Source organism: Corvus moneduloides, chromosome 8 (assembly GCF_009650955.1).
Source record: "Corvus moneduloides isolate bCorMon1 chromosome 8, bCorMon1.pri, whole genome shotgun sequence".
Lineage (NCBI taxonomy): Eukaryota > Metazoa > Chordata > Aves > Passeriformes > Corvidae > Corvus > Corvus moneduloides.
Genome location: NC_045483.1, coordinates 5,486,099 through 5,771,845, shown reverse-complemented (window position 1 = coordinate 5,771,845; position 285,747 = coordinate 5,486,099). Strand labels below are relative to the sequence as shown.

The following is a 285,747-nucleotide window of genomic DNA, read 5'->3' as shown; positions in this document are numbered from 1 at the left end:
ACTGCTTCATTACAGGGAAATATTCCTGTGCATGTAAGTGATAGAATCTTTTCTATAGTGATATTCTGGCAAGAGGAGTGAACACAATACTGGATAATCATCCTCCGCTGGTACTAGTCTTGGTAAAAAGCAAGCTACTTCTAATTAGAAACTACTTTCAAATGTATAGATAACTTGGTTCAGCTGAAGTCAGGTAAGTCTGTCCCCATCTTTAGTGGAAATTTTATTTGGGCAGGTTGCTCTCAGTCTGCTGACCAGTGCCTCAGGTAGCTGCCTAGGACCAAACCACAATGGCTATAAAATGTCTTTTTTTTTCTTTTACAGTGCCAGTTTGACCCACCAGATATATAGATTAATTTTTGCTGGAGATGAGTTGCTAAGAGTTGCATGGGGAGGAAGGTAATTCTAAAATGCCTGTTGCCTGGACAAAACAAATGATACACTAAAAATGGAACAAGGTTTAGCAAAGCCGGTAGATTGTCCTCCTGCCCAAGAGAGAAAGGGCTAACAGAGCTTAAAGTGCAGCAAGGGAGGTTTTGATAAGCAAAATGCAGTGGAATAGTTTGTAGTTAAATGCATTACTTTTATTTAAGAGGAGGACCAGGCAAAGTGTAGAGCATTTCAGTTCAAGCTGGTCCTGCCATGGCAAGAAAGGAAGAATTGGGTGGTTTTGTTATGCCACTTGTGTGCCTGCTTCTTGCAATGCTGCAGTAAACCCCAGGATGGGCTCTAGTGCCCGAAGAACAGGTAAATTTTGGATCTTGCATTTCACTGACCTAATGCCTGCCCTTTGTAGGCTGACACTGTCCAGCAGTGCCCTTTAGGTACAGGAGGAAAACTTGCTTACATGCAGCAGTTCCTGCCAATGACGGCAGCCCAAGGACAGTGAAACAACAAAGATACATTTCATTTACAGCAAGACAAGCCTTCCACACCCTTGCTGTCTGAGATACCTCCTGGCTGCCTACCAGCCCACCCTAACATCCTCCTGGCCCTCCTTATGGCCTCATTGAGGCCACCAAGATTATGACATGTCCTGGGCTGCAGTTGTGGCTGTGCCCAGTCAGGAGTGACACCACTGCACCCTGACAGTTCTTATAAATAATGATTTTGTAAAAAAAATTATATCAGTTTTTATAAGTAAAGCACTTATAACGTTTAAAATGCCAATTATGCCCTCCTTCTGCTGAGAACCCTGATGGTCGTCACCCCTGCCCATGGGCTGGGTCAGTCCCTGGGCTGCTCCTGGAAGGAGCAGCACTTTTCATACCTGACACTGCCTTGCTGGAGATTTGTTTTAATCCAGCAACATCTGCATCCATTCAAACAGCAGCAGCCTTACGGTCTGCCTTCTAAATACAGCCTGTGACAGCTTGTATTCTTCTAAGGTTCACTGAAAAGTTTAGCTGTTTAACTGAACATGACTCAAACAAGGCAAAGATTGACACAGAACTCATTTGGCTTCATCAACATTTTCAGGCAACCAAATTTTGTGCTCATGTTTAATGATGGCAGGAGGCGGAGGTTTGAGCTGTTTGATTTGGTCAGTAGAGGTTTTTGAGCACTGTCAGCATTGTGTCTAAACTGATCAAGCAATGAAATAAACACACTGGCATGTCTGCAAAGCTCACATCTCCCCAGCCTCTTCTCAAGCTGCCCCGTCCTTAGAATGACAACATTATCGTGATCTCAAATAAAGGAAATTAATAACCCAGATTGGGAAACAGAGCTGTAGCCGGTGCAGGGATCACTAACATTCATCCCTGTGTGAAAGTGTCTTTGTATGGATACAATTAAAACTATGGAACTGAAGGTATAATCACCATTTACATATTGCAAAGGCTGGAAAAGGACAAATGTTGTGCCCATCTTTGAGGAAGGCTGGAAGGACCATCTGAGGAAGCACAGGCCACGTGATTATCCCAGTCCCTGGGAAAATCAGAGGAAGTCCTTTCAGAATGCGTTTTTGGGGACATACAGAAGACAACTGGGAACAGCCAGAATGGAATTACTGAGGGTAAACCATGCCTGGCTCACCTGCCTTCTATAATAAAGTATCTTTGTGGACAAGGGAAGGAGCACTGGATGTTCTTCCCCTTAACTTTAACAAGGCTTTCAACACTGTCTCACACAATATTCTTGCACCCAGCTCAGGATGCTACAGCCCACATAACAAAGGGGGCAGAAAAACTGGCTGGATGTCCAGGCTCAGCACCTTGGTCAATGGGCTGGGCTGGAACCATCCTCCAGGCCCTGGAGGCAGCCACGGGCTGACACTGAAGTGGGAGTTCCAGCCCACACCCCTGGGACAGGGCTGCTGGCCAGAGGGATGGACACGAGCCTGGTGAATTCAACAGGGAGCAGGGCAGGGGCTGCCCAGCCAAGGAAGGAGCCCTTGCAGTGACACACTGGGGGCTCAAATGCCTCTGAGCCCTGGCAGGGGAAAAGGTGAGCACAAGCCAGCAGATCCCAGGCTGTTTGAGCTGGACACTGAACTGTTTGGGCCTGAATCCCAGCCTGTAGAAGGGAAGAGTATCCCCTTCAGCTCATCTCATCTTTCTTGTATGCTGTTTGGGGTTCCATTCCCCCCATACAAGGACATTGCCAAAGCTGATTGAGTTCAGCAGAGGGCCAACACAGTATTCAGGGGCTGGAGCACATGCCTGGGAAAAAAGGCTGAGGGGGACAGGGCTTGTTCAGCCTGAAAGGAGGAAGGGGTTTGGGGGAGACCTCACAGCAGCCAGCCATTTTCTACTAGGAAGCTACCTGGAAAATTCCAGCTTTCCACAGCAGTGCAGAGAGAGCAGAGAGACACAGGGTAGAAGCCAAGAGAGGCTTAAACTTTCTGAGAACCACAAAAATGACCAGAGAGCTAAAGCACCTCCCAGTAAGGAAAGGCTGAGAACCTGGGGTTATTCAGCCTGGAGAACAGAAGGTGTCACAGAGCCCTAATTGTCGCCTTGCAATCCTTGGAACGGGGCCTGTAAAAAGCATGGGAACAGATTTTCTGGCAATTTTGTTTTTTTTAAAACCAGTCAGATGTTGGTTTTAAACTGAAGGATGGTTGATTTAGATTTGATATAAGAGGTTTTCTAACAGTGAGGGTAGAAAACACTGGCAGAGGTTGTCCATGGAAAGAGTGGATGCCCCATCCCTGGAAACATTCAAGCTCTGAGCAACGTGATCGAGTTGAAGATGTCCCTGCTCATTGCACTTGATGTTTGGACTGGATGACCTTTGAGGTCCCCTTCAACCCAAACCATTCTGTGACTGTTTTCCAATCTGGAGCCAGTCAAACACTGGAAGAGGCTTCCCAGAATAGTTGTGCAGTCCACAGTCTTGGAGGTCTTCAAAATCACACCGGAGAAACATGGTTCTAAGTGACACAGGAATTTCACAGCCAGCAGTGAAGCGAGCTCCTGGGTCCCTTTTGACAGCACTGATCTGAGACACAGAATGCAAAGACAGCAGGAGGTGGCTGAAGAACAGCAGCACCCACTACTCCAGATCCAGTCAGCACTGTTACTGGATGTTCTCTAGTTCCAGACTTTATGGGACTGTATAAACAACAAAAAACACAGTATTTTTTTTTAATGCTTGGAAAACACTATTGCTCTGAAGGAGTCCTGTGACTCAACCAGCAATGAAATGAAAGGATCCAAAGACACAAAAATCAAGCCCTCAGAAGATGGCTCTGAGAACAAGTTTTTCCCAAGAAAACTACTGGCCCTGGATAACCCAGAAGAGGGCAGGAAAAGGACAAGAGGAGTATTACTTCTGTTCATACACCAGGTTTCTCAGGGAGAAACTATCCCAGGTGTTCTCACTTTCTCCTTCAGCTGGTACAGAATAGGTCTGAGAACAGAAAAGGGTTGTTCAACAGCTGTTCTTCATGAACACATGGTGCAGGACTCACTAAAAAGTCAAGACACTGCAGCAGCTAATTCCTTAAGTTGTTTATTTATCATTGAAGAAACACACAGCAGCAAGTTCTGTGTTGGCTTCAGTGTGACCAGATCATTCCTCGTTGTTACTGCACCCCAGCTTTGAAGTCAACACAGCCATTACTACAGATCACTTTTTTGGAAAGGGAAAGAATTGACCCTGAAGACAAAGAATTGGAGGGGGAAATAGAACAATTTCTCCAAAACCACACATTTTAAATATGACAATATTTATAAATCCTTGAAAGGCATGAATTATCCAGTAATGGAAAAAGCAGTTATGATATTGGCAACAGAAAGTACATAGCCATATGCTTACCAAAACACTGAAATTGTAAAAGCTGCAAGTTTGATTTGTACACTGCAGCAGTGTGTACATTACTGGAACAATGACTGCAAAGTGGCCTCAGAGGCATTATGGATTCAAGTAAATCTACAGAAAATATCCCAGTGTAGCTAATTCACAATGTTTATTGTATTCAATTCAAATTTAAATAACTTACTGAATTTAGATAGTGATAAAGTATCTCAGAAACCACTTGCCCTCCAAGATACCTATGTAAAAGAGGGCTTTTCTATTTTTTTGGCTAATTATGCAAATTCTTTTAGCTCTGCTTTTTCAATAATTCCACTGTGTGAACAGAGGCGTTTTCAAATTCATGTCCTGTGACAATAATACCCCATTCCAAACTAAGAAAGACTAAAAATAAAAAGGGCAGCCTGTTTTGGTGCAAGAGAGAAGCTGTACTGAAGACAGCTGTTGGGCTTGCTTCTTTTTATTTTAGCAACAAATGACCCATGAAATAAGCATCATTTGAAATTTCAGAAACTGGCATTCAATTTCCAACCTTCTGCTGTGAGTTTTGTGCATGATCAATCTATATGAGTAAGTAATTCATGCTTTCATGTTACCTCAAAACATTGGTTAAAGAATTCCAATTCAGAACGTTTATAAGCACAAATATAATCTGTGGATTCGATCAAATCAAAGCTAAAACATTGGTTAAACTCTGCGATTCCCACTTAACGTCGTACAGTGGTCCACCCTTCCTCATCTGTCTCGTTTTTAGTGCGGCGTACGGGCTCACGCTCCTTCTCTGTTTTCCAGGATCCTTTCTCCTTCTCCCCATCCCTTTCCCGCTCTTTGGATGCTGCTGGGGGAGCAGAAGCTGGAGGAGCAGCAGGAGCAGGGGCTGACCGCCGCACCGGTTCCCGTTCCTCCCCGCGCTCTTCCCTCCTGTCATCAGCGCGTCGCCACGAGCTCGCTACGGCACAGGAAGAAATAAAAACAACTCAGTCGTGCTCCACCAGCAGCCTGCAAGAGTTCAAACAAACAGCCCCAACCCTGGCAGTGGGAGTTACTGATCCTCAGCCCTGCCAACAGGGAATATGATGACAACAGCCAAACACACGTTTTGATTTTATAGGGAAGAACAGCAAAACTACTCAAACCTCTTCTCAGATTTGGGATTGTGGTGAGCAAGCCCAGTGTCATCTTTAAAATGCATTAACTGCAGTAAGAATGTTCTACTGATGTACACAGTTTTAGGATGTTGTCATTGCCAAAAATATATACCATTATTAGCAGAATTAAAACACAAAAGTGTCCCCTTAGAAATGACTGAACTCTGAAAACAGAAAAATCCTTACTTAAGAACACTTGTGGAAAATGTTTAGGTGTTTGCTGTTAGGAAATTGCTCTTCACTCTACTGGAATCAGAGGTAAAATGGTACTGAATTACATGACTCCACTGGTAACAGCATCTACCACCCTTTACTGTAGGAAAAACAGTTCAATTCCACCAAAAAGAATGTTAAGAGTTCCATCCCACCTCTGTGTGAAAAAAGCTGTGGCAGATGCCAAGAAGTCAAATACCAAAACTTCTTGATATATTAAAAAAAAATCTCCACACTGAGAACATTCTGCTTTTCTGTCAGCAGCAGTCCCTCATATGATCCCATGTTCTGTTCCAGGCTGCTCCCAAGTGCAGGAACACCCACATTTGGGGAAGAGACAAAATGAGATTCTGAACGTAAGAATCCAGAATTGGAAGATGTGGTGGTCCCTCCAGGCTAAATGGATTTCCTGTTACTGTATTTTTAGAACATAACAAAGGATTAATAAATATACAAAATTAACACAGGTCTGTAATCAAAACAGGTTATTCGTCAAAATTAATACCATTAATAGTGTGAAACCCATAAGGCCTCATTCAGAAGTATTTCCCTCACATTTTAATGGTTTTAAGGAAAGGGCCAGAAATTACTTTTCTGGGATGTCTGTCCTGATAATCTAAACACAAAGACTTCATACACCCAGAACATAATCCTATGAGAAGTGCATACTTGAAATGTTATCCTCCTGCTGTAGATGTGAAATGCTACTAAGATGGAAAAGAACACAACTACGAATAGTTAAGACTCGCTAAAGAATTCTCAATTACGCCAAAGGTGCTTTTTATTATTTTGTTTATGGAAAGGCAGTTTAAATAGCTGAAAATATAACCTATTCCCATGTGACCCCCTCCCAGCACTGTCAGGAAGAGGGAGGCTCTATGCTGGATGGAGGACTTTAGGGACACCGAAATGAACCTACGCTCTTCCCGCTCAGATCGGAGGGGTGGCCCTCTCCTGAGGGGCGGCTCCCTGTCATCGCCACGTCGGTCTCTCATGTCACGACCACCTCTGTCCCACTCCTCACGACGACTTGAATCCCTCCAGCTGGAAGTTTCCTCAGCTGGCCCTCTCCTCCAACCGCCGTCATCCCTTTGGCCATGCAAAACATAAAACTAAATGTTAAGGTTTTTACCTTTGCTATGGAAAGGAGCAGTAATATATCACAACACAGATATTTACAGACCCAGTGGGTGTCTATTTAACATACTTCCAAAATTGGTTTTGTTTTTCTGGTGCCTAATATGGAATTCTCTTGATAACAGGATAAAAATAAAAATTTTAAAGCATTTTAAGCATTTTGAAATTCCTCCTGTACAGAGAAACAGATAACATCATCCTAAAAATAACAAACCAAAAAGGCCCAAAAATGCCCTTAATCCATTTGCTGCCCTAAAGTGCTTAGTTTCACACGAACCAACCCTTGCTCCTTTCACTCAGCAATTCCACATTATTTCTGTATCAGCAGGGCCCTTTTTTTTTTTTTTGCAGAAACATTCTAGAAGTACTTAAACAGAGAAGTCAGACCTGGGACGCCTGAAACGATCATCTCGATCAAAATCTCTCTCCCTGTCAAATTCCCGCTCCTTCTCATTTTCATCCCGATCTTTGTCTCGATCCCATTCGCGGTCTCCTGAAGGTCTGGAGTCTCGGGGAGGGCCCCAGCTGTCCTCACGAGCCTTCTCTCGTTCTCTCCACCCCCCTGGAAGAAAGAAACGAGGAGTCAAAGGAATTTGTGACTGACCTCTTATCCCTCTTGTGGACAAAGAACCCTTTGCTTCTGTCACAGAAACTGGTTCTTCAAGTTTTGACCCGAGGATCCAACTCAAGATGTCTGTAAGAAGTTTGCACATTGAGTGGGAACCACAGAGAAGACACTGTGCAAGCTGCTAAACGTAAAGCCAGCAATGCACAGCTCCTGTCAGGGCTGCCAGGAACAGTCCAGCAGAGCTGGTTGCACCCAGCAGTTTTCAGCCAGAAGCCACAAGGGTCTGGTGCAAAACAAGTGCAAGAAGAAGCAAAGGGTGTAGCTTACACAGCAGATTCCTTTGTGAAAATCTACAAGTGAGGAGATTTTAAGCAAGCAGATTTTTAAAGAAGTTACTGCTTTTTAAAGCACTACTTTAACATATGAGTGTTGTTACCATCCCCTTAACACAGTGCACCCTGAAATACTGCTCAGTTATTTATGAATGGAAGTTCTTTCTTATGCAGCCTGCTTTGGCTTTAAATAGGAAAACTGGAGTGCAAGTTTTGATATTTATGGTAAGTTTTCTAAAGGTTTGGATTACAGAATTAGTGTCTATGAAAGTTGGTGTGGTGCCTGCCAATACGTAAGTGTAAAGAGCCAGGAAAATCAAAATCATATCTAACATTTAAACGTCATCAACAGTTCTGAAAAGAATCAGAAACAGCTCTAGACACCATCAATGACACTTAAGAATAGAAATAAAGAATACAAGAATAGTATAATTCAGTTTTTAAGAGACCTCAGGTCATCTAATCCAAACTCTGCTCTAAGATGGACTTTCAGGAAGAGTTAAAAACAAAAAGGGAATGTTAATAACATTACCTCTGTACACATAGAAAGGGCTTATCAAAACCAGACCCACTTGAATGAGGTATCAAAACCCTCCTTTAGAAGGAGATTAACCTCAGACACATAGAAGAGGTAGGGAAAGAGTCCAAGGTGTGCTAATCTAGCGAGAATGTTTCTCTCCCAGCAGAGCATTCAACTCGTATATTTCGGTTTGGCACACAGGGAAGTGACCGGTGTTAGTGTGTGACCTTTAGGTATCTTCCAGACAAGCAATTTTTTTGTAATTTAACCAAATTAAAAGGTTTAATTATACTAAGTAGAGGAGTGTCCACATTAGCCAAATTAATCTAGATGTTTTCAGAGCTCATTCTCCCATCTCTGGCATCAAGTACATTACATCCATTATCTACAAGGTTAACACACACTTTCGAGGGAAGGTTATTATATTACTGTATTTTACCTGGTTTACCAAATGGTCTCCAAGGACCTGGCCTTGAGTCTTCACCCCCACGCCACGGGCCTCTGTCATCATCTCTTCTGGAGAGCCTGTCATCGTCCGCATTCCGCCAGGGTCCCCTGTCGTCATCCCGCCGGGCCATCCTGTCGTCATCCAGCCCACGCCGAGGCCCTCTGTCATCATCCAGCCCGCGCCGAGGCCCCCTGTCATCATCTGCAGCCCGCCAGCTGCCCCTGTCGTCATCCAGCCCACGCCTGGGGGGCCTGTCCTCATCCAGAGCCCGGCGGGGTGGCCGGTCATCATCCAGCCCACGCCGGGGCCCTCTGTCGTCATCTGCCGCGCGCCAGCTGCCTCTGTCATCGTCCAAGCCGCGCCGGAGGGGCCTGTCATCATCCAGGGCACGTCTGGGTGGTCTGTCGTCATCCAGGGCACGTCTGAGAGGCCTGTCGTCATCCAGGGCACGTCTGGGTGGTCTGTCGTCATCCAGGGCACGTCTGGGAGGCCTGTCGTCATCCAGGGCACGTCTGGGAGGCCTGTCGTCATCCAGGGCACGTCTGGGAGGCCTGTCGTCATCTGCAGCTCGCCAGCTCCCTCTGTCATCATCCAAACCACGCCGGGGCGGCCTGTCCTCATCCAATCCACGTCTGGGGGGCCTGTCCTCTTCCCCTTCTCGCCTTGGAGGCCTGTCCTCATCCCCTTCCCGTCGAGGTGGCCTGTCCTCTGCTGATTCCAGAGGACGCTCCTTTTCATCTGCAGGACCACGCCGGGGCAGATCATCCCCTCGCCGAGGCAGATCGTCCCCTCGTCGGAAAGGTCTTTCATCATCTCTGGGATCTCCTCGACGCCAGTCTCTACAAAACCACAGGGAACGAGTGAGAAGTGGAAGGTGACATCCAGGAAAGCTTTACATCAACAGTATCAAACCCCTCAAAGCCATTTCTGACTGCACCCACTTGGCGAGTGGTTCCAAACACAGTATGCAGTTTCAAAATACACCTTCTAATGCCCTTCATTGCTATGGGAAAGCAGTAGGTCACTGTCCCTACAGCTTCAGTAAAGACTAAGCAGTTCATCATCTCCTTCAAAATTACAGTTTGGACAGTCCCCTGTTGGTTATCTGCTGCAACACAACAGAGAAGAGGGTTGGCTTCTACACCAGGTGACAAACTTCAGTGAAGTCTGAAAGAATCAGTATTAAATAATGCCACAACCATCAGTTAAGTATGCCTCTTCTCCAAGCATATGCCACCCTTACACACCATTTAGTCTACTGCCTACAGGATTTACACATACATTTAGACCATAAACCCTGTTTTTGTCACCAGATTAATTTCTTTATTTCAGGAAATTAACCTTCCTCAGCAATAATAAAAAAGAAACAAGGAATAGAACATCACAGAAATTTATTGGTACCTGCTTCCTGGTACAAGAAGAGAAGCTGCACTGGGGTTGAGTCTCATGGATTAAAAAAAAAACCCCAAAACATAACAAAAAGAACACCCCAAGGTTTAGAGATCCACTATGCTACTAAAATGTAAACAAAACCCAGCAATGACTTGCTACAAAACAACAGATGTAGGACTTGAAGAGGTGAGAACAAAGAGATAACAGTTTGTGACAACTCAGAGTCTCAAGAATTTTGAGGAATTGTAAGCAGTGCATTTCTGGGTTTGGAAGAATAAGGGAGAATGCAATTATCATTGATCTGTGAGGTAAAAACCAAGCCATGGAGATTGTTAATTTCCATTTAGAGTCAAATTGGATAATCTTCCCCTTTGAAAAATCTGATTATTTTGCCATAAAAGACATGTGGAAGATTGGTTATAATGTTTATCAGATGAACAAGTATTTAATTCATTCAGATACCGTTTCAGGGTCTTAGGATTTTTAAATCTATTTAAACTATTACTTTTAAACTACCACTACTCTAGTCCATTTCTAGAAAAGCTGAATGAGAAATGAGTAAGACAAGCTGTATCACTCTGTGTGGAAAAAAAAAAATCCATTGACGCATACAAATAAGTGCATTAAACACTTCACAAAATCACAGAATGGTTTGGGTTGGAAGAGACCTTGAAGATCATCTCATTCCACCCCCTGCCACAGGCAGGGACACTTCCATTATCCCAGGTTGCTCCAAGACCCATCCAACCTGGCCTGGAACACTTCCAGGGATGGGGCAGCCACAACTTAGGCAATATGTGAGTAGTGAAAGGCTTCACCCAGGAGTTTCATCCAATTGTTAGATTCTGCAGTTCATGAGAAAAGTGGATCACTACCAGGAATGGCAACACAGCTTTTAAGGAAAGATGGAATTCCATTTTGTTTATCAAGAGATCACACCCTTCTAAAACATTGTAAGAAATTACTACAGAGAGAAAGAGTCAATTAATTTGCTTCCACTGGAGTCAGAGTGAGCAGTAATGGATTTAAACTGCTTACTGGAAATTAGGCTTAGACACTTATAAAAATCTATATACCTGCAAGGCTAATTAAGCAATAAAACATACTGCCAATTGGAACCAGCAGTGTTATCTCCATCAGCACAGGCTTTTAAGAACAACTAGATGTGCACCACCCGAAATATTTTTAGCTACAGCTCATCCTGATGTGGAGCAAAAAAATGGACAAATGTTAAAAATCTTGTTTTCTACAATTGTATAAACACTGTTCATTATTAATAAACATATCCAAAATAGATGTAAACAAGTGTGAATTTATTTTTATTTTTAAATCCAAAGTAGCTTAAGAATATTCTTCCTTCAGAAATCTATTCCTCCCCGTTCAACACAGTTCTTCAGAACTTAGTTTAGTATATGGCATGTTTTCTGCTCTGTGATTCACTCTGGGACTTGCATAGTTACTGTCAGTTTTCTAGATGGAAAATCTCAGAATTTCATCATCCAGGAAACCTGCATTTGCTTGTCATCCTTCCCCATTCTGTATTTATAGCACTGACACCAATGTTTGAGTGGGAGAGAAATTGTTAATTTAAAAAGGAATCCAAGTAAGCAAGTTGTTTATCACACACAGAAGGTGTCTGCTTGCCTTCACATATCTAAGCCAAATAAAACAGGAATGTTATCTGAGCATGGTTCCAAGATAAAACCTCTCTCTCATTCCAAGATTCTTACAAAGCAACTTTATAATAGAACGTAATTTTCAGAGATGTAAAGGCACAAGATAATTACTCAGGGCAGCTTTAGCAGCAGCAACAAAATGGGAGTCTCCATACTTTGATCCCAATATAACTGGGGCTAAGTAACCCCTGATTACCTCTCCACTGGTGCTCGACGCCACTCAGATTCCGGCTCACCACCTCTTCTCCAGGAGCTTTCAGACTCCCTGTCACCCCAACGAGATTCCTGCGTGTCAAAAGAAATTAGGAACATTCTCTCTGAATACTTTAAAATGAAGATATTCAACATATAATTTACTTTTGAGCATGTTATGCCATTAAAAACTCACTTGTCCCACTGTAGAACACTAAACTATCAGGAGTTTGAGTAACTAAAGCGTGGTTTTAACTGACTTTATTGTTTCTGGAAGAGTTGAAACAATAATACGGTTCCCCCTGTGCCACATACTTTACCAGTAGGGTAGGATATATGCAAATACACTAAAAAGATTATGAACAAGCGTATGAACAATTGAACAACAGCTACAGTCAGCCATAGCCACTACCTGTTGACACAATGGAGATGTTCTAACAGTTTCACTTTTCCTGGGATTTTATGAGAACAGGAATGAACTTAAGGAATTATTTGCTTTTGTGCTTTCTAATCTCCTCAGGAAATGTAACTGAATACACTGAAAGCTCTCTGTGGCAAGGACAGTTTTGTTCTCAATACCCAGAAGAGCTGAGGTATTAGTGATTCACAACGGTTGCAGGGCAAAGCAATAATCAATCTGCATTCTTTTAAAATGAAGTTAAAATGTCTCTCTCCATTGACAGACAAACCATTTAAGCAAATTTTTATGCCTTAATTCCACCACAAGAAACTAGTTAGCTAAACCATCTAAAACACCTGATTCACATAATCGCACAGCCTCTTCATAAGAAGGGTATTCCAGTTTTAAACCCCTCTTTGAAAAGTGTTTTTATTTGCCGATATGGGTTAACCAAGATCTTGCACATCCACTGCTCTGTCTCCTTAAATGCTTTTGAAATGACCCCAAATAACAACGGTGAGAAAAGAACCCCAAAACTGCAAATGGAATTTCTGGGGTGGTGCAGGTATCTCTCTCAGAACCCGAGCCAGCTTTTCCACATAATCAAGTGCCCACAGATAGGAGACCTCTTATGTGAAAAATACCCATCATGATTACCTTACCTGACAGACTATCAAAACAATTTATACAAGCTGGTAACTTATCTTCATGGCGTTACTCAATGAAATATGTATTAAACAAAGAGAAAAGCTGGAGGGGATGAAATTTAAAAGTAGTTCTCTTGAATGGCAGTTCTGAAAAAGTGGGAGTTATGGTACTTACATTCTTTTAAACAATTAAACACTTCCAAGTAACTTTTGTTTTGTTTCCTATTGGACTGGAATAACGAATTCTCCCAATCCAAGTTATATTTGTTAACAGAAAGTTGCACACACCTCTTGGTTTTATGTTATTGCGTATTTCTTATAAAATATAAAACTGCACTTTTATGTTTAATCTGGGGGGGATTTTCCTTGAATATCTACTTGAATTCCTGACTTTTGCATGAGTCACTGCACTTGCTTCCAATCGTTTTCTTTCTATGTTAAAGAAAATTTTGTCCAATATTCATTTCAGTCTTTATTAATTTAGTTTTTAAACAGCTTGGAGATCTTAGTAGTTTCTTTACTTTACTCTATTGCTAAACTAGAGATTCCAGATCCTGAGAGTGAGCTGAAACTAAGTGACAGTAATTTAACTATTAAATTAGCCACTCACACTACGACTTCACAAAAAATAAATAAACCTATGATTTTGCAGTGCTAACACCTTCTTTCAAATCTACAGAAGAAGGAGCAGTCAGAAAGAAACAAACCTGCAGGTATTACCCACCTTCCTTGAAAATGGGTCATCCAGACCTCTCCTTTCTTCTTCTCGACGGCGCTCTCTTTCCTCTATCTCCATTTCTCTTTGACGTTTTTTCTTCTCCAGCTCCTCCAGTTTTTTGACTCGCTCCTGGTACTCTCGCTGCTCCTGCTCGCGTTTCTCGCGCTCGATGCGCTCTTTCTCCTCACGCTCTGCACAGTTGGAAACACACAGAGAACTTATTACCAACACAAATTCCATTGCTTTGCTGTATCCACAGAAGGGTTACACAATACAATCTCTCCCCTTTGACTCTATAAAAAATAAACACAAAAAAATACAAGCATTTCATATGATGTGTTTAGCTAACCACAGATCCTGTTTTCTGGAAGTCTCCTAAATCAAAAGCAGTAAGAAAAGGAACCCTGATACATCCATTAATGAGACATCTTGAACAGTTAGCAAGAAAGAAAAAGGTCCAATACCTGTATGTTAATTCAATGTACACACCATAACTACCTCAAACATGGTAGAGGGTCCCTTCCTTAGGAAAGGCCAAACAAAAAAATCAGCTAACAGTGTCAGAAATTTCGATGTTCATGACTGCTTCAGTTTTTGTTTGTTTTTTAAATACTGCATTATTACGAACTCTCATACATAAAATCTTCATCCTCCAATTGACAAATAGGGCAGAAATTCCTCCTACAGGATGCCAACCACCTCTTCTCTTCTAAAGCCCTGAAACGGGCTATATGGGCTACCACACAAAGTAATTCACAAAGAAAGGTGTGTGAGTCGTTTACAATTCCGGAGTTCTTGATCTGACACCACCGTTCCCTTTCTTTTCTCTTTAAGATGCGCACAAACAAGTGGCCAGAACTCAAAACTAAAGGCTAAAATCTAAGACTCAATTTTTCATTAGCCTCCCTTACTTCATCTCCTTCTTCACCCATGTCTAGGCGCTACAAAGCTTTACCTTCCCGTCTATGCTGCACAGGTAAGCAAGGAAGGTGCGACAACTGGAAGTTGAAAAGACGTCCTCCAAACTCATGAAGCAGGGAAACCAGACATTAGCTGTGTTACACAAATGGAATGGCTCGAGGATGCAAAGGATAAAAGAGTCACATTCTCAATCTCACCTTTGAGCAGCTGCTCCTCCCGTAGCCTTTGCTCCTCTTCCTCCTTCTCCCTGTAGTAAGTGATGCGTCTCTCCTCTTTGCGCTGCTTCTTGCGCTCCTCCAGACGGTTCCGCCTCTCCTCTGCCAACCGCTCCTGGAACTGCTTGAGTTTATCCTGAAATACCAACAAGACAGCTCAGAACACCACAGCTGTAATGTCTATGAGCTGAGCAGTTACACAAATTGTTAAATAAAGCTATACAGAAACTCGAAACAAGTGCAACATATTAATTTTGCTCCACTGAAAAACGACCTGTTCACCATTTCCATCTCTTCTGCAATTAATTTTGTGTTAGACAATACCCTCCAATTCAGCAGAAAGACAATTAAATCATCATGCACAATATTAGCCTTTTATCGGCTTTTTTGGAAAAGGGATTGCTTAACTAATAATTTATCTGTACTTAAAATACATTACCCAAAATTATCCCTATTATTGCAAAGAATCATATGCAGTTACTAATTTATATTAACATAACACCTCTTCTGCCTTTTTTTTTTGGTAAAGCCAGTTTTTACTGCAACATAGCCAAACAGTCAAAGCTATAAACAGTCTCAGGAAATGAAAAATTTTAAAATGTACAGCAAGAAACAAAGGCACAGTTCTTTCCCTGACCTTGTGGTCTGATTCATTTTTAAATTTTGGAAACACAAAACACAGCTCGAACAAACAAATACTTGAACTGTCAAAATAATTCCCAGACTCAAACATAATGATAATAAAAAAGAAACAAGTATTTCCACCTATTTTTCAGCTTCAGTATGATTGTCAGTATTTACTCCATCACCACAGTAAGTTCAAGTACTTCTGCAGACACAGCTGCCTGCCTATGACACCCAGTGATCCCTTACCAAGAGTACTGAAATCAACAATTTACCCCTCCTTTATTTTTCATATAAGCTAGTCCAGAAATTGTCAAAAATTTAAAGTGATAATACCCTAGGAATGGGTGCAAGAAATTTAATTTAAAAGTCAAAGCAGAAAATAAGCAATTCCACACTTCTGAACCATTTTAAATACTAGTTTGTTTCCAGTTTAATGAAGAATCCCTGGGTCTCAGTTTTAGTTCCTCACTTTAGGGCTGTACTTTGTTAACAATGCCTTGTCTCATGTACCTCATAAACTGTTCGCCGTGATGCTTTGAGCCTGGCTTCAAATAAATCTCTATCCTCCAACATCCTGGAGAGTCTGCTCTTGTGCTCAAGGGCTTTCTCACGCTCCAGCTGCAGGGTGGTGATCTGAAAATAGAAAATATAAAATTATAACTTCACTATACCTTTGGATTCAATCTACCCCAGCCACTAGAAAGAGGAATTCTCTCTTCCTCTTTCAGAGCAAAGACAGAGGAAATTGCTGTCCACTAGAACAATGAAATCACAAAGCTAACATTTCAATCTTCCTTTCTTTTTTGAAAAGAGATGGGGAAAAAAAACCAAACAGTGCAAAACACACTATTTTTCATGCATTGCTAATGCACTTTATCAACTGAACAAAAAATTCTTACCCTTTCTTCTTCCTGTTGCTCCCATAGCTCCATATCATGCACTCTTTGCTCCTCATAGGCAGTCTTTATCAGAGGAATTTCTTCCAAGCGTTTTGCTCTTTCAAAATAGTCAATCTGAATAAAGATAACACATCTTTTAGAATGACATAATGCACATAAACCCCTGCTTTCTGGAGAATCCTGCAATATATATAACAACCACACTGGACCATCAAAGGTCAACCCAACCAAGAACCTGCCTCTACCACTGGCAACTAAGTGCACTCCCAGGCACAGATGCAGGAATAGAGACAGGCACATCACAATACTCTCTTCAGCATCACCCATTTTCAGCTCCCAGCATTTTCTGTGTTGGAAGTATTTTTATATTTTAAACATCAGTGGATTTTCTCTCTTGTCCTTCTGAACTCAAAGCTTTTCATATACAACAATGTACTTTGGAAAGAACTCCTGCATGTCTGTGGCTCACAGCATGAAGATCCAACTTCTACCTACGAACAGTTCTGAACACAGCTCCTGCTGGCTTCATTTGATGCTTCTCACTCCACTACCCGTTGCAGGCAGTGCAAGAACAACTGCTCCCACCATCAGCTCTTACAACAGGTACACTCTTACAGACTGGTACCACATCCTCTCTCTAGAAATCTGTCAGACAGAGGGGTACAATTTTACAAAGACATTTCTCCCACAGAAGCCAATCCGCATCATTGACAATTCTTGTTGGCCTCCTGTCAAACTTCCAGCTCAGCTGCATCCTTTTAGACATAAAAAACCAGAGCTGCAGACAGTGCTCAAAATGCAGAAGAACCAAGTTCTCACTGCTGGCAAAGAATGTTAAGTTTGGAGCCCATCATTTAATATGCAAAGCCAAAGACTGGGAGATTCTTTTCCCTGCCTTCCCTATATAAAGTTTTTAAATCTATCTAACCAGAACATAATTCAAAGGCCTTCTTTTGTCACGCTACTAAGTTGGGGTTTTTTGTGAAGAACTTTGTAAAAAGCTTTTTTGGAATTCCAACTTAGTTACATCCATCAGATCAGCCTTACAAATATGGTTGCTTTGACAGCTTCAGAGAACTCCAAGAGGAAGCCCTTGCTAACATTCCTTTTATAGAAGCTGCACTGACTTTTCCAGGTAGATCATATTCACTCAGGTGACTACTAATTCTATTGTTTAATGTATTTTCTGCTCCTCTGTCCACTATAAGCAACAGCTTTACGGGCCCGCAGTGTCAAAGATTCTCACAGGAATCCTTTTAACTAACTTGCGACTTTCTACTTGCCATTTTTCTTCAAATGAGTTTTAAGTGACCCAAGTCACCAACTGTACCATAAAACCCCTGTTTCATTCCTGAATACGGCAGGAAGTCCTGGGTGAGTTTCACCTTGCCCAGGTCATGTGTTTCTATTTATGTCACATTTCTCACACTTTTATAGCTACCCACGTTTCAGACAGATCCTTTTCTGCCATCTAGGAGGGCTCTAGCAGTGGAGTTTCCTCTGTTTCAGTGAGGACTAACACAATTAATTTAGCATCTCTGTAATGGTCTCACATCTAAACATTTAACCTATTCTGAAAATTTTTTAATTACAAGTCTTCCCAACTATGACTCAGTTCACATCCAGCTTAAGGGTCCTTTTTCAAATCAACTCCATTATTTAGAACGATTTTTGCACCGAAACCGGAGACCCAACTGGTATATAACGCATTTACCTTTCCTTAGTATCAAACAATAACACTTCCAACATTATATACATATATGTGTGTGTATGCACATATACATATCAACACAGGAGATCACATTCACTAAAAAACTGTATTGACATTTGTACCCTTCCTGCTTTGTACCTTTTTCTCCTGATTCTTCAGTCGTTCCTGCAGTTCCTTCTTTTCTTTTTCCAGCTGTTCCACTTGTTTAGCCATAATAAAGTCAGGATCCAATTCCTCAAGATCCTACAACCAAGTAAAGTTATCAATACAAAAGGGAGAAGATGGTCCCACAAAAGGTAGTCTTTACTCCCCCAGGCCAAAAAGGTCCCATCCAAACCCAGAACTGAAGTTTACTTACACAGTCTCATTTCTAAGAGACTGTTTGTAAGACCAATTGCAGGACAAACCCACGAAATTCAGGTAGCCCAGCAATGTAACACTGAAAGCATAACAAAATAACTTCCCACTGCAACAATAAATCACCTACCTCAATATCAATATCTTTAAATGCTTTGGCTCCCAGTTCAGTCTTCTTAATCTGCTCCAAGCGCTCCCGAACAGTTTTCTTTTTGATCTGCTCATGCTCCTGCAGGATCCGCTCCTTCTCCCTCTCCTTTGCCTCCTGGCGCAGCCGCTCTTCCTCAGCTTTCCGGACTTTTTGCAGTTCTGCTTCCCGTTGTTCCAGCTCTTCCTTTTCACGCTGGATGTTCAGACTTTCCAGGCGCTCCTTTCTCTCCTCTATGGTTTGACGGCGCGCAAGGATACGCTGATGCTCCTTCCTGGAATTTTTCAGGAAGGCAGTGACTGCCAGCTGATGTTGTTCTTCCTTCTCTTGCTGGATTTAAATTAAGAATAAGACGATGTAAACAGCCCCTCTTTAAAAAGGAAGAAAGCAAAGCAAATGCTTTTCAAGGAAAACGCAAAGTTAATTCTATTCTGCAAACTTGCCAACTGAGCGGAATTACAACTGTGATGGCAAATCTAATCACTCATCCAAGTGGCACCCGAGGTAGCACCAACTGCCTAGAATCACGTGCACATGGAGAAAGTTGACTGTAAAAGACAGCATTCTGCAACATGGCTTAGGTACGACAGTCTGACATTTTTCTGTCCAAAAATACTGCACACCCAGATGTTATTGATATTGAAATCTTTAACTGCAATGGGTGTGTGGGTTGTTTTTCTCTGTATTTGTTTGCAAGCGCATCACCACATGTACTGTATTTCACCAAAGCTGTTTTGTTCTTTTAAAGCTTTGTTATTTTCCAAATACACTAATAAAAGGGAAAAGTACCCTAATTGACACAAAGCACTATCTGTGAGATGATAAAACAAGTAAGTCAACAATTTAAACATTGTCTTTAAAACCATTTTCATTACCTTATAAAAAACACCAGGCTTCTACACATCAGAACACAGACTGTTCTTTAAGCAGCCTTCCCACCCCCCAGAGCACCCCCACAGTTCTTTATGGACATTCATGCTGTACACTTGAGGAGGTGTCACTGTGCCAGCTCAGGGAGCTGCCCATTCCCATGAGTCCAGCCGAACACTGCAGCCCAATCAGCTCCCCACACTCCCCCAGCCATGCTGCTCCTGAAATGTGAGCACCCTCAGGGAGATATTTTTAGTAACCTCTCACTTCTAGGGCATTCAATAAAAACACTGAAACACCCACACTTTGCTGCAGATATGCACACATTTAAAGATAAACAGAGGTACCAGAAACACAAAAGTAAAAAGCTTTAGACAAATTTAATGATTTTGTGAATTATAACGAATGTGACAAATTAAAAGCTTTTAAACACCTGACAAAAGCGGAAAGTTTTCACCTGAATAGTGAAGGAAAAAAGGGTATCAGCCTGTTCTGTAGCTTTTCTAACCACACAGATTAATATTAACCTTGATACTGTTCTACAATTTTACAAGTGCAATGACCACTACTGAGTTAAATGAGAAGGATTTATGTCTTGTTCAGCTACTAACTGTACTAACATGTCAAGTGCAAGACTAATTGCCATTTCTATCCATGAATGTACAGTTAAAGCATATTTTTTCTTTCAAAATGACAATCTAATACAATTCACTAATCAAATTTTTTTGAAGGGAAAATCTACATAGAAATATTTTTATCTTAAACACTATAAAACAACCAATACGTGTTCAACACAAGGAAGTGAGCATTAGGTGTCATGATAGAGTTCTATTTTTTGCTTTTATATCTAAAGAATATTACTTAGTATTTCAACATGTAAAAAGAATCTAACATGGACATCTTGCCATCAGCCTTTTTTCCATATGGAAAAAATATGTGATATGTTTGCTACAAAATCTTTCATAAACATAAAAGAAATGAAAATTTACCACTGCTCTAGTAAGAAGTGAAGGTTTAACTTGCCACAACCAAAGCATGCTGGAAATCTGAGACTGATTTATACCTTGCTGCTACAGAACTCTGGAAAACCTCAAATGTGAGTCTGACCTTGAAGCCAAAAGCCCCAGGGAGGAGGAAAGGAAGTGACAAAGACAGGTCAGTTTTTGAGCTGTGGGATGTTTTGTTCTATAAAGCTACATTCCAGGTTTTTCACAACAGCAGTTTCTCCAGGAAGAATAAATGAAGCAGGCTCTTGGATTTTTAAAGACACACGCAAAATTTTAAACAAATCCTAGTTCTGTAGGCTCATGTATAGAGTTATTATTTGCTATATCCTAAGCCTGATATTTTCAAGACCAGAAACTTTAAATTCAGGCCTCTTGTGTATATTTTGCCATGATTTAAGTTATGACCAAACACTAACTAGTTGAGTGCTTTTAAGAATGACTTCTTTACAAGCACAAAAACCTGACTACCACTAAGCTGAAAAAAAAAAAGAAAGTAAAATGTACATCTAATCTGAGAAAACACATTCATTAAAATATAAGCCTTGTCAACATTTTCATAAAACTTTAAATGACTTACCATTAAGTGAGGAGGCTTAATGACTGCAAGAGCCTTAGCCAGAGCTGAGGACATGGCAGTCAGCTGGTTTCTGATCTGCTCAGAAGGCATGCTCTGCAGCTGAGGGCCCAGTGGAGCATCCTCTCTAGTACAGTAATTCAAATCTGAACCAAAACTCAGTGTCCGAGTCGTGTGATCAAGGCGAACCTTTGCAAAAATAGAAAAAAAGGAAGAAAAAGGACTGTACTGTTTATTGAACAATTTCTCTGTTGCTCTGCCTATGACCACCATGAGTCAACAGAAGCTCCAAGCAGAAATTACTTGAAAAAAATTTTGCCATGCCATTCTATGAGAAATGCCAAATTAGTAGGAGAAAAACAACACTTTGAATGAAGGTTTATTTCTATGGTTTAGGAAAAAACCAAACCCAAACAACAACAAAATCAAGGGAAGAGGCTGAACTTTCAAAGATTCAATGAAATGAGCACTGAAAGACAGATCACTCTTGCCTCTTCCTCCACATTGGCAACCAGTTCCTTTCCATCTGCAATACATGTGAACCCAGACATCATTTCACACAAGTCTTTCTACAGCACTCACTTGTAAGTCACAATGCCTGGCTGCATCCACAATACAGCGCTCCAGCTGGAAAGCATCCACAAAAGGAACCAAGGTACACAGACGAGCAAACTCAATGCTTTGATAAATCTGGGCCACCTGAATGGGAACAGGAACATTAGGTACTTTTCCTCAATGAAAAGAAATCAGCAATAGAAGTTGTTGTACAAGCCTTAAAGTTAACTTGCTAAATTGTCAACAAATGAATACATACATATTAATGTAATTGTAAATACTCTTGCAGGATTTTATTTCTGTACTGTATTTAGATTAAACCCCGTTCCTGAATAGCTGCTTTGTATGAAGGAGACTGGCAGCAGTAACTACATCCAGCTATGCTGCTAATTAGCCTTCAACTATTTCTTTAGCACAGCAGAAATAACACTGCTCATCACTGGTAACGAAAGCAGGTCAATGAAATGTGCATTTTATAATAAAATTACATTAAAACCAAAACCCAAAGCAAAATACCCAAGACCTTACTCCAAAGAGAAGTTTTAAGAAACTTGGTAAGTAATGAAGAAAATCTAGAGAAGAGACTAACTACCGTACCCCACTATCAAGTATAGATACTACAGCTGTACTTAAATGATGCACAAAACTGAAGATATGGGTTATATACTAGAAAAACGTATTTCAAAAACAGTCTTCTATTTGATGGAAAGAAAAACTCTTTCAGCATTTAAGTTTCCAACTTAATCTTCCTCCAAAGCATATTCTAACTTATGTATACTTAGGAACATACATTTTCTTTACTCATACCTGCTGCAGAAGGCGAAGGATGGTGTTGTTTTGCAGGTGAGGAATGTACAGCTGCAATTCAGGTTCCTTTTCAGCTTGGTCCTTCACCCAGTTCAGAACCTATCAAAAGTCTGAAAAGTTACTCTATCTGCATTGACCTGTACAAACTTCACCATTAAAGTAACATTTCTGTTTATAGCTCTTGAAACAAGAGCACTTCTGTCCAGATACTGCCCTATTTTACTGAAGTGCATCCTTTGATCAGAACACTTAGTGACAAAGCAGAGCTGACAGTTTTTGTATGAAGGCGACTGACAGTACTGGCAACATTTACCACACTGCTAATTTACCTTCAAGTTCTTTTTAGCACCTCAAATATCTTTGTTCCCACTATCAAAGAAAAAGAACATGATGTGCTTCATCAGCTGCAGAATTTACACTACCTAATCAACAGGTCTCACATTATTCTACCTCCAAACACTCTACCTTTTAATAGTAAAACCAGTCATTGGTTTATCTTTCCACTTAGCACACAACCCACTTGCCAGCATATGCCCACGTGTGCACAAAGCCTTCTCATTTTGCACCTTTACACAAATTAACTCAGTATCATCTCCACCAACAAAACCTTCTGATACATTCCCAAAACTCTGCACCTTTATGGAGCCCTCTGAATAGCACCCAAAAGACCCGAGTGAATTTTCATTCTATTTCAATAACCTGGCTTACTATATCAGATGTCATGTACATGTCATGGTAATGGAACTTCACCAAATCAAGGCTACTACTGAAAAATCTGGCAATAGAAAAAGCTAGTTGATATTTACCACAAATCAATATTCAAATAACAGACTATTAGTCAAGACCAATACACACAGAGCCAGAAAAAACCTACCTTGCTGACACGGGCACTCAACTTGAGCGGGTGAAAGTCTACTTCAAGCCAATTGTAAAGTTCTTTCACTTCTGGGACAACATATTGCACTACGTTGAACCTGACCTACAGTCAACAAAAAACCCAAAGATCTCAACATAAATACAATATTAACCAATAGTTATGCTTTAAGAATTTCATATTCAACAAGTTAAACAGGCAACAGATGTGCTTTTTAATACAGGAGACTACATATTTTTCATTACATTCTTAACTGCAGTGACAGTAACTACACTACACCACTTAAATGTACTTAAAAATGGAAAAGTAGACAACATAAACAACGTAAACAGACTAGAGTACCATCCTCAGCCATTTCTAAGACACAAGGCTTACTACACAAATGTAGGCCCACATCCAATCTAAAACCACACATCTCTCTGTTCATGATTAAATTTCTGAAGCCTTAAATTGTGGGTTGGAGGCAAACTGGAGAGGTGCTGCAAGAAGAATTAATTCAAATTGTTAAATGAGCTTTGAACCTAAGTTTCAGATATGAGTGCAAATGACTCCAAGAAATTCAAACATTCTCTGAAACTACCCATTACTTAATATCTAATTTGTTTATGAGCATCATGGGAGGTCTGAGGATAGATAAATCTAACATCCCTTCAAATTTAACACATGAAGTTTTCATGATCACTTAGATCGATATTTTCCAACATTTGACATCTGACCTGTGCTTATCCAAAACACATTTAAAACAGAAAAGTAAGCACTTGGTTCAGTTAATTACCCCCAAAAAACCCCAAAGTTCTAGATCACATGTTTCAGACACCTCAGGGTTTCGAATCAGTATTTGTTGCTTGGGTGACATAAAGACAATATTGAATTTGGCTCTTTAGTGCACACGAGCATCCACTGCCACTGCCATTTCCAAACAGTCCTTGTGAATCTGCAATTAAGTCCCAATTAACCATACAGCCGTTTTAGCTTGAAAATTGCTGTCCCACAGCTAAGCACAGTGCTCTAGAACAGGACTGAGCGTTAGGAAGCTGCTCACCTGAGCCCCAGTACCTACCATGTCATTGATGAGGCTGGCCCGGGTAGGGGGGGCCTGCAGCCCCAGCAGCGTGGCCAGGCGCCGCTGTTTCTCCACGATGATTCCATCCATATCCAGGAGACGAGCAATGTCAGTTCTCTCTGGAGTTATGGGAATGGACAGGGTGGCCAAAAGGACTCGAGTGGACATCCTGGTGACAGAGCAGAAGCACAAGAGATGAACTGCTAGAGAACACTTACTAATTCCTGTTCATAAATGTGCCAATTCAAAAGAGGAACAAGGAGCAGCCATGATGCAAAGCTGTGTAAAAACACCAGAAATAACAGAGGAGACACCAACTGCACCATGAGAGGAAACTGTGAAGTCTTGTGAAGAAAATACCACCACTCAGAAGAGAAAAAGGAAACAAAACCCCAGATATTTATTGACTTGCTCATCTTCTCAGTCAGTAAAGAGAAGGAAGCTTAAACTAAGGTGATGCTAATGTTCACAATACTTACACTGTAGCTTTGTAAAACATCCTCCTTGCTCTAGATTTCTTTTGAGGCAATTAGTACTGGCCAATTTAGGAAGAGCTGCTCATAGCCATACAAGTCATCTGCTTCTTTTGGGGTACAATTTAGTTTATTTTTGAACCTAGGGGGTTAAAAATAGATTCTAAGATCACAGCAAGTATCTTTCCCCACCTCTGCATCTCCTCTTGTGTGAGATTCTTTCGCATTTCTCTTGATAAGTGATAAAGGCGGTGAAGGGTGGATGCATGAAAAAGAGCATTTCCTGATTTCCAGAAGACAGTTGAAACTTTGTGATAGTAATTTGCCATCAGCTGTGGTTTGGGTGGTTTCTTAGACAGTGCAAACAGTCCATGAATATCTTCCACTGCTTTGAAAGCTTCCTAAAAAAAACCAAAACAACCAAATACACTACTGTTAGGAAGTTTTTTGCAACACCCTAAAAAAGGAAAAATATGAATTCATTAAAGGTTATAAGACTATAAAGTATTTAATACTTATGAAAGCTGTGATCCTCAGTTTTGTCAGCTACATGAAAATAAATACTTCTTTCCTAATAAATTATTTGGACATACTCCATTAACTATCTGCTTAGAATCTGGTATTTCTGAAAAACTTGTTTCATCTGGATTTTCAAGCTACAAACCAAGAAGAGAAAAAAGAAAAAACAAACAAAAAAATAACAAAAGTTCTACCAGCAAAGCTTGGTTTGAAATGCTGTGCAGAAACACCAGAGTAAGCATTCAATATTCTAGATATTAAAACTTTACTCTTTAGCTCTTATCCTTTCCTCATCTTGGTGCGTGTACCATGAAACATGAACTGCATGGAGCAGAAAGGCTGCAGACCAAGTGTGATGGGGAGCCCTGCTGCATACCTGCCACAGCTCCATGCTGATAGCACTGTCCAGCTGCACCAGCCTGGTCTCCAGGTGCATGGACTGGCTGTCAGGATTGTTGAGGTTGATGGCTGTGCTTTGGTTGTGGTGCCGCTGGATCTGCCCCAGGTGCATCCGCAGGTTATCGCAGAGCTTGCGGAACTCCGCTTTCCGCGTGTACTGCAGGCAGAACTTGAAAGCTGCAAAAATGAATAATGTAAATTCAAAGTGCTCACTAATGGTGACTTCATGGTAGTTCTAAATGGGATTCAAATATGTAAATCAGTACACTTAAAGAAGCTTCATTTGCAGTCAAAACACATCTCAAACATGATACAATCTGTCACACATAATAAGTGACAATGCAGAGCATTTTCATCTTGACCCCAAAAGATGAAGATGTTTCTACATAATTAAGCTTAAAGAGCAAAGGGAATACTTTAAGTCTCTTTAAAAATGTTCTAATTTATGCAGTGATTCCAGCTTTTAATTTGAACTAAGAGCAAACAAAATCCTATGAATGGCATGAATTCAGGTTTTGGCTTTGTAAAATGTGGGAAAAAAATTCTCACTTCATTTAAATATGGCAAAGTCAAATGAAGCCTTCAAATCACTGGAAATGACACAGACAAGAACCCCATCACTAATCCCACAGTTCCTCTCAAAAACCAATCCTTGTTCTGGCTTCTGGAGATATGCACAACACAGCACAAGTGCAGGAAAGAGGTCGAGAAGAGGGGACGGACTGTAGAGGGGGGATCAAGACCACCCAAAACCTTTGAAGCCCTCCAACCCACTTCCAGAAAGGTCAAGAACAGACTGAGCATGAGAACTGATTTGCATAACAAGTGAGAAACTTATCTATAAAAAGGTCCCCCCACGAAGCCCAGATGCATGTGCACCCCAGGACTCTGGACACCCCATCAGCTGGATCAACACTGGAGTGAGGACTGGTGATTTCTCTCCTTTTCCCTCCCATTCTTTCTCTCTAACCCTCTCTTTAATTCAACCCTCTCCTCTTCCATCCTATTCCTTTATCCAAAACCCACTGCCATGTGCTTAGGCTGGGAGGTCAGGGACTAACATACCAATTTCCATGCCAAATGCGTCATTTACTACTAAAACTTTGTAAACTTTTGAGGACCCTCTGATTCTTGTTGTTCCTTTCGACCACAAGCATCTACAGATCTTGGACATTCCCTTCCCCTTAACGGGGGACACACACCACATCTTTATAGTTCAAGTTTCCATCTTTTGGACCTACCTTGCTGTGCAATGTCATGGTATAGGCGTTCTACTCGAGAATTATTTCGGAGAAGATCCAAACACTGTCTATAGGATTCCCATAGAAATTTAACCCAGGGTGTCAAAAGCAGGCGGTCAGTACGATCCTGAGTGTCTTCTCCACTTACAGCACTCAAAAGAACACTTTAGTCAGGGCAGAGGGGTAAGGAAAAAGAAAAAAGAGAAGTGGTTTATTCCCTACAATTCTCATCCATTTTTCTTACCAGGTTCTAAGATGAGACTGGACAAATCTGAACAGCTACTTGCTGCTGAGTAGTCTATTGCTTATGTTCAAAGCAGTCCCTCAGCTCCCTTTTCCCTTAAAGGATGTAGATAATTATTTCAAACTTTTAAGTTTCAAACTTTGGCCACTGCACATACGACTGACATGTTCAAGCTCCAGAGGTAAGACATCAGAAACTTGTATCCTTCACAAGTAAGCCAAAGGAAACTAACTCCAGGATTTTCACCTTCCCTTTCCTAGCAGGGAGCTGTGTCCTGTACCTCTGCTAGTCAAGTATCACTGCCAATGCAGACACTTTAGTACTTGCTGACACTTCCCTTTTAGTCACCAGCACTGCTGCCAGAGTTCACTTTGTGCCGACATATGACACAAGCGCTGTGTTACGATCTGCACACATCAGAAACCAGACTACTCACATTAACATTTCAAATCCTTTACAAATTCTGACATGAAAAAGATGCTTAAACATGTCAGAGGTAAGATAAGATAATCTTTCATTTAGAACTTCATTCCCTCATCACAGAAATGTAAGACTGGGGGAAGCATTCCCAAGATACTGAGACCAATTCAGTGCTATGTCCCACAAGATCCCTTTCTGCTGAACAATCCACTCAATGTGTTAAACTCACAGAGAACCATCTTCCCTAAGCCTTAACTTTTAAAACTATTTCTGAACTGTTTCTAATCTAAAGTCTCAACTCTTGTAACTCTTTTCTTCTACACCATTTCCAGTTTTGATTTGCTTCCTTGGGTACTACATACACTATTAAACACAACATGTCACCAGTGCCTTCTCCAACACATCACGAAGTGAATCCAGCAAAAAAGTATGAGGAGTCTAGAAAACAGGACCTAAAAAACATTAGATAAACTCTGCTTGTTTAGATGAGAAGTGTGACTGAAAAGATCCATTCTCTAGTCCTCTGTTATAGAAAGGAGAAAAAGGAAAAGAGAGGTCAGTCATCTTCACTGTTTAACTATTAGTGGATTCCTCTGTAACAATTTCTGGCACTGGAAATAGCATGAATAGCAGTGTCCCCCTATTGAAGACACATCTGTCACCTTTTCTTTTTTGCAAGTATTATTGTAAGTATATACTTGTAAGTATTATTTGACTACTACAGCTCTATTCCTACACAACACAAATATCCTCTACTTCAGTAATTTCTTCCATTTTCTATCATTTCTATCATCATTCTATGTTCTCATTACCCATCCTATTAATTCTCTCTTGAACGTACTTTTCATGCCCTTTCTTCTATTATCTCATCAGTTAACCAAGCAAGTATAAAGTAACATTTCCTTTTCTTTGTATATGCACAGTGTGGTCAGAAGAAATGGAGGTTATCCCATACAGGAATTACATTGGCCTAATATAATTAACAGCATTTCTATATGAACCATTAACGAGGAGCTTACCACAATAAACTCTCCAATACCACTACAGATGCAAATCCAAGCACACACTGGAAAGCAGTGACCCAACTCCCAGAACCACCCCCACTGCACATACGTTTTGTATTCTTTACTGCTTGCTTTCTTTACTTTTCTTTACTCAGACTTGAGATTTTGTTCAAAGTAAAATTCCTGCTTTTTTCCCTTCCTTTAAAACCTCTAGAACACCACTAGTATTACATTTCAAGTCTACCACATTTATATCTCAACACTGTGAATAAAATTAAGGATACTTTCTGTAAATTGCTACATTTTAAAGACAGGCTGCACACCTTTCTGGAGTCTGAATGTTATCCAAGTCTTCTATGTCCAGTACCATCTGCTGGGATTCTTCCTTAGCTGCTTCTGTTTTTTCTTCAGCTAATTTTAAATAGGCTCGAACAACATCCTCCAAAGATTTGATGTTAACCTACAGCAAAGGCAAAAAAAGGTGATGATGTTTCCACCCACAATAGGCAATAAACATTTAAAATGTAAATGCTATAAACCCAAGAACATCTAGAAGGCAAATTAATCCTAATTCACGTCAAATCAGTTACTTTTAGATTATATCAGCTGACAGATACCATGCTTGCTATAAATAAATACAATAAAAAATCCAAAGCCATACCTGCTGGCAAATATTCTTGTACTGGTACAATCCTTCTTTTGCCAGGTGACTCTTGCGGAGATCCACGCAGAGTTCCAGGTACTTCAGCATAATTGGCTCGTGGATTTTCTGCCATGTTCGGTGTTTCTTACTTTTCATAACATCATAGAGAACATCAAGGGCAGGCTGCTTTTTCCCAACCTCAAGAAATTCTGAAAGTAAAATCCCAGTTAGCAAAAGACTTGCACATCAGAAGATGCATGTGTTATGCTTAATACAGGAAACATCCAGAATTTAATCAACTCTACCCGAAGTGCATTGATGGTTTGATTTAGCTGGCCATATCAAAAACGTTGGCAACTCAGTGCCAGTCGTTCAGTGACGTAACTGGTAAACAAATGCTGACCAGCAAATTTACATGGGAATTTCAGGATAGCAGAGATGTCCCTCCATCCATCCAGGCTTGACTGAGCACTTCATACATGTGAATAAAATGGACACATCCAGTTTTAAAGCTGGTTCCATCAAGGACAAGGAATACCTACCAGGAGGCTGGTGGGTACAGCACCTACCAAGGACATTTAATAAGGTGCAAAAAATACAATGAATGTGACTGAAAGAGAAAGTCCTGCTCTCAGGTGAGACAGGGAGGAAGGAAAAAAACTTCACTCAGCAAAGTTGTTCCTTTGTTGGTTTTTTTAACTTCTGAGTAGTTTAGCACTTCAGTTTACAGAAGTTATATCAAAAGCTGCTGCAGTTCAGCTGAAGGGTTGGGCACTTTTTAAATCAGCCTTGCTGCTGAAACCAGTGCCCCATTAATTCATCCCTAAGCAGCTGCTGTTATTAACAGGAGCTCTCAGGATCACAGAAACTCCCACCTCTGATACCCCGCACATTCTGCTTCACACAAAACACAGCAAACCACCCATGAGCAACCACTGAAGCAGCGACCCACATACACACAGACCCTGCTCTGAATGTACTCTGCACTGCAGAACAGCAGGAGAAATGAACATACAGAATGGGAAGCAAACAGGTTTAATAGATAAGATAGGTCAAGTACAGCTAGTGGGAAACATGCCTATTCTTAAAGGCTGAGGGGTAGTTAGTACTTCCCATCAAGTACTTTGGAAAGCACTCCATTCCTAAAGAAATAACGGCAAAAACTACTAGAGTACGGGCCTGCTCAAGGGGATCAGACATCAGACAGAGCTTCCAAGTTTTGGAATCTTGAAGTTAAACATGGCAAAAGATGTAGACTGAAAGCAGCAGAGTGGTTTTAATTTAAGGACCACAACAGCTCATAATCAGGACTCAGTTTATGTAAATAATGAGCTGGCAGAAGATGAGTTAGCTCCTTTCTAGAGAAAGCACCCTGATACAACTGAAGATAATCAAGGTTACAGTGTGACAGTATCCAGCAGCACTTTCTTATTCACCAAGGGAATTTTAAGAAAGCCACCCTCCATCCCATAATTTACACACCTGTTCTATCTCAGAGCTGCTTTTGAGACAATTACTGCTTAGCTTTACATTTTATTTATGAAAATTAACTTGAAAGGCAAGTTTAATCCTGCAACAATGCCAGGGCATTCCAACCACAGCCCTCAGTGGTCGATAACCAACTGGACAAAGCACAAAATTAATTCATATTGTTTTGAAACTTTTAATTAACTCTGGCCAAGCAGGTTCTTACAAGTAATTCAAATAATTAAGGCTCATTTAAGAGACACTTCAGTAAAAGCACAAAATGAACCTGAATAATGAAATACAGCACACAACACCATGCTTTGCAGCAGGAACTCTTTAAGTTATGGAAACTCAGACCTGTAACATACAAACTGTAAAGCTGAGCCCATAAATAGCTGTAAGAGTTACCTTCTATTGGTCTTTTTTCTTTCATACTACTTAAAATGCTAACAGGTATCCAGAGTAGCAACTGAAGCTGAGTGGCCAAGAACAGATGATACACATCAACAACTCACCTACTGCTAGCCCAAAATCCTAAATTAAGCTCAGTTTTCAATCTGAGAAAACATGTCATTACAAGAGGTGACAAAGATGCCATGTGCTTTATAGTATCTCTAATACTGAGCAAGCTCAGTATCTGCAACAATAAAACACTCCTTAAAGTTGCATTACATCCCCAGTACAAAGCAATGCCAAATATTAACAACAGCTGAGGGTTGGCCTTGACCTACATTTATCAGTTACAAAGAAAAAACAGCTTTTCTTATATATCTGTATGTACTTAAAATCCTTCAAGCTCTTCCTATTTCCAAACATCACCTCTGTACGTTGAAGTCACTGAGAATATGAAGCATAGAGTGCTTCTAATGCTCACTTGAGCCTTAAATATAAAACACACACACTGAAACTCTGGAAACTGCACTGAGTGGTCCCATTTGAAATGTCAGTTTAACATTAAACTGCTTCCTGCAACACACAATCTGCCTTAGGTACAACTTTCCACCCTTTATTATGCTTGGCTGTGGTAAGACTGAGCCCCTGCAGTTTGTAAGACTTGACACTGCTTGTCCTGTTTTCCATTCAGACCACTGAAATTCAGGATTTCCAGCATCTGTCTGGAGAACACCTCCTTCAGTTCAACTCGACTCCTTCACTTCACATAATTTAGTAGACTTGCAGCAGTATAAGAAACGTGAATTTAAATACCAGGAAAGCATCAATAATAATGATGAGCAGTTTAAGGCCAATATTCCAGAAATGCAACTTGCACACCAGGTACCACTTACTCTACCCAAGAATTCTTAAGTATAATTAAAGTTTATATATTATGGTATGTGCATCTTCTCCAGTGAAAGGACTGATGCAACACATCTTTACCCCTGAATGCTGACTGGAGCTGATTTCATCTTTCATCTTTTTATCTTTGTGGGAAAGACTTTTACAATGAATTTTTGATTAAAAGTCTTAAGGACGTGCAGTACCTTCACATTTTCTTATTAATATACTAAGTACTTGAATAATGCACAGTCCCCAGACAACACAGCCTCTTCTGCTGTCATTTTAAGACCCATACATCATATGTAAGTTGCGGATGTCTGTAAGTGTCATCTTGAGATCAACCCTGTGACAATGAAGGGTCTAAATGGTCTTGCTAAGGGCTTAAAATAGGATACTATAAAAAACAGAAGCGTCAAAGCCATATGTTTGGCCCGAAACGAGCCAGCTGATAAATATAACCAGGCCAGCTTTTATGTGGCAGTCAGCAAGCGACGGCTACAGCGCTGGATTGTCTCCCTTGGTTGGTCTACCAGAAGCAAACCAGTGTTATCAGCCTGTGCAGCAGCGAAGTTTTACCATTTGCGTTCTTACCAGAGTCACGGGAAGGACGGCATACAACATACAAAGCCCACAGGGGACACAAGGGCGCGGGATCAGCCCGGGTTTGAGATCACCCCGACAGGGCAGCGCGGCCCGACCCGCTCACGCCCAGCCCCGGTCGCCCCTGCCCGCCAGCGGGCTCAGACGCGCGGGATGAGGCCGTGCCAGAGCCGGCCACGGCAGCTCCCCCTTCGCCCGGAGGCGGCCGTGGGGCCCAGGGGAGCGGGAGGCGGGGCCGGGCCCGCTCCTCACGCCCGCCGGGCCTCCCTCGCCTCCGCCATGCGGCGCGGCCACGCCGGCCCGGCCCGGCCCTTTCCCCGCGCCGGCGCCGCGCCGCCCGCTCCCTCCCGGGCGGGCGCTCCCGGGCGGACTCCGTTCACCGCCGCGGAATTCCGGGTGGGCTCTCCCGGGCCGGGCCGGGCCGGCCCGGCCGAGGGGTCCCGGGGCGGACGCGGCCGGGAGCCGAGGAGCGGCGCGGGAGGCGACCCAGCGCTGTGTGTGTGTGTGGGCGCGGCCCGCACTGACCGTTCGCCCGCTTCAGGGCGTTCTCGGGCCGCTGGAAGTACACCGGCATGATGGCGGCGGCGGCGGCGGCGGCTCCTCACGGGGCGGCGGCGGCTCCGAGCTCCAGCCAGGCGGCGCGCGCGGCCGGAAAGGGAGGGAGCGGGAAGGGAAGGGGAGGGAAAGGGGCCCGCGCGCGCCGTGACGGCGGCGGCGGAAGCGGAAGCTCCGCCCGGGGCGCGCGCGAGCCGCCAGGCGGGACCGGGAGGGGATCGGGATCGGGACCGGGAGGGGACCGTGGGGGAATCGTGGAAGAAGCGGGAGCGGGAGTGGGAGTGGGACCGGGACCCTGAAGGGATCCTGAGCTAAGGTCGTGGGGAGATCGGGGCCGTGAGGGGGATCGGGATCGGGAGGCGATCGCGGGGCGAGCTCCACAAAGCCCTTTGTCTGAGTGAGCCTTAGACCATACCGGGGTACAGGGGGGTTTGCCGGGGGGCGGTCGGGTGGCGCCGGGCCCCGAGTGAATCATTCGCCTGTCTCGCCCACTCTTGTTATTAGCACTGTTCTTACTGTTCGTTTTCTTACTCCATTGCTGCTTCTAGTAAATTGTTCTTAGCCCAACGCGTGATCTTTACCTTTTTGTATCTCCAACTCTCCATCCTATCTCAGGAGGAGGTGGGGAGGACGTGAGCGAGCGGTGTGTGGTCTGGGGTGTTTCACTGGGGACACTAAACTGGGGAATTCCATTCCTAAACCATGACAGACCTGTATTTTAGTATGGTCTGCATGAAGCAGAGTCATCACTAAGGTATTTATAGTGCCGAACAAGTCCTTTTCTTGTGTTCATAGAATTAATTTAAAAGTCAGCTACCTGAGGTCTGGGTGGCAGCTGTCCCCAAGTGGCTGGGGCCAGTGCCTGTCCCAAGTCCTTGCAGCCTTCTCAGGGGGACAGCTGTGCTCTGATGGGCACTGCAGGTGTGCTGCCCGGTATTCATTGCTGGGTTAGAGCAGGATTTGCTATTGGGCAGCCCACTCCGTGTTTTTGGATCTCTCTGAAGTTCCTGAAAGCCCTCCAGGCTGGGATCAAGACGATTTTGTGTCAGGAGCAGCTTTTATAGTCTGTCTCATCATGTCTCTACTTAGGTGGCAGTTGAATATATTAAATGTGTGTGTTTCATGACTTCCTGAAAATCACATGGCAGGCTGCCCTTTGGTGTGTTCCCTAGCCAGGCAGGGACAGGCCTGGCCTCTCCCAGAACTGCACGTTTTCTTCAGCAGTTTCTGATGCTTCTCTGGTTATCCCAGTTATTTTGGAAGTTTCTTCTAATCAGTGTCATGGTATTCCTAGAATCATTTAGGTTGGAAAAGACCCTTAAGATCATGGAGTCCAATGTTCAGGTACCACTGATCATTCAGACTTGCAAATAAGCTCTTTACATTCTTAATAAGCTTCCTGATGCATGGAGTTACTCAGGAATAGTTGTTCTGCTTCCGTGAGTGTTCCTCACACTCTGTCCCCACTTGGGCACAAGCCAGCCTGTGTGGAAGCACAGGGATGTCTGTGTTTTGGGTTGCTCAGGGGTACAACTCCTGGCCGTGACTCCAGGAGGTGGTTGCCAGCAGGGCCACCTCCTTTTGTGTCACATTTCACATGAACCGTGCCCCGTGACTTACAAAGCGAGGTAGCAGAGGGCTGCGGAGATGATGACGGCACTGGAGCTCCTCACTTGGGGAAAGGCTGAGGGAGCTGGGCCTGTTCAGCCTGGAGAAGATACAACTAAGCAGGGGTCTCATCCATGTCCGTCAGTGCCTGAAGGGAGGTGTCAGAGGATGGACCAGGCTCTGCTCGGTGGTGCCCAGCAATACAAGAGGCAATGGGGAGGAACTGGAACACGGGGAATTCCACCTGAATACAAGGAAGAACTTGTATTGTGCAGTGACCACGCATTGGGACAGACCGCCCACGGAGAGTGTGGAGTGTCGCCCACTGGAGATGTCCAAAAGCCGTGTGGACACACTGCTGAGTGCAGGGCTCTGGGGACCCGCTTGGGCAGGGCGGTGGCACCGGCTGAGCTCCGTGGCCCCTTCCAACTTGAACCATCCTTGGATTCTGTGACGCAGACAACAAAAAAGACTTCTATTTTTCCCAGACCCTTTTTTTCCCCCATTACCGCCAGAAAGCAGGCGGGCGGGTCCCAGAGCAGGAAGCCGCCGGGAACGGCCGGGCGAGCAGCGCTCAGTAAAGGGCGGGGAGGCGGGCCCGGGCGGGCGGGCGGAGCGGGGCCGTGAGGGTGGAGCGGGCCCGGGCGGGCGGAAGGCGGCGGAGCGAAGATGGCAGAGCCGGAGGCGCAGCTGCTGCGGGCCGTGGGGCTGATCGGTGAGGGCCCGGGGAGCCGGGCCGGGGCGGGGGCGGTGCCGCGGCCCGGGGCGGTACCGGGGCCCGCTGCGCTGAGGCCGCGGGCCCGGGCGGTGCTGGGGGTGCCGGCTTTGCCTGCTGCAGAGCTGAGCCGTGCACAACTCGGCCGAAGTGTCTGAAATTCGCGGCTTCCGAGGTTTGTGTTGCGAAATCAGAAATAGGGAAAATCATAAATAAGCTAGTCTGGGTGCTTTTTGCTCCATACCGTGCTCATGTTGAATGTGCATTCAAACTTGGTGCTTCTTTCACCTCGTGAAGCAGGTCAAGAATGGAGATTTATTAATATTTAAAAAATAAAAACCGTATCAGAATTCCTGCCTTAAGGCTTAAACCGTAGTGGCAGAACTGGATGTCTAGGGTCAGGGTAAGGTGGAATTTTAATCTGATTCCAGGAAACAAACCTGATTAACCCATCAATTTACTTCCTTGCTGCTGTTTGGCATTCTCACAGTGAACATATTTCCACCATAGAAAAAGACACCAACGGAGATGCTTTGTGGGTTTGGTGTTATCCATCCGTAACAGCTGACCTGAGGACTCTGTTGCTGAGAAAGTGCTGCCTTACAGATGAAAACAAACTGCTTCATACGTTTGTATTTGGCCAGTATAAAAGGTCTTGGTTCTACATCACAACGGTAGAAGTTCAAGATTCTCCAGCCTTGAAAAAGGTAGGACTTGGTGGAGTTTTTCAGGAAAATGCAGGGAGGACTTTTGTAAAGCTTCCTCTGTGGGTTAAGCAGTGTTTTCCCGTGGAGGGAAATGTGAGGAAGAGAAGGGATTCAGGGTCTTGTGTGCTCACAGATGCAGCTCTGTCCAGGTGTCCAACCAGTCTACTTTTCATTTGGCACCAAGACATGGAATTGCAGAATGATTGAGATATTCATTACCCGATTTAGATTCCTCATGTTAATATACAAATGCTATTTCATGCTGCTATTTCTAGTTAATTTGCATTTCAAGTTCAGCATTTTTTTCTCTCTACAAAGTTTGTTTCATAGTGTCCAGAATCTTGTTCCAATAGAACTTGATGCCTTTTTTTCCCAAAGGATCGAGTTGTGTAGGTACTTTCTTTTCCACTGCGTTGATTACTGAAAGACAGCAAATATAGTTGTATCTTCTATCTTTTCCTTGTTATGAAAATTATTAAACTGTTCGTTAAGTCTGCTCAATTTTCGTGTTTTATGCAATGTTGTTAAGTAGAAAGATAATGTGGAAATTTTGCACGCCCACAGCAGAATGTTGCTTGCCTTTCCTCACTCCAAGTTTACATTTCCTATGAAATAAAGTAAAATAAAATTAAAGTGTCTGCCTCCAACAGTTACAGTGGGAGATGCTATTTCAGGAGGACACGTGAGCCTGGTCATTGTCTGCAGACCTTCAGTCTTGTACTCTCCCAGCCCACAATCATTTGATTGAGGAAGTTAGAGTAGTTCTGTTTGTGGGCCTGCTATCTGTGTATTTTTTTCCAGTCTCCTTCTAAATGTGTTGATGCTGTCTGCCTCCACAGCTTCTTTGGCAACAAATTCTGGAAGTTTCCTCCCTGCTACAGGGAAGAAAAATACCTTTCTGTTTTTTAATAACCTCATGAGATTAGAGGAAAGCAACTCTTGTAGTGTAGGTTAAGCAAAAGATAGCCTGTACGGGAGCTGAGTCACATCAGAAATCTGCTATCCAGGCCATTGCTGCACTTAGGAACTTGGAGCCTTGACAGTAAAGTGACCAAGACTGTTCATGTGGGGTCATTAACTGAGCTCTGTGTGTTTCTGTGCCTGTGTCATGTGCAGGTGACCCACTTCTCCATTGTCCTGACAGCCAAAGACTTCAACCCAGAGAAATACGCAGCCTTCACCAGGATCCTCTGTAGGTCTGTATAACAGCTGGCCTGAGGTACTGCCGTGTGCATGCTTAGATCTTGCCAAAGCAAAAGGTTAAATTCATTGTGCTGTGTTTGTTCAAACAACCTGCTGGAAACTCAGTCCTACAAACAGAATCAGATGATAAAAATCCTTGATTTGAGCTTGTCATGAGTTCATGCAGTAAGTGTTGGGTGAATGTCAGATGTGTGTTGGGTTTTAATGTGTGTCTTCTCCAGACACACACCACCACCCTCACACTCATTTTCTCTGAGAATACATGTTTAAAAAGTGTAAATGTTTGGGAAGATGTCAGTGCTGGACTTAAAGGTCACCATGTGTATGGTGAATGACTTGCATCCCTCCACAAGATCTTTCTAGATGCTGCTTGCAGCTCCTTTGAGCTCAGCACAGCACCCAGGGATCTTTTTGCTTTTCCTCTAGGGAAGTGAGAGCCCTCTTCCAACCAAAAGACCTCTTCTAATTTCCTTGTCCTGTTTACTCACTTCCCTTCATGTTCTCATTCTAATGCTCTCTCTGCTTGTTATTTTGCTTTTCCTTCAGTTTCCAAATTAGTTTGGTCCCAGTTCTTGATACCAAGAGTATTCCTTGAGATTTTGCAGTTAATTGGATGCAATTGTGAGGTTGTTGTGCTCTTGGGACTTACTATATATAATGTAGACTTGGGAATGCCTTGAGGCTTGCCAGTCCTGCAGGGTACAGAAAAACTGAGATTTGTTCTTTTTTGGTGATACATGAAATACTCAGATTCACTGTAGATCATGTTGTTGCTGACTTACCAACTAATACTTCATTTCAAATCCTGGGTGGATTCTTCCAAGCATGATAATAATTGAGTTTCAAATGTGATGTAGCTTTGTGCTATAGCTAACATGGAAAATGTGTAGTTGACAGCTTCAGAGCTATTCCTGAAATATCCTAACCTGTAAAATAGGTTACAGTGTCTCTCTGCTTCCTGGAAGACAGCTGACAGTGCATGGGTTCTCTTGGTGTGTGGTTCTTCTGTGTCATTTTGGGTTCTTAATAAGTGTCAAGGACATATCTTTCTTTCATCATTTAACAGAGTACAGAAGAATTGCAAATGATACTTGGATGAATAATTAAAAACTACCTAGTCATAGTCTGCATGTAATAACAGGAGTTACTGTGGTAGTTGCTTTTTCATAAAGCAGACACCTTCCAAGTCTGCAAAGAATCCTTTGTCTGGACACCTGCCTACACCTTTGGGGTGTGTTTCTGTCTTAGTCCATGTTGGTTCGTTCATAAAATAGAAAGCTGAAAGAGGAATACAGGGTTATTTTATATTCTAAAAGACAGACGTGTTTGTGTGCATTGGAAGACTTCTAGTTTAGTATTTAAAACCTCAATCAGGTGTCCAAAATAAAAATTCTTGCCAATAATATTGCTATTTATGATAGCAATATTATTGGCAAGAATTTTAATTTTTTATTTTTCATATATACATTGGTGCACCGATTGCAGTTAAAATACCAGACTCTCTCCTTTTCACACAGAATCTACTTGAAGCATGGAAGTCCAGTTAAAATGATGGAGAGTTACATTGCAGTCCTTACAAAGGGCATCTGCCAAAGTGAAGAAAATGGATCCTTCCTCAGCAAGGACTTCGATGCTCGGAAGGCTTACCTTGCTGGCTCCATCAAAGGTTAATCACTGCCAGAGTCTCTGTTCTGATTCCTTTCTTACAGCATAAAATACAATCTTGTTTTCATGTATGCTTCAAGTAAACACTGCTAACACTCTTACCTGTGCTATTATTATTAAGCTTCTTCAAAAACATCGTAATATCAGCCTATATATCTTCTATAAAACTATTTCCCGTCTTTTCTAGATATAGTGTCTCAGTTTGAAATGGAAACAGTTATTTTATATACAGCACTGATGTTAAAGAAGAGAATTGTAGTGTACCATCCTAGAATAGAAGCTATCCAGGAATTTACCAGGTACTTCATCAATTTCCTTCCCACCCACCCACCCCCAGAAGCCCAACAAATTTTGAACCTTCATTGAGAGAAAAGCCCGTATTTTAGGGAAAAAAAGAAATCTATCTTAAACCTATTTATTGAAATTCTGCTAAATCCCTCTTAATTCTTTAGCTGTATGTTGCTCAACTCAGAGAAATTTAATGGTAGAATGAATGATAAACTCTGCTTGCACTGATAAATTGAAATCTCTGTAGTTCACACATACATATATATACCCCAAATGAGACCTAGTCATAATTGTTCTTTTTCATGGCATGCAATTTTTACTGTGAAGCTTTAGTTAGTGTAAGTAAAGTTCTACCATATCTCAAGTTGCACTCTAATCTCCCTTAGGACTTTGCCTGCTTTAGTGTGGCATCGACAAGACTGGTCAATTCTTCATTCATATGTGCATCTAAATGAGGAGGAACTGGAAGCCTTAAAAGCCTGCCCAGGTAGTGATAATTTATTAATAAAAAATTAAAATTTAATTTCAGTTTCTGTTGCTGCAAGGTCTTGCACTTTGGAGGGAAAAAAAGGTTATATTGCTATTAATGCTGTTGATCAAAGTTAAACATAATTTGCTTTGGAAAGGGCAAATCAACTGAACAACTTTGTGGGAAGATAATTAGTTCATCTGGTGGCTTTGGGTGGATCCACATCAGTCTGTCCCTAATCACAGATGCAAAGCAGCCTTGAGACTTTTTTGATGCTTTGATTGGAGGGATTGAAAGTCTTCCTGTTGTACAGAACCAGCTCACTTTGATAAGGTCCATTGTTTCCCAACTTCTGCACATCAATAGTAACAATCTTTTTTTTTGAATTCCTAACTCTGAAGTCCCAGACTTCTATTTGATGTCAGTGAAGTCTGTGGCTCCTAAGCACAGGTAGACTTTACCTGTAGGAGTTTGGTCTGTGTGACACACTGCTGTGTGTGTATAGTGCTTAATGCATGATCCAGGAAGAGGCCCTTGCTTTATGCAGAGGTTACTATGACACATCATGTGGCCATTAAGAGGCTTCTTTATATAGAACATGAGCACGGAGACTACTCATCTTCAACATTTCTACAGCTCACTAAGCATCTTCAATGGAGAAAAACTGCTCCAAGTTTGCTCATCTGACATGCTATAAGTAAGAAAATCTGTTGGGTTTATTCCTCTGTTCCAGTCTAATACTGACTTCGTGACAAGAGGCTCCAGGGTAGAGATTTTTGTAATGAGAAAGCTGCAAATGAGTAATTTTAGTAGGAAGGTAGGAAGAGTTTAAAATTTCAGATTGATAACTTGGTGATTTTGATGTAGTGTTAGCAGTTCATCCATGTGGAAGGCAATTTTAGAAGTTGATTATTTCAGCTCCTTGGAAATGAAGCATCTCCTGAACACTTTTTGAATGATAATATCAAGAGAGCAACCTCCTGGGTCCAATGAGTATTGTGTCAAATACTCTTAGAACAGACTGTAGGACTGTGGTTTTTTGTTTTATTTATGAAGATCCTAATCTTGCTGAATTCTGTGCTCTAGGTTACATCGCTGGATTTACAGACTCTGAAGTGAGCAGTAGATCAGACCTCTATGATGTGTACGTGAATTTGGCAGACAGTGAGATTACTGTTTCCCCTGTAGTAAAAGGTTGGTCACTGTTTATATTTTGGATTTAGAGGCAGTTTATTCCAGAGTTGACAGTAATTGCTCAGCCTTGTTGTAGGTCAAATAATCTTGATCCTTCTTCCATCCAGGTTTTGAAAAGTCAGTATGTAATCTTCTGTCTTAATTTTATTGCCACCCTGGAAGACTGGGTAAAGTTGGAATTTGGAAAGATGTGCTTTGTCTTCCAATGAATGCACAGTGGAGATTTTTGTAACATCCATGTTAGACGTGGAAGAGACTTTCAGCTGAATGGAGAGATGAGTCTTTGGAAAAACAGGGCACTAAATACTTGAAGACTGGGGACTACTTGAAAGAAAAGCTTCTATGTTCCTTATCATCTGCGTAGGGCCACTTCAGAGGTACTGGCTGTTGATACAAGGTTATTGCTTTTACCAACAGATTTCAAATGGCAGTCATGAAGAGATTCCTCAGTTTGGTGTGTTATTCGTATGCATTTCTAGGTATCACAAAAAAGGTGATTTTATGTGTGGTATTTGGTTCTTTTTCTTACACAGAGGCAATGACAATGGGAAAACTTCACAAAGAAATTGGACAACTAATTGTTCAATCGGCAGAAGATCCAGATAAATCAGACAGCCAAGTCATTAAGGTTAATATTTTATTTTTAAATCTAATTATCTTCTATTGCTAAATCTTGGCAGAAGGAGAGAGTAGGAGGAAGAGTGTCCTGAGAATCAGCCAGTCTCTTCTACTCTCTGCCTTATTACAAATGAGCATTTTATTCATCATGCAGGTTTTTACAGATAACTTACTTAGTTTACATTATCTCTTGGGTAACTACATTGCTGAAGGAAGTTCGGAAATTCTATTGATTATAAAGACTGGTTTCTCAGCTTTATTCCACAAGGCATGGATTTTGCTCAATGCTGTGCCAATAGTATTGGCAATACCTTGAAAAGGTCCTGCTAAATATGGCTTCTTAGCTATAAAACCTGATTTTTATGATGATGGCATTTTTTCACTTCTTCCCCTATCTAATATTGGACATTTCACAACTGAGTGAATTAGTCACAGAGCTCAGTAAGGCTAGGAGAGGAGTGGCTGTGCTCCCTTTATCCAGTATGGCACAAGAGCAGGCTGAAGAACTGTTGCAAGTTTGCCTTAAAGCAGATTTGGTCTTTATTTTAATGAGCTATTTTTTAATCATTATTTCCTGTTTTGTTCTGTATTGATTGTTTTTTATCAATGTATGTGAAAACATTATAATATCTAATACTATATTCATGGTTGCTTGTTCTTCTGCTCCTTAAGGACATTTCTCTGAAGACAAAAGAAATCTTGGCTACTTTAGCCTCACTTACTGAAGTTTCTGATGGCAATGAAAAGCCAACCCTTAATGCCGAGGCCCTGAAACAAAAGCGATTTCCACCAGCCACAGAAAACTTCCTTTTTCATTTAGCAGCTGCTGAACAAATGCTCAAAATCTGATTGTGATGCACTACAGTGTTATGGATCAATTCAGAAAAGCTGTCTCTGCCATCCAGATAGGTATACCTGGTATTTTATCTGAAAAACTAAAGGTATGAGTGAATGTCATAGTTACCATGATAAAATGCAGAATATTGGAGCTTGACTGGGAACATACGGAGACGTATTTGGGAACATTCCTGGTGTCATTATCTCTCCCCAACTCTAACTATATATCTGTGGCTCCTGTATTTCACACCACAGAGTGGATATCCAAGCAGCACAGGCCAGTGTGTCCAGGCTGTGGCAGACATCAGGGTTGTTTGTCGTGTACATTCCAGAAGCTGGGCAGCTCTGACTTGCCTGCCTGGGGCCTGGAACAGGGCTGCAGCACATGTGCTGTGAAACCAGCACAGCTGGGATGTGCTGATCTCTGCACAGGGGTACCCTGAACATGCAGCTGGTCTGAGTGCTCCTTCTGGGCTTCCAGGGATATCAGCCTGTCAGATGCTGCTCTTGCTCTGGACTGCCTGATACCTGGAAATCCCAAATAAATGGACAAGTTCTCTCTTTCTACTTGAAAGTGTCTAGGTGTGAATAAAGGATGTCTGGGAATATCTGATGTGGTAGCCTTAGTATGAAAAGGAAGGGATATTTTGAAGCTCAGGTGTGAGGTGAGCACCTCTTTTGGACTCCTGCCTTAGAGGTTTTCCCCCTTTCACTCCGTCCCATGCCTTTGAGGGAGGGATAAGATACACAATTACTGTGCTTGAAGTGGGGCTTCCTAGGGGAGTCATGGACAAGTGCTGCCATACTGCTGGAGTCATTTAGGAAGTTGTTGGGGTTCTCAGCTGAGAAGAGACCTGGCCATTCATTCCTGATCCACATGAGAGAAAGATGAGTCAAAGCCTTATGGGCTTTTGAGGAATGCTCAAATGGCCAGGTAGCACAGGTAGAGCATCAGCTTCTTGAATGACTGGGGCTGTAACACAGGTACTGTCTGATGGTGCTCTGTGTAAACGAAATCTAGATGGAAACTTTTGAAGTCATAGTGAAAACTGGGAAAGAGTTTAGAGAAGATTAAGATTTGCTTACTTGTTTGGTTGCACAGCCATAAGTCAAGAGATTTTCTTTTCTTTTTTTTTCCTTTTTTACTGAACAGCCTGAAACTAACTGCTTTACAATCTTCTGAGAAAAATTTAGAGTCTTTGTAGGGAAATGCTCTGAGCCAAACAATCTGTATTTGTTCAGAAATGTCCACAACAAATCAGTCAATTCTGCAGTAGCACTTTGTTATAAGAAAAAAATAACCTTTTTCCTGGCCTTTGTACAGATAGGCTGTAGCATGTGGTTTTACATAGAGATTTTATACTTATGATTAAAACTTTAGTAACCAATATTTATATTGTTAAATAATTGGATGTTTGCTATTCTAAAACTGGTAGAGCTCATCAATAACTATGTGCAGGCAATATTGGAAAAAGAGTTGTCCTTTTGCTATGTATGATACCTTAAGGAAATCTGTTTTAGAATGTGATTAAGGAATGTGGCATCTGTTGTATAAAATGGGTGGTTATTACAGTCCGGAAATGAAAGTGCTTCAGAACAATCTCCTATTTTCAGGGGTGTAAAATTCTACTTTAAACACTTAGTCTGAAGTTTAAATTCTGAGCACAGTAGCATGTAATTTTATTTAAACTTCTGAGAAAAATATTGCAACTGCCTTTGTTTACCTGTAAGTGCTCTACAGCTTTTTTTCCCCTTTTGCCCATTAATGGTTTTTGTTAATGGTTCTTTAATATTGCTGCTTCTGTTTTGGGACCTATAAAACAGTCACAATAGAAGAACTGCAAAACTATGCTGAAAATTCTATTCAGGACCTACTTTAAAGTCCACTGAAATGGAATTCTTTCACCAAGGGAAACCTGAATCTGCTTCAGCGAGCTGTCTTAGCACCACAGTGCAACTGAGAAGAAATTCCCATCGTTTCTTACTAACAAACTGCCTTAAGGCGTATCTAGAGACAACCACACAAAGCAGAGAAGCTCAAGTGCAAACTAAACCTTGAATGCCTGTTTTGATTTCTGTTTTGGAAATGTTCCAGTTGAAAATCTCAGTGTTGTATTAGATCTCCTGATGTTTGTGCAACACAGATGAAATACAATTTTGCACTTAAGGAGCTGGACTCATAGCATGGTTTTGCCTATTAAAAAATTCCTGAACAGTCTAGCCTTTAATTTATGTAAATTTATTCTTGAATAGTTGTGACCATGGAGTCACAGGCCTTAGCTCTTAGTTTTGCAATACTTGGATTGAGCTATGGTTTGGTATTTAGGTTGGAAATGTTCAGACACTTCTGTCATTGCTGATTTTATCATCAGCACTGTACAAGATTTATTGGCCTCCCTCAGCTTCAGTGCATTCAAAGGATTGTCTTAATGTTCTTGCATTTTCCTAATGACTTTTGACACTGTTTCTTCTCAAAAAGGTTTAAAGTAAACCAGAAAAATCTGCAAGGTCAGAACAGGAAAAGATTTCTCTACTTATTTCTTGCTTCCCTTTCCCCAGGATGCACACAAGCAGACTGTGGGTGCAGTTGCTCTTTTGCAGTCAGATGACATCCTTTGTTCCTCCTAGAAGCAAAGACTGTTTAAAAGGGAATTTTTATTGATACCTTTCATCTTACTGCCTTTCTGTTCTTGGAGAAATACAAAATGGTGAATGGTTCCAGTGCCATAACATCTCCACTACATTTGCAGAAATTGGAAGGTAAAGAGTGAGCAGGGCAGAGGCCTGTAAAGGGGAGCAGGATCAACACTCAGTCCCTGCAGTTGAGATTTTGCTGACTAAATTGGGTTACTTGCTTTACTGCTTTCATCCCTGTGGTTTTAGTTCCTGGTATGAGCTGCCTTGTTTCCCCTGCAGGCAAATATGTGAGGGGGATAATGTTCAATGGAGAGCGGTGTAATGATTTGTAACCTGGAAAAACTTGACACAAGACATCTGACAGAGTCCATCTTAAACGTCCTGGCTGCTTCTGCTTTTAGCCTCTGACTGCTCCTGAAATGGCTACTGGGGGTTTGCTAATTGAAGCAGCTCGATTTCTAGATTAAAAAAAAGCTGTAAAGCTCAGTGTAGGGAGTTCCCAGCTGCCTCATAGTGCTTTACACCCTTCCCTAGGCAGCTGTCTGGCTGAAGTCTGAGTCAGAGCATCTCTGGTCAGGTGAAGTCATTCCTTGGAGCTGCTGCGTGATGTGGGACTCAGGAGGAGACTCCAAAGACTGGGCAACAGCTCATTCCTGAGTGACAGTGCAGCACATGGTGTTTGCTGTCTGAGTGGGAAGGAGCTGCAGTGCAGTGCAGTACCTCCATCCTTCCTTCCTCCACCCCCGGCATGTGGGGAAAAGGGAAAAGCAGCATGGATGTGTTACAGGCCTGGGGGTAAAGCAGGGACACAGCTCCAGCTGAGAAAGGCTTTGATCTCAGTATTTCTTAACATGGGAGTGGCTGATTTTTTTTTTAAGCTACATTAAAGGGGCCTGAAAGCCTCATTGGATTTTCCTACATGTCAAGATGACAAGCTGAGTGGGTGAGGCACAGCATCTTGTGCTGTACTAAGACTTCTGTTTTCCTTGAAGCTGAAAGCTTCCATCTGTTGTCATTCACCACAACTTAAACTGGTTCCACCACTAATGCAGTCTCTTAACACAAGGGCTAGCTAAGGCAGGAGACAGACCTGCCTTGGGCTGGTATGTTGTTAATGTATTCCACATTAGAAAGGGGAAGATTTCCTGTAGTTGCTGACTCTTCCCAGATCCCTCAACCATGATGCTTTGCTGCTTGTGCCAGTCTTGTTCCCTGACTTGAACCTCTGGCCTGTCAGGTGTCTGGTCCCGGCAGTTCTCATCTCAGGGACTAGTTCAAGGCTGAGGATGCCAGAGCCTTTTCAGCAACGCATTTTCCCTGCCCCGATTTGGGAAGCAGCTGAGTCAGCCAGGCTGACAATTTAAATGGCAGGTGCCTGCCCTCCTCTTCTGGAAAATTCTGGTTAGGGCAATAGAAGCATTTATGAGAATGGGGGAAAGGGGTATTTAATAATCCTGAGGGAGCTGAGTTTAATATGGCAAATTTCAACTCACGTATTCAGTAAGAAGCTGGTGGAGTTTGAGAAGGGGCAGCTGTAATAACAGACACTATTACCAGACCTATTCCAGAAGCCTTACTCATGGAGTTGTAATGACATCAGTTTGCTTAAAACATCCAAGTGTGGTGCCAGTGAATTTATAGCTTGTCTAGTTACCATGATGATCCAAAGTTCACCAATATATTCTCTTCTATTTGTTGGCCTTGGTCTACTCTTAGGTTTTGGGTTTTTTTCCTTGTTCCCACTGTGGTTCATGTAACTAGCATTTACTTTAGCCATTCTTAAATTACGTTTCAAAAAGGAGTGGGGAGTGCAGGTCTTCACTGTAGTGCCAGTTCATGTTTACTGAGCGTGGAATCACACCCCTTCGGCATTTGCCTTTGGTATGTGACTGAAATAGGATTAATAGAGAAACATGGGTTTAGATGATTTAACTGTAGGATGTTATCTGTGCCTCTGCTATTAAAGGTTTGGAAGGAGACAAACACTTGACTCAGAGAGGCAGGCTGAGGCTTAAGCCTATTCCACCTGACCCTGTGGTAGAATCATGGAATGCCTTGGGTTGGAAGTGACCCTAAAGACCATCTAGTTCTAACCTCTTGCCATGAGCAGATGATGTTTGGCTCAGCAGACCCGTTGGTCTGACACAATACAATTATCTTGTTGACCCTGATGAGATTTTACCATGTACTGAAGACCATCACCCACAGAGGCTCAGTGGGCCTGCAGAGTTCGGTAGGTGTAAACAATCCTTTACCTTTAAACATTCACTATAGTCCTCCAGTGGAGCAGTGCAAACTCTGCCAGCTTACAGACAGTATCCATATGGTAATCCTGGAACAGCCTTACAGCATGTTCCCCTCTAGTTCTAGGTCCTTAATATGTGCTGCTGCTCCTCTCTCCTCTTCCCTCATCTGACCTTTCCCTCCAGTAAGTTGTTAGAGGAAGGCTCAAAAAAGGCAGAACTCAAGCAAGAAATTAAACTCAACCCCCAAACTTCCTGCTTTTGTTCAGTGCCAAAAGCACAGCAGGAATCTCTTCCTGCAAGAGCCCAGGCCTGCTATTTTCCTTACTTTGCTCTATGCTGCTCTCTTCCTGTATGATGGATTGGGAAACCATTGGTTTCCTCACACTGCAAAACGAAAGCTAATCCTTCAGCAATAGGAGAGCAGTGACCTGTGTATTGTGCCCCAAGGAAGTTAAATTATGGCAGGCTTTGGAGGCTGCACTTAGGATAATCACTTTCACATAAATAATTTTACATTATTTAGTGCATTTCTGTCCTTGTCACACAGCCTTAGCAGCACTTCACGAAACTATAGGCAGGGGCTGTAGGAGAGATGGCTCCAAAAAGTCACTGAAGATGTTGTCATAATCACAGGGTCTCCTCTAAGCTCTTTCTGCAGCTCTTCACTGACAGCTGAGGGTCCCTGAATAATTTCATAGGGTCAGCAAAATGTATCACCTCGCTGACCAACATACCAAAATGATGCCACATATCAAAAGAGCTTTCTTACCATGGATAAATACTGCCAACCTGCAAAAGTGGGAATTCCTCATTGTCCATCACAAGGTCAGAAAGACATGGGATCTCCTCATGGCTTCAGTGTAAAAAACAGGTTCTAAAGCTCAAGGGGCATCAGGCCTCACAACTCCTTCAAGGATTTTCAGAAAGCCAGGAATCAACTGGTAGTTGACACTAATTTCCTGAACACTTTTTAAAAAACTAAATTAAACCAATATTCTATTGCCATCAGGGGTGCTTTGTCTAATACTGCTTCAGGGGCTGCCTCACTCACATCTCATCCTCAAAATGGGCGTTTTCAGATCACTGAAATACACAAAGTGTTCTGAGAAGAACCAGCTGGACTTTACCCACAGGAGTACTGATGTCAAAGCCTTCACCAGCTGGGTTCCTAGAAAGCAGTGTGTCAGAAGTTGCAGCAGCAGAACAAAACTTATGTACTCAACAGTCGTTTAATTAAGAAATCAATCACCCGAGGAAGCAGAGAACACAGGTTGTGACAAAGGCTGTGTTACAGTGCTTTTCTAGTAGTTTTCAGCATCAGGTGGGGTGTGTTTATCTGCTCCAGGCTGGGGCTGGCAAAGCCACGTTGCCAAGTTCTGCCTCTTGACAGGCCACACCACCGTACACCAGATCTGGCATGTTTGCCACCACAGAATCACAATTCAGTCACAAATGCCAGTGGTGCATTCAGAGTTCACTTGGATCACATGTTTATATATAAATTCCAGGCTCTAAATTCCCCTGTTGTAGAAGAACTCTGTTTCTTCTGTAGATGACAAAATTTCCGGTTCAAGATCTGCTCGCTTTATCTGCAACGTAGGAAAAAAGGGAATCAGCACCACCACAGCCTGGTAAGTGAATGTTAAGTCCTTGTTACTGCACTGCACTTTGCACAAATTCAAGTACTGCATTCAGTATTTGGGACTTAGAGCTCTTTGTTTATTTGGGGATTTGAGGGATTTTTTGTTGTTTTGGGGCTTTGTTTTTTTGCTCCTCCTCCATTTTCTACATGTGCACACATATGGGAAGCAATATTTATTATTTAAGAATAGTGACATTATCTCCATTCACTATAGAATGACAGAATCATTTAAGTGTGAAAAGACCTTTAAGATCACCAAATCCAGCTGTAAATATATTTTGGTGACACCCAGGAGAACTTCTGCTGTGGGCTGAGTGAGCCATTGAGAAGGAAAGGGAACAAACCAGCCCTACTCTCAGTACATAATTCCTCAAAAGTCCCCTCATTTATGTTCAGTTTGATTTGTTGTCGTAAGAGATCAAGAAATCAAAAAAAACCCCAAAATTAAAATGTCAGAAAGTTTAGGCAAATAAAAGAAACCACTGAAAATTGCAAGAGCCCAGTCTGTGATTTGCTAAGAATATTCACAGAGTGCTGATAAGGGAGAGGAAACAAATGCAGAAAGGCTCCTCTCATCTGGCCTTCTCCAAAGCCCAAGGTTCAGGGGCTACATCCTCCATTTAAAACCTGCCAGGAAAGCCTTCTTTCCCAGGAAACAGATGACACTTCCCAGTTCAGCAAGGCACAGTGAAGAGATGTCCCATGTGAGCAGGTTTATCTCTCCAGTGAGCCCATGCTGACTTTGTGTGAAAGAAAAAATTCTCATCTACATCTTGCCTTTCTCCTGCAGGACTGACCACAGTGCTGAAAGAGCACTTAAAGATTAGTTCTGACCTTGCTTGCTTCTGTTGTGAATGTCTGATAAATCTACATTGAAAAGTGTAAATATAAATAACACACAATGCAACTCAGTCCTGTGAGCCTCTGCCTGGTACATGGGCCTTCACAAGCAGCCTCTCTGTTGCTGCCCCATTTTAGATGCACCACGTTAATCCTGTTGATTTTTTTATACATGGCCTTCAGACTGCTGGCCATAGTTCTGAAAGGCTGATTTAATGTCACAATAATCCTAAATCAATTCCTGTGAAAGGACTTACCTCCCCACACTGCGGGAACATACTAAATGAGACTGGCAGCATCCCTGCTAGGACTGACGTAACCACAAACATTCTCACTGGACCCAAAGCACGAGGATTTTTAACAAATCTTGCTCTGTCCAAGACATTGAAAAAAGTGTGTCAGTATATTGAAAAATAACCTGACAGTGACACAAAGAGCATTAGCTATTATTTTACTGGTTGAAATTACACTGAAATTAGTCATAATCTAGGTTTATGGTTCCTAAAGATGTTTCCTTACTCCATTTCTTATGTTCTTACTCTTAACTCCCCGTGCTTTCCCTTTATTTTGTGCTTGCCTGCAGCATTTTCCAAGCCCAGACAGTCAAGATTAAGAAAACAACCAGCAAGATCCAAGTGACAAAAGGAGAGAAAGTACATTAGTGCTTTAAAGTGTCTCAGTTCTTTGATTAAGATTTTTCTTGCATTACCCTCTTTCCTTACACATTTAGTTCCTGTGGACAGTCCTGCTTTGCCTTGTGCAAGAATTTATTACTTGACATATATATTTAAAATTTTATTTTACATCTGCATTTGTCTTCTGGTAACAGGAGTCCCTTAAGCTGATAGGGAATCAATTTAGGCAATACCAAATTAACTGACAGAGATGATCCCTACCTGTACTATTTACATGACAAAGATCATGATCAAAAGCTCAGGGCGGGCTAAGAATCCTCTCATAAAGCATACAATGTATTCTTCCTATGATACAGGGGTTTAAAATGTTGCAAAAGCAAGAACATGGTTTACAATACATGGAAAATTTGGAAGTTGAGATCTAGCTTCAGTTGCAAATTCAAGTGCCACATTACCTCTTTTAAAAATACAAACCTAAGCTAAGTGCTGTGAACAACCTTGATACAGACATTGGAACTCAAGGTTAGGGAACCAGAGGTAGGTAGGTGCTGGAAAACAGCTTGTCAGGAGAGAACAAACATGGTTCCTGCATGGGAGCAGAGAGGAAAACCTCACTCCTGCAGACCCTCGAAGCATGGGTTCAGACATAACCAGATCCACTTAATGATCTAAAAGAATCACAGCAGCAGAACAGCAACTTCCCACATCATCCCTGCTACCAAGGCAAGCAATACTGCAAACCAACAAATGGCAAATGGTAACAGCCAGACTGAAAACCAGAGCACCGCTGACCAGGCAGCCCCAGCCCTTTGCAGTGCCTCTCACCTCTGCACACAGTACATGAGCACTTCTGGCAGGAGGAACGTTGTCCCAAACAAGACTGCTCTGGACAATGCCGTTTCCATAACAGCCTTCAGGGAGAGAGCAAACAAGTGGTGTCAAAGCAGTGCTCTGGGCAGCTTCAAACACTGCCTGCTTCCCTGAGTGCTTTTCTGTTGAGCACTCCGGAGTTTAAAGCAACAGGTTAATGAGGGATAAAAACATCTATTAGAGAAATTCTTTCTTAAATGGAAACTAAGAGACAAATACTCTATTAGTGAGAAATTCCTTAAAAGGGAGGTGAAACTACTGATGGGTTTTCCTGCCATGATAATAATTTTGCTGAGACTTGCCTTTTTGAAGTTGTGCTGAACTTCATACAATTGGTTATACCTTCTGGGCATCCTAACTAGCCTGTGTTAAATCAGAAGTTCTCTCTCCAGCTGTCCCCAAATCCTTATGCTCATCCACTTGTTTCCACAATACAGGGCTTTTCTCTGAGGTGTCTCATCAGAAGACCTAAGAGTCTTACCTCCTTCTGGAGGTGACATGGGAAAGCAGAAATGCCTGTGCAAGTGTCTCTGGTACTCACTACATTGGTCTGGGGAGGCAGCCAACCCTTGAAGACACAAGGGTTATGGAACTTGGTTCCAGAAACCTAATCCAAGCCTGCCCAAAGATTCAGCACCTGATGTGGGATTCCTTATTCCATGTATCTAACCCTATCTACCCTCAGCATCACATTCTGCTCTTAGCAGGGAATGAAAGTCACATCAAAGAGTTCTCCACCCCCTCACCTACCTTCTCACCAGCCTTCTTAGACACTCCTACAACCTTGCCATTCCTGTCCATCACTTCTATCCCATTATCAAATTCTGGGCTTCTCACCATTGCCACAGTAAATGCACTCGTCAAACCTGCAGGGTTAAAGGGGATTTTGCTTATTAAATCCAAAAAGACTGTCTCAATAGTAACATTCATCATGATGTGCATTTTACATTTCCAGTTCAACAGTTCACAACTGAATAACGTGACAGCTTCAAAAGAGACTGCCCCATAAAAATCTACTTGGGATGTGAATCTTTGTTTCAGGAGCTTGATTGAGACTGTAAGGCTTCAGTCCTAAAAGGTGCTTTGTCATTACAGTTTCAGAGCTATAAAATCATTTCCATCCAGCTCAAACCATGAGAACTTTGTTCTTAAGAGAAAGTAGAGGGATTTTTGTTGTGGTTAGGTTTTGCCCTGCTCAGCACAGAAGACAAGACCCTGAAGGGAATAGGGTTTCAGTAAAGACTGCATCCCTGCATTGAAAGGAAGGGCATAGACTGGCAAACTGACCTTGCCTGAAAAAATAGATTTCTCTTTTTATTAGTTTTTGGTAGGGCTGTTCAATAAAGACATCAGTGTACCAAAGGACACTTTGCACATGCTGGACTAGCATTAGTCAATTATCCTCAGGCTTCTCTCTACATTTAAGAAAATGGAAGCACATTTAACACCCGCTTCAAAGGAAACAAGTCAGAAACCTCTAATGTACGTCCTCAGAAAGATCTGAGTAGGCATCTCACATAACTTGAAACAAAGGAGATGACGTGTTTTAATTTTATCAATTTTCCCTTAAGAAAGGCCTAAATTTCTATAATGGCAACAGAAACACAATTAATGACATTAAATACTTAAACATGTCCTGGTGCAACTTCACCACGGCAGTAGAGCTGTTGTGGTAATGAACTGAGTTCCACTTTCCTTGCAAGATTAATAATATCCTGCTGGAACACGGCTCACTTCCTGCACTCCCAGAGCGATGTCGCACTCTGGTGTCACGGATGTGCCACACCAGGTCATGTCAGTGCCACTGCTACTGCCCTCCTGATGTGTCCTGGTGCTTTCAGGTATGTGTACAAAGGTCACAAGAGTGCTCTGCAGCTCTGAGACTAAAACCAGCAAGAATCCAATGAGGTTGCGGTCACTGCACAGTGAGAGATGTCTCCCACAGAAAGGAGAGGGCCAGCAAAGGGAGCCAGAGAAGAAACAGTGAGACCACACCTGTGCAAGTGCAAGAAAACTCTACAGTCAGGCAGGCAAATGGCCCTCAGACCAGCTGCATGATGCACAGTTTGTTTCTACTCACCAAACAGAGGAGCAGGTAGCAGTTTTCTGACAACAAATTGCATTAATGGGCTCTTCAACATGTAACGATTCACGGAGATAAGAGGGAAAGCCTAAGGCATGGAGAGGAAACAGGCACCTTTCATTGAAAAAATGTGCAGCATTTCAGTGTAACAGGTTAGGAAAATAAATCTGTGACTTAGTACATGGTTACCATCTATGAAAACAAACAAATGCCTTGGTTTAACATTCCAACAAAATATACACCTTGTCTAGTTAATGAAGGTGCTGTAATCATTCTTTTAGATAAGAAGAGAAAACATTATGATAAAAAAAGCATTCAACATTATTACGTAGAGGACAGCAGCAGTGTGAATACAAAGACAGAAAAAAGAAAAGAATTACCTCTAATAGTCCTTGGACATTCATCCAACTGCACTGTGTCACACACTACTCTCTCCCCCAAACAGGATGTCTGGTTTACTTCTGTATTTTTCCTGATTCCTTGCAGTTTTAGCCCAATTCTACATTCCCATAATAACACTTGCAGGATGTTTCATTTAGGAATAAATGGCCAGGACACCACCTGGCCCTTAGAGTCTCCCTTGGAGGGCAAAGGGAAGCACTCCCACAGTGACCCATGGGCATGGCTGCCTCCCCAGACCTCTGTAAGCCCTGAGCAATCCTGGCCAGCTGTTTTGCTCAATGGGTAGAGGTGAAAGTCCCTCTAACAGAAGCAGGGACAATCACATTTTTCTGCCAGCAGCTTATGAAAATCACTGCCTCATGTGGAGAGTGAGGAGAGGCATTACAGAGCCATTTACACTTGTGATGAGTGTCATGAGGATACCTGAGCTCATCCTGATGTAGCAAACTCCAGAAATCACAAATTCCTATTCCAGCAGAGGACACAGTGTCAGCTCCCTCCTGGAAGGCTAATTTCCCTGCATCCAGTGCAGTATTTTCATGGCTATGCTGTTCCTGGGATTTGGGCAAACACTGTCCAGCACTGATGCCTGCAGATTTCACCACTTGTTTGGAGTTAGATCTCCTCCACGGCACCACATCAAAAATCAACTACAACACCCCAGTGGCTCACTCTGTGTTTGTAAACACTGGCCAGTTCCTCTCACTACCTGTTTTCTAAGCTTGCAAAATAATAAAGAAAATGACACAAGAGGCAGCATCAGAGGAAGCCAAGCAAGATAATGGCTGACAAAGGATCAGAAAGAATTCTTATTCTGAACAGTTCTGTGGCAAGACATCAGAGTGGAGCACCAGAGCAGAGTCCTGAAGGGTATCTGGCACTGTGGTTACCTCAGTTCCTACTCCTTCTCAGGAGAGCTTGTCAGGAAGGCAATCATTGAGCAAATACTTACACCAACACAGGCTGAATAGGAAACAGCTCCCAAGCCAAGAAAGAGCTGCTTTCGTTGAAGTGAGTATTCCTAAGGAGGACAGAAAAACCACACTGCATAAGTACATCATAAAACACCTGTAAATGAAGTTCAAAATGGTATTGTACAATTCAGATGATTACAGAAATAAAAATCAACACATACTTCAGCCTTTGGGGTGCCATTTCCATTTATCAGGGTGAACGCTGTGGTGTATGTGTGAAACACGAACTGCAGAAAAAAGAGATTGTAAGAAAACATGAATTCAGGATGGAGACTAGAAGACCTGTGAAAGCAGAAAGAAAGAAGCAATTACCTGCCAAAAAAAAGAAGGCTTTGCCTCACGCTGAACAGATGAAATGATGACCTAAGAGGAAAAATGCACAAGGAAATGAGGTTTGATGAGTGTAGAAGTTTTTGGTGCAGGAGCACCAGGAGAACTGCTGAGGTTCCACTGGCAGCAGTGTCAAAGGCTCCAGTCAGTGCCCAAAGCCAACAGCCTTGGTTCTAGGCTAGCACATTCTCTTGTTACAGAGCTGACATGCTCATTTTTCTATTCAATAGAAAGCACACAGACACATGGTGGCAAAACCTGTGCAAGAATATTGCAGCAAGATGCTTTCTTACCCAAAAGAAAAATGCATTTGTGCCATGAAGCTTAAATAGATGCAAATAAAATAACTAAGGTAACAAAAGGCTAATTAAAGAAATGATTGAGAAAGGGTGAGATTGGTTTTGCTGGGGATAGGAAAACTAGATCTAACTGATCTAAGATCGAGGATTTTAGGAGTTAATTCCCAGCTCCTTCTCAAATTCAGACAGTGAATAAGAACTTCAGCTTTAATAAACCACAGCTTTTCTTGAGGCCTGACCTCCCAAGCTCAAGGTGTGTAACACTTTCAAAAAACGGAGTCAATCAAGATAAGAATACAAAATATCAAATAAGACGAAGGCTAAGAATCTCCAAAGCTTCAGAGAAGGATCAGTAATTGATTTAATTTTCATTGATCAACCATCTTTATTATTAATGCCAGCACTGACTCTAACCACATCTATGAGAGCACATTAAAGTGTAAATATAAAGAAGTAGTATTTCTATTAATTCTATTAGTGCTCTTAATGAATTTAACAGCCATCAAGGCTTTCATTATAGTTTCTAGCAGTGCCATGTAAGTTCATTCTGTAATGTCTGTATGGAATGACATATCTCAGGATGTACACTCATAGGCCAAACCCAAAGAATCTAAATGAATAAACATGCACATAATTAGTTACAAATTTCATGAAATGAAATGGTGCAATTTTTGAGCACAGTAACGAGAGTTTATTTTTATATCTTTGGTAATTTATTGACAACACCATTTCCTACTTGCCAATGCACCAATTATCTACATAAGAAAAAACTGATATTCTGGGTCTGAAACAGAACACAAGGCTCCAACTCCTTCCCACTGCAGTTCCAGATTTTTGAGGTTGATTTTTGAGGCCTTGCTCTCAGTGCTGAGCAAGTTCACCTTGCATCAGAAAGCTGTCCTTCACACATGAACAATCTCTTGGAATGCTGCTGGAGAAGGGTAGCTAACAGCTTTGGACTTCCAGGGAGGTTCTTTAAGGGCTCAATTTCCAGGTTACTCAGCACTTCCCATGAAACAGATATCTTTCAAACAGCTTGTACTGAAGCTACAATAAAGCCCCAAAACTTCTATTCCCTCCCTCCAACCCCTGGCCATGGAAAATGTAAGCCTTGCTGGCTGCACACTGGCATCTGTTATGATTACTCACCAAGGGAAGAGTTATGGGCATGAAAGCTATAAAGAAAGAAAACTTTATTTCAGTAAAAATAACGTCTGTGAGTGTAGATGGATGGTCTTGAGCAGAAAATTCCCCTAACTTCCCCCTCTGGTTCCATCTCCAAGTAAAAAACACTGCCCACAAACCCCAGCATCACCATTAACTTCAACCCTAAGCTTTGTCTCTCACTCCTCACTCAAGAAGCCACAATCCCTGCTCACAGTTCACAGCCAAAAAGAGCCCTCCTGAACTCCACTCACCAGGGCTGCTTGGAAACCTAATAACTGAACACAAGTCCAGCTCTCTATTCGAAAAGTGAGGCAGTAACAAAAGCTGCCACAGCTGTGAGTGGTCACAGGAGATAATCAGTAAATAGGCTCAGTATGGTTATGTCTGATGAACAACCTGTGCTGCCTTGGCTCCCTAAACAACACCCCAAGCATGCTCTGTCTGTCACCAGAAAGTAAATTCATCCAGCAGCCACAGCCATCAAGGGAAAAACTTAAATTATAGTAGACAATTAAATGTGGAGGAATTTGGGAATTTATTCTGCAGTGACAAGAAACAGAAACTGATCAGTGTTTCCATCTAGATGAGCAGATTATCCTTAGGAAAAATCCCTCAACAGGACCATAGGAATAAATAAATAAATCTTCAACACATATAACAATGCAACTAACAGAACAGTCTACCTGCTTTTCTACATGGAGAAGAGTGTCACTGTGCTATCACAGCAGCTATTTCCCATGAGCTATTCCCCCTTGATGCTTAGTCACACACACAGAATTTCATTTACAGGAACCTACCTGGAGGTCTGAACAAAACAGGAATTATCTTGTCTGTATCAGGATGTACACTGGACTTAAATAAAAAGAAGAAAAAAAAAAAAGCAAATTAGAACATCTTTGCCATACTTGAATAAGGAAAAAAAATTCTAAATATTTTGTAAACTTACCAGACTTAGCACGAAGGCTTGTTTGGTCTACAACAGTTGGAAAATAAGGTCAGTAATTAAATTTCAGAAGAGACTGGGAAAAATATTCCTTTTAAATTTATTTTATGTCTTTTTCTAATAACTTCCCTTTATACAAAGTATATATATTTATATATCACTTTAATTATATTTTCCCCTAAAATTTCTCTCTATATACTCCCTGTTGAATATAAAGCACTCACATCCCATGGGCTGTGTAACAGCACCAAAGCACACACTAGGGCAGAACAGAAGGTTAATCTAAAAAAGTTAAAACTAGTAGGTACTTTAAAACATAAAACAACAATTAAGTATGGCTAAACACTTATGTTAAGATTTTGACTGCAGTCCAAAATACCTGATTATTCTGTATGGGCTCACTTAGGGTCTTCTCATTGGTTTGTATTAATAACCTGGTGCTTTTTATTTCATTCTGTATTTGAGAAAAAAAAACAAACAAAAAACCCTCAGATTTCAATATTCTGAGTGCAATATGTAAGTTATAAAACACTCTAAATACAAACCTAGAAACTAATGATGCACCTGTTCCTCACCTGACCAGTGAAAGCAAGAACACACCTAGACACAACTGACAATCATAGAAGCTTTTAAATTATTGGGATAATTCAACTGCTGGCACAGCAGCCATGGGCTGAGCAGGGCTCCTGAGATGGTTGTGCCTAGAAATGTCCCTTGGTTGATGTGATCCCATACAGAAGTGCATACACGCGTATTTCTGTTTATCGTAGAACTGTGGAATGCTAAGCTCGGGTTGGGAGGGACCTTAAAGCCCATCCAGTGCCACCCCTGCCATGGGCAGGGACACCTCCCACTGTCCCAGGCTGCTCCCAGCCCCTATGTCCAGCCTGGCCTTGGGCACTGCCAGGGATCCAGGGGCAGCCCCAGCTGCTCTGGGCACCCTGTGCCAGGGCCTGCCCACCCTCCCAGGGAAGAATTTCATCCTAATATCCAATCTAATACTGTCCTCCGTCAGTTTAAAGCCGTTCCCCCTTGTCCTATCACTCCGTGCCCTTGTCCAGCTCTCTTGCAGCCCCTTTAGGCACCAGAACATTACATTCACTGCTACATTTCTCATATATTTCATTTTCCCCATTTCACAGCCCGGCAAAGCCACAATCCCTGAGGTCTCTCGCTCATCTCGACCCTCCCTGCGCGCTACTCACGGAAGACTTCAGGAGCAGCAGCGGATCCAACGCGTCCGCCCAGAGGAGAAACCTCTGGAAGAAAGACTGAGGAAGACACGTTTAATAGAGACGAGGCGTTATTGCGGACCTGCCCTAACCACGCTCCGTCCCCACATCCCCTCCCGTCCATCCCCACTCCCGACCTGCCCCTCCGCCCTCCAGAAGCGCAGGTTGGCGTCCATGGAGCCGCGGCACCGGAAGGCGCCGGCGGGCCCGGTCCGGCTGCCGCACGCTCCGCCCGGGCGCGGAGCCGCCGCGCCACGGCCCGCGCTGCCGGCAGCGCATCGCGGTGGGGAGAGGCCCCATGGCCTTTTCCCTTTCCAGCGGCTTCCCCCGGGAAGGCAGAGCGAGGAGGCTGCGGAGAAACCCCCGGGTCCTCCGCGGGATGGGGGAGGGAGGAGAAGGCCAGGCCAGGTGAAGGTCAGGGGGTCGGGGCCCCGCAGGCACAAACCGGCCACCCGAGGTGTGGCAAAGTTCAAGTTTATTGGAAAAATTCTATGGTTACATTTCACAAAACAGCCAAACAATGGGACTGAAAAGACTTGCAAGTACTGGAACCTGGAGCAGCAGCAGGCACGACGGCACATCAGTCTCATTTTTTTATCATTTGTTACCTGGGAGCATTGCTCCCCGTTCTAGAGCTAACCTAGGACACACCAATCACGTTGCCAAGGCGGTTCCCTTGTGCTTCTCTGCTCAAAGGGACAGAAGATGAAAAACAGAACCCCCGAGTGTTGTATTGATCTGTGCAGCCCTCCAGCATGGGTTGGTGTCCATGGGCTGCTCACCACGGGCCGTGGCAGCTGTGAACTGCTGTGAACAAAGGCGCAGGACGGAGCTCCCGAGGCAATGCAACACATCCAACTTCCTCAAAACGGAGAAACAGGACTCGGGGGAAAGTGAAACGAAAGCAAAGCACCACACCAGCTGCTAGTCCATGTTAAGATTATTTTATTATAGCTATCGAGATGCTACATCAGTTTCAAGCAGCACAAGAATCAAGCAAATTCAAGTGACAGTAAACTCGCCATAAAGCTCCAGTAAGTGCACTACGGGGGTTCATGTTTTACCATCTCCCAGACAGAATTAAAGTTCATGCTTGTCAGTGCTCCTGAGTAGCTGCACCTGTTTTTTTTTAATGGCACATATTTACATTCATTTCATGTTTTAGTGCATTTACACACAAAACCAATGATTTTTAAATTATTTTTACTTGTTACATTCATCACTTCTTCTGCAAAGTTCATTAAAAACAAACCATGTATCAAAATTCTATCCTTGTATTGTGTCAAACTTTTAACAGATTTTAATGTTGTGTGAGAAAAGGAAACGCAGGACATTTTCTGGTCCTAAACTAGTTAAGGAAAGAGGGAAAAGCCAGTGGAAGGCAACTGTAACTTGTGTACTCATCACATTCAGGAAGATGATTAATGGTCACAGAAATCCATGAAACTGAAGCTGCAGAAGATAGGGGGAAAGCCTTAGTTTTACCCTTTTTAAAGCAAGACAAGGGAGTCAGTAAATATTTTAGCATTTAATTTCTCCTCAAACATGAGAAGACGAGAGCTTTTATTTTTATTATAAATTTTTACAATCACAGCTGTTTTCCTAATGTCTTCAGTGTATGGTAACTAAGGGTTCTGTCCACATATCTGAGTGTTTATTTATGCACTTTTTCAAAATATTCTTTGGAACCTTCTGGGCTTGGTTTGATCTGTCAAGAAAAGAAAGTTTAGTTATTACTTGGTACAGGTAAGATAAAAAAATGACAGATTTGACACTTTATCCAAGAAAATCCATGCATACTTTATGAAAACAGTAATCTATTTCTGTTTCTGCACTTGGTTGAAAGACAAAAGTCTAGATCATGTACAACTCCTACTTGAAAATTTCAAGTATATAACACATTTTTCCTGTTAAATTACAATGTATTAAATAAGTAAAAAAACCTGAAATCAGATAATGGAGACTACATGTCAAATTTGGAGTTCTAAACACAATTTGCATATCCTAAAAGGAAACCAGTGAACTTTCTTCACAGAAATCCAACATTAAGTATCAGACAGACCAAATTGGTCCAGCCAATAAAAGCTTCATGTTTAGACAACCGGCAGGGATTCAGTCAAGCCGCTCACATTCGAGTGGATCCCAGCCCTTCAGACATGCACAAACAGGGTTAGGATTCTATTTCGGAGGATTCTATTTAGCATTCAGCAGGCACTCACCGTTGGGGAGTCTGGAGTCCAGTTAGCCGGGCACACCTCTCCGTGTGTCTCCACGAACTGGAAAGCCTTCACCAGGCGCAGCGTCTCCTCCACGCTGCGCCCCACGGGCAGGTCATTGACGCTCAGGTGCTTGATGATCCCGTTTGGATCAATGATGAACAGACCTCTGGAATGGAGCAGGAGTTTAGGGAAGGCAAATCACATTTCAAGGCCAAAGAAACTGGATGCACAGTTTCAGCAAGGCAGTTAGTCCTAGATGCATGTATCAGTTAGGAGCAGAACTACAGCATTTGGTATCTTGTTTGCTAGCAAAGTGATCAACTGCTATAGTACTGTGAAATTACGAAGTACACATGGAGACACTTCAATGGAGGCAGAGCAAAGGGAGAACTCAAAGGTCCACCTGTACTTCAAAATTGAAAGCTGGCATCCTGCCCATGTCTTTTTGATCAATCCTGTAGGTACTGAGTGAAGAGCTGCTTGTGCATTATGCTACTAAATTAAATCCCATTGCATACAAATATTTGTGAAAACCAAAGTCACAATCTTACCATACTAATTAACTTAATCTGTCAGTAAACAAGACAAAAGTTCCTGATGCAAAGAGATCAGGAACTGAAGGTCTCCAGGAGACTCCTCTCCAATCCACTGTTTCTCAGGGACTACTATGGAAAAAAATACCAGAAATTGCCCTTCTATGCTGCTCTTTTTCCTTAGTGACATGGAGCTCTCCCCCTCTCTCAGAGCAGAAGGGCTGGCTTTTCCCTGCACACTTTGTCAGAGAGGCCTGGAGCCATTCCCAGCCATAATGGCCAGGTGTCCTTTTCCTAGGGTGGGATCCAGCCATCCTGCAGCAGAAGTGACATCTCAGAGTCCTCACTCGATGCCAGTTCCCTGCAGGAGGGGACAGTGTGGCTTATGTTGGTTAGACTGGGTTGGGTCACATCACACCAGAGCTACCAGCAGCCGAGCCTTACCTCAGTGCTATGCCAGGTCCTTCCAGCAGCACCCCATAATCACGGGAGATCTGTTTTGTGAGGTCTGACAGAACTGGAATATTCATTTTGCCCAAACCGCCGCTCTAGAGAACAGAGTAAGGTTCCACTTGGTTACAAAATGCTTCATAGGATCCTCCTTCCTGGGCTGCTGGATTCCATGCTCTTGGGGGTACAGTAACAACAAAACACAACCATTCATGCCATTCTGCTCCGTGAAAGGAACCAAGTGTGTGTGGTGTTGCTTGGGTTTGCTTTCTTTGTTTGTTTTAAAGTAGTCAGGGACATTTTGTTTCTTTGGAAAGTGAAAACTTCTTTTGCACTGAGCATTTTAAAATTGCTTATTTTGGTGGTAAAAGGCTACCAATGGCAACAGCCATAAATTTCCAGAAAAACTTCCTTTGTACCCTATTCAGGAGCTTTGAATAGAAAAATTTCTACTGCATATTTAAGTGATGAACATGATGCAGTACTGCATATTTTAGGATGAACATGAGGGGGAGGGAAGGGACACAAACCTGTGAACAAAGAAACTTTGGAGCACATGTCTAATGAGGAACAACTGAGGGAGCTGAGGGCATTAGGTCTGGAGAAAAGGAGGCTCAGGGGTGACCTTATCACTCTCTATAACTGCCTAAAAGTGGGTGTACCCAGGTAGGGGTGAACCTTTTCTCCCAGGTAACAAGGGACACGACAAGAGGAAATGGCCTCAAATTGCACATGGGGAGGTTTACATCAGATGGCAGGAGAAAATCTTCACAGAAAGGATTGTCAGGCATTGGAACAGGCTTCCCAGGGCATGGGAAAAAACACGTGGATGTGGCACTTGAGGACACAGTGGTGAACATGGTGGTGGTGGTGAGTTGGACTTCATGGTCTTAGAGGTCTTTTCCAACCTTAAAAATTCTACAATCTCAAAGGCAATGCTCCTACCAGCACACTCACTATGTCAAAGTTCTGCTGCTCTAGTCAGTGCACTTTTTTTGGTTTTGCCTCCCAGAAATCAATTTAAATATTATTTGAAGAGTCAAACAAGATTTCTTTCAGTTTTGCCACATACTGAGACTGCAAGAGAGATAAGCTCTCTAACCTTGAAACAAGGCTGGAGTTTGTTAGCTTTGCTATTCCTGGCATCATCAGTGAATTACTGTGTAATCTCAGCCACTCAGACCCTGATCCTGCAAACACTTGTCTGCAACAGAGTTCCCTACAGAGCTTTGAGCACAGATGTCAGAGGAACCAAGGTTTCAGCTTCTCTGGGTGTCAGTTTCCTGCCTGTGCCACCATGGAATTCTTTGCACCCTTTGCAGGGTGTTTTGAGTTGGACTCGATGATCCTTGTGGGTCCCTTCCAGCTCAGAATAGTCTGTGCATCTGTAAAATATTATGTGCATGACTGACATACCCTGAACACCTGTGAAGTCAGGCTACCGTCACACTGCTGAGCTTTGAACAAAGCATGCAGAAAAGAAATACTCTTGACAGGCTCGGCCAAGGTGTATTAAATCCAGCAGACTCTCCTCCCTCTCCTGCATGTTCCAGTGGTGCCAGAAGGCATCCAGCCTGCAGGACTACTGCACACTGCTGTCCACACAGGCCGGGACTGACGGCACAGGTGCTTCTGCCCCTTCCTGGGACACTTGTGGGTCTCTGAAACTACCTAAACTAGACAGATGTTTTATATCATCTAAAGCATGTATTTTTATACACATCTGAAAGAAGCTCCTCTCCAGTAAAAGGCTGTCTTTATCTCTTTCTTCCCCTAAAGAAAGCCAAAAACCTGCATTTGTACTGCAAGAGCGGAACCCCTTCAGCAAGTAAGAGTTAATGATACAAGTGCTCCAATAAACTGGTGGTTCTTTTGTTTCCATCCTGAAGCCACCACTGTTGGCTATTTGTTAACAGCAACGACCACACAGCTGCTGCTCCTTTTCTGTGATAGTTTTTGTGCATTATCAGCTGTCACAGGCACTTTGGGAGAGTGACATGTAAACTGAGCATTTGTCTTTTGAGATAAATGCTCAAGGATACAATGTAATCAACAAGACTATCATCACAGCAAAACGAGTTAAAAACCCAAACCAAATAATTAAGAAAAAGAGAAAGGAAACAAAAGACAGAGGTCAGAATTATGTCATCAAATGTAGAAGTTGATCACATACCACTTTAGGAAATCTTTTAAAAATCAGCATCGGCACAATTGTTTATTCAACTCCTCTTCTCTGGAGCTCTTGTGAAAAGAAACCAAACCAACAGAGAAAGCCCCCCAACAAATACTTGATTCATACCTTTCGTGGTGTATTTATCCAGGCCAGATGACTAAAATGAGAGTCCACTGAAACTGCCACCACCTCACAGTTCACGTCACGGAATTCATTTGCTTTGTTACTGAAAGCCACAATTTCCGTGGGGCAGACAAAGGTGCTGGTGGGAAGAGAGATCAGGCTGTAACAATTCTGCCATCTTCTCTTGAGAAGACTCTCATGTCTGTTTCTAGGCACTAATGCAGAAGAGCATTTTCTTTAGACTGGTAATTTTAGCCATTTCCTGCTCATGATTAGTTTCAGTCTCAAACAAACAGTCATAGCCACTCAGATGGCACACCAGTTACCATCTGTCAGTTCTAGGCAGATTCTTTACAAGCATGGAGAAACTGTTCCTGCTAGGGACAGAGTTTTTGGAAACTATAGTAGAAAGGACTGCAGGTTAAGCCCGTCTCCATGTGCCCAAATGCACCAGGATGCTCTTGGCAATTCAAGTCTTCTGGACAGACTGACCCCCATCTTGTCATGTTTTTCCTTGAAGCTGTGTAGCTGCAGTTCTGCTGGCCCTGCTGCTTCAAGGACAGTCTCCAAGGCAGCCCCTAACTGCAAGGCAATGCCCTCACCCCTGGGATCTGACTGTAACAGGAACAACAGCCAGCTCCTGATGCAGCCCCTGCAGTTAGAAGATGCTCTCCAGACATCCACTGCTTTAACACACAATGGCCACGTGCCCCCAATCTTATCACTCACGCTCTAGAAACAGGCACATCTGCCTTGCAAGACCGGCCCAAATCGGGCAAAACCAGGAACGACCTGCAGCGCTTGTGATGACCTTCAGCAAGGCAGGAGGCCCGTCGGGAAGGGGAGAAACCCGCACTCACAAGTCCAGGGGGTAGAAGAAGAGAACCAGGTATTTCCCCTTGAAATCATCCAGGCTCAGCTCCTTGAACTCTCCGTTAACCACGGCCGTTCCCTTGAAGGACGGGGCGTGCTGGGTCACCGCCGCGGCGAACCGCGAGGCGCCTGCGGAGGGGAAAAAGCAGAGCTGCGGGCCGGGCCCGGGGGCGCTCCCGGGGCGCGTCCCCCGCCCGCCCTCCCGCACTTACCGAGGCTGAAGGGACGGCGGGCGCAGAGCGGGGGCCGTGCCGTCCCTCTCCTCCCGGCGGCGGCAACCACGGGCACCTGCGGGGACAGGGAGGGTCAGGGCGGCGCGGGGCCGGGCCGGGCCGGGCCGGGCCGGGCCGGGCGGGCAGGGCCGCGGGCGGGCCCTCACTCACCGCGGCGCGCAGCAGCCTCCCCAGAGCGGCGGCCATGTCGAGCGGCGGGCGGAGCGGGCGGAGCGCCGGGGGCGGGAACCGGGGAGGGGCGGTGAGGGACGCACAGGCACGAAATCACGGAATCGATGGGGTTGGGAAAGGCTTCTGGGACCATCGACTCCAACCTGTGGCCGACCACCACCGGGTCAACCAGACCATGGGCACCGAGTCTTTCCTTGAGCACCTCCAGGGACGGTGACTCCAGCACCTCCCTGGCAGCCGATTCCAATGTCTAATCACCTTTTCCGTGAAGCAGTTCTTCCTAATTTCCAGCCTAAACCTCCCCTGGCGCAGCTTGAGGCCATGTCCTTTTGTCTTGTCATTTCTTACCTGGGAGCAGAGCCCGATCCCACCCGTTCTGTCAGGGAGTTGTGGAGAGTGATAAGGTCCTCCCTGAGCCTCCTCCAGGATAAACACCCCAGCTCCCTCAGCCGTCCCTAATAGGACTTGTGCTCCAGACCCTTCCTCAGTTCTATTGCCCTTCTCTGGACCTGCTCCAGCACCTCAGTGTCCTTCCAGAACTGAGGGGCCCAGAACTGGACACAGCACTCAAGGTGTGGCCTCACCAGTGCCATGTCCCCGGCGCTGTGCCCGGGCTGAGCCCGCCGGCCCCGGCCGCGCAGGGCTGGGTGGCCTTTGCTGTGTGCTGATACAGCCCAGCTTGTGCTCAGAAACCTTCCAGATACACGCCTGCAATTGGCTCTGACTTTATTGAACTCACTCGGATTATAGTTACACAATCACAGAATATTCTAAGTTGGAAGGGATCCACAAGGGTCATCAAAGTCCAGCTCCTGGCCCTGCACAGGACACCCCAAGAGTAACAGCATGTGCCTGAGAGAGCTGTCCAAACACTTCTTGAACTCTGTCAGGCTTGGTGCTGTGCCCACTTCCCTGGGAAACCCATTCCAGCACCCAACCACCCTCTGGTTTTTTTAAAACCTGGTGGTTTTTCTAATATCCAAACTAAACCTCCCCTGACTCAACTTCAGGCCATTCCCCTGGGTCCTGTAACCGGTCACCACAGGGCAGAGATCAGTGTCCGCTCCTCCTCTTCTCCTCATGAGGAAGTTGTAAACTGTGATGAGGTCTCCTCTCAGTCTCTTCCAGGCTGAACAGACCAAGTGCCCTCAGCCACTCTTCATACGGCTTCCCCTCAAGGCCCTTCACTATCTTCAGAGCTCCTAGCTTCTTTCTTTCTGTTCCTTCATCTAAACAGTTAAACCAAGTTGAACCCAGTTTCTCTTCTGGGTTTTAGTAATTTCTGGTTTCGTATATTTATTAATATCCACAACATTTTAGAAAGGGTGGACCTTGTGAACTAGAGAAAAGTCTGGCTCTGCTAGCAGGATAAGCTCAGCCATCAGCATCTGGGGCCAAAGCCAAAGGCAGCCAGAGCAATGTCAGCTACCCCTAGGATGAACTTAATAAATGCTAAATCCGTACTTCTGAACTTATTTCTGCTACTGATCCGTCTGCATGGTCCAATCACCTCGGTAACAGTGAACCCTCTGAGCCTTCAAAAGAGGGAGGGCTGTGTTCAACCTGCCTGTCAGGGTTGATAAGTAGCTCGTATTAACTCTCTAGTATGCCCAGGAACTGTTTGGGGCAGCTTTAGTTGATGTTGTCCAAAAGTGTGCTGAGACCTTCCCGGGCATTTAACATCATGGCCAGTTTCAGTCACTGGCACCTTTCTGGGACACTCCTGAATTTATTAATCCAGGTGTAGACAATGACAGCTGGAAATGTGGCTCTGATAATCTTCTCAAAAAAAAAAAGTAGCTCCCAGTAGAGCAGCCAGAATAATGTTATCTACTCATACATGCACAGAGATCACTGCGTGGGCTTGTGATGAAGATGGAGGTGCTCAAAAGGGGATGATGAAGATGGAGGTGTTCTGCAAAAGGGTATGAGAGATGAGATGTTCTTACAGTCAGGGTGAGGTGAGGGGGAAGAAAATGTGGACAGTACAAGACACAGATACCCCAGTATGGGGTGCACCTGCATAGTAGTGTAACTGCTTCCTGCATGCACTGATTTCCTTTAATTCAAATAGGCATCACTGGTGCTTTGGATTTAGAGGCTGTTCCCTTCAGGCTCAACATCTGCTAACAAGCTCTGAGTGCACAAGCACAGCATGGGGTCAGGGAACTACCAGGATCTGAGTTACGGAACTTTACCAACCCCTTGCTTCTCATTAGCGCTTCATTAAGGAACACCTGAAGGTGTGTGAGAGAGAAGTTCAGTTTTGAGTCTTGCTGATAAACCAGGGCTGCTGGAAAGTGCCAGCTGGAGGGGGACTCTGCTGGGAAAGTCACTGGCTGAGCGACAGGTGTTGTCTGGCAGAGCTACTCAGATTATTTGCATGTTGCCTAGAATTTTGGGGCACTTTTGCTTAAAAATCCCTCAAAATATGAAAGTGGAAGCCAGTAAACTATTTGTACATTAGAAAGTATGTCAGGTAGAGTGTGGGTGAGCTGTGCCCTAGTCTGCAGCCTTGGATTTGGAGAGGGAAGGAGTGATTGTGGAGATTGTGACCAGGGTAGAGGTGTAGAAGGTCTTTGTGCCTGCTGCCAGCGGAGCAGTGTGCAGTGAGGGTGAGCCTGGGACACCTGTGGAGCAGTGGCTGTAGGTGGAGAGCAGCAAACCATCAGCCATTACCTGGGCTGATTCCTTTCAGAGCAGTGCAGGATGGCATGAGTGCATTCGTGTCTGAAACCTGGCACATGCCCTTGGACACAGAGACGAGCTCGCCCAGACGAGTGCCCTGGGACTGGGCAGCAAACTCTGTGCCCAGGGGAGGCCGGGCTCCTTTCCCTCAGCTGTGGGAGCTGCATTGTGGCAGCCAGAAAAGGGCTGTTGCTCGGATTTCCTGAGGATGGCTGTCTCATCCACAGATGATTATTCACAACTTCTAAGTTGATGTATTCTAAACCGATGTCCTTCCCCCCTCCCCGGAAAGTTGTATTTGTTTAAAACTCTTTGTTTAAACTCTTGGCTTGCAGGTGGGGAAATATTGCTCACGCTTTGTTAAGAGGCAGCGTAATTCAGCTCAGACCTCTGTGCAAATGCTTGAACTACTGCCATTTAGCAGGGGGTATTTTCCATTTTGCTTTTTACTGAGCATCCCTGCAATCTGAAGATGGACCTTGTGACTACCAAAGAGCACTTGATAAAAGTTCCTTTTTCCTCAGCTCTGGCTCTTGCACAGGTTAGAGCAGCTGCTAAACCTGGTTCTTATTGACACCCAAAGCTCAATCTACCGAGTGATCAAAATCAATCTATCGAGTGATACCACATGCACATCTTTTTCCAAAGCTTTTTGTTGTCTCCTTTGCTCTCTTTAAGCCTGATTCAAATTGAGATGTGAAGTTGGTGAAAGACTCTCCAGGGGTTTCTGCAGGCTTTAAGCAGAAGTTGGTATACAAGGTGCAGAGTAGTCCATAAGGCACTTGAATAGATAATGGGAGATGTGAATGTTCTTTTTGGTTAGGATACTTATCTGACTGCTCCCATTTTGTGCCTCTCTTTTCCTGTCTGGGAATAATTAACTATGTCATTCTGGTGAAAAACTACAACATTGGTTGATAAAAAATACTAGATAATGCTTGTGTGACATTTCCATTATTGTTTTGTAAGTGTTAGATTTTAGAGAGCTCTTTGAAAGATCATCACTCACACAACAAAATTTTAGGGGAAAAGTAGCTGTTTCTCTCTAAACTTGATGAAAGGGATAAGCAAATTGCACATCAGAACTGCTGCTGTGGATCACTGAGTGGCAAATTCTGTGCAGAGTATGGGATACCTATGGCTGCTTGCTTAAAAAGAAAATCTGCTCATCTTCTACAAGGTTACTTTATTCCATGTGCTCAAATACTGTAACAATCATTTGTCCTCTACCTTGAGGAAACAGGTAAGTGAAAAAGAGGCTGGGAAGTGGAAAAAAAACAACAGAGGCATAAACATTTTTATTTAAACCAAAGCAAAAAGTTTGGCTTAGGCAACACGATGCATCACCCCGTGACTGTTGGTAGATGGCAGCCTCTGTCCTTGCACACAGGGGCGCTGGAAAATATTCCAGCTGCCTGCAAATGCTCTCACAGGCCTGTGTGCTCCCACCTGCGGATACCCAAGCTCAGCAGGAGGAGAAAGAATTTGCCCATTCGTAGTAATAAGTTTCAGAAGCAATTCCAAGCACAACCAGCTTAGAGCTAATCATGAACGGGCTTTACTGCGTTAATTGAGTGTTATAACATGGATTTAGGAGATAGCTGCTCTTGGGGTGTGTTTCCAATTGATAAGTATAGGCAAAAGCCTTTCTGACATCTGGTTCGCCAGGGGTCTTACCCTGCCATTTCGAGGCGGCCGTGCTGAGGCCAAGCGGTTTTTCTCTGGTGGCAGGATAAAACTGGGTGTGTTGCCGCTGTGTTTCTGGCTGGAGCTGTGCGAGCCCACCCTGCTGATGACTCATCCTTGAGTGGCTCAGAATATCACACTGTGCCTTGCTGCTTCCCTGTTCCTATTACACTGATGCATTTGGGTCTCGCTTGGTGTTGGCGTTTCATTTACAAACCTCACTTTTCCTATAAAGGAAAGATGGCTGCCAGCCCTGCTTTACCCTGATGTTCAGCACTTTTAGGTTTTTAGGAGTCTCTCCTGAATGACTTCAGCTGGAAATCTTAAAGCAGAACGATTAAACACATTAAGCACCTTTGAAAGCACATTTTTCAGAATATGAATGTTTTGCTGGTAGCCTGTCCTTTTGTTTTTCCTTCCAATATTGGCTGCTTCTGCATGTGATTCAGACTAAATTTTCCTTTTTCTCAAAGCAAGGGTTGAATCAGGATCTTTAGGCCAGCAAAAGAGGCCTGTGTTCCTTCCCTGCATTCCTTCCCTACCACCCTGTCTTTGAGTCCACGTATTTCAGCACCATTTTACAAGAGTGAATAGAGTCAGATAAGCAGTGGAACAGATTTACAGGTCTCCTGATTCCTTCTCCCTCATTCACAGAGAACCTGACTGTTCCATTAAATCAGGTGTGGACATAGCTTGAAATTAAAGGACTGTGTCACCACAAGAGAAAATGGATATAAATAAATCTACCTCTTCCTAATTTTTTTTTTGTTGGTTTTGTGAACCAGTTGTTCCAGGTGACAGGAGAATTAAGATACTGACAGCTGTGAGGCAGTCATGAGGTAAGAGTCCAAATGCTGCAGTGGGTTTTGCAACAGCCAAGTGATGGACTTCCTGTGCAGTGGTACTTGCTCTGGCTACACATGGGAAGCCCCATCCATGAAAGGGGCCATCCATCTCAGGCCTGTGTCATACATCAAGGGTATAATCAGGCTTAAAAATGCAGTAGGAAAGAGAGATGCAGTGAGGACTAATCAATTTGATTTTGTTTTTCCAAGTAGCACTGGTGAGTGCTAGTGAACACATCTCCTTCCGTGTCCTAGTGCACCACAGTGAGTTAAATTTATTAGAAACAAAGGGGGTTTTGTTAGTTAACGTAAGAATAATGAAAAAAACCCTCTCCATTGCTCTTCCCAATAACCCTGGAGTCAAAATTGCTGCTCTCCATGTAGATGTGTAACTAAGACACACATATTATTGCAGACCCTCAGCAGCCTGGTAGCAGAGCTCAGCTATCTCCACTCCCTGCGCTCAGCCACATTTAAGTTACGTGGCTGCCTCGGGTCCACTTCAATGCAAAGCCGTGCAGCTGAGCTGGAATAACCCCTGTGGCAGCAGCACACGCTGCTGCTTGGCTGTCCCTGCTCCTGTGGGAGCTGGGTAAGTGTGCCTCTGGTTGCCAGGATCGTGGAGCACGCTGGAGCTGCGCCGCACATGAACACTAGGTAGCTCCATGGGATTTCCAAACTCCAGACAGATCTGTCGTAACTCTTTTGATAAATATGTTTGCCCTTTCAAGAATTAAATATTTGAAAGTATACAGGACAACATCAGCATGCTGGAGTCATACTTTTGTCCCACAGGGCAACACTGTGGATACCTCCACATATCTAGAGGTACATATAGATATTAGATAAAAGAGGAGCAGAAGAGCTGTTTGGTGCACATGCTGATTTCCAGTGCAACTGATACTTGAGCTCTTCAAGATTTGCCCTCTTCATTCAGGCACCTCCATAAAAATAACTCACCAAACACAGTCAGTGCTCCCTGTGGAGTCTCCCATGAAGGTAAATCCCTCTCCACTGGACAGCCTCATCCTGAGGTGCAGCAGACAGCAGTAATCCCACTGCTGCTGCAGTGAGTGGTGCTTTACAAAATGGACACTTAGACACATGCCTTCATTTGTTCTTTGGAGAGAGGAGTTGCTTGTAGCATTAAAAACACTCCGTATAATAAAAGTTCTGTCTTCCACCATCAGCCATGTTGTGATGTTTGCATTGTCCTTATGATGATCATTAGTGGGAGGCTGGGCAGGGATGTGAAATGCACTTAGAACTGAGCATAATCTGCTCTGTTTACATCAGTGCTTGCACAGAAGAGTTCAAACAACAAGCAGGGCAGATGCTCCTTAGGAGCCTCGTCTCTGTGCTAAGGCTCTGGTTTCCAGGAAGCAATTTCTCCCTCAAGAATTATTTAATCAGAGAAAAATCTTCCGGTACTTACAGACACGACTGCTGCTGTATAGAACTTGTATTACAAAGAAAGTAACCACAACATGGAACGGCTCTGAATGTTTTTCTGAAGCTACAGGAGAGAGGCTGTGGAAGATTGTACATAGCAGTGCCACCTGCTATGCACAATAACTTTCAAAGGTCAAACCTTTGACACTTAATCAGGTACAAAAGGCATTTATTGTAGCAATTTTACCCCCAAGGTATTATTCATTAAATGCATTTCTCATCTATTTCCTATGCTCAGAAAATGTGTTCTAGGCAGTCTGCAAGCTCTGCTATTGCAAGTCATTTCTGTGTGGCTGTGCAAAGAAATAAATTGGTACAATAAAAAAAAGAAGAAAAAAGTAGTGTCTATGCTCCACTTACAAGAAGGTGCATGTTAATTTGATTTGCTTCGTGTGGATTTAATCAATGCAAATACAGATGGGGGAAGAGTGTCAGTGGGAGTAATGGGTCGTTTTTATTCCTCTTTCATTGCTTGACCTGCTGAATCGATCTACCCCGTTGCTAGGAAAATCAGAATCATGCTGACATGAGCATCTGTCCTATGTAGACAGGAGAGAGTTTATGTTGTAATCTAGCGCTTAAAATTCACAAACTTTCCGCAAGTGGCCGATGCCTCACACAGCTCCTTACAAGGGTGAAAACAATAGTGTGGCAGAAGAGATGGGATTCCCTCAGGTTCTTCCGTAGGGGGCTTTTGAGATCCCGAGAAAGGCGAGAAGCTCCGGCCCGAGGAGAAGGGCTGAGAGGGGGAGGAAGAAGTCGGCCGGTTACCGGCGACCCCTTCCCACGGGTGTGGGCACCTGCGGGGCAGTGACGAGCACGAAGAGCGGGGCCGGGGAGCCCTGGGCACGGCGGGCAGGACAAGGCGAGCCCCGGGCCGCCGCCGCGGGGTGGAGCGCGGCACCAGGGCTGTGCCGGGGCCGGGACCGCGGGAGCCCCGCGCATCGCCGGCACCGAACACCCAGCCCCGCCGCCCGGGACGCTCTGGCCGGCCCCTGCCCGTGCCCCTGCCCGTGTTCTCCCCCTCCCCGAGGCGGGCAGTGACCGCCCCTCCCTGGGGACCCTGCGCGGCTGTGGAGCCGGCGCCAGGTGCGGCGAGGCCACTCCAGGACTACACGTCCCGGCGTGCCCAGCCCGGCGGGGCCGGCGCCTGCGCGGGGCTGCGGGGCCGCTCCGCGGTGCCACACCCCCGGGGGAGGGAGGCAGGAGCGCCCGAGCCCTCAAACCACCGGGGGAGCCGGCGGGGCGGAGGATGGAGTAGCGGGGCGCGGCGGGGCAGGCAGTGCGGGGAGCGCCGCCTCCGCCCGGGGAGCGCGGGGGAGCGGGGATGATGCGCGGGGGGACAACGCGCTAGGGGCAGGAGGCGGGTGGTCGCCCGGAGACTCCGCACCTCGGAGTGACGTCCTGCTGCAGTGCCGCTGCCTGCGCTGCCCGAGCTCGTCAATGGAGCTGGAAAACATCGTTGCCAACACCGTTTTGCTGAAAGCCAGGGAAGGTGAGAGAGCGGCGGGAGGGGAGAGGGGGCTGGAGCATCCTTGTCGCAGTCGCCCCTCCGCGGAGCGATGCCCGCGGGATGCGGGCGGGCACCGGTGGGGATGCGCGCCGGTCCCGCCGGCGGCGGCTGTCGGGGTGCCATGTGGCTGTGCCGGCGTTGGAAACGGCTTGTTTGAGACACAGCCCCGGTGAAAAGGAAAATACCTCTGTTTTTCCCTGTGCGCGGGGGTTTGGGAAAGGAAGTGAATGAGATTGCAGAGATTACAATATTCACCCATCTCTTCCTTCCCTCTTCCCGCCTCCCCCCCTCAAATCTGGTCCCACAGATTGTGCTATTTCAGCGTCTATTGTTAAAGGTCAGCTGCAGATGCATTCATTCAAAAGGGCTTAGCAAATCTGCAAATAGCTTTCCGCGCCGTGTGGTGAGACCGGCAGGATCGTATCGCTTCCCCGTACAGTCATTGCCTTATTCGGCGTTATTAGGTGAGATCATGTTGCTGCAAACATGCCCATTGTTGAGAGCGTGTTTGTCCCCAGCCGGAGCCGGACAGAGGGGCTGGGGGTTCAGCCCCCAGCCCGCGGGTGGCGCGGGGGTCTCCGAGCGGGGGCTGTCCCCCGCGGCCGCCGCCGCGCTCGGGCAGCGGGGATGCTCCGGGCGATGCCGGAGCCGCCGGCGCGGAGCCGCCGCTGCTCGGCGCGGGGCGCCTGCAAACACGCTCGGCTGCCGGCTGCGGCGGGGGGCTCCCGGCAACATCCCCGTCCCGACCCCGAGCACTGGCAGAGCCGAACAACCACCGGCGGATCGGGCTCCCGGGGCTTTCTTTCCCCCCGTCGGGAGCGGACGCGGTTTCCTCTCTCCGCGCGGGCGGAAATCCTCCGGCGGTTGCGGAGCGCGGGGCCGGGCGCTGGGCACGGCGGGGCCGGGGGCTCGGGGCTCCCCGCTGAGCCCCGTCCGCCCGGGAGCATCCCTCCGGCTGGAGCGGGAGCGCCACGCATAAGCAACACGTCTTACGGTTGCGGCATCGCTGCCAAGACGCGATCGCCTTCTGTCTGCTCCAACTCATTTTTATGTTTGTGTTTATTTACTTGCTTACTGCTTAAAATAAGGCATTTTTCCAAGCCCTTGCTCAGAGTTTCTTCCCTGAAAACACTTGCTGGACCAGGCGGTTTTAGGTGCGGTACAACCTGCAGCCTGTTTTCCGCTGTCTTCCGAAGCGCTGGAGCTGCCTGCGAGCGAGGCTGATCACCGCTTGGGTGGGCTTCAGCTTCGGTCACTCTGAAGCTGTGGAAGTACGAGTAAAGCAGCGTTCATTTTGTAAGGGAGATCATTCAAATAGTCCTTCCGTGGAGCGATCCTTTCGCTGGGAAAATAACTCAAATTGTAAAATAGTGTTTATATAACTCACAGGCTGTTGAACTTTTGAGGCTTAGCTAAAGAGTAAAGTCCTGAGATCCTCTCAAAAAAGCTCTACAAATAACAAGGGCAAAGGTGTTATCCCATTCAGCAGATCAGTGAATTATAACGTTTTGACTTCTGATGGAGATCTTTTATTTTCAGTTGTCATTGTTAATGTTGTTTAGGATGCAGTTGTTGCTACCAGTTATACAATGCTGGTTTAGATTTCAGTAGACTTTAAGAGTACTTTAAAGGACTGGTATTAATTACAGTTATTGTGTGTTGTTTACAGAGAGCTGATACTTTGCAAATAATTTCAAATCTGCCGCTCAGTTTTATGGTCCTTTTCTACCATTCTCAGGAAGATGGTTACAGTCATGTTGCTTTATTGTGTTAGAGTTATATTAAAGAAGCTGTGAGCTATAATCCAAATGGCAGAAATTTATCAAGGTTTCCTTCAAACTCCATACCAACTATTCTTTAAACCATGTATGAACCTCCAACAACATTTTTTGGAGGCCTGGTGCTAATTTATTTTTAAAGCCTTTTTTTTTTTTTTTTTTTTTTTTTTTGAGAGGATGTGAATTTTTTTTAAATGAAGAACCAAGGGCAAATGATGTACCTGACATCAGAGCCACAAGTATTATTGTTGTATTAGATAGGTTGCCACACTTTAGTTATCATTGCAAGCTGCTGTGAGTAAAGTTGTTTTAAAATTTGCAGTGAGTAATGTAGGTGGCTTTCGTTGCAGATGAAGAAGACAGACAGCCTATGGAAGACCAAGAGTAAAAGCAAGTTAATATATTGAGGATTCTGGTATCTAAAATTAAGTTTGTTCCAGGTCCTGCAGACTCCATCAATAGATTTAGCTGGGTGGACACGTAGCCTAAGCCAAGTACGTGCCTGTGTGTTTCCACTTGTGAAGTCAAAATTAAAGCTGTATTAGCTCAGTCACATGCTGGTTGGTGCCTGCAATGGGGTTCTTAATGTTAGGAAAAGAAAAATGATGGGATCCACTCTGCAAATGTTAGTAAAGGCAGAAGTTTTGTCAGATTTGCAAGGGGAACACAAACCTACTCTCAGTAGCAAAGAGAATTTCAAAGAGAGGTTTAGGTAGAGCTGCAGTGTGAAATCCAGCAGTGAGGACATTCGAGGGAGTCAGAAGTAGGGCTGAGTGGCCACCACAAATGTTTTATAGCAAATATTGATTTAAATTTTGCAACTCTTTTGCTCTGGCCTTGGCAGATTTTTTTTTTCCTGTGGTCCCTTGTCTAAGTTCCTTCACCCCTGATGTAAAGTGAGCTTTTGAGCTGAAATACCAGGGGGCAAGTTTTATAACTGCTACACAAATACTTGCACTTAAATCCTTATGATCACAATGAGAAGCACACCCAGAATTAACTGATGCCATGTGATACATGAGTAATCTTATTAGAGCAACAAAAAGAGTAAATGTGGTTCACATACAAAAATGCATTTCAGTGAATAATTTCAAGCAGAGAATAAATTTCAGGAAATTTTAATATTTTTGCAGAATATGAAGGTTTTGACACAAAATTACACATAAGGTACTTGTTATACTCAGAAGTCTGCCAGTCTGAACATGTAAGAATGGAGATTTACTGCATTTGAAAGTCCATTCATTATTTATTAGGAGCAAATTTATTCTGTTTCCTCAACTATAATTTCTCATTTCTTGAGTGCAAAGTCCCATTTCACAAATCACTAATCCCTTTTCAGACTGAATAGAAAATACATCTAGTTTAATTATAGAAACCAAATAGGTATTTGGGAACTATCTAGTATTGCCTGGGGAGAAGAATAAGATCAGAAGGGAAGACAAGAAAGATGGGAGTCATAAAAAGAAAATCAAACCAGTAACAATTGCAGTCATTTTGTGTTGAGTAAGAACCCCACATTGTATGGTGGTAAAACATTTATCTGGATCTTCATGGAATCACAGAATGGTTTGGGTTGGAGAGGACCTTAAAGCCCATCCCATTGCACCCCCTGCCATGGGGCAGGGACGCCTTCCATTATCCCAGGTTGCTCCAAACCCCATCCAACCTGGCCTTGAGCTCTTCCAGGGATGGGGCAGCCACAGCTTCTCTGGACAACCTGTGCCAGGACCTCACCACCCTCACAGGGAAGAATTCCTTCCTAATATCTAATCTAACCCTCTGCCAGTTTAAAGCCATTTCATTGACCTTTCTTTTCATCAGCCTTCTTGTTCCTGAGCCTCAGCAATGGTGTCTGAGCCACAGAATCACCCAGCCATGAGTACTGGAGATCCACCACGCTGTCAGCAGCAAGTCCAAGTTGGGCAGTGAGTCCCAGTTCACTTTCCCAATTTGTGGCTGTTTTACCACAGGGCATCATCAGAAGCAAGGAGCCAGGAGAGACCAAGAACTGAGTCTCAGAGGAACTTTATCAGCCCTAATCCACGGAAGCTTTAATCATATCCACAGTCTTGAATCTGCTCTTGCCTGTCAAAAACAGTAAGCTGATAAAAGACAAGTTTTTCAAAGAGATTGATGATTAAACTGCAGTGTTTGTATGAACAGTAAACAGTATGGTCAGGAAAGCATGACCAAGGCATGGTGATTACCTGAGTACTCTTTCTCATGAGCTATTCCTTCCTAGCTGTAAGATCAACCTTCCATGATGTTTCCTGCTGCTTCTGTGGGCATGAGCTTCCTCAGACAACCTGAAACACATTTCAAAACACAAATACAACTTGACTCTGAAATTGCAAAATCCTCTACAAATTTGTACAAACATACAGACAATTCTCACCACTTTGAAGTTCTAATGACAACTGTGATGTATAATTTAGTAATTAGTTTTAAAGCAACCACTTTGTAAGATGAACTATGTTTTTTTGTCAAACCCAGAGTCTCTAAAGTGCGAAGTTTACCATATAAAAGGAAAAAAAACCTAAACCTTCAACTGAAACCACTGAAACACACTGCAAACGCAATGCAAACCACTGAAACACAATGCAAATGCTTTTTTTCCCTTTTTAGGTAGACTGGAATTCTAAAATAAGCTTATTTATGGCACCCAAGCAGAGCCTTCTTTTGGCCTAGACAAAAGGGTGACCTTTTATATACTCTCAGAATTTTTTGATGAGTGCACGCTGATGCTATATAACATGCAAAATGTGCCTGTTCATAAATTGCTGTATTTTTAGCTTGCTTTTTGCAGGATGATCACAGGAGAGATTTGTGTGTGTCCTTATTGGCAAAAGACTAGCAATAAATCCTAAACATGAAGCGTGACTGCTTTCCAAGAACTTGGCTGCAGAGCAGTTGGAAAAAGGGCAGTAGAACAATGAAAAGCATATTTTGAAGGAAAGAAGGTGGCTATAGTGGCAGCCAAAACTCCATGGAGAATATGGTTATTGCAACTTCATTAACCAGTGCATTGAATGCAGAATCTAAGACCCTGTCCTCCATCCCTTGACATAAACCCAAAATACTTTGTATGGAAAATGCTGGCTCTGTAAGCAGAGGAAGCTTCCATGTGGTGTCTCAGTTTACTTTTCTTTCTAGAGTTCAAGAGAAGCTCACCATTGTAATAGCTTTCAAAAAAAGTATTTCAAGAATGGAATCAGCCATCGCTTCAGATGCAACAGGGTGCTTTTAAGCAGTAGTTTAAAAAAATTAGATTCCTTTTGAAGCCCAGGACCATTTCTTTCTGGGGAAAAAAATTATCCAGAAGAGTCAAGACTATTTCATTATATTTTAACTAAGGTAATTCAGAAACAGGATTTTTTCAGGCCTATGTGAAAAGAATGTATAAGTCTGAATCACTTCACAATTGCTTTTTAGAGACAGGAACTAGTTCTGTAGCCACACCTGGCTTAGGGCAAATGTGTGTGTGTAGAACTGGCTCGAAATACCTTTCCTGTGTCCTTTTTTTGTATTTTTGCATAGCAGGGCTGATGGAGAGCAAGGTAGAGCTGTAGCTGTGCCCTTGGTGGGCACTCTGGGGTTCTCCCTGTGGCCAGTCACCTCAGTCTGCAGTCATGGGCAGCAGAGCTTGGGATGTGGCAATGCTGGAGAAATCAAGAGCTCTTCCATCCAATCTTTTTCACTGGAGACAGGGCCATGCTCCTTCCTGTGTTGTTGTGTGGAGCTGTTATGGCCTGATTGGTATCTGCCTTGTTGGGTTTGTAGGCATCTAAAAAATATTTAGTACTGAGCCAGGTTATTAACACAGAGAACCTATTATGTAGTAAAACTTTTAGTACAAATGTTAACTGTGGAAGTTTGAGTAGAACTACTTACATCTGCTCCATTAATCTCATGGGATTGCTTTCCTCAAGTGCAAAATAATAAATCTAGGAAGAGACTGCCTGTCTCTGTTATCAGTATGTTCTTTTTCTGAGAAGGCTTTAACTTAGTGTTGCTGAAATTATCCACTTGGAAAGGAAATTTCAGTACTTATACAAGACATTGACATAACTTTATGTCTTTTTTTTTTTTTGTTAGTTAAGAATACTCTGAGAACTTAGTCAAAATTACTGGAAAGAGGTGGTTTTAGTGATGCTCTGCTGAGTGTTGCCGGAGCAGCAGCACGTGGACCAGACTAACCCACGTGTCTTTGTGATAAACAGCTCCAGAATTAAAGTCTCAAACACAGTTGTGCCCCAAGATGAGCCCTAGCTGTCCATGCCTTTGTCCCCAGTGAGTTTTGGATGGGCCTGTGCTGTCCCATTTTGAAGGAGAAACAGCTTAAGAGGAATTCAGCAGCTCTGACTTCGCTGGTTTTAGGGCCCGGGGGTATGTTGCACCTGTTTGGTGGCTCATATTGCTTCCTTTGTCTTGTATACCTGTGGACAGCACAATGTGTCACTCCTGGAAAAAAAAAACACAACAAAGACCCCACACTTGTATCCTGTCTGACTTCTTGGAAAATGAGCTCCCTATCGAGGTACTGCTGTGCTAGCTGAGAGCTGCTAATGATCTCTTCCCAGCTCAGAGGATGAAGACCTGTGTGCTGAGGACTTTGATGCTTGCAGTGAAGGGTCTGAAGCCCCAGTTGTGTTGTCAGACTTACTGCAGATGTGTTCTGATCCCCACAAACCTCATGGTACCTGCATGGGTAGAGACAGAAGTTGTGGTTTTGTTGTTTGGTTGACTGATTCTTCTCCCACACTGGTTTTCTGCCAGTGTTACTCTGTGAATGACTTCTGGTTTGTATTGATCCAGGGAAAGCTACAATATCACATCCGGATCCATATTGTTGCACTGAAAAAGTTTAAAAGCAGATTGTTTGATCAAAGCAGTTACTGTGCTTGTGTAATATTAGTCAAATCCAACCAAATAAACACAGGTTCTGGACAGAAAAATGGGAGTTAGGGATCTAACTCATGCTCATCTGAGATCTTGCCCTGGATCTTTATTTTGAAAATATTCTGTGTGCTGTATGAGTTTTCTGTGTGGCAGTGGGGAAGAAGAGAATCGGTTGCCCCTTATTTTTACTGGCATGTAATCTAAACAATAACAAGATGATATAATCCTAATATTTCTTTAAGACCACAGGATGTGAAATTAAATTAAAAGGCCAGGAAAATAAAGAACCCTGCAGTTTGATTACACTCAGCTGGATTATCTTTGTAATTATTTTCCTTGGAAGATTTAAAAATGCATACAGCTTTGTGAAAAAGATTAAGCAGGGAAACCAAAATTAAAGTAAACAATCTAAGGAAAATATTGCAAAGATGATGGTATATTACTTAATTAAAAAAAATGCACAGAGTTGCCTGTTCAAAATGAAAGGATGGAACAAAACACAGGTGAGGAGGAAGATGGATGAGGCTGTTCAGCTGGCTCAGCTGCTTCTAGCTCATATAATGTCCTTTCAGATATAGATAGGTAAGAAACTGTCAGAAGCAGTTATTCAGGGAAGAAGGGCAGGCTGAAAGGAGCAGAATTACAGGTACTCGAGCTTCAATCCAGACCTGGAAGCAAATAATGCAAACAGTGAAGGAAGGCCTGTTGTCTGTGCTCCAGGATGAGAATAGTTATTCACAGCTAACTTTTTGGTGGTGCAGCCAAGGCTGAAAAATTTCTATATCCATCATTTCCAACACCTAGGGATGTGTTTGCTATGCATGAGTAGTCCCATGGACTTCACAGGGGCACTGCTTGCTGGTTGGAAATGCAGCTTGTTTGTGCTCAGGGATCAGCCAGTTCTCACTGCAGCAGAGCTGTTCCAGGCAGTAAAACCACATGGATAGAGCTAAAGGGAAACTACTGGAAGCCATTGGAGTAGGCCTGCTACAACATCTTGTCCCTGGTCTGCCATGTACTTTTTAAGGTATGGAACATTTTGGTATAAAAATGACTCCTTTTATGGGTCTGTCTCTCTAGATTTTTTTTAATTAGCCCAAGAAATCTTGTTGGTTTGTTTTTTTGTTTTTTTTTTTTTTCTGGTTGAATTTCCCTTACTCCCATCTCCTTTACTCATGTAATCCCTTTTGTACAGTTTTCATTTTTCCAGGTACTTTCTGTTCCTCACCAGTTAAGGTCTTGCCAAGTTTAACAGGTTTTGTTCTTTCCTCCTTCCAGCCTGTCAGCTTGGATGGATGGCCCAGCTCAGAATTCTGTGCATTCAGTCCTCAGTTGGAGTTCCCTCCCAGCCGTGGGTTCCTTGTGCCGAGGGACAGATTGGCCATGCAGGGAGGCTGAACCTGCTCCTCACCCTACCCCACCTCAAAACCAGCCAAAGCAGCTGCTGTGGTGGGGATGGACCCTGGGGAAGGGGCAGGACCACAGTGGGTATTTCATCAGGGTATTTCTGAGCAGTTTTGCCTTCTGAGGTTGCTGGTGGAGCTCCCTGTTGTCCCCAGGATGCTGGCGAGGCAGTTAATAAGCTGGAGCAGCTATTTTTGCCTTGGTTGAGTATTCTCTTGGGTCCCATTGAATGCATGATTTCACTGTGAGCTTGGCTTTTCCTGCTAGGCTGAGGTTATGTTGCAAGTTCTAGAAGTTACCATATTTTTCATACAATTCCTCTCTTGCTTCACTACTCAATGAGCCAATCTTTACCTTGTGTGGATGTGGAGAACGACGAGTTCTTGGATGCTGTTTGCTAGTTCCCACTGCTCCTGAACCCATCCCTTTTTCCTAGCATCATTCTCCCAGTGAATAAATTTGGATGATTTTATTTCCTCTCCCTGTTGGACTAGTCTAAACTTTTCTAGACCGAAATTCCCATATTTTGTTCTTCCCACTTCTCTGTCTAGTTTATTTTCCCTGTCTTCTGTTTCTGACACCACCTTTGAATTCGAGAAGTCTTTGATGTACTGTTTAAAACACATTTAATTAGTTTGGATTAAATGTCAGTTTCCTGGCCACATGTAAGGCTTTATGTATTTACACTCTCCTATTATCCTTGGTTGCTCTTTGGTCAGTGTTTAGTCTGTGTGACAAGGCTCCTGTCTAAAATTACTGAAACTGTTCTTTTTTTCCTCTCCATGCATCTGTTATGGGAGACCTTCATGGCTTTATAGGAAGTCTTTATTTACAGTGAAAGCTTTAGACTCTGCCTGCTTCAGAGTGCTCCCTCAATTTTGTCTTGTGTGTCTCGGGAAAGGGCCTACCTGCCAGGAGAATGGAGAAATTCTGTAACGTTACAGCGGTGTTCACTTGGCTGCATCTGCAGAAGGCACTGATGGAGGATCTCATCTTGTGGGGAAAAAAAGAAAAGGTTAAAAAAGGAGAGAAATGCAGGTGGAAGAAGAGGAGATTCAGAAACAAAGGGAAGATGTCAATGATGCCAAGTGAAAACAGCACCAGTGAGTCCTCCGTGACACTTCTGTCAAAATATTCCTGTAGGCAGTGCAAGGGAACTGACACCTTTAACAAGCAGATGAGTTGGAAAGAATGGATGCCAGGCTAAATCATCATTTACCCAAGGTTGCCAAAATATCTGTGGAAGATGAATATATATAGATACAGATTCATTCATACTGGTGTTGTTTAATGCTTGTCCTTAGCTTTCTGCTGATTGCATCTTCCTCTTCCCTCTTAGGTTAGATTTTGTTTCTTCCTGGGAATGAAGTTTATATTGGTAATCTTTTTCAGCCAGTGTTCTCTCTTCCATCTTCTTCAGCTTTGGTTTTTACAGACTTGGTTTCTTTATTTTCCCAGTGTTCTGGCTCTCTATGAAGGAGAAGAGGTTCTAGTGACAAGCACTGTGGAAATCAATAGGGTTGCTTTTTGTAGGGATGATCTTGGTACTTGCAGGGCAAACCTTTCTTAAGCAGAAATCAGTGGAACAACCTACTTTTCTTCTTTTGTTGCACAAAAATGCAGCTGCTCACCCTCCAAGTTTTGCAGAGGAAATTTTACTTGGCTATCAGTTATGGAAAATTAAGGGAATCTGGACACTCATTCTTAGTCTTCCTATGAGAGGAAGGATAGTTGCCAGTGCAGCATTTGGAAGCTGTGAAAAAGCTTACAAATACGGGAGTTTGGACTAATCTATGAATAAACCCTTTCTATCTCCCTCCTTAGCAATTCCACATCTACATTCCATCTTTGAATCATGGTTTTGTGTTTTCTGAGGATGCCAAATTATAAATCATACGTTGACTGGGAATTCCTCATGAAGCACACATCTGGGAAAGTTTGTGCTTTGTTTATTTCAGCAGCAGCAGAGTTTCAGGAAGAACTATCCAGATGATTTACATATGATGCAAGGTTCTCTCAGGGTTACCATACACCTGTCCTGGAAGCCTTGTGTGTTTAGTGCACATCTCCTTTCACTTTTTGCTGGATGAGAGACAGGAATGGCTCAGGAATGAAAAGAAAACCACAAAACTTTAGCACTCTGGTTTGGAGAGCTGGTGATAGAAGAGAAAAACATTTGAAGTAAATCTCCTTGTCACATGTCATTGATGGGCACTGAAGAGCAGCAGGTGCCTGTGGAAAGGCATGGATAGCACAATCCTTCCTCAGGCTGATCTTTTCAGCCTCCCACCTCGAGGGACGTCCTGAGCAGAAGGTGGCTTTACCCTGTGGAACTTAATAGAGGGATCTATCCTTTGTAAATGTATTTAATCCAGTTTTTGGATCACATTTCTGCTTTTGGCCTGAGCAGCTTTCTGTGGCAATGGGTTCCATCCTGTAACAAAAGCATGCAAGCTTCCCCACATGTGTCCTTCATGAGGGACTTGGTCAATGTATGACTTATGTTTTGGCAGCCTCAAAAAGCAGTCGTTGTGAAGACGTGGAAGTGCCTTGGAGGGGGAAAAAAGGGAATTATTCACAAATCAATCAAGTATTTCTGGGTTTTTGCTGTGTTGGTTTGGTTTTTTGTTTTTTTAACGTGTTGATTTCATTTCTTTTGCAATTCCTATTAGATTTTATAACCTTTTATCATGTCCTCTAATAAATACTGTATCTCCAGACAGAAAGTCCAAGTCTGTCATCTCTGTCCCTTTGCATCTTCTAATTCTGTGTCCTTTTTGAATTGGGTGACCAAAACTACCTGACACTGGTGTGCACTGTGGGCAGTGACACAGTAATGCTGACCACATCATACTTTCTTCTTGTCACCATTTTAACTTGATGGATTTTTGTGTTTTTTCCCCACTGCCACAAGTATTCATTACTAGGCCTATTGCTGGTGACCTCAGACATTTGTCTCCCGAGCTGCAGTGTTTAATTTGGAGCCCATTTTTTGGTGGATATAGCAAGAGTTGTTTTCCTTCATGTGCAATACCGTGCTGTCTGACACAGAATATAGCTTTTTTTTTCTTCCTAATTTTTAAGTGATTTAGAACTGCAAAATACTCCTGCAACTCTTTGCAGACTGTTTTTGTTACAACTGTCCTGAAGAAATTAATCTTGGCAGCAGATGCCAGCTTGTTTTTTATCTCTTTTCCAGACCATTTATAGATACACTGAATAGCCCAAGTCCTGTTGCAGGTCTCTGTGGCACCCTGTGAGCAGCCCTGCTCCACTGTCAAATTCTAATCCCTGATTTTCCATCTTGTCAACTGCTACTGACTCACAGCAGGGCCCCCTCTCCAGAGACAGTTTAGTTTCTTAAGAATAGTTGGGGAAGGTGACTGTCAAGAAAATCACTGTTCAAAAGTGTCAAAATCCACCTGCCCAGGCAGCTGTGAGTACAGCCAACTTCTTCCAGAGGTAGGGAGGAAAAGGGAATGAGAAATGTAGGAATTTGCCAGCTGATGGCAGTGTTCGAAGGAGCCATTCCTGAGACAACTGAAGATTGGCAAAGAATTCAGGGTTGCACCAAGGGCTGAGGAGCAAGGTCCCAGGTGAACACTCTTAAAGTGGGCACTGTAAAATGTACCCATCAAATCTCTGAGCCTGTTGTAAGGTCGGTGGTCACTCCAAATGCCCCAGAGGAATGTGGTACCTGCCAGTGGGCCACTGGCCACAACACGCTGAGAAATAAACCCAACCCAAATCTTCCCCCGTCCCCAAACCCTGCCAATCCTGGGAACCAAAAAAAAAAAAGAAAAAAAAAAGAAAGAAAGAAAAGAAAGGTGCTTTCAGGTAATTATTCTTCAGGACCTGTACACTAAATACTTGCCTCTGTCCATGCATGCATGCACAGGATCAACCTCTTTCATCAGACAGCCTAATCCAAAATCTCTAGCAGGTCTCGGGACATTTGTTATTCTGGCTCATGCAGACCTCCAGCTGCAGAATGTTTATTTGGCTGTGAAAAGTCTATGAAGTAACAATCTTTGATGGATTCAGCATATTGTTTTCCTTTTTTGGGATGCTGTTTGCCTTCAGCTCTCATGGGGAACACATCTCTCTTTCTGTGTATCATAAATACCAGAGGCCACGAAGGGCTGTGGATGTGGCACAGGTAGGAGCTTGCACTGCACAGAGCTTGCCTAAAAGTAGTGCTGTAATCTGACTGCACAACAAGTTAATGTTTAACCTTGGCAGCATTTCAGGTTGCTAATAATTTATCCTTGCTTAGTAGCAGCTTATGGCTTCAATAATACCACGACACTGGGATTGTTCATGGAGGCAAGTGAAGGAAGTAAACTCTGGCTCCGTGAGCATAGTTGGGAAAGCAGATAGGGAAATTTATTATTTATTGAGTGACCTCTCCGAGACCTTCGTGTGGTGGTTGATATAAACAAACTAGTAATTGCAAAGAGTGAAGTAAGTAGAAGGCAGCTTTTTAAAACTTATGGGTGTGCTGTGTAAATGATGCTTCCAAGATGAAGCTCAGGTCTATATGATACAAATCTTTTTCAAAGGGATTATTGGAATATATTTTTAAGCAAACGTTTACCAGCTGTGTGAAAGCATGAAGCTTGTTTAAAAGCCCAGAAATATTTTACAAGGTGAGGACAGAGCAGGCTTTTGTTCAGAGTCCCTGGCCTAAATTTTAAAAAATACTTAGTGATTTTCAAAGAAAATATATTTCAGCTTTTAGATACAATGAGCTGAGAAGAAATTAAAACAGGGAATTAAATACTGGGTATTAAACTCTGTTAAAATGTGCGTTCTGTGCAGGGAAGAGGTAAATGCTGGAAGTCTGGCATGTTTCTAGGGCCAGATACCAAGGAGGGCAGACAGCAAAGCTTTGATCTCTGCCCTTTGTTCATCTCTGTGCTCTGGTTATCGCTCGGATCTTGGGTTGCAGCATCACATCTTGAAAGGGGGAATGTAGAAATGCTGCCTGTGTGAATCTGCCAGTGCAGGTGCCAGCTGAAGATGCCATTGGATAAACACTGAAGCAGGTAATAAGTTTCAGACGTGAATTGTCCCAAAAGGTGAACAATTTGTTGACAGAGGCAATTTGAGCAGTTGCTCATCAGTGAAAGTAAATGCTTCACATTCCTCGCTCTTGCCTTCTTGTGTAAAAAAAAATCCCATTTTTGTATAAGTTAGTTAGAGGGCCTGATGCCTAATTCCAGCAGATAATTGTGGGAAGACTGTTTTTTAAGGAGGTTTTGCTTGTTTCATTAAAAAAGTGATGAGATTTGCAGATGCTTTGCTAACATAGATATGCACTATTACTACTGTTACCTTTTCATCCGGACTGATTGCAAATCCATGACTATGTTTTAAAAAACACAAACAAGTGATGTATTAACTCCTCTAATATCTCACTGCAGATGAAGTTTCATTTGATCTTAGTAGATGATGTTCAGCTGGAGGATAAAGCTAAGTTTTAGGATTGCAAAGTTTTGCACAGGAGTGAATTTTACTTTTTATAAATCTTACTGTTTTCCTCTAGGGAGGGGGAAGAGGGAGAGAAATAGCTTGACAGGAATCAGTTGTTTTGCTTTAAGAGAATGTGAGGAAACGGTATCTTCCAATAAATACAGATTTTATTGAAGCTGAGTACTGTGACAAATAGTTTAGACTTAGAACGTCAGATTTGGTATGTAAGCAGAGCAACTCCACTGAGATTTGAGTGCATTGCTAAGATTAATGAAATATACTTTGTAAAGAAGGGCAATAATTCACTGGGTAAAAATAGGCAGCATCTTAAAGACCTTGTAAACACAGCTATTAATTTTACAACTAGAATCTTATACTCTTTGTCTTAGTCTGAGAATAATGCCACTGCATTTCCTGACACTACTCAGTGGGTACAAATTCAGCTCTTAAATAGATTTTTAAGTAGATTTTGAAAGTAGCCACAGTTGCATTTTTGTTTGCATGCTTTGTCCACACTTTGGAACAGCTTCATGATACTTCTACTGTATAAAATATTAATCTCTTCCCTCTTAAGCCATCACCCACACCACAAATCCTGCTTGATACACTTGCTGCAGACACTAAGAACAATACAGAAGGAGCCACAATTGACATGCCCCTACTTTTCTACCTACTTACTTCAGGATTTAGCAATCTAAAAAGTACTCCTTGGTGTGAGGCACTAAGTTCCACCCCCCCCGCCCCCCCATTTTTGATTCTGCTTAATGCTTAGTTTGATGCTGTAGTTCACGTTTGATTTGAGGGAAGAGGAATCTCTTCCCCCTTTTCTTCCATAACCTCAGGTCTTTAAATTTTTATTCATTCTTTTCAGTATGAGAGAGAAGCTTTCTTTAGCTTGACACAGCTTTGTGTTGATCTTTCCAACAGCTCCTGTCTTATGCCACCGTCTTGATCTTCTACATGAAGTGTATATTTGTTTTCTTTCAAAAGAAGGAAGCCTCAAAATTCGGGCAGGAGTGAAAGGCACAGTTCAAGATCAATGGTATTAATTTTTTATTTAATGGAACATGGCAAAGTCACCATCATTTTCCATTGACCCCACTGGCCATGAGTGCCTTTTTTTTTTTTTCTTCTAAGCTAAAAAGCACAAGAAAGCATATTTGGGTGCCAGTTCCTTTAACTTTTGAGAAGTAAGCCAAAGGCTCAGCTTACTGCTTATGCAGGAATATCAGTAATCACTTTATGTCAGTGGGGTAAGCACAGAGAACACAAATACAATTTACTGAACTCCGTGAATTTCATAGGGTTTTTTAAGATTTTCTCCTCGCCTTTGCTATTTACTGTTTTTACCATTCTTGCAGGGTCCTAAACCTCTATTTTCAGACTAAAAACCACAATCCATTAATTCATCTCCATGCAGTAACCTGCCTATATGAAGAATCAGTCCAGATGGCGAGACTGGTATCTGGATATTTAAAACATAATCAAATGCTTGGGCTTTCATGTTGATCTGTAACAACTGGCACAGACCTCAGGGTAATTTGTGCTCTGACTCCACCTTGTTTTTAGCAGTGAAGGAGTGTTATTTGACAAGCAGCTCCTTTTCTGGCCAGGCTAACTCACATACCAACCACTACAATGTAGTGAGAAGTGATGAGATGTGACCAGGCTGTCATTTATAAATGTTCCTGTCTGTGGCTGTCTGTGTCTGCCTGTGGTCTTGCTGTACACGTTTTTCATGAAGACATCATAGTACTTCTTGAATAAAGCCCCCTTAGAGGATGCTGTAGCTGGCCTTTTGAGTGGTGGGAATTACTTTCCCTCTGCTGCATCCCAGCTGTGCAGTGCCATGGGGCTCATGGCCCCTCCTTGCCAGCCTGGGATGGGGCCAAGTGAGAGGGCTCAGGGTATGGCCTCTTCATCCAGCACCTGGGAGCAAGAAACTTCCAGGCCTAGGAGTCATATCAGGGACTCACAGCTGCTTAAGAGGGGTCTGGGACCAGTTAGAAAGTGAGCAATTTTTCTAACTGTGAGTAAATCCTGCAGCTGGAAAGAGGAAAGGACTCAGGAGACTGAAAGTGGAGTGGAGCAGGCCACCAAGCACCATTCACAGTTGTGTATCCCAGCACTGGCATAGAAGATGGGTTTTTTTCTGCCTTTTAAGTTGTGATAGATGAAGCTGGAGATCAGGAGCATGGTCTCTACCCCCAGTTAACGTTGTGCATCTGAGGCAACTGTTTCATCTTTCATGGTCAAAATCTCTTCTGCAACTGACCTGTGTTCTGTAAAGCAGCTGAACGTAAGGATCTAATAAAGGAATATTAATGCAGGTGTCTCTGTTACATGGAAAACAGAGTATGCAATGACGTTCCCTTCTGCTGTGGGAGCAGCATGTGGTTTTTATTTTCTGTGTATAAATCAGCATATTTTATTTGTTTTGTAGTAATTTGTAATACATGGATCAGTGTATTCTACAGGAACTTACACTAATTGTTCAGAAATGATCCCCTGTTTAATTGTTAGGACTAATTTTTCAGCCTGGTTCCTCAATTAGCTGTGCCATGTAAGCAAATTTTAAAAAATGCATGTCATCATTAATTATCTTATAGAGGAGTCATGATTAATGCCACACTGACGTCCAGGCAGATCAAGGAACATTCCTACAGCTGACACCCAGGGAACTTTCCCTTTGAAGTCACTGTAGACTTTGGCTGGTTGAAAACCTCAGGACTTTGCCCAGGTTGGTTGTTCTTCTCAAAATTAGTTAAACCAGGTGAATTCTTTCTGGTTCTTTATGACATTTTTTGTAGATGACTGCATATCATGTTCTTTTTGAGACACTGAAACCAAGCATAACTCACATTTTCTTAAGTATCCATATTGGACCACCAAAATTTGTAATTTTTCTTTATAGGAATGGCTTAATGAAATTCTTGGAAGTTTTCTGGAAGCTTTAGAAAATCCTGGTTTGCTTTCTCAGTTTTGGGCAGCTCTGTGCTGACACGTGAAAGGGAGTATGCACATACCTTATAAGCTTACAATAAGCTCTCATATATTGAATTCAGCAACAGTTAAAAGCTTATAGGTATGGAAAGCCTCATGTTGGCACTTAACCTTTCCTCACAGAGTTGGCTGCTAGAGGCTATGTCGACAGCTCAGTAATTTCACAGAAGTGACCATTAGTGTTTCCTGTCCTCCTTATGAACTTTTAAAATATTCAGTGTTTACCTCTGATGATAGTAGCACTGCAGATGCAGAATCCTTCAGTGCTGCTCAGTACTGGCAAGCACAAGGAAAGATGAGGCAGCCTCTTCTCTGAGCAGCATAAAGCTTAACTAATCCATGGGCCCAGATGGGCAAAGTGCAGGGTGAGGAGCAGGCCCTTGCCTGTGGTCCTACAGAGCACAGAGAAGGCAGAAGGAGGAGGACCCTGGAGACTGTTGATCAAGGCACTCACAAATCTCAGCTTCCCCACTGTAGCAGCCATTTGCAGCCCATGAGGTTAATTCATGTTATTTTACCTCTTGGCTATAACCAGTGGAGAAAGGTGTCCTCTCATGCAGCTTCAAATTCTTGCAACTAAGAATTTGAAATTGCAAATAGTTCTGTGGCTGGGAAAGCATTTTGCCATAGCTGCCGTGAGGAGCAAAAGTGTGTCGGTTGTAGGGCTGCTGGTTTCCTCCAAACAACTTTACCCAAGCAGATTAAGATCTGAGGTTTTCCAAAGTACAAGTGCAATAAAATACAGTGGAAAACAAGAGCTCTGCTATACTGTGGCTAGCTATTGAACTCAACAAGGGAATTGAGACAGAACGTGCTGCCCACCCCATCTGACAGCAGTGGGATTCAAATCTTGGTTTGCGTCAACACAGTTGTTGACAACAAAAACTGAAGAACTGCTCTGGAAAGCACTGAAGAAATAACTGTTATGTGGGAACCCACAGCTTCTCAGGGGAAGGAGTAGAAAGAAGGAAGAGAAAATCCTGGGGCCTTTGTTCTCAAATGATAAAACTCAAGACTCCACGTGTTCCCTGTCGGGAAGGTTCAGCAGTGTCAGGTGGATTGCGCCAGTGCTCCGAGCAGTGAGTGGGGCTCCCTCTGGCTAAATCATCTGCAGCTTGGTGCCACTTGTGTCTCACTGCTTCCCTGAGGCGGTGTCAAATACCAGCATGCATCAAAAAAATAGTGGTGATAGCAAGTTTTATTTGCAACCTGCTCTTTTCAGTAGGAGTGAAGGTTTTCAGGCAGTTCAGCAGAGTTAGGGCTTGGCTAAGCTTTACATTCACACAGGTGCCTCCCTGTGATCTGCAGAGGCTGTGAGTGAATAGCTCCCAGCAATAATTGCTGCCAGTGAAATATGGAGCTAATAAATGTCTGCAGTTAGCAGCAAACTGAATAACATATTTTAAATAGTAAGAGTAGTTTGAACTCCCCTAAGTGTAACAACATGTAGCTGTAGACTTTGTTAATGAATAATTACACTGTAAAATTAAGCATATGGAAAATATTTTCATTTCTGTTTTCTGATTTATAACTTAAACACTTAGAGACAATGTTCTTTCCTGCAAAGAAAAATAACTGGTGTATGGACAGGTTATTAAAGATATTTGATTTTCACCTTGGAATATGACTTTATTCCCTAAACCCTTGTGTGTGGGGAAATGTATACATGTGAATAGTTCACTTGCTTCAAAGTAGAACACATCTGGCTTCAGGGTCTACCTCTGAAAGGTGACTTAGAAGCAAAACCTGTAAGAATTTCAAAAATTCTTCTTAAATCTTTGTATCATTAGGCAATCATCCCCAAGTCATTCTGCTTCAAGGTCTAGTCTGGGACCTGTTTCCAAAGTATATGAACACCAGTAGGTTTTGCCAGTTGGCAGCCTGGGACCTGAAATATCTGTTATTACTTAGTGCAAGTACACCATGCTACAGACTGTGATTTAGAAGGCTGGTGTTTGCAAATCATTTATGAAAACTTTCTTTTGTTTCATCTTGTAAAACTTCGTAATTCAGCTGCTGCCCAGGGTATTGTTAAGCTTGAGGGTATTAAGTGTTGCAATGTTTCTGTTTTAAAATCACAGTTTTAATGCATTTTAGGAGTTTCGAATTCCAAAAGCATTCTCAGAACATGGAACATTTCTCATTACCAAAACTGATGCTGAAATAAAGTATTTTTTTTTCAAAAAGTGAGTAACCCAGCTCAGTCTGTGGTGTCCTATAAAACCTTTCAACTTGGGGGATGGCATGTATATGTAAGTAACAGGCTCCCAGGCTTAGGGCAGGATGTTTTGATGCTGCTGATGCTGCAGAGGCAATTCTTTCTCAAATACTTCAAATCAGTGTAACTGGAATTTTGGCATCACTGCCTTACATTGCTCCATGTCACGTCAGGATATTACTTTATTTGGTTTAGGAAATATGTTTGTGCAGCCCCTGTTTATGAATGGTACCATAGACTGGGTTCCTCAGCCTAAGACAAATAGCAGTGGAATCTGATGGAAAATGCACAGCCTTAATAGATGTGCTGGTATGCCTTGTTGAATTGTGTTGTTGTATTTATTTTGCTGGGAAAGAGAAAACAAGTAATTAGCCAAGAAAGCTCACAGCTGCATAGCACACTCCCCTCTCTCCTATATACACACAGTCTATTGGTGTACACAAAACTGGCACTAATGAAACATAAATAGATCCTTTTCCTGTATGGAAAAGACTTAGCATTGAAAGGGAATGAAAGCAATGGGATTCTTTGGAAATCCTAGTTATTTGGGTTCCCACTTTGAGTGTTAGGCTCTAAAGCTCTCTGTGGTTCCATACATGGTACGAAGTCTTCCTGGGTTTCTTGGGGTTTCTTTTTTTTGCTTTATGTGTTTGCTTAGACCTGTTGGGAGATGGGATCCTTTTTCTGGATTTCTGTAGCCACATTATTTGCTGCTTCCAGCAATGACCCCTTCTTCCAGAATCAAAGCTCCTCCTCCTCCCTGCAGCCATGGGGCCTCCAGCCGTGTTTAATGACATTCACCCCTAGAACAACAGCCAGGTCCCAGCTTCTTTTGCTGTTATCTGCCCCCATTTTAACTTTCTGCCTCAGTTCCTAAAAGCAGTGTTGAGCAAGAGGCTTGGCAGCTCTGAGCAGTGCTGTTCACACCATGCTGTTGCCCCTGCACCTTGTTCTTTCTCAAGCTAAAATAGCCCCACTTGCAGACCTGGCTGTACACCAGGTCTCAGCCACTGGCTGTCACGTCTGGTCTGTCCTCTCCTGCTTCTCTGAGCAAAATGCCATCATGTCCTCTGTCCTTTCTTCACCTACAGCTCCTCTCAAGATTATTGTTTTGAGAAGCTCAGCAGCAATGTAATGAAGTCATGGCATTTATTTCTAGGCCTCCCTAACATTTCTGGTCAGAGATGCCTCATGTTCCAGGAATAGCAGGGTCTGCACTGTGGTACTCTGTGCTCTTCAGGACTTTGAATAAAATTCAAAGAGATCTTCTGCATTTTATTTTAAAAGGGGAAAAGGTGATCTGGCTTCAGATAAGACAGGTTGGATTCACTTACATAGACTTCATGGAACATGGCAGGATCCTACCCTTCAAAACCCTCCCAGTAGAAACAAGCTAATGAATTCCCTGTTACTGTTCTCATAGAGCACCTCAGAAGTAGATAGTTTTCTTCTTTAGTGAAACACATTTCCTTTCAAAATCTGTGCTTTTTTAACAATTACTTTTCTGTTCAGGCAGTCCCTTGACATCAATAGAAAACCTCCTCTGAACACCTTAAACCTTCTCTTTGAATCCCTCTGAAAAGTTCATGCAATTGGTTAGGGAGGTGCTAGCCCAAGTTCAGCCCCAACTTTCCTGTTATCTAGCAGAAACCCCTCATTCAGACTTTCTGCACGTTGCATGGAATTTTCTCTTCTGTCTGCCTGAATTTTTGGAGAGCCTTAAACACTGGCAGTGGCTCTGCAAAATTTTTCTGGGGAGCTTGGTAGAAGCTGAGCTGGAATGGTGACTCAAAACGAAAGTAAAGACCGTAGCATCACATAATTCCCCAGGAGACTCAGGTTCTGCTCTCACTTTGCCAGCCTTGTGGCTCTGTGTGCAAAGTTGGGGCTGTTGGACCCTCAGCTCCACAGAGCTGCTCTCAGTCAGTCCCTAAGGGCTCTTGAGGCTTAAACCCTCCTACCTTTGTCTCAGAAAACCTTCCTTTAGCAGTATGTGCACTAGTAAAGTGCAGCAGGAAGGTGGAGGATAGCTTATAGACAAAGATAAATTTTCGAGGGGTTTCTTCTTCCCATAGGCAGAGGTGGCATATACAGGAATAATTTAACTCCCCCCCCCAACTGTTTGTGTTTCGTGGTGACAGATTTGAAAGGTACCAGTGACTAAGTTAGATAAACTTTGAAATGCCTAATTGTTCTGTTTTTCAAACGCACCCTCGCAGTAATGTTCAGTACTTTAATAACAGTTTCCTTAGAAAGTTCAAAATGTTTTACATGTCACGATGCCAGAAAAATTGGCTTGTAGGGAAACAAAACAAATATGTAACTCTTAATGGGAAAGGTCACTTTTCTATCCCTTCCTCCTACCTGCTGAAAAGAGTTATTTAACTGTGTGTGTTTGGCCATCTGAAGTGGTGCCCCCTCAAGCTTTTCTGCCTGCGCCTCCCTTTTGGTGAGGAGAGTTTCAGTCTCTTATCACGGCCCTTGGCTCCTTTGTGTGTGTGGAAACAGCTGTTGCCACATCTTTATCGTGAGTCCATGAGCAGCCCAGCAGCAGCCAGGGGAGCCTCGCTGGCCACAGCAGATTGTGGCACCGCAGGGGCAGTCGTGGGTGCGTTGATCCCCCCATGGCTCGGGGAGCCTTATCTGGCCAGGACCTGGGCCAGGCTGCACGGAGCTCTCACTTTGTTTTCCCTCCTCACAGGGCTCCTGTCCCCACCAAAACTGCGGCCCTCAAGTGCAGCGGGCGGTCACGTAAGAAAAAACATCAGGGAAATGCTGGAGCGGGGATAAGAAGAGGACGTAGGCTGGTGATGAGATCTGAATTGTGCGTGCTTGGCAGGCTGATAAGGTGGCTGAGCCTAATCAGAGAGTGGCCAGGCACTGTTCGGGGGGACAGTCGGTGTCCCCGGGACACAATGGGAGGGGAACTACGTCCTCGCACGCACACAGAGGGAGGAAGCCTCCACTTGACAAAGTGGATGTTTTAACTGGAGTTATTTTCTCCAGTTTCGCCACTGCGCAGTGGCAAAGAGGCTGAGCAGCCAGAGGAAGTGAAGTTACAGAAAAGGATCAAAATGGGTAATCACTGAATAGCTGCATTTCCATCCTGTCTTTGTATGACACGTTGTTGTTACGTACAGACACAGGAACATGCAGTCAGCTGAGTGACAGTTGCAGAGAATTAGTCCTTTGCACTAATGGCTGAAACTGCTCAGAATTTGTGCAGGAGATGCCAACAGTTTCTTCCTGGCTGTGATTCCTCTCCCTTTGCTGCGGCATTTCCTGGGACTCTCAGCTGGCCTTGCGGTGATAAACTCTGGTTCTTACATCTTTATCTCGAGGTCCACAAGCTCTTCTGCCAGTGCCATCACCCCATGTTTGCCTCATGGTACAGTCTGACATATACATAACCATTTGCCTTGTTTTGTGCCATTTATAACACTCAATTCCCATACAAAACCCCTCTTTCTTTATTTCTCCACAGGAGTCTCTTCAGGGTTTATTATCTTTTATCTTCTGCCACTTGATACATTCACAATTTAAAAAAACAGAAGTGATGTCTTGCAGAATGCTACAAAAGGCCAGAAAGCTTTAGGACCTCTTGTAACTATTTTACGGTAAATCCTGCTCAGCAATCCTTTGAGCACACCTGCACTACATCTGGCTCTCCAGTAAAGGCTAAACTTGTTTGCCTGAGTTCTTTTACTTTTTAATAACATACATAATTTGGACTGTTTGTATATTATATTAGGCACTTAAGAATTGTAGGCAATTTTGCCTAAACCAGAGTCACATCTTGGACTATACTACTGGTCTCTGAAATCTGGATTTTTTTCTAGTGACAGTAACTAGAGCCAGATGACTGGGGAAGGTGTAATGCTTTGACTGTCCCATAATAAAATATTTGGGAAAGGCTTTTTTTGTTGCTCACCAGGGATCACTGGACAGCTGAAATCTGATGCTTAGCACTGATTTTTGATGTGTTTGACCCAAACACCCACACATGCTTCCTAATAATTTGCTGGAGATACAGCCCAGTCCTGCATTACCCCTCTGAGAAGCTGAACAGCCACACCAAGTGATCTTCTGCAGGCACCTGGACAAAGTAGCTAGAGAAGCAGCTAATCCTATTCTTAGCTTGGCATGCTGGTTATCTGTAAGAGGACAGTCTGCCAGAAATGTCTGGTGACATATTTGTCCAAGGGAGGGAGGCCTGTGCCAAGATGCTGTGGGTGCTGCTGAATGGAGTTGAGTTTAGGAGGAGAAAAATCTGTGAAATGTGAACTCAAAAACACAGCTGTTGTTAAAGAAAATGAGAAGCTGTTCCCACCAACACAGATATATTCAAGATACAGATATTTTTAAAAAATTATTTTTTAAGTATCAGGAAATTAAACAGTAAATGCTGCGGTGTCAGCCAAAGTTAACTCTACCTAATACTTTTGGCTTGGCCACCAGAGGTGGTAGCAAGCTGTACGTGCAGTTAAATGCTGTTTTTATTTCATTTCATTTTAAACTTAAAGCCCTTTATGCAGGTTAAACATTCTGGGACTTGTGCTTGACTGTCACCCAGCAGTTTGGGCTGGGTGTGCGTAACCCGGCGGTGAGTACGTGTTACAGTCCTGCCTCTGTGCCTGCTTGGAGCAGTTAGGAGTTTGTTAGCAGCTCCAGCAGCAGAGCCTGGCTGCACAGCTTGCCCAGAAGCAGCCTGGGCTTGGGGGTCTCCTTGCAGTGCCTGTGCTGGCTCAGGCTGGCAGCTGCTTGTGGATGCCCATCAGATCGTTGTAAGCCACTAAGGATGAGAAACAAACCAGCAATTTAAGAGCAATCGCAATACCTGGCAAACACAACTGCTCGCTGTTGTCTGAAATCAGGGCTGCTTCTCTGCAGGGCGTTCAGTCTGCCACAGGCTCTGCCAGGCATCCTGTGAGGTGCTTTGGAGCATGGTCTGCCGGCACCCACCCCACACTGCTGGCCCTGGACCAGAACTCCCTGATGGGAAATCTTGTTTGCTATGTGTGTTTCCAAAGACCCCAAAGTCAGATGCTTAAATCAGGAAGCCTGAGGTGCCTGAGCCCATTTCTGCCCACTTTCCTCTGTCTGGGTGTCAGAGCCTCCTCTGCTCCTCTGCTTCTCTGGGGAGAGAACTCTTCAGTGATAGCTCCGCAACATGGCTGGGAATCCTTTTTCTCCTGTGTTTTTTAGCAGTGATCTCCTGTATTTTTTAGCAGTGAATGCCAGGCAGGACTTAGGCTAAGGCTGTAGTGGTCAGGATGACTGTGGTGGGCACTGGCGAGGTTTTGGCTCTGGGAGTCCCTCAGCACTATCTGGGCTGGGGCTGACCCTGGCAGGATCTGCTCCTGCAGGACCTAAGTCCCTCAGTGCTTGAGCTGGAAATCTTCAGGTGCTCCTGCTGCCACCTGGTTGGGATTCTGGTGCCGAGGGTGAAACAGCTATTTAGCTTTTGGTGCCCTCTGAGAGAACATCAGTGTGGAGACAAGGGGGACTGTGCCTTCTGCATTCTTTGCTCTAACCATAAGCAGAGGTGGAAGCTGATCCCTGTGGACAGGTTTCAGCTGTGCTCATCTGTGCCCTGAAGAACAAATGGCATTGAATTCCTAAAGCCATGAATTTCATGTGTGAATATAATATAAAACGTCAGTTCAGAAGAAAAATATTTGGACCCATGAGGCAAGGAATTGTTTTTTATTATCTGCATCTTGGGTTACAAATCCGTTTTGATAAATGCAGACAATACCAAGTCCATTGTTGTTGGCACCCAAAAATAACAGATAAGTTGTCTTGGGCAGTTCTAGTGGATGATGTCCAAAGATGACAGGCTTTTGCTGCTGATAAGTTCAAAGTAAATGTAGTTTTTTAGGTGTATAGGAGAATTGTTGTTACCTCTGGGTACTGAGTGTTCCTAGTCCAGTTACGTAAGAGCAAACAGTGACGAAGTTGGCTTGAAGCCTTCTTCAAGGTTTATTTGGATCACAAAGAGAGTTCCCTACTCTTTACAGAGAGAAAACTGGGTTGATTTCACACTTGAAGCCATTCACTATGAATGCCTGTAGCAACACCTGGCAGAGGTCCCACTATCAGAGAATGAAGGCACCAAACTGTGTATCAAAAATACAAGAAGAGCAAAGCAGCCAGGCAGGACATCTCTGTCAAGGAAATTGATGTCCCATTCATTCAGCCCTACAGTATGTTTTCCTTAGACATCCTGTGCCTCCTTCAGGGTTTTAAAATGAACCATAACAACTTGTTCCTGCACACAAAGCCTGGTACTCATTTGTACTTGCCAGGTCAAGCTCTTTGCTTGCATGAGGGCAGAGACCCTCCACTGAATCAGCTTATTGCAGGGGGAGCTTCCCAAGTTAAAGCAAAGTTTAAAAACTGCACTCCTGCTAATGCACAGAAAGGAAATTTAATGCCGAGTGATTAGGCTGTACAAGTCACAGTTTGTGCTTATTAATGAGAAGTTTTCAGACAAGAGGCAGTTCTGGGTTTGCTTTTGTTAGGCTGAGGTCTCATCTAGGGCAGTAATATTGGTGTGTAGGGAAGGGGCTGGGGACAGGCTTGCTTCTGTTTCTTTCCCAAACTCCATCAGTGTCCTGCTGAGCCTGTAGCAAAGCCTCTTGTCACCTTGGCCACTGTTTCTGTTGATAAATGATAGTGAACCCAGTTTCTCACCAGGGTGAATGCATCATCAGTCATTTAAGAAGTACTTTAAGATCTTCATAGGCTTGCTTTATTCTACAGAGGAATAAAATGTATTTACTTCTGTATGTGGTTGTTGCTGTGATACATTCTTCAGCTTTGTCTATCTCTCTTATGCTTTTTCTAGCAATCCCTGCTCGTAGCTGTTTCTCCTCTTTATGTCCTTGCAGGAAACAGGCCATTCCACATTTGATAGTTATTCCCTTCACCCAGGAGCTTATATGCAGTTTAATTCAAATTCAGTTCAATTGTGCATGATCTTTGCTCCCTTCCACTCCATATTGGTAAGGCAGCGGGAGATGAATGGAAGATGCCTTCATCTGCGTAGATTATGAATGGAAACTTCTGAAAGCAGGTGGCCGAAAGTGACAGGGTCAGGAGCAGGTTTAAGCACAAGGATAGCTTGAAGGTTCTTTGTGACACCTCAATAACAATAGTTAATAGGCATTTTTGCTCCAGCCTTTGAATTTGCATAACCTAGGGTGGAGAGACTACTCCCCTGATCTGCTGTATGAGTGCTGCAGTATTTGTGGCCAGTTCTGGTATCCACAACATCATCCCTCATTCCAGTGTTGTGAACATTTTCAGTGATTAGCTGGCAGAGGGAGCCCTGGCTGGCCTGAGAGCTTTCCCTTGCTGTTTACTATCATTATAATAAGATATTTGACCCATACAGTAATGGCTTTAGTGGTGGGTCCAAACCAAAATCTTTGGATTCTAAATGCTCTAAACTTCGGGACATGGTCAGACCCAAATTTTGTGGCTTGGCACAAACTCTGAATGAAATGAAACCAGACATGCCTAGGATTAAAACTCTTTTAGAGTCAGAAGCCTTACTTTCTTTTGAAAGAGTTTGATCTCTGTTGTTTGAAGTGTTTCTTAAGACTTTGCAAATGCAAGTCAGGTTTCTTTACAGTTTTTTTCCCCCCAAAATCCTTTCATATTTGTGGATTATTTTCATAGACTTCTAATATTATTTTCCCCTTGATTTTTGCCTATGTTTTCGTCTCTGTAGTGAGAGGAAGAATTAACACAATGGTAGCCTTGATGTTTATAGGCTTCAAGCCTTTTTTTGATGCTGTGCAGATAGATGTGCACTTTTATATGCCATGCTTGGCAAATATACTGGTGATATGGTTTTAATTTGAAATTGGTCTGACATCTGAAGCTAAACATCTTAATTGTTTATCTGATGCTTTCCCTGTGTCCATCTAATGCCTTCCCTTTGGAGACTTGTGTGCTATTGAATCTTTGATACACAAACTCCACTGCGTGCCAAACTTTCAATGTTACAGAGAAATCCTTGGATTATGTGCAATGCTTGGGGAAAGCTTTGAATGCTACCAGATCTCTAGAGAAGGACTTGAGGATCCTGGGCTGAAATTTTTTGTTTTGACACTGGTTTGTTACTTGACAGATGACAGTCTGATTTTCCTGACTATTTTCGGGAAGAGCACGAGCATTTTCAGCGCTCCTCTCAGCAACTCACTTCTGCCTTCCCGAAAAGTCAGATCACAGGCATTTCTATTAACCTTTCTGTTTAATCCCTTTATAAACAAAGATTAAGGGGACCTCCCTGGGAAGTTGGTGTTTAAATCTGAGGAGCTCAGCGACTGGATCTGCCCGATGGGGAGGTGGTCTGTGCTTGCACACCTCAGGGACGTGCGAGGCTGGCACAGCAAAGAAATGAATGGAGAGTTGATTCTCCTTTCTCCTGCTGGGTCTGCTCGTGGTTCCTCTTCCCTCTGCTGAGCAGAGAGTCTTGTGGATGCTTCGTGGCTGGCAGAGACCGCGGGGCTGCAGCTGGCGGCCTGTGGGTTGGAGCTGACCCGCAGCGGGGCCTGGCTCTGTGCCTGTTCCTTGGAGAGGATGGGGAACGGGAGCTCGGGCACAGCAGCCCCACTGCTGCTTATTTGCAGCAGCTGAAGACCTGGCCTGGGTAACTGGAAGGAACACAAAACATTCCTGAGTGTGGAGGGGTTCCATAGCTCAATCTGGGGCTTAGGAGCCTCTCCATATTCTTTATTTCAGTGTTTGTGAGGTTTGTATTTGTATTAACTTCAGAGGGCTGTCAGGAGGAAGCCGGATCAGCTCAAGAAGAGCGTGGTTAGTGCTTCTTGTAATGCTGAATCCAAGTGCTCCAACTTCTTGACATTATCAGCACTGAAATAAAAAAGAAAAAAAGGAAAAATAAGCTGAACGTGAAGTTTGGTACATTGTGTTGATAATGTGAGCGTGGTAGACATCCATAGGTATACATTCTAGACATACATTTATATGTCATGCCTGAGGAGAAAATTATTGTAAAAGTGTGCTTCCTAATGCATCATCCAGACCTTGCAGCCTGAGCAAAACAGCGAAGGCTTACTCAACTAATCTTCTCCTAAAGATAATACCGTGATATTTCATGTCATTTTGGGGTGGTTTTTTTTCCTAGCAAGATCTGTATGCATTTATCATACATTAAAAGGCTAAGGTAAATTATTTTCCTCTAGAAAATGCCAGCTGCAGTAAATCCTCCCTGCTTGCTACTCCTGTAATGGAGGGCTTGGCATTTTAAAGCTGTTGACTCACCTTGCTTGCAGGAGTCCCCTTCCTGCCATCTCACCTTCCCAGCCACCAGCTCCTCTGCTGCTCCACTCACTCTGTCGATGGTCATGGGATGCTTTTCCAGGGACCTATCCTGATCCTTCACATGAGGCTGTGTTCCCATCCCTGTGTTCTCCAGCTGATCTCCACTGGCATCCAAGGGGGTATCTCGTCACTTACAGCTATTCAGGGACCCAAATTAGCATCTGTCCCCTTAAACTCCTCTCTCATTACCTGCAGCCCCTCGAAACCCTCCTTTCAGCTGAATGCTGCCTGTTTGAGGTGCAGGCTGTACTGTACCCAGGGAGTGCATGGTGTGTGTATGTACTTTGTGGTATGTCCTGATTGAGCCCAGCATGCTGCTCTCTGATACTGCTTTATGACAGTAGAAATGTCTGCTTGTGTGTAATGTCACGTCCTCGTTGTCATGTTTATTCTGTGGCCAGCATTGCCAGTGGGATCCAGGCTGTACCTACAGAAGTGCTTTATGCATCTGTACATTTTAAGAACCGAGGTTCATCACTGCTTTTCCATGTCCCTGCGTCTCTGCCCAGGACTCGGTATCCAGAGCTCCCTTACACAAAGCTGCCTGGCAATCCAGGCTCATATTCTTTCTTCAGACTGGCAGCAAAATCCAGGCTCCTATTCTTTCTTCAGACTGGAAGCAAAATTCCCAACTCCTGTTTTTTGAGCCGCTTGCCTGGTTTCTGTTGCTGCACTGGGTGAGGGTTTGGTGCTTCATGAACTCACCCTTCCAGCTGTGGCTGGTAGGGACATTTCAATATTATTAAAAAAAAAAGGAGTGGGAGTAAAATACTCAAGTTTTGCAGCGAGGCTGCACTGACAGTTTTTAAATGCTTATTTGTGCTTTCTTGTGCGTTAGCACTGGAAAATGAGAATGTGAGGGTGGAGGAGCACAGCGTTTTGTAGCGGCACCGCCTCTGTGCAGCGGCGGCTCGAGGGACGGGCACGGCGTGGCTCTGCTATGGCTCTGCTGTGGTTTAGCTGCTGGGTGTGAGTGGCTTGGCCACCACCAGCCCTACGTTATGTAAAGGTTGTCTGGGCCAGGGTTAATTCTATTGCCACCAGACTTCAGCGAAAGTAAATACGCGGAACGTTGCATAACCCGAGGGGAGCAGTAGGATGAAAATTATGATGCCCACAGATTGAGTGGGGAGGGTTGTGGGTGTTGGGAATGAGTAATTTAGAACATCTGCAGACTTTTTATTATTACTTTTTTTTTTTTTTTTTTAAGTGTTTTCCATTTCCCTGCTTTGTGGTAGTACCTTTCTTAAAAGACCTGGAGGCAATGTTGTGTCCAGCAATAGGTGAATTTAAAGGCTTGGGTGCCTTTCATTTAGGTTAGTGCTGAGATGCAGTGCTCAGAATCAGAATCCAAATGTTGCTTGAATAATCTCCATTTGCCAAGTCTATGAAGAAACTTACCCTACATCTTCCCAACACCTCTCCTCCTTGTGTCCCCCAAAACTGGGGTGTTTGTGTAGGAAGAGATCTGCCATTTCCCACATCAGTATTAGCTGCCTTGTGAGGTGTTATCTGTTCCTTTGTGGCAGAACTATAGTGCAGTCACTGGGGTGGACACCCCTTCTACAAACCGGTGTGTTCAGACCCTCAGTTTTGCTCTCTGTTGATATTTTCCCCCTCCATCCCCACAGGCACAATAACATCAGTAGCACTTACAGTTTCCTTTCCATCCAGGAGTGTTTTTGGTTTTTTTAGGAAAGCTGTAGAAAAAATAATCCTCTGCTTGCAGATACAGATCTTCATGCTAGTCTGGATATGCTTGGATATGTCCCATGCTTGGGACAGGGCCAGCTGGACCTCTTTAATGTTCAGCTTTCCCTTTTTTTTTTTTAAATCTGTATTAGATATTTGAGCATTTCATTCCTTTGTTGTTATATTTCAAGAGAGGAGATATTTCTTCTTCCACATGCTCAGTTTAATCAGAGGGCTGAAAATAGGTGTTTGGGGATTCCGATGTTATTTATTTTTCCCTATTAGGTAATGAGTCACGAGTAAGTGACAACACTGTCTCCAGTCAGAGGGAGTCAGAGCTGGTGAATGCCAAGGACTTGTCTGCTAATGATGACTTTTAACTGCACAGTCTTACAGCTGTTCTCTGAACCTCACTCTGTTTCAGGTGTGGCTTTGGCCTTTTATTATTCCTCCTCCCAGCACACTGGAAAGGACATTTCACTCTTTGTCAGTGAGCACACGTCCTGAGAGGTCCTGAGTGCTTTTTCATCCCAGTAAATGGAGGGGGTGTCACAGCATTGCTCAGTACTCCCTCAGGTACATCGCAGAGGCATCTGTTGGCAGGAGCACTCACGAAATTACCCATCAATATCTCTGCATTTCAGCTGTCACATACTCACTGCACTGATAGAAAGTCACGTGTGTGGGCCAGGCTGGGATGGCTTTACTGGAAAGATGGCTAAAAAGTCATTTCTCTTCCCTGGGAGACAGAGAGTGCTCAGGATATTCTGCTTCATGCACGTGCCACTTACAGCCAGATATTTAAGTCCCGTTCAGTTTAACACACCTCTTAAAATGTGCATACCCACTGCTGCCTCAAGATGCTAAATATTAAAATTGACTGAAAAAAATCAACTCCTGTTTTAGTTGTTGCTCAGGATCTTTGCCTCAGTGCTGTAGTCCTTTTTGTTATGGTATTGCTCTGATATGAAGTAATTTCCTCTCTTCAATGATAAAAATTAATTACTTTTAAGAGCAGAATGAACTGTATGTTAAAAAGCATTTACTTTCTACATTAAAAAGTACAACTGACTCTTAAGTCCAGGGGAAAATTATGTTGGCTTTAGGGGAAAAGAAAAGTGATTACAAATAACTGTGTGCAAAGCCAGATGAGATTGACTGGATTTTGAGGAAGATGTATCTTAATCCCTTGATTTGACAGTCGCCTGGCAGTCAGAGCAGGAAAAGAAAGTCACTGAGGTTTTTTTCCATCTCTGTATGGTGGGAAATGCACATCCTACTGCAGAGATGGAAAAGGAGCAAATAACTCTACAGGGCAGCATGACAATCACACACATGTTCTTTTCTGGAGAAACAACCCATAGTCGGGGTATTCCTGGTTTCCAGTGACAGGAGTACCGCAGGCTCTGCCCAAGTCTCCTCCAGATCTCTCATGTGTGTTTACATAAATGCTGTGGTAGTAAATTACAGAGGGTTTTTTTGGGTTTTTTTTGTGTAATGTGTTCATCAGAGTTGTTGCTCCAAGACCCAAACAAAACTGGAACCTTGCCATCCTTCTGCTGTGGCAACACAGGAATAAACTGTTTATGGGCAAATAGTTTGAAGTCTGAGACAACAAAAAAAGAACAGGTAGAAGAGAGGAATGGGATCCATATGTGCTTTATGTGCATATGGACATGCTTTGTTTGCACAGAGGAGAAACAGAGGCATTGTAAGTATCTTTTTTTACCTAATTTTTTTTAGGCTTGAAACCGTGGCAGAGCAAGGTGTGGCACTGTCCTCTCTTCAAGTCCCAAAGCACTCCTTACCATTCTTGTTTTAGACCAGAATTTCTTACTCCCTACCCCCCAAACAGGAGATTGAATTGCATCCCCCCGAAACAGGCTACAGGCACTTGCAGATCCTGGATTGCTCCCACAAAATTAACAAACCCACGTGTGTCTGGGGGCTGCAGAGCTAATTGCCACCTCCTAAAGCTTCGCTTCCTCTTGTAAAGAGCGAGGCTGTGATCAAGCTGTAAAAGAGCAGCTTGAACAAACATGTTTGAAGTTTCTGATATGTGCAATAGTTGCCTATAGAAACATACCTAAGGAAGACACAGGTTTCCAAAAATCAGGGTGATTGACCTGGGATCCTTTCCTATGTATTTCAAGTCCACAGCAGCCCAACCCCATGAAAACAGGTCCCCTGTGGTAAGTTTAAAGGTAGAGCTGGGAATGTTCAGAACTGCTTTTATGGGAAACAAAGAAATGGTATCTAGCACATATAAAAGCCATAATACATGGCAAACGCAGATGTAACGTGGAGCTGCAGGCCGGTGAAGAAAGAGCAAAGGTGTAAAAGCATGTCAACAAACATATAAAAATGACCTCAAGGGGATCTGAATGCAAGGAAGAAGAAAAAATCAACATGAACACTATATTCCTGCTGGGAGAGGGATGTGGGTGATGGGAATTCACTGAAACACCCCCAAATGTCAGAATAAAACCTGTGGCCTTGGGATCCAGAGACAGGGAAAGGGAGAGGATAGCACCAGCAAAGAAATGAAATCTGTATATAGCAGTTCCCACTATGCTGAGCAGGAATATTAATTCATTCTTTTTCTGTGAGTAAAATAAAATTGAAAAAACAAATCTTGACTAATACTGATTAGGGTCTTAAGACTTCACTTATTCTAGCAATAAATACTTGGTCTTTTGTATACATATGAATATATCCACATACATTTATATCTATAGTGTGCTTCCTCTTTACTGATAAAACAAGATTTTAAATGTAACAAAATAATTAATCATGTGCATCACCTTTCAAAAGAAGGCTTGGGCTGTTGGATTACGGTTTAGAGATGATAAAGGTCCACAGTTTAGTGTCACACACATCCCACCTAAATTATTCACATGCCCTTCAGGCTGGCCTTGGCTGCCCTCAGGACCCTTGGACGTGAATGCACATGTTGGGTCTCAGGCTGGGATAATTACGTGTGTGACGGCTGCTCGGGTGCAGGGGGGGGGAGTGTGAAAACAAAAGAGCCTTGAGTGGCTTCCAAGGAGGCCCTGGGACCACGCTAGGGAAGTCTCTGTGCTAAGGCAAACCAAGTCTCCTGAGGCTCCTTTTCCCCAAGTGAGATCTGGATGATGTGTTAGTTTCTCTGCTTAGAGTGATCAGAATAAACCCCAGTTTGTTCTGCTGGTGGGTGTGAGCTAGGCAATCTGCTTGTGCTTTCGTACCAGATGGGTTAAATATTCCCCACCCTAAGGGCTAGTTTTCACAAGGGCAGGCAGCACAGGAGGAGAGGGAGCTCGGCCAGTGCTGTGGGAACACGCAGAGCCATGCAAAACAAGTACTGGGAATGGGGATCCATCCGTCCTTGCTGCCTGTGGCTGCTGCCTGTGTCAGACTCTGGCTGTTCTCGCTTTCCCACCAAATCTCCCACAGCTAAGCAGAAAGTGGCACAGGCTAAGAGGCAAGAAGTGGTTCTCCTCCATCAGTGCTGGGTTTCCATGCTGCTGGCAGGTGGGGATCTGCTCAGGGCCTTCTTCAGGCACAGAGAGTGACTGCAGAGCCAGCTCGTTTTGGAACACGAATGAATTGGTCACCTTCGTAATTCTCTAATGAGCCTTGTGTTGGTAGTGGAGATGACTACAGTCGTGGGTGAGAGGTGGAGATGGCATCTCCTACATCTGAGCTTGGGAAGACTATCTGCATCCCCTTAGGTAGCAGGATAGGGCAGATGGCACTGGCCACAGCACTGGGATTCTCTGGGAGCACAGGTCAGGTAGGAGCCAGTCTCCTTCCAGAGCAAGTGAAGGGTTCCCTTTGGCCTCAGTACACAATTCAGAGCAGGCCTCCTCACTGAGGGCAGGCAGCCTGATGCTCCCCTCCAGGGCAATCTGAAGTGCCGGAGCAAAGCGCTCAAACAAACCTTGGACAGTGGATATTCCCTGTCCTCCACTTCTCCCATGCTTCCAGCTGAGCAGAAGAGTGAAACTCCTGCTGTCGTCTATGGAACAACATCAGTGCAGCTTCTTAAAATTCCCTGAGGTCTTTGCTTGGCTCAAGTCTTGTCCTAGATGGCCATAAAATGTTGATGTTTGATTTTATGTTTGGTTTTTGGACTTTTGCTACATTATGCACTGCCAGACATTGAGGTCCACAGTGAATTTTGTTCACTTACTATGTTGAATGTTAAAAGGAAATAAAAATTCTTGTACTTCAGGCTTTAAAATGTCCTGTAATGCAGGAAGAGAACCTCAGGTACATTTAATGCATTTCATCTACCAGAAGTGCTTTTAAATGATGACTGCATTAAAAATATTCCTCAAAATAAGGCAGAGAGCATTGGATATTTATCGACAAATAAAACTGCGGATAAAAGAGGCGGCTGGTTCAAGGTTTATCTCTGAAAATTACTGAAGCCTTCACAGAAACGTTTTGTCACGTAATTTGCATATTCATGCGTAATTTCTCCAGTTGCTGTATTTAGTTGATAATGCCTTTTTTTAATACCGTAATTAAAAAATTTTGATCTAGGTTACACTTCAATTGTTTGCTCAGATGCACCAAAGCAATTGGTGTTTTGTTTACTTGCTGTTTTAAATACAGCTATTACCTGTAAAACGTCAGTTGTAAGGAAAATCTTCATACCTGACAAATTTCTGGGAGGACTTCCCAGGTAATTAGACTCTGGACACTGCCATTTGAGAACCCCACAGCTACAGAGATGCTTCTAGGGAGGGATGGAGGAGGAGATGGATTAGGAGGCAAAAGAAGGATGAGAGCAGACACCAGGAGAGTTGGCTGCAGCAAAGCCCAGAACCACTGATAAGAGTCTGTCAATTCTTCTTTAGCCTTGAGGCAATGAAGATTTATGTTTGTTTGTGAGGGCAACAAGAGAGAAGTTTTCTTCATCAATCCATTCTGCAAACGTCCCTGGCTGGTAATCCCACACTCAGGACTGCAGGCTGCTGTCGGCTGCCTGGAACATGGAAATCTTACTCCATGGGCAGTGTTGAAGCAAATGAGATTCCAATTAGGACAAGTACAGAAAGCTGTGAAATCTCCCATGTGCAATTTCCTTTTAGAAAAGGTTTCTCCTCTCTCACGTGTTAGTATTTCAGTGAAATACTTCACTGAGACCGAAATATTTCGCTTTCCACTTGTATCAGCTGGTGTCGAGTTATATCATTCTATAATAATGTAGAAATCTAAATCGTGAAGCTAAGATGATGCATTTTGACCTTATCAAATGGTAGTATTCCAGACCAGTCAAGTCTGAATTACCATTTTTAGTGAAAATGTTGACAAATTGTGTATCTTCTCATGGAACACTTGAGTTTAATGGAAGCATCATTTCCCAGTGGGAAAATGTGCCATTAAACAAAATGTCAACAGCTGCTGGGCTGGAGAACATGCTAGTGGACAATGGGAGGGGAGGAAAAAAAGACGCATGTCATTGACACGCACATACACAGTTGATGAAATCAATTTCAATTTACTCAAGTTGTTCTAGCATCACTTTCAATTACATATGCCAAGGAGAAAGCTACAGCATCCAGCTGTGGGAATCAACAAGACAATTGTGTGGCAGTCGTGAAAAGAACAGTCAGCAGAGAAATTATTTGCATTTGCTTTTCTTGACAGCTGATATTTTCCTGACAAATTGCTGCCCTTTGTTGTTCTAGCTGCTTTGAAGAATCAACCCACTCAAGGGGGTGGTAGCTTTGCCCTCATTCCTGGCTTTCCATCAGCTGGCACAGGTTGGGGAGGAAAACAGGTGACTGAGACAGGAGGAGGAGGTTGCAGGCCATGTAGCAGAGGTGAAGTTGGAACTTCACCTTAGTTACTAAAGACATGCTGTGGACAGGGTGCTGCTCCAGTGATGCTGTTTTCCAGAGCTGTGAGTGTTAGGGGGGATTTGGGCAGGATTGGTGGTAGGGAAGACACTTTCATGGCTTGACATAAGCTGGTGACCATCAAAACGAACAAGCCTGTGAGGCTGCAGGCTGCTGAGAGAGGCAGAGGAACTATAAAATTAGACATCTTGTGCCTATGGAAGTGTGGGTTTGTGCCGCTGAGAGAGGAGGACACGAGTGATTGTCAAGGCAGTTTGCATTTAAACTCCAAACCATGCAGCTGTGCCATGGGATTTCTTTCCTTAGTGAGCCCCAGCAAGGAGGAGGTAAACTTTGGCAGCAGGATGTGCAAGAGGTGCCTGTATCAAATATGCAAAATTGTTCCCCCGGGATTTCCCTTCAGTGGGGTCATATTGTTGTTAAATGGATTGTTAAATAGGATTTAAATAGCTTATTAAATGGGGTCCCCAGCTGGGTGGCTCTTAGTGGGCAGACTGTTCCAATTATTCTGGATTTGCCCTCTTCATGCAGCAGCCCTGCCCTGTCTAATACCAATATTTCAGCAAAATTCACTTTTGCAATAATGTTACTCTATCCTAGGATCTGGGCCAGGCCTTTATTTCTGCTAATTACAGATCAGTCATTCTTTTTCTTTTCTAAATGTTAAAAAAATGTGTTTTATGTGCAAGAATGGCTGATAAGTGATACACCCACAGGAACATTATATTTTTCTAACATCCGCCTCTGTGTTCTTTCTCTGATTTGCCTGCCACTGTCTTTGTAGAGGATCTGTCTCCTTCCCCTAGCACTGTTCCCTGCCTTTTAGATGTTTTCTTTTTCTTCAGCCACCCTTAATTCCTACCACTGCTGCATCACAGTGGTGGTGCTTTTATTGCTTTTTAGTGCTTTATCAGTTGGTGAGTGTGAATTTTCTCTTTATTTCAGGCATTCTTTGTAAATCTTCACTAGGTGCTTAATGGTAAAACCTCACCCCCACCATTCTACTTCATGAGTGGGCTCCTGGTGGGACCAGGGCAGGACCAAGAGTGACAGAGCAGGAGCACAAGTACCATCTAACCCCTTCCAATACGTGATCCTATTCTTAAAGCCTGTTTAAGGTGCTTTTTGTGTAGAATTCTTCAAGATGTCTTCTGTTTATTTCAAAATAACATCTTTGGCCATCAAATGAGACTGTTATGAATGCTGAAGTTGGCACCAGGGTTTTCTAAATTACACTTTAGGCAATAGCAGGAGACTCAGTGATAAAATGGTGGTTTGCATTCTGAGCTGGCTTTATACTGGTGAAGATGTTGTGTGTCAGCACTGATGGCCCTGACTCATCCAGTCCTCTTGAGAATAAACTTTGAGGCTTTGGGCAACATTTTCAAAGTGCCTCTGTAGGCAGGGATCCCACATCCCCTCCTTGTCACCGAGGTTTGAACTTCAAAGTGCCAGAGCCACCACACACAGTGACTATTCCACATGTGAGGTGTGAGGAGTGCTCGTTGCCCTTTCCCATGACTTTGTGTTTGTTGTGGTGTGAGGGCTCTCCTAAAACATGTGCCTTCTGTGCAGGAATGTGATGCTGGGATCTCGGCAGGTGTTGGAGGCACCCAGCCTTTGTCTGGGTCCTGTTGCTGCTACCATACAGCAAAATGAGGAGAAACTATCTCCTTGGAGTGCTGAATCCATCAGCAGAGGTTGAGCTGGCTCTTGTTTTCCCCTCAGTCCCAGGGATGGAAATAGAACTGGAGGGAGCTGGGGCACCAGGAGCAGCTTGTCATACTTGAACTTTTCATGCGGGAGCACTGCTCTGTTCCTTAGGCTTACCAGACTGGCAGAAGTGATGTTCCTTGCCCAAGAGGACTGTTGAGGAGTTGTTTTTTTAGGTTCCATATTTGAAAACCACCTATTGCCTGGGAGGTCTGAAGACGCATCTCCTACCTTGGGGTGACACGTGTTTGTTGCACGTGTGTGGAGGAAGGGCCATTGCCATGCTGTGCTGTGGATGAGGAGCTGTCTGAGAGGAGCAGTCTTGGCATGCCTGGCCAGGAAAAGGCCTGGAGCCAGCTCCTGAGAAGGCACCTTGCCGTTCTTGAGAGCAGGCCTCAGCACAGGCTGCCAAAAAACCACTGAGGACTGTGAAATCTGTTTTCTGGGGAAGGAGCTCACACCTGGAGCTAGAAACACAGCTCTCCTTCCCAGTCTTTCATGGCTGGGGCCCATCACATGTCTGTCTGAACTCGCTGCTGTCCAGCAGTGCCTGTGCCAGTCGCTTCTTCTCCCTCCTGTTTTATCTGGGCTGCAGGGCAAAACTGTCTTAAGTTCTTCACTGGGCTCTTTGAGCTTGCTGTGGGAAGTCTCCCTTGTATCTGGCTGCAGTGAGTGTGGTATGGAGATCAACAGAGTGTGGAAAACTACTGAGAGCTTCTGGGAGGGGATGGTACACCACTGCTTAACATAATGTGTGGCTGGAGCCCCACAGAGCTTCCAGCTTCTCTCTTGTCTGTGTGTGGTGCCAGGTCTCAGAGGACAGGCTGGGGATGAATCCACTCTGACCATCACTTGGCCGAGGCAGGAGCAGCACCAGAGATGGATATGGTGCATAGTGTCATCTCCACGTTCAATAACAAATAAGACCACAAAAGTTCTCAAAATAGCCCTCCTTGGGTTTGTGTCAGGGCATCCAGGAGAATGTCAGCCAGGGACAGGTTATGAGGGCCTGGAAGCTCCCTCACTTCGCTGACCTACATCCTGCCTGCAGGATACCAAGAACTCTCTACAGGACACAAGATACTGGCTAATAAAGGATGAACAGGAAAGTCACAGGAGTGCAGTTACGTTGCCCTGCTGGGTTTCACATAGAGATGCTACGAGCAGCATTCTGGTGTGACTAGGGTATCTCAGCTGAGGGTTTTTGGATGTACACCTCTGCCCTGGTCCCTCAGGAATTGCCGCTGGAGCAAGCCCAGGAAGGATGTGGAAGGGGCAGTGCCATCTGGAACACAAGCTCTTGGGCAAGGGGCAAGTGATTGACCATCAGCTTTGAGCTGTGCTTGCTAGACAAGTCACCACCTCAAATATATTATTTTCTCCTCCTGACCATCACACTCCCAGACACGCTGCTGCTTTGGAGGCCATCCCAGTGTCTGCATCCCAGCTTCTTGGTAGCATTTGAAGGGTTGTGCTTCTCGGGGTGTCCTACTCAAGGTGTGTTAAGAGAATCCTTGGAAGTACCCAATAAAGGCATACTTGATTCTGTACACAGGCCCATCCTGAAGTGCTTTAAGGCCTGTTTCCTGAGGCACTTATTTCTTGGTTGCACAGTGCTTTGGTTTATGGCAACAGGAGAGAATGAGTCTGAATTTCAACATCTGGCTCTTGGAGGCTTGAGAAACTCATGTGATTCACAGAGAGGGTTTTCATGATCAGTACCTGCTAGTCCCTGACCAGGGCTGGGGGGCAGCTCTGCCCTCTGAAGCTTTATCTTTTGTGTAGTGGCTGTTCAGACATGGCCTTCACTCCTCCTTCAGCGGGCACATCTCATGGCCAACATGTCAGCAGAGAAGCTGAGGGAAACCCTGCCAAGAGTTGCAGTTGGAATACAAAAAGTGTAACCAATCAAGTTACTTAAGGGATTTCTTTAAATCAACGAGGAACCCCTTTGACATCCTGTCCCTCCAGCTGTTACCATCTGCCTCTGCCGTGTTCTTGGGAAACAGGGTCTCACCTGTGACTGAGGGGTTTTTAAAGCAGAAAGAAAATGTGGAGGTGATTACAACATGGATTCAAAGCCTCACCTTCCTGGATCTGCTTTGTGCTGATCCCTTCCTGAGGAACTAAGCGTCCCAAGGGCTGCTGTGCCAAGGTGTGCCTGAAGCACAGGTCTGGTGGCTGGGGTGCAGGAAGGGCAAGTGTCAAAGCCACGATGCTGTGCTGCTGTGAAGGCTCTGTGCCCTCCTGAGATCTCCATACATCAGGTAGGTTTTTCCACTCTGAGACAAGCCAGCTTTTGGGCAGCTTCTTCCCGTGCAGTGGCACACGCACACTGCCCTGCTTCAGGGGCTGGCCGCAGGTTTTTAAATGTTAAAAACATTTGTCTTTTATTTCTGTTGCCGTTCAATATTATGGGAAAAGATGTTATCACAGCTAATCCGTGCGGTGTCTCTGGAATTTCTTGGCCTGTGAGGGTTTATACTGCATTCATGTATTCCATGAATTGGGCACAGGTTTTGCTTCCGACAGCAGGAGTTTTTTTCAAGGGCATCTCAATAAGATGAAAGTGTGGTCGCTGGCAGAAACCACAGTGTCAGACTACGGTCTTGAGGATGTTTTGAATGGCTCTGTATTTTAATTCTTGATTTCCCCTGGCATTTAAACAACCAGCAATTTATTTGAAATCCTAAGGGGAGAGCAAAAAGAAGGAGAACTGGAGGAAATGCCTTAATTTAATTGATCGGAATATTTTGAAAGTTCACATGTGCCCTCTTTTTTAGAAAAAGAGATAACTAGAGAATAGAAAAAATACTGTGGAAAATCATACTGAAGCTTTAGCATGTTTTTTCATTGTTGTTTTGGGACTTCTAATTATATTCTAGTATGCTGGAATGATACCTAGTGACTGAAAAAAAAAAAAATTGGGCGTTAGGGCAGTCAGGGGCATAATGGGGAAAAAATGGGCATGAGGAGAACTCACTGCTGCAGCTTTTTGGCGGAGTCCCATTTCTTGTAGGAAGCCTTTGAAAAACCCTGGTGCTATCACGGTTATAAAGTTTGTGGTTTTGCGTAGGAAGAGTAAGAAAAAGAAAATGAGATCTTGTACGTCAGGGTATGATCTATCCTTTGTCTCTTCCCCAGCTTCATATTAAACACTTCAGTAGGCATTTTCAAACATTGCTGTGTGAAGTATCAAGCAGAAACAATGACCGAATGCTGTGATTGAGGCTGGGAAACCTTAACCAGTAACTTGCAGCTGCGTGTGTGAGTTATCTGCAAACTACATCAGCATTGTCTTATGTATATCAAAGCTGATCATTTCCTATTTTGTTCTAACATACCTGCACTGCTCTGTTGAGGCTGCAGGAAAACAGGAAAGGAGGAGGGTCTTTGCTGTAATTTGGTATCTTGTTCTTCCTTTGTGATGCCAAAACATTTGTGAATGAGCTTTGACCCTGAAGTAGGCTGAGCCGGTAAGGAAATTCATAATTTTCTGTCCATTCATGTTTCATTCACATTGTTTACCTTTTGTTTAAACAAGGGGTTTTTGTTGGGTTTTTTTTTTTGCCTTGTGGAATATTATTCACCCATAAGCCCATAACCAGGTCCCCTCCCCAGTCCTTCCAGCCTTTGACAGCATGGGCAGGGTGAGCTGTGCTGGGGTGTAGGATCAGAAAGCCTGAGAGGTCACACAGAGGATTCACTCAGGCTTTAAGTGTACCATCAATAATATCTCTTAAATTCTGTAATGTGATACACCATCTGCGCAGAGGGGCATCACTTTCTTCAGGTGTCCTACCCAGAGCTCGTGTACAGAAGTCCCTATTACAATGTTCCACCAGTGCAGCCATGAAGATCACTGGCTGTATTGCTGACATACTGACAGCATTCCTTTCCCTTCAGATTTTGCTGCAGAAAGCTGGCATTTAGCTATTATGGATGCATCTTTTCAAACCTCTGTTTTCTCTTGCTGTTGACCAAAACTTGCTCTTGATGCGCAGCCATTATCACTTTACGGCTGCAACACCTGCAAAGGTGGCACATGGTAAAGGAAGGTAAAGCATAACCAACCAATACACTGAAAACCAGCATAAAGTTACATATGAAACAGCCTTGTTCGTGAGAGCAGGGGAAAGCTTGCACACAAATGTAGGATCAGATAATCCTGGTTAAATGTACACCATGGTGTAATCAGATTGTGCTGTTGGTTTGTGTTGTTGTAATGGTTTTTGCAATAAGCAGCTTTGCTCAGAAGCCTGGTGTTCGTGCAGAGTGCTGTCCTCTCTGGGGGTGTTTCTGAGGGTGCTGGGATGTGTCTAAATGGGCCAACTCAAGGTTGCTTCCCAGTTCTGGTGTCCCAGAGGACCCGGGAGCCATGTGAAGCTGGGAAGCTCCACTGCAGAGGGGGAGGTGGTGGCAGACGAGGCTGTCGGTCCTTTGCTGACCCCGGGCACATCTCCACATGGAGCAGAGCATGATCCAAAAGTCCCTGACCCTAGAGTCCAGGTTTGCTGCAGACATGTGAACAGCAGTGCCACGTTGGGGTGGCGTTGTGCCCAGGCTGACTGGCAGGGGCTCTCAGCTGGTGCAGCCCTGCTCCCAGGGAGCCTTCCCAGTGTGCCTGCTCTGCCCATGCTGCCCCACCTGCCCTGGCTACTGACTCACAGAGAGCATGGACAGCCCCATCTTTTCCCTCAGGAAAGAAATGCATAAGGCTGGCTATAACCCCCCCCTAATTTAACTCACAGGTCCATGTTGCTTAAAATCTGCACCACAAGCAGGACGCAGGTTTTCTAAGAGCTCCTCAGAGCTCACAGGTGTGAGATGCCATACAGAGAGGTGTCAGCAGCTCCCCTCTGACACGACCCTTTCTGTGTCCGACGTACTTTTTTCAGATCATGGCTTTTGGCGTGCCCCAGCAGCTGGGATGGGTTAACAGCAGAGAGCCCTATGTGAGGCAGATTTCCGATAGCCAGGGCTCAGCAGCTGAATTTGTGAAATAATCCCGCCGGCTTTAATCAAGAGAAGAGACTGCGAGAGGCTTGTAAATTCCTACAGCAAAATTCTCATTCACGAAGCAGATCCTGCCTCCACTATGCTTATCTCCCTCCCTCTGTGTGCAGAGCCCTTGACGTCAATGGAAGATTCGCTCTTTCGGGGAGAGCAGAAGACTGAGGTCACGCTCCGCCCTGCAAACAGGAGAATTATGTCCCTGGCATTGAGGCGAGAAGGCTCTAGGCTTTTGCACAAAAGCAAAAAAGGCTTGAAACAATGGCATGCATAGAAAAATAAGAAGGTAGACGGAATGCAGGAGAAGCATTTGGAGCTGTATCAGCAGGCGGTGGAAGGATGCGACTCTCGGCTGCGTTTAAAAATGTGCAGTTTGGCAGCCATGAATGGTGTGGAGGATTTTCATTCATTCATCCCTCTCTCCAGCTCTGGGAAGGGACATCTGTCAGCCTGGGCAGCAGTCAGTGGCTGCAGCACGCTGTGCTCATAGCCCAGCACATTTAAATCAGCAACCCAGAGGTTAAACTCCACAGCTCAGCCACTGGTGGCCTCAGTGATATTTATAGATTGCATTACATTTGCTGCAGCTTTTATGAGCAAAAGGTACTCCTCATGGTTAAATCATCAGAGGTTAAGTGTGACCAGTTGTAGTTAACCTCGTGATGGATGTTGCTATTTTGATTTTTTTCCTTGTATTTGAGAGGACTGAGCATGTGGATTTAAGAATCTCTGGACAAAATATTAGATTTATTGTTATTATCAAATTCCATTTATAAAGCTGCTTTTGTTGAGGAAGTGCTTTGCAGAAATTAACATTTTACCTAGCTTAAACTTTGGAATAGTATCCAGCCCATGCAAATTAAACACTGCCATTCCCCTCAAAGAACTGTTTATTTCTTCTCTGCAATAAGGGAAGTGAGTTCCTAACTCTGCGGGGAGCTTATCGCTCTGCAAATGAGGTTTGTAGCTGCACAGAAATACAGCATAGTTCGCCGAGGCCAAAAGCCAGCTGAGGTGACCAAAGCCAGGAGAGGTGTCCCTGGGCGCTCCCCGTGATCCTGGGAGGGAGGAGGGATGTCTTCTGCAGGACAGTTTCCTCCCAAGGCTCGAAGTCAATCAACATGTGGCTCAGGCCATGAATCTGGGAGCGTAAACGGGGAGTTTGTGTTGCTTTCATCCCGTCTCATGTTCCTGCCGAGGCTGTTATTATTCACCATTTACCTTCTCAAAATATTGAGCCAATTAGAAAAGCAAATCTCTCTTTTGGTGAATGCCCAAGGGTGCAGCTGTAACGATGTGTGTTCTCCGCAAGCCCTAATTGCGGGTGTCGCAGTTGCGCCTGGGACTGCCGAGCTGAGCAAACCCAAATTCCTGTCTGATATATTTTACACCTCGGCCAAGCCACACTGAGTGGCTGCTTTTGTCCAGCTTCATAAACCGGGTGGCTGAGGCTGGGCAGTGCTGGGATGGGAAAAGCAGCTACGGGGAAGGAAGGGATGGCTCTTGGGGAACGTCATCCCGAGTGGATGGTAAGGGAAGGTCCCAGCTGTTGGATCAGGCTCTGTTGCTTACAGACTGTGAAGTGCCAGTGCATTTATTGAAATGGGGGCTGTAATCCTTCAGTGTGAGATACAGAGAGAAGTTTCTGGGTTTTTTCCTTGTTAATTATCACACAGGTGGTTTGTGAGTGTTATTAATCATAATGGAGACACGGCTACTCCTGTGTGCCGTCAGTTACATTAGATAGGAATCTAAGGTCCTGGTGTTGCAATCCTATACTTCTCTTATATTTCCTTTCTTGTGGTGAATTAAATAGCATATTCTAAAGGTTTGCCTGCATGAGGGTGTGTATGTTGGTTGAGAGATTTCAAGCATAGGAAAATTTCAGTATGGAAGTCCAAGAAGCTGCTCTACTTGCTTTTACATGCCCCTTTTGCCCCCCTGCATGATGAGAGCAGTACTAACTTAGTGAAGCCCTTTATTAAACTCCTCTGATGGCTCAGGCTGCCTGCCATTAGTGCTGTTTCATACATGATAAGTGGTATTGCTAAGCTTCCTAAAATGAGTATAGCAATCTAACTGGTGCCCAATGGGATATCCATCTTGTGTCTGACTACAAGGAATAAATTATGGTCTCACACTGATAATTGCTCATGGCTGGGTTCAAGCATTACAGTCCTGCAATGCTGATGATTAGAACTGGTCTCCCTCTTTTATGCACAGATGCTCCCTATGATCCACTTCAGTGTCTGCCTTGGCTTCTCCAGATTGATTGCTCTTTGCAAAAGAAGGAGGACACAATTCTGCAAAAGCTTTGCAGGCAGCTAGGGCCTGATTTAAATTCTGAATATAACTTCTGATGTCTTCTAGGTAGTTTAAAGAAATATTCTTGGACATTTTTAGTGGTTCTAAAAATGGGGTGGGTCACAGAAAAACAGCATTCAAAAAGAAATACCTTCAGAAAATACAGAAGTATTCAAAAAACCCGTAAAACTTCATGTAAAATTAAGTTGATTCTGAATGGAAGAAGCAGAAATAACTATGAATTTTTTCTCCTTAAAATAAATTCCCCAAGCTCCTTAACAAGACTGGTGACAAAGCAACGTACGAAGTTCTGCTCTACGCTTCACTGCCTATTTTCTCACCCTCAGCTTAAAAATAACAGCACTGTAGCACCTTCTGTTTTCTCGTGACGTCTGCACACACTTTATGAATAATCTTTAGGGGGAACGCTGTGCTTGATCTCTGATTGGGATTTTCCCGTCTTACCCGGTGTTGACTTAACCCTGCTTCCAAGAAGTCAAGAGTAAAACGCCCATTGATTTTGGTGTGAGCAGATTTTGACTTTTCAGAAATGCTCAGCCATATGTGTTCTCGTTTTGGAAGTATCATGTGGTTGCATTTGGCCCATGTCGTGTTTTAGTCACTCAGAAAGAACACGCAGAGTTCCAGCCTGTCCTTACCTGCCCTCACGACTGCAAGAGCTGAGGGCCTTGGGGAGGTTTTGAGGGCCAAAGGTTTTGCTGTTGTCCTGTTTTGGGCTTTTGCTTGTTTGTTTGTTTTCCTTCCCAAATTTCAAGAAAACATTTCTATTCTAAGACAAAGGGAATACAAACATTTCTAATGTGCTGTGAAAGATAAATCTGAGGAAAAAAAAAGTTTGAACTCAGCCTATATGTTTTATTTGGGAATGAATGGTAACAACAACTTTATTCCTTATGATATAATGTAGTATTTTAAAAGGGGTAAAAATAGTTTGGAATCAGAAGTTGAAACACTATTTTAATCTTACTAGAGACCTTTTAAATTTCCTTAATTTAAAAATAAAGTGTTATCAGAAGCGACACATCTGTGAAACATTTACTTTTGGCTGATCGGTGTTTTCTGAGGGAAAAATGTTTCACTGAAAATTTCTATCTGGCTTTAGGGTTTCGCAGGCTTTAATGTATTTACACCCATTAATATCAAAGGGAGGCTTAGGAAATGCTCTTGGTTCATGTTATGTGCTGGAAACTGATTGAGGGCAAGATGAAGGGCTCAGAGTTGAGGTGCTGTGGAGCTTTAGGTGGGATGAACCTGCAGGCATGGATCAGAGCCCGTTGGGATAATGGGAGTTTCAGCAGCTGTGAATTAGGAGCACAGCCCATTAAACCTGCTGTTCTCCTAGGGTAATAGTCCCTGGCAGAGGGACTGGGTGAGCAGAGCTGTATCTGCCATCTCTGAGTCCATCTGTGATCACAGAGCCCTTCCTTTCACAAGGTGTTTACACAGCCTAACTCTTTGCCTAAAATAATGTGAGAAATCTGTGCTAGAAGAAGGACTTAAAACTAATCCTTCCTGGGTCTGAGGTTAATGTCCTTTCCCCTGGATTGTCTTTCCTGGTACCGTCCCTATCCTCCCATCTGCTTAGTCATCTGTAAGGTAAGCTGAGCATGGTAGGGAGAGCTCCTCTCCAGGCAAGGGTGTAAGCAAATTAAGAAGACAGCTGCAATTAATCTGTGCTTTCTCCCACATTCCTTGTGCTGTGTCCTGCTGTCACCATGTGTTCTCCTCTGTAGTCACTGAGGGATTTTCGTTGGACATGGTACAGCTTTTGAGCATGTTTCCTGAACTAGATCTGCTGGTTAAAGGATTTGCTGTCCCCCTCACATGATGATGGCACATACCATCAAGGTTTCCCATGACTTCATGAAAAAAATAATTGCAGTCTTTGTGTCATATGGTTGTTCTGGTTTAAACACACTGGTTTGAGCAATGTGAGTTGGAAGGGGAGGCAGCCTGTGACTTTGAAAATGTGCAAATCACCCAAAAGAAATTTGTCTCAGACGTTTTTATGGTATTTCAGTTGGAGTTCCACAAAAAGTACAAAAAATAACACTTTGCCTAAAAACAAAGTCCCAAAACAAACAAACCCATAATAAATAAATGCTTGCCAAGAGTCATAAAAATCTTAAACTGTGATTTAATATCCTGTCTTTCTTTTGTCTTAGTGGAAAAGGTCATATAGATGAAAGACATCTGCTGTTGTATCTTTCTTGGATTTCAGGGCAAGACCAAAGTCCTATTCTTGGCTTTTTTTTTGGTGTGTGTGAGCAAATTGCCATAAATTCCTTCTATTCAGTTGTCTTTATGTGTCAGCTCTTGAAGAAGATGAACAGGCCTGTGACCAGTGATTTCAAATGGAAAATCCCTTGTGTTTTATGCATGCCTGTTGCAGTCCATTCCTAGAGGCATTTCCCTGAAAGGAGGGAAGAGAAGAACCAGAGTCTCCAAGCCCCTATTCCTAGGGTTGCTTTCAGGAGTAGGAAGGATGTGGAGGCGTGGCAGTTCAGTGTGCAACAGGTCAGAGACAGAAGGTGTTGTCAGAGGCTGGTAGTCAACAAGAGGTGAAAAGAGGACAAAGCTGGAGAATAAAATAAGTAGTTAATGCTGGAAATGCTAGAGATGGGCAGAAGACAGAAAGACAAGAGATGTCAGGGTGAAAGTGAGGGAAAAGACCTGGTCTGACTTGCTCTTAATTTTTCATTGTTCTTTCCCTCGCCATGTTTTTATTGAGTCTGTTTGAAATGCAGTCAGCTCTGGACAACAGTGCATTTACAGTCCTTGATTGTTCCTGGCAACTTTTAATGTTTTTTCAGTAATACCACCCCATTTTGAAACATGGGCCTTCCTCAGATAGCAGTTGTGTTGATGAGTGGGAAAACTGTGACCCCCTGAAGCCACAGGGGATGAAATCCTAACCCTTGCTGAAGGCAAAGGCAGCAACCCCGGCAATGGGTTCAGGATGTCACGAGGAGTGCTTTTGGCTGCTGTACTGAGCTGGAAACTCTTTGGGGATGGGATCTGTGTTCATGTGTTGCCTTGTACAAAGAGGTCCTGAATTTCTTGGCCTCCAGGCACTGCAGAAAAGCAAATGCTAAGTTGTCCTGTGAGCAGTGGAAGTAATTAAACATTGGTGCCATTGGATCCTCAGGTGTCTAGTAAAGGACAAGTGTCAGGCTTTTCTCAGCAGATGTTGCTGCTCTCTCCAGCTGCTTGTTCTCTCAGCAGTAGGAAGATGATGTGCAACCCCCTGGACAAGTGACCAGCCATTTGGAGTTGGTGGAGGGGATCCACACTTGTGTGTGTTCTCTCTTGAGAGCTGAGCAGCTTAAAACAAATTTAAGAATGCTTTTCCTGCTAGCATCTAGCAGCCCTAGTTTTCTTACGTCCTCTGACAATATCAACTGGAAAACTTCTCAAGAAGAATGGGTCTGGTTTTGGTTTGGCTTTTTTTCCTAATTAACACTGGGCATTTAAACTGCCTGTGATAATTTCTTTTCCCAGTTGCACATGTGGAGTGTCTCAACAGCACTGTAAAAGTCATGCTAATTTATGTGAGGACAAAATTAATCTTTAAGCTGGAAAAGCTTTTGCTATTTTTGTTTGCAAAATGCTTTTATGTCTTTAAGTAGAGGGCACTGCTGAAAAGCCAAGGGTTGTGTTGGTTTTATTATTTTTATTAATATGTTTTAAAAGCAACTCAGAAATATTTTACTTGATTTCTGAAGCCAAGGCAGCAAAGCACAAACAGCTTTGTCATCTACTAACGTGGAAAATGTGAAACAGAATAGATGCACCTTCTGGTTCCATCCCGCCCCCCCCCCCCCCCCCCCCAATCTCTGTTTCTCTGTTTCTGGGAGACAAACATTTCTTTTTTAATAATTTAGAACATTTCCTTTTTAGGTATAAACTACTAATTATTTATTTTTATTTTTACTATCACTGTAAGCACTCTTCCACATCTCCCACATTATACTCCCATGAAAAACTTCCATACCAGCAAGCCTTGGAAAACAGCACTTACTCCAGAAATACTCTGCACTTATAATTTGGTGCAGAGGGGACTCCTCAGTTAGGGTCCTTATCTCTCCCACTCTCAAGGGACTTGTTGAAGGGACTTGCTGGCATTTGCAGTTCCCGATAAAATCAGCTGGAGTTGTATGTGCTGGACTTGAGGCTGTTGTGGTTGAGAGCTGGTTCTGCTCTTGAGACACTAGCCAGGCTTTAGGGAAATCACTCCTGCATTTCAAGAAGATTAACTATAGAAAAGCATAGAAAATAACTGGAGATCCTAGTAAGACTGAAAGTCTAGCCTTTACCTTGGAAAAAAATCCTGTGTCTTCATGCCTATGGAGGCACTTGAATGTTTGCTGGAGACAGAGGGAGGTTGTTAAATCCAGTCATTCCATCAAAGGTGGAAAGCGCAGCCAGGACAATCCTGCTTCCACCTGCTACCCTGACACCCTGTGTCCCCTGTTGAGAGGCCGAGGGTGGGTCTGTGCTGTGTGAGGTGCAGGAATATCCACAGGCACACAGAGAGCCTGTGCCAAGGAGCTGCCAGAGCCCCAGCCTCCCTGCCTCCTCTTGTTTATGCATGTTTTTCCCATAAGCACTGTTTTCAGCTGGGGTCCTGTTTGTGTTATCATTTTAATGTTATTTTGGAACGTTAACTTCAGCCAGCTGAAATTATTTCCTTTTTGCCCCCTTACTGAGAGGGTTTATTAATATCGAGTTACACAGGAAGCAAATTCTCCTGTTATCAGATTGTTCTGTAGGCACTTTTCTTTTCCTCAAAAGCATAATGGTGAACTTTATCAGTGCTCAGTCATTTGTTTCCTATTAAACACGAGTAATTAAGATGCTGTTTCGCTCACTGGGAAGAGTTACTGACCTGTTTTGTCTGTAAATGTATCTTTAAATTAGGAGACACCTGAAACTGGTAGGAAGTGGGTATTAATTGGATTCAAATTCCATGAGCACAGATTGCAGTTTCCCAGTGGGATGTGGTAAATAGCCGTCACCAAGATAATATTAATTACATTATCTCCCAGAATGGTCCCAGGAGGTGCTAAAATAGCATATGTGCCACTTGGGCTTAGATGCTCAGACACGAAGATCAGTGTTTGCTGCCGTGTTGCTCAGCACAGTGCGGAGCGTGTTGCATCACTGGGGCAGTCGGATGAGATAAGGAGGCTTGGATTTTCTGAGTAGTTGCTTGGGGTTTTCCCTCTCATGAGTATGAAAATCAGAATATTATCTAAAGCAATAGCTGAATTTCTTTTTTCTGTCCTGACACCTGACAAGGAATGATAATAGCAAGCCTGAAAAATGGATTTCATAAAACACCTGAACGGAAAATGTTTCTTGCTGCAGAGATTGTGATTTCCTTGTAGATCTGTTCAGCTCTAGAGTGACTCCAAGTGCCACACAAGCAGTACACAGACCTCTTTTATCAGAATCACACTCCATGCCACTGACTTTATACCCAGTGATGCCCCTGGCATTGCAGTGCTTTGCCCTGTACCTCCAGCACTGCTACAGATTGTGTGGGCTGCACCCTGACCACTGCCCTTTCCAAAGCTGCAGCTCACAGGCCTTTGCTTCAAAAGCCCTTCTATTAGTTTTGCTCAGTGGGTAGGACATGGGCCATGGGCCCTGCAGGGACAGTTGTCTGTCCAGTCCCCCCGTGATGGTCAGACCATCCTCACACTGGAAGTGCTGAGCCACATGCCTCCCTTAGCCCTTGAGAACCATGTTAAGTCTTTTTAGCCTTTGAGGACCCAGCAGCCTTCCTCCCCTGGGTACTGATTCGGGGCAGAAGCAAGGAGCAGACAAATATACTGTTCAATGATGTCTTGTCATGAACTTCTCCATTGGCAATTGAAGTTCAGCAAGCTGGAATCATGCGGGATGGAAGCCTGGCATTGGAGATGAATTAACTCTAACCTGATGAGCAGAGACTTCTGTCTGGGCTAGAAAAACGTGGACCTGGTGGTTTGTTAGGGACATGCTGGCAGACACTTAAAGACAGCGATGCTAAAGGCACCATTATAATTAGCTCAGCCAGAGACTGAGCACAGAGATTGACTTGAAAACCAGCGTGGCTGTTCCGTGGTCGTCATGACCTCTGCAGAAAACACTGCTGAAAGAATACTTAGACTTCAGTTGCCTAATTCAGTGTTACACATCCTTGTTAACAGTGCTACATGTTACCACTGTTAATTAAAGGTATCAGCATGTCCCATAATTAGGGGACTGATTTACCCTAAGAAGTCACGTTACAGTTCTCAAAAACTGACTGGTAGGTTGACACTGTGTTTTTTAATATTCAGAAAGTGCTTGTTCCTTGTTTATGAAGCTTAAATTAAACACCAGAGGGGTTCACGGATATTGGGATGAAGGGGAAAGATGTGCCCTACAGTCTCTATCACAACAGCTCAAAACTAACATAACCACCTTAAAACAAAGGGAAGCTTTCATCCTTGTTCCTACAGCTACACATGAAAACCTGAATTGAAATGAGATTGAGCAACGGGGAGAAAATAAATAAGTAGACCTCATTCTTCCCTGTGGAAGTTGTTTCAGTAGAGGAGTATTAGCCAGCTTCAGAAAATGTCACTAACTGGGTGAAAGTGGTCCCCTTGTACTTCCTAGTTTCCTTACTCCTCCCATGATGACAATTTCCACTAAGAGATGCATTGTTTAACCAGGGTTGTGCAGGACAATGAAAGAGGGACATTTTTGGAGGGGGAAAATGTAGAGAATTTTTTGCTTTTTGTAATACATTCTGGTGTATTTTTTTTTTCCTGTTGCTGTCTATTTTTCTTCAAAGTGAGAGGAAACAAGCACAGGCTGATTTTTATGGTGCAATTCACACTCCTCCAATTTTTTTTTTTTTTTAATGCTTGTATATTCAAAGATCTAGATCTGAATTTTTTTATTAAATGCAAGCAAACGATCTTTCTTTCCAAAGTGAGCAGGGTAATCTGTGTCTGCTCCACTGAGCCCAGAAGGTTCTGGTTTGTGCTGGAGTTAGCAGCAGTTTCCTACAGTGACTTCGTTTGACCTGCACTGCTCTGACAGGCTGGGGCTGGCAACAATCTCAGCCTCAGCCATCAAAACATTCCTTTGTAGCCAAGTGTCCTTCTGCTTTCTCTGAAATATCTGGTGTCAGTTTTAACAAGAGGGGAAACAGACGTTCGTCACCATTAATTCACTGGACAATTAAGCCACTGATCTCTGACCTCCTGCCATTATTGGCTTTCAGAGCCAGGGTAAAGACCCCGCAGATATCTGTTCTCTGTCATTCCCTGCGAGCTGTCCTAGTATTTTATTTACTCAAAGGCTTAGCTCTTGCCCACCACCAGCCAAATGTATATGCTTTGTAATAAAAATTGCTAATAAGCTGTCCCAGGCAGTGGCATTAATCTCTGAGTGACGATAACAGCAAGCAAAGGGAACAGCTGGCTGTCAGGAAGGCATGTGAGTGGGAATCATACATTTATTTAGATTTATGTACATATTAGAAGTGCCTATCCCTGGCTGCAGCTGCTTTTGGTGCTTTGGGCTACCTTGGACATCCAGACCAGAGGCAGGGGCTTTCCACTGGAGGTATGGGTGGTGTGGGATTGCTGCTTGGTGCTGTTTATTCTTCTTCCTTCATCTTCCAGGCTATGACAGTGCGTAGCTTTTGCTCCCTTCTGGAGTCCCTGGTGGTAGGATCATTGCTGCCACACTGCTCTTGGGGGGCTGATGGCCCAAATCAATACCATGTTTTAATTCTGGCCCCAGGGCTGCAGTGAGAGCCAGTGGAAGTGCAGGACTGTGTGAAGGATGAGGAAATAGTTAATCCATCCCTGGCACAGAGCTCTGTTTTGTGTTTATTAAGACGGCCGGGTGGGTGGGTGGGTGGGAGAGGCAGCCGAGCTGGGCCAGCTGCTTGCATCATCTGACGCTTACACCATGCAACCTTCAAGCCTCATTTTTCAGTCAGTGCTTTTGAAGCACTTCATTAGCTAATCAGAGGAACCCTCTGCCTTTGCTCTACAAGTTTCCTTGTTTTTTGTCTTCTACCTTCTAATTTTTTATTTTTTTTTTTTTAGTTCTGCTTTTTGTGTTGAGTCCTTCAACTGGTAGCTATAGTAACACCCATGAATGAGTGACTGTAGTACACTTCTACAGCCCACTCCCCTCAGGAAAGCTGTGCCAGGCTGTCACACACCTGCAATGGCTTGGCACCCCCTCTTTCAGGGGTTTCTCCAAACAGCAGGGACAGTCTTAGCTTGGGAGCCAGCTCCATCCTGCTCACTATTTGCAGCTGCAGCCCACAGTATATTGTGGCAGAACGAATGAGTCACTGGCAGAGCAATCTGTTGCATCAGATAATCACAGATTACCTCCATTAACCCAAATCCCTTCTGTAACCTTTTACAATAGTGATCCCAAAAGCTGACGCATGCACTACTGTTACCATCACGTCTTGGGCTGTCAATGATTTTTAAAGAGGATGTTTTCTGTGGTTTCAGGGATGATCTAGCAGGCTGTGCCAGCAAGATCCACAGAGAGCAGCTGTAGGTACCTTGTTGCTGGAGAAGATGAGGCCAAAGACAGGCTTTGTAGCTAAGTAAGGGGGAAGTCTCCCCTAAAGCCGGCCATTTCCTTTTGCATCAGTCCTGTGCACCCCCTTACGCCTTTTCCCTGGTATCCACAAAGAATCTCCTTCCTCCAAATCAATGTCTGTGCCCACACCTTTTCCCCTCTGCCAGGTGGTCACTGCAACTGGCAAGTGCTTATTGTAGCCAGGCATCTCAGGGGGGTTTCACCCCCTCTCCACGTTGTCCCTATGGCACGTTTGAAGGTTCCTCATCTATCTAGGGTTTAATTTATGCTTTATGCATGTGTCTGAGAAACTGGTGTGTTATTTGACCACAGAGAGCAAGGAAGATGGTACTTACCTGCTTTTATGGGGAAGAAAGATGTGTCTGGTCCTCATCCCAAACAGAAAGTGACCCAGTCTGAGATGTCATGATGCTGTCCTGTTTTTCCTGGCTGACTCTGGAAGCAAAAGGACTGAAGTGTCACAAAAGGGAAGTTCCCCTAAAACAGCTCTGGCAGTATAGCCCATACACATATACTAAGGAGGTTCCCAGCCTAATCTTCACCATTTTTAACACGGATTTCTGGGTTCTTGTCAGAACATCTCAAAGCTTTACCAATTCTACCAATTTGGTGGAACTAATAAGTCAGCCAGGCCTAATAAAAGAGCCTGTCTCAAGCCATTAATTTTTCATGACGTTTACCAAAAATCTTTTCTTTAGTCTTGTTGGTGAGTTTATTTAGGTGAGGGTAAAAAACCAGAATAGAACATAATTCTCAGAGCTTGGCTACAGACTGCTGATAGGAACACTTGAATTCTCACCTCCCCTCCAGCTGGATCTCCTCCCCACAGTTCAGAAATACTCCTTGTAAGACTCAAATGTCAGGAACACAGAGGCTAAGTTATTTTTTTTAGATACTGCAGAACTATTTACAGGAAAAAAAGCCCACACAGCTCTTTGACAGGGACAGACAGAACCCACATCGTTTCCTGCTCAGGGCTGGGTTTTTGCATGTTCTCCCTCTGGAACTGGCATCGTATTTTTCAGGAGAGCTGAGCCCCATGTAGTTGTCTGTACCAGGGCCAGGTTTCCCTGCAGTCCTTCTGCCTGTCTCGTGTTGCTAAACATCAGAACTGCACCTTATGGATCAGCAAATCAGCAGAACTTTTTAGATTTCTAGTCATTTATCTCAGTGTCTAACTAGGACCGTGGAGTCCCTGTAAGGTATTTTGGGTTTAGGGGCCAGCCCTAAGAACATTTGGGCTGTTTGAGGCACGCAGCTCTATCCAGGAGCACTACACATCCTTCTGGGCAGTCTGTGTGGGCAGTACATGGTCTATGTGTGGGTGATGGGTTCATAGACTCATAGAATATCCTGAATTAGAAGGAACCCACAAAGATCATCATCCTAACCATGCACAGGACCACCCCAAGTTGCATTTGCAGGTTTGGGTTTGGAGGCATTGGTTGGTAGCTTGCATGCTTGTTGCTAAACAGGGTAATAAATATATAGAACAGGTCATAAGTTTAAAAGCCATTGCTTAAAGAGGAGTTCCTTCCTGGAAAGATGTTATCAAGCCCTATTCAAGCAGGATTTCTGGAGCAGGGATTTGCATTCTTCCTTTGGAAGAATGGGAAGCACTCTTACAGTCAGTGTAACTCACAGCAGTGCAAGTTAACTCAAAGGAGTTGGTAAGAAATGCGGGAATTTAGAGTCACTCAAACATCCAGCTATGGGGAGACCACGTTCCTTGTTTAATTCTTCAAAGCATGTGACAGTTAAGAACATTTCTGACAAAAGAATCTTCCTTTCGGAGAATGACGTTTTGTCAAAAATTAAAGGTTTGCAGGAAAGTGTCTGTTCAAAAGAAAAGATGATTTGCTTTTTCTACCTTCTTATTGACAATATAGAAACATGATTTTAATGAAGTAAAGAATGTCAATTTGCCATACCCATTTTGTTCCAGTGATATAATATCTTAGTACTCTATTTGATATGTTCTATGATAATGTTTTGACATTAGAGAACTGAGATGACTCAAATGTTATCACAGTGAGATGGTTTAATGTCTTTAAATCAGAATTTTGTAGAACTTTGAAATACGGTCTCAACTTCAGTTTGGAGGAAAGGTTCACTGAGAGATTTAATATTTTCAGCAGGGTGATAACCTTGAATCTGAACAGCTCTTTTCAAAAGCTTGGTCTCCCAATGATCCCAAGTGATCATTGATACTGAAGTGTGACAATTTTTTTTCTGTTATCCACACTATTGATGGAGAAAATACCTCAAAAACCCCCAGACAGCCCCCCAGACATGTTGAACCACCCAGTACACGGCAGTGCATTCTAAACCCAGCAAAACTGCCTGGGTTTGTGCCAGTAGCCTTGTTTACTTTGAGGTCAAGAATAGGAAATTAAAATTTCGGGCTCTTCTTAATTTTACTGTTTTAGATTATAGCTGGCTTTATTTTTGTAAGATTTACTGTTTGTTTGTTTTTTAATAGATTGTAAATCTGCAGTAGACTTTGTATCTTTTGGATTATTTTTGTTTGTGGCATAAAAGCCAACAATCTCTTTTTGCTCATTTATCAGCTGCAGATAAACACAATGCAGTTAAATACAAGGTATAAAAGAGGGAGACATCATAATAGACAAAGTATAGGTGTTTATATAGGGGGAAATTAAACTGCATCCAGGGAAATTTGTGACCAAACAAGTCTCTGTTAGCATAGCAGTGAAATGTAAAAGCAGTATATGTGAACTGACCCACATAACCCAAAGAAAACTTGTTCAAATAATCTCAAATATGCATTAAAAATATCCAGTGGAGGATGTAGGCAGAGTTGTATGGACAATGCCACAAATTGGGATGCCTGCTTGAGACTAACAGAGGAAATTAAAGGCCTGTTTTCTAAGTTTAGTTAAGTCCTTTCAATGTGCTCTGACCAGGCATAAAGGTAGCTTGTGAAAGACGCCTTTATATTCCTAGGGTAGTAACAAAGTGGCCTTGACATATGATAGTTAAGCCCTGAGGATCACTCTTCAAAGACTAATCCCTTAGCTTTGTCTATCCCTTCAGGGCAGTGGATGTTACTAAAGCATATTATTAACATTATTATTAACATAAAAAACGTGTTGTTAAAGTCATGTTTCAGCCTCTCATCAGTATTTACAGTACTACCTGACCTCTTCTTTGAATCACAGGTAGATATTCCTGCAGTAAGTGTTTATCAACACTGACTTCTGTGAGCCACCATTAATAGGACTTCAGATGCCAGTTGCATACAAAATATTTTGCCCTCTGGTAACCAGATTGCAAAGCCAACCTGGCTCTGCTGGGGAGAAGCTTGTGCTTGTGAAATTCCCATCAGTGTGGTTCTGGAGGCTTAAACATGAAATACATCTGCTCTTCATTTCCAAAAGGCAGTGAGGTGTTTTGCACAGTGATTGTCAGGCTTAGGTATTTGTAGCACCATTATGAGCAAACGTTCTGTGACAGCAGGGGAGATGGGCACAAAACCCTTACCATGGTCTGTGGCTCTTCGGAGCCGCGCTCATCAGAAAAGGCTGCGGGAGATAAGGACAGATTAGCGTCGATAAGAGGAGCTGTGTAACGTGATTCTCTTCTGAGGGCTTGCAGTGGACTTTTTATTGTATCTGATAAAAGAGAGCCTCTGGAGACCGGTCTGCAGAAGCACTGCACCCCAGTCGATGGTGGACACCCACCAGCTTTTGGGAATCCAGCCCTCATGCTCTTTGCATTTTCATTGGGCTGACAGAAGGGATTCATAGAGGTTCCTAATGGTCTTGTAAGTGCTTGTTTTAAGCACAGATTAATCAGGAGTATCATCTAAGATCTTTAAGGAATGAAACTGGGGGTTTTTTTCTGCTTTCCCAGAGAAGAAGGGCAGGATGAAGGGTGGAGAGCAAGCAGCATCTTTCATTCTCTGAAAACAAGCCAGTTTTATTTGCTAGTGCAGCTGAGTGTAGGTGGGACTAATATGAAAGAAGAATAGTGAACCTGGGAGAACTTTTACATGAATCAGGTCTAATAAGGGTGAAACTGTTTGCCTTAGAGGCTGGATGTATTAGACATGAAAAATCCTAGGGGAAAATGATGGGCTGGTAAGTTTTGTTCATGCTGTCTCATTAGGATGAGGCACTCTAGGAGAACAAGATTAAAATTAGTATTCTTTTCCTTCACAGATACACAGTTAATCGTTGGTATTCACACCCACATGAGACATGAGGGCATTCAACAGTTCAGGGCGTTTGCCAGGATCATAAGAACAGCCTGCATCTAAGTTGCATAGATGCTAAAAAAGAAAAAGAAATTGCTTGGAAGCAATACACCTCCATGTTTTGGTAGCCATATCCAATTAACAGAATTTGGAACAAATTTAATGTTTTCCAAATACTTCAGAAACAGCTTTCCAAGATCTTCCTCTGAAGCTGTCTGCAGTCCATCCCGTACCGGCCAGACCTTACTCTAATATGGCAATTCCATATATAACACAGAGCTTCAAACACCTCCATGGGGCAGAGTAAAGAAGGGGTGGCAAGAGGAAGAAGAGAAGAAACGTAAACATCTTTTGAGTGGAAATAGGACACTAACCATGTTTTTTTTGACTTTTAATATTTTTGGAGTTTGTTTCACTGCTTTCACTGTGTAATCAAGGCCTTGCATTCTGAGGGTACAGAGCTCTGTGCTGTTGTTGGGAAGGCCTTGGGTGATAACCCAGGTACTGTTGTGAAATGGAAGATAGAAGCTGTAATCATCCTCCAGTGATCTGTGGATTAACCAGATTGCAGTTAATACAGCTGAATGGAATATTTGGCTGTCTTGGATTAGCCAGGCCTGGCAGCATGGGGTGTACTGCTGGCTTATCAACTTGGGCAAGAACAGAGCAGCCGTAGGAAGCCAGCTTATCCATCCTTAAAATCCACCTTGCACAGTGGCATGGTGCTGGAATAAATTCATCCAGCAATATGTTTTACTCTGTGTTGTGAATAATCTTCACTCATCTGAGCAGGAGCATGGCTTGATGCTGTCTTTAGCAGAATTAACAGGCTCAAAGCCTTGGCTTCTTCAGCTTCATCTTCAGCTCTGTCCTCTGATTTCTCATGTAATTTTGGACAAGCCACTTAATATCTCACTGGCTTAATAATATTTTCCTGTCTCCTCTTGATGTTAGGAGAGTAACTATATGCTGAATAATGGAAGGGAAAAAAAGGTGGGCACTTTAGGCTAAGGGTAGCTCCTGCTGGCAGATGTTTTACATGTGCACCTCTGGTTATGTCTCTCTCCTTGCAGGCAGAGATCAGAGCTAGATTTGCCATGTGGCATCACAAGATGATGTGATAAATGCCATGTATTTTTCAGTGGGTAAGATGTAGAGCAAATGCCTTTTGTTTCCTGCAGGACTGGTTGACGTGTTAGAGAATTAGCTCCAACCCTCAGTTTGCAAATGCTGAGTTGCTGAGTGCACACAAGGAAGCGGGGCTGAGCTTCGTGCTGTTCTGGCAGCTCACCTTTTGTCGTCAGCAGCAAAGCAAAATTTTAAAGCAGTCAGACCCTCCGACACCACAGGATGGAATTTACATTTAAAACCTGGCACACCTGTCAAGTCCTGCCCTGAGAAGCTGCCTTGAAGAACGCAAATCCTCCTGCACGGAGTAGACGGTGCAAAGGCAGCAATCACAGCAACGTGTGAAAAGCTTCCCTGTGCAACCTGCACCATGACCTATTCAGAGAAACCTCCCCTTTTAGCTTTTAGCTCCGCTAGGCAATTTACTCTGCCTCAGCTGTCTCACTGCATTATGTCCTTCAAACCCCCCCAGAATTAACGTTTGGAGCCAGCAAACACTGCTGGCTCCACAAGAAAAGCTGAGAGTGGAAAGGTCAGGTCGATTAAAGCACTTGATCAGAATCTTTAACATAAAGACGTCACAAGCAAAGCAGTAACGCTACTTCACGCTCAGCTAAGAGCAAATGATTCATCAGACAAGGCTGCTTATTTTTGGAGGATAGCCACAAAAGAGGAGAGAACATGCTGGCTGTATTGATCACGGCTTTAACGGGGGGCCGCAGAGCCCTTCCCCAGTTTTGATGGAAATTTAATGTCAGAAATACATCATCCAATGTAAATACATCAATATATATTTTACACTGAATGGATTTTAAAAATGTTCTGGCCTAGCTTAGCAGAATCATATCACCTCTGCACAAATCTCAGAGCTGTCACTTACCGCAAAGGGCTATTTTGCAACATTCTGCACTGCTTGACACTGCTGAAGATGCAGCCTTTTTGGGAGGACTTCTGTAAAGATGGCTGGAGAAGCAGGTGTGCTCTGGAATCACTAGTGCTTGTGCCTAGAGGGTAGACCTTCAGTGGGTGAAGATGTACCAGTGTTGAGCAGATGCATCCTGAAGGATGGTTTCATCTGGCTTATCCCTGCTGCAGCCTCTGTCCAGAAGTGTTTGGAAATACTGTTGGAGCAGGCACTGCTGCCCAGGCAGCTGCACATCCCTTGAGCAGAGAGCTCCTGCCTGCCCCAAGCAGTACCTCTGTCTGACCCTTGGTAAGCACAGAGTGAGTCTCTGCAGTGGCAGCAGCCAGAAATGAGGGGCACATGGAGGTTTATGTTGGGTATCAGGAAAAGGTTTTTCACCCAGAGGGTGGTTGAGCACTGGAACAGCCTCCCAAGGGAAGGGGTCACAGCACCAAATGTGTCTGAGTTCAAAAGGCATTTGGACGGCACTCTCCGGCACAGGTGTGTTTCTTGGGGTGTCCTGTGCAGGGCCAGGAGTTGGACTCCTGGATGATCTTGATGGGTCCTTTCCAGCTCAGCATATTGTAGGATTCTGTGATTCTAAGATAAATGAGTGTGAGGGAAAACACACAGAGAAGAAAAGTTCAGGGAAGAAATGGTTCAGAGAAGAAAATGCAGCTGTAGAGAATGATTGGAAGAGAGAAGGAAGCAGGAATTCCTGGTTGGAAGGATCACTTTCCCAGAGGAGTATGCGAAGGGAGGGTGCAGGGAGAGAAGTGTAGTACAGTGTGATGAGGCATAAGGGCAGGAGCATTGAAGGAAAATGCCCCTGGAAGAGAAGGAAAAGAGGACCAAGTGGAGGTGGCAGCCTGGCATGCAGGAGCCACTGTGCAGGATTGCAGGACTGGGCTTTTGGGGACATAAAAGCCAGTGAAGACCCTTAGGGCTGCTGAACCCAACTTCTGTGGCCACTGGCAGCCAGAGCAGAGCCATCTGTGAACAGATGTGCTCAGGAGTTGGTGAACAGATGATCACAGTGCTCTCACCAGCCCACAAAATGCTTCCCAGCACCTTGCAGCCTACTTAAGGCCCTCAGCATGCAAGACCAAGAGAGCAAGACAGGCTCTCTGATGCTATGGGCAGAGGGATGGGAAAGGAAATGACTTCAGCAGCAGTGGTTGGGATGCACTGAAGACAAGAGGTTGAAGCAGAACTCATTACAGACATAAGGGGTACGTCTGTGTTGCAAAATACTGTGTGGTGGGGAGGCAGTCACAGCTCTTCATGCTTTCCTGCAGTCTAATTCCTGGAAAGGATAGCAGGGCTGTACTCCTGATAGTCCAAACATGTATGGCCAGTGCAGATATCTCTGCTCTACATTGCATACTGTAAAAATACAATCAGTTCCTGTCAATAAGAAGTTTAAAATAATTCAAGACTCTGTGATGGAAAAACCATTTGGCCACCAAAAGCAAAGGAATAAAAGATGAGATGCTAAAGAAGCACTCCTGTGCCAAAGGTGACACTGTGCGATCAGAAATGCCCCATAGAGAGTAATACTTGTAATTTTTTTCCGAGGCTCCTGTTTTCTCTCTGGTGGTCTGCTACCTTTTGAGTCAGTGCTCTCCTAATTTAGCCTGCGCTGTCGTGAAGGACCCAACACACTCTCAGTCTGCAACTGTGACTCTACCAACCCCTCTACAGAATTAACTCAGCTCTGAATTAGTCACTCAGCGTGCCAGTGCATGTAAAATAGACTCAAGTGAATCAGATTTTGTGTGCAGAGACTGAATTGCAATAAATACAGCGACTCGGAGAATCCCGGTCTGCATGTGGGCTGTCATGTCCAGGGGGATACTCCTCCTCCGCTGACTGTGCAGCCTCTCCAAGCGGAACAGAAGAAAGAACCAATAAGAGATTTTTTCCTCATGAAGCTGTTCTTTTTCTCCCACAGTTCTCCTGTGGAAGCAGCAGTGACCAGAGTGTGTAACAGCAGCAGTAGTGCCGCGTCGGCAGGATCCCTAATGCGAGGGGTGGGAGGGGATGGCAGGAACGGGATTTTGATCTTTAGTTTTCAGCACTTCCTTTGGGATAGAATCAGGGCTTGTCCCAAAACCAGAATGGGGGTGGATATCTGTGTTGAAAAGGTGTGAGCTCTAATTTTACGAGATTGTTTGGTTTGTGTGGAATGACTCTTGGTTGGGGCAGAGGCGATGCTGTCATCTAAACTGGACCTGGTGGGCCACAAGCCTGGACTCCCAACTTTTAGTGAGCTGATCTTCTGCCAGATGCCACCTCCTTGGTCTGTTCTAAGCCCAAACAAGCTCAGATTTGATTGGTATCATGTAGTCATAAAATGGTTTGGCTTAGAAGGGACCTTAAGGGTCATCTAGTTGCAACCCCCCCGCCATGGGCAGGGATATCTTTTGCTAGACCAGGTTTCTCAGGGCCCCATCCAGGCTTTCATTGAGCACTTCCACGGATCTACCTGTGCATCACCCACAATATATCAGCTTTAATTATTAATGGTATCCATAAGAACTGTGACTGGGCAGGTAAACTCTAGGTGGAACTGTGGTACTATGCCCCCAAAGCAATCTAATCCTGGTATTTCTCTCTCTGCAGGGGGTGGAGGGAAACGCAAAGGCAAAAGCAAAAAGTGGAAGGAAATCCTGAAATTCCCTCACATTAGCCAGTGTGAAGATCTCCGAAGAACAATAGGTAAGAGCTTTTCCCTTCTTTGGAAGTATTGCACAAATAAAACATTCCATCAGAACTGGCTCATTAGAATGGCCTTAAAGGCACTCATCATTACAGGGAATCAGTTTACAGGTGGGCATGCAATGCACATTCCTCCCATGGTGCTGCCAGGGAAACTCAGCGTTTTCTGTTCCTAAAAGGGGCTGTGGACCAGGAAGGAGAGACTGGAATGATGCACTTGCAAGGCAGGGCTTGGGGCTGGCAGCATCCAGGCCCTTTGTTTTCCATACACAGGCTCCAGGACCCAAAGGGGTTTCACATCTGGGCAATACCTGGCATGTAGGACAGGGGCTTTCACTCAGTCTCACCAGCCACACTGGTCCTGGCTGTAAAAACATGTTCAGAAATGAATCCCCTCATCACATCCTGTATTCCCTTCTAATAAGTATCACCTTATCTGGGAGGAAATGAGACTTGCTGACTGTAGTTGAAGGTTAGCATTAATTATAGTCTGGAGATGATGTTTGAAGCAGCAGCCACTGCTTCTGCCAGGCAGGTTTGCTCAGCAGCAACATCCTCTTTTCACAGCCGCAACACTGCTTTAACACAGGTTTTTTACAGGACATGTAAAATTTCTGTAGCACTGCATTTCTCCTGCTCATACGTGCCAAATTTCAGCATTCTTTTGACTGCTGCCTTGGCAGACAGGGCTAGCAGCTATCTCCTTCTGCATTCTTCACTGGAAAGCCCAGGATTACTGGTCTCACCACAAGAGGTTAACTTCAGCATTTGAGGCTCCTTTTCTCTTCTACACATAAAATCCAGCCACTGGCAAGAAATGAATGAAAGGCAAGAATCTGTAACAACTGAGATAACAGGCAGCATAATTTGTCTAACTGGGGTGAACTCCTGAGGTCTGAGTGACAGTGCCCTGGCACTATTTACATTAGAAATCCACAGCATGTTTATGCAGAGAAAATATGTGGAATGTTTTGTAACTCTTTTCATGGTCTCCTTCAGTAAAATTTTCTTCTCTCACCTTCTGTTGTAGAGCTAAAAGGTGGTAAAGAAAAGAGGGAAAGCAGGAGAACAGAGCATAGGTTTTTCCCAGTTGACAAACATACAAAGCCTGACCAATTTCTGAAGGTACAGAACCTGCTGGAAGCAAATCTGACTTAATATATTGTAATTTCTGAAGGGAATTCTCCCCATTGTTCTGTCAGCCTTGGTTTCTTAAGGGGAAAATGGCTCCAGATTAAATGCTCTCTCTTTACAAAGGTGTGCTATCCTAAAATGAGTAGTCTTAAAAAATTTTCTGCCAATTATTTCTGCTTCTGAAATGCTATTTCTGGCTTTTTTGTGTGTGTGTGTGTGTGTGAGAGCTTCATCCTAATGTAATTTGTTTCTCTTTTTTTGGTGAATGATTTGGTGATGTAACCAGGCAAGGGCCATTGTGGGATCTCTGGGTGGATTTGGTTTCAGTCAGTACAGTGATTACCTGTTAACTGAGAATTTTAGCAACTGCCTTTTCCACAGTGGGAAATAAGGTCCAAATTCTGGTTCTGTGACTCTGATTTTTGTCGCTTTCCCACTGAGCTGGAAGTGATTACACAAGGAATGAGGCACTGCTCAGCCTGAGTAAGGTCTCCTGTCCTTGCTGGCTCTACCATTTTCAGTAAATACCTGAAGTTGAAACATCCCAGACAAACAGTTGTCCAAATGTCTCCTTGCTCATACAGGGTGTCTGACACATCTTGGATGGGTGGGTCTGTAGCATTAAGTTGTTTTCGTGTGTATGGTTGATCCAAGGTGCTCAGGACAGATCCACTGCAGATCCCTTGCACTGGGCTCTGTGCTCCATGGACACCCAGGAACAAGTACTGATCACTGCAGTCTGGCCTTAAATTGCTTCTTTTACTGCCTCTGCTGAGGCACAACAACTTCCCTGGCTTTAACCCTTCTTCATTTGTTATTTTCTGCAAGTCCTTTAAAAGGATCTCAGGATTTCAGAGAACAAGTGTCTCCACAGGTACAGGGAATGTACTGAAACATCTTTCTTGGCCCTTCAGCTGCTCTGGGACTTGCAGGTGATTCAATGTCTTGCAGTGTCTGCACATCAATCCCTCCCCTAACAATTTCTTAACCTTCTAGTCAGTGCTAGTAATGAAATAGAGAGCCCAGGAAGGCTTTTTCCTCCAAGGCCAGGTTGGATGGGGCTTTTAGTGGAAGGTCCCTGCCCAGGGGATTGGAACTGGATGGCCTTTCCAACCTTCCAACCCAAACCATGGTTCTAAACTTTATACAAGGAAAAGGCTACAGCATAATTCAATTTGTTTAGAGAGCAAGACAACTACAGGCAGGTTCTGCTCATCACAGACCTCTCTGCTGCCTGTCCTCCTCCCAGCATTTTCCATCAGACAGAGTCTTGCCACTTTGGTTAAAAAAAAAATCGCCGCGAGTCTTAGAGGGTTGGATGAACTGGAGCACTAGGCTGTTGAGGTTTTGTTGTATTCCTCTTTTCTGGATGCTTCTCAACAGCCTCTGGGGAAAGGCTGGAGGCAGGAATGGGATGGACTTTTTGATTTAGAGCAGTCCTGGACTGCACAGCTTAGTTTAATGCAGCCATAAGCTATGGATGGAAAATGCTGCTGTTGTAATTGTGGCAGCACAGCCTACATGTGTGTATAGATGCCCACATTTTGGTGTAAAAACGTGTGTGCTTTTGCACCCCGCTAAGATGTACTGAAAAGAGTCTGTGTCTTAAAAAAAATAGTGTAGTGTGAAAAGAAATCTGTGAAAAACAGGAAGGCTGAAATAAACCAAGGGGCTGCGACCTGTGTTGACACAATTATGAGTCAGTTCATACCTTTTGGTTACCTCTGTGTTTACAGGAGACTCTGTGTTTGACTATCCATCATCTGGTGTCTCACTGAAAGACTTGCTTAGTAAAGCCCTTTTTTCCCCTCCTTCTTGTGCACAGAAATAAAATTCAAAACACCCGAGAGAAACACTGCTTTTTGATAAATAAACAAACTCTGGAAACATCTTTATTAAAAGTGCCATTTAGCCAAGGAGCTATTTTGTTGGACTGGACTTAAAAGCAACTTCTTTTCTCCTTTCTTTTTTGTCCAAAGTACGCAACACCTTTTGCAGGGAAATTCAGTGGCCTTCATTGTGTGCTAATTAAATAAGCAAGGGAAGCAGGGATGCTGCACTTTGCTGGGCTCTGAGAGAGGCTTGTATGCTATGAATGGCTAATGCATGTTTCCATTTGCAGCCCTCTTCCTGGCTGTATTTAATTGTATTAAAACAGCCGGCCCTTTCCAGGTTGGAAGATTTCCATATTGGCACCAGAGGCCCAGTCAATCGATAAAAACTGATGTTTGAGGCATAGTTACCATGACTCATGTGATGGATGCTGCTGTAGATGGGGTTCTGCTATCTTTAAAACAGATGACAGCTTAGCAAAAGAGAGATGTTTCAAGGGAAGAGAAAAAAATAGCAAGGAGCAGCTTTGAAAGTTCCTGCATTTGACTCGACATGAAGAGATGCCACAAGTTAGAGATATCCACCAGTTTAAAGGCCATCAGTAAACAAAAATCAGTAAAGAAAAAGTTGTAATTTTAAAGGCCAGAGTGTCTGTGATGATAGAAGATTCTGGATGTCTGCAAATATTTCTGAATGACGCAAAAGGTTCTGTTGGTTAAAAGTGTGGAATTTTTATTTATTTTGCTCAGACCCATTCTGTGCTTTTTTCTTGCATAAAAAAACTGCCTGGGTGAAAGAGTTGATTATTCTGATCTTTGGCAAATTTTCATTTGCAACTGTCCAAATGCTATATAATAAATCAAGATTTTTTTCCCCCCATAGATTGAACCTTGTGGGGAAGCTGCCACAGAATGTGTCTGTGTTTGTTGCATAGAGTGATTTGTTGCATTATTGCAGAAAACTTTTAACTCCTGTGGTAAAGCAGTTTCTGGTTGTGCATGATGCTCAGGTAGAAGAGAACTCCGAGGATTTCTCTTCTTAATATTTTTATTCTGTGAGATTTCACAGTCAGAAAGATCAATGCTGTTAGTACCAATTTGGCCATTCTTGGTTTAGAAATAAAAATAATCCTTCCTGTGCCATTTAACCTCTTACATGGCATTTGCATCCCATTTACCCAGGGTAAAAGCAGCTTGAGCTTCCAATCCTGGCACATTCTTTTCAGTGTTGTTAAAATTACGCTTCTGTGTGAGAAACACTTTGTAGAGTTGGTGAACAGAGTAAGTGGGACAAAATTGAAGCCACAGAGTTCACATGCTCACTTTTTACAAAAGCTGGCTCTTTTCTCCCCCACTCAGTCTCTTGGGTATTGCACTTTTTCAGACATGATCAAGGCCTTCACCTACATGATTTTTTTTCAGTCACTTTGCAGTTTTTCTGCCTGGAGGCACTACTGGTGGTGCAGGCTGTGCAATGGGATTCAGACACTTGAGTATTTGTGGATCTTCCTAGAAATGCTTTGCAACCTGCACTGAGCTCCATCCTGTGGCAGAGAGCCTCCTGCTGTACCCCTGCTATCTCATTCAGAGGTAGCTTGGACATCCCTGCCCTGCTGCACAGTGCTGGCACATCTTTCAGGAATTCCCACCAGTGATTGTTTCTCGGGTTTCTTGACTCCAGAGGTTTTCCAGCACTGCAGAGAGAAACTCATGGGTGAGGGGTCTTGCAAAAGCGAAGTGTGAGTTTCCAGGCTTGCTCAGGAGGGATGCTGTCCCTGAGAGACTGACAACATGGCCTGTCAGTGTCCATTGTGGGATAACTGTGTGGCACCGTGCCCCTCTTCACTGGGAATGGCATCACCCCTGGGGCTGTATCCCCTCAGAGGATGGAGATGGAGGCAAGGAAATACACTCCATGTGCGGATCCCAGAGCCTGAGATCATGTGGTGGTGTCGTATATGAAGCTCAGGCACTGGAACTGGGAAAGAGAAGGCATCAAAGCCTGGCCTGATCAAAAACACAAAGAAGCAGACAATTTTCTCTCCACCAAATTCTTCACCTCTGGTGTTTACAGTGATTAAAAAGCATGGTTGGGAAATGTAATCCTGAAGCCAACAAATAGATCAAAGGAAGGAATTGCAGCTTCCCTTCCACTGTAAATAACCAAGCTCAGCTGGTTATAACTTCTGTGATTGTCTTGTAGTATTGGTCTGAATCCTACACCTAAGGCTGGTCTCATGTTTTTGGCTAAAACCAGAGCTTAAGTTTTTGAGAAATTTTTTTTTGGTAGAAAGCATTCGCTTTCCTTGGAAAAAGCCCTTACATTTTCATTGGAAATAGTTTTTCAACAAGCAGTCGGGATTCCATGGCATGAAACAACCGCAAGGGGAACCAACTCCTCTTTTCCTTCCAGATGTGTAGGGATCAGGGTAGCCGTGTTGGGAAGATGCTGGTTGGGGGTGTGTGTGTACAGCCAGAGCTGAGTACCCAGCAGAGAGCTCTACACCACTTCTGGAAGGAACTGGGTTTTCTGGAAACCTGGGGAACTGGAATTGGTAGAGTAGAAAATGCTGTCTAGTAAAAATATTTAAATAAATAAATATGACAATGTACTGTATCATTGTTATACTGTTAATTGGGATATATTTCTAGAGAAATTTGTATCATTTAAGGCCCAAGCTGGTAAACATGTAGGTTCCAAAACGATTTTTTAACCATCCCTTTAAAATCAATTGATGCCAGGTTGGGGTTTTTTTTTAGCAGTCAGAATCATGCCCTGTATGAAAAGCAGTTATCCCACGTTGGTGCCCTTAGATACCTGCAACATAAGACACATTTCAGTCACTATCAGCAGCAGAGAAGGCATGCCTTGCTGTTGTCTCCCATCACCCAAGTGCCAGCCCCTCACCTGGGTGTTTGTTTGCAGCCCAGGTGCTCAGGGGAGGGAGTGGGGCTGCTGCAGGAGCTCTGCATCACACCCGGGGTCACCGGGACCTGAAGGCTTGTTGTGAGTGATGCCATGGATGCTGGAGTGGTACCTAACAGAAAATCTCCTGGGATGAATTATCTTCTATGGTGGTTGTCTGCAAGGCCAGTACAGAAAGAGCAGAGAGAGGAACCCAAGAAGAACTGAAAACAAAGTTGGAAGGACTGCTGAAAGCTGTGGATAGGATTTATTGCTCTGGAAAAAGTTATGCAGATTTTTTTGGATTGTATTAATGCAGAAAAATACCTCGAACTGATTCATTTCTAAAGGAGAAAGAAAGTCCTTCCCCTTGACACCATGCACTTCACTTCCCCTCACTTTCTTTTTTCCTTCTTCTGCAGTGGACACAACTTTCCCCTCTCTTCCTCAAGCCAAAAGGTCTCTGTTGCTCCTTCGAAGTACAGCTTATGCAATCTTTCCAGCACAGACCTTCCTGCAGAGTTACCCTGTAGTTTCTTGGACTTGACGTCCTGTCCTGTATCGTGAATACATCTAAATTAAATTAGATACTCTTCAGGGGCAGGAACTGGCCACATGATAGAAACAGTTCCAGCACATGAAATGATATGGCTGGCGTCAAAACCATATTGTTTGTTTACAAACCCGCAGTTGGTTCAGTTCCTTTCTTTAAAATCCTTCAGATTCAACTGTAATTCCATCATAAACATAGGTTTCTAGTGCTCAAATGTGGACAAACAGAGCAATGTTTGGTGCCCTTGCAAGATTAGCTGTATCCAGTTTATAGCTATGGGTGGAATTGAGAAGGGTTGGGTTTTTTTTTTTCTTTTCCTTGCAATTTTCTTTTAATGCCATCACAGAAAGTATGTGAAAAACAAGCTGTTTTATGCATCTAGTGAGACTCAAGACTAACGCTGGGAGAACAGGCTGCTTCCAGGCTGCTTGTGCTTGACAGCTTCCAGGACGGGAAGGGGACGCAGGGGAAATGAGTTGAAATGATCTCAGTCCACGTTCTATTTACAGAATTTATTTCACAAGACTTAATCCATTAAGTATTACCTTGGCAGGGGCAACCCAGAAAGAAGGCAAGAAAGACGTTGCTATTCTCCATAAAGATCGGACAGCAAATCCACGTTTCCTTAACAAAAAGTGAGCCCACACCAGTCATCCTTCAATAGAAAGCCTCCTAAGGAACAAATATTATCTCTGTATTTGTGTTTTGTGGCAAAGACTGCATTAGCCTTTGCAAATTGAGAAGGAAAAAATTGCCACGACTTGCACACTTTGAATTACTTTCCAACGTTTTTACAGGGATATGTAGGAAGGGAATTAGAAGAGAATATATCCTTTTACAAGATCCATTTCATCTTTTGCTGAAAATAGAAGTAGGTATTGTGAGCTGCAGGGTTTTTCATTATCTCATTAGGTAATATGAGTCATTAAGGCTAATTAATACTTACGCAGTCATTTGTAAAATGCTATAGAAGTGCTCACGGGTCCTGTTAAATAGTAGTACTTACTTGTTAAGGAAATTTATTTTAAAACCAATTCAGCATTTGCTGGGTATGGGGAATAAGAGCTAGGGCTACATTTATGGTAAAACCTTGCTCTTCTCCCTGCCAGACTCTCTTGTAGCTTTGCTCCTGGTAGTGATGGGAAGGTGGTGGCAGGACAAAGCTTGGTTGGCTCTGCTATGCTGTGCTGGAGTCAGTGAGAAAGTTTCCCTCAAATTAAACTGTACAGGAGCCCTCTTAAAGTGGAAGGGGGGAGCTGCAGCGGGGAGAAGGGGGGAGAAAAGATCTACCAGACCTACTTTATAGGGATGCTGTGAAGTGAACAGCCTGAAATCCTCACCTTTGGGGACACCCTCAGACTTTTAGGGAGGGATGGGATTACACAAAGTTAATGCTTCTTGAGGAAAGGAACTCGTTTGGAGTAGCTGGTAGAGGAGGTGTTATTTTGACTTGGCTTCTGCTGGTTGCTACAGAGGCCTCTGGGATTGTGGCTGGGCTTTGTTTTAGGTTTTTCTGGGAACAGTCATGCACCAGGGAAAGTGCCCTAGCGGAAATATGGTCCGTTGTTGTCCTTGTGCTCATGGTTTCTGGCTTTCAAGGAAAAGAGAGGTTGAGTGTTTTTAAGATAATCCCACACCTATCTTTTAATTCTGATTTCAAGACAGCATGAGGGAATTCACATGTGGAATGTTACAAGCCTCATTTTTCAGTGGTTTGGCTAAATCCCTGAAGTTGCTGAGAGATTCCATTTATTTTTCAGGTGATCACTCTGTGCTGCTTTGAAAACACTTGGAGGTGATAATTTGAAATATTTCTCTGTACTCTGTAGGTCAGAAATCAGGACATGGCCATGAATTCTCCTAAATATTGCTATTAAAATAGAAGCCACACTCGGCAGGATCAAAGCAGGAGCTATGAGGCCATTTGTGAACAGAGCTCCTCGTTGTGCCAGCAGTGTTATTTACTTCTTAATCACATTTTTACCATGCTAAACTAATGCCAGGGAATTCTAAGACAAGTAAAATAAAATATTCTCTGCCCTACTACTGTCTCTTAGCTGGACTAATGGAAAGGATGAGTGAAAGTCCAATGTAGGGAAGGGAAACAAAATCATAGAGCAGGATAGTATAATGCAAACTATGAAAATATCTCCCAAGTTTGGGCAGGATGGTAGACTGATACTTGATTTTGTTTAAGAACTCCCTGTTGTCCTGGCATGGGTAAAGCCAGTGCAAAAATGGTTCAACAAATAGTCTGAACTCCTATAATCCTTAAAAAATATGTTATGGACCAAGACATTTAACTTACAATTCAATTTATTATATTAAGAAAAGTGTGAAGGGTTTTATCTTTCCAGAACAATTATTGATTAATTTCAAAAGATGGGAAGTCTCTGTGGTATTAAATGACACACAAAAATGTAATCTGTGCAGATGGTTACAAACTTCCTTGTACCTGCCAGATTTCACCATCCTCCAGCCCTGCACCAGCTTTCTGTTTGTACAGTGGCACTTTGAAGGTCTCTCCACATCACACTGATTTTCTGAGCTCTCTCTTGGACGAGTTAGGTCAGTGTTGACAGATTGGTGAAGGCTGTTCTCATGAGCAACAGGACCTGGCTCAACTACATACAAGTATTTGCAATGTTGAAACAGCTCTCTATAAGTAAGTGCTTTCAGGCTTTCATAACTCCTGGTTCAAAATATTTTTGGCATTTGTAAACATGGCTTATGGAGAAACATGAAGCACAGGAAGAATTTGGTGTAAGTCACTTCAGAACTATTCTGATCAGTCCAAACAAACAACGTTCAGCACTTGAGCACCACCAGGTTCGTCACATTTGACCATTTGTAGTGGGTATAGTTTGTTTCATGAGCAGTGACTTCAGCACACTGAGCTTCAGGAGAGGTCCAAAAGGGAAGTAGGGACACCTTCAAAGGTCCAATACTGACTCTATAATGCAAAGGAGAGAAAAGTGTGGTGGGGAGCTTACTGAATACCAGGGAATATTTGATTTAATGTAGCAAAGTATGACATGTTTATGCTGATCGGCTCTCCAGCAGCCAAAGCCAACTGGCAGCCCTGCCGCTTCAAGCAAGATCCTTTTCAGATTTCCTTTTCAGATCTCTTCAGCTGAACCTGCTAAGCCTGACCATGAGTAACTAGGTGGGAAGTCTTTGGGAAAGACCTCTGTGCTCGTGACAGGCTGGGCCCCTCATGGGAGGGAACAAACCTGTCCTTGGGGTGGGAACAACAGCACTGTTGGCTCCTGGAGGCCTCTGTGTGCCCAAGTCTGTGCCTGAGGAGGATGGGGAATGGAGGACAGGCGAGTGGGTGAGCTGGGGGGAAAAGATGTAGGTAAAGAAAGATACATCCACTTTGTATCATTAGTGGGAGTATTCCCAAGGCTTGTTCTGCTTGTGGGAGGAGAAGAGCCAGTATGAAAAGAGCAGCTGTTAAGCAGCCCTAGTGCTGGGAGTGGACCTCATGATTGTCCTTAGCTCCATGGAGACTTTCTTCCTCTAAGGTAGAAACTCTTTCCTTCTAAGGCTGCTTTCATCACTGCCGAGGAGACTGTGGGTGTCCATGGGGCGCCATAACCTCATTATCTTTTGTGGAAAAAAAAAGCCCAACCAACTTCTAAAAATACTGTCTATGTCAGTATTGTCTATGCCAGTGTGACTATGAATCAGTGGTCAGAGCTGCGAGGGAGAATTACAGCCTTTTCTCCCTGTTCTTTGCCATGGTCAGCCCCAAGTCCTATGACTGGGACTCACGTCGTTTTTAGAATCTACTTCAAAGTCTCCTCAGGGGCCGGGGGCCTTTCTTGTGAGTTAAAAATCAGCTTGTTTAGGTGAGATCTTAAGGAGTGAAAGGAGGCAATGCAAAGTTTCAAACTTGGCAGAGGAGCTGCCAACGCAAAGGTCACACAAGGTTGTGGTTACTCCCACTGTGCTCTGCAAAGGGCTCTGTGCACTAGCACAGACTGGGATTACAACAGGGCCAGCACAGAGACAGGGAAGACATGGATCCACCCTGTAGCCATGTGGTTTTCGCAAGTTTTCTGGCACTCACTGGTCTCTGTTCCAAATCCTAAAGGAGCTCTGATGGAGACCTGCCATCCCTGTTCAAAAAAAGGGGTAGGATTTTCTCTCAATAGCACCCTTGAAGTACGTGGAAAGTAACCATCACCCACAACCAATTCCTGGTAAAGCACCTATAGACTCTGAAATCTATGGAGTGCTCTATTAGTGCTCACTGTGACTCATAGCATAGGTGGGATATTCCTTTATTTTCTCTTTGTTCGTATCCTATGAGAAAACTTGTCCTTCTGCATCCCCAAGGACAGATTATAGTTTTTTCCTAAACCCCAGTGTTCACTGCAGGGGGTTGGACTAGATGACCTTTAAAGATCCCTTCCAACCCAAACTATTCTATGATTCTATGATTTTAGCCTTCTGTCTCACTCATTGCTGGAGGCTGATGATGCTAAATCACATCTCCCCAAAAGCCTTTATGCTTCGTGTAAATTAGCTGATAGCTTCCTTCTACTGAGGCAAGTCAAAACAATGCTTTAGCTGGCAGAATTATGTGGAATTCTGCCTCATCTGTTTTTTGCCTCCCATCAACAAACTCGTATTTCCCTAACAAGTCCTCAGATCTGGCAGTTTTCCAGGGTTTCCCTTTTTGGTAGGCAGCAATAAGGAAGGGAATCTCATCTTGCTGCCAACTCACCCACTTACAGCATGCATTGGGAAGGGATCAGAAAGCCTTTCCTTTGACTGCCTCAGAGAGAGAAGGCACTGGAAGTTCAGCTGGAGGCTCTGCCTGTGAGATGTGGGTCATCAAGACAAATTAGACAGCAAACACACCCCTTTGCTTTTCTTCCTGCCTTTTTTACCCTTCATTGAAGCAAATTTAAGTCCTGGTGACAGGTAATGCATAGATAGCCCTTGAAAGGGAGATGTCGTGTGTACCTCCCAGGCAGGTGCAGTCTGACTTCCCTCTCTGTGCTCTGGTGCAGGGTGGGGGTACAATGGCAAGAGAGGGAATATTCCAGTGACCAGGATTGCTCGCCCTTGGCCGGCTCTGCCAGCCTGGGTGCCAGTTGTGGTGGTGGGTTCTGCATAGCTGTGGGTTTGATACCAGGCTGGCTTGCCAACTGGCAGCATGAGCTGGGTGACTTTCAACTCCACAAATGCCATGCCAGCATCTGTTTCTCATCCTACAGCATTTTAAATAATGCACATTTCCAGCTGTCTTCCCCTTCCTTCCCAATTCCAGAGTGCAGTTTGCTGGTTTCATGCATTGCTCTGGGATGCCTTTCCAGGCTGTGCAGTTGGCATGCAAGGCAAAGCTGGTCAGGGGGCTGCAGGATTTGATGTGAACTGTCCATGCCCTCATCCTCCAGCATGGATCAGAAGAAATCTTCAGCTGTGAGGAGTCCTGCAGCTTGTGGAATGCGTTAATTAAACAAGAATCTCTGGAAGAGGTAAAGTGGTAGAGGTCCTCTGCAGATAATTTGGCAGCTCCCTAATACAGTATTCATGGCTTCAAGTCTCTCAGGGAAAAAAAAAAACCAGCTTTATAAAAGGTTTTTTAAAGCCCTGCTTTCCAGTAGGAATGTATTTGAAGAACACCGTGAAGGCTGTGGAATCATGCTGCTCCCAAGCAGAGGAAAGATTAAATTCCAGTGCTTTGTTTGGGGTAAATTGCTGACCTTTGTCTTCAGCATTAAAGCCATCTGAAGAAAACCATTCCTAGCATGCAGCAAGATGAGTTGCTTTTGCTGGATTCTCTCATGCATACAGTGTAATGGTTTAATATGAATATAGCAGGAAACAAGGAAAATTGAAAGCATAATTCATTTTGAATGGCATGATGTAAGAAGTGATTTCTTTTAAGGAGCTAGAAGGCAGAGGGATCAGCATTGAATATTTTAAGTAGGCTCTTGGAACAATCCCGTAACAGACTTCCCCATCCCTCCCTCCTCTTAGCACCGTAAGTTTTATGTTTCCTGCTAGTTTCTTTCCATTTATAGACTTTAAGCCTTAATCAGAACAGTTTTACTTATCAGGTTGTAAAAATCCTTTATTTTCTGTCCCAGTAAGTCAATAAGTGTTTGCTTCTTCAGCTCAGTAACAGTTCCCCATTCTGCTTTCTGGGCAGATTTACTCAATATCACTGCAATTTCTACCCACTGAGCCAATGTGTCTAGGCACAAGCTCTTCCTGCTGCATTACAACTAAGCCTTTTCTACAGCAGCCTTACAATTCCCCAAATTTCTCCTCCCCCTTCAGAGCCTGGGAAAGCAGATGGACCCTACAGGATGACCTGGGGGAGGGTTATGAAGTCCAGGCTGTTAGAGCTGAAGTGGGGCAGTGCATTCCAGAGGAGGCAGCCCTTGCACCAGGAGTGTTTGCAGAGCTCCAGCCCACACTGCCAAGCTGATCCCGAGCTCTCCAAGTGACTGCAGTGGCATGGCCCGGGGCACGGGGACAGCAGATGTCTGATATTTAGGCTGTTATGGTGTGGTGTTTTCCACTTGAGCTGGAGCTCAGCTCCCAGCTAATGACAGCCATGGGAACCCTGTGCAGTGCACAGCCGAGCAGGGCACCTGGCAGGAAAAATCCATTGCAAAGCATCCTGCTGCTCTCATGCATCTGAAAGGGGAGACGGCACGCCGGAGGCTGGCAGAGGCAGGAGTCACTGCAGAGAGGCCCGTAGTCAAATGTCAAGCCCACAGTTTTCTCATCAGCCATAAGGAGAAAAGCACTTGGCAAATCCAACCCAGCCCTGAACCTGAGTGACAGAACAGCCTCCTTCAATCTGGTTTCTCATAAATGCTGACTTTTTCAGGGTGTTTAAGTAAATCAGTTTTATTCCCCACCTCAGGCTTAAAAGCTCCAGTTATCTCTCTGAATGCTGTTGGATTGGCCTGTCACTCAGGTGCCCTAGACTGTATCCAGTGCTGTCCAGATGTGATGTCCTGTCAGAGCTCTGCATGTGAAATAAAGCTAGGAATGGTGCGGATCTCCCATGGAAGTAAGTCCTTGGGGTCAGAGAATCGGAGCTTGGCATTGCTCTGCGGCTTCTGTTGCTGAAGAAGGGGAAGGCCATGTGGTCAGTGTCCTGTAATAAATATAGCTGACCTATCTGAGAGAACTGCTGTGGGCAAATAGTTATCTGTGGCCTGGAAGAAGTTATCAGTCAGCACAAGGAATGTGGACTCTGGGTTGTATTCAGCCCTGGAATCAAACAGATCGGGGTTAAAGAGTCTGAGAACATGGCCATGGTAAAAGATCTGCTCTAATTCAGGGCAAGGGAAAGTGAATATAAAAATTAATCTCCCAGGCAGCATGAAATGAGTAGGAGAACATTAACACCACCATAAAAACCCATCATCAAAAGGCAAGATCAAATGCAAAACCAGCACCACAACAGACGTTCTGGTTTTGGACTGGTGGAAGTTCTCATGATCTCTTGACTGAGTTCCCAAAAGCTCTTTGCCCAGGGCCCTTGCCCAGCAGCCTGTGATTTCCAAGTGTCGTTGCATGTGGTTAATGCAGTGGGCATGGGAGCAGCCTGAAAAGAGTGGCAGCATGGCCTTGTGGAGAAGTAGCAGGAGCAGCTGATGTTTCTGGAAGGCTTCCCCCAACCTGCAGAGGAACGTGCCAGGGTGTTTCATGCCAGTGCCCGTTGCAACTGGCATAGCCTGGCAGGCATTTGTTATTTCGAAGTGTGCATGCACTGTCATTTCATGGTGTTGATCTATGCTACTTTAAAATAGGATGCTTAGAAAATGGATCGTGCTTGGACCTCCTAGTCTCTAATTTGCGGCAAGCGAAATTTATGCCCCTATTAATTTTAGAGAAAGGTTGTTTTAAGGCATTGTCTCAAGCATTTATTCTTATTATTAATGACCTACTGTAGCTCTTTGAAACCTCTGCTCTTACCCAGGACTCAGCTACCAGCTACTCATGGACAGTGAGACTTGTGGGATCCAGAAATGAAGTCAATGCCGTATAGCTGGACTGATGGAGAGCTGTGAGATATGATCTGATCCCAGACACAAGTAAAAGGTGGTCTCTGCCCTAACTGTGGGCAGTAACAGTTTGTTAATCAGTGATTTCTTACCTTCCGTATTTTTTTATATTTTTTTTACGAACCCAAATATATTCCAGCTGAAATGTGAATACCTACATGGAAATTTTAAAGCTCTAGCCTTGCTTACTGAGCTTTTCAAAGTCATTGGGCTCCTCTGAGTACATGCTGAAAGACATGGTCTGTTCCAGGTGTTTTCAGTTATTTAATCAGAGAATTATGGGAAGGTTGGAGTGAAGAATACAGGAAAATCTGATAAAAAACTTAGGAAGATAAATTAAAATGTTGTCTCACAAGAATGCTGAATTGGGAAAAAAAAAGAAGCAGACCATTTCAATTATATGAATTATCTGATTTGGAGAACTCCACAGTACAACAGTTCCCACTGAAATCCAGGGACTTCGTGTGAATTCCTGGAGTATTTTGCAACATTTGTAAAACTTTTCACAATGATGGATGAAGAGGGGAATTATCTGAGTAATGTACTACAGTACTTTTCAGTGAGGCTGTGCCAAGGGCAGCACCAGGTGACAGGATGGATGAAATCAGACTGATCAACACAGACACCTAAGGCAAAGGGAGCATTGTCTTGGGTCTGTTCAGTGGAAATATCATTTGTGAGAGACTCAGGCAAATTATTCCACACTAGAGCCAGGTCTGGCCACTCTTACTGATCTAATCAGTCTCAACTGACGAGAGTAACCAAAACCAGTTTTCTTAATTGTGCTAGAAATTTTACATCTTCCTTCTGTCACATTTTTGCTGACTTCCTGCCAGTATTTGCACAAGCTGTTGTCATTGAACAGTGTGGATTGATTCTGGGGAAAGTAAGGCAAGTCAGCCATGCTCACCATGTTGACTGTGTGATTCAAAAGTGGTTTGGCCACTCCTAAAAAATGAAGAAAGAAAATTCTCCTGGTCCTTGGCTGAGGATAAGGTGAATACTTTCCAAACACCCTGATTTCCTTTCACTTAAAGCCCAACATCCAAAAAATGGGGAGACTGTCGTCACATTTATGAGTGAGTTCATTTGAGAGCATGATGATCACTCAAGGGAACCTGGCCAACAGCACAGGGTGGAAGAGAGACCTCATGCAGATGGTTGGTTGGTTTTTCCCCCAGGGGACTTAGCTGGGACACTCCAAGACAAAAGGCACTTGCTCTCATCCACAGCAAATGTTCTCCAAGTGCTCCACCACATTTGGCAGTTGCAGCCAGGGTCGACTCAACTCTTGATGTTGCCCAGGACTGTAAATTGTGGTCTGTGAAGTTTGTTGTGAGAGGGATTATCAGAAGAGATCTTTTACTTTAGCTTGTCTCTGCTCTGCTTGGAAACAGCGGCCTATATGGCGTTTCTTATTTAGAGTAGGATGTTAAATGTAGTGTCCTGGCCAAATTCCAGCCTGGGTGTTTATATTCTGCTCAATTAAATGCCACTGCTGGATCATTAAGTGAAAGCAAACTGTGGTGCTTGTCCTTTGCTAGTAATGTATATACCCTTAAGACCTGATTTATGGAGAGGCCCATCAACCCTCCTCTGAGAATCATAAAGTCATGATTCACATCAATAATGATAGTGTGCACTAGACCAGACCTTGTGGATTCTTTTTCTTGTTTTTTACTTTGTAATCTCAAGGTTTATTTTCTTGCTCTTGCACTATCATTGCTTTTCCTACAGCGTTAGTGTCCCTGAGTTATCACATGATATATCTCCAGTGTGCTGCTGTACCACAGGTCCACTCAGTGGGGGAAGGATAAAAAGCCAGATCTTTTAAATCAGGGTAGTTTCTCAAATGCATATCTTTTCAAGAGGCTTGTTTAGTCTGTTTCTGTTTTGCCAGAACATGTGTTTTTAGGAGTCTCCTGCTTTCCCTGTTTAAGTCATGGTTCTCTTTTGCTACATCAATAGTAGTGGTCGAACCTGAGAAGACTTGGAAGGTGTCTCTGACAGGCATCCAAAAGCAATGAGTATTTATTCACATTCTCTAAACCTTTCCACTCATCAGGGTAGGACTGCCCTGTTTTTCTGTGTTTATTCAGTGCCTAGCACCATGCTCCACTCCATATATTCTTGGTCCTGTGCCATGATTACCCATTAGCACAGTAAAATAATCTTTATTAGTAATAATGCTACAAATTATTAAGAGTGAATGAGGAGATATGACTTTGCTTTCCCATGCATTGCTTCTTTGGGAGAAGGTATCTATTCCAGCAAGGCAGTTCTGCAGAGATACAGTAGAGATCTACTCCTATCTTCTCTTTAAGTCTTGTATCAGAGGCATAGCCACAGGTTTCCCCTCTTTGCATGCCAAAACCCAGGTATTTATTTATTTTTTTAAAGTATTGATTTAATTATCTTATTTTCTAGTTGCAAAGAATGGTAGAAATTGTTGAGCTGCAGAGAAGTGGTTTGACTCAGCCATGTCAGGTGTACTGACCCGTTGAAACATAGCAAGAATCCAGGTTTTGCCTAAAAAGGATTTGTGCCATGAGATGGAGAATCAGTTGCAGATCTCATTAAGGCCAAGTACATTTATTTTCTTTTTACCTGAAGCATAATTAATTCAAGAAGCGAGTTCCACAGGTTATATTTTTAGATACTCCTGAGCCGAGATAAAAAAGAGAAAAGCTGGTCATTTCCTCATAGCTGGGTTGCAATGAACAGGGCAAGAACAATAGTTTCTGAGGGGGGGATGGTGGCTCCAGCCTTCTTCCATGAAGCAGCTGGAGGCTGGAATTCACACATGAAGGACATGTCTTTGTAAATGTTCTGAAAGCAGCATGACAGAAATGTTGTGCTGTGACTTGCATAACGTGTAGCGCCATTTCCCAACAGTTTCATGCACACCGTTGCTGGCAGAATCCAAGACCACAGCTCTAATGGCAAATTCACATGGGAACTAAACATGCCCAACCAACCTCAAGCTGCCTTCAGATCCCTTGACTGAGGAACACTGCAGCTGTACATCTGTTTTTTCACATGGGGTTGGCCCCATCCAGAGGGTCAGAGCTGTGTTAGGGATGATGCTGGTCATGCCCAGACAGTAAAATGATCTTGCCCTGCAAGTGCTACTTCCTAGGTTTTCTTCTTGACTTCATCTCCACAGATGAGATCAGTGGAAAGGAAGATGGGGAGGGAATAGCATGGAGATTGCAAAACATGCTGGGAGAAATGTACTTTTCCATGCATGTCTTGCTTACTGGACTGCACATTCCTCTTTCCCTGATGACAGTATTATGTGATGGGTTTTGCTGGTAGCTAGGCAGCTACCCAAAGCAACAAATCCAGGTGCCAATGAAATTTTCCATTGACTGAAGTGGGTTCGAGGGCAGCAGTAACAACTCACAATTCAGTCTCTTCTGAGGCCACAACACAAGGTCCCATGCAATATTTTTAACTGCAAATTATTCCAAAATCTCTCTCAAAACATAATCTGTACTTCATGCTGCGCATCTGTACCAAGGATTTAGAAGAAAAATGGGTTATTAGTACCTAATTTACATTTTATGTCTTATGCTTCCTGGCAAGTTAAAGCTGTGGTCAATGGTTCGGCCCCAAATGGCCTTTCATTACTCAGGCTGTCCAGACATTCATAACCTTATGAGTCCTTACCAGGGAGGCTCAGATTTGTGCCAGAAGTATTGGAAGAAGAGAGCACTCATGTGGAATATGTATAATGTAAGAACTGACTGGAATTCAAGGAAAGTAAGGTAATATTAGTCCTTGATAAGCTGATAGAGATGCTTAATTATTTATTACAAATCATAAAATTATACAAAACATTGCATGAGTCTTATGCAGTCACTCTTATTTTTCCTCATCTTCTGCTGTTTTATGTTTATCTATTTAGGCCGAAACTCTGGAAAAAGAAGCTGCTTGTGTTTTGGTTCCCATATGACCCTCAAAGATAGCATCCTCTGAGAGTTTTCCAGTCAGCATCCAGTGAGGCTCCCGAGTCAAGGTCCCCAAACACCAGCAGGCAGGACGGAACTGGCCCTGTAACACATGATAAATAATAACAACACTTCTCCCAGAGCCAAACCTTCTGAGTAAAGGATGCTGTTACTGGTGGGCTGGGTAGCACCATCCATTATTGAATTTGTCCAATATTGCACATTATAAGATTAAGATCTTGCCAGAGTTACGTAGACTGAAATTTTCCATGATGGATGTTTTCTGTGCTACAATTTTTCTTCTTTTTTTTTCTTTTTAATTTTTTTTTATTAACACTAACAGTCTGAAGGTGGAAGCCAAGATTGATCAGAAAGACAAAGAAGTAGCTATTCCTTAAATATCCAGGCTAAGTTTGAAATCTGTTGCAGTTTCAGAGGATGTTAGTTTCATTGCACATTGCTGAGGGAGTTGAGAAAGTTTAACAGTATTTTGCTGCAACTCATCTGCCTGTTCATCCTCTCAGTCAAAAATGGAAGAGGCCATTTAGGGTACATTTCAGGGAAGGACCCCATCTTGAGGATCTCTGCGTGCTTTTCTGTCCAGTGGAAGAAAGCAGCCACTTCAAACTGAGACTCAGAGTCTTGCAGGTGTCTCCCAAAGGGTGTCCACTTGGAGAGCTATTGCAGAGTTGCCAGTGTGCAATAAATCCATATCCCACTTCTACTGCTGCACACTGTAAGCATGGGACACAAGTGCTGGGATCAGATGGATTTGGGACCCACAGTCTAGAGAGATTGAAATTGACTGTAGAAGTGGAGGAAATTTGCTCATCTTGGAGGAAGTAGAGTGGAGGAGCAGTACTGCTGGAGAAGATGGCAAAACTTGGGAAGAGAAGGTGAAAGAAAAAATAGGGGAATCACAGTCCGCAGAGTCTGTAGAACCGAGGATGATCAGCTAACACAATTTACAGCTTCTTTCCCAGCTCCCTACAGCACCAGCAGAGACACTAACACCCCTGTGTCAGTGCTGCTGGTATGGGTATCACTATGAGTGGCAGCGTGATGGAGTTTCTGTTTCAAAGAAAGCGTAGGAAAGAGCTCAAGAAAAGCTGTGTTGAAAGAACATTCTTCAAGTTGCCAAGTCGAAAGTTCCCAGCCTTTTGTGTAAGCTCTTCCAAAGAAGACTTTCTCCATTGGTCCACAGGAGTTTGTTTTTTTTCTTCAGTTTTTCAGTTCCTTAAAAGCTTAGGAAATTAAGCATGCAAAAATATGTGTTAAAACAATGAGCACCTAAAATAGATTTTGAATTAAGGCTGCCTATGCAGCTTAAATTCATCTTTCAGTATATGTCAAATAATTAATTGTCTTCCCCAGGAGCCCTAATGCAGTCGGTTCAATAGCCTGAGTTAGTCTGGGGGTGGAACTGGGTTTTCTAATAAAGGAGCCTAGAATGGCTGACTCATTTATTGCATGAGGTAAAAAGGTATGTGATAAATTTAAATGGGGATTTGCAGCATCAAAGGAAATGGTCTCGGAGCCAAAGCAATTGAATAGCATACTAAGGAACTGAACAGGGATAGATCTTCTGTGATGACAGGCAAGTCACTTAAAATTAGTTTTTCACAGTTGGCCTCTAATTGTGCTTTTTCCATTTTCTGAGTAGTTGCCTTAAGATTTTTGAGTCTCGATTACCAACGTGTCCAACTGAAGCAAATGGAAGATTGGCTTTGGACACAGAGAACAGCATATAAAGTTAAATACACAGAAAATCAAGTAGCACCAGTCAGTGGGTACTTTTTACCTTAATCTTCATATGTTTTAGTTCCCCATCTGCAAAACTGGCTCTCTGTCCCCCAGAGGTGGGGTGCAAATGGATCCATGAATACACTTGAGGTATTCAAAGGCTGCATTGGAGAATGTCACAGAAAGGTCCATGGGGAAATGAATTACTGTGTCTTCAGAGCAGGCCTGACTGGTGTGCAGTAAATACAGTCCAGGGCCACACACTGAACCAGAGGAGAGGACCAAACACTGAATAGCTGCTCATTATTAAGCACTGTCCATCCTGTGCGCTGAATGAGGCAAAGGCCCTGTGGGAAAAGCAGTTTGCAGTGATGTAATTAAAGACTGTACCAGAATGCACACACAGTGAGCAGTGGCATTCAGGCTGCACCAACAACTTTAATTTAGGTTTTTCCTAGGTTTTGAGGCTTAGCTTTGCAACCTCAATCACGTTCCTTTAATAATTTGGGGTGCGTCGACGTAACACTGCAGCTGAATTCTTCCTTGTGGAATATTATGTCTTAAAAAAAAAAAATACTCAGTAATCAAAAGTGAATGTGTTGCAACTTCCTGTTTGCTCCCCATGCTGCTACGGATAATTGCTTCTTTCCTGCGGGTGGAATGAAGACTGTTGAAGTCCAATGGCCTCAACCATGGGCTGCTTATTCAATGTGGCATGTAAGCAGCAGGGATTTCCTTGTCCCTGGCTGGAGACCTGCATACTTTACCTCTTCCATGCAAGTAGGATGAAATTAATCAGTGTTGGTTTTCTCAGCAAGCAATGAAATTTCAACCACTGCAATGTCGGAGGAGGAAGACTCCTCAAAGGGGACCAGGAGAAAATGCATGAATGAGAAGTTCCTGCCAAGACATGAACACTACACTTGAGTGTGTCTGAAACGTTGGGTGCAGAGAGTAAATAAGCCCCATGACAGGTCCAGCCTAAATACCCAGCACTTCCATGGCAAGTAGCCCATACTTTCACCGACCTTGGCATCGAGACGAGGATAATATTTTTGCAAGGATGAACGGCACTCAAACAATGTCTCTAATGTTTGAGTGTCGTTGCAAGCATGCTTTCCTTTCAGATCAGCCATGTGGCTCTTCGTTTCCATCCCTTTCCCCCTTTTCCTTTCAGAGAAGTACATTTTATGTGTCTGCTGAAGAGGAAATCCCTGTCTTCTGTAGAGTTCCTGGGCTGAGGACCCAGAAGACAGTGCGCCTCAGTCCTGGGAATGGAGCTGTTAACCCTTAGCTGATGGTTCTCTTCCAGCCTTGCGCACTGTGCTTAGTGTTCCCATATCTCACTCTCACAGGAGAAGCTACCCATCTCTAAAGTGATAATTACACACAGCAATCCTGAATTCTGTATTTTGAGAACTCCCAGCAACTGTTGCACTGACTGATGAGGTGACAGGAGCTGTCTATCCATGCACATGGACACAGAATATTGCTGGTGAAGCCACAGCTTGCTCCAAATATCTGTGCCCCAAAAAGCCATATACAGCATCTGCCCTACCCATTCTGGAGCTCAGCATGAAAGTACAAGCACAAGAGGCTACTCTGCTTGGTAGAATTGAAGGGGCAACCCAAATCTAAGTGGCTGCCCCATAAGTGATCCTTTTCACCATGTCTGAGCATCCCTTCACATTTATGGCCTCAGAGCGGGTGCTTCACACAGAGGGAAGGTGGTGTCACCCAACCGAGAAGAGGCAGCGTGAGCTGTTGCACTGTTCTTATTTCTGGCCTCATCCACCTCACCTCCTCGTATGTTCTTGACAGAATAACTAGGGAATGGTTTCTCATGTGATTGTGAGGCTGCTTTACCACACCAGAGTTACTCGTTGCCGTGTGGCAGTCTGGTATTAAAGTTTATGCGATGACCAGATTAGATTTCAGTGTATCCAGGTGATATATTTGAGCAAAGAAATGTCTTAGTGGGTCAGCACCTGGCTGGAAGGGTGCTGGAGAGGGCTTCAGGCAAGCATTAGGATCTCAGTTACTCATTTATTTCTTCAGATCCAACATGTAGAAGAATCCTCTTCCAAGTGAGAACTGTCTAAATATGTTTTCAGTATCTAAATGCCCTATCACTGCTTATGAGACAGGCAACCCTACTTCAAGTTCCTGTTAATTTTGCCTTCTGTTCACTGAAATTATTTCAGCAACTTTGGAGCTGATAGTCTGGGCTTCTTGTTCTGCAGATCTGAACACCATTATTTTGTGTTGCTGGATATTTGTGGCTGTACGTTGAAATTTAGGAAACAAAATAGGGGAAAAACACTTCATAAGGGTAAGATGTTTTTCGTATCACAGTGTGAAAATAAACCAAGAAATGAGCAGGAAAAGAAAAGAGATGAACTGAAAAAATTCAAATACTAGAATAACTTCTAAAACTGCAAAAGTTTTCACATATTTTCCCTATGACAACCCAGTTTTCATAGGAATGAAGTGGAAGTTCTCTCTAAAATTGCCCTTTTGTTGTTGTTGTTTTTGTAGACCTAAGTAAGACTGTTCATGATTTTTTGTGTCTGGACACAAGCTGCCACACCCTCTGCATCCATCCCAGTAATTTTGTATGAAGGGATCCTTGGTACTGCAGACTTCTGTCAAAAAGGAGAAAAAAATACTTGCTACTGACAATCCCCCTCTTGCACAAGTTACTTTCAGTGCATTTGGAGTTTCTAAATGACTTTAAAATCTCTTTGCCACTCCACATATCAATTTTACTCAGCAGATCAGCTCCTTCACGCCCACTCAGAGGGGGCTGTCACTCAGCAGGCAGTCAAATCAGCCTGTCAATATAAACCCAGGCAAAGTCAGTGTCTGTATTATTACAAATAAGCCACTTATAGTTGAGCAAAAGATCCAATTAAGTGGTGATTTAGCAGTGTTGTCACAGGTCAGTGGTACCCCTTAAAGTTGTTGAGGATTGATTATGTTTTTCAGTATATTATTGTCTCTGATTGCTTATGTTGGTGGTAGAGCTTATTGTGCAATTTTTGTTAAAGGCTGGGATTGACAAACACATCTAAAATAAGTGGAGTTTCACCAGTGTGGAGTTCTGTTGTACTTGAAGCTTGGGGTTTCAAAACATCAGGAGAAAGAAAAATACCTAAGAAAATTTAGCAATGAAGTAATAACAAGTAATAGCATCTGCTATTCTGTTAAAGGATTCACTAATAAAATGGCTGGGATGCTTAGGACTTGCAGTGACTATTGAACAGCATGCAGAGTAAGTAATCCCTGTGAATGGCTTTATTATGTGCCTGTCAGTAACGTGTGCTGCCTAAATATGCGCTCGCAGAGTGACTGTGCTGGTGGCTCTGTGCACTCTGCTGCTTACTGACCTGGTAGAAGTTTAGTCTTGAAAAAGGAAAGCTGCTTTGCTGTCTACCTGGGCTGGTTTAGAAATCAAAGAGTAGTTTTGCAGAAGTCTTTTCGTCTTAAGAAAGTGATTCACAAGATGTCTCCATTAGTTTCCTGGAATCGAGATGTTTATTTTGTGCTATGTACAACAGCAACAGTTCTGTAGATTTCATAACATTAAACATTCAAATTGCAACTTCTACTGAAATTTTCTTTCAGCATGTGTTACCCAGAATGTCACCAGGCAGGAGTCTAAATAACAGCGCTAGACATAAAATAAGTTTGGTATTTCAGTTAAAAACTTTCAGACTGGACGTAAAAGTCCCAAATAAAAAAAAAATCTCAGTAGCTACGGTCTTTGAGAACAAATCATCCAGTTCTGTCATTCCCATCTGAGGCAGAACAAAATGAGAACAACTAAATGTTTGTTCCCCGAATTTCCCAGGGCGTTTCTGAGGTGAGTTTTCATATTTCTTTGAGGGATTTTTTTTCCAGTCCTCTGGCCTGGCCACAGAGACATTGTTGAAAGTCATTTAAGAAGATAAAGGCAAACTCCTTTTCTAGCCAGGGTGGTGGTCAGGGTTATGGTGTGGGCAGCCCTTCCCCTGGGGCTGCACAAGTACCACATGAAAGTGTGGGAAATGGTGGTGGGGCATCTTTTGTGATCAGTGTGAAGTAGTTTGGAAGCCCACCATGCCCCGAATACCTTTGTGACTGGCCACAGAGGCAACTGTTCAAACACTGTGCTTGGGAAACCTCACCAAAGGCATTGATCCAGGGCCATGTGCTTTTCAAGTGTAATTTATGGGAATGGAAAGCAGCTTACTACTAGTAATGGTAGTTTTTTGACTAGAAGTGTAGCACACCTGCCCATCTGTCAGTCAGCCAGTCAGTCTGTCTCCCTGCTCTTTTTTGCTTTTTGTTCCCTTTCTATGCACTGTTATTTTAACTGGCAGCCAAATGTAAAAGAAAGGATGTGTTTAAGAACATGGTACCTAATAATTTAAGTTTAAAAAAAAAAAATTTAAAATATTCCCACTGCACATTCGCAATCCAGATTTCCTGGCGATTAATCCTGGTGCACGCACTTCCGCTGTCATGCTGGTGTTGACTGTGGAACTGAGAGACAGAGTGAGTGGTTTATTTGTGTAAACTGCTTGACAGAGGTGGGAAAACTAAGGTGGGCTTGATCAAAGAGCCACTGGAATTGATGGGAATCTTTCTGTCTGAGTTGGTCAGCACATGGTGCTGATAACACCAAGGCTGGGGGTTCAATCCCCATATGGTCCATTCAGTTGAGAGCTGAACTCAATGGTTGGGCTCCTTCCAACTCAGAATATTCTGTGATACTGTGATTTCATCAGGTTTAATGAATGTCTTCATTACTGGCAGCAATTATTTGTTGTCTTTCCCCACACCCCATATTTCATACAACAGTATTTTTGCTTCTCTGACTGAGAGGCTCAAGCCTCTTAATGGCAAGCTCCATCTTCAGCTGAACCTTGACCCCGCAGTTTCTGCTTTTGGACATGGGGCTTGGTCAGTGACCCATACGGAAGGGATGCAGTTGCCTGAGCAAGTAACTTTTAGAAGATACCAGAAGTGTTGGGGGAGGGCTGGAATAACTCAGCAGAGTAGCTCAGATTTTGTTAGGATGAGATTTTGTCAGGATGAGATTTTGTCTTCCACTGGCAAACAGCCTGGTCTCAGGGCAGAGCATTTTCTCTTTGCCATCTGACTGTGGTCCTGGCACAAAGCTGGATGACCAAATGTCTCCCCTGTGAGAGCTGAGGGTCCCTCCCCAGGTTCTGGACCCCACTCATGTTTTCCTGTGCAGTGATTATATTGAGCTCACAGGATCTTGTTTGATCCTCCTCCTGCTGCTGCTACAAAAAGGGTGGGTGGGTTGTTATCCCTCCTGTCAAAATCTTTGTCCAAAATCAACAAAGCCACAAACGCGTTCTGGTTCAAGTACTCATGCAAACATGTTTATGCAACTGCTTGTAGGATTTGACTTTCAAATAGAATTCCATGAACAAAAGCTTCAATACAGCTGCCTTCAAAAAACAAATGAGAAGATCCATATGTATCACTGAAGGGTATTTAACTGTGAGTTTGTTCCAGTATTCTCCAAGCATTTTTTCCATATCAGTCCAACTGGACTGTTTCCATCTCCAGTGTAATGCTGCTGTGATGTGTGGAGTTTATCCCTGTAGCCTAATACCATGAAAAGAGTGGAAATAAGGGAAGTTATACAAAGCAAACACTGTCTGCATCTGAATACTTACATTAGATGTTCGATGATCAGGAGATTAAATTTTGTTTGTTTTAAAAAAGACAGCTGAAAAGCAAAGAAAATTAAGTTGGCAGGACTTAAAAGCAGTTTGGGGTAATTCCATTGTCTCAAGTAAGCTTGATTGCATTCCTATTTTTAATTAATTAAACTTAGATAGTCAGTGCCAGAACAACGCTTGCTGTAACAGCATAGATGAGGGTCTCCAAGTCTTTTGTAGAAAATCCTAAATTCAAATGGAAAAAAAAATAAACCCAGGCCAAAAAATGTGTTCTCCCCCAGTACTTCATATGTTAGGTCTAGAGCTTTCCTCAGCAATGAAGGACTGGTTTGAACTGCAGACTGGGATGAGCTGCTGTTTAGAATAAGGAATCTATCAAGCCATTATCTCGTCATAAGTCGTACATATTTCCATATTTTATTAAAAAATAAAGGAAGCAGATGAAATATTTATGGTTAGAGAGTGTGTGCTTTTGCCACCAGCAAGAGAACTTCATCACAGCCCTTGGCTTCGGAATTCCTGTCCAGCACCTGCACAGCTCCAGACCTGCCAAGATAAACACTCTCCAAGACAGAGGCTGCGTCGTCGTTTTTAATCTCTGTGAAGTGCCAGGTGAAGTTCTGGAGCAGTATAGTGGTTAATGTATAAAAAGACTCTGCTGTGCTCTCCTGGACTAAATTTCCGCTCCGGGAGTTTGCGTTGCAAGCAAAAAAATAGCCAGGAGCCACAGGGCCATCAGCAGCACTGGGGCTCCCACACTTTAATGGACTTCTTCTGGCCACACTGCTCGGAGGGAGGCAGTGCCAGTAGCCCTGTTTTATAAATACAGCATGCCACTGAGGTCTGCAGGGCACAGACTATTAGTTGTGCTGGTAACTGGATTCCCACGGGAGCCTGGATGCTTGTATTAGGCTTTTATAACATAACTTACTGCCACAGTTTATAGGAATTTTTGAATGAACTGAAATGTGACATTTTTATTCCTGTCTTGTGCTCTCTAACCATCTGGCTTGCCTCACTTTTTAAATGCATTGCTGGAGACAGGGTGAATGGAGAGTCCTCAGCATCTTAATCACAGGTTTCCACTGTAAAACAGCCCCCCTCACCCCCCAAACAACCAAAAAACCCCCCAACCAAACAAACCCCAAACCCCAGAAAATAACAGACAAGAAGGACAAGGAACTTCTCTGCTCTTGCTTCCTCCCATTCCTGCAACATTCCCGAGTAGGCACCATGGAGATCCCTGTCTACATTACTGTAGTTTTTTGGTCAGGCTCTGCAATTTAAACAGCAATATCCCTGTTTCTTCATCTGAAATGGTCCCCTATTTTCAGCTTCTCAAAGAGAACAACCTGATATGTTTTGCACTGCAAGTACCTGGGTTCCCAGCAAAGTTCACAAAGTCCTGACTGGCCATGACATCTCCAGGACTAAAGACCATTGAAAAATAAGAGTAAGAATAAGAAGGTGATAAGAGGGTCTTCAGATGTGTTAACATGGCCCGTCTTGGGGTTTTGCTTTTGAACAGAAGGATTATCTTTTGTATTGAAGCATTTTTATTAGAGATGGAAAACCATCATTTGTAGAATGCGAGAGCTGATGTTCCAGCTTTCCAGATTATTCTGAAATACAAGAGCAACACAGACACTGTTAATAATGCAATCAAAGCAATTTAAATCCTTTTAAAGCATCCACAAAGGGTCCTTTGATAAGAAGCAACTTCCATCAGCCTGAAAGACGAGGCAGTTTAGTGTGTGCTGTTTATTAAGTTTATACATAGACAGTGGTAATTCCACTTTTGGCTGGAGAAGAGCAGCAGTAAATTATAAGACATCTTTATAAGCACCAGTGTTAGACTTGCTGGTTTTAAATGAAAAATGTATTTATATTAATATAGCTCTAAATGGGGTTATTCAGTGCTTAAAGATGCAATTTGTTTTCCATTAGTACTCTGAATGGACACAAAATAATTCTGTAGACCTTAAAGGCTTTGGTCTTTTTTTTTTGACAAAAAGGAGGAAATTGCTGCAAGTGCACAGTGTATGATGGGCTGTGAAAGTCTCTTTAGTTCAGTTGTGCTGCATATTTTTTAATCTTGCTCTTAGTTCCTGCCTTTGTCCTCCTTTTCATTGTGTGTCTCTGTAAGGAAACTTAAATGAAGAAAGCAAAGACGGGTGAAAAAACCAGAAGTGGTTTTAGATTTGGGCTGCGCTGAGCAGGATTTCTTTTAGCAACATCTCTCTAAGTTTGATTGAGGAGGGAGGTGTGCAATTTTGGGACCTCTCTAGCTGAAATTTCCATTGATCTCAGGGATGTTGGGCATCACTTTGACAGGCCCCAGCCCTTTGGAAAAACAAAGTTTTACTTTTGGTGTGCCAACAGTCTTAGGAGCTGACTGCTACTCCCGTGGGCTCCAATGCTGCTCCTATTGCCCAGCTGGAGTGTAGAGACTGAGGCATTCAAATGCTTTCTTCCATTAATTTGGGGTGCTTTTTGTTGTTCTGGAACAAAGCACGTGAGAGGAAGAGAGCAGCAGGCAAGTGATAGACTTGGAACATCTGAATGCTTTTGGGTCACCTTAGAGAAAAAAAATAAGGAAGGGAAGATGAATTCTAATCTTGGATCATTGAGCATGAGCAGGAAATGAACAATTAAGTCTTCCTGCATCCTCTTTGGGGGTTCCAGGTGTTGGTTTGTTTGTTTGTTTGTGGGGTTCTATTGTTATTGTTGTTTCGTGTGGGCTTTTTAAGGCAGCATAATTACTTTGCATTTGGATCTTACTCAGTTTTCATCTGATTTAATGCCAAGGATAGCAGGGATCCAGAGGTCAAGTCCAAATGTTCCCATGCAGCAGCGTGGTGCATGTCTTCTTGGCAATTCTCCATGCATTTCTTTGGAAAATCTGCTCTTGGGATTCCGTATGCTGGAAAATAAAAGACTGTATTATGTACTTAATAGATAGTACATAAATACAATCCTTGGCCACACCAATAAATGGCCAAAAAGCTGAAAGGATGTTCCTGGCTTTTGTAGACTTTAAAAGTGAGATTTAAACTGAGCTTATCCCTCCCCACAGACATCTACAGGAAGAAGCCTCATCAGCTGATAGCAGGGGTTGGATTTGCAGCTCTTCAGAACAAGTTGCAGAAGTGCAACTTTTATAGCGGTCTCACTGAGACACCTGCATGTTACACTGAATATCAAGGGTTATCACCCAGTTTTGTATTTCAGCACTAACCCATCAAAACCCACAGGTATATCGCAAATGTGACAGAGGAGGGGGGATCTGGTCTCTGCATTTTCTCTCCAACATGGCTAAGGTGATATTTTAGCCAGCCAAAAAAATGCAAGGTATTTAAGTGAGAAATTAAGACAAAAATCTTCACAAGGTACAGGGAGGTTTTTATCCAGTTAAAATATTAGATTTTCCCCCCTTTTAATTGAAAGTTGGGGATTTCAACATCAGCAACTCTATTACCTTGTGCTGAGTTTTTCACTTCATCGATGGTATGTTTTGACTGGTATGAAATTTTGTTAATAGGACTCTTTTTCTTAGGCATGGGCTCAGATATTTTTCAGAACCTTACCAGAATATCTGTTAGGGAACAAATTTGTCCATAGACTTTGAATTGTGACAGCATTACATGTGCAGGTGCAACTATTTTGGTGTGTTCCTTGTGCTGGGTGCTCTTGAAATTAGTATTTCAATACATAAGCTATGAAGTAAAGGGAAAAATGAGTCAGTCAAATTATGAATAAACATAATTTATCTTTATTTATCTTATGAATGTTAATTATGGCATTTTATCTAATACCTTTTCTATATTAATCTGCGTTGTTGCTCTGTTAGGAAGACGGAGAATTCACTTGCATTGTTTGCCAGAGATATTTTCTAAATAAAGAATTTGGCGTCAGTGAGAGGTGTCTGCTTTCCCAGGACTTTGACCCACCCAGCTTTTCACCCCCATTTTGGGTGACTTTGCAGGTGTTAAACAGGATGGCGCTGAGGCAGGAGGGTTTGACTACCAAAGATATCACTCTTAGAGCTGTTTTAGTTACACTTCATCATCATAAGCATATGGTTTCACTTCCAAGTGTTTAACATTTCCATTTCCTCAGGAAATCATTCCTTCTATTTTTTAAACTTTTGAAACTGGATGGATATTTTTACTGGCAGGCAGAGCGAGAGCGACACAAGGCTCAGCCCCAGCCCAGGAGAGCCCCTGGCTGCAGTCCCCACCTGCCTCGCCGTCCCTTCCCTCCTGCAGCAGCTCCTCAGCACGGCTCGAGGTGCTCCAGCCGCGTCTCTGGGGTGCAGCACTCTGTTAAAACACTTCTGCCTTCCTTGCTGTAATAAAACCATCCACTCCTTTTTCAGCTTTAGCTGAGAGACGTGTTTTTCTTTCTTAGTCCATTCCGGGCCCATGCATCCCAGGAATTGGTTGAGTGCAGACTCCTTTAGCTGACTTAGTGAGGCCAACGGCGAGATCAGGGCCTAAGAAAATAGTTTGTGTCACCTACAAGGAACGAAAGCATTTTCATCATGTACTTATTGTCCATGTTGGTACATCCAGCAGTTAAATGCACATGACAGAGCAGTGGGTGGCTCCAGGGCACTGCTCTGCCTGTTGTGTTTTCAGAGTGGTATTTCATTTGTGGTATTTCCTTTTTCCTCCTTAGGAATGGGTCACCCTTCTCACGTGTTGGCCAAGCTCTGTAGAGCAGGAGGAAGCCTGTGCTCATCTCTTTTTTATGTTGTGCTTATCCACGTATGTCATGGTGTTTAGCTGCTTGTTTTCTTTCCCTGCTGTGCTATGAAGTACAGGTATGGATGTGCAATTTGCACACGAATTTAGCTGGTATCACTGGCCCTTTGAGTAGAAGATCATCCTCTGCTACCTTGGGTGTCACCACATCATAACAACTTTGATAAATAAACTGCATTTTGTACAGCCAGCATTGTCACTGTGCATCAAATAGTGCTGTACAAGAGAAAATATGGGCCAAACCAGCTGATTATTGTGTTTGTTCCGTTCTGTTTTACTCTGTTATGAATGCAGACAGTCTCATTTTTTGCAGTGCTGGTTTGGTATGGGGAAGCTTGCTGTGGGTCTGGGCTTCTTTGGGGATTGAGTCCTGCCACCAGGCAGGCTGTGTGCTGCTGGTATTTGGGGTGTACATTTTATGCATACCCTCACAAGAGTGAGTTAGTCAAGGCAGCAGAAAACAGCATCAGGTAGATGTAGTTAAACCTTCACACCTCCCAGGAGAGCTCACCTGAGCTGCTGAGCCTCTGGCTTCATGCCAGCCTCTGAGATGTTGTGAGTGGCTGTTTTGATCCACTCTCCTGACTCCTTCACTTCCCTTAGCGCTGTACGTGTCTGCACATCCCTTCAGCAATTACTCCCTAAAAATGCCACTTGGTCAAGCAGCACAAGCTGGTACCCCCCACAGGGACACCCCAAGGCTGCTCCGTGTCCCAGTGATCCTGCTGGTTTTCCCACTACATGTATCAGTGCCGTGATGTTCCGTGCTGAAGGCTTCAGCTCAGGCAAACAAACCAGTGCCGGGGGAAGGCTGCTGATAATTAGACTGGAGGTCAAGTTAGGATTTACACAGTGATTTTGATCCAGTTTTACTTGTGAGAGAGTATCAAAACATTGCAGTCTTCTCGATAGATTGAGTGATACCCTGATCCACAATGGAATGGCAATGCCAGCAAAAAATGCTGCTGGTTCGTTGTTCCCAACTGCTTCAGAAGACCAGACCCAAGCAGGACCACACTGAATTAAAAGCACTTTTCAGCTCTCTCCAACCTGTGTCTCCAGTGACCACCCTGGAAGTGCTTCAGGAATCAGTTCCTGCAGTAGAGCCAGGTGCAGCACTGGGCAGGCTCCCTCCTTCCCCTTATAAAAGGCAGCCTTGGGTGCTCCTGCCCACTGTCACCCATGTCACCCAGCTACAGGGCAGCAGTCCAACACCTCATAGAGCATTTTCTGTTCAGGACAAATGTACCTACAGGTTGGTGAGGCCCTGGCACAGGTTTCCCAGAGAAGCTGTGGATTCCTCATCCCTGAAAGTGTTCAAGACCAGGTTGGATGAGGCTTGGAGCACCCTGGGATAGTGGACAGTGCCTCTGCCCATGGCAGGGGGTGTGTGACTAGGTGATCTTTAGGATCCCTTCCAACCCAAACCATCCTGTGATTCTATGATGATTCTGTGAAGTCCAGGTTTTGCAGAACATGGTCCCCAGGGCACAAGCTGAGATGAGCTGGGTGCCTTCATGGCAAAGGTGAGCTCCATCACAGATGTGTGCCTGCATCCATGGAGTGGGAGGAGCTGAAGGACGTGACGGGGCCAGAGCAAAGGGGGACTCAAAGACATTGCAGGAGCAACTCCAGGCCCAAGAGAGAAGTAACCAAGGCACTGGCAACTTGTGTGGGTTTCGTATGTCTGTTTGCAGTGCTGTGTTATGTGTTTAGAAGCTGGTTGTTTCCATAATAACAGCAAGTGCCATATGGCAGCGAGGAGGGTGGTGAGAAGAATGCCTAAGGAAACACAGTATGTTGTTTGACATGTGTGTACTTGTAGAGGAATAACGTGTCTCAAGCAAGTATTGCTGCTCCAAGCAGGCTGGGGGATTTTCTGCTCTCACCAGAAAAATATCCAAAGCCCTTGGCATTTGTGCTGGTGCAATGCCAGTTAATGACACCTGCCCTTCATCCATATTCTCCTGCTGATAGTCCTTGTGGTGGGCAAAGAACCTTTTGCTTTGCTGTGAGTGATGGTTCTGGATGCACCAGCACAGGGGAATGGCATTTAAACATGGCTTTTGAGGGGAAATACAGTTCTGTAAGGAGTGCTGTGTGAAACTGAAATGAGCCAGATGCCATCTGCTCCATCCATTCCTTAATGCTCAGCAATTAAATAGCAGAAATTTTGAAACCTTTGAAAATGCATAGTTTATTATAATTGTTTAATAGAAAGCGGGCTAAGCACTTCCAGAGATATGGGGCACTTCAGTGCATATCTAGGAAGCATCCAGGAAAGTCTCCACAAATTCCAGCTTTTTCTACCCTTTAATGCATGACTCATATTTCAAGGACTTGTAATTTGCTCCCCACATTCCCACCAATGCCACCAGCCCGAGCTGTACCTTTGCATACATTTCCACCACAGAAAAATATGAAATTATTTTTTCATAATAGATGAGTGGCTTTTGCTTGACCTTTACCAACATCAGCCCTACAAAATTCAGCCTCTCTTATTTGAGTCTTAAAGCCATTAATTATATTTGTATTTGGATACCTGAAACGTGGTGGCAGGGAGAAGGAGTTTGTTTTGTTCTGGGGTAGTAGTCCTGCACTCACTTGCAATGCTTTAAACTCATGAGCAACCCAGAAGGCAGACCTCTTCTCATTTTCATGCTTCTCTTCTTCTCTTTATTGTCTCCAGAGAGAGATTACTGCAGCATATGTGAAAAGCAGCCCATCGGAAGGCTTCTCTTTCGGCAGTTCTGTGAAACTCGGCCCGAGCTTGAGTGCTGCATTAGGTTCCTCGACTCGGTGGTAAGTCAATTCTTGTGGTATTTTGGGGTGCTTTGCAGTGTTCCCCTGACAGAGGAGACTCCTCTGACCCCAAAAAATCACTATTTCATGGGATTTTGTGTCTAAAGTGCTGGAGCAGGCAGTGGAGAGGGCCGGCCCCAGCAGCAGCCCGGCACTGCTGGCGGTACAGGGACACACGGGGCTGGTGCCAGCCTTGGGGGATGTGAGCCACCAGAGAGGGGTAGGACAGTCACCCCCCACAGTGCTGCTGTGGCCTCCCTTCATGTCGACACCCAAGCACTTGAGCTACTGTGAATAATGTCTTCTGATGGGGGTGTAAGCCTGCAGTGCTGGGAGGCACTGGGAGGAAGGGGAAAGTTGAGAATGGACTGACAAGAGAGGATGGGGAGTGTAATAACCCCAGGATCTCTTACCAAGCCTTTTCATCCCTATAGCTCAGGATGATTTACAAAGGATATCCTGATAATCACCCTTTTTTTTCAAATAGGAGAACAGAGGCACAAGGTACAGAAATAACTTGATTGAGGTCACTGAGAAACAAATCTGCTCCATTTTCCACCCCAGTGAGCCATCATTTAACCCAGCCACTGAGCATCACTCCCAAGCCCTGGGGGACCTGACACCATTTCCCAGTCTGGCAGCACTTGGCCATGTGTACTGCCAGCTGTTCACAGTGGAAAAGTCTCTCAGTGACTTTTTGTGCTGGGAACCTTTGGAAGTGGAGGGTATTGATCAGCCAAAAGGTGAAATGGTACCAGAGAGGAAGGTGAACTTGTCCCTTGTGAGTGCCCGTGGGGTCCCGCTCCCTGGCTAACACTGACAGTCAGAAGCAAAACAATGCATACCAACAGGAATAAAATTGCTTTGTTTGCACCATGGTGAAGCTATTCTGAAGTACAGGGAAATGTGAGGATTGCACTGAAGCTGTAAAAGTAACAGTCTGGAGAGGACATGTGGTCTCTTAAGGTTTGTGTTACTCCTGCAGTAACTACAGCAAATCTACAGCATCACAGAAAGTGTTGGACAAAGTCCTATTTGAATCATGAAGCTGGTCATGACTTCCACCTGTTGTTCCCAGCACGGCTTGGGATTTTCTCTGGTGAAATGTGTAGCCATCAAGGAACACAAAACACGTGGCAAACACTCTGTGCAGCTGTGCTCAAGGCCAGCAGGCAGCAGGACACTTTGTGTACCCTGAATGTGTTTGTCCTGCACTGAACCAGTATTGTCTAGTGAGACAATCTAGTAACAACCTACCAACATCCTTGTGAGAGACTAAGCTCTCTCACACCTTTGCAGACGCCACTGATGAAACACCACACACCCATCTGGGGGGAGGCATCCCCGCAGAAATGCCACATCAGCTGTGCCACCTGCAGCCCCAAGGAGATGGGCAATGGCACCTGCAGAAATCCTTTGGAATACAGCCACAAAAGACTGCTTGGAAGTGGTTTTAAATTCAGACAGAAGTGGCAGAGCCATGCTCAGTTTGGAGGGGGTTAGCGGGGCTCTGTTCCATTCTCTTGCCGCCCCGCAGCTGCAGGCTGGTTCCAGCAGTGCCCAGGGGCTGTGGAGGAGAAGCCCCCACTGTGCAAGTCCTGCATGCACTCAGGGCATGCCACTGACAGCGGGAACAACATCTGGGCACAAGGAAAACATCTGTTTCCCCCAGTGCCACCGGCCCCAGGGCACTGTGTGACAGCCTTGGCTGCAGTGCTGCCAGAGCCTCTCCGTCATGCCGGCTGCCCGGCCCGCCTCCGGCTCTGGGAATTGAGGGCACTGTGTCATTTCATCCTCCCAAGCCCTGTGCAGCCGTGACAAGCACTGGGACTCGGTGTCCTCCTCTCATCCGTGCAGCACAGGCTGCTCTCCTCCTGCAAAAGCTTGTGTTGGCACTGGGTTTGTTTTAAAGGTCTGTCTCCGAGCAGTCCCGAACTGATATTCCCAAATCCTTTTGCAAAGGTGTGCTTTGCACCCACCCCAAGTTGCTTTTGCAGACTGGAGCTGCCCTGTGTACCTTTACTGGGCCAGTGGTCTGTTCCCAGCTAGGCTCAGACTGGCACTATGAGGATTTGATAAACAAAATGCCTGGCTGGGTGGAGGTTTGAATCCTTATCTTTCTCTCTTCTTTTTAACACTAATTAACAGCAGTCTCCTTTGTTTATTGATTTCAAATTCTGTATAAACTTGCTCCCAGCCCTTGAAAATCCCTGGATTAGGCAATATTAAGGTCAAGCAACACAGCCCATAGCCATTAAATTGGATGATTGCTACTGAAATTTGCCCAGCGGGGTCACACTCTGTTTAGTGAGTAGTGGGATTCAAGCCAAGCCCTATGTTAGGCAAAAAAAGCCCTATAATGAGACCAGGAGTCTGACTTTACAGCCCCAGTCTGAGACCACCAGGAATGTGAAACCTTTTTGAGACCACCTGCTGTAACAAGCAGGAAAAGCCAAGAGCCTTCATTTTCTTTTGTCTTAGTTATTTTTCTAACATGAGATGCAAAAATTAGCTTTTGTGTAATGTCAAATAAAGGGAAAAGATAAAAGGGGATAATATTTAGTTCATTAGAGACTCACAGAGCTTTTTGCACAATGAAAGGGAGGACCACCTCTCTTTTTCAGAGCCCATCTAAGTGCCTTTACCAGGTCACAAAGTCACTGGCAGGAGCCAGTCTTTGATGCCTCCCAATTTTTTATACAGTTTTTTAACTCACGCACTCCACTGTCTGCAAGGAAAGAAGCAATGGGGGCTTCTGGGTGAAAACCAGAAGCTGAGTCAGACATTAAACAACCTACCAACATCCTTGTGAGAGACTAAGCTCTCTCATACCTTTGCTTCCAAAGCCTGGTAGAATCATCCAGACCTTGCAGACCAGAATATGTAAAGAGACTAAAAAAATCCCCTCTTGACTGGACATTTATGTCAGCTGTTGTGTGAAATAACTAACCTGGTCTGATGTAGTCTTCTGCAAATCTGATTATGGCAGGATTTGGGGATTTTTGTCTGTTCAACAGTTGTTAAGCTGCTTTCTGAAGGAAAAGGATTTGTATCACTAAATTCTGCATGCATGTAGGTGTGTAGCTGTCAGCTCCCTCTGAAACCTGTGAATACCTTGGCCAATTTCAACCAGTAGTTGAGATGAAATTGCTCAGAGGCATAAAGTCTTTACATGTTTTCTGAGAGTAGTCTTTGGGTAATTAGTCACAATCAGTTGTAGGCCAGACTAACATGGCATGTGGTTTGTAAGCAGTAGGCCCCAACATTAGATGATAACAGCAATGGGAACAAAGAGATGCAGAGCTTTGCATCACAGCACTGCTGGAGCTGTGGCTGTTTGGTTCCCACTGCTGCTGTGGGACCAGTGAGTGCTTGTCAGTGTGTCTGTCTGTCTGTCTGTCTGGGAAATGGAGCAACAGCAACCCCTTCTCCCAGCTGGCACAAAGGGCTGTAAGGACAGACAGCCATCTCTTGCTGCGGATATTGTGCAAACAAACTCATGACAGAGGTGCTGATTGCCGAGATAAAATATCCACCCAGCACCCATGTGGCTCTGAAGGCATCGCGTGCTTATCTGGGTGCATGGAACCACAGAGATCTCCCTTGAACAGCTCACCAAACCCTGATGTAGCCATTGAGATGGAGGAACTATGTGAACATAAACTATTATGGTTAGATGGAGATGGTTTATGATTAAATCAGCTCCTCTAGAAGCCCTTACCCAAGGAATCACGCACAGCCCTGAAGCACACTTTGCTCTGCTTACAAATATTTTAGCGACATCGTTCAACTTTGGAGCTGTTGAAAGACAGCCATTAAAATGAAGTGTAACGAGCTGTGTTTCCTGTGCTGAAAGGCAGATCAGTGAGCAGGGAAGGTGCTAGCAAGAGGTGTTTCCTTCTCCACAGCCAGTGCCTCCAGCACAAGAAGGTGGCGATTCAGTTCAGCAGGGACCTCTTGCTCCTCTCCCCTTCTCAACAGCACATTCCCAGGGTGCCAGCTCCTGACATTTCCTTTTCCTCTCCTGTGATTTTATTTGCCATTATAATGAAGACTTCAGATTCAGGACTCCCCATCCTGCTTCATCTACTCACATTCATAATGGTTTTTTTCCAGGCGAGAACTTCCAACATTTTAATGTGGACCCAGATTTAGGTTGACTGGAGGAGAATGTGGACAATTTTGGTCATTATTTTCTCTCTAATGTGAACAATATTAGGGTTTTTTTGCACTGAAGTCCCACAAAAATACACCCTCTGGTGGAAAATAGCCTTGCTGCCTCTTTTGCCTCTTTCTGCTTGTGATATCTGGGCTCAGGGGCCGGGGTGAGAGGCACAATCTCCTCGGGTGGACTTTTCAGCTGAACGCCTCACTAGACATTGCACTTATCTGGGGTGAAAGGATGAGTGAGCATCCATTTAATGCCATTTGTGAAAACCCTGTCTTGCTGTTAGGGAGATTTCGTTTGCTTAAGTCTCTTTCGTGGTATATAAACCATCTGTGTATGTGTGTCTTAAAGCTGTTCAGGCTTTTTCCATCAGAAATGCCAGTTTGTTGATATCAACAAACTCATTAACTCAAAATGTGTTTTTAAACAGTCAAAAGGACTCTTTTTGCCCTGCCTTTAAGTATGAAAAATGTGGTTTCAAGTTCACTTTTCATTTAGAAATGCGAGTTATTATGAATCCCAGCTGTTTGGGGTTTGCCTTCCAATTTTCAGTCACAGATTTTAAATCTCCAGCAGAGGCAAGTGCAAGGACAGCCACTGAGGACAGAGCAATAACAGGGCAGAGCCTGGAGTCTGAGAAAGGAGTGAGCAGAAAGAGATTCTGGGGATAACAGAGGATGGAGCTGAGAAAGTGGAGGTGTAAAATTGGGACTGAAATGCCAATAACCTCCTGCAGATGCTCAAAAGGTGATTCCACTGTTCCTGACTTTTACCAAGAAGCCCAAACTGCTCTGGTGGGAGTGTCTGTTCCCATCTCCATCTCCTGGTGGGTACAAGGGATGATGATTCCTGTGGCCATGCTGCGCTGCCACAGGCAACCATCAGCTACCTGCTGTGGGAGAGCATCCTCCCAGATCTGCAGAGAGATCTCTTTGGATGTGTTTTTCCATTTGCACATATTTTTAAGACATGCAGTTTCAGGAGCTCAAATAATATTTAAGATGAAAATCAAATACTAGATAAATTGGTGTGTCAGAATTAATGTGAGCCCGCTGTGGGGTCTCTGTGTCATTGCCCTGGTAGTTCTCCATCCATCACAGGCAGCCTCCAGCCCCCAAACCTGAGCTGTCCCTGAGCCCGTGGCCCCATCCCACAGCCAATCACAGGCTAGATGTTGCTCCCTTTCCCAGCTGAAGAGCATTTTTCCATCTGATCTCCCTCAGCCCATCCTGAGGGCAGCTGCTCCAAAGGGAAGGATGCTTGGCACCCCCATTCCTCCATCCAGCCAGGAGTCCTTCTGTGGAAGAAGGAGCCACCAAAGTAATACTACCTCCAAAACAGCAGCCAGAAGAAAAGTTAGCAGCAAGCAGTGGCCAGCCCACATCCTCTCGCCATTTGGACTGAAGGATCTGTGCCTGCCCACAGAAAGAGCCTTCCCTGCAGCTTGTCCCATGGAGTCAGGGTGATCGTAAATCCTCCCCTCATTTATGGGCTATGAATAGGGCCCTGTCTGACCTAACTAGGGCATGGAGAAGCTATTAGACTTCAGAGCAGGAGCCTTGAAACACATGCCTGGATTCATCAAAGGAATAATGGAAAATATTTTGTTCCACATGGATTTTAAGTAGCGATGTTATTTCTAGAAATTAGGGATTTGCATCCCTAATGTAGCCATGTTTTTGAGTATTGGGAAAGAAGGGGAGATACCTTGTGATTTAAGCACAAGACCAGGAGTTGAGGACCTTGATGGCTTCCCAGGCAGGTGGCAGAGGGAGCATGGGGACATCCCTGTCTATCTCCTGTAATAACAGGTCACAGCTGAAAATGTACCAGGGTCTGTTGCTGAATAGCTCAAAAATGGCACTGAAGGGAGAAATAATAATGAACTTAGGAACAAAATGGAACAGGCTTCTAGTGCAGATCCACAGTGAAAGCAACACTGTGCACAGTTGGAGCTTATGGTTCCTTCTCACATCCTCACTTGTCTGTCACTTCCCACCTTCGCCACCACCATGTCACATTTCCTGGGAATGTCAAATGCAAGTATAATTAAACTTTCCTTTTATTCTTTGCTGTCTATCTTGAGGCAGAATGAGATACTCTGTATCTGTATAGGTGTGCACTTAGCTCTGCATATGTTGAATCCCATCAGGAATTGGGTTTCAAGACATCCAGTTCTTGCTGAATTTCTGTCTTGTGGTCTGTCCTGTTGTACAGTTCCAATGAGATGTAAATGTTATAGGTTATTTGTGGCAAAAAGGACATCAAATTTTTTGACAGTTCCCTGGTGCACTTCAAATAGCAGATGATGGCTTATAATCAGGTTTTATTTGCTAGGGAGCTAATGTATTATCAGAGTTTGAAAGCAAATGAAGGAGAGAGAAATCATGGAGAAAAAGGCTGCTAAGATGCTGTAAGCATTTCAGAGTTCCTGTACTTTAAGAGCTGAAATGACCCATACTCAGATACCATCTAAAAGGACGGGAAATTGGATAAAAGATTTTTCTAAACCCTTGTATTAAGTTTTATGAGAACATAATCAGTTTCATCCCCGAAATGTTCACTCAAAAAGAAGTACTGCACTTGTGGATTTTAGTTTTTGGTGGTTTTTTCCATCACTTTTATTTGTGCCATTATCATTTCCCAAACCAAATCAGATCATAATTCCAGATTGTTCGAGCAACCTGCTATGCCTGTGTGTAAATATGCAGCTTCAGACTTGAGCTGCAATAGCTAAATGAGCACTGGCCAGATAGAAGGGGAATAGCATTATTACTACATTGTGGTTTCCATGTCATTCCTAGGCTTGCTTAGCAGGGGTATCCATTACAGCCAGCCTGCAGATTTATTGCATCCAGCCTGGAGCAGTACATACATCTTCCAGTGGGCAGTAGTTCTGAAATTTGTTCTTCCAAGTGTTTGCCAGTTCAGTCTGATTTACCTTCTCTTCTTTTTTTTTTAGCTTCCTCCTCATTTATCATCACAGACAGCTTGTATTGGACCGGGTTATTTAATTGGTTTGGCAGGATTTTCTGGGATCTTTTCTTTAATACAGTCATGAAAGCTGTTAGGCTGTCTTCTTTTTTTTTTTTTTTTTCTGGAAAATATTTTGATCCGAAGGCTAAAGCTTCATATCCCAGGCAGTGCCAAGCAGGAATGTGTCTAGGAACTTGTTGTCATTTAGCCACTGGGGTCCCCTGCAGCATGTGTTTCCCTCGAATGCCTGCCATGGATCCAAAACTTGAACTGAAGTGATTAATATCTTCGTGGTACACATGTAATGCTGCTTTTGTTTCTAATACAAACATTTTCCTGAAGCTCATCAAAAGTCAGTAATGCTTCAATACCTAGCACAGTCAGAATTTTAAAATGTAGGTAGACTTTGTGTGTGAGGATGGGGTGCTCCCTTTTTTAATGCACTAGGGAAGCCAAAGAGAATTTTGCTTATAGTGTCTGTTCCTTTAAATAGTCTGTCTTGTCTCTTCTTGGGCCTAAGAAATCTGCCTGAGAAATCAGCCTTCTGGAGGGACTGAGCCAAGGACCACTAAAAGTGATGGGCAGGTCTCTCTGCTTTGCACAGGTATTGTTAGACCAAGGTCAAGGCATAAATACATAGAAAAGACACATTAAACAAAAAAAGACAACATATTGAAGAATATATACATATTTTCACCTGGTACTTGAAATACCACTGTGGCAGGAGTTAACAAACATTCACTTTCTCTAATATTCAGAGAAATGATTTTACCTTCTGTGTCCACCTTCCTTTTGAGCAAAACCAAATGAAGCTGACGTCTCTTGTCACTGAATGCTTTCTGAAAGCTGGCTTGGCAAGGTTGTAAAATATAATTTAATTAAATTGTATTGGTGTTAATTAAGAGACAAAGCCCCAGAAGATGCATCACTAGGGTCTGGTCAAAATATAGTGGATGGTTTTTAATGAGATTGTGTGTACAGGTTTTACTTCCACCAGAAAATGATATTTGTCCTTTGGATTTTTCATACAGAGTGTTCTGTTAAGGCCACATCCAAAATGAAGTTATAATGGTGAAATATGAGTGCAAATATTGACTTTTATTGTTTATATGTCTGTTCCAGGCAGAATATGAAATTGCTCCAGATGAAAAGCTGGGAGAGAAAGGAAAGGAAATCGTGATGAAATACCTCACCCCAGAGGTAAGGAGCAGCCAAAGTGGCATTACTGAAGGAATTCTGCAAGGCACACCTTTACTAAACAAGGTTGTTACAGGCTTTGTAAGCCAGACTCCTAAAATTTATGGTGGCACTCTCCAGTGAATAAACCTGCAAGTCCTACACAGACAGAAAAAAAATTATAATGCAATCCAGAAGTTGACTTCTAAGGATGAACTTGACTTACCAGAGGCTTAATTCATCTGTGAGTGAGGAGAGGGCTTCTCTGGTCTCTTCTCAGTGTGCAAAGCTATGCATTGGGGGTGTAATGCAAGAGACCTCAGCTGTTACCAACAGATGCCCCAATTATTTCCTATGCAGCTCAGAAGTGGTGGTGCCATTTCATATTCTGTTGTGCAGAAAGCACAGCCAAGAATGGCCTTTCATAACAGACACTGCATTTTGGTACACAAATCCCCACTCCTCCACCAGCGCCGTTTTCCCCAGGGTGAGCAGGGACGCTCAGGACTGACAGGGGACAGTGGGGTTTGGAGCTCAGAGGTGCTGTCACCCGTGCTTGTGTCCACCACGGTGGGTCCTGAGAGTTGCCTCTCGGGGCTGTGGGAAGGAGAGGAGCTCATGGGAGCCTCCGTGTCCACAGGGTGGCACTCCAAACAGAGACATGGATGTGCTGCTGGAATTTGGGACAGGCTGCTCTGGGACTAACCCTTTTGGGGGGGTTCCAATCATTTCCTGACCACATTTCACCTTTGCTACCGAAGTCACTGCCAGTAAGCAGTAAACATCCAACTTCAAACACAAGAGCAATCCTAGGATTTTTCCTAGGTTGCTTTCCTAAGAGTAATCAAAGACGTACAATTGCTGCTTCAACTGTTTTACAAGAGAAATACATTTGACCTTCAGGAGAATTAATCACATTTTTGGCAGATGTCTTTCTGGAGGGTTTAAATGGTACAATATGTTTTGGAGGTGCAGGGGCAGAGCAGACCACTCTTTTTCCAGTCAGTCGTTTTCCTACAATAAACTTTGATGCATACTTTCAGTTATCTCAGGCTGCATTTTGGGATCTGGTTTCATTTACTGAGCCTGGCTTGTTTCATGTGCAGCCATTGAGCACTGCCAGTATGAGTTCCTGCTGCCCATTCATTAGGGGCATGAAGTTCCATTGCTTTTTAAATCCACCAAAATGACCTTTTGTCTTAAAATTCCTGTCAACAGAAGAACAAGCGACCAACACTGAGGGAGAATATTTCCCACTGCTCCAGTTCCCATCTGGAAATGCAAAAAGGCATTTTGCTGATAGCAGAGCTAGTAAAGTGAGGGAAGGATAGCATTGCTTCACTTCAACCAGTTTTGCTGCAGGTTTCCAAAAGCCCTTCACTGCTGTCCATTGGCTCTCCTGCCATCCATAGTGCAGCCAGAAGCACATGGAATAATTTAGTGAATGTGCAGTGAAGACCAAGCTGAAAACCACTGCTTCTTCATCGACAAAGAATGGTGGTGTTACAGGAAGGAAAAATACTGGGACTCCAGAGCTGGAGTTTCCATTCTCTGCTGTGCCTCATGCTTCTTATTTGACCTGTGTACCTGGTTTCTCAGAATGTAAAACTGGCGCAGCATATTTACAGTCTGTCCTGAGACTTTTCTGGTATTTGCAAGTTAACTTAACAACTCTGAGCAGAAGGAAACTGGATGACCTCCAGTGGTCCCTTCCAAGATCACCCGTTTTGTGATCCTGTGAAACACAGAGATGCTCTCCTTCACTTGTAATCTAAACCTGACTCCCTGGTGTTGGTGGTTTAATGTCTGCATTGGTCTTGCTGCACTTTTTTTCCTTAATGAGGAGCTTCTGCTTCTTCCCAGAGGGATGTGGAAACCCTGTGTAGCAGAAAATACTTCCTAGAGGTGAGGCTGACTGTGCTGTAACAATGGGTCAAATACTGGATTTTCTAATAGGTGTCCCATACAACAAATACTTAAAAAAATAGAGCAAGGCCTGGATTGATTCGATTTCATTTCAGATACCTAACCAAACTAGTCATATTAGGAGAGCAGATGACCCTACTGTCCTTTCTTGTCAAGAAAGAGAAATAAGTATCTCCAAAGGACACAATAAAAGCCATCAGAAGTCAATGATTCAAAGCCAGGTTAGATGTCTGCAGTCCAAACGGATGAATCTGGACCCAAATGTCCTAATGGAACACCATCCTGGCCTGCAAAGAAACTTTCTTTTCATTGGAATCTGCATTTCTCCATTTAATTATCAGTCCCTTGAAAGGTACAAATTGCTGCTGATTCTGGAGTCTTCTGCTTTCAGCTGAAAGCTTCTTTTAAGTAGGTGTGTGTCTGTGCTTCAAAGAACCTGATTGTCTTGATACAAAAATAGTGTGACATACAGCTTGACTGATAGAATAAAATTATAGGTTTAGTTCTTGGACAGATAATTCAGTCTTATAATGTGAGGAGTATTTTTCCCAGAGTGCAGGATCAGAAGCACAGTGAAAACAAAAAGTAGACTTTGTGCTCTTTAATATTTATAAATGATTTTTAGTTCTTGCTTAGGTTTTTAAAGGGCATACATATTTAACATACAGCGTGTCGGTATATCACCATTCCAAAGGGCGTTCATTTGCATAGGGAACATGCACTTTATTCAATAAAACATACACTTCTTGCACAGCAGAAAGGAAGAGAAGGCACTTTCCCAGATGAACAGACCTCACAGCAGGACTCCCAGCCCCGTGTGACTCACGCAGCCACTGCCTGTGAGACGGTGCCACCGTGCAGGTGCCGGGCTCCACGTGTGGGAGCAGCGAATTCCCGCTGGGAGAGCTCCTGTGAGAGCGCTCAACATCCGCCCCGAGGCCACTAAACAAACCCAGCACTCGACAGGATGGTAGAGCAGGGAGGTGCTTTTGCAAGTGATCACAATTCAGGCTCTCCACAGCTTTGCCATCCTGAACTGCCCCTATGTGCTTGTTGGGGAATTGAAACCTTTGGCCTGGTGGACAAGCAGCTCAGGCTTCCACCGTCTCCCTGACCTACAGGCAACAGCAGTGACAAATACAGACAAACACCGGCACCTGGAGGGGAACATGAGTGGTTAAGGCCTCTCAAAGAAGGGATACCTAGGAACAGCCTCCCTAAGGATGTGATGGAATCCTCATCACTGGAGGTTTTCAAGATGCTGTTGGGCCCTAGATCATCTCATCTAGGCTCCCTTTCCCATGAAAGGCCGGACCAGATGGTCTTCAAAGGTCCCTTCCACACTGAGCTGTTCCAGGTTTCTGTGTACTCAGGTCCTAGGAAGACATTAGTATTCCCTCTCTCTTGCTTCAAGTTCACTGAAACAGCCACATCCAGCAGCCCATTCTGAACTGTTTGGTGGGAGGGAAATGTAAGGAGCACATGTGATCTTCACACTAAGAATGCCAAAATACGAGTGTTTTCATGGCTTCTGTAGCAGCTTCACTTGAGGGGTGAGCAGGAGGGCGAAAACCCACAGGAGAGGTGTCCTGTAGCTGAGGGAAACATTCTCTGAAGAATTATTCCTTCTCCCTGCACAGGAGCAGCACAATGGTTGTCACACCAGCCAGGTCCAGGTTTCTTAACTAGAATCTTGCTTCTTTAAAAAAGGCTTTAACAATTTCCATGAAAAAGGCAGTTAAAGCTGCCTGCTTGACTTCATAAGCCCGTAGGGCAAAAGTCCAACCCACAGGAAGTCTAAAATTTCTGAGGTTGTGAAATATGATGGTAAAAACTGCTAAAATGAATTGGTCACAAATATTTCTTCCCTGTTTTTTTCCTAATCTCAGCAGTCGAGTGGAAAAGGTTCAGTTTTAGGTCCAGTTCAGTCTGTAAATGGCTCCCTTGAACTGTTGAGTTAAATGGAACCCAACCTGGCTTCATTACCTGACTGCTTCTTGTACTGGAAGAGGAAAGAGATATATTTACCTTTGTACTGCTTTTCAATTGGAGTTTTACGTCTCCATGCAGCATTTTTGCCTTCCTGCCTGACAGCTGCCATGCCTTACTCTACTAAATCACTATCCCACTATTTGCTTTTTCACTGTAAATCACCTTGAGAGACGCTATATAAAACTAAATTGATTTGAAATGGCTCTTAAGACAGTCTCCATATGCCATTATAGTTTATATTTGGACTCAGCTGGGTACTAAAAATGTTACTGAACAGGATGTCTAATGTGTATTGTTATCCCCATTAAAATACTTCACAGAGTATGAAGAACGGCAACAGCATTAATTTTCTTATCTGAATTCCTGTCCAGTCTCCTTTCCTCCAGGAAATGCACAGAATAAAGGCCATGTTTGCACTCTCTTTGCTGCAAGAGGTTAGCTGGGCACAGCAATAAACTCCTTACTCCAGTCTAAGGCTAGCAGTGGGGATTTTGGTAAACAAAACGATGTCTTTGTTTTTATGAACAATTATAGGATAAGGAAGGGAGGGAAAAATCCCTTGAAAGGGGCTCTGGCTGATCAGCAATGCCTGACCTTCCACTTGTCTACTGGCTAAAATGTGCCCTTCTCTCAAATCAGTTGTTTATGGAGAAGAAAACAGAAGTAAGATGGGTTAGATGGAAGTAAAATGACACATGAGCCCTTCTGCTGGTCCAGGCCATGCAGCTGAGTCAGGCTCCTGCTCACGGACACCTCTCCCAGCTCTGTGCACCATCAAAGTAGTTTCCTTTTGGCCATTGCTTTGATCCTGAAAACAAGGATCTTGGCCTCTCTCCTTGAGACTTCTTCCCTCCTTCCTATTTTCACCACCAAAATAAATGCAAACTTCAGCACTTGTGCTTCTGAGTGAGTCATCTTTGTTGATCAGTGAAGCCCTTCCATCTCCCAGAAGGGAAGTTTCATCTATCACTTCTTGATGATTCTGGCTGAATCCTGCAGGTCACACCACACCAAGAATTGGATTCAAGTCCTGAGACCTCTTTCTCTTAAGTGTTTAGTTTTACTACATGCCTCCTGGGGAACATGTTATAATTAGTTTTTGGGATGGCCAAAAGAAAACCTGAATGCCGCTCTATGGAAGCAGTAGAAGATAGAAACATTAAGCTTCTGTAAAGCAATCTGCAGAGTTTAATGCGAGACAGAGGCTCTGTGTTTTGAAAGGTGAGCCTTCAGGGACTGTTTTCTACGTTGTTATCTTTCTCCTACAAATTCAGCTTGTATCACTTATATCCAGCAAGTCATCACTGTCCCACTGTAAGCTTATTATCTTGCTGATAAAAGGCCAACACAGTATCAGCCAGTTTTCACTGGCTGCAGTGGATGGCCCCTTAAGACTTGGTCCAAGACTTATCTCTACAGCTAATTTTCAGATTTTTCTAAACCATTTCATTAATGACCCAATTGAAGTAAGCAATGAATGAGGTGCCTGTCTGTCCACAGGGTGTTACATGGACTCGGGATGGGCTAGAATTATTTACTTGCTCAAAGCCTTATTCACTGCGTCCTTTGGGTTCCTATTAGGAGACTTTTCAGGATGCTAAATGCTTAAGTAGAAATCCTGGCATCACTTGAGCCAGGAGAATTTTGCTATTTAATTAATTACCCTGGGACTTTGCCCTTTGCCTCAATGGATTTCTCATCTCCCCTTTCTATTGACTTCACTACTCTACGAGTACCATTTTAGCCAGACATGATAGCATTACTTAGGGCTCTGCTTTGCAGCTCGCTTAATCGATACATAATCCAGTCTCCAGAGAAATCAATGTATAACTCCTGTTGTTGTTGCAGAGACAGCACAATCAATATCTCTGCTGATCACTGTCTGAGTCCAGGAAAGTACCTTCTCAGTGGGCGTTCTGAAAAAGCTCATCTTTCCAAAGTTCAGTTCTGGGAAAATATCTGAGAGGCAGAACGGCAACCGTGTTACTCAAATTAATGCTTTCTAGTCAGAATTTATTTTGATAAGCATTTGTCTGTCACTGGGGCCGGGCCGTAATGTAGTGTGGTAGGGAAGCTGAAAAATCACAGTGTTGCCTTGATTAGGAGTCCTTTTGCTGTGGTCTCAGGCAAAAAGGCTTTTTTCTCACGGTTTGCTCGAGTCCTATTTCCTCATGCTTTACCCACTGTTTATAGTGCAAATGTTAGTTAACTAAACACTTACTGAGGGCTTCTGTCTCTTGCAGTGGTGCCAGACTGCAGGGGAGTCTATGGAAACAACATGGAGCCTGCCCTGTCCTGATGCTGCTGTCCCAGATTAGGTCCTTGGGTGGTCCCGTGTCCTGTCCTTTAGACTTAGGGAGGGCTGCATTTGCAATGCATTTGCTCACACTGGTAGAAGGTCTGGGCTGGAGTCATCCACTGGTTTTGTGCTAATCAGTGCTCTTGAAGCTCTGCTTGTCCTTCCCTGCTCTGGAGAGGTTACACTCCCCAGTGTACATGCCTCGTAACTGTTTGTCATTTGTGGTCAGGAAAAGCATTGGGATGCCGTGGTCATTGGGCAAAAGCCTTCTGGCTTCCCTGTGTTTGCTGGAATTACTCTGACTTGACCCTTTAGAAAATGGAAACTCGTTTCCACTAATGGATGTCAGCCACACATGTAAACCTGGCTTACATCTGTCTGTGAGGCAGGGCAGGCCCCCCAGCCTGCTCCAGCTCCTCCCGGAGAACAGCCAGGCCATTCGAGAGGACTCTGCAAACAAAGAGCAGATCTGCTCTGGGTTATCTGGCAACGGGAAGGCTGTACTTGCCTGCCCTTGGCTAATGAATATGCTAATTATAGTGTCCTCCTCTCTGTTTCAAGGGTCATCTTTTCCCTATCCTCTCTGTATGCCCCTCATGACTTATATTCGGTTCGTATGGATTATCCAGTGGCCAGGGAAGTTAATTCTAAAAAGCTTTCAGGTCCATTCAGCCTTCCCAGAAACAGCTTCTTCTGCCTGAAAATTTTGCCCACATGGGAAAAAAGGAATCAGCCTTTTCCAGCTGTCTGGAACACTGACTTGCAAAACTTCCAGAAATCTGCAGGAGATGGCTTTTGTGTGTTTGCACAGAATGACATTAAAATAGACCTCCGGTGAGTCCAGCCTCTTGCATTCCCAGCACTCAGCCTTGGAGGCATCTGGATTGGAGAGATGAGATGACTCTTTCTTCCCACTGGCTACGGGGAGCCCGGGGAGACTCTGAGTGTCTCAGCTTTTAGATGTTTAAAGATTGATGAGGTGAATTCCTTGCTAGGTGTAATGCAGAATACATTAAATTACCTTGCATGGCATATCCACACAGGCTTCTCTGCACAATTTCTCAATAGTTCAGGAGTCCTTTCAAGACCTGACCTCCACAGCCCTTCCATCCCCCCACTTGCTGCAACTCTGCTGATTGGTTCAGTTTTGGATTTCTGAAGCTAAAAGCATAATGGGTCAACTAATGTCTCCCTGAGCTCAGGATTCCTTGTGCTAAACTCAGAAGCAGTAACAGGCAAACCTATGCTTAATCCCAACAAAGAAGAGAATGAAGAGGCACATGGTGATAATGGAAATTAATCATACCTTATTTCTCACCTGATTGCCTTGTAATAGGAAATTAGGATTCTGGAAAAACATCTGGAGACTTCAGCATCTGAGTAGCCTCACAAGAGTGGGCCAGGGCAAATTCAGATGAGATGCCTGAGGCTGACACCTTTGGCTGGGATGATGCAACTAGAAGAATCAGTAAACTGATAAAGTTAGATTGTGCTATTTTAACTTGGAACCAGGAATCACAGGATTACCGTAAGGAAGGTTTTAAATTTCACAGAAAAAAAAATATATTTCATTTCCTTGAAATATTGCTAGGTAAGTGTAAAAAGTGAGATTTATTTTAAAAGTCTTTTTTTACAAATTGATTTAGAAATAATCAGCATATTTAAGTTGTGGATGTGTGACACTTCAAGCTATTCGTGTTTAATATTTTTTCCCAATAATGCAGCAACACTTTAAAAAGTCACTTAACCTGCTTGCCAAGCCTCAGCTAGTATGCTAATTTATTATCTTTTAACCAAGTCAGACTCTGACCTGAGTCCAAAATCAAGCATACAGGAAGTTTATTATCTTGCACTGATGTTTGTCCAACTAGCCAAAGTGAGGAAGAGCGGAATATGCCACTGCAAACAGTGTGTCATTCCCTACAATAAATGTCTTCCCTTCCTGTTCTTTGCAGATGGCTGCTCCCATATGACTGCTAATGGATCGTGTGATCCAGGTGATATGGGAATGCCCTGTTTCCAGCAGTGCTAGCAGTGATTTTGTTTGCCTTCCTGGGTGTTTCCAGTCTTTTTGTGAGTGGGCCACTGGTTCCTGCCTGATGGTTGTTTAATTCGTTTCCTAATTCTTTCCAAGACCTTCCTGGACTCTCTTTTGGATTTTCATTTCTTCATTCAAGTGTTTCCTCAGGATTTTGACCTGCTAATGGAAAAAGATGAAGGCAAATTCCATAGAATCCCCCTGGAAAATGATGGCAAAGCAGCCATGGAGTGGAGCTCAGTGGGGATCAGGCTTCAGCTTGCAAGGGAAGGGTTACTCCTGTTTACAGCCTTGTGTCTCAGGAGTGAATTCAAGCAGGGATCTGTTTGTTTTCCTGCAAGAAAGCCATTCAGTAACGTTGAGGTTGTAAATGAGTGTTTATATGTTTAGGAATTTTTATTTTTTTTTTATGGAACAAATGACATTTGGTTTACCAGAGGAAGCCAAGCTATGACTATTGCAACATAAGGTTGCTTGCTAATGTTTAGGCCATCCATCACTGCAGGAGAATGTTGAAAGGTAGGAAGGTCCTGATAAAAGGCTGGACACTGGATGTTATCCAAACCTATTAAGCACATGTGACAAGAGAAAAAAACTTCTTGAGAAGAGAAGCTTTCAGAATTGTCCTGTCATGTTTGCTGCTAGTAATAGTGGAAATACCATTCTTTTCCCAAAAAGCTTTATCAAACATCTGGCTGCTCGTAGCAATGCTCTGTAGCCATGGATCCCTTGGGTTGCTTACAAAAGTGGTTCTGTGACACTCCAGAGGATTTTGAGCAGCCTCACTGTGGGGTGGATAGAATATCCTGCTTGATATCCACCTTCTCTTCTACTCTGTTCCTTAAGCTGCCCCCCTCATCCTGCTGACAGGTACAGGTTGTTTAATCTCTTTTCATCCTTTAACATGGGTGCAAAATTCTTTTAAGGCAGAAAAAGAGCAACAACAAGTAAACCAAAACTTTTCCTTCCCCTGCTTTAAAGCGAGTTTATTTAAAACAATTTCAGCTGGCTGGTTTATGAGCACCCCTCCACCAATAAACCTATTGTCTGCAGAAAGGAGGAAAAATGTGTTTCTTTGGTGAAGAAACCTCTATGAGCATGCTTCTAAAGAATTATTTAAAAAGTATGGGTAGGAAAGGACTAGGGTTTGAAGATCCAGAAAAATACCCTGCCAACCACTTCTTGTGAGGCCAAATTTCTCACTAATTGAAGTCAAAAGCATATCTTTTGACCAGTTTAGATCCTTAAAATAAGCTGTACCAAAAACCCCATAGCTGGTTGGAATTGCGGCGAGTGTTTCTGTTTAATTGAAGAGTATAAAGTCTGCAGCTGATTCACTGGACTTGCAAAAGAAGATGATGAAGCAACTAAATTTTGTCTCATGGGACAATTTGTTATTTCAAAATTACTTTCTATGAGGCTTTGGCTGTTTAAGCTCTGGTCACCTATAGGAGCCAGGAAGAATTTTCTCCTTCTTGAGCCTAGGCAGCCTTTTCTCTTCCTTTGTTGCTCCAAAACTCATGTTGCTCCAAAACTCATGTTGTGGTTATGCCCCCAAATTTCTCTGAATCAAGTAAGTCAACATTCCAAGGAAACCACACTTTGGACTGAAGAGCTTTATGTAGGAAAGACGTTGACTCACACCATGCGCATGGCAGTTGCTTGTTTGCCACAATTGGGAGCCGAAATGGAGTTTCTAGAAAGGAGTGGCTACAAAAATGTCTACTGACAAGAGGAAAAACAAGGTATAGCCAGATAGCAGGCCCTGTTGGTGACTAACAGGAGAGCCAAAAAATAATTCATATACTTCCTATGCACTTGTCAGAAAGGAAACCTCAGAGGCTGGTGTTTTTCCAAGGAAGGGCATAGTTCTGGACTACAGGTTGTATCCCAGCACCAAAGAGGAAGAATGCTGGAAACCCAGGGAGGAAACTTGTCCTTTTTCTGCTGCTGGGCTTGCTGAGGCAAGGAGTCCAGGGCAAGTGAGAGAGCCTGAAGCTACATTAGATCTACTGCAAGAACTGAGGTGGTAGCATGGCCCTTTGTTTAGCATTGGTACAACCCCTCCAGGCAAGAGCATGCCCAGCTGCTTGCTGAGGGCTCTGTTGTCTCCAGTCATTGTATTTTTCTGTGTGTCAACATGTGTTTTGATAGCTTAGTAGCATATGAGGGAAAACAGATTTGTCATGACTCCAGCTCAGCTTGCAGCTACAAAACAAACCCCACAGCTGACAGGCGCTGCTGATTTGCTTCCCGCAGATACCAGCGAGTGATCCTGCCCTCAATACTGAAAATGCCATTTGGTCAGGGAAGAGGATCAGGCTCAATATTTTCTTTGCCGTTGACCCTCTCTGTAATCTTGGATGAGGTATTTCATATCTTTGGCCCCTGCTCCCACTCCAGGGCTGATGAGATTGGTTTGCTTTGGAAGCTCTGGCTCTCATGACGTGTCTGTAGGGCCCGGCACTACGGGCCCCCATCCTTAGGTGTCATGTCTGCACACTGTTGCAATAGATAAATTGCTACTAATAACATGGGGCCTTCCATACTCCCCATCCACCTCACTGCCAATTCCTACATCTGTCATCTCCGCAAATATCCTGGAATTATGAAGCCTTTTGCTTCACTGGTTCGCCTCATACAGACCCAAATGACTGTGGCAGGGAAAATAAATAGTAAAAAAGAAAATGCAGAAGTTGATTAGTTAAAGCTGCTCCTGATGTAGAATTGGCTGTTTACTACACTTACAGCTAAAACTGAACAGATAAGATCAGACACAGGGAAAGGCAAAAGAATGTTCCAACATTTTTGTGCGTAGCACCAAAGGGCGTTAGGAGACTGCGTGTGCTGTGACGGTGCTGGGATCCTTTCCCTCACCAAGGGAATGCCCAATTTTGATTTCCCAAAATCAAAATACAGCCCAGACATTCCATCTCCTCATCCGCTGCTCTCCTCTGAATTTCATGATAGGACTCAGTGATCTTAAAGGTCTTTCCCAACCTCAAGGATTTTGGATTCTCCCTGTCAGTGCCTTCACACTTTCCCTCAGTCAGTCCCTGGCTGCATGGTCGGAACTTCCCCAGCTGTAGCTTGGACTGCTGGATAAAGCCAGAATTTCCAGGTTTTTGTGTATGAACTCTTCTCGTCCCATCATGCATCATCTCACACAAAAAGTTCATTTTAGCCTGTTTCTGTCATCGTTTTGAGGTCTCTACTAGTGGCAAATCTGTGTGGAGATTTTCAAACAGATTATATGTGGAACATTGCTGTCAACATCTGAAAATACACATATCATGAAGACAAATGCTTGGAAGCAGAGACAGCTCAAGAAAAGTTACAGCTTGAACTTTTGTCCATTGACTGAAACGTTTTTAATTGTTTTAAGCTAGTTTGTTGTGGAATGTTTTCATAACCTGAAACATAACATATGCTGCACGTTATTTATTTTACGCAAGTGACTTTTAAAATAACTCATTATGTTTCAGTATCAGCTGCATGCCTGAAACTTGCCAGGAAAGCAATTGTGTTTGTGACAGAAGTTTGCATGAGGTCTATTCAATCTAAAGAGTGTGGCATCTTTCTGGTTCATATAGTTTCTGTAGTGATGAACAGTCATGCTTTAAGGCACCCTGATGACTCACATTCACTGGCAGGAGCTGGTATGAAATGAAAGCCTGTACTTCTAGGTTTCTATTCTTTATTCACTAATTGCAAGCTACAATTAGACTGATTTGAGGAATCTGAGCATATCTTGCTTTTGTTTAGCTCAGTGAGACTTCTTTGATTTCAGTCACAGGTGATGATCAGATCTTCTGCAAAACACATCTCTTAACCTTCTGCTCACTGTTCTGTAAAATACTGTGAGATTGCCACCTAGCTCGTAAAGATTTAATCCTGCAATGAAGCTTTAATATTTTGAGGTCCTTAGGTGGAAGTCACTGTGTAAGGATGAAGAATTACCTCTGAACTATGGACCTGCTCTGTTTCTTGCAAAGTCAGTCTGGCCAAACTCAATGCTCTCCCTTTTTCTGGTCTGAAGTTCAGGGTTCTGCAATCCATGTCATTTGTTTTTTTGGGACACAGTGATGATTGAGACAAGTCTTTGAAGCGGGACTGTTCATTTGCAAAGAGGATTCTTATTCCTTTACTCAGAGCTACAGGTTTCCTTTGGTGAGCACTCAGTGTACAAACTCCCTTCCTCATCTGTTCTCAGGGCCATGCCATGTGCCTATGTTTTATGAAGCCCAGTGTTTTGCAAAATCATTGGTACAAAGGACTGGGAAAGGGCTCAAGAGCCTCTTGCATTGAACAGAGATCAAATACACTTAGATGATCAACAGATGTCTGAGTGCCCTTGGAGGTCTTTCAGACCTCTGAGAACAGATTCCACAATATTCATAGGCCTGTTCTTCTGCTTCCCTGTGTGAAAAATTAGAATAAGAAGCCTTCATATCCAATTAAGTAGATTTCTTCACATCATTCCCCCAGTGCAGAGCAGAATAATTGATCCCTGCCCTCTTTATTAAAAACATTTCTATATTATAAGACCTTTATCAAGTTTCACCCTTGCTTTTCCAGACTAAACGGATCTAGTTCCTCGGTGCTTTCCTCTGGGCTCTTTTTCCTAGGCATGTTTCTTAACTCTCCAGGCACTTGGTGCTCTATAGGTTTCTCAAATGGTGGTGACCCCAGCTGGATATGTCTTTAGCTGGAGTCTCAACACATCCCTCTCAGTCCACTTGGTCACTTGGGCACTTTTCCTGTGGAAACAGCAGCGTTAAACACAATGAACCAGCTCGGCCCATGCAGGTTCGTGTTGTGCGTGCATCTGCTCTGGGCTCTGTGCAGTTCTGAGAATACCTGGGGACACCTGCTTCTCACCTCACCCCCATTTCCAGAATTGTGAACCCCAGCTTCTGGGCTGCCAGAAAAATGCTTCTGCTCCTTGAAAGTGCCAATCTCTGCTTGCTGGCTGCCTGCTTTCACCTCCACAGGCTTGGAGGCAACACCTGTAGTGCACCACACCTTGACCGAGGTCATGCACTGTAAACATTTGGAAGTTCTCTCATGAGAAAAGGTAGAACAAATAACAGATTTTCATTAAAAAGTAAAAGAGAAGGTCTTCTGAATGCCTCCCCTGGTACTGCCAGCACTTCAGCTTGTTTGATAAAGAATTTGATTTGCTGATAGATCAACAGAAGGTCGGATGTCCCCCACACAGTCACAGGGGAATCACTGTCTGAGAGATGTTGTGAGTCCCATGGCAAACACACAGAGGTGACTTTAGGAGAAGGTTTATTTGCTGGCTGTCCTGTTCAGTGAACTCAGCAAGGGCTGGGTCTTGGAGGTCTGAGTGAAATAGCCTGTAGCAAAAGTTACAGAGCTGTCAGAAAAGGAGAGGCCACGTTTTGAAGTGTAGCTATGGAGCATGACATTCAAAGTAACAGATAATGGGGAGTCACACAGCCTGGAAGCTTTCGTCTGATCTGAATCAGATTTTTTTTTTTTTTTTCTACTTTTCAGTACTTCACTGGGGTGCCAGGTCATGGGCAGCACCAGGCACTGCTGCTGGACAGGACTCTGCTGGCATCCAGACTTTTTGTAGGCATGAACACAACTAACCCTGAGCATGTGTGAGACATATCAGCTGTTCTCATGCCATTTACAGAAAGGGAAGAGCAGCTGAGAGGAACTCTTTTGTCTTATAAATACAGAAAAAATAAAATTTAGAAGTGGAGATTTTTCTCAGGGCGGGCTAATGGCACTCAGAAGTAACTGAATATCCATTTCTTGTTTCTCAAATAACCACTAACACTATTCCTAGTGGCATTCTTTTCTTAAAAATTAAATGGGAGAGTATCATAAAACTGAGATATTTCTTTGCCAGCAAAATATTTGTACAAAGGTTTTCAGTTTCTGGCCATAAAGGAGAAGGTATGGGAGGTAGGAGATTTTGGTTAAAACCTGGTAAAAGTAGTGTGGACTTTTGGACTATTATTAAAATGTCTGGTCAAAAAGGATAATGTGATGAGAGAAAATTTTGTTGTAGGATCAATTTAAGCACATCTTGTGTTGCCATGAATCTGGTTTCAGTTCCATCAGCTTTACCCTAGTGTTAATCAGTTGATTTGCCTGGCATAATTTCTGATTTACATTATCGTACACGAGATCAACAATGACTTTCTTTGCCTTCAGGAAACAGAACAGCCATTAGGGGAAATATGGGACTATACTTGTTATAACTCCCCAGAGTTTTGTTTTGAATGCAAGAAGGTGTAACTGGTTTCTGCAGGTGTTTCTGAAGAGTTAGCAGAATATTCTTTGTCACAAGCTCAGATGTAATGGTCTTAATCATGGTGTATGGCTCTCCTAGCTGCCACAGGACATTTAATATGTTGGAAAAGGTGTCTCTGTTCCCTTGTAAAAGCCAAATTTGCTTTTACAGCCATTGCCCATAATGCAGCAGGAGAATGGTGTTAATAACCATTTCATTGTGGCTGCAGAAATCTTCTGCACCCCTCCAGGGAAGAAGCAACTTTTTCATCTGTAAATGGCCAAAGTGTTACCTTTGGAAGCTTTCACTCTTGGGATCCAAATGCTTCCTTGCACGCATAACCTGTGCTACCTAATTGTTCTCCAGGGGAGCAAAAGTAGGTTGGTGGGTTGGGTTTTGGTTTGTAATTGTTTCTGGCTTTGTTTGAACTTCTGAAGGCTGTGGGTATGCCCTGTATTCACACACAGAAAATGGCAGCCGTGGCTATTTAATGGGAGCAGTGGGAACTGTGAAGTCTCAAGGAAAATCTCAGGAAGGATCATACAAAGGCTCCCTAGAACTGTAGGCAGAGTTGGAAAGGGTTGGGTTTGTTTCTCCCAGGCACATGGTGCCCTGAACTCTGTGAGGGGCTGTAGAACGACACGAAATGCTTTGCTGGGCCTACAGAAGCTTTGGAAATTATCAGCCTGTGGAAAAAAAAACCAGCTCTTTTTCTTGTAATGGAAAATGGAGTGGTCTAGGGAAGTGTTTGCACTGCTCTGTAAGGCTTCAGTCCATGCACAGGATTTCAGTGTGTTCATGTCTTTGCCTACCTTGATATTGTTACCTTGCTCCCAGTTTGTTCAGAGGAACTAAAGACTCAGAGGTCAGCAATGAGTGGTTTTGAAAACCCAAGTGATGACTGTCTCTCCCACAAACTTGGAAAGAGGAATCACAGTCTGTGTCATTTTTAAATACTTCCCGCATTGTCTTACCATTTATTTTGCTCATTCTACCCCCCTTTCACTACAAGAATTTAATTTCCTCTTTATGAATAAGAGTTAGCTGATGCTTATAATTTTTTTTTAAATGTCCTTTGATCTCAGACAAAGTTTGATGGAACTAGCACTCTAGTAGTGTGTCATAGGCATGATCCTCAACACTAACCTCAAGGCAGCTTACCTTCCACTGGGAAATTAATGTCCAGTGGGAAATGGGAGTTGCCTGGCATGAGTAAGAATCAGGTCACTAGTCTAAATGACTAATTGTGCAGTTTAGTACTTAGCTTTTGGATTCTAGTTTTGACCTCTAAATGTACAACAAGTTCCAGATGTAATCAATAGTAACTTCAGTTAGAGGCCCCGGTATGGATTTTGCAGAAGTGCTGCTCCATTCACATCAGAAGACACTCCTGGTCCACAGCAGTACCAAGACTGTGGAGTTCATGGGTGTTTCTGTACCCTGTAAGTCAGAGAGATGATCATCTTGGACTGGGGCTCAGACCAGTGGATTCATATAGCCACGTACCAGCTCTGGGCTACCAGTGAGCATGTGTGTGCAAATGTGTATCCACTGAGTACATAAATTGTACAGGTATTCATTCATCTGGTTTCTAGCCAAAATCAACTGAAATACTGCTAATCATTAGGCTTTTGTTCATATCTGAATATTCCTTTAAAGCCTTTGTTTTAATCTGTTTCCCTGTCTTTTCCCCCAGTAGTTTCAGTGCTGTAGGACTGGAAAATAGGACTTTTGGGGTTTTTTCCTACTTCTTTCATTGCTTCCCTCTTGCCTCTATTTACTTTCTTGAGCTAAAATGGGGACTTAATTTCATTGTGGGCATGTATATTTACCTCAGTGGTCAAGCAGGCTGAGAAAATCTGGCTTTGTCTCAGTCTCCCTATCTTTTAGATGATAACATGAGGGGCTTACCTACCTCTCAAGAAACCATGAGACAAGAATTCTTAATTATTAGTAATCTACTCTGCCTGTGATTAAAAGTGGGTGTCCCCTAGATATAATTTGACGAGGAAATAGAGGAATATATTGAGGAAATGAGGAAACATTTCAGCAAGGTCAGAGGTATCCGTAGCACCTTCTGCAGATTGCCTGTCAAGGCTGAGCAGTGAGAGTGCATAACACAGCATGCACAGACAGTTCTGTAAACCATGTTCCTATTTAAAAACATTCAAGTGGAACAAACTTACTTTTTCGTGTCACAACCAGGATCATATTCACATTTCAGCAGTGGGAAGGAAAAGATAAAAGACTTAATTCAGCTTTCAACATGCTGGAGATTTTCTCTGGCTCCACCTCTGCCCCTTCCTCTGTCCTCATTCCCAGTGTTTTTGAACTCTGCCTGCAATGCATTTCAGTGCTTGCCAAGACATCTCTAACTAGGGGTGAGTTAATGAGAACATCTGGCCAGGAATGAGGGATGATGCTCTGTGACCCACCCACTCAGCACATCTGGTGGTTGTGGGCATGGATGGGGGACGTTACTGAGCATTAAAGCTTCTGCAAGGAAAGAGGATTTTATCATCTATGGCTGGGTTTATTGAAAATACCCAAATCCAATTGGTTATATAAAGGGACTTTCATGTACTTGGGAGAAATGCCTGTAAATAGGTGCACACACACACAAATATACACTTTGTAATATAATTACAGTATACAGGCGATGTGTAAAAATGTGACTGCCTAAAAAACTGTCTTTTTAGGTAATTAGTCCCAAAAGTCCTAAACTGGTTAACCATCAAGGCATATTGCAAGAGACCTCTCTTTGGTAAGGGCTTTTTGAAGGGCTGAATATACATTCTCTCCAAAGGGAGGAGAGGATGAAAAGAGTTTATATGCTTGCTTGGCAAAGTTCCTTTTTGAAATTATTATTTTGAAGCTGCTGAATTATTTTTGTCATTCTAAGGATGAACTAAGGTGTCCAGATACTTTTGTGAACATCTTTTTATGTTTTGTATTATGTTAGATGTAGATCTGTATCAGTAAGTACCAATGCTCCGCTCTTGTTTTGCTTTGCTGGTTAACAAAAAAAAAAAAAAAGAAAGAAAGATGGATTTTTCAGACTGCACAATGAATCACCCATGAAGTGAAAACACTGGGCAAATTCTCTTTTGTTTAATAGAATGGCCTGTACACAGTTCAGGCCAGCACATTTTTCATGGGATGCAAGGGAGCAGTTCAAAGAATTGGCAAGGAGTGGGTCCTGCATATTCATGAGGCTGGGCAAGGAGGTGAAGGTACAGGAGAAGGCAGAAAAGCAATGTGAGGATAGAGTGGAATGTGGAGCGAGTTGCCACGGTATCCTATTTTACTGCTCTTTGACGTAAAGCTCCTTTGCTTTTACACAACCGCTGGAATTGAATGGCAGCAGCTCGGGGCATAAATAATGAATGTGCCTCTCACATGTTAAGAGAGGAGAATCTGCACCTCGTCACAGAGTTAATGTGCCCCTCTCTTTTCTCCCCAGTCTCCAGCCTATGTGCCCGAAGTCAGTCGAGAACTTATCCAACAGACAGAGGAGAAGCTCGAAAACAGCCCCTGCAAAGAGCTGTTCTCTCCCTGTACAAAGTAAGTATAACACGACACCCGAACATCACAGGGTTGCAGCCAGCAGCTTGTAAGGAATGTGTCAGACAGAGACATTTCAGTCTGAACCTGAGGCAGGTATCTTTGGCTCCTGCTCACAATCCTAGAGGCAGAGCTGACAAGCGGTGAAGTCATTTCATCTGAACAAAATATAATAAATATTTCCATGCCATTATATACACTACACACAGGCACTTACTGTTTCAGGTATTTGACAGAGTGTTCTAGCCAAGTAAACCAGCCGTGGGTTTCATGCTGTGTGAAAAGAGCTACAAAGATAATGTATCCAAAGAAAACATCTCTGTTTCAAAGTGAATAAAAATTAAGTGGCTATACAGTCCATTTAGACAGAGGAATGTGCAAACTTGCTCCGCATGGCTTTTCCAGAAAATCTTCACCAGGAGAACGGGGCTTTTTTAATGCTTTCTGTCTGTCTGTGGCGTTCAAACGAACGTGCATTATTTCACCCTTTGTCTGGGAAAAGGCTTATCAGTTTCTGCAGCGATTTGTGCCATTATGTGCTAAAGCTCCAGGTATGCAATCTGCATTTGCAAACCCTGCCCCGAGCGCGTCCACGCCAGTAGATCATAAACCAATAAAAATATGAAAAGGAGGGATCATCGCACGCGGGCCCATGTGGTTTCTGGCTGAGCGCGGTTTGTTTTCCCTGGGTGATGTAATGGGGATTTGTAAAATTTGCTCCGCTGTCATTCATTGTTTTGACTCATTTCATTGACCTTTTCTGGTTTCAGTTATTCTCTGCGTTGGTAGGAGCTGTGGGTTATTTCTGGCCTTCCCTTATAGCACCGGCAGTCTCCTTGCATTGGCCTGGTGTCCTGTAGAGATGCTCTGTAGCTCGCACCACTTGTGGGTGCCAGTCCCAGCGACAAAGGCAGAGCTGTGCTCAACACAAAGCCCCCGGTGCCTGTTTCCAGTTCTCCAATCGGTTTGAAAGCTCACAGTTCCCTCTAAAATGCACTTTGTTGTTGCCAAAGAGGAGAGCTAAAAAGCAAACAACTGCTGAAAGGCAGCTATTGTTCTTTTAAAATACGTGCAGCTTTTAATTAACTGAATGGAAAGGGGCGAGCATTGGACACCACTTAATGCAGGCTCCTTCCTTCATCCCAGCTGAAGCACAGGAATGAGCCAGGTTTGGGACCTTGTTAATAAATATGCTGATCATTTCACACGGACTAAAATGAGGTCAAAAGGAAGTTTTAAAAACTTGCTGTTGGTATTTACTGGTAGTGAATGATGTTAATTTTGGAAGGTCTCACAGTCAGACCAGAAAAGGGAGGCATACATACAAATATGAGCCCTGCTGTCCTGTAGGAGCAGGGATGGGATGAGTTTCATTCACATCTTCACAGATAAAAATCAGTCTGCAAAAAAAGAGTGTGTATAACAACTTCTGCTTCTACACTTAATATTTTGACTGTCTGCTCCTGCCCTCCTCCAAGTTCACCTAGAATTCTGATGTTGAATTTGGACATTTGTTAAGGCAGATTAAGACTTACTTTTTATTTTGTAATCTTTAATCCATGAGGGGAAACTGTTATGATCTATGTCCAGTCAAAGCTAATGAAGACAGCAACAATTTGACTTGTGCATACTGAACATGTGCACCTGCCTTCTCCAAATTGATGGTGCAAGAATTAAAAAAAAAATAAAATATTGCAACAGCTGAGAAATTCCGAAAATACTAGCTCATGAACAGGGAGGAACTAAACTGAGGAGACACATAACTCATGGTGACTTGTTTGCTCAGAGAACTGCCCCAGGGTAAGGCATAGACTATCCATTCCCAAACAAGAGTAGTTGTTCAGAGAGGATTTCCTCCTTCCAGCAAGATCTGGAAATGTGTCTGTGTGCCCTTAGACACTGACACAGATGTGTCTGTATACACCCAGACAGAGATGCTCATTTCTTTGAGCATTTTTCATCCAAACCCAGCTTCTGTCCTGCCAGGGCTGCCAGTAGAGGTGGATGCAGGAGCCCCAGTAAGCAAGGCAGGAACCAACACCAGCAGTTGTTAAACAACACAACCACCTTCATTTTAGGCAACACCCAGCTCAGCCCATGTTTTCTTAGTTCCAAACCTCTGGCCTTTCTGACGGGGTGCCTGATGCTCTCTGACTCTTTGCTGCCTGTCACGAGCAACAGACTTTGTTCTCACATTTGCAGACTGACCTTTTTATTCCTTTATTCCTTCCATTATGCAAAACAGTACATCCACTGCATGAGCCCCAAAATTCTTTTCTCAATCCAGAAGCAAATCCACATTCCTGTTCAGACTTTTCTTTCCTCTGTTTTTTCCTATGAAGCACATAGCTGTTAGGAGATCCCCTTTGACTTTAGTCACAAGTACTAATGCTTCTCTACAGCAGGAATTGAAATGGATCTTTTTACTCAAAATGATGCCTCTGATCGTCCCTCTTTGACAGAAATGGGCTTCAGCCAGAAATTTTCTATCCAGATGTAAATGTCCCTCAAAGTTTGGGAGCTCAGTTCCTGAGGGTGTTGTTTCAGTTTACACATAGAAGCAAAGACATTCGGTGTCTGGTGGCTAACAGCCTCTGTAAAAGTCCATTAAAGCCAGTGGGAGTTGCCCTATGAATTTTCAGCGAGCATCACCAGTATTCAGCTTGTATGAGGCCTCCTGTTATGAAATGCATCAAGCACATCACTTTGTTTCTAGATTGAAACAGTGAGTAAAATAAAGTACAAAATAAAGTAAAAGTAACATAATCCTACCATACAAGATGTCTGGATTTTTCTCCTCTTGTTTTGTTTCTCTTTTGCTCCAAGTTCAGGATTATAAAATGCTTATATATCCTTTTCATCTGAGATAGATCTGTCCTTGACCACCTCAGTGGGGAGCCATTCCAAGAGTACCTAAACAGCATGTACTTCGACAGGTTTCTCCAGTGGAAGTGGTTGGAAAGGTAAGTGTCACAAGATTTTTTTTTTAAATAAAAATAAATAAAAAGGTTTATTTTTACTTTCCATGAAAAGTCTGTAGAATATGCTCAAATTCTGACAGTTGAGATAATGTTTGCTTCTACAGCTCCAGTGTTCGACCATTTAATGGTCTTAGGTACATTAAACATATTAGGTATGATTAATGTGCATTCAGCAACTTCATCTGTCTTTCTGTTTAGCTACCCTCTGAACGTGGTGACATTTTGTCTGGACCAGTTGTCACTGTTATTAAATCACTCTAAACAGAGAAAAATGTGGCGGATAGGTCCTCTCACTGTATTTATTGGCTGGACATTCCTGAGCACATTCAATAAGCAGGCAGCCTTAGTGTGTATTAATTTGCAAGGAAAGGGGCTTGTGCATTTCCCTTGTCAGGGAGTGCTGTAGCAGACGGTCACTGCTGGGTGACAGTGACCTTGAGCTGAGAGAAGCCCCATTTTCCACAAATGGAATTAATTACGGCGGATGAGTTAGGGCCGGATCCATGAGCGGTGAGTGTCAGCAGGATGCCTCCAGATCAAAGGAGCTGCCAGTTCCTCTCCCTGGAAAGCTACAAAGCTGCTGCTCAAGAGGGGTGGGCAGAGGGAAGAGCCATTTCTTGCCAAGACATGCTCCACATGCCATCTTTCCTGAGCCCAGCATTTGCTCTTCCATTTCAATTAAAAAAACATTGGGTGATTCATCCCTAGCCAGGCTATTTCCTATCTATTTTCACATTCGGGATAAGGAATTTTCTGAAACGCTTTGAGGATTTTTTTTTTCCATTCCCCCAACATGTGTGACAAGCTATTGGATATGCCTGGTTTAAGAAGCTGGTAGAATTGTTTTTAGGATTAGCAAAGGGATGTTAGTAGCATGGAGTGATCAACACCTCCTGACAGCCTGCTGGCTCCAGACGAGCAGTGACACAGTCCATTTATTCCAGGGACATTGCTGAACATGTAGTTATCACAACTAATTGTTGCTTTTAACCCCAAAAGCATTTGCAGCAGCCTCATGGAAAACTGAAAATAACATCTTCTCCTCTTCTAGTTTTGACTTTCTGCATACTATTCTTCAATAATGGGCATTAATGAAAGGATTCATTTTGGCATTTATTCCTCATTGTCATCAACCTCATCATCCCTGTGGTGGGAACAGCCACGTTACTGTGCTCCCTCTGCCGGCTGGCTGCCTGCCAGAGGGGAACAAGGATGACAGGAATATTCGTATCCACTGCTAGGATCCTTGTAAAACCTTGGTGATGGAGTGGTGGATACAAAATGGGATCTCGCTGAACCTAGAATTCTTCTTCTGTCATGTTATAAAACTTTTACAGTAGCAAAGTAAAAGCTGGCTCTAGAGTTGGAGCCATTCTGGAAGAGCAGATTTTGTGGGAAGCCTGGGAGATTGTATAGGGATCATGTCAAGTGATTTTTGTGGAGCACTCTGTCCTCAGGGACAGACTTATTTAACCTTAATTTGGCTCTTGCCATCACGGCCTTCTTGCCCGTGATGTTCCCCCAGGAAGCAAGTAGCCCAGAGGGAATGGACTGGCTTGGACCTTGTCTTCCCGCTCTCCCAGCCTGCAAATGACACATAAATCCACCTCTGCTGCTCCCAGCATTGTTTCTGCCTTTGACTCCTATAAGTTCCATGTTTTGTTTAAGACGCCAGAAGTATTTTCTGGTGGATTGAATTTCGGATCACTTTTTCTCATCTTGCAGGCCAAGCAAAGCAATGTGTTAGCCCATCCTATATATGTCATGGGTATTAATATCTTACTGGAAGATCTCAAGCTTCCTCTTTGCTTAACAGAGGCCAAGGCTGTATAATGGAGATTCAGAACCCTCCTTGGTCGTAACATGCTAGTAGAAATTATACTGATGACTCACTAATGTGTTGTATTTTATTACAGCTTAATATGTTGGAATTGAAAAGTTCAAGCCATACATAGTATTGAAGTAATGTAATTACATCATTATATATTATATTATATAATACGATTACCTTGAAATAATGGGATTATGTAATATTTATCTATTTTGCTTTTCAAAAGTATGCTCTGAAATAAATAAATCACAGAGAGTGAATTAAACATCGTGTGGTGGTGGGGGGGGTTATTTATTTATTTTATTTTCCTCCAGGCAACCAGTAACGAAAAACACATTTCGGCAGTACAGGGTACTGGGGAAAGGCGGCTTTGGGGAGGTGAGTAATTCTGAAACTTTCTGTTCAGAGTGTTTCTTACTTTTTAGGCGCTGCAGGTACAGGAGCCTGTGATGTTTCATTAATTGCTGACAGTTCTACTTAACCCCTCATGACACTGTGATCTCAAAAGGACACTTTTGAGAGTTACTTTGTGTTCATCTGTTGCGTTCACAGTGGAATTAGGGTCACACCCTTATGTGTATTTTCCTGGTGTCTGGAGGTGGCAGCAGAGGCAGAGGAGGTGCAGACTGAGAGATTACAATCTGCCCAGACAAAGGGAGGTGGGAGAGGAAGCAGGCGGAGGAAAGTGAAATAATTAAACCAATATTCCACAGCAGGTTTGGAAACAGTAGTCAGTCCCCCAGCTGCCCCCCCCCCTAGGCCTGGCTCGCTAAGCCGCCGTCTCTCGCCTTAAAAGGACTAAATCAGAGGAGATGGTGAGGAGTAAAGTGCAGCCCAGACACAGCGTTTGCTTCGAATTACCCGGCAATTGTTCTGCTCAATTCGCAGGTCTGCGCCTGCCAAGTGCGAGCCACGGGGAAGATGTACGCCTGCAAGAGATTAGAGAAGAAGAGGATAAAGAAGAGGAAAGGCGAATCCATGGCACTCAATGAGAAGCAGATTTTAGAAAAAGTCAATAGTCAGTTTGTAGTGAGTATTGAGCTCCGTGGCACTCGGCTCCCTGCTCGCCTGCTGAGCACTGTTCTGGTTTGAATCCAGTGTCTCCTCCATCTCCTGCTCCTGGAAAGGTGCTGGAAGCTGAATGCCTTTGCTGTGCACCTTAGCCCTGCTCCATGTACCTTTGCCGAGTTTCATTTTAGTCTCTGGTCCATGAGAAATGCAGCAGTCAAGGGGCCTGTGCCTGCCATGGGAACACGATGTGTTTTGCAGCCTTGGCTTGCATCACAGCTGCACCAGGCTGAGCTATTCTTATCCAGCGTGATTACCTGAATTCCCAGGGTCTGGGAGAGAGGTGCTTGGAGGAGACTGAAGGAGATTCAACCCAAATAGATCAGATGAGACTGGCTTGTAGAAGCATCTAAGCAGTGAAGTGGAGCTGGTCTCCCTGATGCAGGGCTCTCCTGAGTCACACCAGCTCTTGTGCCCCCTTTAAAACTTGCCTTAGATTAAAAAAAATAATAAAAAGAGAGAGGTGTTATCTCAGCATGTGTCATATTCTTTATACTTGTTTCTGTGTATACAACAGATGCAAGATGTTTACTTACCTCTGGTAGAAGCCAAGAGGATAGAACATATTTAAAAGTGATGAGTAGATTTTGGCCAGCCTGATTTTTCCTTGGGCACCCACCAGAGCCTCTCAGGGATGATGATGACCTTCATGTCTCTGTGGTGGTCCATTTGATCACCCCAGGCTGGGATATCTGAGCCTTCCAGGGAACTCACTGAGATGCAAAATGGTGCAGCAGGAGGTGTAGATTCCCTTGATTACTAAGATTTCTCATATATGGGAAAATATGCCTGGAATTAGTATGTTTGTCCAGTCTCTGAAGCCATCTGAGCCTTGAGGGCTTCTGGTGATAAATAGGCTGGATTCCACAAATCAATCTGTAAAATCCTAACATCTGATTTTTCTGTGCTTTTTTAATGCATGTTTGCCATTGTAAGGAAGCCCATTGACCAAATTCAGTCAATGTAATTTTTTCATTTTCTGGAGAAAATCTTTAATGCAAAGCTAGCACTTCCTTCTTAGCAGCCATCTGAAATGTCACGACTGTGCTACAAATGTTCTTCTAGGTCAATTTAGCCTATGCCTATGAAACAAAGGACGCACTGTGTTTAGTTCTGACCATAATGAACGGAGGTGACCTGAAGTTTCATATCTACAACATGGGAAACCCAGGCTTCGAGGAGGAAAGAGCTTTGTTTTATGCAGCAGAGATTCTTTGTGGCTTGGAAGACCTACACAGAGAAAATACTGTGTACAGGTAAGCACTCTCTGGAGTCTTAGGATGTCTTTTCTGGGTAGGAAAGAATTGTCTCCATCCTCTCTTCTCACTGTGGTGCTGTACATCTGAGATGCCTGAGTGCTTTGGCTGAAATTTCGCAGAGCCCTGTATAAATACAGCATGATACAGTAATCATGGAAGGAAGCAGTTGCTTCCTTAAATACATCCTGTCTAAATGGTACAGAACAAGTGCAAAGCTCCCCAAACCCTTCCTCAGCATGCACTGGGCAACATAAGAAGGTGGTGGAAGTTCCTTTAAAGGGATTTCATTAAGGAATCTAGTTCCTAGTTGGGATGAAACGGACATCATTCCATCCAAGCCTCTATTTTAATTAGTTAGATTATATTGCATGAGGGGCTGTAGCACGTCAGATGCGGCACAACTTCTGTTGCAGAGGGAGTGCAATCCCAAGAGGGTGTCTGAGACACAGGGCATGGATTTATACTAGTGTGATTAGCTAGATGGGATCATGGTGATCCTGGCATGCCAGCCATGGAAGGGGGCCCATTCCCAGCCACACAACAGAGGCATCCTGCTGCCAGCATCCCACCATCCATGGGTGCAGCCAGCGGGCACAGCACTGCCCGGCGCTGCCGCTGCCGCTTCCAGGAGGGCAGATCCCAAGTTCTCAGATTCCAGTTTGGCTTACAGCTCTATACAAGCACTTTTCCAGGGCAGGCTGGATAAGCAGGCAGATTGCAGACAGAGTTCTTGTGACTCCTCGAGGATTTTTTTTCTTTAATCAACAGCCACTGTAGTTGTAAACAACAGTTAATGTTTGTCTTCATCATCCCAGCTTGTGAAATCATCGTTGCTGGCATTCACAGCCGAAGAGGGCCTGTGAATTGATGAAAGAACTTCCAAGGACAATGATTAATAGACAATAAGATGCTATTTTTAAAAGCCAAACCATGCTTTAAATCATTTGGTGTGCCTGTGTGTAATATGTATGATGCGTATGCTTGCATGCATAGAAATTGCAATATTGTTGTTCCTTGGAGGAGATCTCTAACAAACTGCCACTTGGTTGCCTTAGATCTTGCTAGCTGGCACACAGAGGGCAGACAGATAACATGCTGATTTAGCTGGTGCTCGCCCAAGGAAGAGGTTTTTTCTTTCCCCAAGGAGCAAAATGGTACTAAGTGTTTAATGTCAATTGAAAAATCAAATCATGAGTGAAGTGTCTGGCTTCCTTTTCCTTTAAAAAACTGCCTACCACATTTAAAAACGTTTTAGGAGGTAATACAGTGTTTCACAATCACATTTTATTGAAAGAAAATAAAAGACTGGTACATTCGTAACATGGCTGGTAAAATGCCATGCTAATGCCATTTTCTAACAGAACAAATCAGATCTGGCCACCTAAACTAGTGTGTGGCTCTGAGAGAAATGGCACCTACTTCCTTAAGCAGTAGTTTTCATGCTACTCTTAAAAGAGCTGCTACTTTACACCTCAGATGGCACATTCATTTTGGTGATGAATGATACTAGATCCTTGTAGGTGACATTTTCTAGCAGTATTTCAGGAGCATCTGCAGAGACCCCTCATTTGTAATAGCACAGCGTGTTGTGGGACCCGTGAGAAGTGCTATATAGGTCAATAAAATATAGCAGCTAAATGCTACCGCTTTCTCAAGGCGAATAATTCATCACAAAACACTTATTCCTCAGACTTAATTTCATTTTCTATAAACAAAATGCTCCTGAGTAAATCGCAGCGTTGGAAAATGCATCCCCATCTCCTGGGCCGCTGCTGACGCACGCTGCAGACGTGACCCGGGAGAACAACCAGGCTCAGAGTCAGATTTATCTCATTCAGAATTCCCTTGTCAAACATGGCACTCCTGTTACATTTCTCAACGGCATCGTGTTAGTAAAGGTCAACGGGTTGGTTGTTCATGGAAAGCAAGTGTAAAAAGCTGCTGGTTCTCCTCAAATTATTTATATGTGTATATATATATATATATTTCTATTCTATTATTTATAATATGTATTTATATGTTTGTTTCATATTTTATAGATATGAAATACATATAAATGTATATATATATATGTATATAATGTAACATTTTTTTGTTTGTATTTGGTTATTTGTATATTTTTATATATGTAATGGTTTTAAATTTATTCTATAGCCATGCCTGGAAGCTCCAGTCAGCATCAAGTCCACATTGTCCCAGGCATTGCGCAAATACATGGTAAAGCCTTGTCCACAGTGATTAATTGAGTTGTTTAGGCTGTCCTGCACAGCCAAACAATTGCCTTTTGAGCATGGGCACAGTGCCAGCAGTTTATGTTTCAGTATGTTTGGGCAAGGCTGCTTTACAAATAGGAAGCTGGGCCTTTGGGAAGTAGCCTTATGTCCACCAGGCAGTTTTATTCCTCCTGGACATTTCAGTCATGAACCCTTGGAAGTGCTGGCCTTGCACAGGAAGCCAGCCTTGATCCTGAGGAACCAGAAATCTGAAAACAGGAACGACAGCTTATGTCTAGGAGGGGAGGAAGGCTTCCTCTAATTGCCCTAAATTGCAGAAGACTGTAAGGACTGGTGTTCTCAGAGTCCTCATGGACTTTTCCTCATTCAAAGACAACATTTCCCAAATTGCACACAAGATTCTTGTTATTGGCCCCCAGTTACAGTTTTAGGTGGGACTAATAACTGCTGAGTTACTGATGATGAAGTAACTGATGAAGGCTTCAAGGAGTTCTTCAAGGAAATAGTTCTTACAGGATTTGGAATGTATTTTTATTTTTAAAATTTATTTATAAAAAGAAATAGGAGATGCCTGTGACCATGCTGGTCCAGCATTGGAAACCTTCTGCTGATAGGCAGGGAAAGCCCACAGTGGTATGTTAAACAAAATCACAGCTTCTCCTCAGCATTCAGCTGCCCTTCACATATTTCAGCATTGTTTATTTGAAAAGTAGGCTTGGTACCACTGGGCACTGAGTGAGGTTTGTCTCGGAGGTCAGGAAGGTCTGAAGCAAGCAAGAAGAGGCAATTACTCACAGTGCTCTGTGTTCTTGCTTGAAGTAATAAATATAAACAGGGCAAGTTTCAAAGTTCCAATCTTGGCATTGTTAAAACTATAAAATACCCCTCTCCATTCACAGGAAAATTCATGATGCTGGAACGGTACAGCTTGAGAGGTGGCGTGGGCTCCTGCCCAGGCTCTGTGCTCTGCCCTGTTCCCTGGTGAAAGAGTTTCTGTTGTCCACGCCCTCTCTTTGCTCTGTGCACAGCAGTTCCTCTTGCTGGGAAGTAACATCACCAAGCTGGTTCACAGATGCAAGGAGGCCTTACAAAAAGAAGAGGCCAAGCACTGCTTGGATTTGCACCAGGCTGAACACTGTCTTAAGATAAAAGCCAGGGCATCATGTGGTGAACTGAAGCAATCCTGTTTTCCCTGCCTCACCCAGCCACTGGTGCCTCATTCAGGCTCCTGAGCCAGCACAGCCCAGTCCTGGGGCATGGCCCTTCTGGAACACTCCCTGCCCAGCACGTCCCTATATCCCCTCTGACACCTCTGTTCCTGTCTCCCAAGCTGGCTTCATTCCCACTCTGCACTAGCAGGATGGGAAGGAGCCCTTCAGGCTCCCACCTCAACAGCAGCCCAAGAATAGCAGCAGCTGCAAAGTTGTGCTGCTGGGCTTTGGAAAGGTTTGGAAAACAGTCTTGGTCAAGGAGGGGACAGCGTGGCTGGCCTGGGCAGCACCTCAAAGCAGCAGCTGGTGGAGCAGGTTTTGTGCAGACAAACCTTTCAGAAGAAGGATCTGCCAAGGCTCTGCTAAATATATGAAAATTGAGATTATTTGCTTCAGAAGTTTATACCTCTCCCAGATTTGGGACTTTTTCTTCTTTTTTTTTTTTCAGGAACAGTAAAAGGCACATCCTTGACATCAGATTGACCACCTTGCCAATTTTCATGGCATTGCTCCAAACCACACAAGCACTAGAGTTTCACAAATGTTTGCAAGAAGAATCTTAATCTGGGCCCAACATTCCCCCCTCTCCCCCACATTTCCCAAACTTAACAAAATTATTGCACATGTATGCGAGTGCATGGGCACACATTCACATACTTGGTCTGAGTCAGATGCCAGACATAGAAAATTTGAGCCCAACAGGTTGTTATTTCCATTTTCACATGTAAATAAAGTATTTTAAAACCTAAAATCTTTTTTTTTTAGGTAAGATTTTATAACAAAAAATGCTACAGAGATTTAGCAACATACAGGACTATAGGGGTTCGTTTACAGGGCTTACAGGACTAGATGGATGAGTCCATTATAGGGTAGATTAGGAACTAAAAGCTTGGCTTAGTGAAAAATTGTAACTCCAGTTTAGAAAAAGACATATGGCTTCAGTCTATCTGTGAAGTGAGTTGTAAAAGGTTGTATTGGTTTCAGGAGTTCCTTGCTGTTTGAGTTGACACTCAACTGGTTTATTACGAGTAATAAATGCACTCACACAGTTGTAGGGTTGTGTTATCAAAACCAGCTTCATACCCATAACTGCTATCTTTCATTTTCAGAGATCTGAAGCCAGAAAATATCCTGCTGGATGATTATGGTAAGTCTCGGAGGTTTACAGAGATGCTTTCACAGGAAAGTAGATTAAGTTAGTTTTAGAATATATATTGCACAAAGACAAATAATGCTCTGAAGTGATTAAGAGGCTCAGCATACACTAATATTCCTGTCTTGGGGTGGGAGAGCTGCTGGAGCTCGGTGCACAGATGGAAGGAAGCAGCCGTGCCCTCAGCAGGGGCTGTTCTCGAGAGCTCGGTGTTGCTGGGGCTCTCTGCCTTTCGTTGTTGTTTTTCCATCCTTGTTGCAAGGCTGATGCAACACAAAGGGAGTTCTGATTTCTAAATCTGTGCTTCCCTCTCCGGTTTTGAAAGTACTTTCATCCTCTGCTGAGCCAAGTCGGGTTTTATGCAAACCCAGGTACCCATTCATTGCTGAAGGCAGCAATAATCAAATCTCGTGCTGCCTTGCAGACCAGATGTAGCCTCTTCAGCCATCACAGAGTTACGGAATTGTGTCAGCCCATCCATCCTCTGTGATCAGTTCAAGATACTTCTCCACGGCATGCTTCTCTCTGCCTTTTTTCATTGGTTTTAAAATACCTAATACAATCCACTCCAGTCCACAGCCTCACTGTTAACATTTATTTCACTGCGTTGTAGTGCCCTTAATGATTCCTCTTTTCCATATCAATGAAACGGCTCCAATTCAGTCATTCAGAACACTCTTTTCTTAAAATGCCCGAGCAGTAAATTGCAGGAGTTTTTTAGCAATGACCACAGTTGTGGGTTTTGGACTAATTTGGGTCAGGTTTTATATCTGCTTTGTGTTGTTTTGTTTCTTTTTACCTTCCAGGCCATATTAGAATATCTGATTTGGGTCTAGCTGTTAAAATCCCCGAGGGTGAATCAATCCGTGGAAGAGTAGGAACAGTAGGGTATATGGGTAAGTCTTCCACAGCTCATCTTTTAAAAAATTTGGTGAGATTACTTGAGTTTTAGAGATATTTCTGCCAAGTAAGCTTAAGAAAAAGAATGAAAAACATTCACATTCAGTTGTGGCCAGTTCCATGCAGCAACTCCCACAGAAATCCTGATAGTGGAAATCAGAAGAGGGTGAAAGGATGGACCTCTACAGCTCTCAGTGTGGCTGGTCTATCTAACCTTAAATCAGCAAAGAAAGTTGAAAGGGGAGACAACTGGGATTCTAGTGATTTTAGTGTAGATTTATCTTAGGAGGGTTATGTGCCAAAATAAAGGTTTCTTTCTAGTTGCTGCTTTGTGTAAGAGTTAGAATGTATTTGTATGGTTATGATAAAATGGGTAAATCTGCACCTTTGGTCATCTTGACCAGGGTCATCTTGAGTTTTCCTCTCTGTGCAGGGGAGGCTGCATAAAAGACAAGTAGAGATTTGTACATGGGTTTAAAAAAAAAAATCACTCCCTTATTTAGCTAGATCTGTTTTCAAAATTCAATGTAATTATTTTCATGCATTCTCTGGGTGGGCATATTTCTTGGAGTAAAAATTGCTTATGCTTATTTGACTGAATAGAAACTAGCTGATGTGAGCCACTGTTACACCATATGGAGACTTTAATGAATGCAAGCAAATCAGTTGTCATGTCTAAATTTTGTTATCTCAGTGTAAGTTTGCGTGCACACTAAGGCTCTGTGCTTGTGAGCACGTGCGGATGTGTGTTTGTACCCATGCATGGAGGTGAGGGTGCCTGCAAGACAGTGACTATCTTCCCAAAAGCATTGTGTGGGGTTGCAACACAAAATTAATGGATTGGGCTTTCTTTAAAGGGGAAAAAGAAAAGCTATAAAGTGACCAAAGAGACAGAATTTGCTTTTGAAGAAATGTCACGGCTGTTTACAGGATGTGTTACATTTAATTTCTTCCCTAAATGGAGAAATCTGGAGGAACTCTTAAGATTAGGTCTCTGCTTAATATTTAGATCCAACTTCTTTCTGTGCTTTTTTTTTTAATTGGACTGAGTTGGTAGAGAAGTCAGAAGACAGCATGCACAAGGCATGTAGCATGTAGAGAGAACACCATGGCATGTAGCATGCTGCATTTCCTGTAATGCCATCAACTGAAATCAGGAGGTATTTTTGTATCTTACCCACCATTCTCTGTGCATGTGTATTCAGTCACCAAAATGAAACTTCTGGGTATTTAAGTGTTTTGCCTGTGTAGACACCAAGCATTTCCACAAGGCATCTCACTCTCCTCCACAGCTCCAGAGGTGTTGAACAACCAGAGATACACACTGAGCCCTGACTACTGGGGGCTAGGCTGTCTCATTTATGAAATGATTGCTGGGCAATCACCATTCCGTGGAAGGAAAGAGAAAGTGAAGAGGGAAGAAGTGGACAGAAGAGTGCTGGAGACAGAAGAGGTGTACTCCCATAAGTTCTCCGAGGAGGCCAAGTCCATCTGTAAAATGGTAAGGGGCTGGAAGGCCCAGTGTGGGAGCTGTGACTGACACAGTCTGAGCAGTAACAGGGTACCGTAGAGGGGCTGCAGAAACAAGGACTAACCAGGCTCATCTGTGGATGGGATGACTGCATTCTCTATTCATTCAAACTGTGTTTATTTGGGCTTGCTTCTCCATGAGATTCATCATGGTCATCCTGAGCCCTTTCCAAGGTTTTATGGCCAAGGGAGCGGTATCTATTCTCATGAGACTTTGAATGTTAGTTTGCAGTCAAGAATGCATTTCTGTCTTTTATAACCTTGTAGAAAAAAATAAAACGGACTTGATGATGCAAGAATCTGATTGTCTCCTGCAAGGAACTGCAAACCCCACGCTTCCATTGTCTTTGGTGAGAGCTGGGGGTAAGCAGGACAAAGATTATGCAATGAAATTATTGTGACACTCAAATGTTGTCCCAGCCCATCTCACTGACTTTCTTAGCAGCTTTTCCCCTGGGGTGCCAGGGTATCCAGCTTTTCTTAATACTGTTGAGCCGTTCTTTAAAATGTTTTCTCACTCTTTCAGCTGGTAGTCATTTTCGTAGGACAATAGCCATGTCTGACAATGGAAATCCTCAATCCCTCTGAGAAATCTCAAAGCTGTGTCTGAATTCATCAATGTCTTGTTGACATCCATCTTTAGAAGGCTGAATTGTAATTTGGAAAAGGATGTGGCCTTTTTCTGGATGTTGTTTGCTAACGGGTGAAGTCTCCTTCAGACACAGTGACATCTGTGTTTGCTGGTAGAGGGAGAACGAAGGGGAGGAAAAGTCAACAAATAGGTAGAGAGAGTTTCACCAATGTCTTGTGCAACAGGCAAGCAAAGAGCAGATCCACAGCACTCTTGTTGGCTGGCTGCGTGAAGAGACACTGAAGTCTCCTTGCAAAATATTAATGGTAGCACTGCCAAGTATCATGCCTGGAAGTCATTAACTCACAGTGCACCAAGTCATTCCCGAATCCTCCGGGTGGTAATTAACTGACATCACTGTTGATAGATGCTCCCAACCATTTGCTGCCCTTAATTGGTGATGCAGAGCCCCCAGTGAAGCCAACATGGGAGGATCTGGGGCAGCCTGTTGGGGCTCTCACAGACTGTCCCATGTGCCTCAACAGGCTGCCTTCTCTCCTCAGGTCGCATCTCAGCTCCCACCAGGTGGGGAGCAGCATCTGCTGGAGTGGCAGAGAATTTGTGTGGGTCCTGCTGTTAATCTGAAATGGAGATGTGAGGCAAAAATTATATCTTGCTGCTTGAGGCACAGAATCAGAATAGTTTGGGTTGAAAAGGACCTTTAAAGATCACCTAGTCCGAGCCCCCTTTTCTGGCTGACATACCTGTAGAAGCCCTTCTTGTTACTCTTTATGTCCCTTGCATAACAGAAAGAATATATACCTTGAAAATAACCATGAGAGCTTAAAGCTGAGAAGAGCTGAATGCAGCATTGATGGGATAGCACTGTAGTTGACCTACCACACTCCCAGGGGAGCAGGCAGTCATCACACTGTAGTGGTCATTTTCATCTTCCAGCCATGGAGACTATGGTTTCAGGGAGTCGGGACCTCAGCAGATCATCTAGTTAATTCTCTTGCCTCAGGGAAGCATGGACTATATATAAATTATTCCTGAAAACTTGATCACTGCTGCTTCCCCTATCCAACCACGTGGCATGTTTATTGAGGTGGTTTGTGCAAACTATTAATGGATCCAAAGAAAACCTTTTCCTTTCTGAGCATTAATATCTTAAGACAGGAAGAGTCTTAGTCCTGATGCTGAGTGGGATGACATTTGTGGTTTCCCATCCAAAAGTAGTTTATTTTATCAAGTGATGTTTTATAAAAAATCCATTATTCAAACATATTTTCTTCAATTCTTTTTGCTTTTTATATTGAAAGCCATAACTTTTGTTGCTTGCCATCAGCATCTTAACAAGGAAACAAAAGAGTAATAAAGTACCCATCATATCTGCAAAATGAAGCAAAACGTTGCAATACATAAATGAAACCTGAGCCTTCACCAAGATCCAACACAAAAGGCTTTCCCATAGTGGACTCTTCAGAGCAGGAGTGAGGAAATGTTCCCCACCATGTTGCCCAAACTTCTTCTCTTCAGAGCTTACTCCATGAGCTAATAGCATCACCACCAGGAAAGACATTGTCTTTATTCATTTACTCATATGCAAACCCTCTAGTGTCACCCCACGTCAGCCTTCCCCTCCTGGATGTTTGTGCCCTTTTGCATTTTTGCAGGCGCATATCATAGCTCCCATTAATCATCAGCCATCCCATATTTCCATGTTTCATTTTGTAAGTAATTTCCCATAAATCAGACCTCCTTTTGGACTGAAATGGAGATGAATAACAAATAATTAGGAACAGGGGCAGCTGGCTTTCTGGGAAGCTCCCCAACCCATAGTTCCCATATAACATAGCTGCTCCTGGTGTGTTTTTTCTCTGAAAAATATCCAGTCTTTCTAGGAAATGCTCTGTGTTTGTTGTTGCTGTGCCCTGTCCTTCATTGATGTACATGTGTGTTTGCCCTGACAAGTGCAGTCATGCATCCAAAGATGTGACTTGAAGTGCATTCAAGTCAGCAGTGTTTGATGGGCCCACACTGCTGTGCTGCTCTGTCACTCTGTCAGTGCCCTGCTTGTCTGAATTTCCCACAAATTTGTCTTCCCTGATGCCTTTCATCCCTGAAGCTCCCATTTTACTCTACCCAAGGGATCTCTGATGAGAGGGTGAAAAGAAGACAGAGCCAAACTCTTGGTTTGGTGTCCTGTAACAGGACAGGAAGCAACGGAAACAAACTGAGACACAGGAGTGTTCAGTTCCCTCTGAACACTGGGAAACATTTTTTCCGTGGTGAAGGTAGCCAAATAGTGAAACAGGTTACCTAGAAAGGCTGTATAGTCTCCACACTTCGAGATACACGAAGCCCAGCTGGACAAGGTCTGGAACAATCTGCTGCTTTGAGCAGGGGGATTGGACTAGACAATGTCTAAATGTGGCTTCCAGCTTCAGCTGTTCCATGTTTCTCATCTCCATTCCCTTTTCAAAGTGCATCCCCAACCAACTAAAAGATAATGGGTTCTGTTTTCCTTAAAAGCAGTTTCTTCCTGTTCCTCACTCACCATCAGGAATTCTGTCATCATACAGCTACTCCTGCTGCTGCCATCCCTCCTTTCTGCTTTCATCCTGTGGAAATCAACATTATGAGTTCATCAGTTTATCAGTGCCCAAGGATAACTGCTCTTTCATCTCTTCTCTCATTTAGTAATTGACCATAGTATTGCTTTTCTACTCTCTAAAAATTGCTTCAAATAATATGTTTACTTCAGTGTCAGGGCTGAACTTTATCTAGGTGATTCCTTAAACTTCTTGATCAGCTGGGTCAATGGAAATGGTTTTAGCATTCCCCTTGTCTCCTTTCATGACCAACAAGTTTTTGTTTCCCTTACTCCTATAATTTTAGGACTAACATCTTAGGACTTGGAATTATTTATTACATGGTATGATCTGGATATGAACTGGGATCACACGAAGATAAAGTAGCGCTTTGGGGACTTTGGGCTTTTTTTAGCAATCCTCACAACAGTTGTTTCTTTTAGTAAAGGAAGCAAAACAAAGTAATGGAAAAAAGTCTCAGACACTGCACAGTTTGAATCCCCAGGGGGGATCAAATGAGTGACATGAAAGTATCAGAGAGCTCTTTATATCAAGTTCTTGATGTAACTTCACTCCTGCTAACCAAGACTCTCTTTGAAAGTCCTGTTCTAGTCGTGCTCTGCCCATGAACTCTGTAGACTAAACCCTAACTGGCCGGTGTCATCTGGAGCCGTCGTTACCAGAACACAAAGCTCTGCTGTTTGGCATCAACTTCATGCATGATTGGGTGGCCCAGGCCATCTCCAGATTTGAAACTCTGTGACTTATCTGCAGGCTCTACTGTAGAATTACATTTAAATTATGTTCCATGGGGTCCCTTGCACTGCTGTCCCAGGAGGGCTTGTCATCAGCCTGATGTTCTGCTCTCTATTCATACTAAATAAACCCTTTGAAGCTGAATTAAACAAAAGTGTAGAGATGACTCAAAACATACTGTTGTTACCTCCATTTTCTTTTCCATGTCAGATTCCCAAATGGGATGCATATTTCAGGCTCTTGCACGGGTTTACTATTGCAGAAAGCTTCTGAGGCTGCAGGAAAGGGTAAAAGACTCATTATTCCTAGGAGAAAGGAAGGATTTTCTCTTCTGGAAAATATTCTAGTCCATGCTATGTCTTGATACCCACAACAGGAGCCAGGAAGAATGTCTGGTTTCACCTGTTGCCATCTCTAGAGCTGGCTGCATCTCCAGCTTTTCAAATTCCATTCATTTATTACATTTTTCTCCATTGTGACTCTCCTGGGACTCTCAAGAGACTGGCAGCTGCTCCCCTGCAGTGGGGTTTTGCAGGAGAATCCTCTCCTTTCTATGGTCTTTCAGTCCCAGCCTATTCCCAGTGGCCCATTCCCTTTTGTGTCTTTCAGCCAGCAGTGGCCAGCCACCCACAACCAACTGCATTCATGCTCCAGAAACTTCCTTCTTGCATCTGAAGTTACTGAATACTCTCTTGTTTGTCATGGAGGAGCCCAGGAATCCCCAGGCAGCTTTTTACCCTCTTCTCTGACCACTCCAAACATCTGACAGCCTGACAAGGGTAAATTCACAGATCAGCTTAGTCTCCCCAGCTAGTCCAGAATCCACATTGCAGAGATGGGAAGTAACCCCCTTTTTCGTCCCTTCAGAGCTGACTTGAGAGCAGAGGCTGCAGAGGTCTCCTGTATCTTCTCTAGGCAAGTCCAAATCTGTCCCTTCCTACCACCACTTGCTCCTCAGCTGTTCCTGAAAAGTCCAAGGTGTCATTTCCAAAAGCATATCAGAGCCATGGGTACTAAAAATGGCCTTTCTGCCTTCACATTCTTCTTTCCAACTGTCAGAAAAGTCCTATTGACATGAGAATAAAATATTAAAAGAACTTTTGATTTCCTTGCCCAACCAGACTAGAGCAAGCCCAGTTCTGCCTGGGAATTCCAAAGTGACCTTCTTCACACAGGCTAGAGCATATAAATGTTGGGACTAATAAAACCCAAAAAACCCTCACAACAAAAATCCTAGTCTGAGGACCATGAGAACTCGAAGTCTAATGCAATTATTTGAAAGCAAAGTATCCCTCTTTCTTCTAGCCAGGGAAAGCAAAGTTGAGAAAAGTGCTCTGAGAAAGATCTTTTGCAGTGAGCCAGATGGATGTGGTACAGTATCATGTGAATCTGTGTGCTCGGAGAATGGCAAGGCATAGGGATGTTTCCTCAAGTGTTTTTACATTTATGGATCAGCCACTTGTGGTGATCTGTCAGCCCAGATGTCACCACCTAGACAGCATCAGAGGCAGAGGAGACTGTGGGGAAGAAAGGGATGTTGCTATTTGGAAGCTGAAAGTTGCTATTGTAGCCAGCACCAGTGGCTTTAAAGTCGTTCGTCTGACTGTTCAGTCTCCTGCTCTTGCTGCTGCTGCTGCTGCTGAGGCAGAAAGACCTGAGCAGAAAACTCTTCTGTCCACAAAACCCTTCACCACCATTTCTGGCTTGGCTGCTGCCACTGCAGCTTGCTCAGGACCGGTTGGAGAGTGGTCTCTGCACACGTGGGGCACACGGATTGCCAAAGCCATTTGCCATTCTCAGACTGGAAATGAGGCCCCCAGCAACACAGAAGCAGAACTGAGGTGGCTGTTGGAAGTCAGATAAGAAAATCACAAATGCCCCCTTGGTAGCAATGCCCAGTGGCAGCAGAGCATTCAGAGAAGCCTGAAGATCTGTGACACTGTAAACCCCTGATAAGGACGAGAAACCTCAGCTCTAGCCAGGCACCAGAGGAAAGATCACAACGCGACATTAGCAACAAACAATTATTCCCGAGTTCCCCCTCGGTGAGACGATGTGGCTGAGGCAGCAGCCCAGGCAGAAGCTGCTGGGGCACACAAGCCCTGAGCTGGGCACACAAGCCCTGAGCTGAGCCCACAAGCGGCATCTCCAGGCAGCCTTGCCCCAGCGGGGAGCGTGCCTGGCTCCCGGTCCTGCTCCTGCAGGGCTGCGCCCGGGAGCGCAGGACTCGTCCCCAGCCTTCCCAAAGGTGTTTGCATCCTGTCATCCGCAGCTGGGATGGTCCCGGGGGTGCTCCCGCGGGCTCGGTGCCTGCCCGGGCTCAGAGAACCCAGCCCAGCCCCTGCCCCGCCTGGTGCCGAGCCCCCCGGGGGCTTCGCTGATGCTTTCGGTGCCATTCCCGTGCACAGCCCGGCAGTGGGCGGGGGCGAGGGGCGAGCGCTGCTTCTCGGCCCGACTGCGGGGCAGCAAAGCCGGGGACAGAGGCGGAGGAGCGACGGGAGCTTTCCCGTCCCCTGTGCCCCGGGAAAAGCCCCCGGGGCCGCTCCCGGCCCCTTCCCGGAGCAGCGATCGCTGCCCGGCCCCGCCGCGCTGCCCTTTCCTCTGCTGCCTCCCGGCGGCACCGCCCGAGCGGCTCAGGAGCGCTGATGGAACCGCAGGAAGGTTTGTGTTGAAGGGATCTTAAACACCACCCAGTCTAACCCTCTGCCATGGGCCTGGTCCACCGGACCAGGTTGCTCCAAGCCCTGTCCAAGCCTGGAGATGGGCACCTCCAGGGATGGGGCAGCCACAGCTTCTCTGGGCAACCTGTGCCAGGACCTCATCACCCTCACAGGGAAGAATTTCTTCCTAATATCCGATCTAAACCTGCCCTCCTCCAGTTTAAAGCCATTCCCCCTTGTCCACGTTGTGGCATGCCCTTATCCAAGGCCCCTCTCCAGCTCTCTTGCACTGGAAGGTGCCATAGAGTCTCCCCTGTAAATACCACGGTGTTTCTGTTCATTGAGTTGCTTATCTGATAGACCAAAGATACTGAGTTCAGTTGGTGTCCATTGGTACCCAGGAAACAGGCAGGACTTGCTGCAGCAGGTAGAGGTTGTGCAATGCCCTTCTCTGAAAGCAAGCAAGGCAGAACTGAGGATAGTTACTGGGCACTGGCTCCGTGGATGGAACACCCCTTGAGCTCAGCAGAGATAAGCCCACGAGGTTCAATGTGTCGTGTGATGCCCTAGAATGTAGTGCAGTGGGTGAAGGAAATACATTTTTTGTATTTTTGGTTTTTCCTAAGCACCTGTTCTTCTGAGGGAAAACTATTCTCACCAGTGTAACAAACAAACAAAAACAAAAGAACTGAGACAAAGCACATGGAACTTATGAATGTGCATCTTTATATATATTAAAGGTATAGTATATCTTTATACTAGGTTATGTCAGACCTCCTGTTGAAAGTGTTCACTGAAAGTAGGCAAAAGAAATGGTCTCTATTATGACTGTAAATACTTTACAGCAGGTGATTTTCAGAGGATTTCACCAGCATGTAGAACAGTGCAGTCCTAATCCATTTAACTTCAGCTTTTAAGTAACAGCAGTTGCAGCTCCCCTCTGTACTTCCTTCTGGGCACATGCAAAAACAAGTGGAGATAAAAATATCCTTGTGGAGCTCTTGCTTTTCCGACACTCTCACCATTCCTCTCGGCACATTTCAGCTCCTCACCAAAGACGTGAAGCAGCGGCTGGGATGTCAAGGGGAAGGTGCAGCAGAAGTGAAGAGACACCCCTTTTTCAAGAGCATGAATTTCAAGCGGTTAGAAGCAGGAATGCTGGATCCTCCCTTTGTGCCTGATGTAAGTACGACAGCAAGAACCCCCAGTGGCCTCTTTCAAGAGGTTTGTTTCTAAAATAGCTCCTCTCTCTCAGGGCTGTCATCGCTCCCTGCATGGGTAGCTACCCTAGGAAGGTGTGATAACTGGCAGGGCTGGAGTGGGGAGGCTAGGAGGAAGAGGAGAGAGGGCTCTGTGGGCATGTGGATGCAGGGTGGGTGGAACTCCATCCAGGCTGGTAATCTGGGGCTTGATTGATTCCTACTCCTTTTACCACAGCCTGCCTGTATGACTCTGGAGGCACTGGGAGCCTTTGTATTCCCTTATCCATGGTACTACTGTGAAAATCAGTGTTCTCAGGACCACGTAGTGCTTGGAACAATCAGCAGTGAAGGCCATATGTGTGCATATAGGCTTACAGAGGTGAAACCAGAGTTACAAAGTCCAGAGCTCTATGGATCATCATGGGAGCAGTAGTTTGTTACAGAGAGTCTGAGCCAGGCTCAGCTATCAAGTGTCACCTTAAGCAGAGAAGGTGACTTGGACCTGAGAGAGCATTTGGAGCTTTTTTGTGTTCATGGGGCACGGAACCCAACACTGAGTCCATACTCAGATTTACACACTGGGCTCACACATACTGAAAGTCTTTGTTGCATTGGCAACAACAAAACTTTTTCCACCCTTTTGTGGTATCAGTTTCTAGCCCAGTGTGCAGAGCTATCTGATTATTTCCCTCCTGCAGGGCTCTCCTTCTGGCTGGAGCTTCTATCCTTAAAGTCCCCATATGGTTCTAAGTAAACACTGCCATTTTAACATATTAAGGAAAGTAACATCTTGGCAGCTCCCATTCCCATTGCTGCAAGCTCCACCAAACCAAAGTGGTTTGAATGCTACAAAAGTTTACTTTAGTTGCTCTGGTTTTGCTTTACATTTTACTGTGTGGCCTAGTTATTCCTGCCAATTAGCCCGTGGTGTTACGACCTGCTTTAGTGGGAAGAAATAAGAGACAAGCTACTATTTCTTTCTGGTGTAGAAAATTATAAAATTCTGGGCTCAAATTTGGGATCCACCAGAGTGTGTAAAAACTGTGGCACGTAAGGCCTAGAAGGCACCTCTTAGAGACGAATTTTCAAAAGCAAAGGCACATAAATTTTTATGGCTATTTATTGGGAACTCAAGAGCTCCCCTAATTTAATTTATTTGGCACTTCATCCATAGATTTCCCAGTCTTTACTGAAGTCAGCTGAATCACCCAAAGCTATATAGACAATGGCAGAGGTTGTTACCCAAACCATGTCCCTCCATCCTCTTCTACGTTACTGCATCTCCATAAAAATGTTGTGGATTGCAGCTGTCAGGAATGGAGAGGGATACAGCCTTCAGCAAGCAGGATTTCTGTCGGGAGTCAGCTCGATTTGTTTGGTCACAGTGCTCAGAACTAGACAAAATACTGCACAGTTGGACCCTGGGCTGTGCAGTCCTGGTACCACGTAGAGACAGTAGGATTCGACATGTGCTGGGGTTCAGCAGGTCAGGCTGGTCCCACAAGCCACCCCTCAATTATCTCTGCACATCAAAAGGTGGCTGTGCCGTTGATGGGAAGTCTCTGAGCACACACACTGCCTGTGACAGGGAGCCGGTGATGGCTCTTTCTGCTTCCCTGGGGCTGACTGCCGGAATATGAGCTGAAAGTTGTGTCACTGCAAAGAGTTTTGTCTCTGTCATCTCAGAAAATTAAGTAGTTCAAAAAGGGAAAGCCATTTGACTGTTTCTTTGAAGAAATGCAGCCAAGTTAAAAGAGTTAATAGAGGTAATTCTGGGCAGCTTCCAGCAGCTGAGCTATTAATAAAAACAACAGGAAAAATGCCAAGCCTCCTCTGTTTTCTTTAGAAATTAGGATACATTCCTCTAAACTTTTAAGCAGCAAACTCCACAGCTATCTGGGCAGGAGGGCACTTCTATCTGAGGCCTCTTTTCAGAGCTCTCTCCAGTGTGCCACTTGTCGACATTCTGGTTTTCTGTTGTCCCCTCTCTAAATGAAAAGACTACTAAAGGGTTCCATTTTTCTTTTCTGGCTCTTTCTGTCCTTTTCCTCTCACCTCTTAACCAGATGGTCCAGGGATGACTAAAACCCACTTTGACTGATGTTTTAAGGACTTCAGAATAGGAAGCTTAATGTGCTTAAAGTGAAGTCAGCCTTTGATGATAAACATGCGGGCAGAGCAAGTTTGGAGAAGGAGGATGCAGACACACACTTGTTAGACATTCTCACTTGACTGAGTCTGTGAATGAAAGCACATGGTCCGACTCAGAAATATTTTTTCTCTTGTCATTTCTCCATTTTTTTCTACTAACATAGCCCAGAGCAGTGTACTGCAAGGATGTGTTAGACATCGAGCAGTTCTCCACCGTGAAAGGAGTTAACCTGGACCAAACAGATGACGATTTCTATTCCAAGTTTTCCACAGGATCAGTGTCTATTCCATGGCAAAATGAGGTAAGGATGTATCATAGCAAAATTACTGCAATAAACCCCATAACACAGATGGTTTAAGAGGAGCTCTATGTTTCCAGTAATATATAGCTACTGGATAACTTGCCAGACTCTAATGCTTTCATGAGTTACAAATGGCCTCTTTCAAGATCTGTAATGTACCACAGATGTCAGGTTCAGGTGACTGTATCTGTTGGCTCTGTGTGTTTGTGTAAGTTGGCAAAGATCCTACTGTACTTCCTCCTCCTGGGTTTCTGCAGAGGTGTTTCGACAGCTCTCAGGACCTGCTGTGGTACAGTTGGAAATCCCAACAGAAGGATTCTCCACTGGTGACCCTGCTCTCACCCACTGTCTGCAGTGAGTCCCAGCTGCAGCAGTTAACTCTGGACCCTGAACTCCTCCAGCATTTCCATATCTGGGTCTTTATTTCTGTTTGATATCAAAACACAGCCAACAGTGGATTTCAGAATCCAACTCTGCATCAAACAGCAGCTCTGCTTGGGCAGAGGGGTGCTAATAACTGGGATTTTGTAGATGTGCCTGTCTTTGCCTGATATTCTCCACAATGGTAAAGAACAGAAAGTTTTGTGGGGCAGCTTCTGACAAGTCTGATGTGCAAACACGCAGGGCAGACTCAGCCTCTGTTTTTCATACACTCTGTTTGCCCTCTACAGAGACCAGCAGGAATCCAACTGTTAACTCTCCTCACACACTGCTGACTTTGAACAACCTAGCACTACAGGAATTTATTTAGTGCAGATGAATAATTCCTTTTTTCCTCTCTCACTGTGTTCCACTAGATGATAGAAACAGAGTGCTTCAAGGAGCTGAATGTATTTGGACCAAATGGTACTATTTCACCAGACCTAAACAAAAGCTACCCCCCAGAGCCACCCAAGAAAGGATTGCTACAGAGAATATTTAAGCGACAGGTGAGATCTTTTATGACTAAGACCAAGAAACTCCTGTAGATGCCTGGTTTCACAGCCCTATTCTGGTGGTATTTTTGTTAGAAGAAAGGCAGTGCATCTTAGAGAGGGCTGGCTCTCACAGTTACCTGCATATCCCAGTTTTTTCATCTACCTTGTGTGATGTTTTTTTTTGCCACCAGCAGTTCCAGTGTTGCTCATGAGTTTTTATTTCCAGCAGTTGAAAACTTCTTGCCCGACCTATTTTTCAGTGGTATGCTGAAATGCCTTTTGAAACTGTTCTATGGTTTTGAGAAGTTCGTTGTGGAAATCCTAGATTTATGTGTTTAAAAAAAAAAAAGAAAATGCACATTTTGAAGGAGAAAGTCATGGCAGGAAACCAAGCCATTAGAGAAGAGAGCAGCCCAGATAAAATGTGATGTGCAGCTTTCACAAGGCACCGTGGCACCACTTGCAAATGTCAATAACATTCTTAGACTGGTCTATTTCTGTAGGGCTAAAAGTGTGCCTGAGCATTGGCAGGTATCCTCTGTATTAGTCAGATTTAGCAGATACTGACATTTTGCAATGAATTGATTTGGCTCCTGGAGCTTGAGTGAGTCTTCTTTGCTTCATTCCTCAAGAACCGCCATGGTTCTGCTGACCTAGAGAGACTTCAGGTAAGAAAATGAAGAATATTTTGCATCTGAAGATCTTAAAAAAAAATCTTGCAGTCCAGTCAGTACCATAAAATGAACAATGTTGGATTAAAAAAAAAACCACGGTGTATTTTGGAAATCTAATTGTCATTGTCTTCCTCTTCCTACAGCATCAGAACAATTCAAAGAGTTCTCCAAATTCAAAGGCCAGTTTAAATCACCACATAAATTCAAATCACGTAAGTTCAAACTCCACTGGAAGCAGCTAGTTCCAACTCAGTCCTATGAAACAACGTTGCATCCTTCCACTATAATCTCTGGAGCTTCTGTGGATGAGAGAACCTCCACCGTTGAGTGAAAAATGAAAATATGGATCTCCCAAAATGGAGATTTTCTATCCATTCCTTCCAGTGGAGCCTCACATTTTAAGAAGAAATTTCCACTCAGGTCTGTTTTTGGAGGTGGCACTCAAGACTGTGTGAATCAAATTTGTCTCTTTAGAACATTGCAATAGAAATTCAATGAACATGACTACTTGCACGTATTTAAATAGCATCATACTAGAACTGAATTTTGTCTTTATTATTTTTAAAGAAAAGTTTTGTAAATTTCTCTATTGTCTCAGTTTACATTTTGTACATTTGTATTTAAATGAAAGTCAGACTTTGGAGGTGTATATTTTCCAAGCAGCAGCTGTAAAGCCATGTGTTTTAAGACATTTTTTTAAAAGAAACAAAATGTTACTCAAGACTTCCAGAGCCTCAAATGAGAAATCATTCTTTTTAGTAATTCTAGAAAATTCTTCATAAATCACTTTATCAGATGGGGGTTTATTGACATGCATTTTTATGGAACAGTTTATTCTTAATTATTTTACATCTGTATATTTGGTTTACAGCAACACTGCATACATTTCTCCTCTGCATTAGTTTGTAATGTCTCGCATTAAATGCTAAAAGACAACATTTTGATGCATTCAAGAATGCTACTTGCTATGCTGAAGGTTTGTGATGACTTGGGACCAGCACAGCTGAGATTTGCACTTACTTATGTTGTTATTCCATCAAAGACTTTTTAGTTAGAAAGGGAGCCCTGTTTTAAGCTCTTTTCCTTCACTGGTTTTTATGCTGTTTCTAACGACACATAGAACAAAGCTGAGGGAGAGGTGGCCAGGAAAGCAAATGTCCATTTATTTTTCTAGGACTTCAAACCTGCACCTGCTGAAATGAGAGCAAAACTCAGTGTTCTCCATGCTACAGTCAAAAGCCCAAGGCCTTTCCACAGCTGCCCATATCAGAGAGGTAGCAGGAGAGAAGTTCAGCAGTCTGGTTTGTGCCAACCATGAGATTTGTGACAGCTTTGTAGAGCTGAGCTGTGGAGGTTTAGAGTGGGATCTGAGCTGCTTTTGGGCAGTAGCAGAACCTACAGGCTTTGGCTGCACTTAAAATACTTCCATGTGTCCTGCAAATGCCCCCTGACACATGCCCTCAATTAGATCCTCAACTGAATAAAATGCCAGTATGAAATAATAACTCCCACTTCCAGCTCCATCACTCTTTGTCCAGGATCCTTTAGCCATTGACAAAAACTCTGTCTGCGCTAGGATAAACAGGATCAGGCAGGATCAGTAGCAGTACCTCAGGCATCAAAATCGTGCTCTTCTCAAGTATTTCACTATTATTGTTCAGAACACCAGATCAAAAATATGGTTACTTCCCTCCCACAGGAATTGGAAAGCCTTTGTGCCCCCAACTGCAGGCAGGATCTGTAGAGCCCAAAGTGTTCTGTAAAGCATGTTGGATCCCTGTGCTCTTTACAATGTTGGTTGGACTGTACTGATGATTTTACACCTTTGGGTCATCAGGAACGTCTGAAGGCCACCGTGGTGCATCAAAAATCCTGTTAAACAGTAGTGCAGCTATCCCAGGGTCCAAGGAAGCGACGTTCCAGTGGGAGTCTTAATAGCCCAGATTCATTGGACTGCCAGGTGTGTGTTCTGTGTGGCCAGTGCTGGGGGGGAAAAAGATGGAGGTTAGTAGTGGCAAATCCCTGAGTGAGAAACACGCAGGAGTGACACAGTAAAGCAGCTTGAAGTCATGAGAGAGAGACAGAACATGGACTTGCATAGAGCAGCTTACAGAGAAAAGTCAGGGAAAGGACATGAGGCTTCAGCCAGTCTCCCACGTTAGATGGTGGCATTGCAGATTGTATAGAAGATGCAAGATTTTAGAGATGTTGCTAATTTGGCATGTGAAGACTAAAATTTTCATTCTTCACCATCTCCCAGTATTGAGAAATAACAGCAAACCCCTTACTGAAAGGTGGTGAACAAATTGCAAATACTGATTGCAGCTGGCCTTGCACCTTTCAGATGCCACCAGCCTTAGCTAATGGTGGATGAGGTTTTAGCAACAGCAGTGAATGAGTTTGTAGTCCTGCTCTCCTTTCAGCCAGGCCAGTCCTCGCTCAGCAGCTCTAGGACTCTGGCACTGGGCACTTAGGGACAGTGCAAAGCCCTGGAAGGATGGGAGCATTCATTCCCTCTGGATGCCTGGAGGACATTATGCTAGGCTTGGATATCCTGAATCCTCGAGATGGCCTGGAAGAAGGATGCACCTGAAAGCATCAAGTCTGGGATGGAGTCCTCTGTATCCCACCTCCTTGGAGCAGTGAGAGAGGAAGGAGAGAGACAGAAAACGACACCAGTTGAGGGAGATCTCGTGCCACATCCCTTGAGTGTCTCTGTCCTGTCTGACAAACTGCAAACAGTGTTACCATGCCAGGGCAGCAGAACCTTTCAGCACCCAGCCCTGGAAGATTTAAAATCCATCAGAAGTGCTAATGAACATTCCTAGGGATCTTCTTGTCACATTTTGCCTACAACAACAAAACCTGAAAGATTTCTTTTTTATTGCTTCTTATTTGTGTTGGGATTTTTTTTTTTTTAATTTTTTCAGCTTACTTTGCACTCAAAGCTGGAGTAGGAGCACAGTCCTCACATTTCCATTGTGTGACCAGGTGCAACTTGCGCCCAGAATTTGGGTCTGAAGCCTTGTCAAGGCAGTGCCCTGCACAGCCAGGCTTCCACAGGCATTTGGCCATTGGCTCTGTGGAGTCAAAAACCACTGGGAACTCTGAAAAAAACTTACAGCTTCATCATACAACCTTGGAGAGCATGTGCAATGAGATTTTTAGTATTTTGATTCCAGGTGAATTTTGAGATGGATTTGCACATAACAAAGGAGTAGAAAGGAGTAGTTCTGTAATAGCTTTCCAGACTGATTTATTTTCTCTATCTCCCTTTCAGTTACCATCCAAATTCTTTCCAAAAAAATGTATATGCTCAGATCTGGTTGCTTGTTTTCAATAGACAGATGAGCAAACTTAGCTCTTTTTAAGAATCAGAAATCTTTTGCAATCTGATCCTGAATTATGCAAGCGTGTCTTTTATTTTTAAATCTTTGTTGTGTAATCTGATGAACACTAATTAGTTGCAGACTTTCATGAGTCAGGTGTTTGCTATTCATTTTCTACAGTGTCTCAAAGTTCACTTTTCCCACTGTTGAGTGAGAGGCTTTTTTTAAACAAAGGAATAATGAAGGAAAAAAATAACAAACTCTTAGGTGTGCACTCTTGACCTGGATTATCTAAAAAGAGATTTTTCACAAGAATGGCCGTGACTCAGATGTTGTTTCTGAACAAAAACCTGCTTGTGAAGCTCGGAAAGGTGTGAAGATAATCAAACTAAACAGGTACTGGAGATCAAACTGAGTGTTAGGGAGCTGCAGGATTCAATATCGCAGCGTTCACCTGGCCCTGCTGATTAGGGACTCCTCGTTCCTGCCAGTTCAGGGACATAACAGCTCTCCATAAAAACAGCTTGATACCACCTCAATTTGCAGTCACCCCAGAAACTATGGCTGAGAGTGCCATCAGCAGTAGGAATCAAACTTGGCTGACCCAGTAAAGACACTGATTCTTTAGGTCATTCACCCAGACCTTGGAATCCAGCCTGAGTTCTTTGCTCACGTTTCAAATCCATTGGATCTTTTTCAGTGGCGATGCCTCAAACTTAAAAAAACCAACAGGAAACTGACCTGCAATAGTGGTAAAACCCTGGGCAGGATGGGGAAGACACCCAAGCTGTGAGCTCTGGAGGACTGTGTCTAAGTCCCACTTGGCTAAATCTTCAGCAAGGGGGCAGTGGCAGCTGGTACCACACTGCTGCACGCTCTTCCTTGGGTCATCATGTGTTGGTCAGAGTGTCTTCAGTGACCTGAGAACTGCACACACAAAGCCATGTTGCACAGAGGGTCTGACACATGGCTCAAACACAACATTGTTGCTCTGAGGGTCAGAGGGAACAGTTGGATGAAGCAATTAGGAATCCCCCCAGCCTGCATGGACAGCATCACCCAGGCCTGTGTGTCCCAGCCTCAGTCAGGAGCTCCCTGCCGAGGCTTTTCTGAAAGAGCAATAAATGCACATCCCTGCAGCACAGCTGCTGCTGCTCACCAACGTCCATGGAACAGGAACTTGCTCCATTGTGGAAAAAATATGGGAGTTTTCACCTCTGCTCCACAATTAGTTGTGATCATTATTTTGTTCAGTTCATATCTGTAATACTCACTCAAGTCACTCAGTGCAGAGGAGATCATTCGTCAGGCATTTCCCATACAATCTTTGGAAAGATTGGATTTTTCTTTGGAAGAACATCCTTTCTGTCTCTTGGCATGTGGACTGTCCTCCGTCACGTGGAAGCCTGCAGGAGCTGTAGAAGTCCATACTTAAAGGCCCTCCTGCCCAAGGATGGTCCCAGTCTGTCTCAGGCTGCAGGGAGGTACATTTGGCAGTGAATTTTGGAAGAATCAGTCTGTTCAGTGGCTCCATGGAAAACAGGAGATTCCAGAGTTGTCTATTTAACTTAAAATACTACTAATGATTTAGAGTACAGAGAATAATTATTAACACCTTCATGATAAAGTTAAGAGAAAGTCTGCATCAGTTTAAAACAACTCTTCTCTTCTGTGTGCTGGGCAGGACACACTTTGTTTTATGCTAAATAATACCGGAGTGCTGGCTGGTAGTAATGGTCTCTCCTTAAATGCAAAAACCGAAAAGATAAAGAAATTGGTTCCAAGAATTTGTAAATTATTTCTTTTAGGGAAAGTAAAAAATTTCATCAAAGAAGGTGAAAGCCAACAATATGCTGCAGTATGATATGCTGACCTCCCCCAAATGTCTCTGTGATAATACAAATACAATCTGCTGCAGTTGGATCAGCTAAGCTGGTGTACTGACAAATGGGCTTTATGAAAGAAACAATTATAAACAGATTGCTGCCTATTCATGAATATTACTGCTGGCACATAGGTATTCTCCTTGGTTTGTGTTACTGGAGCCAGGAGTGATGGTTTGTATTCCTATTCTGACTGTTTTTCTTCACTGCCCTGGGCAAACCTCTGTGCAATTTTGTTTTCCCATTCTCAAACATGGAGGGATGCTCTCTGTCTGTCAATGGGAAGCACTTTGGAGTCTGTGCATAAACCAGATCAATATCAACTCTTTGTATTATTATTTAAATGAAATAGGCTTAGTATAGCTGCTCTTATTTACATGACTAGTGAGATGACTCTCCTAAATTAGGACTGGTTTTGTTATTGCTTTGTCTTAGTTCCTTGGAGATGCTGAAACAGAACGTGCTGCACTTCTGTAAGACATCTCCAGCAGACAAAGAGGTGACAGTGCAAATGTTTAAGTATTCATTTCTTGCTGAAGAGCTGGCCAGTAATTGTGGCATTCACATGAAAACACTTCCTCTGTTTTTAGATTGCAGATAAATAATTATGAGGAAGGGAACAAAATAACATTCATTGGTTCAAAATTTTTGGCCAAGCCTGCAAAGGATTCCCTAGGTACCAACTGAGTGAGGTGCTGTGTGAAGTCCCAGAGATGGATCTGTGGCAGACTGGGTCTGGAAACAAAAGAGGCAACATGCCTGGGGTCAGTGGGCTCTGAAGGGGAACTCCAGGTTTTCTGGAGTGATCCTGTAGAGAAGATTCACTCCGGGAGAAGAAACATCTCAGATAGTGGCTGGATGGCAAATGTGTTTTCCTTTCTCATCACCCCACATGCAGCTGTTAGATATGTTAATTAGCAAGCTCAAACGAGTTGTTTCATGTGTATTGAATGCGGTCTCCCTTAATTGCATTTCTTTTAAACACTGGACACTCTTCTAAAAGACTGAACATTTTAGCCTTTTGAAGCTGAAAGCTGTAAAAACTTTATTTTGTGTTTCTGAGCAATGTAGATAGACCTAAAGATTTCATGAACTATCATGTGGTTGCCCATATCTGACTAATAATTAAATTGTAAAATTGCAATTTCATATTAGGGTTAGTCTTTTCACCTGCTTTAAAAACTAAAAATCATATTTGGTATATAAACACACACAGAATATCCTTCTGATTGAATTTCAAGAGCATATCCAGGAGTAAATGTTTTTAAGCACTTCTAATACTGTAGTCTATAAGAGGAACAGACACTTCTAAAGCAATGTTAAAAGTTGTCTTTCATAACTAAGTCAACAGATCATTTTTGTAATAAATTAAAGCAAGTGTTCTCAATTAGAAGAGCTAGTGGCTGTTGGTATTGTACAAAAAAAAAATCATTCTAATATCCAAAGGGTTAGGGGTGGGGAGGGTCTTTTTGGTTTTGTTTCTCTTTCCAGGGAGATCTTTAACATTGTTCGATGAAGCTAGTTTCATTTTGAGATTGTTACTGAAGATAAAGGCTTCTGTGTTCTATGGCTGCTTGGATTCTTCGTACATAATGTCCTAGTAATGTCACAGTGCTGCTGTATTTAGATCAAACCACTGTTTTGATTGGGTTTTTTGGCTTTTTTTTTTTTTAATAAATTCCTTAATTTAAATAAATGAAAACTATATGTTTTGTTTTAATGAGGCACGAAATTAGAGATTCCTCAGGTCCTTGGGATCCTGAAGAGGGTTACAGTGAGAGTGGGGTGCAGCCCATCTCTTCCTGGATGCTTTTGTGGCTTCATGTGTTTTGTATTTTCTGTCCCACCACATCTTCACAGAGGCTGAGGGAACCAAAAACCAGCCTGAGGTTGTACCTCACTTTGTGCAGGTTCAGGTTCTCATCTGAAAGCAGGTTGTGTTTCCCCTGAGACCGCCCTCCCCTGCCTCCCGCCCTCACCTCCCCAGCCTCCCTCTGCACCATCAGCCAACACAATTTTTGCAGCCTCAGAGGTAAGGTCAGGGAGAGGGTGACAAAATCACAGCAGGGACACGGGCTTCAGAAGGCTTGGACTGTGCTTTTAAGTGAAGTGAGCACTGCCTGATTTATGAGGCCCTACAGAGGACTTTGCCTAAGCTCCAGTCAGACAGAGAGAATATATTTACAGAAGGAAAACAACAGCTGACCAAGGGTGCTGTTCAGTGTTCCATACCGAAAGATCTAACACAGAGATAAAGAGTGGCTGCAAAATCACCAGCAGGAGAGTGATGATGCACTGCTTTTTCTTTAAGAGGAGAAAGAAGAATTTTTCAAAGAGGCATAAAGAATATTTTTATGAGACTCCTAATGGCAAGCAGTGTCTGCATCAAGTTTCATGAAAGAACACTGAGAAAACAGATTATCTGCATGAAAGCAGCAGCTACATCCAACAGCTAAACTCAGTAAAACCTAAAGTAATAGACTATATAAATTCAGGTCATGCATATTATCACTTTCCAAACAAACCCAAGCCATTTTTTCACAAGGTTTTAACAATCTGAGAGGCTGTGAGATGAAATTTTATTTCTTCTCTTAACAGCTCTTGGTGGGTTTTTTTTTTCTCTCTGTAACTTCATGTCTTTTCTATGCAGCAACATCTAGATAATGTTCCCCCTTGGGAGATCTAATCTTCTTAGACTTTTCCACTATCTCTGACATGGGATGTGCAGCTTCTCAGAGGAAAGTCGTGACACTGTTTTGAAGGAAATCCAATTTAAAAAGCATGTCAACTTTTTTTAATTCCTCAGGGTGCTTTACAGATGAAAAATACCATAAATGGGCCTGACTGTGCAATTTCAGGTCGATGGGGTTCTTCTGGGGGAGGAAACACTACAAGTTTCTGCCAAGTCAGACTCTAGTTTTTGGGGTTTTGAAATTCTATTTCACATTTGGTATTTAGTAAAAGTAAAAAATAAAATGCGGCCTGTTAAAAACTGGTGCTCTGAATTGTCTTGAGTGGAGAAGAGGAACTGCCCAGAGGCTGAACAGCTTGAATAGCCCATTTACAGATGCCTGAGTAAATCACAGAACCATAGAAGGCTGGAAAAGACTTCCAAGATCATCAGGTCCAGCCTTTGACCAAACACCACCTTGTCCACTAAACCATAGCATTAAGTCATTCCTGGAACACTTCCAGGGATGATGATTCCACCACCCTCCCTAGGCAACCTGTTCCAATGCCTGACCACTCTTTCAGTGAAGAAAATACCTGATTTTCTGGGTTTATCTTTAATTTATTGCTGCTAATTCTTTTCTTAAGGAAACTTTGTTGTCCTTCGCTGTCAGCAAATGTCAGTCACACCCTAATAGTGCACGTCTCCAAAAACCTCTGTTAAATGGCAGAGGTCTGCAGAGAGGCTCAGGATGCTCCAGACCTGCTAATCTGCAGTTGTTGCAGTGTGACAGACATTAAAATATCAGGAGCAAAAAGGCAGGCAGTTTGCCTTTTCTGAAAAGCTTGTAGATAGGAAATGACTTGCAAAGCCAAACTTCAAAAGGACACATTCAAGTGTGCAAAGCCACATGTTTTAAGAAATGAAAGAATTAAGGTTGCCTGTGTCCCATTAATACTGTTCCTTTCCCCTCATGCACTGTTATTATTATGCCCTCACATAATACCATGTTACTATTATGCATTCACTCCTAGAGGAGAAACTAACCTCTGGCAAACTCAAAATGAAAACCAGATGCATCCCTTCAATGGCATCTGCTAATGCATTATGGGTTTCAGACTTTCTTTTAAATCTTAAAAAAAAAAAAAAAATTATATATATATCTCTATCTTTTTTTTTTCCTGCAGGGAAAATCTCACCTAATTGGCTGCTCCCTCCATTTGCAGCAGGAAGGCAACTGGGAATTCTGAAAAATTCATTTGGCCTAAGTATTTAGTGCTTTCTCCCACACACAAAGGACTGAGAGCTCTCAGTATCCCATCTCAGTTCCCTTAGATTATCTTGATTCCAGGATGGGGAAAAGGTTGTGGAATGAGTCTTATATGTTTCCCTTCCCTTTTTTGGGGGGTGGAAACTCCTGGTTGTTTCCTGAGGGAGCTGGCAGAGGGATGTGAGAAGTTCCTTAATCTGCCCTCCCATTTCCACATATCTTCAGAGTCTGAAAGACACAAATATGAGGCCCAAGAGCTGAGGAGGCAAAGCAGAAGAAATATTTGTGTAAATAGGTGTTGGGAAGAAGGAAAATATGACCTGCAGAAGGGACAAGGCACACCTTGAGGCAGGTTTCACTAGGGCTGAAGAGATGAGAGGAACAAGGAGGGAAAAGTGATGGAAGGGATTCCAGTCAGCACTGGAAGGGATTATGTGTAGCCAGGGGCATGGCTTACTTGTTAACTCACATTAAAATAAGTCTGAAAGCAAAGAGAGAAACATCAATTCAAACCACAACTGTAATGAGGAATTTATTGCTGATGATACCACAGGCAGTAATAGATCTTTCTGGAAGCTTAAAATCATTGCCTCATTTTGGGTCTGATATTCACTGTGGAATTAAACATTGACATTTCCCATAGTAAAAAGATCCAGCTGCAGCTGACATTTTATACTTACATGACCACGATAAACATTAAAATACAATAAACAATTTGAAGTTCAGATTACATTAGGAATTCACTATGTGGTTCTTGGATTTATGGTAGGAAAGAGGGAAGGAGCCTTCTTTCATACTTAATTCCATCATTCTAACTTAAATCTTGCATTTTTTCCTCTTTGCTCTTGCAGTGGTTTTTGAGTCAAAGGTTTTTGAGTCTGCAAATGAAACCATAATAGCTGATCGTATTTAAAAGTAGATCTTATGTCTGTGTTTGCTTCTTCATGCATCAAACCCTTGCAGTGATCCACCTGGTGATTACGTGTGGCAATGAGTGAAAATCAGTAATTTCTCATCAACTATTTCTGTGTCAGCAACAAGTCACAGTAAGAACATCAACGAGTTGGGCCACAGTGACATGATAAAAGCAAGAGGTTTAAAACAAGCGAAATAACGAGGCAGAATACAACATTCTTTCTTCAGATTAACACAAACTGCACAGCAGGAAACAAGCTGCTCCTCTGACACTAACCACCTTTTTTGAAGGCAACTTAAGCATTCTAGTAATACATGCACATATTTAGAACACTGCTATAAGCTGCACCTATGGCTCAATAGTGCTGATTCTTTGCAGGAGATAATTGAAAACAAATATATGCAATGTTAATCAAGAACAATCCCATAACAAGCACCTTTCTGCATCAGAGGGGACTGATACACATGAGCTAGAATCAGAATGGTGCTGAACAGGAACAACCCTTCCTGGGTTCTAGGACTGCACAAAAATCTGTAACCAGCTCCAGTATCACTTCTTTTGTACAAATGCTTCTAGAGGAGCAGTGATGTGCATTGTCAGAAGATCCAAGAAGTCACCCATGTTGAGCTTTAGGACGTTCTGGGTTTCCTTTTGATCCTGACACTCCATCACTCCCTTGCTGTGCTGGTGTGCTGAGCTGCAGGACTCCTCACCCTCCGTGCCATGGCCCAGCACCAGCAGAGCGCTGCAGCTGCTCCTGCGCTGAAACCCTCTCTGGGCCAGGAGCAGGGGCTGGTTCTTATCTGCCTTTGTTTTCCTTTTGGACCTCTTGCTTTCGTAGTTCCCCAGCTCCATCAGCCTCTCGTTGAAGTATTCCTGCAAAGGTTTGTCCTGGAAGCCAGGGCTGGTGGTCTGGTGGCCTTTCAAGCAGCCTCCTGAGGAGCTCCCCAGGCAATGGACTAACGAGGCTCTCCTTGGGAGGTTATTGAGTTGTGGTGAGGAGCTCTTCCCTCTTTCCAGATCCTGGAAAATTTGGTTGGAGGCTGGATTTCCCAAATAATTTCTTGGTAACTGTTTTAAATAGAGGGGGAGGGAGAGGCAGGATTGGGGGCAGAAGGAAGAAGGAAATCTGAATTAAAGTATGCTGGCTTAAATAGAAAAAGGATCTAAGGATTAAGGTTCCATACAGTAAACAGCTGTTAGACAGTGTTTGAGATTCTTAATCCAAATTCCCTGAAGACCAAACAATCCCTCTCTGGAACAGAAGTCCATTGGGTTGAGGTTAATGCTGAGCACTTTTACCTCCAGCTGACTGTGACGTACTGCCACAATTTTGTGTTGCCTCTGTGAAAATCTTAACTTTTTGAAATAATTTCTCACTTGTCTGTCTTAATAGAACTTTAGGTTTATCCTTTTCAAATTCCATTAGCTTGTAGCTGCTACTTCCCAAGGCAAAACTTGATCCCACTTCTAAGAGATTCTTTTTTCCCCCCCTTTCTTTAATCCCAGGTAACTGCTGAACTGTAGTGTATTTTTACAAGAATTGCAATTTTCACATACAATATATTTCTACATCTTAAAACGATGAAGATTATTATTATTATTATTGTTATACATAATTTTTTCTCCTCCTTTCCCATTACAGGATGCCTCTCTCCTTTCTAGCCAGCCAAATTAATACTCAAGTTATTTAAATAGTAAAGGAAGACCCGGTCCAGCCCCCATTGATACACTTGGGTGCCTTTAGGTTGATTTTGGGGGAACATCCGTGCTGTGAGTCCTTTTATTGACTGGGAGATAAAATTTTGGTAGAAACTCACCATGTAAAAGGTTGCCTTTCCAGAGTTTAATGTCCCCTGGATTTTCAAAGTCCCTGCTCTGCCATTTGCACCTTTCTCACAGGTATTCCAAGACACCCTGGCCTGTCTCAGCTACCAGGAGCAACGGCTGGTTTCTGTACAGCAAGTTAAGGCAGACCATGGCTTTTTCTCTGAAAACCTTAGCAGTTTGGCTTGAGAGAAGAACTGGTTTATATTATATTACTGTTTCTAATCAATAAAAAGAAAGACTATACTGTTTGTAGATGACAGCCACAGCGGGGTTGTGGAACATTTTGCAATCGTTTATTATGCCTGACAATGCCTTTGGTATAAAAAAAAAAAGCCATCACTCACGCAGTTTTTGACAATCTCTAATTAAGTCTAGATACTTGCTCAGGGTCCAGCCACAAATCTGGTTTGAGAGCCTGGCAGTGTCTCAGTAGGGCACTCCATCATCAGCCCCTGGCACGCTGCCTGCTCGTAATGAATGAAAAACATTGAGCTCAAATGAGTAGTAGTGGGTTGGACATGCCATGTAAACTGAAAAGCAATCAAGTTTTTGATCTCCCACTATTCCATCACACTTCATTCTGGAAGGGACCCAGCAAATCTGATGTCCTTGCCTACAGTGGTTGTACTTTTGGAATAAGTTAGGTAATTGAAGAACACTAAAACCTGACTGAAGCACTCTTCCTAACTCAAACTTTTAAAAATGGTTTAAAAAACAAAATCAACCTAAAAATAATAATCAGCTTTAAAATGTAGCAGAATAAAAGTCTTTCAAGGTAAGTTCTTCTATACCCAATCACAGCTCAGACTTTATTATCATATCAAACATCAGCTTTCCAGAGCATAAGGGAATTATTCATCCTGCAGAAGAATAGGTAGCAGTCACCATATATTGCAAAGAGAGTTCTGGCACACAAACCTTTACATCCTGGAAGCCTGGATATTCTGGGATGATGGGCAAGGCACACCTGCTGACAGTGTTTGACCACTCTCGTTTCACCGTCCTAGGACAGCAAAGGCCGCTCCTGGAGAGAGGGGATTGCCCCAGCTCAGGTGGATTTTCAGCAACACCAAGTGGCTTGAAGTGTTTTATGTAGCAAGTTCTCAGGCACAGCATTGAGGCAGGCCTCTCCATGTCAGCAGGATCCAGAGGAGTTCGGAAGCAGTGTGTATTCCAGAATAACTCTCTCTCCCAGTTTTCCTCTAATGCATAATCTGGTACCAGGGAATCCCTCGACAACCTGCAGTGCCCGGTGCCAGCAGACACAGCACAAACAGCTCCCAGCAGTATCACAGGCAGGGGATGCCTTTGCTGAGGTCTGAAACCCTCAAACCATTAATGCTGCTTTTATCCTCTGAGAGCTCCTCACAGAAGGCCAGCAAATCTGAACCAAGAACGCAAAGGGCTCAGGTGAGGGGGGAATTTGCAGGGATTACAGAGTCTCCCACCGTCATCTCAGACAGCCTGATGTGGCTGCTGACGTGGTAGCAATTAGAGAAGATCAACAACCACACGCAGGAGTCGTCACTCAGCCTATTTGGAGCAGGCAGATCACTGCCCTTGTGACTGACCAGGGATCCCTGACACCAAAACACTCAGGGCTTTAGCTCAGCGGGGCGAAAGGTGAATTAAGTCAACACAGTGAACCAACAGTTCAGGAAAGACAGTGTAGGAAGCTGCAATAAAAAATTCCTCCCAAGAAGTCCTATGCCACTTGTCTTCCTCGGTGTGGTTGGAGATGGGCTACAGCCCTGGAGATCTGAGGAGGTCCAAACTGCTTCATTGTTTGTGTCAGGAGAGGGATGCTCTGCCTTCGAGCAGCCCAGCACCAGTGCAAGTTTGGCAAGAGACCATGAAAACAGCAGGACTCCTTTCAGCCAAAGATGAGCAAATGTTCCCAGCAACAGCCATAGCTGCCCTGAACAGCTTACAACCCACGTAGCTCAGAGAAAGGGCAGCCAGGGAAGCAGCTTCAGAGTTTTGCTTTGGAGATACATTGGTGGTATCATCTGCTGGAAACAGATAAACGTGTGTAGTTGCAACAGTTGGCATATCATGAGCATATCATGGCAGCACAGGGCTCCTTACTGTCCCCAGGGACAGGGGACACCTCCTGTCACTGGGAGGGCAGCACCTCTGTTCCCTGCCCCACTGGGGCCAGTTTGCATGCAGAGCTTTGGCCCTGAGGGATGAATTGACTCTTCTCCATCGCAGGCTGTGGAGCCATCACTGTGCTCACTGTACTTGTGGAAGGAATACAGAGGGGATTTGCAATCCCCTCGCCCTCCAGGGCTTCTAGCTTACTCGAGGTATTCATAAATGTTTGCCCACTCTGAATACATTCATGCAAATGTTTGCGGGTGTCCTGGATGAACTACAGATCCCTCTCAATCCAGGGCAACCATAAACATTTGCATGCACGTATTCAGAGCCCTGACTGTGCACTAAAGAGCTTTGGATGTGATCCATGAGACCATCAGCTGGATGCAGGTCAGGGCTCTAGGCTGCCTGGCAGATGGCTCAGGGCAGGACCCTCAGCAGCAACACCCCCCTGGCTGCTGGACCAGCAGGTCAGGAGTGAGAGAGGAGCGAGATGGGAGCCCAGAGAAACACTTCCACCCAGCCCTTCTCTATCCAGCTGCAAAGGTGCAACACTCCTTTCCTTATCAGCTCTGGCATTTTTTCATTTGAGGGTAAAACAATTCTCAGGCAGAGAACAAAACTCGGTGTGAGTGGCTACTGCAGCTACACCCCCACCAGCCCTCAGGGGTCAGGGTCTGTGCCCACAGCTCTGTATGAGCCACACACAAATTCAGATACGGGGCTGACAGTAACAATTTGCATGTAGAGATGTCATGATGCTCACAAAGTAATGGAACTGTGAGTCATCCCTGCTGCAGCCCTGATTGTTTGCAGTGCTGTTGTATACATAATGGTGCCTTCATATAGAAACACAATGTGGCCTTGCTAGGAGTACCTGAGAAAAAAATTTCAAAAAGCACTAAAAAGATTTCCTGGCAAAGAATTTTCCCCTAAAAGGCTTTCCTTGTCCCATTTGGCAGAAAAAAAAAAAAGTATTAATTTTTTTTATTACTCATCCTTCAAAGATTTTTCAGACACTCCCTGAGCCACAGTTGTTTTGGGGATATGTTCCAGCAAACCCGGATCGGGAAATCCCTGTGGACAAGCAGGAGGTGGGTTTTGTCTGTGGGTCTTCAGACCAGGTCACTGCCTCCAGGTCTAAATGCCTTCGGGCGTGTAGAGACAGAGCAATCTGCATTGCAGAAGTGCCTTACCCTGCCAAGGGGGAGAGAAAACAGCAACAGCAGGAGCCCAACTCATTTCACTGGCGAGAGAGAGCTGTATTGTTTCACAGACCAAGGTACTCGTGGTGCTGCCCACACTTGTCGCCCGGCTCAGACAGATGAGAGCTGTGTGACATAGCTGCCGCTGCCACGGCTGGCCACACGTAAAGAGTTCCCTCTTTCCATTTAAACCTGCAGCCTAAAACCTGTCATTATCAAAACCCTGTTCTCCCCTGAAAGCATTTCCCTGGTTCAAGTGAGACACCAGCAGCTTTCCGCTTGTAATTGCGCGTTGTGCTTAATGAATGTGCGAGTGCTGCACACAATGGGTGACTTCCATGGAGCTGGGAAAAAACAGTCCCACGTTCCTGCTTTAATGGCAGGTTCTGATTCTACTCCCGCCGTCTGAAACTGGAGTTCATGGAGTTTGCTCTTTTATGACCTCCTGTTCCTTCTTGTGCCGCGTCATTACTGCGTACACTGGGGCCAAGGCAGTTCCCTCTTCAGCAAAACTCTCCATCCTGTTTAATACACAGCTTTGCATTATCCTTTGATCCTCCCGCGAAAAGAAACATGACTTTCAGAAGTGTGTAGGCTTCAGTAGCTATCCACCTTATCTACCAACATTTCGATTATTTTTTAAAGAATTTTTTGGATATTTTAGGGGACAGTCACACTCCTCGTGTCAGATCAGGAGCTCAGGATGTGCCCAACCTGCATCAAAACCCAGAAGGATGCTCGCCTGTAAGACTGAGAGCATAAGGAAACAAGAGCAAAGTGAAACGCACAGTAAATCTCTTCCTCAGTGCTGTTGAAGGGATGCCACTGCTCCAGCACGCTGTCCTGAACTAGAAACAGTCCAGAGTCTGCCAGGGGACCAGCAACAGTCCTGCTACAACACCCAGAGCTCAGGAAATCCTCTCTGACCTGCCTTAGTGCCTACAAAGCAGGTAGGTGCTTTCCTCCAGCCAGCCATCCTGGACCAAATGTGACATAAATCTTTTAAACCATGAGGAGTTTCTGTGAAATTGGGATAAGTGCTGGCTTGTAACACCTAAGAACAGAGACAGAGAAGTCAGTCCCAAATCCCTGATAAGCCAGAGCCACGCAGGGTTGCAGGGGAGCCAAGGAGAGCTGAAGTTCCTCTGACAACCCAGGTGTCTGAAACAATGCCCAGAAGTGGAAAAGATGAGAGTGAAGGCACCAACTCCATTGCTGCTGACCACGGGAGCAAAGTGTGTCATGAAAAGAGAAGCAATGAGCTGTTCCTGGCACAGAACAGGGCGCTGGTCCCTGTTCCAGGAGTTGGGGGTGGGAGCAGAAGTAGAATTGCAAAAAGCTGAGTCAAAATTTTGTCTTCTGATGTTACTCAGTTCCTCATTTAGAGGAGGCCTTGGTCTGGCCCTAAGAAGAAGTCTGGGCTATAGCATTGCCTCTGCATCCCGAGTTCCCCCAAACTTTAAGGTGTGACTTCGTATCACTTGGAATTATCTCACCTCCACTTGCCAAGAAGAGCTGTGTGTGTGTGGGTAGGGGTGAATCTATCCCCCACTTTACTTTGCAATCAAAAACCCCTGATCTCACTCACACTCTTTTGACCTCAGACCAAGTTTCATGAGTCTCTTCCTTTCTTAAACGGGTAATACTCTTAAAGGAAGAAACAGATGGCACCCGTTTGCAGATGTCAAATGCTTGCCTCACATGGCATGTTTACTATTGGATTTTCACCAGAGGCTCGTGGCCCAGATAGTGAGATTTTAGTTGTAATCACCAGCTTGAAACGTGAAGCAAACACTCACTGACTAGGGTCACTCACTGCTTCTGATTCTCTTTTAAATCATTTGTAGATTGGAGTACAGGAAAGGGATTAAATGCTCGGAGTGCAGGAAGAAAAATATTGGAAGTGGATGCTCAAGAAGAGATAGAAAAAGAATTAAAAAATGCAACTGCTGCACTCCTGGGAGGGAAAGGGCAGAGCTACAGAAGGAGGGGACCCACATTTCTCAGTACGTGTGAAGCTGACTTGGGAGCAATGCTGTGCGTGTTTGTGATGAACACTCTGATTTACACTCTGCTGTCCTTCCATGCAAACTTCCCCCCTGAGCAGCGGATGGGGCAGGTGTGACCCTTCGTGTCACAGAACAAAGCAGCTGTTAAGTTGTGAAGTTTGCCGAGAGCACGGCTCTCGGGGCTTTTGTTTCTTGCTTTCTTTTCCTGTTTTTGAGTGCAGGTTTCTGAGCTTCCTGGCGGGGTGGCTGAAAGCGCAGGGAACGCGCTGCTCCCTCTGGGAGAGCAGTGCTGAGCATGGGGTGTCCTCGCCTCTGCTTGCAGCTGGGCTGTGTCAGGAACAAATCCAGCTGGACCTGTTGAGCCCCGTGGCAGTTTTGTGGCACTTTTACAACACTGCACATCTCCAAGAAAAGTGCTCTGTAAGGTAAAAAAGCAGCCTCATCCCTCTTAATTCTGGAAACTAAAGGGGAACATTTAATCGCAGCGCTGACATTGCCTGGTGTTTCAGACACATGAAGCGAATGTGGTTATTCCAGAAGCCAAAAGTGCCTCATCTACCTTCATCCCATGGCCCATCCATGAGATCAGCTCTTCTCAGTGCTACCAAAAAATGTCTCAGTGCTACCAAAAAATGAGGGACATGAGCACGATTAGAAACTCCAGGTAATTTTCCCAGGGACTGCCCCCTTGGCGGTCTGGGTCTATGCCACCACAACTGCTTCCTGCTGGGGAAGCAAGGAATGGGTTTTGTCTCCTTTCCCTGAGAGTCATGAGGCTCTTGGCACAGGTTGCCCTGGGAAGCTGTGGCTGCCTCTTCCCTGGAAGTGTCCAAGGCCAGGCTGCACGGTGTTTGGAGCAACCTGGGATAGTGGAAGATGTCCCTAAACTCCAAATAAAACACAGGGTCCCTAAATCCCAAATAATACACAGACATCCCTAATCCCCAAATAACGCACAGACACCCCCAAACCCTAAATAAAACACAGACACCCCTAATCCCCAAATAACGCGCAGACACCCCCAAACCCTAAATAAAACACAGACACTCCTAATCCCCAAATAACACACAGACACCCCCAAACCCCAAATAACGCCCCAAAAACGGCCGCCACTCCGCGCGGCCCCAGCGCGCCCTCTGCCGGTGCTTCGGGGCCGTACGGGCCGGGGGTCCCGGGGCTGCCAGGGGGATTTGGGGGTTCTGGGGCTGCCAGGGGGATTTGGGGGTCCCGGGGCTGCCAGGGGGATTTGGGGGTTCTGGGGTTGCCAGGGGGATTTGGGGGTCCCGGGGCTGCCAAGGGGATTTGGGGGTTCTGGGGTTGCCATGGGGATTTGGGGGTCCCGGGGCTGCCAGGGGGATTTGGGGGTTCTGGGGTTGCCAGGGGGATTTGGGGGTCCCGGGGCTGCCAGGGAGATTTGGGGGTTCTGGGGTTGCCATGGGGATTTGGGGGTCCCGGGGCTGCCAGGGGGATTTGGGGGTCCCGGGGCTGCCAGGGGGATTTGGGGGTCCCGGGGCTGCCGTGTCCCCCTCGCACGGAGCTCACCGGCAGCGGAGCCTCCCCACCCTCGCAGGGAAGAATTCCATCCCAATATTCCATCTGTCCCTGCCCTCCGGCAGTGGGAAGCCATTTGCCCGTGTCCTGTCCCTCCATCCCTCTCCAGCTCTCCTGGAGCCCCTTTAGGTGCTGAAAGAGGCTCTAAGGTCCCCCTGGAGTCCCCTCTTCTGGACTAACACCCCCAATTCTCCCAGCCTTTCCTCACAGCAGAGATGATCCAGCCCCTGACCATCTTCTCAGCCTCCTCTGGCCCCACACCACCAGGTCCGTGTCCACCCTGTGCAGAGGACACCAGAGCTCCATCCTGCAGCAGGGTGAGGAGGACATTTAGCAAAATGCTACCTCTGGCTCCAGCTGCAATTTTAGGTGCTGTTTGTGCCTCTGAAAATGCCAGCATTAATGTAATGGTAGAGGTTGTATCTCTGGCTTCTGTCAGTTCAAACAGGCACCTGAGACAGGTCCCCAAAAAGCAAATCTATTAATGGTGTTAATTCAATGAACCTGCAGCAAATGCAAAAGCTGTCACCTGATTAAATCACATTCAAATTAGTGCTGTTATCTGTAGAAATAAAAAATGGGGTTGCAGCCTTGGTGGAACACGTGTTTGCAAATCCTCCCTAGCCAAATGAGCCGGGGCAGTGCCAACCTGTGGCATCTCCAGGCTCCCAGAAAGGATTCAGTGCAAGGTACAGCCAGATGTGCTTCTGCCACAGCTCCATCTATATCAGCACAGCTGCAACAGCAGCAAAGAGAAACCTTAGCTCGCTGGCAAAAAATAAAACCAAAAAATACCCCCAAGAAAACCCTTCTTTTTATTTTTAACACAGAGGTGCACCAGAACTGTGTAATACATCCCAGTGTTAGGGAAAAAAAAAAAAAATCATGGAACAGGTCACATGGAAAACAGTGATGCTCACCATGCTGTGAGCTGTGATTTTCCTTCCTTCAGCTCAGTAACAATTACTTCTCTTTCCTGTCACTGTCTTTTTTCCCCTGTTGAAAATTGGTGGTTTTTATAAGGTGTTTAGGAGGGTTTGTGGTCCAGAGGTACAAACACCCCTGCCCACTGTATTTATAAGCTTTAAAGGAGAATATGAAGGGGGGGGAAGCAATAATCCTGTTGTGGGTTAGGCCTGTGCAAAATAGAAGGGTGAAAGAGCAGGGTGGAGACCACAAAGAGCAAAGAGAGGGTGGGTGTGATGTCTGCACATCCTCTGGGAAGTGGGTGCTTCGTTCTGCTGTAGTCCAGATGCTCATAAATCTCACGTCCTTGTGAGGCAAGATGTGTCTTGAGGCAAAATGCTGCTTGATAGAAGATTGCTGCCACATAAATAAAATTAAAGTTGTCAGGACATACCCATATCATGATTCTGGAGATCTTAGTTCCCAGCTGAACTCACTCAGAGGCAAATTCAGGAACAACAGTGAGGTAAATAATGGTTTTCAGGGTATAGCTACAGCTCCCTTGCTCTCCCAGTCTCGGTCCCGTCAGTCATTTCACACAGGACCAAAACTAGAACTCGGCTGAATGCAGACTTTTTCTTTGTCTATGTCATTATGGTCACTACAATGTCTTTCACAATTTTATTTAGCACACCATGAAGACCTTTTGGTATACAAACTGATTTTCCCCCTTCTTTTTCTATGCAGTATCAGAGCTCTGTTGGGACATCAGTTATGTACACAAGGACAGCTGACCCTTAGCCCTGTAATCTTGATCAGAGTCTACCTTCGGCAGCTTCCAGCCCTGAAGCTTTCCCTTTCCATCTACTCCCACCCCTCTGAGGGTCAGTCACATCCTTGGGCATCCCTGTTTGAAAATGCTGAGCCCTGAAAAGGCTCAGCACCTCTCAGTTCTCTTTTCCTAACTTGTAGCCTCTCCTCTGAAGCATGGGGCAAAAATGAAAGAAGAAGAAAAAAAGACTGATTCAGGTTTTGGCAGCTCTCCTCTCACAGAAGAATATTCCACGCTTGCACATGAAAGGGAATTTTTAGCCAACCAGAGCAAAGAGTCAAAATAACAAACACAAACAATTACCCCCAAAAAATTGCCACACTCAGTAGTTTTTCTGACTGCTGCTACTGGCTCAGTGAGAGGCTGGTTCGTTGCCTAATCTTGAGCTCAGAAAAAGACAGATCATCTTGAAGTTTACAGTGCTATTGGCCCAACTACAGAGGATAGGATTTCCCTCAAGCCTTTGCCCAAGGCCTGATGATGACTCCAAAAACAACAAGTCGCCTTGAGGTTGGAAATTTTGCTTCAGAGAAAGATTTTGTTCGCGTTCTGTAAATGATACACAAATATTGGTCTGAGTGGATGGAAAATGCTTAAAAGCTGCATAACAGAGTGAATGAGACCAATCCCGAGATGGAAATAATTTCCTTAATTCCTTGCAGCACTGCTGTCACTTCCAGCCATCTGTTAGCTGGGAAGTCACTGATAATCCATGGAGCAGCTTGGGTGATGAAACCTCCTGAAAGCAGAGATCACAAAGAGCTCACTTATTTCTCTACAGTAGAAAAGGAAGTGGGTGGGGAAAAGGAATGAAAGGATGAAACACACAGCTCATGCCCTCCTGGCTTCAGGATAAAAGATTTGCTCTAAAAAACCCCTGGTAATTTCATACTTCCTTAACGAGAAATGGTGTCCAAGATGTGGAGTGAGCAGCAGTCAGAGGCAGAGTTCTATGAGCCAAATCATCTTCATTATGTGGTAGATTGTAATTTTAATCCCACCGGTCTTCCCCAGGCCTGGGGATTTTCCAAGCAGCCTGGTCAGGATGTTGAGAACAGCTTTTAACAGTGGCTGATTGAACACTGGAAGAAAAGCAAGAGAGATGGGTTTCCCATTCATTCAGGGAATGACTTGCACCAAAACTCTGCCCCTGAGGTCTCACCGTGTACCAGGGTTCTCAGTCTCAGTGAAATCTGTAGCAGGGTTGCCTTTTGTCCTTCATGTTTTGGAGTTTCATATTGTTTGGTATCTCTTTGCAGACTAAGAGGGGCATGAGCTTCTCCTCTATGCTCTCTGCTGTCAGATCCATCTCTGTGGCACTTCAGGAGTGCAAAAAGGACAGGTTTAGGTTGTGTGTAGTGCAGATGCATAAAAAATGTCTAAACCTAGTATTCAAACCGTGGAAAAATTATGAAATCATAAATACAGAAAACACAGAAGAGGAACTAAGAAAAAAATATGTTCAGCTGTTCCTCTGGACTGCAGCTTGAAAAAGAACCTGAAAGGTTTCAATTTACCTCCAAGTCAATGTATTTTTTGGTAACTCTGGGAGAGTTTCAGTGAGAGTTAGCATCACTTGTTCAAATATTTCAAGTTCCTACCTTGTCTTAGTCACGACATGGGAAAACACTTGAAATCTATCTAATCAAGTGGTTCACCAGCTGAGATAGACCTGATGAAAACCACATTTGTTAACGCTGATACAGCTCGAGCTCAGCTCCTGCCAGCTGAAGTGCAGCCTGGCACATCACCCTGTCCAAGACCCACTGACCACCACGATCCCCCCTGGGATTCCTTGGGGAAAATGTGCACTGAGGGGCTGCCATGCTCCAGTAAGGGCACAAACCGACAGATTCTGCTTGAAATTTATATGGCAAACAAAAGAAAAAGCCCCCGTGTCAGGACATCCCACTGACAGCAGATTTGGTGCTCGCCCAAGGCACGGAGCAGTGGATAACCCCCCTTCCCAGCCCTGACCTACAGCCCTGCTTTTCTCAGCCAGCCTTTCCTGCTGGCTTGCAGAGTTCTGTGCAAAGTGAAACAAGAGCCCAAGAGTAACACGGGGGCGCAGGCAGGCACTGGGCTGAATTTTGGGCACACGACCTCTGGAAAGGCTGGAGCAATAGGACAGCGTGGCAGGAACACGGGTAAGAGCACCCAGTCCCCAGGCTGCAGCATTCAGCATGCTGGGCACTTGGGAAATGTCCTGTCTTCGGGTGCTTCAGATGGGCACAAGGCAGGAACAGCAGCGGGGGAAGGGACAGCTGCTGGCCCTTTCCTGCAGCACGTTCAGGAGCTCAGAGCGTTATCTGCTCTGCAACGCCAGCTTCAAAGCCACTTCAGCTTTCTTCTGCCCGGGGATCCCCCCAAGTTTTGATCAGAGCGACATCAGCTGCCTTTACTGACAAACAGAGCCGCCTCAGCATTTCAGCATTTCTTGCTGACAGAAAGGTCGCCAAGTGCGTTGCATTTGAGGAACCAGCAGCTGCGATCTTTCCCTGCTTGGACTCTTACTCCAAGCCCCAAATCCCTACGCGTTATTCAGCCGAGAGCCAGGAGAGGGTGCTGCTAAATTTGGCGATCATCCCATTCCTCCCGCGAGGAGCCACATGCCGCCTTTCCCTCTTTCTTCCCCTGCCATCCCAAACCCCTTGGAATGGGGCGCTTTTTAACCCCTGGCTGCGATGGATTTGCACACTGATCAGTCAGGATATAATAGCCCTGATGATGAGAAGCATCTTTCACTTAATTACAGCCAAGCTGCCGAACTGGAGCGATCAGAATTCCGGCTGCAGCTGCTGAGCACTTGTATGGCAGCACAGCAAAGTCACACAGATCCTCGGGATAAAGGATGCCCCACAGCTCGCTTTGAACTGTGGCTTTGCCAAAAGCCCTGGGACATGAGCCGTGTTGGATACAAAACAAGAGGAACTGCCTCTGGCACAGGGAAAGGATCACTGTCATGTAAACAGTGCTTCTGGTTTGTCAGGGGCAGACATTTGGCAAAACTGGGTGACTGTGTAAGGCTTGCTGCCCTGTTTTAGGATGAAAAGAGTTATAAGCAATTTATAAAAGGGAGAATATACCACTTTTCAGCTTTGAACTAGTCACAGAATGGTATGGGACCTCTCTGCATCACAGACCTAATTAGTTTTTAGCCCAAATGCAGGTGCTACCCACTTAAAATGTCTGAATCTTCAGTAAAAAAACCAGTACATTCCAAACTGTTATCCAAACACAAACATTAAAATCTTTTTCTCTCCCTCCCACTGATTTTTCAAACCCTCCTTCTCCACACCAATGGCCTGGCAAGTGCAGTGAAAGAAATGCAACAGGAACAAAAGAAATGGGAGATGGAGCAGGTACAAGATGCATCTTCCCCTGTTCAAGTGAATTTCTGCAATTCGTTCAGACCACAGCCCAGTCAGAAGTGAGCCCCACTGTGCCATCCCTTCTTCCAAGGCAAAACCCAGCATCCTAGGACAGACTGTGAACTGTGTTAGCAAGGACTGAGAGCAGAAATGGGTTAACTATGGGACATGAAACAATCTCAACCCAAACTGTGTTCATAAAAGAGCTGTCAGCACACAGATTTGGTGTATTTGTAGAATATTTTTATTTTTTAGCTGAGAAACACAAAATAGGGTAGAGTTTAAGGCATGCAAACAGGCATGAAACTTCTCTTGCTTGTTTTGTGTGCTCATCACTTCTGTGTAAGTTCTATGAAGAGGAGTAGATCCTATCTTTAATCTCTACATAAAGCAACTTTGAGCACCCACTTACAGCCTGAGGTTGGATGCAATGTTTACAGTTGTTCCTGGAATGTAGGATTTATTTCTAGGGAAACAGTTCTTTATCTGTGTGATTTGTTCTGTGCCACGTGGAGCAAGTGTCACCTACTTCCAGAAGTTTGTAATAACACCAACTTTCCCTACATATACACAAATTGCAATTACAGGCATCTGCTTGCATGGTTTTAATCTGATTGCCCTTTTACTGAAAAATACCAATAATCTGATGAATAGGAAAAACATCTTTGCTTTCTGCACATTGAAGTCTACTTGTTGGTGTTCTAAAAAAAACCCCTCAAACCAACCCAGACAGCACAAAGACAATGGTCCAATCAACTTTTTACCTCTGAGGTAAAAGAGCAACTCAAAGATTAAGGATTTTGTGGATCAAGTTACATTAGATTAGAAACATAACAGGTATTGAAATAAACATCATAGGCACAGAGATGCTGCTAAAAAATACATTTCCTTTTGAGTAACTTTTGCCTTGTGGTCGTGTAAAGCACCTTTGTGTGTACTCATGTAGGGTGTTTGCTCTTAGCAAGCAAAGGCAGTACCTGATAGGGAACATATTGCCAAGGAAAGTGTTCATAAGCAGCTACAAACTTATTTTCTCTCTTCAACACCCTACCTTTGTTCATACAGCTCCTGGTTTTATCTTCTATTATTACCATTTTAAAACATGATAGTCAAAGACTCTTTTCTCCCTTGCTAATGCATTTTTAAAATCAATATGATTAAAAATGAATCTACTGCGCATCCACGTGATGAATGTGGTAAGAGCTCATTCTGCATTTTTCCCATGAATGTCCCCATGCTGAATTTTTTAATATCACTAAGACTAATGCAGCAAACACTGGGAAAAAAATAAATCCCAAGTCCTAAACTGGTTAAGCTGCCCACTCCCAAGGGCTTCAATGCTATCAGAAGTTCTGCCCTCTGCTGTGGCAGGCATGAAGAGTTTCTTATTACAGTGGATTTTCAAAAGAGGTAATCCTGAGATTACAAAGAGTTGGCAAGTCCAGAACTGGATGGTCTCATTTCCTAGGCCCCATCAGAAAAAGAAAAAAAGAAAAAAAAAATTCATGCACATGTTTAGTTCATTCTCATTCAGTAAAACATTGAAATACAGCTTAAGCAGGAGGTCAAATACCACTGAAAGTGCCTGAAGTAATATGACTTCACCATTAAATCTTTCGAGAGCATAAAAAGAACATTAACTCAGTGCATAAGAACTACACCTTACATCATGCATATGGAGGCACTGACCTCTTCTTTGATTTCCTAAAAATGAGCAGGGCATGTAGCTCTAGGGGAAGAATCAGAACTTCCATCCCCACTTTTACATCTAACTAGGGAAAAGCCCATGGAAACAACTTTCTTCACACAATACCTGCAAGAGTGGCTCAGAGTTAAAAGAAATGATCAAGTCTACCAAGTGAGTTTGCATTCTCAAAAATGACAAACTAGACTTAGATTTTAAACATTGATAGTGACAGCAATGTATGAAACATATCTGGCCTTTCTGACAAAAAAAAATAAGTACAAAATGTTCAAAAGCTAACTGTGCATTTAGATTAGCCAGCACATAAACAAAAGTTCAAGACAAGCAGTGCAAAATATGAAAGAGTAAATAATGAGAGAGTGGGAAACAGCCAGACTACAGCTGCAAAGCTTGTAAATAGAGCAAGTAGCTAATACACTTTCCCAGCTTAAACTGCAATTTAGTAACACTGCAGTGAATTAATCAAAAAGTATAATGAACACATGAAAAACTGTATGCTAAAATGTGCTTTGCAGTGCTGACACATTCCCAGGACAACATGGAATGCTCATTGGGAGCATCTTCCTCTACCAACCTTGGATTGCGCAGGGCAGAAATAAACTCCCCTTGCTCTCAAGCTTGATGTGAGAGTGGCTGAACCCCAAAGCCAACTCCCTGTTCCACTGCAGCTCTCCAAAATCACAATTAGGAAACCCTGAAATACTTCTGTGGGGCAAACAAAACTCGGCAGGGTGATTTGAGCAGAAAAAATGGAGTAAAACAAAACCAGATTTGGTTTGCTGGTCCTTTGCCAAAGCACTGCTGCTGCACAGAGAGGGATTGTTCAGAAGACCTGGGAGAGACCAGATGCTTTCTGATAGCAGCATCTGATGTCACACTGATATGAGGGACATGCCCCAGCCAAGCTTTGCTGGAATCAGTGTGCCCTGAGAGGGATATTTACTATCACATTTCCTAATGGCAGTTAGGAGTTCTTCAGAGATCCTGTCTCTTTTAGAGCTTTTGTTCCCAAGGGAACAGAGGTTATCCCATCCTCTGAAGAAGGTGATTGTCTACCGCCAAAAAAAAAAAAAAAAAAAAAAAAAAAAAATTGGGGGGAAATTTAGGAGATACAAAAATGAAAATCATGACTAGGGAAGTGTTTTGATTCAGCAATAAAGGCAAAGCAAAACAGATATCACCCTGAAAGAACAAAGTCACACAGGAAGGGATTGGATTCTAAAGAGCTTAACCCTGAAAGATGCTGTCCCTTTATGATTAAATTTGCTATGAATGACTCACCCACAAACTAATGTGAAATGTACTCCTCAACAGCTTCTCCCAGCAGATCAGGATGTAAAAGCTAGTCCCAAATAAAAATTACAAGGCAAAAATAAAAACCCAACCACGCAGTCTCCCATTTTGCATCACCAAGATGCCTCACAAAAGAAAATACAAGAATTGAAAGCATTTTAACTCATGAAATATGAAAGGCAACTCATGCTATGGAGGAATACCTCAGCCTCTTAGCTGGGAAACAGTCCTTCCATGGGTGCTTGGTTAATAGCTATCATGCAAAAACAATTAATCATTCAAGCAATTAAGAAGGTAAGTATCTCCTAAAAAGGTTTTGAGCTTTCCAAGCCCTAAATGCAACTGCTATAAACCTAGACTGTTCCTGAGTGTAATTTCCTTATTGTATTGCCTCTCCTGAAGAGACCCATTGTGTCTCATGTGTTGTAAATTCTTGACGCTCTTTTAGCTGCAGTCTGAGCCTCAGGTGAGTTCTCCTCTTGCTCCTCGCTCTTCTTATGGTTTAGGAATATGTCTGACTTCAGGAAGCGGCTGTAGCTGTCATACTTCATGAGATTGAATATCTGGGAAGAGGGGGGAAAAGAACACAAAGCAAACTATCTAAGTAAAATGAGATTTTAAATGAGAAGGACACATTAATTCTAATGCACTTTCCTTCTGTTTGTACTAGAGCATTACTACAGAGCAGGGCATTAAGGAAAAAATACACTTCCAGCTCTCCACGGGGGCTGCATGTAGCAAACAATGCTGTAGGTCCCATGGTCACTGCCTGGCAATAACGTCCACATTAGTTTAAAAATCAGATTATAGTTTTCACAGTAGCCAGCTTTGCACACCTAATACTGAAGGTGAAAGGTCCCAGGCCAGGGTCACTGAGTGGGATGATCAGATCCTCCCGTGTTTGTCCCTCTGAACATCTCTCTGAATGTCTGGAAGGCATTCAGAGGGACAAAGCAGAGCTTTGAAGAAACAGAGGCACCTTTTATGCACCTTTCTGACTGCAGTGACTCCTGAACATTGCAGAGTAACTCAAGCAGAGCACTGGATAACTAAGGAAAGCCTCTAAATAATTTACACAAATACTGAAACATCTGCTTTAGCCAATGTTTCTTAAAGCTATGCCAATCTTCCCATTCTTTTTGGACCAAATGGCAAGACTGGTCTCAGGCAAATTGCAGGAACCTGCCACAAAGAGCTAACCTGATACAGATGTATTTTGCCAGTTAAAACGTGGGTTTAAATTGCTGGTGGATTAAATTCGTGTAAATACACTTTTCACTAGGCCAAGAGCTTCTCACAGCCAGCATGGAAACATGAAGTCAGCCCCAAGCACAGCTTTTCTCTCCCAGGGCTTGAGTTCAGGCTCATCCCTCAGCATAACTGCTGCTCTTCTATTTATACCCACTGTGGACAAAAAAAAAAAGCTACAACTCTTTTTGGAGTTTTCTGAAAACAAAGGGGCTGGGAGAGGAGCCTGGAATCTGTTCAGGTGTCAAGGTCAGGACTATATTTTGCTTGGTCTTGAAACAGAGGGGACAGGAAAAAAAGTAAACTTCAAAACTATAATTGAGGCAAAACCAAAGCCAGCATCACCCTCAGCCTATTATTTCACTGGTGGAGCCTCTCTGAGTCATGTTTCAGGACTGATCATTTTTTATGATACTCAGAGTAACTGAATTTCCAAGACAAATTTCTGGATTCTGACCTGCAGATGTGGCTACTCCATGTGTGGATAACTCATCTTTACCTTTACAGGCCTCACTTCTAACTGATACTACAACCATTACCTGTTTGGCAGGAGGAAAAAAAAAAAAACCACAACAATCTCAAACTGCTTTTTCATTTCACATCCTCGAGGAACCGGGACAAATACAGGCAAACACTCAAAACTTGACTGTTTTTGTCTGTGCATTTGCTAAAGTAGCTCCCTTACAAGTAAATTACATGGTGGATTTTACTAATCACTATTTCTTTACATATTTAAATATTTAAATTCATGTCTAAAACTGTGGAAATATTATTTTTTAAGATACATTTTGGAATATGAAAAAAAAAAAATCCCCAAATACCCACTCTGTATAGACTCTGATCTTCAGGATCTTAACTCTTCCTGAGTTAAGAAAAGTCAAATTTTACCTCCCAGCACTGGCTAACTATAACATAATTAAATTCATCCAACCAACTCAGGGGAAAAAAATTGTAAGGAAGATGTTCCCTGTTAAAACATCACATCTTTGTGAAGAACTTAGACCCCTCTTGCTCCTGGTATCACTTAAAGCATCTCCCAGAGAGAAAGAGCATTGAAGACCAAGATCTTCTGCAGTCTGGTCAGCCAAATATAGAGAGAGCAGAGTCACCACGTGCCAAAGCAGAACCCTCTTTCCCCCTCCCTCCCTGCCTCCTCTCACTGCCTTTCTGGAGCAGGAACATTTACCCCACAAGTATTTTGAAGCACATGAAGTATGAACTACTCTAACACCACTCCATTTAGCACAAACAAATGGCTTGGGGGCAGTTAAGGCCACCCCATGGCCCCAGCCCACACCCCACCAGATCCCCAGTTAAATCAGCAGCTCTCTGGAGACCTGAAGCTGTTGTTACCAGCACTGCTGTAGAGCAGTGTGTCTTTCCAGCTCTGCCTTTTTCTACTCCAGACCCACCGTGCCAGCAGTGGTTAACACTGCTCTTCAGAGAGCAAATTACGCCACTCTTCATAACTTTATAAGGATTGAAAACCAGAGAAGACCATAACTCTTCTGAGCCATTATCTAACAGCAATAAACAGTAGCTTCAAGCACTGGAATCTTGCAATGACCCACAAATGCTCTGCATTTGTTTTTAAAAGCTCACAGAATTTCTTCCCACACTAGTGGGATTCCTCTACCACTAGTCCAGTATGTTTCCAGTTCAGGTATTACTAATCCTTGGCTCTCCACGTGCATGTCATTTGTGAAATAGCAAATATTTTAACTCCAGTATTCTCTCCAGCTTCACTCTTACAGTTACTCACCCTGAACTGCAGTGCTGAGCTCTACCAGAACATTTCTCTCCCTTCCCCCAAGTCAGAAGTTTTCCCATGAAAAACTCTGTTTCTTCACATGGAAATTTGATTTCAGGTATTTCCACTGCTAATGTCTTGGAATCTGCCTGAAAAACAGCAGAGCCTTTGCCCCTCAGACAGCTCCAACTGACCCAGCCAGTGCCCAACCAACGTATTCAAATACCTGATTGAAATGGGCTGAAAACACTGTTTAAATTGCTGTGCTGTTTCTCCACAAAAGGAAAGAGCCAAATGGAAAATACAGGTAGTCCTGAGGATGGTACAGGAATTAAAAATAGTACTGCAAGTGCTGGAAAGCTGCAGATAAGAATGACTCACTTCATAACTTATGCTTTGAAATCAGCTGAATATCAAGAAAATTTACCACCCAAAGACATGCCTGCAAAATTTCTAATTTCTACCAGACCTCCCAAGTTCCTCAGGAAAAGGCAAAGCAGAGACCAACTCCTCTAAGTCTTGCATGTTACAGAAGAGGAGGGTTTTCAAAAAATTGTGTTATATTCATATCAATATAAATACCAAAGCAAAGTAAAATAAAGAATCTTAAGCTGTCAAGGAAACCAGTGGCAACTACAAAACAAACATCAGCAATGACTCAGAACAAGTGAATACACAGGAAAATGAAGGCACTGAGTCAGTCAGGGCGATTCTCAAGCCACCCACACAGGAACCCAGGAGAAAACTCCATCCAGTTTTCCAGGAAAGCCCTGAGTTGGAATTAGGATGATTGTAATGAATCTCTTAATTAATTGGTCGTAGTGAGATGGGGCCAAGAACCTGGAATACCTCAGAGCAGCTGCATTAATATCCCAACATGGAATCAACCCAGTTCTGTGCTTACCTGTTCAATCCATGCTGTGGCTAGAAAGCAAAGCTCATTATAACCAGACAAAACTGTGTTATTGAAGTAAATAACTTTACCTGGTCCTGGAGCTTCTGAAACATGAGAGGGTGAGGTGTCTCCAGGATGGTCTCACTCAAACGGGACTGCCCTTCAACATTGACTTGGGAGGAAGCTTTACTGGACAGGAAAGTCATGTAAATTTCTTTAGCTTTTTCCTGCATCTGCAAAAGGACATTTATTTAAAAGAATTATTTAAAATGGAATTTATTAAAAGAATTATTTCCTGTGGAAGTAGTCTCTGATTGGGTAACGTAATGTTTTGTTGGAGACTTCTGTAGGTCACTTCTTGAGGTTCACGTCCTAAACCCAAAATATATTCTGAATTTCAAAAAAAGTAACAAATACACATAGATTAGCCTACTTGTGTATATTCATTTGTACTGGAAGAGAAACACCTCTACAGGCTAAAGCCTACACCGATATTAGCAAAAGCTGCCAGTGTTCAGCAGGTTGTGATGTCTGAATCTCAGTAGCCAGTGTGAGACTCCTCAGCATCATCAGCTAGACCTTGTGTTCACTTCTGAGAAGACTCTTTTTCCTAACAGATCATCAGTATGGGCAAGAAACACAGAGGAAAAAAACCTGGGAGCTTACTACAAGGGAAAACGAAGTGAAGTTAGTGTCTAACTCACACCACTGTCAGGCAACCTTGTCACACCACACACTTTGTCTTAACCATGACCTCAGAGCAGCTCACCTACAACACCAACTACATGATTAAAGAAAACACCAGCTACTTGGCTAACTGGTAAAGATAAGACTCTCAATAGCCTCTGAGAACTGATAAATAAGGGTGTGACCTGCATAAAGCTGTTTGTTGGTATTTGCCCTGATTTCAGAGCTCTTCCCTTGTCAAACCAGTAACAGTGATAACATCTTGACCCCACCAGCATCCTTAAGCTTCAAAGCAGTGAGGGGCCACAATCCCCTGAAATTCAGTGAAAGATCCCCTTAACCAGACAGTTGGATAAGAGGAAGCCAGAGAGGAGGAAGAAACACAAGCCAGGCAAGATCCAAGCCCCGCTGCTGCAATCTGAATTCTGCAATCTGAAAGCAACCCAGCAGCAGCTGCTCTGGCTCATCCTGAGCCCTGGGTACCTCTAATGAGCAATCACAGCTCCAGACCAGCATCAGCTAAAGAGCTGCGCCTTTGATGGGGCTTGAAGGAGGAAGCATTTAAACCCAGCCCATGAAGGAGTCTCAGAATTACTTCTATGTTTTACAGATGAGGTACATTTACACTTGGGGATAATTAGAAGAAAAGCTGCATGTGTTTGAGCATTCAGGGGGCCTAAAGAGTTGACTCACTGCTGAAGGGGATACCCATTCTCTAGTATTCCTATTTAAAACTCATTCATCCGGGGGGTAGAACATTATGTGTCAGGTGCATTAGGCCACAATGAACTGTTTTTAACAATTTCCAACTTGTTTCACAACTCAGGGAGGACTGGGTCAGCCCCTTCTGTTCTAAATGAGTAATTAATCCAAGAGATCAGACTTCTACAAGTGGCAAAGTTAATGTCCTAAGGCAGGCACAGGGAAGGGGCCTTCAGCTATTATTGCATGAGCAATTGTATTGCCAGTCCCACCTAAACAACTTTAGAACCTCCTGTACGGTTTCAACCATACTTGAGAGAGGGGCAAAGGACTGAGAAAAAAAATTACCCTCCTGCTGAGTCAATGGAAAATCAGCAGGAGAAAAGAAAGGGAGAGGAAAAGCAGCACATGCACCAAGGGAAAAGCCGCAGTATATGCTCAAAAGTTTTCTGCTCTACTTGAACTGCCAGGGTGTCCTTTGCTGCTGGCTAGTCAAGGCAGGAGTAGCTCCTCACCAGCCCCAGCACAAGGTGCTGCTTGTCCAAGGCCACAGGAGCAAGCTGGGCACTGCAGAAAAAGAGCAGAGGGAGGCTTGAGAGGAAACACAAAACTGGAAGTAACTGTGAGGAACTTTAAAGAGCGTGGAGGGGAACAACAGGACTGTGTGGGAGGCTGGTGAAACAGGGAGGCTCTTTGGATTTTGTGAGGAAGAATAACAAAGAAAGGAAGTGAAAGAGCTGTGCTAGGGAGAGGAGGCCATTGGAGAGACACAGGGGACCTGGCTTTATAGCAGTGGGGAAATATGGAAATGCACAGCTGAACGTTACAGATTCTGCTGCAAATAGAACTGCTCTGCCATGTCTGTGCTTCAGTGGTACAGCAGCTGATTAACTACAGCTTATAATTTGCTTTAAAAAGAAAGAACAGTCAAAGCTGCCAGTGTGCTCATACACCCCCCAAGTGTCACTCAGGCAGAGCCAGGTTCAGGTGGAGGAGGCAGAGATTGTCCCTGTTCAGTCAGTGGCATTCTCTGCTCTGCATCTGCCTGAAACTAAAGCCTCAGCACAGGGGACTCTGCTCTGGAACTAAAAGAGCTCCTAAACTGGGATCTTGTTTGCAGGTGGTTATTAAAGGATTTCTGGCAGTCCTCAGCTCCATCTGTGTGCTCGCCCCAGTATCCGTGCCAGATTCCCATTAGGAGCACGAAGTTCTGTCTGCAGCAACCCCCCTCGCTGTTTCAAGTGGATACAAGATTCTTTCCCACTTCCTTTCCTAAGGTCAAACTCAGCTCCCAAGCATGTGTGGTTCCCAAATGAGGTGAATGGGAGCCCCAGATGCTCATCAGACCAGGCTCCCAGCAGCCAGCAGCTGTGCAGCATTACCCAGCCCTGCTAAACCCTTGCTACATTCCACATGGGCAGCAACAGAAGAAACTCCTGAATGCACAGGACTTTGTCCTGGAATCATTCACTACAAAACTCCCAACATGGATATTCTGGTGGGTTTTAGCAATAGCTGAAAATATTTCCCGTAAGCATTTATTACAATCTGTAATTTATTTTTGAAGCTCAGCTTCAAGAGGAGAAACATTTAAACCCTGGGAACATGCTGTTTATTTCATTAACAGTCACAAATGCAACAACACATGACAAACCCCAACAAAATATTTAAAGTTAAATTTTATTCCCTTATCCCCACCACTCCCATTTCAATAATTAAATATGTGCCCTAACACAAGGGCCACATGGGTGGCAGCAGAGCTCACTGCTACGAGTGGGCTTGACCCAATTGCTTTCTCAATCTTCACTAAATGTTAAATTTCTATTTTAAATTCAATTTTAAAGGATTATCCTTTTTGTTGCTGTTGTTTCTAAACTACAGAGATGTGTCTTGAGCTGAGGGGAAAAGTCTGTGCCTTCCTGCTGCAAGAAGATGAGCTGAACCCAGTTCATCTAAAACCTGGCCAGACCAGCAATGCAGTCTGCCTGCTGCCTCGCTCTGCAGCTGCCAAAAATCTCCCCTGCTCCCATGAATCATCCACCCTAATGGAACAGCAGCCTGTGCAAAACCAAACACTGCCCCAGGCTGACACAGGAAGGATAACAGTAAATATCCCTGGCACAATGGGTGCTTAACCCACTGCTCATGTGCTGACCTTTGGGCAAGTTTAAACTGACCAAGTAGAGCCCCATGCCAGCACTCTCACATCAAGTAATCAAAAGTTTATCTCATCCTTTAAAAATCGGGGGAAAAGAATCCCATTCATAGAATCATGGAATGGTTTGGGTTTGAAATTACTTTAAATGTCAGCTATTTCCAACCCCCTGCAGGGACAGGGGACAACTTTGACTAGATCAGATTGCTCAGAGTCCCATCCAGCCTAGCTTTGAATGTTTCCAAGGATGGAACCTTGGTTCCCACCTCTCTGGGAAACCTGTTCCAGTGTGTCACCATCCTCACAGTAAAGAATTTCTTCTTTATACCTAATCTAAACTTGCCCAATGTCAGTTTGAAGCCATTCCCCCTTGTCCTGTCCCTCCATCTCATGTCCAAAGTCCCTCTCCAGCTCTCTTGGAGCCCCTTTAGGCCCTGGAAGGTCTCTCTGGAGCTTTCTCTTCCCCAGGCTGAACACCCCCAGCTCTCCCAGCCTGGCTCCAGAGCAGAGCTGCTTCAGCCCTTGCAGCATCTCTGGACTCGCTCCAATCTGGGTTAAATTGATATCAGCTTCATCTGACCAAGAGTCTCTGGGTCTATGAGTTAATCTGTGTGGGAAACCAGTTTTAAGGAGAAGCAAACTACAAAACAAGTAAAAGACTGTTTTTAGAATACTGCGCTCACAATAGAGAGAGATGCAAAGGGATTTCTGCAAGAGTCACTTTCAGAAGAAAAATCCACGCTTCACGTTACCATAAACACTGGAAAGATTTCTATTTTTAGTGCTTTTCCTAGCTTTGTAAATTATCTAAACAAAGCCACCCATAAGCAGTAGCTACAAAAACTTACTGTAAGTCTGTGTCATTCTAAAGCACATTTATTCAGCAAGTTATAATAATTTGGGCAGCACCAGACTCCAAGATGACCAAGCTGTGGAATGACTGGTACTGAATAATTAACCTAAATAGAACCTAGTTAAGCCTCTGTCCATTCATTTGGCAATTCATTGAAGGATTCACTAAGCTCCTATCCCTGCACACCACCACTTTCTGTACTGGCATCCTAAATTAGCAATCCTAAATCAGCTAAAAATATGGAAATCATTTAGCAAGGGAAAATATGATTATTATCCCACTGAAGGCGTGGGACTTCACAGAAAAGTCGACTGACTGGTTGTGCTTTCCTCAAGACTTTCTGCATTCGTGGACCTTAATGAGGGAGGGAAGCAGCTGAATACACAAAGCTGAAACTACTAAATGCTACAGAGTTCACAGTCAAATTGAACATTTCCCTCTTCTTGCAAAAAATAGTATTGTTGTATTTTTATGGATTTATCAAGACCAAAAAAATACAACTAAGTCCAGCACACTGTTTTGAGGGGAATGTTTTTTTCAGCGCAAAACACAGGATATTTACAAAAAGTAGACTCCCCTCCCCAAAATACATAGTTTGGAAAAACAGGGAAATTGCTGTTGTTGAAAATGTGCTGGGAAACTGTTTCAGCTGACAATATTTGACTGAGAGGAATCCTGCAGTGTGGACACAGCCCTCTTACACCTGCACTTCATAACACCTCTCCTAGCCCAGCTCTCCCACCCGATTCCTATTCCTTGGCATTTCTGATGTTCCTCCAAGCACATATAATCCCACTTGGAAGAGGTTTAAGGGGCATTTTCCCACTCTCACCTCTTCATGGTGCTAAAATGTGCCATGGCAACAAGAGGTGCACTAAGGTAAAAAACATAAAAGGGGGATTTAAAAAAAAAAAAGCTTTAGGAGTCTGACTCTCAAGGACAGCGATGCTCACTTGGAGTTTTGAAACTACTTAATTTCATGCTCACAGAATCTTTCTCTTAAAGAGCAGATAAATTTAAATTTTCTCAAGAAAACAATGAAACAAACAAAAAAAAAACCACACAAAACCTTTTTCAGAAACAAGTAGACTAAACATGGTTCATAGTTTAGGCCTGGCTCTGTGGGCTTCAAAGTCTAAATGTGAAAGTAGATCCTTTGTTCCTGGTGGATCTAAATGTAAAACAAGATCTAAGTAGTGGAAAAAACAAACAAACAAAAAAACCTTACAGGAGGTGGATGGTTGAGAAATTTTCCAGTAGAATATTTCCTACTAGAAAGAGAGAGCTGTCATCAAAATGAAAAGGCTCTGCAGGTATACATCAATTTGGATAAATATTTAAGCAAAAAAGTTTAAACAGACCCCTTCTGTTTTGTAACTTGTAATTTCATAAGGCAAAATATTTTCTTTTGGTGCTGTAAAATATTTTTGTTTGTGCCATTTGTTATTTTTATGTTCCACTGAGACATCACAGTGGTGTAAATTTCCATGTATTAGCTGCTGTGCTCTAAAAAAAGCTCTGAATGAAATATCTTTATATTTGCAAACAAGATGATGCAACATCACTGAATTAACAAAAGTTTTGCTACTCCCTAGAAACTACAAAAAGTTCAGTTTTCAAAACATGGGAAACTTGACAATTTCAGCAGTTTGTTTTGATTTGAAGTAGAACTGGCTTTGTTTCCAAACAATTCCACCAGGATGATTTTAGTGCAATTTCTTCAAATGTATTTATCTGCATTCACACAAAGCACATTATGCAACAGAGATGTTTTAGCTCCAGCTCTGCTAAGTAAACTTTGTTGACAAGCAGAATTTATTTAGGAAACATACCTGCTTTTTTCCCTGTGTTTTCTTAAATTCTTCACATGCTAACCAGAACAAAACGTTTTCTTCACTAAATTCTTTCTTTAAAAATTCCTAGGAAAGCAAAAAACAAACACACAAATGTTAGGATGCAATTTCTCAGTTGGTTTTCCCTCTTCCTACTACAGCTATTAGAACTAGGAGCTGCCTACAATTAACTCAACCGTGAGTTTACCCAACCCAGTGCAACAGAACCACTGCATCTGTGCATCTGCACAGCTGATACTGAACACTCTGATATTCTGCACTTTGAAAGCACATTCCAGGAGGATGATGAGCTACATCTCATCTCAGACCATAGCAGTAACTCACAGGAATGATCTCCTCAGTCTCCCTTAAATAGCTCGAGCACTTTTACAGCCACTGCTCAAAGGGAAATCCAAAAAATATATTAATTCATTACCAGGTGAGTAAAATGAACTATTTTAATGAGAGTCACAGATCACTTGGGATTCTCATGTAGTACCTTTCTGACTTTTGTAATGAGTAAAATCTCTACAAATGAAAGTGTTTCTAAACGTGATCATCCGTGGCAATAAATCCACTTAAGCAGACTGAAGCAGAAGATGTAGCTGTGTTCTCTGTGCTGTTTAAACACAGCACATTCCTCCAAAAGTGAGGCATGCTTTAAAAGGGGAAAAACGTACATTAAATTTATTTATGAAATATAATGACTGAAACTTTTATAGCTCTGAGATCATCAGTTTTCTCTTTCAAGTGTTAGAAAACAGAGACTAAGTAATGCCAGGAGTTAAATAGCACCAAGATTACTTTTCCTTTTTTTTTTTTTTTTAAGAATTCAAAATCAGTGTTTTGTAATTCTTGTTTACCTCATTTCCCAAACCAGTCTGGTAGGAAACCATTTTATCCCAGTGCATTTTATCAGTATGGTATGGCAAAAGCACTTTCAAGTAGGCAGTTCCCATTCTTACATCCTAAATGGCAAGAAGGCCTTCAAACACCAACTCACCACCCTCACCTAATTAAACTTCAAGCCATTTTGAGCTGCACCAGCCCACACTTTGTAGTAAACTGAAAGGGAATATTTTCAGTAGAGCTGCTAAACACAGAGCAAGAGCCACAGAGTCATCAGATTGCTCCTGGTAACTCATTGCTTAAGGACAACGTGTGAGAATCGAGAGCCCGGGATCTCAGTGATAAATAATGCTTGGCAGGAGGGATCAGTGGCTCAGGGACTGCAGTTTATCCAACAGGAATCTGTTAATCCTTGCAAGAGCAGATAGATCCCCTTAGAAAGATGCAGCCAAAAGTCTTGCACGTGCCTTTGGAGCACAGGCTGCAGTGGCAGGGGGCAGAAGGTGCTGCCTCAGCAGCTCAGCCAGCGGCACAGCTCCAGCTCTGCTCAGGGCACACATCTAGAGGGATGTGTGCCTCTGTTCACAGCACTGGCACAGCTGCACCCTTCGTGCTGAGGCTCATTCTGCTTCAAAACCTGACTTTGTTTTACGGAAATATCCATATTTGATATAGCGACCCTAAACCGTTTCACTCCTTCCGGGTCTTCGAGGAGGCTCTCCAGGGATGTGGCCCATTTCGAGGTGCCTTTCAAGGTTTGGTGGCTGCTGCTTGGGTGGCCCTCGATGTCATTTATCTCTGGGGGGAAAAAAAAAGTTGAAAACACCAGCATCTTCTTTAGAAATTACAAATATCACTCACACGGATGTCTCCCCCATTTCCCCCTGCACCCTTGATTTCAGCTGCTCTCTTTAAAGGAAACACCATAAAACTGAAAATAAAGACACACACATACAGACACTTGAAACCTGCTTTGCCTGGAAGGAGGGAAAAATTCCTTACAGCCATACAGTTCAGGAGCATGTAAGGAGGCACTGACACTGTTTTATAGCAGTTCAAGCACCTTCTGCCTGGGGAACACAACGACCACAGTCCATATTTTGTTCTGGCATTGTCAGCAACACTGGGTGCTCTAAAGCAACTCCTGGTCAGTCACACATGTGAAATTTATTTTTAAGAAAAGAATCATCACTGGAGGCTGGAGGTTGGGTAAAAGCAGAGAGAGAAAGAAAAATAATGGTTTGTTCAGCAGGAGAACCAGCCCAAGATGTTAACCCAGTCTAATGGGAGGAAAGACACCCAGCAGAAGAGCCTCACTCCAGCTCAGTCAACCTGGTTTTGGGCAAGAGGGTGATGTTTGTTTCCAAGTCCACTGAAATTCTCCTTTTATAAGGTGTACTGGACTGTGCCCACATCTGACTTCCCAGCCGGCCTTCTCACAGATAGGAAAGATGGAATACAATTTCTATTTTCTCTATCCCAGGGACAAGTGCATTTCATTTGAGGCTGATGATGGCAAAAAAAGCCCTGTTTGCTGGCTACCCTTCAGAAAACCTATTACTTGGAAAAATTCCAGGAATGCTATTGCTCATCTGAAAAACTCTAGCACAGACGTAAAGTGCTCAGCCTCCTCTCCTCACACAAAATGCCCTGGGAAGAGAGGAGTGAAGTCAGAAGGATAAGAGCTGCACTTCAGGTCACTACGCACTGGAGAGATGCACAGAACTCTTACTGTAACCAGCAGAGCTTCTATTTATAACTCCTCAATTTCTCCCTACCATCTTACTGGAAATCTGGATCTGACTAACTTCTGCTTAAGCTCTGCTTTCAAAAACTCTTCTTTCACCATGAAACTAATCCTCACTAAGTATCTCAAAAAACAACCTATGCAGAAATACTATATATATTATACATACAAATACACACTACCAGATGTTCTTTCCAGGTGGTAACTGGAAATAATGCAAAGGTTAAAGCCCTACAGAATATTGGCATGACAGCAAAGCCTCCTGAGCTTTGGTTGGTAGGGACCTGTGGAGTCTGTTTGTTTTACCAACTGCTCTAAATGAATGAACATCTCTGCTGCCTTGATAGGAGAGGGGGTTTTGTATGAAAAACACTCTGCTAGCTTAAAGCTCAGCAGCCAGACCCCAAGGATTGTCTCCAAACCACAGCTGCAGCCTTCACATGCGACATGAGCACAGCGAGTTAACACCGCCTCAGTTTGCCCCTCTTTGTGCAAAAGGATGTGGTTCTTGATTAGCACGTGAAAAAATTTATTTTAGAAACCTGACTCAAAGTATTTGGGCATCTAATCTCAGCAAAATCCGTGAGATTTGAGTGGGAATGGCCAAGTATATTGCAGCAGAACACCAAAACCCCCGAGGAGCTGGAATGCGTTGTCACGATCCCGCTCGCCTTGGAGGGGAATGGCAGCTCTGTGGGTGCAGCTGCTCGTGGCCTGCAGAACCAGGCCATTCCCTCACTGAACACAGGATTTAGCACACAACACAAGGGGGGAACATTTGATTTCCAGTGTTTCTTTTCCAGCCAAATCTGAAGTGGACATTACTGATTACTTTGAAAAGCATGTGTTTCAATGAGCCAATGCAGACCCAGGCCCTTGAGAACCTAAAAAAAAATTCTGAGCAAAGGCCGGAATAACTCCTTCCACAAACCCAGGATACCTCAATCTGCTTCTCTTCTGCTGCTTTGACTGATCTCCCATTTTACTGCTGGCCATTCTTTATCCTCCCTGATCATCGTTTTCCCTGGCTTCCTCTCCCTTCTAGCCTACCCAGCACAGCCCAAATCTACCCCTCCATTTATGTTCTCACTCCACTCCTCCCTGCCAGCCTCCAAACCCTGCTCTCTCCTACGACCCTGCTCCCCTTTTCAAACAAAATTTGGTTTTGAAGGGAGGACCTACACAACTTCTTCCTAGCGTCCATTCTGTTGAGCCTTGTACAGGACAGAGTTACACGGTTTGTTTCCTCACTTAACCAGCTCCCCACAACCCCAAAAATACTGTGGTACAGAGACCAAGGTTGTCTGCCCACTGCAGTCCTTCCATTTACCCCATGCCCCACTTATTCAAGCCGGGATGTCCCCAGGGCAGGGGCTGTGGGATGTCTCAGGTGCTCCAAAGGTGCAATCCCAGCTCAGCCCAGGCTACAGCTCCCAGCACTGCCCACCCCAAGGCTGGGGACACCAGGCTGAGCACCATTAATCCCCATGTCCAGTGTTCCTCTCCAACCACCATGAAACATCAACATTCCCCCTCAGCACAAACATAAATAGGCTGCACGTGACAGTAGGAAACACTCTGAAATGTTATGAGGGTATTAAAACTGCTGGGTATTTTTATTATATCCCATTAAAAATGCCATCTCCAACATTTATTCTAACACAAAAGTGACCCGATATCCCCCCAGTCAGGATCATAACTTCCCACTCCACATACTGGTTTCACATAGCAGATTTGATATGTGATTTCCAGAATTTTTAAAAGAGTTTAAAAGACAGGAAAGAGGTTTTCCCCAGAAATGACTCCAGAAGCTGATTCCCAAATCCATCTCTATTACTAAATTACCTTAAAAATGATACTTTCAGTGAAGTGCAAATTAATGAGTTTGAAACAATTTATCTGAGGAGGCAATATAGAAGTAAGTGTAGTTACATGAATGATCCTCCTGACACCTATTTCTCCCTGATATTTGTAAAAAGCTAACTTTTTCCTGTTAAAATCATCTACTGACAAAGTTAGGTAATATACCCTTGGAAACAACAAGCCTGATACCATTGTTTAACAACAACCAAAATGTACATACATTTGTATGATCATTTAAATGAGGAAGGCAGACATTTGCTATTACTGAAAAACGGGAGATAATTTTGTGCATCAAAAAGGGCATTACAAAATGGCAGTTCTCCCACTAGTATTTCTGTAAGAGTTAACACCCAGAATATGCATCAGATGATAAACGAGCTAACTACATTTCTTACACTACAGTACATTTATTACATTATAATACACTAATTAAATTTCAGAGCAGGGCTTGCCATCTTTTACACGGGTTAGGAACCGAGAGGCAGAGAAAGGCAGCAAGGCACGCACAGCAGAGCACAGTTGTAAGAGTTGCTGCTGAAGCAAACTTTCCACTGAGTTGGAAATCTGCTTCAGAGACGCAGCCGCTCGCACAATGTGCAGAGAGCAGCCAGCTGCTCCTACCAACGCAGCAAATGATTAAGTGCTTCTTTTAACTGCACCACTCTTCAGAGCACTCCATGCTAAGCCAGCAAACAGGCAGTTGCATTATCTGGAGCATTATTTTAGAGGTAAACCTCGCAGAAGCTGCTTTCCCACCACACAATAGCACTGCAGCAGCAGGCTGCGGATAAAGGCTCTTTGTGCGCGGCAGAACGGTAAGTGCAGCACTAATAACGCTGTAATTATCAGCTGAAGAGTGCTATCAAAAATGCCAAATATTTGCATCCCCCAAACAGGAACGTGGACTGAAATCCCAGGAAGTGTCGATACCATCAATATATACAACTTTGCAGGTCAGAACTCACAGTCCTTGCCCTTGTTTTTGACAAGCACGAAGAACAAAAACCTGTGGGAACCCATCAAACTGAGTGATTCAGACACAGCTAATTGAGTTAGACATGCTGCTCACTCTGCCTTCCAGAAGCGCTGCACATTACAACGGCTTCCCAAGCTGCTGCCACTCTCCAGCTGTTGATACCGTGGCCTTTGTGGCACCATATCAAGCAGCACAGACTCACGCCCTTTGCAGAATCCCGCTGAACACATCCCTTCCTAAACGCCTGTTCTGCCCGTCCCCTTCCCACACACACCTTCTGCACAGCCCTTGTAAAACAACAACTGCCCCACAAACACTCACAATGACAAAAGCACCATGCAAACAGCATATTCCTTATTCTGTAGCTAAGCATTAATGTACAACAAGAAAAGCGGCTTCCATTTCTTTTTGAGGAACTTGTGATCACACCTCCCCTTATCCACCTAGATCATAAAGCTGCGAGCCATGAGCCTTTATTATTACTTTAAAAGCACTCTGAATACCTTGTCTTGTCTTACAGTCACCAGAATGCCTACCCAGCAACAATCACCAGTCTGGAATTAATAAATCCAAGGTATGAAGCAGTGGGAAACTTCATAAGCAAGCAGCTGGAAAGGGAAAATTCCCTTACTTTCCATGTATCCAAGCATCAGCGGATGAATCCTCACACAAATTTTTTGCTAGTAGCAGCTGAATTTTAGACCTTTTTGCTACAGCAGAGCTGTCCTTCACACTCATTGGTTGTTCAGAGCATGAGGTTCAACATCCTCTTTCGACCGTCTCCAGCAACAGATGGCTACTGGATTCCACTTTTAACTATAAGGAAGGAAACTGAAGGGACGTTCCTCTTTTGTAGCATCTCTGGAAGCGTTCACCAGACATATATCCTTTAAAACACCCCCTTCCCGCCTTCCCCCCGCAAAAAACCCCAACCCAAAAAAAACCCTCAGAAAACCCAAACAACTCTAGACAAAGATCTCGTCTGGCTTTTCTTAGAAAGACTGCAACTTCTCCCTGCACATCATAAAACACAGTGTTATTTTCTAGGATTTGGAGATTGCAACTGTTGCCCCAAATGTCTCAGCAGTGACAGATATCAGACATCACCCCCTTGGAACCGACAGACTGGCAGCATCGGGGATAGAAAACACACAGCCACGCCACACCGCCTGTCTACAGAGAGAACCGTGATGTCCTACATTATTACTCCTTGGAAACCCCCATTCCAGCTTAAAAGGCTCCCTCCAAAAGCAAACTCCTCAAAGTCAATTTGGAGTTCGAACAACCACGCTCTGATGTCCTGGGCTTTTGCCTCGCCGCTGGTAACAGCAGCAGCTCCGACTGAAACTTGGCTGCCGAGGCACAAGCCCGAGCAGGACCCAGTTCCCTCTTCCGCGCTCAGCGGGAAGCGCCGCGCTCCTTCCCCGGCGCTCCCAGAGCCGCATCCCCCGCGGCCCCGCGGACTCGCTGCGGGCCGGAGGGGCCCCGAGCAGCCCCGGCCCCGGCCCCGAGCGCCGGCGGGGCCCAGGGACCGCCGTGAGCTCCGCGGTTTCCCCGGCGGGGCCGCGGGCAGCGCAGCCCGGCCCGGAGCGCAGCGCAGCCCGGCCCGGCGCTTCCCCGGCGGGGGCAGCCGCGGGCTCGCCCGGGGGTCGCCGCCCCCGTCCCCGTTACCTGAGGGCGGCCGCTTCCTGCTGAGCCGGCTCACGGCCCGGTTGAACATCCCGGGCGCCGCTCGGCCCCGCTGCCGAGCCCGAGGGCGGCCGCGCTGCCCCGCCCCGCCCCGCCCCGCCGGGGGAGCAGCGCCAGCCCCGCACCTGCCCGGCCCCGCCGCGCCCGGGGAGCGCAGAGCCCACGCGACCCTGGGGCGCAGGGACCTCCCATGCAACGTGGCACTGGCGGGGCTTCACCCCCTCGCACCCTTCCCCTCCTCAGCCTGAGCCACGCCGTCCCCGCTTTCACAGCCCTGTTCTCTCCGCGAGCCCAGACCCTTCTCATCCATCCCTCTTCTAACTCTTCCCAGCTCAAGCGTCCTGCTCCTCAGTCTGCTCCTGTCATCGCGCTCTTGGACACGGGACAGCAGCTATCCCCACCCGGCATTAGCCACCAGCCACCCTCCTGTCTTTGCTTTAGCCACCTTTGAGCAGGTGCAAGAAGCAAAAACACTTCCCCAAGACGATCACCTTCATGAGATTGCGTCCTGTCTTAACAAAACAGACACGCCAAGCTTTTTGCGTTGGGGTGACTCCTTTGCTCTTCCAACATTTCGAAGGACAATTATCTCTGATCAGAAAAGCATGATTACAATTTCCATAAAGGTACTTTCACTTTCAGAAATAATGTTTTTACCAATATATTTGTTCAAAAATCCAGCATGTGAGAAGTTTGTGTAACTCTGACAAAGCTGCAAGCCATCGGACAATTACCTCAGCAAAACGGTAGTGGGAGGCAATGGGAGCGCTTAAATCCCACTGGAAATATCACCAATACACAAAAAGTCACAGAAACCACTGCTAGCAGACAAGTCAACAGTTGTTTTATTTCCACCTCAGCCCAATCCCATCCTGAATGCACAGTAACACATTGCTGAGAAGCTCCATTCGCAGAAGGAACTTGGATGGGCTCCCCATCTCACTGAAAATTATGGATATTTTCCACTTACACGCGCAAAGCCAAGATCTCATTCCTGGGAACCGGTGACACCAGAAGACTGAACACAAGAATCAATTGCATCTGTGCTTCCAAAATAAACAACAGCACAATACCTTCCAGCTGAAGGGATTTGGCCTGCACCCCCTGGACCTCTGCCTTCGGCACTGTGGCCAAAAGCTGTGTTAGCTGGTAAAGATTTCTTGGCTTTTGGGGTGGATTAAAAAATATAAAAGTTTGCTGCTTTGCTGAGGGAACTGCTCAGCAGCTGCACGTGACATTTCCAGGCAGATGCGTGAGACAGGCACAACATTTGGAACTCAACTGGAAATGCCGTGCAAGCATCAGAAGAGCAGGGGGTAACACCCCGGCAGCAGCAGGGCCCAGGTGGCACAGCTGGGAGAGGTAAAGCACGTGGAGAGCACATGTGAAAGGAGCAGGGGCAGGGTGGGAGAACACAGCTTGGACATGCACTCCCAAAGCTTTTTTTAATCATATCCACTACTGCCAGGTATTCCAGGCAGAACATTAACACTGAAGCAGTACAGACATCACCAGATTTTATTTTTCTTTCAGAATCAGGTCACAAAGCCCAAAGTTTCTATTTTAAGTCTTAGGAACTCATACTCCTAGGACAACTACATCATCTTCGAGACAGGGTAGTGACAATGGGTTACTGATTAGTTTTAAGGCTTAATGTCAAGGATTTGGGGATGAGGGAGTACATAAGAACTGTGAGAATGTTTGGAGGTCAGATTGTACTCATGGTGCCTGCGCTGGTATCTCCAACAAACGCCCCGGAGCCCAGCTTCTTGTACATTCATGTAACAGGAAACCCAACCTACAGATCTGCCACAAATTGACCTCTCGAAGCCAAGATATTTTCGGTTCCGTTACCCCCCTTGATACAAATGTTTCCAAGATTTGTTTCTGCCCCTTTTCCTTGAAAATACTCCTGCAGAGGCAGAATCCCAGGTGGACACACCAGTGCCTGCCCTGTCAGTGCCATGTTCCCAACGATGCTCTGTGTGTTCTGCTCTCATGGTCAAGACCCAGTGCTCCATCAGACAAAACAACTTCAGAAAATCTTCCTTCCAGGTGAATTCAGTGGAGATTTTCAGGCATGGTTCATTTGCTGGTGTTTTTTTCATCTTTTTCCACAAATAAGCTGCAATACCCATATATAGCAAATATATAGCAATTACGACTTAATTCAAACTGTGCCAGTGTCCATATGCCATATCTCGACATTTTTACATTGATTTTTAGACCTTGCATCACTTTTTTACCAGCTTGTCCTTAATTTCACACAGTAAAATTTCCCTTAAAAATGAACCCATGTGTTTCATAACCTCTGGCTGCAGGCTTGGCAATATAGAGAGGATGATGTACTGTGAGTACTTACCACGTCACTGCACTCACACCGAAAGAACTGGGTACCGTAAAACTGGAATCTATGTTCAAATAGTCAAGTGCTCTTAAAAGTGACCATGAAATCTTTCGTGAGCCTCCCATCTCCTGCTCCATTCTGCACATCCATGACTTGTTAGCACACGGCATGGCAGCAAGCCCTGGGCTGCTCACCATCCCAAACGAGGGCAGCGTTGACAATTTGGATAAAGTTCAGCAAATTTCGCACTGGCAGGAACAGGTGTGAGAGTGTGTAGGGGGAAAGAGAATGTGCAAGACACCCAAAAAGGCAGACACACGCTTGATAATGTGATTTCAGACAAAGATACTATTTTAAAATTTGACTTGTATTCTGAAGAGTAATTTTACTTAAATTTAAATTACTGGATTTGAAAAGAAATGGAAGGAGTTGTGCTTAGCTGTTGCCATTGCAAAAATCTATTCTGGAACATGCTGAGCTATGAATAACACCACAGAAAATTCGTAAAATGCACAGCTCAACGCCAAATTGCAGTTGGAAGACTGAAAATTAATCAACAGACTATGAGAACTCCAACTCATGATTTAAACCTGATTTCATTTACACCAACATAACGCAACTGATTTCAGTAGAGGTGGAACTTATTTACATGAGTCTAAGAACTTAAAATCAGAAATGTTAACAATGAGGAGAGTAGGTCTTCAAAGTAAGAAACTCTTGTTTCTCTACAAAAAATCCCAGCCCTTTAAAATCTGGTTTTAGACTTAAAAAGGTTATTAAGAGCAGAAAATAAGACTAGATACTGCACTGCAAACTAAATTCTGGCCAGAAAAATGAGGCATTTTCAACAAAAATCATAGACTGTTCAGACTATCACAGGTTCAAAAAAAGCAGGTTTCAAACTTCATCAATGTTCTTCTTAACATCTCAATGTTCGTGATGGGCTGGCAAACACAGCTTCAAAGCTTTTCCTTCCAAATCAGCCAGTGCTGCAACACACAGAGTATCATGAACCTGCAGGGACTCAGATTTACGGGGTTTTTGCCTAAAAGCTTTAGCACCAGTATTTTCAGTTTAGCTACAAAGCAATGAGTGACCGGCTGCTAGAACACACCACAGTGTGGTTAACCTTGGTCCTTTCACAGGAAGCAACGGGACTGGATGCTGTTAAGATCTGGGGTGGTTTTTCACAGTTCAAAGCCAAGAATCACTTTTGAGTTAAATTAACCTTAAACCAACAAGCCAATTTTAGTTTCAAACCAAGGTTTGTAAGTCTTAGCTAAATGCAGTTACTGAAGATTCACAGATACCAGAGTGAAAGAGCAGATAATAAAACAAGGTTTTAATCTTTTAATAAGATACAAACAGAGCAAATCTAAACACAACCTTCCTGCAAGGTACACACAGCATAAAACAGCCTTGAAGAGAATTCTTGTAGAAAACCATATTCTATTTCAGGCTTGCCTAAATAAATCAGGGGAATTTGTGCAGCGCTCCTCACTTTGAACTCACAGAAAGCTCTGACTCACTCCTTTGTAATACTTTCTAGTATAAGGAGGTTCACAGGGTCAACTTTTATCCCTGATCTTGTGGAACATTCCTCAGTACCTCCAACTCCAGCAGCTTTATGTGTGCCAAAATGCAGACTGCAAAACTCTGGCAGCAAACTTAAACATGCAGAAACTGAATTACAGGCTGAGTAACTCCAGTAGTGCTCCTACCTCACATTACTCACACCTATATCTCTTCATAAATTGCACCCAGAAAAAAAAACCAAGACCAAGTATTTCAAAACTTGAAATTTTAAGTGTGATTGTGATTTTTTTACAGTTCTATGCTCCTTCCAGCTGACAGGGAAGAAAACGTTTCTTTAGATTAGTGTTAAACGTGCATTTTAAGTTTGATAATAACTTTACTGCTAAACCAGTGTTACTTTTTTTCTTCAACTTTGTTCTATAAAGAATAAAGAATTGTATTTTCTTTTTATACTGCCTTTAAATTTCAAAGGCAAATGTCTTTTTTTTTTAACCTACAGGACTTAAACCCAGCTTTCAGAAAACAAAGCAGTACCATCAATTAAGTCTTGAGGTGAAGAAATATGGTTTTCAATGGGTAATTTCACAGCAATAAACATCCTGAGTAAAATACTCATATATTCAGCTAGAAATGAAATAAGAAATCATCAACAGAATCTTACAAGCATTCTAAGCCCTTCTGGACTACACATAGGTTGGACTGACTGGGGGGTGCAGTAAAGAAAACGCAGCTTTTGTGCAATGCTCAGTCTGGTATGAACCTGAAGGTAAAAAAAAAAAAAAGATACTTAACACATGCTTTCAACACCCACTTGTAAATACTAAAACAGGTATAGACAACAGAAATCAGAGATTTTTGCAATACAGGGGAATATTAAAAATGATACCTGAGGTCAGTGTGTTTCTGCTAAGAACCAGATACAAATACAATAGACTTGTCTCCTGGTACATGAAAACCAAGTACAGCTCCGTTGACTAGAAACATAATTAAAGAGAGAAACACAGCAAAATGGGGTATGGAAAATGAGCAATGCACGGCCCTAACAATAACTGAATCAGAACTCACAATTCTAGCATCCATATGCACTTCCTACAGTGAAAATAATTACGAAGGAATGCCCATTTCTACAGCCTCAGTAAACTCAGACTTACCTGGATCCCTCTAACGAGTATCTTGCAATTTGTCTTCCTCTACTCACAAGTCACAGACAAGAGAGACTCCAGAAATACATTTCAGTAAGACTGCTGTAGAAGCATTTCAAGGAAATATCAATTTCTCAGTCATGCAGCTTATCAGACACTTGGCACTAGATACTGTGACCTTGGAACATGAATTCAAAACATTATGTCACATACCTTGGCAAATTTCTATGCATACATCTTGTAGGACAGTTTCTGTGTTCTTCCATAAAAACCCACAGAACAAAAAGGTGCTGGATGGAACTGTTTTGGAAGTCAACGTGAACACAGCATCACCTTGTGTATTGGCCTTAAGTCTTCAAAATGCAGCATATACTCAGCAGTATCTGTTCATCCTCTGACCTCGGGTATTGACCATTTCAAAATGTATCAGCAATACACATGAGCAGCTGTTACATTCCTGGAACAAGGTCTTGTTATATGCATACTGCAAGTTTATATCCATTAGTTCCCTTATGAAAATGTCCATTATAAGTGATTAGAGAGATGTTTCTGGACCTTCGTACCCTTGTTCCATAGAGTACATAAACCCAAGTAGGAGGCAAGATTCACCTAGGAATAGTATCCTAGAAACATTCACATTTTATTTTTCTTAAGTCTGAAATCAGCCACGTTTCTAGATGTCACAAACTCCTCCTACAAAACCACAGCACGTACCTGTAAATGACAGAAGCCCCAGTTCACACCGAGATAGCAAGAGTTCAGAAAATATTTCACCTCAGCTTTCCCTGAACATTTGCAAATATACAGAACAGATTTATTCTGTACAGAACACAAGCTTTGCAATTTACCAAAGTAAGGAGGAAGGCACAAACGTTTCCAGCCTTTGACTGTACAAGAGGGATCTGGTACAGCAGCTGTAGGATGGAACAGCAGCTCGAAGCAGATGAGTCCAAGGTGTATTTGTGTAGACTCCTTGTGCTTTCAGGTGCAAGTAAAACTCAAGTAGAAATGGTGCTACAAAGGTCTATTGCAAAACTAAATAGTCCTTTTAAAAACTAAGAGGGTGATTTTCCTCCCAGTCAGTACCTGAGTTGGAAGATTTGGAACAAGCAATAAATTGTACCAATTGGTCTTTCCCACCACACTTGACAACGAAGCATTAAAGGAAACAAATCATTTGTGGAGTGAAAAAGATCTGCCCCATTGAAAGGAACAAAAAACCCATGAAGAGCATTTTTCATGGAACGGCAGCCCAGTAATAATTCCCCATTTATTAAGGTCAAAGAACTAGCTACTCAAATGGAGGACAGCAGCTTTTCATCATCCCCTGTGATATTTATACTTCTACAGAGTTGGCTCTAGTAAGTCAGTTTCAATCCAGGAAATGTGAGCATTATCCAGTGTTTCATGTGGTAGACCTACAGTTCTTATTCAACTCTCATCCATCTCTGTTCCAGAAGCTGTCAAGCATGGGAAGACGTTCAACAAGCAGCTCTGCGTATCTGAAACTACTTCAGTTATACAAACAAAAAGGTCAATATAGACACACAACAGAATGCCAAGCTAAGAGGTCTACATTAAGCAAAAGTCTACAAATTCAGATGCTTAATGCAATTTGCTCCTTTGTTTAGTCACCTCCAGTGTTCTCTCTTGGTTATCTAATACGCACCTATTTTCTGAGGAACCAAACAGGTTATGTGGTTTCTACTTTTGTAATTTTAAAGCCACATTATTTTAAGCAAGCAGATAAAGCAAGTTTGTGTCTGAATGGTCACAACCCTCAGGGTACTGCTGCATTATCTGTGTAAAGCTCTTGTGATCTTAAATGTGTTTGACAATCTGCCTTGGCACTGCTGCTACTGCACCAGGCACACTGGGCTGTACCACCTTTTCTCACCATCTTTCCCCTTCCTCCTCCTCCTCCCTCCCATGTCAGCAGCTGGGAAAGACAGCTACTGAGAATTTGGGATCTGTGAGAGCCACGTTCATGCAAGGAATGGTGACTGAGCCCTTGTTTTAGAAGGGAAACATTCAAACAGCATCACCCATCAGTACAGAAAAGTCAGTTTACACTAAATTCCCTGACACAACTCCATTAAGTGTTTTTCTTCTAAACAAAAAACACTGTCTGTGCAACCCTGATGCCTTACTGACAGCTTCAACACTAAGAAGGCAAAGCCACGTATCCTTCCACAGCATATCAAGAATACTTTAACAACCAGTTAAGATTCAGATCAGCTTTAATTGAAGCATAAGGAGCTGTGTATTTAAGCAAGAATAACTTGTATTCAAATAATCATTACTGATGTCAAATTAACGTTCTGAGTCATTACCCTTCAAATGTCAGTGGGCAGAGCATGTCATTCACACATCCATGATCTACATCAGCACACAGCCTCAGATGGACAACAGAATCAGTGTTCACTTGTCAACATCAAGTCCTGTTCCTTTTTCAAGTAGAACATTCAGTAAACACTTCAGGATTTTCTTTGATTTGAAATTATAGTACAGTGGAATGGGATTCTATCCATGTGATACTGAAAAGCACAACAACTTTTAGAGGTTTTTTTAAACAATCAACTGGATTCATAGAAGTCAGCTGAAATGAAACACGACAAAGATCTTCCTAGAAGCTACTGCCTTGCAGTTGCCTTTATAAGAACAGAAACTTCGTTAATAGTGAAACCTTTAAATTTATCACTGTGGGACAGACACCACATGTGATCAGAACAAATGAATTCTCACTTACTTTCAAGAGAAGAACTTCCTTTTGCTATTACAGCTGCAATCCAGATCCCAGATTATATCTATATATGAAGATTTGAGGTGGAACAAGGCAGTTCTTCACAAACCCCATCCATTTTTTGGAAGTATACTGAACAAAAGATTGCCTGTATCTTGCAATGTAAGAACAGTGCAACAAAATCTTTTATTGCTGACCAGGAAACAGTTTCACGTGATTAAAACAAACACTTGTGCCCTTGTTCAAAAACAGTCAGATAATTAAGAAGTATCAGACACTAATCATGTCCATACAGTTTAAGTCTGCTTCCTTGTGTACAAACACAAGAAAAACAAATCACTATTTTCTGCAAAACTAAGCCTTATTCACTGTGAGACTTTTTTGAGTGAAATGAAGGCAATGGCTCTGGTACAGTGAATCGCTTCTCATGAAGTTATCTTAGTAAGAAGGTTCTGCAGGAAGAGTATGTCTAAAAACTGTTAGCAAATATACACAAGGAGGCAGGACTGATGAGAAGCTACCTTAGATTTACAGCCTTACTACTGCAACTCCGCAAAATACAAAATTATTTTGTATGAAAATTTTTTAAATAAAACATCTTTTACATGATTGCAAGTGCATAGTTTACAAGTTCAGCCTTGTCTGCCTGTTGTCAGTTTTACAGCAAAGAGGGACAATGCTTTGACAGATGACAAATACAGGATAAGCCCTTTATCATGTTTCACTTTTATTGAACATTTTCTGCAAATGCAGATTACAACCTTGCTTTAGGTTGCACGCATCAACTTAAGCCATAATAAATCAGTATTTTTGAAATCCAAATCCTAGTGGTAAAGGTTAGGTAGTGGTCGATTTCTGTAGTTAGAGAAATTACAACAGTGTAAGTGTCACTCATAAAAGCAGTATGGTGCAAGAGGCTCTTTGGTGCCAAAAAATTGTCAGTGATGCATTTATGAATGCTACTGAGTAAAAAGCAATCTAATTTACAACTCTTCCTCGCAGTGCTAGAGAAACATTAAAGGACACTGGAGACTCCCACATCTTGAGCAGTCTGCGAAGAAATATCACCATTACAGAAAAGCTGTATAAAAATCAATGACAAAAGACTTAAATCAGAAGGTATAACCTATCTTTCATCCTGAAATACAGGTCAGGTACGGCCCAGCTCTACAGCAGGCATATTAAATAATCAGATTTAAAGTGATCTACACATTGAGACCTGAAAGATCACTGCCTTAATCTCACACCCATTTATATGGGCATTTATGTGGCAATGTACTTGCATCATCTAAATCTTCAGTAGCGCCTAAAGAACAAACTGCCTCCACACCAGCATGCACCCAGAACAGCCGTATGGCAAACACCTAGAAGGATGTAGAAACCCCAGATTTCAAGTGAAGCCTAAGAAATCCTAAAGGAACTCACAATTTGTATCTCTACTGATTTGTGACTTTTTAAACCAGCTGAGTGTACCAAAAACACAGACTTACTTGTGAGGTTTGTCCAAACTACAATGTATAGGCCGATCCTCGCGTAGATATACACATATGTACAAAATTTATAGAAAAACAAGAGTCCTGTAGACAAGATTCCTATCTTGAGTGGAAAGACACTACATATACCCTAAAGGAGAAATGGAGATAAAGGGCCAATTCTGCCATCACGAGCACTCGTGGTTCCACACTACCTTCAGTCATTATTGCATGCATTAGATGCCCAGAGTCACAGCTACCTCTGGTGCAGCTGAGCCAACTGACTAAACTGCTCTTCCACTACATCTCACTTTCAGCCCAATCTGAAAGTCAAGGTACTACTCCACACATCACTAAAAGAGGAGAAAGAAAACCCTCATGTGATTCGCTACAGCAATAAATGTAGTTATTTGCACAACCTGGCTGGGTTTAACACACCTGCAAATCTCCATTTCAAAACAGACTATTCTACCTCGCAACACCTGCATGGTCAGAAACAGAAAAGAGAAAATATATAGCTTCTCAGACACTCACTTAGAACTATCATCTCTAAAAATCAAACTTTCTGTTTCTTTTAAAATGCAAGTTTGCTTCACTGAACTACCACTGCAAATCCTACTCTTTCCCTTCCAACCGTGCCTGCCTCAGCATTCCAGATTACAGCTGAGGCATTTGCACCCTCTAGCTGTCACAGGGAGGACACATTACTTATATCTAACTTACATTCATTTTCAACTTCAAATTTATTGAGGCAGTTTATATCAATGTATCCATAAAATAATTCAGAAATAACCCAAGTATACCATTTAAACAGCTTCATGATTTATCCATTTACACACTCAGTACACATACAACCCAGCCTCTGTACAGGTTCATCACATGCAAACCACCCATAAAGACAAAAACTTTAATTAAAAATAAGTCACAACTCAGTGTACTGTTTCAACTGCATCTCCATTTACCAAATGGCACATTGAATATTCTCTAAAATAAGATGTTTTTAACAATCTTGTTAAAAAATTCTTGGGCAAAATATTTCTAGACTTAAAAAACATCAAGATTTTTCAAAACACTCAAGATACTATACAACTTATAATAACCTTGAAATAGGTTTACAAGGTTGTTAACCAAGGTATTTACATACCAAATAATGTAAAGCAAAAAATTTGTATTTCTAATGACAAAAAGGTGATGCATTAAAGATTTATGAAATTAAAATTAAGGCTCTTTGTTATAGTTCTTTATGTAACTTTACATAATAGCCAACTTTGGAAATGTCAGTCTTGCACATTCTTGTCAATCTACTGCATTAAAGCAGTAGAGTATATTAAGTATTACTTTGAATAATTACATTGCTACTTCTATGTTTGAGCATGCTTTTGAAACACTGTAATTATGAAATATTTACAATGTGTAGCCTTCAAACTTTATGTAAAAGCCCAAGTATGACTGTCTGATTTGAATACAAACAACATACTTGTAAAAACGTTTTTACTTCTCAAAATTAAATGTAAACCACTACAGTTTTAACAAGCAAACCAGCTCTGTAAAGTTTCAACGTGTGCCTGAATGTGGACAGTAAAAGTTATGTGAAATTTCTCAGACAGTACTGTTTTTCATTTCAGACTCAACTATTCATCGTATCAACTGTTTTCTGTAAGCATGTAGAAAAATTAAATATTTTTTAAAAAAATTATTCCAAGACCTCCATATACTTAGAGCTATGTCCGTAGGTTTCTTGAAAACTCAATACTGTCTCGCAGGTTGTGGTGATTGGTCCACAGTTTATTTCAGGATGTGTGTTCAACTGAAAGCAACTCGCTGTTTTTCAATGTCATTTCTCTTAAAAGCACAATGATATAAAACACTGAAGACAAAACAAAAAAAAAATGGAATGGTAACCTAAATATCAAATTCATTAGCCATTTCTCCTACTATATCAAAATTTGTAGTCAGAATTGTCTTTATTGACTTTATTTTTAATTTTTGTACACAAAGAAAAACATGTTCATATCCATCATGAACAAAAACTTAAAAAGGCAGAACTAGAAGACATTTGTGTCCTTCACCAAAGCAAAGCTGTGCTAAAGGTTCCAAACATTTCCATTTTTAAAATAAATATTTTCTTTTTTTTCATTGTCTACATTCCAGTCTTCAGAATGTCACTGGAAACTGCAGCCTATCATGAAATACACACTTTTAAACAGAGTCCCAGCTCACTGCGTTTGGTAGCTTGCCATACCATATCCAGCTTGGTTAGGTATTACAGGAGCACCTTGTCCCTGGGCAGGTTGAGCACCAAATCCACCCATCCAGGCAGCAGATGGAGATTGGCTTAAAAAGAAACAGGATGGTTAAAAAAAAGTAGGGAAAAGCAACTTAAAAAAACCCCCCAAAAACATAAAAACATACTTCCTACTCAACTACTTGTATCAAAATAGAACAGTTTATTCTTCTTTTTAATGAGTAGTTCAGGTTAAGCACTACAACATGTGATTCCTGAAAATATCATGAGCTTTTTAAGAACAAAGGAGAAAAAGCCCCACAAACCTTGGGTACCAGTTGGATATGGCACCTGCCTCCAAAGGCACGAACACACACAGGTGGCTGGAACTCAACATCAGTGATGCAGAAAGGCAAAATACACCCAATACCTCATGGGCATGAATGCCAGTGAGAGGTTTAACAGGGCTCAATACGTTTAATTGGCACCAGATAATGAAGAACTAGGCAAACAAGTTATTTCAAAATAATGTTAAAACAAAGAGTTCTTGTGAAGACTTCAGTCTTCTAGAGATCCATAATTAAAAGCCCATCCAAATTCTGAAACTGCACCAGTTCCAGTGTCTGTGTGTAGTTCCTTCTCTCTCTGCAGGCAAATACCCAGGCTCCTGCCTCAGACTCACCACCTCAAGTAAGAATCCAGAATATATTTAGATATCAGACAAGACCGACCACCACCCAAAATTTTGTGCCTCCACCACACACGAAATGTGCCACCGAGTACAAGTCAGAGCAACTCACCCCAGTATCAGCTCCATGGCAAGCACTGAACATAAGCTTTAAGCACACAGGAGTTCCCCTAAGGTTTTAAACCTTGTGCAATCCTTGACCCAAATGAGCATGAAACTTAAGATACAGCACTCTTGGAATATTCTAAAAAAATTAAATAGAATTACTCACTCTACTCCAAAACCCTGTTGATTCCATGCTTGGCCATACATTCCATACGATGGTACTTGCCACCCATTAGCCATATATTGCCCATACTGCTGTGGATTTCCATATACTTGGCTCCATTGCCCCCACTGACTGTAATCCACCTGCAGAGAGAATAATCCATTGTACTTCAGGTTCTAGAGATGGTTTATGTTGCATTTGTGCTGCTGAAGGCAAAGTTTTGGCTATATCAATCAGAGAGCAAAAACAAGCAATAACGAGATCTGAAAAATAAGATGTCACTCTGACTTAACTAGGTCCTTGTACTGAAAAATGTATTTGTGTGTGCTTGAAACCCCAAAGACTATTTGGTTGGATAGCCACCTAATCTGCAGTTAGCAAAACAGCAAGAATTAGAATTACCTCAAAGTTTCTCCCTATCTTGGATCATATCCAGAAGACAGTAACAGATATTCCATCAAAATCACTAGCCCAATTTGATGAACTGGAACATAACTGAGACAGAACATGGAATTTCATAAGAACTCCACCACAAAATTTAGCCATTATAACTGGGAAGTCATTACAGGTAAAAACACAGTTGCTTTTGTAATACAAAGAAAAGGTTAAGTACAGTTACCTGTTGGAAGTTTTTAGTCATATCAGGGGATTCTTTACCCCAATAACATTTAACAACATGTCCTTCAATTGTGGTTCCATTAACTGAAACAATAGCATGTGCAGCACTTTCATGGGTTGAAAACCTAAAGAATGTAAAAACAAACTAATGTTATGCTTTACAGTACTTCCTCCCGATTACCTAAAAAACAGACTCCATACATACAGGAAATCCAGAGAAAAACATCTGCTTTCACAAACATTCATCTTCTCAGGTAAAAATGTTGGTGGCCCTTTTTACAAGTTCCAAATGATTCTATGAATATATGGTGACTGCTTTCATTGTATCAGGACAAGTTCAATCCAGAGAAATTACACAGCGATGAAGCATTACTACATGCACAGACCCAGAGATTTTGCTTTCTCTGTCCATACCTGACAAATGAGTAACCTTTTTCTGGAAACACCCTTATTTCCATAATCTGTCCAAACGGTGAAAAAGTCTGTCTCATAAGTTGATCTACAACACAAGGTGTTTTTGAATTAATAATCATCCTGATGTCCAAAAAGTTTCAATAATAAAAAACAATAGAACACTTCATACCTGTTAGCCCCGAGGCAATTCCTCCACAGTACACAGTACAATTTTTTGGACTTGACTGATTTACTACGTCTTCAAATCTCAACTGTTTTGTATTATCTATAAAGAGAGAAGGCTGGTTTTCAGCAGTGGGCTGACAGTAACCCAGACACTTACCTCGTACACAAGCATGAATTTTGCATTCAACAAACACATTCAATACTTTATGACAGACCAGTAGTGCCACCACTATGTTGATACAACATACCAGAAACTCTATTCAAGATCTGGAAGGCAAGCTAATATGTGATTTAAGTTACATGATTGGCTTACGTTTTATTCCCCCACTGAACAGTGACAAGACAGCAAACACAACACAGCGAGACATGAAGCTCTTACTTTCTTGTGTACTTTTGGGGGCTGGTGGTTTCCTTGTTGCCCAGTTAGTTCTGATCTGGCGGCCTCCCAACCACTGGCCTCCCATGTGTACAATAGCATTTTCTGCATCCTGAAGAGATTAAAACAGAGATTGTAGCACTTCCAAACAAGAAGCATGTACAAATCTACTCTCAAGACTTGGTTATCAGTTAATTTTACTGAGAAAACCAGTAACAGTACTAAGAGTATGAAATTCTGAATAATCATAGCAGGCAAACATTAATTAACATGAAGGCAACTGGTTAAAGAGAAGTCATTTGGTAAAAACTTCCTCACACACATTTTCTACACAGGCTAGAAGCCAACTGCAATCCTACACATACTACCTGTATATATGCCCTATGCAGACATGTACACACACATATTTATACCATATATACATATACTATACAAGCATCTGCATTAGAATGTTCAAAAAGCTGCCCAAAAAAGCAGGAAGGTCATACAGATGCCAGGACCAATTACTGAAATAAAACAACTATCATTAAATGTTTCTTCTGCTCCCTGGAGACATGCAACAGAAGCTTTGTAAGCTCTCTGTGTGTTAAAGCCATTGTATGAACACACATGAGAGTCCATGGCCCACACAGAGTAATTTTTATCTTGAACATGAAACAAAAGACAATCTTTGAGTTCGCATTGTAAGCAGAAACATCTGGTAAGCAAGGGTAAGTTTGCTAACAGCTGCAAGGAGCAATTTGTCTCCCAACTGCTTTGGAAGAAGACAGGCAGAGCAAATAGTTAGTACATGTTTTAAATGCTTTTCCAAGGGCACAAAGCTTAAGAAAAAACCTGCCAAGCGCAAGGGACAAAGAAAATGTGGACAAGTTAAAGGTGAGCTGCACCCAGCTGGAATTTTCTTCTCAAACTCAGGACCTTGATCCTTCTAGGTTTTAATTACATTGAGTACTCATTTTGAAAACACATAAATACAAAAATGAAATTACGAAAGATGACCAGTAAGAAAAGAAAAACCCAACCTAAAAGACAAAACCAAACCACCACACACTAGAACACCCCAATTTATTCAAGCACCCTTGGCTCCCAAAATGTGGTGAATACAACATAATGAACTGACTAGGAAAGGAAAAATTCTCTGCTGAATCTTGCTGCTATTCTGCTTGAGGATCATAGCTATGACAAAAATGGAACAGAGCCTAAGCCATAACTGATCCAGTCCAATGCAGGAGTTCCATCTTCTCTTAACTGTGGTATGCATTAGGAGCTCAGGCTGGAGTACCTGAAGTCTGGGAGCATATCCCACTTCCCCAAACCTAGCAGAATGATATATTCTGAAAAACAGGCCTTAAAATACCAGCTCAGAACAGTCATGCCATAACCCCACAGGTCCAGCTGCTGTGGGAATGAACAGCAATCAGGACTTAAAATTGAGAGTACTTTTTAGTACTATGTTTAGAATTCATCCATTGATTTTGTAGAATGAATACAAATTTCAAACTGGAGTTTTTATGGCTCAGTCTGAAAAGAATCCAGTAACTTTCATTCCATGACTGGGAAGAGGGATTACAAGGAAATAAGACAGCTACTCCTTGCCCATTTCAGCTGTAATGCAGAACAAACAAAGTGTAACTGGAAAAATACACTAAATCAAGGCATTCAATTGCAGTATCTTATGGCATTGGCAAATCCAAAGAAATTAAAACTTTTTTTCTGATTATGACAGCTCCAGGTAACTGTTATAGACGATCAAAAGAGATCTGACATGTCAGACTCCTGACCACATGAACAGGCTTTATATGCCTAAAATTCTGAAACTGTGTGTTTTTCCGATGCAAAATACTTAAGGAAAATGATTGACAGTTCCCCCACGTTGTCCCAAACATACATACATCTCCTGTACAGGTGAATTTGTTTCCCTGGGTGAAGTCTAATAAACAGCAAAGACATAAACAGGCAAAACTAAAAATGGAAGACAGGAACTATTTTAAACCTGCATTGTGATTACTCACCAGTTTGTTATAAAAAGATACAAAACCATAGCCTTTTGACTTTCCAGTTGCCATATCTTTAACTACCCGTGCATCCCTGTGAAAAGAAGCACAGCTATATGAGGGTAGTATTGATAACCTGCAAAATAAAAACTAAAAGGAACCACACACACTGTATTGTGAGCATAATTTTTTCTTATAAATTCAGTTAGCCCTAAAACTACAGTCATTCCTGAACTCTCCCTATTGCTTCTTTACCTGTTAGAAAAAAGCAGTAGGACAAAAAAAATAACATGTAATAAACATGCAACCTATGCACATAACCTATACTGGCTATAACTAGAATGTTCAAATTTGAAGTATAAGAGAAACAAAGTTTCCTTTTCTAATATTCTATTGGCTAGGGTCCTCTAAGGTTTACTGTTCTATAAATTACTGCAACAATTCTATCTAATTTACCATGCATTTTCTAAATAGTTAAATGTCTTCTGCCTAGTGATACAAAATATATGAAATATTAAAAAAATCGAAAAAGAGGAAAAAATAGGAATTAAAAGGCATACATGGCCTGTTAACAGATTTCTTTATTTTTCTTGGTCAATTCTCTACCATCATTTTGGAGTTTGGGTAGCTGTAAATTTTGAAAAATTGACATTTTCAGAAATTTAAGAAAGGAGAATAAAACTAACAACAATGCTAAGCACACCAGTACGAAAACAACAAATTTACACAGAAATTTTAGTGAGTAAGTTAAAATGATTGGAAATATAGAACTGCACTGAATATAGAATGTTAAAATGTAAATACTAAAATATGTATATATAAATAATGTATAATAAGAATAAATAGAAATGAGAAAAAATCTACAACTGAGTTCCAGTGTGCACAGTTCCTTGCAGTTAGCCTTCAAGATCCTGTCCATTCTTATGAGCAATTCTGCAAAATAACCAGAATGCTATTACTTTTAATTGTGACTTGGACTTTAGAAAAACTGCAGGTCTCAGGTATAAATATAGATTGAGAAACAGAAACCTGAATTATTCTTTTCAAATTGATTTTTAAAACAGTACTACTTACCACATTAAGAGACAAAAAAGCAAAGTAAACAAAACAGCAGAGGTAAGAAATAAGATTTATGATTCATTTAAAACTATGCGTACAGAACAAGAGAAAAATAAGAATTTTGTTCTTAGCAATATATTCCTGTAAAGTAGTACAAAAACGTTCATGTGCAACTTTGATTTTTATAAAGATAAACTGATAGAAGATAACAGACTTTTTTTGTAGCAGTACTCTTTAGGACATATATACTTTAGCACTCTCAAGGATTTTGTAATGTTAAATATGTTCAATTAGAACACCAGGTCATTTAGTATCACCTGAATTGTCCAAGAGAAGTTTAAAGAAACATTCTCGTAACTGGCAGAAATGTGCACATAATGTAAAGCCACTATTCTTTCATTTAAGGTATTATAATTGTAATCCATCCCATTATCATCCAAAAAACCAGATTTCATTCTTATTAGTATTGGCTTTTTTCAAAATATTCCCAAGTTATTAACTAGCTGCTTTATAGAATTATATTCCAATTTTCCCAGTTTTCCATACTGCCTATGAAAATGCAGCAAAAATGCACATAAACCACACCCAGGATACAACATATATCAGTTGTCAAGTCACTACTCTGTATACATTCTCAACACCAAAAAGTCACACTTAGAGCAGTAATTAAATTTTAATAAAAAGATGAAGGACATTAGCATAAAGATTAGGTTAAAAGCACAATGCTTTCAGCAAACCAGAGCACAATTACATCACTGTATTTACACCATGAGACACACTGAGATACAACCCCTCTTTACTACCCACCCACCCACCACAAGGAAATGAACAGCAGAAAAATTATCTCAATAGATAAAAAAATAACATTTCAACTTAGAAACACATCTTCACTATCATATTTTCTAACTGATAATGGAAATGTTTACGATGATACTTACGATATTTTACCGAAAGGAGCAAATGCTGACTTGATGTCTTCTGTTGTTATTTCTGGACTTAAATCCCCAACGAACACATGGAAGTGATCTGAAAATAAATAATTTACTAATCAAATATTTAACTGCTATCTAAAGTTTCAACTCCTGAGAAAGTGATGCTCTGCACACAGCACTGGGAACAGGAACGCTCAGGATTCCATGTGAAGAGCAGCAGCAATTTAATCTGTCCACTCCGGTTTCCCCAGTTGTAAAGCAGAAACAGAAGAATTAGTTTGCAAAATTCTATTAAACACTAGATGGGAAGGAGAGAAGTTATGTTTAAATGCATTTATGATAAATTATTACCACTTTGTGAAGTATTTGTGTACAAGTGATACTGTGGCTTTACATTACTTACTGGATGTATCTTTTTTCTGGCTACTTGGTGTTGTTGCCCAGTTTACTTTGACCTCCTGAAAACAAGTATAAGATTTAGTAAAAATTCATAAAATTCTTACATTTTATAAATTCATTCAAGGGTGGGTTAAAACTGTCAACGTTTACAAATCATCATTCAGTATAAAACACCATCATAACTAGAACATCACAAATAATACATTTCCTAAACAAGACTTACTTTTTTTGTATCAATATTTTTAAAAGATTATTCCATCAATATTTAATCTTGGTAAAACATCTTCAACAGTTTTATTAATATTTTCACACAAATCTGTATTCTTTAAATCTAGGATTACCATGTGAGCAACTTACCTTTCCCAAAATTTTTCTCCCATTCATAGCAGCTAATGCAGCAGCTGCATCTCTGTGTTCATAAAATTCCACAAAGCAATAAGGGTCATTGCTTGTATGCTGCAAAACAGAAAATCCAACAGAAGAGTTGACCCTTCTGCTATCGGGTTGCTGAGAAGAAAATCCAGGAAAATATATTACTTATAGCTAGAAACTTCCAGAATTATTTGCATCAGATTTATGAAATAGCCTTTGACATTACACTTAAATGCAAGAATTATTAAGATGGACTTTTTATTAAAGGTCTAGCAATTTCTGAAGGATAGTTTGCTTTGAATGAGGACTGAAGTTTACTGAACTAAAAATAACTTATAAGAAAAGTGATCTGCAGACTGGATGGAAAGGAGGGGAAAAAAGGGGAAGAATGGAGAGAAGAACAAAACTGCCCTCTGCAAATACTCAAAGCTAGAAAGGTTTATTCCCCAGATACAATTTTCTCTTGCTCTACTTAAGAAGTCTTTCCATTTATTTGACTGAAAACCACCAGCAGGCAGCAACCTGGAAGCTGCATAGTCTCAGTCTCAAGTGAAAAATGTCATACCCAACAACTGGGGAATAACTTTTTAAAAGAACTCAAAATAGCTTGACTGAGGGAAAAGGATCTTAATCAATTGACTGTTAACTCTGTTAAACCTTGAGTACAACCTGTTTTTGTAGGATGGCCTATCAAATCACCTTTAAAAATACTCACTGACAGAGGTCACCGAAGAAATAAATGTACCAGAGTATAAAGTGCAAAGAACAGAAGAGTTTTCTGAAAAGCTGATCAAGTGGAAAGGATGTCTAGAATGCCAACTTGAACACTGGATTTTGATCTACCTCCAAGACGTAATGAGTACACAAACTCTAACCAAAACATTTCCATTAACCACTCTGCAAATGCATGGACCTAAAGATGACAAACACTAATATTACACTAAACAAATTATTTCTCACACGGACAGGGAAGGGTCTAGCAGAGAGAAACTGTTCTGGCATCAGTATTCTCACCTATCAATCTCCCCCAGTGCCAG

General features: G+C 43.4%; 8 protein-coding genes and 1 non-coding gene across 20 annotated transcripts in view; 2 read left to right on the top strand and 7 right to left on the bottom strand.

Annotated features, from left to right (window-relative positions):
• Positions 1 to 3,941: 3,941 nt before the first annotated feature.
• Positions 3,942 to 33,226, bottom strand: EIF3A (eukaryotic translation initiation factor 3 subunit A). 3 transcript variants are annotated; one of them, XM_032115633.1, is made up of 23 exons: positions 33,093 to 33,141; positions 29,241 to 29,431; positions 28,903 to 29,039; positions 26,912 to 27,075; positions 25,648 to 25,847; positions 24,945 to 25,153; positions 24,277 to 24,448; positions 23,217 to 23,321; positions 22,343 to 22,441; positions 21,563 to 21,679; positions 20,984 to 21,169; positions 18,512 to 18,859; positions 18,163 to 18,267; positions 16,314 to 16,427; positions 15,925 to 16,047; positions 14,770 to 14,923; positions 13,658 to 13,842; positions 11,891 to 11,979; positions 9,058 to 9,465; positions 8,618 to 8,997; positions 7,146 to 7,320; positions 6,541 to 6,710; positions 3,942 to 5,209 (listed from the first exon to the last, which is right to left on the bottom strand). In XM_032115633.1, exons 1-23 carry the CDS (start codon positions 33,139 to 33,141, stop codon positions 4,968 to 4,970), a joined length of 4,122 nt encoding a protein of 1,373 aa, XP_031971524.1. In that variant the 3' UTR covers positions 3,942 to 4,967. The 3 variants fall into 3 exon arrangements, with proteins under 3 accessions (XP_031971524.1, XP_031971523.1, XP_031971522.1); XM_032115632.1 differs by having other exon boundaries at positions 8,618 to 9,147; positions 9,178 to 9,465; XM_032115631.1 differs by having other exon boundaries at positions 8,618 to 9,465; positions 33,093 to 33,226.
• LOC116447727 lies at positions 21,875 to 22,007 on the bottom strand. The gene has a single exon (XR_004241674.1). It is a non-coding gene; the product is annotated as a small nucleolar RNA SNORA19 (small nucleolar RNA).
• Positions 33,227 to 35,334: 2,108 nt separating the features above from the next.
• Positions 35,335 to 44,654, top strand: DENND10 (DENN domain containing 10). 2 transcript variants are annotated; one of them, XM_032115547.1, is made up of 9 exons: positions 35,335 to 35,445; positions 35,956 to 36,152; positions 37,269 to 37,348; positions 38,873 to 39,021; positions 39,208 to 39,319; positions 39,695 to 39,795; positions 40,864 to 40,971; positions 41,505 to 41,599; positions 42,262 to 44,654. In XM_032115547.1, the coding sequence occupies exons 1-9, from the start codon at positions 35,400 to 35,402 to the stop codon at positions 42,436 to 42,438; spliced, it is 1,065 nt and encodes a 354-aa protein (XP_031971438.1). In that variant the 5' UTR covers positions 35,335 to 35,399; the 3' UTR covers positions 42,439 to 44,654. The 2 variants fall into 2 exon arrangements, with proteins under 2 accessions (XP_031971438.1, XP_031971439.1); XM_032115548.1 differs by lacking the exon at positions 35,335 to 35,445 and adding an exon at positions 35,602 to 35,620.
• On the bottom strand, positions 43,554 to 58,965 carry SFXN4 (sideroflexin 4). The gene is made up of 14 exons (XM_032115549.1): positions 58,864 to 58,965; positions 58,700 to 58,765; positions 57,874 to 57,948; positions 57,498 to 57,524; positions 57,349 to 57,403; positions 56,534 to 56,559; positions 55,068 to 55,118; positions 54,917 to 54,982; positions 54,734 to 54,802; positions 53,377 to 53,467; positions 52,047 to 52,162; positions 51,252 to 51,337; positions 50,049 to 50,163; positions 43,554 to 48,898 (listed from the first exon to the last, which is right to left on the bottom strand). The coding sequence occupies exons 1-14, from the start codon at positions 58,900 to 58,902 to the stop codon at positions 48,821 to 48,823; spliced, it is 960 nt and encodes a 319-aa protein (XP_031971440.1). The 5' UTR covers positions 58,903 to 58,965; the 3' UTR covers positions 43,554 to 48,820.
• A 685-nt stretch (positions 58,966 to 59,650) lies between these two features.
• On the bottom strand, positions 59,651 to 65,581 carry PRDX3 (peroxiredoxin 3). The gene is made up of 7 exons (XM_032115550.1): positions 65,481 to 65,581; positions 65,310 to 65,385; positions 65,085 to 65,226; positions 64,228 to 64,363; positions 61,923 to 62,026; positions 60,946 to 61,111; positions 59,651 to 60,434 (listed from the first exon to the last, which is right to left on the bottom strand). Exons 1-7 carry the CDS (start codon positions 65,514 to 65,516, stop codon positions 60,381 to 60,383), a joined length of 714 nt encoding a protein of 237 aa, XP_031971441.1. The 5' UTR covers positions 65,517 to 65,581; the 3' UTR covers positions 59,651 to 60,380.
• A 7,886-nt stretch (positions 65,582 to 73,467) lies between these two features.
• GRK5 (G protein-coupled receptor kinase 5) lies at positions 73,468 to 228,758 on the top strand. 2 transcript variants are annotated; one of them, XM_032115881.1, is made up of 16 exons: positions 73,468 to 73,667; positions 135,907 to 136,002; positions 169,325 to 169,437; positions 177,704 to 177,781; positions 195,750 to 195,850; positions 198,721 to 198,813; positions 200,977 to 201,040; positions 201,551 to 201,691; positions 202,796 to 202,986; positions 207,544 to 207,581; positions 208,394 to 208,483; positions 209,780 to 209,988; positions 217,643 to 217,780; positions 220,116 to 220,253; positions 221,051 to 221,182; positions 221,988 to 228,758. In XM_032115881.1, exons 1-16 carry the CDS (start codon positions 73,616 to 73,618, stop codon positions 222,084 to 222,086), a joined length of 1,773 nt encoding a protein of 590 aa, XP_031971772.1. In that variant the 5' UTR covers positions 73,468 to 73,615; the 3' UTR covers positions 222,087 to 228,758. The 2 variants fall into 2 exon arrangements, with proteins under 2 accessions (XP_031971772.1, XP_031971773.1); XM_032115882.1 differs by lacking the exons at positions 73,468 to 73,667; positions 135,907 to 136,002; positions 169,325 to 169,437 and having other exon boundaries at positions 198,717 to 198,813.
• A 2,745-nt stretch (positions 228,759 to 231,503) lies between these two features.
• LOC116447686 lies at positions 231,504 to 236,390 on the bottom strand. Its single transcript, XM_032117106.1, has 2 exons — positions 234,662 to 236,390; positions 231,504 to 232,984 (listed from the first exon to the last, which is right to left on the bottom strand). The coding sequence occupies exons 1-2, from the start codon at positions 234,875 to 234,877 to the stop codon at positions 232,463 to 232,465; spliced, it is 738 nt and encodes a 245-aa protein (XP_031972997.1). The 5' UTR covers positions 234,878 to 236,390; the 3' UTR covers positions 231,504 to 232,462.
• Positions 236,391 to 241,418: 5,028 nt separating this feature from the next.
• RGS10 (regulator of G protein signaling 10) lies at positions 241,419 to 266,043 on the bottom strand. Of its 6 annotated transcripts, XM_032116386.1 has the most exons (7): positions 265,944 to 266,043; positions 260,366 to 260,484; positions 258,838 to 258,924; positions 252,698 to 252,841; positions 243,509 to 243,665; positions 243,239 to 243,428; positions 241,939 to 243,085 (listed from the first exon to the last, which is right to left on the bottom strand). In XM_032116386.1, exons 1-6 carry the CDS (start codon positions 265,990 to 265,992, stop codon positions 243,283 to 243,285), a joined length of 702 nt encoding a protein of 233 aa, XP_031972277.1. In that variant the 5' UTR covers positions 265,993 to 266,043; the 3' UTR covers positions 241,939 to 243,085; positions 243,239 to 243,282. The 6 variants fall into 6 exon arrangements, with proteins under 6 accessions (XP_031972275.1, XP_031972274.1, XP_031972276.1 ...); XM_032116385.1 differs by having other exon boundaries at positions 241,938 to 243,428; XM_032116384.1 differs by lacking the exons at positions 241,939 to 243,085; positions 243,239 to 243,428; positions 243,509 to 243,665; positions 265,944 to 266,043 and adding exons at positions 241,419 to 241,931; positions 264,904 to 265,184.
• Positions 266,044 to 273,208: 7,165 nt separating this feature from the next.
• TIAL1 (TIA1 cytotoxic granule associated RNA binding protein like 1) overlaps positions 273,209 to 285,747 on the bottom strand; it is a 21,762-nt gene continuing 9,223 nt past the window's right edge. The window contains exons 2-12 of one of the 3 annotated variants that reach the window (XM_032115703.1): positions 284,696 to 284,794; positions 284,343 to 284,397; positions 283,946 to 284,033; positions 282,509 to 282,881; positions 281,967 to 282,042; positions 279,958 to 280,066; positions 279,583 to 279,678; positions 279,414 to 279,498; positions 279,001 to 279,124; positions 278,385 to 278,524; positions 273,209 to 277,535 (exon numbers count right to left, since the gene is read on the bottom strand). In XM_032115703.1, coding sequence (XP_031971594.1) covers positions 277,418 to 277,535; positions 278,385 to 278,524; positions 279,001 to 279,124; positions 279,414 to 279,498; positions 279,583 to 279,678; positions 279,958 to 280,066; positions 281,967 to 282,042; positions 282,509 to 282,510 — 750 coding nt within the window. In that variant the 5' untranslated portion in view covers positions 282,511 to 282,881; positions 283,946 to 284,033; positions 284,343 to 284,397; positions 284,696 to 284,794 and the 3' untranslated portion in view covers positions 273,209 to 277,417. Of the gene's footprint in view, positions 277,536 to 278,384; positions 278,525 to 279,000; positions 279,125 to 279,413; positions 279,499 to 279,582; positions 279,679 to 279,957; positions 280,067 to 281,966; positions 282,043 to 282,508; positions 282,882 to 283,945; positions 284,034 to 284,342; positions 284,398 to 284,695; positions 284,846 to 285,747 lie in introns of all 3 variants that reach the window. The other 2 variants (XM_032115700.1, XM_032115702.1) reach the window with 2 other exon arrangements.

Excerpts from the sequence above, each read along its gene's own strand:
- RGS10 (XM_032116383.1), bottom strand. The coding sequence starts at position 265,992 with ATGTTCAACCGGGCCGTGAGCCGGCTCAGCAGGAAGCGGCCGCCCTCA. Across the intron at positions 260,485-265,943 it reads CAGGAAGCGGCCGCCCTCAG|AGATAAATGACATCGAGGGC; the intron begins GTAACGGGGACG and ends TTTTCCCCCCAG. Across the intron at positions 258,925-260,365 it reads AAGGAGTGAAACGGTTTAGG|GAATTTTTAAAGAAAGAATT; the intron begins GTCGCTATATCA and ends TTGCTTTCCTAG.
- PRDX3 (XM_032115550.1), bottom strand. The coding sequence starts at position 65,516 with ATGGCCGCCGCTCTGGGGAGGCTGCTGCGCGCCGCG. Across the intron at positions 65,386-65,480 it reads GGAGGCTGCTGCGCGCCGCG|GTGCCCGTGGTTGCCGCCGC; the intron begins GTGAGTGAGGGC and ends CTGTCCCCGCAG. Across the intron at positions 62,027-64,227 it reads GGATAAATACACCACGAAAG|AGCGGCGGTTTGGGCAAAAT; the intron begins GTATGAATCAAG and ends TCTGTTCTCTAG.
- LOC116447686 (XM_032117106.1), bottom strand. The coding sequence starts at position 234,877 with ATGGAGAGGCCTGCCTCAATGCTGTGCCTGAGAACTTGCTACATAAAA. Across the intron at positions 232,985-234,661 it reads CAGGCTTCCAGGATGTAAAG|TTACCAAGAAATTATTTGGG; the intron begins GTTTGTGTGCCA and ends TATTTAAAACAG.
- GRK5 (XM_032115881.1), top strand. The coding sequence starts at position 73,616 with ATGGAGCTGGAAAACATCGTTGCCAACACCGTTTTGCTGAAAGCCAGG. Across the intron at positions 136,003-169,324 it reads AGATCTCCGAAGAACAATAG|AGAGAGATTACTGCAGCATA; the intron begins GTAAGAGCTTTT and ends TATTGTCTCCAG. Across the intron at positions 195,851-198,720 it reads CTGTTCTCTCCCTGTACAAA|ATCTGTCCTTGACCACCTCA; the intron begins GTAAGTATAACA and ends CATCTGAGATAG.
- DENND10 (XM_032115547.1), top strand. The coding sequence starts at position 35,400 with ATGGCAGAGCCGGAGGCGCAGCTGCTGCGGGCCGTGGGGCTGATCG. Across the intron at positions 35,446-35,955 it reads GCGGGCCGTGGGGCTGATCG|AAAAAGACACCAACGGAGAT; the intron begins GTGAGGGCCCGG and ends TTTCCACCATAG. Across the intron at positions 39,320-39,694 it reads GCTATCCAGGAATTTACCAG|GACTTTGCCTGCTTTAGTGT; the intron begins GTACTTCATCAA and ends AATCTCCCTTAG.
- EIF3A (XM_032115631.1), bottom strand. The coding sequence starts at position 33,141 with ATGCCGGTGTACTTCCAGCGGCCCGAGAACGCCCTGAAGCGGGCGAAC. Across the intron at positions 23,322-24,276 it reads CCAGCCTCATCAATGACATG|GTCAGGTTCAACGTAGTGCA; the intron begins GTAGGTACTGGG and ends TGTTGACTGTAG. Across the intron at positions 21,680-22,342 it reads TCCTTCGCCTTCTGCAGCAG|GTGGCCCAGATTTATCAAAG; the intron begins GTATGAGTAAAG and ends GTTCCCATTCAG.
- SFXN4 (XM_032115549.1), bottom strand. The coding sequence starts at position 58,902 with ATGGACGCCAACCTGCGCTTCTGGAGGGCGGAGGGGCAG. Across the intron at positions 57,404-57,497 it reads AAGCCTTCGTGCTAAGTCTG|TCCAGTGTACATCCTGATAC; the intron begins GTAAGTTTACAA and ends TTTTTATTTAAG. Across the intron at positions 51,338-52,046 it reads CTAAGAAGGCTGGTGAGAAG|GCTGTTATGGAAACGGCATT; the intron begins GTAGGTGAGGGG and ends CTCTCCCTGAAG.